Source organism: Homalodisca vitripennis, chromosome X (assembly GCF_021130785.1).
Source record: "Homalodisca vitripennis isolate AUS2020 chromosome X, UT_GWSS_2.1, whole genome shotgun sequence".
Classification (NCBI taxonomy): domain Eukaryota; kingdom Metazoa; phylum Arthropoda; class Insecta; order Hemiptera; family Cicadellidae; genus Homalodisca; species Homalodisca vitripennis.
The window spans coordinates 66,263,722-66,514,921 of NC_060215.1; the positions used below are offsets into that span (position 1 = coordinate 66,263,722).

Genomic DNA, 251,200 nt, shown 5'->3' on the forward strand with positions numbered 1-251,200 from the left:
GCCGATAATTATTTGCAGAGCATGGGTCGTCTTTTTTGAAGATTGGGCTCACCTTTGCAATTTTTAGGAGCGAGGGAAAACTCCTTCGAATGACTGATTTATTAATTGGACTAGTGGCTTGGTAATATGCTTGGAGCATTTTTTTATAAGCCACACCGACATCAAATTAATATCGTTTTTTTTTTTTTTTTTTTTTTTTTTTTTTTTTGGTGGGAGCTGTTGAATGATTTTCACGATCTCTTCCTCAACTACAAGAGCCAGTGCCAATGAGGAAACTGGTCCCTGTATACGCGTGGGGTTTGGTTGAGGAGGTGGTGGACAAGGATTTTGCTCACAAGCAACAGACGCGAAAAATCTGTTAAATTCGTTCGCAACCTCAGTCGCATTCTCCACAAGCCTATCCCCAATTTTAATTTTGATTGTTTTCTGTTTTTTGTTTTTATTGTTTATGATGCCCCAAACTGTTTTAGAAATATTTTTTGACGAGGTGATTGATTTTGAGACATCATAAATGCTTTCGCGGCTTGGATCACCTTTCTGTAAATTCTTTTGTAATTTTGGAAAAAAATTTAAAATCTTCATTTGAAGTGGTTTTCTGAATTTCGGAAAAAATTTTAATTTCTCTCTCGAAACCAAAATTCCTTTAGTGATCCATTTATTGTTAGTCCTTTTGGGACAACATTTAATTGATTTTTGAGGACAGCACACATTTAAGTGATAGTTAAAACATTCCGTGAAAACTTTAAAGTGCTGTTCTAGAGGTTGAGACCAATTCAAGAATTCCCACTTTTCTTTGGAAAGAGATGCATTGAGGAGAGCGATATTTTGTGGCCTAGCGTCTCTTATTGTTTTTGAGATTTTGGGCTCCCTTAAAATTTTTCTCCACTGATTATAGCCTCTTGGCCATAGTGGTCTGATATTGCTGTGTTAACCACCACAACTGCGACACTTGGTAAGTTGGTGATCACATTGTCAATTGCTGACTGTGATGTTGCTGTCACGTGAGTTGGTGTTATGACTGACAGCATGAGGCCAAAAGACCTCAACAAATCAGACAAACGTGTTGTGGATGGGTGACATCTGTCCAAGCAGTCGTATTGAATCGTGATTTTGAAATTTTGAGCGCTTCTGTTGTTGATTTATTTCGTTTGTCAATTTAGTCCGGCGCTGGTGTCCGGGGTCCCTAAAAACAGTATTACTTTTATGTACACCATAGAAAGTTTTTGTTGTTGGAAGGGTGGACGCTCCCGCAGGTCTTTGAGTTACAGCCTCCGCGTAGGTGTTGTGGCCTTGGGCGCTAGTTGGCGGTGGCGGTGGCGTCGGCGGCGACAGTGGCGGTCTCGGGGCTGATTCTGCCGGCGTTCTGTTGAAGGTTCTGGGCGGGCTGTTCAACCCCTTCACAATGAGGTCAGCCAGTATAGCCTTTCCTGCAGTGGTAAGGTGAAGGCCGTGAGCCGTGAAGTGATGACGACTCAGGTCACTAATGTCCAGGAAAGCAGCACCCTTGTAGCGCTCGCATAGTTCGCTTATGTAGTTGTTGGCGAGCGCTACCTTCTTGTGGACGGGACTGTCACGAGGCAGGTCATGTCTGGGTAGCAGCGGTGACACCAGTACCTTCGAGTTGCCGGAATATTGCTGGATGATTTCCTCCATGTGTTGGTATATGATGTCTTGTCTCCCGGCAGCCAAGTCATTCGTCCCGACAATTAGGACGAAGCAGTGGTCTTCTGGTGGTGGGGTAGTGGGTTTGATTTGGAGAAGCCCCGCGCCTGGCTTGCAGACTCCAACGATATTTGTAGCCGAGGTCCTCCTCCTCAAAATAGCTGATAGGTTACGAACGTGGCTGTCCCCAATCACAGTCACGTTGCGGAAGGGAACCGATGTCTTTGTGTGCGCGGTTTTTCTTTTGTTTTTATCGTACAGATATTTTTTTAGAGAATTTAGGGTTTTCATGCTGTTTTTTGTGCCTTTGTTTTTCTTTTTTGATGTTACTGTAGTAAACCCTGTGGTGTTCTGATCGTTCAGGGTCTCCAGAGCCTCGTATCTATTTTTCAGGGTTAACGAGTGAGAAGGTACTGGTAATGTATGTTTCTGCTTCAGCGATTCTACATCAATTTCAAGAGTTCTAATAGTTTCAATTAATTTTAAGATTTCTTCTTTGTATATATGGCAGTTTGCAATTCTGGCTTTGTGGAAGTTTATTTGGAAAATGCGTTTCTGTCTGAGTATTTTGGTGGGAATGCACTGAACTTTTTTGACTATTGGCTAAAGATGGGTATTTAGTGGTAAAAATTTCAGTCGTGTATTCGAGCAAACGTTGATCCGACTCTATTTAATGGTTTAGTACCGTTTGTAGTTTTGTGTTGAGCTCATCAATTGTTTCTTCAAGGCCACATTTTCATTAATTAAGTCGGAATGCTGTGCAGATGACTCAAACAAAGTTGATGCGGCGGCAGGTGTAGCGGTAGCTGAATGAGTAGGTGTAGCGGCGGTGACAGCAGGTGAAGCGGCGGCTGGCGTCGAGGCGGTGAGCGACGCATCAGCCAGGGCAGCGCAGCAGTGGGTGTAGAGGCCGCGGAGCCGGGTGGTGTGGCGCGCGAAGGCGGCGGCAGCGCAGCTGTGGGTGCAAAGGCTGCGGAGCTGGGTGGTGTGGCGAGTGAAGGTGGCGGCGTACTGGAAGTCAACATCGAATTGCTGTACTGACCTTTGTGTCTGTGTTCCTGTTTTTCGCTTATTATTTTACTTTTGTTGTCGGTTTTGACCCAACTACTGCAGTCATTGTTAATACATCGCCAAGATATTGTTCCGTCAGTCAATGTTCTAGTTTGTCTGAATTTAAAATTATTCACTGTTAAGTATTGTTTACAGGCACTGTTCAGCAATTTAAACGTCATTTTTAAAATACTGGTTAATAAATTACAATAGTCAATAAAATATTAAAATAATAAATAATCATATAGTTAAAAAATATTTACAATATATACAACACTCCCAATAATAAAATATATTGTCTAGCATTTGACAAAAATATTCTTAAATTAAAGCAGGTGGCCATGATTACGGTATAATAATTGATGAGGGTCTCTACGAACAGATGAGTGTCTGTTGCAGATATATTCACGATTATAAAGTAAAAGAACGATTTCTTAGGTTTGTTGAAGTGCACAAACTAAATGCACAGCACTTGGTTAACATAATACAGTTGCAGCTTAACATTGAAAACTGTGTTAGCCAATCATTTGATGGAGCCAGTGTCATGTCTGGTGAATTTAATGCCCTAAAAGTTTTGATTCGACAGCTAACCAAAAATCCATGCCCATACATCCATTGCAATGCTCACAGGCTGAACTTGGTTCTTGTAGATGTTGCCACAAATGTTCGTAGCGTCAATGAAACGATTGGGCTCCTTAGAGCTATTCATTCTTTTCAATCGTCTTGTGTTTTACGGCAGAAGATATTTTCTTTCAAGAAGAAGACAGCAACTGGTAATAAACACTTGTACCCCAGCAATGTAACAAAAGGTGGGTTTTCAAATGTGGGGGAATCCATTTAATAAAAAAACTGAATTCACCTCTGTTGTAAATGTTTTAAAAAGATGTGTAGCAAGAGACAAGTATTTCCTTCCTACCTATATAGTACAATACTTATTTTTACTTATATTTGTTCAGTGAAATGTTTTTCTTTTGATCCAAGTTGAACTACTACATTGAGAAATATGATGTAAAAATATTAATATGAATAATATAAAAGTAATGAACAAATCCTCATTTTTTAAAAATGTTTTAAATTATTGCAATTTTTCTAAAACATCAAAAACTCACTATTTTGAACTTTACAAAACTTTCCATTTCCCCAGACTACGGGCCATAAAGTTTTATATATATATTTAAATATACATGGGCCCACCCAGAATGAAATTCTTGGAGCCGCCCCTGTCCAAATGTACCCTAATAAGGGGCCATGACTTGCACCTATATGAGACTAGAGGCAGAGACAACTACCGATCTGAAAGACACAGAACGGTAGTTTACGAAAGAATACCAGCTTCCATTAAAAATGCACCAACGCCTAAGACATTAAAACCCGTCTTAAATGCTTTTTAATATTAATGGCATTATACAATGTCGGCGAGTTTTAAGCATGTATAATTGGGAAACCAAGAATTTTGAAAACTGACCCAGGCGTTAAAGATGGTGAAAATGGCGAGTGACTGGAGTGATGAGTGGAAAATTTGTGTGTGTCACTGTAGTATAAATCCAAAATTTTATACTGTATTAAACACCTGACTTTTGCCATATAATGTATACGGTAATAAAAAAGATTTGGTTTGATTTATTTTTTTCATCCCTGACACATCCAATGCCTCAATCGATACCATCGGACCTGGACATCATGGTCCGAAATGTTCTGTCATGTAATGTTACACACAAAATTTATTTAATACATAGTTTTTAAGTTCAATTCAGTGTGGTACAGCCATTTACTGCAGATGGATGATTCTCTTCATGTTTTTTTTTTTAGCCAACACCATACTGTGTTCAATAATGGGCTCTTGGATGTATGGGTACATATCTTCAAATTTTACATTTAGTCTGGTGTTAATGTGTTTTAAATTAAGTGTCTGCATACTTCTCAGTATATATAATTTGTGTCTTTAATGAAAATGAACTCTGTAATGCCTAGTAGCCCTAGTAGCTCTGGTCAGAGTTACTTTCGTGCTACAAATGAAGATTGTCATGAAAGTGATGGTTCTGTGAACTACATCCAGAAGGATACTGTATTAATAACACTCTTCAGACTCTAGTGGTTTATTCTCACTGTGGAAATGTGCCTAACATTTAATGATCAGCCTGAATTATTTCAACTACAGTTATGTGTACCGTACCTATTGAATTAGTCAGAACTGTTGGTGTCAATCCCGGGACGATGAATCTCCATCAGCTTTTTTCACATTTATAAAATATGTATTTCTTGAAAGAACTTGATTCCTATTTCACGGATAAATTTGTGGAAGGACATCATTATGCTACTATATCTGAGCTAAAGACACTTTTATAAAATTTACATCATACTGGTACTAAGAATCCAAGAACACTGGAAACAGATTTCTGTTGTACAAAGGCAAATATATATACTGCCATATGTGGTGTAAGGTATATGTAGAAAGTTATTTTTCACCTTTTTAAATATTATATGAAGCAGAAGCATTTGGCATATATAGCACACTATTGCAACAGCTACACCCTTGCTTCTTGCTAGGTGGACTGATATGTTGACCAACCTCCAGGACAACTTCTACATAATGATTATGTTGTTGATAATTCAGCATGTGTGACTTAGACCCCAATATAATTCTATGTTACTCAAGAAATATATCAACAACAATTTAAAGTATTTTGTTTGCAATATCATAACATATGCTTCGAATGAATATACTAACAAATTATTGTAGTAATAATTATACAATTATCCAAAGTGTCCTGTAACTCTCTGGACAAAGGTATTTTACATTATTGCTCAGGTCAAGAAAAACAGATTTAGCCATATGAACATGGGTCTCCGATGCTTAGTTTCCCATCTCTCTCTCTCTGAATGTGTTTTAATAAAAAAAAACTAATACATGACATTATACCAAATTTGGCTCAAATGTTTATGATAACAAAACTAGTTACTGAACAGAATATTATGATATTATCTTTAATATTTTCAAAATGGTCACTATTAAAACTTTTAAATTTTAAATATTTTTAAAACCAGCAAAATATTATTTCAAGAATTACAAGAATAATATTTCTTAGAGATCTTATGACACCAAAATTATTTAAATTGAAAATAAAATTACTGACTTAGAGCAGATTACTGTGATAAGGCATGGTCCACATTGAGGTTATCAGTGTATAGCCACAATACAATAATTGAAGCTGAAAAAAAACTGAAGCTTCAGAATATATTATGCCTTTTGTTACTTTTTGCGTTTTATGTTGCAAAAGAATATAAACGCATACATTAGAGGCTTAACTAAGGATAGTGTAATGTCAAATATTTGATGATCATTAAATTTATTTTAAGATCTGTTGTTTTTGGATTTATTTATTTACTAAATTTAAGTCATACAATAATCAGCTGTCTTTCCAATAAAATAGCTAATCTATGTTGTTTCCAATTATAAAACCTTTGTTGTCTCAACATTACTGTAACATTAGGCTAGTTTATTATTCTCAAAATGCATCATTTAATCTGCTGTGAACTGGTAACAGAACGAAAAAATTTTACTTGTTCTGTTAACAGTGGTATTAATTAGGAATCCTTATTGTAAGTAAAGCAGTTTGTTACTGTTCATTAAGAAGTTTGTTTTTGTTTTGTTTGTTATTGTTCTTAAAGACATTTATTGTTGTTAATACATTTTTTACAATAACCCTTATTAGTTTTGTATTTATTTATACAAAACAAAAAAGTTACTTGGCAACAAGTCTTAATGTACATCATCACTTTAAATAAAAGAACTCGGATCTGAATCAATAGGCAAAAGGTATTATAAAGCGGCTATTTATTTACTTTTGCATTGTTGGCTGTTCACTGAGAACTTCAATGTGGGTCATGTCTTGTCACAGTAAATCTGCTCTAAATAAGTTATTTATTATTCCAATAAAATAATTTTGATAACATTAGATTTGTTATAAAATTCTCCAAAAATGTTATTCTTACAACTCTTGTAAAAAATTACTGATTTTTACGATACTTAAAGTTAAATGGTTTTAATGGCCCTCAAAATATTTTCAATTTTGAAAATATTAAATATAATATCATAGTTTTTTTCTGTAATTGGCCTTGTTATCACAAATATTTGAGCCAAATTTCATACAATTTTATCTATTAGTTTTTAAGATAGTAATGTTTTTATAAAAAACACATACTAGTTCACATATGGGAAACTGAGCATCAGAGACACGTGTTCATATGGTGAAATATATTTGTCTTGACCTGAGCAATAACGTGGTATACCTCTGTCCAGAGAGTTAAGGGACACCCTATATAGAAGATAAAACTGTCATTGAATCCAAGCCATGGAGAAGATTGTGGAGAAGAGGACTCATGTACTGGAAGCATTTCCAGGACACTTTTGACAACAAAAACAACTTGTTTTTACTGTATTGATTCCCCTTGCTTGTTAAGTTTTCACACAGATCAATAATTTATGGATTAGAGTTTTATGTGGCTTAAAAATTGACCCAACACTCTCAATAAAATAATTTTATGCAACTGTATACATAGATTTAAAGTGTTACTGCTTCATCAGAAGTGATAAGTAAACAATCAACATATTAAATTACTGCTAAATTCTGTCTAGAGAAGCTATTATATTGTCTGTGGTAGTTAATACAGCAACCCTGGATATTTATGAAGGATATTCAAAACTATGCATTGTTACTTATTTAAAAATATTTTATTTATTATTCATTTATAGATTTTTATTTTTTACACTTGTTATCCATTTATAGTTTTCTGCATTATTACTTATTTATGAATAGTTTATTTATGGATAGTTTATTTGCACCTTTTTATATAGCTGTTTTTTTATTCTTATTTGACCATAGAACATCACATCATGCAGTGTATATTAGTCAAATAATTTTCTTACTTATTATTTATCTTTACCGTTATATTCATTATATTTTTATATTGTTATCATGTCTAGGAATATAAAGTCCAGTAGCATGTTTGGCTTATCCCTATAATGTTAAGTACTGTAGTAATTAGCTACCTTGTAATATGTTTATAATTGTAAATTGGTCTTTGACCGCTGAAAGGAAATATAATTAAAACAAATATGGAAGCAATTGATTAATTTAGTTGTCTTGTAGAATTGTAATGCATACATTAATATTTAAACATATTCTACCATAAATAGTGATATAAATTATCTCCTTAGCTATCTGCCCATTCAGATTGCTTCAACATTACCAAACGCCATTAAAAATACTATATTTAGTAAAGCATGAGATTATTTGGAATTGCATAACTTAAACTTACTAACAAGTTTGGAGTTTAGATAGCATTTACCATGAAAAACATAGATTTTAAGACGAATTACTGATCTGTGTGAAAGAATCGTAATTTCAAAATAAGATAAAAAATAAAATATGCAGTTAAATTATAGTTTTTATGCAGTGTTGAGGAGTATACAATCCACCACATTTAGATCAGAAGAAACACCCTACATGGCAGGTAGTTTTACCAACTAAGAAACTAACAATATATTTTAAAACCCAATTTAACCCAAATTTTTTAACCCAATGTTCTGGTAAACTTTGTAAGGAATAATTCAGAAACAAGTAAATTTAACATTTTTTATTGTCAACAGCACCTATGGCATGAGTATATTAATACAGAATCAGCACACTTTCGTGTTATCATTCATGAACAATTTTACTTCCAGAATATAACACATCGGCTAATTATTTTCAAAAATGTGTATTTACAGGATGGTAAAGAACTTATGTGATTTACTCAATACCAAATTTAACTCAGCAAGCATGTAATATAAACATGTAATATTTCATATATTGCTGTTTAAATTTCAAGTTAATTTATTTACCATGTATCTAATAAAACTAAATTGATTCTCTGAGGTAGTTAGAACATGTGTTGAGAATAAAATCTTTAATGGACAAGTAGTAAACTGAAAGTGTTTAGTGATAAAGAGCCATAAGCATCATAAGGCTACCAAACAAGCTTGACAAACTATTTCAAATTGTAAGTTTTTAAACAAAACCTAAAATCCCCCAAACATAACTCCCAAACATAAATAACACATAAATATAGAAATATACTGTAGAATGTTTGCAAATTTGATTTATTATATGTTTTTGATTAACTACTTAAGGAATAGATAATATGAGAATAATTAACAGTTGCACCATTGATTTAATAGATTCCAAATCCAACATGTACATTACCAGTACAAACTATATAATTGCACTTTTCTAGATCTCCCACAGCATTCAACACAAAATAAATTATTATATAAAGATAAATAGAAATATGCACAAATTAGACAACATGACAATGCAGATCTCTAATAACAGGTAACTCTAGATACTAACCCTTTGTGGTTAATCTGGAGTTTAAATGTTGTAGATGTGTCACAGCACAAATGGATCATACAAGTGTACAGCCACAATTTTCTAATTCAGACTTCGGCTTTACAAGATTGCAGACTTTGACTCCATATGAGAATTGAGAGGCAGAAATATTTGGTATAATAATAGTACTATCGTGCTAAATCTTTTGCTTCCAAGTTGTAAATCCTTTCAATGATTTTGATTAATTTTAATTAAAATATGATCTAAATTTCTCAAAGTTTACTCAATACTAAATGTTTAAACACGTTCATGACAATGTGTACCCCATTGGGTACACATGATCTTTCACAACTGCCGTCATGTACCCGATAAGGTACACACCGAGCTTTCGTAAATCATGTCGTGCACCCAAACAGGTACACGTTGCTATGCATTTCCTTATTGCATTATTGTTTGTCTGCCTTGGTGGTTTGTTAAATTTGATGCAGTTCTTAAATAAAAACCTCAGGCTATCATGTACCCATCGGATGCACAACTGCATAATTTTGTTGGTTTTGATTATTTTTAGTTACCTCCTGTGGAGGAACATTGAAAAACATGCTGAAATATTTATTTTAAAATTGGGAAACCTACACACTTTTCTCATTATACTTAGATGTTTAACATAAAAAATATTAAGGCTTTTTACCATTATTATTGAAAAATTCAATGGTATATATGAAAGTCAGGAAATTTGCCATCTTCGTGAACATGTTAATGCTATTGTATGAGGTATTGATTTCAAATGTTTTCCTACTGTTTCTGTTTTTTCCCACAAGGTAGTATGTGACAGTACACAGAGTGGGAAACACAATATAGCACTGAATAACTTATCTGCTCATATAGTGTTACACAAAAAAAAGGTTCAGATAAAAAATGAAGGTATCATTTTCCATACAGTCCAAAAACTGAAATGCACCAGCTATAGATGGAAAGGGGCTGTTTTGTTACTACAGCTCAAACCACTGGTTTAGACACATGCGCTGGTTACGCGTTGTTCGGCCAAGATCAAATGATGAGTCACATGCTGGTTACACGGTCTGCATTGACATTGTACTATTTACCTTAGTTCACCATATTCCACTAGATATCAATGGCATGTGCCTTACTAACTTTTTAAATGTAACAACTAGCCATGTGATTTAATTTTCATGGGTGTGGTTAACCTGATTTTTATCGTCTGTTTCATTTGTCATCAGCTGGCACCTCAGCTGTTCATTGTACTGTCTGACAAGATGTACAATGATGGATCATGATAACTTGTGTGATTCTGAAGTTAATAAGGTTTTGTAAAGTGATTGTGAATATAACTCAAGTGACAGTGATAGTGCTAGATATGTAAACAATACAAAGTTGTTCTGCACCTTGAAAATTGTTTTGATGTTTTTCATACTTCAGTAAATTATTAAAGAAAGAACAAATAACCATCTAAATACTGTAAATATTACTATGTATATACTATGAAAAGAGTTTGATTACTTTATAAAATCCAGTGCTGTGAACAATGAATCTTGCCATTTTAGAACAAAAAGGTCACTCCATTTTAATTGGAATAATACTGAAAAACATAGTGGTGTATATTTAGAGTTCTTTGTTCTAATTTAGAATTCTTAGATAGATAGTTAATTATTTTGCTTGTGTAAAGAATATTGTAAGCTATTTAAAAAAATGTACTACATACATACTTTAAAATGTGTAGTTTTTTATTTGGATAAAAATTGTATATGTACAAAAAGTTTCTAAATAAAACAGTTTGTTAATTTAAATTTTATATTACAATATAGAAAAACAATTATTTTAAATGATATTTCGAATTTCATAGTTCTACTAAAAAGCAAGAAATATTATTACTGTATAAACAAACACTTACATTTTCATTCAAATTAATTTCTGCCACCAGGCCTGCAGAGGGTTATAGAAGTACTTCCTCAGTGGGTTAACCCTTTGGGCTCGGTTAGGAATGTTAAGAAACTTCCACACAGGTTGGATGGCCAGCAACGCTAGCCGCTGCCGATTCTATATACGCTCAGGTTTTTTTTCGCAGTTGCATTCCTCACAGCTCGGATGGCCAGCTGTGCCAGCCGATAAGAAATTCCTCTACCACTCGAATGGTCAGCAGGGTTGGCCATGTGATTTTATCGTATATATCTTTTTTGCATTTAAGTGTTATACTTAATAAAAGTATTAAATGAATCAGCTGTTTATAGCGTATGTTCAAGCGCTCAGTTTCGTGCTATTTTGCATTTGTTTCAGTTGTGTAAATAACCTAAAACAACACAGTGCTTTCTTGTTACACAAGTGAGGCTGGTGTGTTGTATTTGCTTCCTTATTATAAATAGTGTATCATAATGTTAACAATAGTTAGCAAAAATGTGCGAACGAAGTGATTTAAGGTCAGATAACATTAGAGAATTATTATTTGTTGACAATGAGAACGATAGTACAGATGAACTCAGTGAAATTAGTTCAACACACGATAGTGATGTACAGTTTGAAATAAGTGATGAACTTGAATACAGTGAACTTAATTTGAACAATGATGCCAGTTTTGAAGAGCAAATAAATCTTGAAGGGAATAATTCTGAAAATGAGGATGTTGACGACTCAAACTTGGTGAATGAAGAGGAAACGGATGGGTGGGAAGAATGGAAAGAAGGTGATGTTCATTTTGATCAATTTAGGTGGGTACTTAACAGTGGTTATAAACCCCCACAGGTAAGAAACCTTCCTCTGCTATAGAATATTTTCAGTTATTCTTCACTGACAAGCTACTTACAGAAATAGTCAACAAAACAAATCAATATGCATGTGAAAAAATTCAAAAAAATACTCCTTTGAGAAAAAAATCAATGAGGAGGAACTGGAAAGATGTTAGCCTTTCAGAGATGAAATCATTTATAGGCTGCTTACTAAATATGGCAATGCAACACAAACCAGACATATAAGATTATTTTTCAGTTGAATGGCTAGACTACCAGCAGTTTTTTAAAGACATTTTTTCCAAAGAACGATTTTTGCAGATTTTCTGGAACCTGCATGTTTGCCCTCCTCCAGCAGGTCCCGTAGCAGGAACTTTATCCAGTTCTGGAAAAGTCAGAAATATAGTTTTGTACCTTGACAATAAATTTAGTGAATACTATGTACCTAAACATAAGGTGAGTGTTAACGAATCGACAGTTGGATTCAAAGGTAAAATACTTTTTAAGGTCTACAACAAAGAGAAACCAGTAAAATGGGGTATAAAAATCTTTGTGTTTTCTAAGTCCAACAGTGGCTATATTTGTTGTTTAGAGCCATACTTCGGCAAAGTAACTACTGAACGTATCGAGAGACAGGATTCATTTAGTAAACATATTAAAACAATCATTATGGAAGCATTGAGGGCCTTTATATTTTTACTGGCAGGTTCTACACCACTATGGAACTTGCTCAGGAGTTGTCTGCTATGAAAGTACATCTAATAGGAACTGCTCTTCGAAACAGAAATGGGTTACCTTTACAGGTTTGAAAGCAAAGGAAGACAATCAATAATGGTGTTAATAGAAAAACACTTGCTACCCTTAAACTAAAGAAAGGTGAAGTAAAAGCCTTTAGAAAAAATGACCGCTTTGCAGTGCTGCTATGGAAGGACAAGAACGAGGTAACCATGTTAAGTTCCCTTTATGATAATACCACACAGGTAGTTTGTTGTACTCAGAAAGGAGGCACTATTGAAGAAGTGATGAAACCAACAGTTGTATGCAAGTACAACGAATCTATGGGAGAAGTGGACCTAGCCGACCAATATACATCTTCCTATTGGTTCACCAGGGAGTTTCTAAAGTGGTGGCGGAAGGTTTTCTTTTGGTTGTTGGAAACAGAATAGTTAAGGCTTTCTTACTTTATAATATGAACGAAGGCCAAGGGAAGATGCGACAGCGCCGTTTTAGGAAAGATTCGATGGAACAGTAGTTGGTACAGTAAGAAATAATAATAAGAGAGGAAGGCCATCCCAGTCCCAAGATGCTGATCGACTAAGTGGAAAACTACACTTGCCGTATCCACTTGAAGAACGTAAAACAAAGGACTGTATAGTTTGCAGTGACAGATCGCAGGGAAGGGAGAGAAAGCGTTCAAAGTTTTATTGCAAAACATGTGAGAATCAGCCTGGTCTTCACATAGGGCTATGTTTTGAAAAATATCATTCTTGTAAAAAGTTACAACAATAAAGCAATGGACTAAAAAGAAAATACAATAAATCTGTACATAGTAGTCATAAGTATTTTTAGGATTAATTAATGTAAATAAATAATTAGGTAATAAATAATTACTCAATAACTTTCAATTACTTATGTACCTACCTGTATTAAGGTGCTTATCTTAATGTGTTGTAATTACAGGTATGTTACCAGGATTACATATTAGAAGTAAATGTTTTATACGTCAAACTTTGTTTATTTAACATAAATATTGTGTCCAATTGTAATTGCCTTCAAATGATTTCATGTTTTATTATAATGTTTTTGTTTTATATTTGTGTTTTACATGTTTGTCATGATCCTAATGTTAATGAATTTAGGGTATGATAAGTTATTTAATGTATGTAACTCATTTAGTACTTTACTGACTCAATTTATTTGTATTCCATTACAAATGAATTTTGTACATGTATTACCCAATTCCAACATTAAACATATTGTGTAACATTCAATTTGATATTGTTATAATGCGTATCTTAAATGATTAAACCCAAATAGTGACTGACCTTATTTTAGCGCTTTAAACTTTAAAGGTAATAATATCAGCTAACACACCAAACATAATTCCGACCTAGTGGGAAGGCAGTGGTAATATGGCCGCTGAGTACAGCAAGAACGCGTAGCAGCCATCTGTGTTGGCCATCCGAACTGGGATGAATGTATGTAAGTAAAATAATCCGCCATGACAAAGAGTGATGTTTGGCCAGCACTGCTGGCCATCCGAGTCCGAAAGGTTAAAATAGACTCAACATCATTTCTTTGAGAACTGACCAGACATCAGTAAACAAAATAATTCACAGGTAGTTAAATCAGATTATTAGGATGTGTGTCCAGGAGTGTGATGTTGTGCTTATTCAAGTTACAGTTTAAATCAAATGCTTTGATTCAAATATCATTGATGGCTACTTTTCCAGCGTTGGTTTATTTCTTAAATTGTTTTGCAAGTGTGTGCTTTAATAATGTCTTCATGAGATCTTTTAAACCATCTAAGCCACTAAAAAGCTTTCTGCACAATAAATAATGATGGCAACAAAAAATTGTACACATTAAAAACATTCTTGATACATAATAATACAAATTTTACATTTGAAGAAAAATGTTATTCTCTCTGGAGATTTGGCATTATTTTAAGGCAATGTTAAATCACAAACCACATTCATCTAATGTTAAAAATGGAATGAAAGAGCTGGGAAGATAACACTGGAGGTGGAGGGGGATAGTGGGGTTTGGTAAATTCACTCACAGCCCTATTTCTTTTTTTATGGCCACTGTGACAATGACAGTCTGCTTAATTTAAAGCTACAAATTGTAATGCAGTTGCTGAGCTTGACTTGAATAAAGTGTAGACACAGACAGTGATCCATTCGTACTGTAAACATGGTGTGCAATAAATCATGAGCTGAGCAAAAACACAGCTGAAAGTCCACATGCTGGGCTTTTCTAGCACAAAGGGTTACTAATATTAATCCTAAAGTTAATAATACATAATTGAGAGCTTGCCTTATTTGTATCAAATTAATTTTTTTTGTAATATGAAACAATTGGACTTTCAGAAAAATTATACAATGCGAGGAGTTTAGTTAATTATATTCTCAATTTGACTGCTGAACTAAATAATTTGAAATACTGAATATAAATGTATAAAATAAAAGCACCAGTTCCTGACGTTTGTGTCAAACATCAATAATTATGTCTAAATACAAATCATTTGCTTATGACAAATATTGTATTTATTATTAAATTATTATCAGTCGTTATTATGAAATAAAACATATATGTACACGCATGTATGCATGCGTACACACACATACGCACACAATGTAACAATCAGCAATACGAGTATATCTCATCTGCCACACTATAATGAAGTCTTAAAAGTAACCAAGTTTGAACAAATCTTACAACTCATTATAGTTTAAGTATTAGTTCTTATGTTTAGTTATATAACCAAATCAAAAGGGTTTAAATTGTTGTTGTATATAGATATTTCTCTATTTAAAGGAATATAAAAAGCTAAAATAAGTTCTGGTTAACAAGTAGGTAATCTTTTTGTAGGAACAGTTTGAATAAACTCTGATTTGGTATTATTTGTGTGGTACCATGAGTACAGCCTTGAAGTGAACACCGTGAAATATGCAGTATTGTAAATCCAAACATGAGGCCAACATGGGAGACGTACGGTACTATACATGTAGCCATGAGGCTAATTCCATGAAATGTATAGTACTATAAGTCGTAACATTAGGACAAATCTGAGATGAATGATACACCATAAATCTAGCCATGAGGCTAATATTGTAAGATCATAGGAATGGAAAATTATAACTTTTATACAGTTGTAAACATCAAATAAGATTCAAAGAACTTGTGGAGAAAAACCTTCTGAATCCTGGTCTTGAACTTATTATTCTGCCTAGCAACACAACTCTTGGCTACTGAATTCTCACATCGTTTCATAGTGTCATAAGCCCCAAAAGTCATGTATTTTGTGTTTTCCATATCATTTTCCTAAAACTAACCAAATTTAAAATATTCAACACAAGATTGTATTAATGTAACCACTATTGCTTACCTCTTTGGATGAGTGCATACTGGTACATTTTCTAGAATAGTGCTGTGATTTGGTTTATGTGATACATTAACCAATGTGGAATTAAGGTGTGTGATGTTTACACTAACATTGTTCATCCCATTAATACAAGCAATCATTTGGTTTCCTGAATCCTTTTTAAGGAATTTTTTCCCTAAATATTTGGAAAATTGCTTCCTGTTTCAGAGAGCCAAATAGGCATTTTTTAATATGTAGATTCTAATCAACTCAACTTTATTAAATGATCACTGATGCATTCACTGAAGTGTAATCGTGCCCAGAAGATACATCATCATAAATGTCTCAACTCTTTTAAGACAGAAATAGAGATTTTAATTTACAGCATGAAACCCCATACTTTTTAAATTGCATATGTTGCACATCACTTTTACAAATATATATAATTATTAACTGTCCCTATCCAAATCTTCTTCCTTACCACTGTGTATCCAGTAACTAAAATATTAGAAGCTACATTACTCACATATAATGACTTACCAGTTACATAAATGTGATGTCTAATGTGACCACAGTTAGCTTTGTGACAGCTTTCGATACAGTGGCAGAAGTCTGCAACATGTGATAAATAAGCTGGAATCCACGTTTTTCCTTCAATTTTTTCCTGGTCTTGAATTTCCTTACTAAGATCTGAATGTGTATTATGTGGCCTAGCCACTTTTATAGAAGCATAGCAAAGATCAGAGCCTGGAGTCATGCTTAACGAAATAATGTACAGTGATATTTTGTCTTCTCTCCAACTCTATGTTAAAGGAGACCACAGTATTTTTTATCAGTTAGCTTTCGTAGAAGGCCGATTAATATAAAAGTGTAAAATTTCACTCATCTTCTAATCTTTACAGAAGAATACATGAAGATAATATAATCCCCAAGAATCTGCTTACTGTTAATACTAGAACTGGCTAAAGACTCTTGGTGAGTCATTTGAACAAGGTTTTTTTTTAATATTGTATTTATTGGCATCTGAATACAGCTTTATATGGAATCTAGACGTCAATACACTTAGAAAGATATGTTGGATATTTTTTTATAAGATACTTGAAGTTTACTTAAATAAACAACTGTATAACAGATTAAAAACTTTGGTAAAAAACCACAACCAATAGTCGTGACAGTGCAAATGACAAACATTTCATGTAGTACGCCATTTCCTAGCACACTGAATATTTATTCTGAAGTTTGATATTGGTACTACAATGTTCTACGTCTCTTCAGCTACAGTCTAGTCATCTGTTTTCTCTCCTATGGAATTTATTCTACGCCATAGTTTAGTACAATTTTATTTTTTTTTAACTCGTGTCTTTCTGTTTTTCACTGTTTAAAGGAAACTTGTAACATATTCTGTTGAAGTTATTGTGTTATGTAAAACTAGTAGGAATTTTAACTAATATTATAATCTGATAGTTTTGTGATTGTTTTATATGTTTTATGTAATTGCAAGTTGTACAATATGTACGTTATAATTTGTAATTTTATGTAAAACGTAAGTTGATAACAAACATTTTAAACAAAGTATGTAAATATGTAAATTTTCACCCATATGAATGCAGCTAAAATTTTATTAAGTGTTCAATAAATTTGGAAATGTAAAGAATTGTATTTTTTCCTAAAATGTCAAACTTTTTACTTAGCAGTGGAAATTAAATAAAAATAAAAATGTATTCTGTAAAATTACCAGTAAACACCTTGCCAGTAAAGAGGTTTACCAATGCCAGTTCTAAGGTTAATTTTCTCTTATGCCATGATGAATGTGGGAGTAATAACAAACCTTAGTCCTGACCGTTATACACCATCACTGTATGACCACAGTACTCTCTGCCTGAATAAAGGCAAACACTGTTACTAAACAATCACTGTAAACTGTAATTTTTTGAGACCACTATTTACCAGTGCAAATAAAGAACGTTGAAATAAAATGTTTATCAAAATTCTATACACAATCCAATCACTGCTTGATTTTTCATTTATTTTCTCTCCAAAATGGTTAAGATTTCTCATTCATGGGTGTAGAAGATGTTAAAGGTATTTCTCGTTATGTACAACACATCATCTATTTATTTAGCATTTATATTTTAATTATTATATTTGGTACTTGGGGATTATACCGACCTCACCAGTATGAAGAACACAAAAATATAAATTTATAGAAACAAACATTATAGAAGGAAAAAACAACTCTTTAATTACAAAATTACAAACTTACAAGCATTTCCAGGTATTGTGATTGGTATTGTTGTCGCTGTTATCTTATCTTTCTCGAGAATCCCGTTTATGGCAGGCCGCGTGGCATCACATGATTATCTAAGTTTTTTTGCACGGTACATAATTGCCTTTCCATTACAATTCAATTTATATTTCTGATCAGCCCCTCTAGAATTTGATATTTTACTGATTGATACTATCTCGAGGGATGTTTTTCTTTCGTTGACATCAGCGCGGGCTTCGGCAGCACCTTCAGGCCGGAGGCACTCGCATTTTGGGTGGCGAAGTGTGATCAAGAATAAAAACAAGTTGTGAGTGTTTTTTTTTTCAATAAAGAATTTAGTTTTTGTTTGGTAATGTTTGTTTTTGTTGAATTTTTGTGTTTGGAGAAATGTAGGGGTAAAACACAGAAGTACAGCAAAGCGACCAGCTGAACGGGCGGCGAGACTCTTGCAATCACGTTATCTACTAGACCGCTCGACTTTGACCTCTGTCTGAGGATGGGGAGGGGTTTGCGATAAGACAATTCCTGTTTTATATTGACGAAATATTATTCTACGCTAATCTAGTAAGTAGTAGAAGCAAAATCAAATTACGATTCATGTCTGGGTGTGGTCGGTATAATCCCAAAGTACCTTATATTTTTGCTCTAAAAATCAAGCTGTGACTTGTGATCACAATTTAATTGTAATCTGAAATAGCAAAGGTTAACTACTATGGTCCATGGGAAATTACTAGTAGCACTAAATACAAATGAGATGTAATGTAGATTTCTGTTTTCTTATAAAAGGCAAATGATAATCAATAACCATTTTTGCTTATTGATTATTTCCTTCTATATATATATAATTATGTTTTTTTTGTATACGACAAAGGAATTAAAAACATTAAAATATGCTTAAATTAACTTTACTAAAATAATACATATATGTAAAATGAGCATATTTAACTGTTTAAGTAACATACACAGAATATTATAATTTACAAACAAGTAAAAAATAAGAGGAGAATACACTCTCTTATAACGCACATTTGGCCAGAATTAGTACATAACACAGAAATGTGTGGTAAGATAGAAAATATATTTCTAAGAATGTATTGTAAGTCTGGCTCAGATAATTTTAATTGCCTACTGAAAGCATTCATTAATTTTAATAATTTACAATTCAAAACTATTTTATGTACAGTTATTTTAATGAAATAAATGATTTTTGTCCAAATTATGAATTTATTCTGTATTTATCTACAGAAGTAATAAAAGATATGTTAAAACTTTCTAAATATATATTTCAGCTAACATGCACCAAGGCAAAATCACAGTCATTAAATTGCTTAATTTTCCTTCTAAACTATCTAGTTTATCATAGGCTGCCCAATGAAGGTAAGGAACTCAAAAGTGAGGCCCAGCAGTATGATGCCAAGGAGGTCTCCAATAGCTGTCAGATATGGGATGGTGCTGTTGTCAGGGTTGATTTTATGAGTCCAGAAGGAGTGAGTCAAAATATAGGCGATATACAGGAGAACTGCCACCTACACACATAGTAACAAAACACATTATATTGTCTGTACATAGCATTGTGATCATTATTTCAAATTCAGTCACAGTCTACAGCTACTAAAAAAATTCAGTTCTAATTCAATTGCTAGCACTGAAGATAGAAATTTACATATGGGAAATACATTTATGAATTGTTTAGTAAAAATTCTGTCTTCCTGTAAATCTGTTCATAAAATATTTGTTTTTACACTTTTTGCTTTGAGTTTAACATGACTGAATTACAGGATGTTTGAAATATTGTAAATATTGACACTTAAATTGTACCAATGTCTATGCTTGAGAAAAATAGTTTTTCATAAAGAGGAAACTCAGGAAACTTGGACTGATATACTCTGTTTGAATATTGTAAACAACTGTAAAACAAATGTTGAGTCATAATTCACCAAAAACCAATTTAACTGCTATTCGATATTATCCACTTATTAATTTTCAATTTGTATTCTGTTTTGTAATTTCAAGACCTATTAATGTTCTTAGCAATTCAAAACCTGAGTTTGAAATTCAAGTTAAGTTGGAGAAAAGGCAACCATCTGTCAAATCCACCACTATATTCGTTATTGTCTTCTTAATAACTGCACCTGTCAACAGAATCAACAATGTTGATAGCTGATGACTACATTTGCAGCAGAAACAACAGTACAAGCAAGTAAATGCTGATGCACACCAACATCCATTTTTACTGACAACTCAAACACTGAATTCAGAGCGAACACTACAATTTGTTTGACAAAGGTCTAATTAAATGGTTGGCAAATACTTTTTTCAAGACATGTTTAGTTTGACGAACATATTCATCGTCAATGTTTACCCAGTGTGGATGCAGCTTTACAATTTCATGAATTCTCAGAATTTTTAAATATTATAAAACAGCTAAGATTCTGGAAACTATCAAAAAGCTAACTCACTTTTAAAATCAAGCAGTTTGACTAGGACAAAAATGGTTACTAGGTTACCCTAAGAAAGCTAATAAATTAAATGTTTGAAATACCTGAACAGCTGCTGCTAGGAGATACGTGGCCAGAAATGTAAACGTCAGAGACTGGTCTTCAAACTGGATGTAATTTATGAGGTAGGAAAATATGATATGGCCAGGAACCATGAGGAACATTAGCACTCGAGCCGTTAGTGCATGAGCCCCTGTAAACACATGTCCTAGGTAAAATATGTAACCATATATATTACAATATTTATCAGAACACATTTACTTTCCATTTTTCCGCCAACCATTAACAATTCAAATGTTAAGGTATTAGTTTATTTAGAAAAATAGATGACCTATTTTGATTATGATTCACTGTTCATAAATAAGATTGAATAACAATAATACATAGAGCTTTTGTATTTCATTCAATTGTCATTTAAGAGTACCGTATCTGAGAAATTTAAATCCATTAAGAGAACAGGGTGGGAAAGTATAAAGATGGCCAAAATTTACACAACATTAAAAAGTCCTAATACCTTCATATTTATAATAATATGTACAAGGTCCACTCTTGCAGAATCAGTACATACACATATCAGTAAGGAATAAAATAAAACATCTGTTACAATGTAATTTTTTATATTGGCTTTACACCATTTAACATAAAAGCAATTTTAATGTCATAACACTTTTAATTATTTGATAGGTCTTAACCTTTCAACATTAATTATGTAGCTGGGTATGTGATTAATTTTTAAACCTATTCCTAAATGCAAAATATTTAATTAATATTTTCACGATTGTGTTTATGACAAATATTGGTTAAATTTTATATATTGTAATACTGGAATGTAGTTAGCCTAAATAATTTGATAACCGATTTAAACTCCATTAAAAAATATACAATTCTCAATTTCCACAGTTAGTAAACAGCAATATAATAATAAAATGTCATTCTTACTATCTGAGAAGAATGCCTGCCATGGTGTGATAGTGACAGGGAGGTGATCTGGCAGCGAACCTAGTTCAGCTTGTTGGTGCAATGCTGTAGAGAGCCTACTAGCTTGGATGGAAACCAGGTTACCTCCCACACCATTTATAACGGGTTGGAATACTGCTACTCCCTTATGAGCGTCCACCATCACATCCAGTATCATTCCTCCGAATCTGCAATCAATACAATCATATAATTTCACTACAGATTAATTTATAAACAAAACCTATATAATAATCATTATACAGAAGAAGGATAACGTTGATCTGTCAGATCATAGGACATATACAGAATTGCTTTGTAGCACTGAAAAATGTATTAAAGATAGTCAAGTAAATGTAAAAAATGGTATAATAAAAAAAAATCTACAAAATAATAATTTATGAAACTGCATTTTTATTCAATAAAAAAATCTTGAGAACAGAGAGCACTCAATATTCCTGTTATTATTTTTTAAACTATATAATAATACAATTATTTAAGTAAATTTGTGATTCTGCATTAGCTCTTGCCTTTAAAAAGCACTCAAACCTGTTCCCTCAGCACTCAAACTATCTAAAGTATACCTGAGACATAAAAAGGGATCAACCTCTACTCTTGAAAAAATACTGGCCGATCTCACTAATCTCAACCTTTTCCAAAAAGACTAAAAAAATTGCACTTCAGACTGCTAAATTTTCATAAACAAAATAATCCTATTATTCCCAACCAACATGGATTTCTAAAGGGAAGATCAACCAACACAGCAATTATCAGCCTGCTACAACACATATTCTAAGAAATTGACAATGAAAAGTACATTATTGGTCTCTTTCTAGATTACAGTAAAGTATTTTACTGTCTGGGCCACAACATAACTTCAAATAGCTAAAGCTACAAGAAATCAGAGAAGTAGCCAATGAATGACTGGTTTGTCTACTACCTTGAGGATCGACAACATGTAGTAGAGGTGTAACACACAATAGACGATTGTCTCTAAATAAATACATGCCAAACCCTCAACCACTGACACGAGGTGTCTCTCAGGGGCTGTTATTGGCCTAATCCTGTTCATACTTCTAATAAACAACTTCCCTAACTACATCCAAAATCAAAACACACCTGCTTCATGTATGCTGATGACTCCACACTAGTGATAAAACCTGATGTCCCAAAAATACTGGAAGAATCAAATTTAAAGTTTATAGGAGTCACTCTAAATCAAAATCTTACATGTAATGAGCAATAATGTATGTAAAAAGATGAGCACTGGAGTAAATGTGGTGAGACAAATAAAATGGAAAAATGGATCAGCAATCTAGAGGCTGCCAAGATTGCTTACTATGCTCTAGTTGATTCCCACGTGAGATATGGGATTGCAGGATGGAGTAGATCATTAGTTAGTAATCTTGAGAGTCCTCATTAATAAAAAAAGGGCATTCGAAGGCTAGGTGATCTTCATTAAGGAGAAAGTTATAAACAGGAATTCAAAACACCGGGCATTCTGACAGTTACTAGCCTCTACATCCTTTCATGTAGTCCTTCATATTCACAACCTCAACAACTTGAAACAACCCAGGATGCTTACTCTTACAATACAACCCAGGATGCTCACTCTTACAATACAACCCAGGATGCTCATTCTTACAATCAAACCCATCACAATCTCCCACATGGAGCAAGATAAACCCTCTCCCGACACTAAACAGCCCTGTTCAAGAAAACTATCCTACATCATGTGTAAACTAAAGAACCTGTTACCAAGTAATCTTCGAGGTCTGACATGAAAAATCCTCAAGAAAGAACTACAATTATTTTTGAACAATCCTGTATATACCTTGGATGAGTTCCTGAGACTTCTACAATGAATAATACTTTTAAGTTTTCGCATGAATCTATTTATTAATGACATTGGATTTGTAATGTATAAATAAAAACCACACCCTACTGAAATGTGTTTATATAAAATTGAATTTTTTTATTGTTTAGATGTTCCTTAGTTGTGAAATATTGCCCCAGATATATAAAAGACAGTGCTGCCGTGCTTTATTTCTTTTATAAACAGTGTCACAATATGACACAAGCTTTCTAAGTTGTAAATACAAGATATTACATTTAGCTCATTTCTGGCAACCACAGAGCAATGGAATGTCAGTCAAAATTAAAATTTAACTAAAAAATAAGTTTTGAGGAAGATTTGTTTATGTGATTGACACTATTGAATGGGTTATTAGTATTGAAAATTTCATACAAATTACTAGAATCTATTTTTTTTTTTATTATTGTTTTTAGACGTAAACTAAATTTTAGTTTTAGATCAAAACCAATATTTATTAACCCTTTAAGCGTCATGAAAAATTAGACCTGATCTTTGATAAAGTTATAATTTTTTTTAAATTTCCAATGTGTAAAGTTAAATTTATTTTCGTTTCTGTATGTCAAAATAGAGTTATTTAACGGTAAATAAAATTCGTTTAGCCTTTTTTGGATTACCTAGGATAATTTTTAACTTTTGAGAATATCGTAGAATAGCAGTGTAGTTGTCACTAATATTTTTATAATTTATTCAGTAAGTATGGGAATGAAACACAGTTTTATAGATAAACGTATACTATATTACAAACCAATAAAATTAGAAAAATACAAAAGTAGACAAAGAGTGTTTATTTAGTGGCGGGCTGTCACAACTGACATTCCACGCGTCTCCCGCAAGCCACTGTTATCGCGTGGACTTTGAACCTTCTTATCGCTCGGCAACGTGTAGGACAGCCTTGCAGGGCTTGAATTATGTTTCTTGCTTTGTGATAACATCCTTATGACCGTAGTAAAATATTAAAAAGTTTGGGGTTGACCAAGTAATTGCTCAGAATTACCAAATCTTCAAATTCCGAATCGTCTCGATAGGCCATTCACACGAATAATGGTAAAAAACACTAAATAAATACTGGAAAACTGCTGTATTTAATATGAATAATTTACTTTAAAAAGAATAAGACACAACAGAAAATTAGCGATAACCGAAATACATATGCGTGTACCGGACGCTTCTCACTAACAACTGGCTAGATGCCTTGACGGGAGCTCCCGTCAATGACTTTGTGAAAGGCGCGGGGCCACGCCCGCTAGACAGTGTTTGGCCAATTAGAAGCAACTGCCACTCCCATTGTAACAGAATTCGAGGCAGGGCAACCCGTCTGTATGTCGCATGACGACTAGAACCATCTAACAGCAAAATATTCAACTAACATAGCAGTAAGAAAATAAAGAATGCAAAAACGCGGATCCACGGCAATAACGTTTTGAGCTTGTAGTGGCCCTCCGCGGATCCGCGTCAATAACGCTGGAAAGGTTAAGTTTAGAAAATCTTGAAAATTATAAGAAAGATTTTCTTGAAATGTTCAAAACTAAAATATACTTTGTTTATCCTTATTTGTCTTATGTTGTCTTCGATTATGTCCAAATTTTTTACAATAAAGGCTACTGACTGCCTAAATGCACGACTTCAGAAACCCAGCATTTATTGCAGTAGACAACCAGTGATGGATGGGTTGCTATGTACATGTATATTGCTAACAAGAGGAAGTAGCTTGGGAAATCAAATATAATACTGTCCAATCTATGTTCAGTTGAATTGTCAGTCAGTAAGTGAAAAACAAAACAAAAATGTTTTTAATCCTTTTAGGAGAGCAAAAATGTTTTTAATTTTTTCAGATACATACTTTTGAAGTGATTACTTTTTTCTGAATGGTGTACTGAAGAAGACATAGATGAAAATATAGAAAATATACATATTTTATAAATACATCATAAGCATAGTATTAGAAATTATATACATATCGCTTTCAGCCTATTATTCGTAACACAATTGTCTACAATAGAATATCATTTAACAATAATAATTTAATTGGGTGCAAAAATGTAAAAAGTTTTAATTTGTCTTTTTTTGTTTTAATTTTTTAATGTTTACCGTTAGTTTACTATAAGAATAAAAAATAATTTAAATGTTGGAAATATTTTTCAGTTTCTTACTTTATTTTCTATAAGAGTACAAAATCTGATCGTCATTTTTTGAAAAATTATACACAAATATATAATACAACACCTGTCTGATGATACAAATGGAGTGACATGATGCGACAGCTTGTTACCAGATGAAAAAGATATACATGACAGCATAAAATATTTGTAGAAAGGTCACAGGACATATGTTAACATAGAAAATTATGTTTTTATGTTGTTTTGTGACTCATAAACACTATAACAAAAGCAAGCTACAGATAACCCGCTCTTCTTTTTCGGTAAGACTAGTGCGAACTACTTAAAGCCCGCACCATCATCTTGATCAACATACATCATAAAAGGTAAATATTAAAAAATACACTAAGTTAAGACATGTGTTAATTACATTTTCAGTCTTTATAGTATTCTGAAATATCTATTTCAGGAAGTAGTTATATTTAAAAACAAAGGTACTCACGTGCTAATAAGCATTGCACTGACCACTGGAGTCCAACCATTATAGAGGACGGCCTTGGTGTACTTATTATTTTTGGAGATCCAATACCAAAAAGGCATAACAGCTATATATATAACTATAACGACTACAGGAAGTAACGGCTTATCAACTGTAACAAAACATATTATGAGATTACAAAGTAACATTATATTTTATAATGAATTTTATATTTTTTATACCCAAACCTTGAATTTTCTCTATGACCAAAACATATAATTTATCATTCTCAGAAGGACAATAACAACATATTGTAAAAATTCAGTCTATCACAGTTGAAAAAATGTTATAATACATCATAGTTGATAAAGCTGAATGATGGATTTAAAGGTTATCAAAGGTCAACATAGGTCTCAAACCATCAATCAAATCTATTCTGATCTTGGACAAAATAAGCAATCCAGACAACTCAAAACATGCCAAGATTAATCAGGAATATTGCAGACAATTATTTAAAAAAGGAAAGATTGTAAATAATGATCTTTTTCTTGTGGGAGTTCCTTAGTTTCCACAATGTTTTAAAGGGCAACCACATCTTTATCTCCAATTTCATTTTAGAGAAATGATGAAACTGATTAAACCGCTAAGTGTCATGAGGAAAAATCTCTGTTCTGAAAATAAATCTCTCTGCAAGACACTATGTGTGGTAACAGATTGGAAACCAAAAAACGAGTCTGCACTCTGACTTAGCATTAACTTAGTAAAAGCAAACAAAATCCATTTTATGCCCCCTAGGTATTTGTGACAGGGTTCTCTTATTTTCTTTTTGCGACAGGGTTATTTTTGTGGGGTGCCTTTAGATTGCACCAGACTCCACGTTTAAGTGGCCCCACACTCAGAAGAGAGGAGAAATAGAGAATATTGTCCTTCTCGGGAACACAACAATGGACAGGCTTAACCTTCTAATTGCTGGTAATTTTCCCTAAAATTCTAGGCTGTTTATATGGTTACAGCAAGAAGTTTTTAAATTTGCAAAAATATAAATAGTTATTAAAATATAAAGTCTTATATATACTTTTTTAAAGAAAGAAATAAAAAATATTATTAACACTTATCATAATTTTGGTTACATGTAGTCTTGAAAAACTTTGAGAATATCAAATAAAATGTTTTTATACTCACTTTTTATATTTCAGTCCATGAACACATATGTCAAAGAATTAAAAATTTGTTATATACAAGAGATGCACAATTTAATGCAGTGAAGAATAAAATTATATACATCAGTCGGATAATTGCTTCAAAATAAAAATGAAAAAAGAACTACACTGTTTACACATGGGTTTTCTAATTGCATCTACATGACGTATGGTTTTTTAGGATTACCAACATAAAACAAATTTAGCAGGCTTTATGACATGAATGGGGGAGGTAACAATGGAAGTTGTTTTGTGTTTAAAAATAAATATTACAAATTTTTTAATCATATGTTGATTTGAGGTCTTTTGTGCAAATGATTAAAGAATACATGTAGTGAATGTGCATGTTGTATATATTGAAAACAAAATTTAAAAACAGACATAATATAAAATACCATTCACACTTTCAAACGATAAAAATTAATTTATCACGGTGCCACACATTTATTTAGATTGTATTTTTAATAAACTCCTGCTTGATCAACTTAAGTTCCAAATTAATTATTTTTATTGCAAGAAAGCAACTTAGGTAGATTTAAGATTCTTGATTTACACAAGATGGATTTAAAGGATTAAATTACTTTTATGTAATTATATAAAAGTAAAGCAGACTATAAAGATTGGTTTTATATACATTAATGATAAATTCATACACTCAAAATTTGCCACTGGGTAGTATGGAGAAATTGTAAAATCTAACAAGCACTAACCTGAAGTTCTGTGAAAGAGGTCAGCAATAATAGACAGTAGAGCCAGAGATGTTATGTCTCCTAGGCTACCAGCTATCGGTGTAGCAATATTGTCAGGATTTACATTTAGTTTCTTTGACAATACTATGACTGCAGCAGTTACCAGTCCTGAAAATTTCCACTTTGCTGTCACATACACACTATAGTACTTTAAACAAACTATATCTAATACATGTTTAATTCACATACAAATACAAATTATATATACATAAATACAAATTATCATATAAAATTATGACAGAGATCAGGAGTTGTAGACATTACTCGAATATAAACAGTTCACATGTTAAATATTGATTTATTGCTCATTAAAAAATTATCAGCCATTTTTACTGTTAAGAAAGTAAAATAATTGTAGCAGCAAGCTCTGACCACTGTCTACGAACCTTCGGCAGGTAAATAATATAAATGATCAACAAGGAAATAAAAAATTACTTTAAAAACTCCATTTAGATGTAAGAGGCATATATTATGTATTACAATTTTGCCAATTTTCAGACTCCCTGAAATCATCTTAATCATCTTTTAATTCGGTAAACTCTCAACCTACACTTAATAGTAAATAAAAAATAATACACTAAATAATAAATAACTTTTTAATTCGTCTATTACCATTTCCATGTTGCTTTAAACACTAAATTAGAGACTTTATCCTTATTCCATAACTATTTAAAACACGTTAAAGTGAAATAAAAAACAAAAACCTACAAAAAAATTTGGATATTTCATTTCTATTTCTGTAGAAATCGTATTTCTAAAAACAAGGTTACTTACTCTTACATCCATACATAATTTCCTTTAAAAGCTTTGGGGATTAAACACTTTTCTTCTACATTTTTTTATACAATGTTTTAAATTTTGTAATAATATTTTTGGTATAAAATAATGATTCTCATAACTGATAAAATTGCTGTAGACTAAACAATTAAAAGACAATTTTGTGATATACAAGATATTATAATTCAGTCATTTGAAAAAGATTCTAAATAGTTTATAAAACTGTTTTCAATAATCTTAACACATCAATCACAAATTTAAGATTCTCACTGTAATAATGATTATTGAATTAATTCAATTGTAGTTTGATGCTCACACTCTTGATACAATAAAAATTGTCACCGCTTAATATTTCTTGTGTAATTAAAACTTTTTCAATTATTACTATAAGATAGAAATATTAATTTTAAATATGAATAGTCCCTTTCCTCCCTATCTTCCTTGTTAGGTATTCCCAAAAATTTTAAATATTAATCTGTTCTTTGCTTACCAATTATTATTTCATTACATTTCAAAATTTACACTGAGAGTATCAAAATTGTATTAAGTGTTCAGAAGTTCTTGATTTTTTGGAGTTTTATTGGTCAATTTGTGTGGTTTAAAATATTAGCTTTCACTCCATAACTGATCAAATATAATGCAAGATTGAAGAAAAGAGGTTAAAACTTTGTGGATTTGAATTTTATATGTAATATATCTTTTCCCTTTTCCCTGGAAAACGATAACTAAGGCAAATAAACATAGACAAATCTAGATAAAAAATCTTATAAACAATTCAAATGACCAGATGAAGACTCAATATGAATAATATATCCCTACTGGGAAAATTTCCTAAATAACATTAGTTTTAACTTAAATTCTAGTAATGTGTATTATAAATTTTATTAACAGGTTTTAAAACAGTTTTATTTTTTCAAAATAGTATTAGTAAACACTTGATTACCTAGGATAAAACTGGCTATGGAAGCTGTGAGTGTGCTGCATGCACAGAGCAGCAGAGTGTGATGGAGATTGAAGTCTTGTCTCAGCCCAGCCACCATCAGCACAGCAACAACAGAGGACAGCAGTCCCACTACTGTTGCTTGACACTGCGTTCAAATATCCATCACCATTAGTTCTCTTATAAGGAAATGTTATGAACCATAATATTAATACAATTATTTTGTAACTTTCCAGTATCGTAGCTTGGTGATTTCAGTAATACAAGCAATTAGGTCACTTAGAAATTGAGGCGGTAGCTGCTAGAAGGGCCTATCTCGAGATGGGCCCTTTTTGCGGAGATCGCTTATATTTTTTCTCCATATGTTTAAGTATAACCTCCATCTCACTCATTAAAATATTCCTCTTTGTTGTCAAGATAAACCTATTTAAACTTCTATGTGTCGAGAGGCCCTTCTAGCATAGACAAATGGTGGCATCAGCTGGCTGTGTGTTTGTGTTTTCTGCTGTACAATATAACCTCACTTCTTGTTGTTTTGTATCGTGATTGTGTAGCTTACAAGTAGTATTTGAGTGTTTTATTTAGATTGGTGTTAGATACTGAAGAAATGAGTGGTGAACTTCTTTTGAAATCTAACTCAAAAGGTGTAAAGAGAAAAGTAGTTAGCACTGAACAGTGGGACCGTAATGTTCGGAAACAAAAGTGGCAGTCGGGCCTAGGTTATACGATGTAGGGTTTTATTACTGCTGGTAGTAGGGTTAATAAAAGTAATTAAACTCAGTTACACTGTGGAAATATAAAAAATAAATCTGTTTGTAAAATAAAAAAATATAATAAGTGAATAAATTATAAAAAATAAATTACTTTAATCCAAGAGTAAACATTTAAATGCAGTTTTCTCAAAACATGGTTTTTTGAGATAGGCCCTTCTAGCAGCTACCGCCTCAATTTGGCAAATCTCTATGCATTAGATTATAGTCACATAATAAACACTCTTTATTTAATGCTAGTATATTTGAGATTCATTTGGGACCAATTAACAAATTCGAGTCAGACAAAATATCCTTTTTTTTTCTTGTTTTGCGTATTATTATATATAATATCCTTAAAAGTTTTTAAGGCCATAATGTCTTCTTAATCACAATATCATTATTTAAAGATTTGGTAACAACATAAAAGTGATACCACTAGTTAAGCTACTGTGTTATTAAGTTTCTAGCTTTGGTAATATTTATTATGTACAGGTTTTAGTTGTGTGGGATGGATAGTTTATAAGGTTATCAATATAACCTAGATACTAGTAACTCATAGGGAGAAAACACTGGAATTCCCTTCCACTTAAAAAATTACAAATTGTCTTATAACATTGTTTATTATATTTTATTCAATTTGTGGTACAGCACAGCACATTTAATTTAATTTAGTGAAGCTCCTATTAGTTTCCTACCAAAACAATACTTCTATTTGTGACAACAGTTATAACAATAGAACTTTTCCAATGTCAAGATTCAAGAGTAAAATCATCCCTAAGGCCCAAACATACTACACTAAACAGATAAGTTAAAGTAGACAAATGGTACAGAATTAATCCTTAGATACATATTTATCACTTTCATGTACTGTGCAAACTTTTGACTTGCCACTAAGAAATCTTTATCGAAAGTATGCAGGATATATAAACTCAATTTTGTATGCCAGTATATAAAATGAATGGATCAAATACTCAAAACAAAAAACTAACAAAGAAGTCCCAAAAAGACCAATGAAAGTCAACTACATCTCAATGGAATGAAAGAACAGACATTGAAATTCCTATTTTCCTGATAAATCACCTATTTTCTGGAAACACCCTGTTTATCTAGGAAAGTAATTTGTTCCAAATAGTTTTATTCATCTCATCTATGCAACTATGATTCTTGTTCCATAAAATGGTGGCATATTTAAGATGGGTTTAATTAAAGGGCCCTAATATGTAAGACAAGATATTTTACTGTTGAGAAGCTAAACATCTATATTAATACATTGAAATTTCATTTTTCTAAAAAAAAATAAGTCAGTAGAAATAAACAGTTATGCAGTAAAAAGCATTGATCACACAAAACAATATTGTGTGGAACAACAAATAAAAGCAGGATCAGTTTTTCATCAGTTAATGTAAAACTGTTTTCCTGTGGTTTAGGCATTTGAAGTGAGTGAAGCTGACAGAGCTGGCAGTTCATAGTCTCAGAGATCATTTGTAAAATTTTGATGTCATTGATAAAGAGTCAAAAAGTGCACAATGTTATGTCATTGAGAAAAAAAAGAAATTGGATTTAATGTACTAAATAAGCCCTGTAGAAAACATAAGCAAAACATTAATTAGCCAAAGAAGAAAGTTTCTGGGAATCGATCTATAATATCAGTGTGAATGTATGAGATATCAATGTATAACTGAATGTACTGTAAAGCAAAATTCAAGCACTGCTAGAAACGATGATAAGTTAAACAAAGGTGTCATGACAGGTGTGCAAAGATAAGGAGCGTAAAAATACACATGAGTTCTGCTTTTTATCACAATTAGCTTTTTATAAGTAAGACCTCACTGTCCTAATGCCTTAAGTACTTGAACATGAGGACTTTTTTGGAACCATTATTTTTTGACAGTTCTACTGATCAGGTGTCATTGGCAAGTAGAGGGATTAATGAGTTGTGAGGGTGAGTTGGAGCCTCACTATAAAAATTTGAATAAATAATATTTAATTATTGATAGTAAAAAAAACTAACATGTCTGGATAACATACTAACAATTCAGAGTTAATGAGATTTTAATTGCTAAATTCAGTTTTATTGTTAAAAACTTGATTTAAAAGAATGTGTACTATTAATACATAACAAAGAATAACTTAGGCCAATAACATTTCTGAACTAATTACAGCAATTACAATTTTGTGAAATTTTTCTGATAAGGTTGCAGAAATGTACATATGAAGATTTATAAATGATGTACCTGAGATTTATCTCTAGCCTTGTGTACAATGCATAGAGCATGTGCACTTTTAACGAAGATCTTTAAAATATCTGGTGAAAATATTTAATTGGTGAGCCCATTAGTATACTGTGAGTAACAAAGTAGACAAAGTTACCTGGACAAGGATCAAGTTTGCTGTTATCATGCTCCATTGCTCCTTATTATCATCCATATTCCCTAGATTCGCCTCCGTTGACAATCTTGAAGCCAATGTCATCTCCAAATTGCCTTTTAGTCCTAAAAGTGCTGGTACTAATACTATTATTTCAGGTACTTCTTGAAAAACTTTCCATTTCTACAACAAATAAAGAACATCTTTTAAATTTTAAAACATATATGAATATGTATTTTAAATTATCCATTAAGGTAATGTAGAACTCTTTAGAAAAATAGAGAAATATGCTAATCACTTGATCTAGTCTATATAATCTGTTGACAGTTTCCAAAAATATAAAATCAGTCAGTTTTTGTTTTTTTTTAACTAAAATGATCAGGAAATATAAATTCATATCCCCAATATAAATATTGAAGCCATATTAAAATGATGACCAAACATTTCGCTAAAATAACAATCAGTCAGTTTCTTGCCTGGAGTATGTTTTCTATAAAAAGTGAATAGTTTTTTCCATGTAATACATGGAAGTATTTCATAGCCAAGAAATCAGTGGCGTAGCGAAGGGGAGGGTCCAGGGGGTCCGGACCCCCCCCGAAATTTTAAGATATATTAAAAAATAAAGCATGGAGCAGGAGAAAAAAGGACAGTTATCATTACTCTTGTCTACAAACATTAAATTGATTGATTTCACTGATTGAAGTGACCGTTGTTAAAAATATAATTGTCCTTTCGTTTAAATCATAAAGTATCAAACGATACTTTGGGCTCGGTCTTTTGGATAGTGTAGAGTAATCACGGTATTTCTATAGGGCGCGGCGCGGTCACGTGACGTCGCAAAGTAACCTGAACCGTAAACACGGCGAACAGTTTAAATTAGCGACCACTTCGTTCAAATTCGTCGTGGGGACGTAAAATGACTACATAGAATTAAGTTAAGACGTTGATTTTTAGGTGTCATTAAACTGTAAACGTGCATATAAATTATCGAAAAAAAAATCACTTTCGGTCGGAAAATACACTTGAAAAACTCTACTGATTAGAACTTCAACTAATTTGGACTTCAATGATTGATGTAAACGTGGGGTTTTCGATTGAGTTAGGCGACGATTTTTGTTATCATTAAAATGTACACCATACCTATATAATTATCGAGAAAAAAATCACTTCCGGTCGGTAAATACCGAAAAAAAAGCTCTCTACAGATTCAAGTTTTTGCAGATTTTGGATTTCATTGGTTGAGTGGTTGAGGTAAAAAGTGGTACTTAGGATTATGTTAGGACGGTGATTGTAGGTATGAATTCAACGCCGACTAATACATATATAATTATCGAGAAAAAAAAAAAACAATTAAATCACTTTAAAATTAGCGACTTTCTTCCTATGGAGTCCCACAGGGATCTATACTTGGACCAGTCTTGTTCCTTGTGTACATCAGCAGGCGGAAACTCATCGCTCCTGAGAGGGATAAATGGTCCAGTATGTTGACGATACAACGCTCTGCATTAAAGCTCCAACAAAACATGAAGTAGAAATCATATCCTTTTTAGAACTGAATTCATGTATTCAGTTTTTTCTAAATTAAATCTGAGGACCAACAACTCCAAATCAAATGCACTAAATTTCTGGTTTGCGGCAAAGAAGAGAGATTGAGGATCGCGCTGCTGTGATGGCTGGACGATGTCCTCATTAGAGGAAAACTGATTCCACCAAGTTCCTCGGAATGTACCTTAATCGAAGTCTGACTTGAGACCAATCACATTGAAAGTACCTGCTCAACGGTTTCTTCAGGCATTTATGCTCTACGGAACCTTTCATCATTTTTGCTGCCGGGATGTACTAAAAAATGGGCCTACTTCAGCCCTATACACCCCCATCTAATGTACGAGTTGAGGCTATGGGGCAGCTGTTCTAAATACAAATTTGAAGCGAGTATTTAGAAGTCAAAAGAAAGCTGTCCCATATCATTTCAAAATTTAAATTCCCGAAATTCATGCAGAGATGCCTTTAGGAGCTTGGATTGCTAACTTTGCCCTGTCTCTACATCCTCGATGTCGCCCTGTTCTGCCGATTTAAGTGCAAGTTCGTCCTGGGGCAGGGACGTATATCAATACGGGACAAGAGGCAGGGACAACCTTCGGTTACATCCGCACAGAAACGGCCGCATTTAAACGTTTGCCATCCGAGGTTGGTGTTAAAGCTGATCAACAAGCTCCCTGATGAAATCAAAAATTTGTATGAACCAACAAAATTTAAAGCTCGATTGAGACACTTTTTGGTGGTGTCGAGGGTGTTTTATTCAGTGGAAGAGTTTAAGATGAGCCGCTGGGATGAAATTTAAAGTAATTCGATCATCCTCTATTTGTGGTGGTAAAATTTAGAAGATTTTTAAAAACGTATGGCTGTAAGTATGTATCAGTCTTAGGAATGAGTGTGGACTGTGTATGAACGGGTATGAATGGGGGCAATTTAAAATAGATATACATATTTCTAAATAATTTAATTTGACGATTGTATGCAATTTTTATTATTTGTTGACACAATAAAAAGTATTATTATTACCTCCGGTCGGAATATACCGAGGAAAAGCTCTACTGATTCAGATTTTGACGATTTTGGGTTTCACTGGTTGAGTCGTTGAGATAAAAGTGGTACTTAGAATTATGTTAGATTGATTTTAGGTATCAATTGAACGCCGACTAATATCTATATAATTATCAAATAAAAAATTGAAAAAATCGCTTCCGGTCAGATAATACACCGGAAAAAACTCTACTGATAAGAAGTTCCGACTACTTTGGATTTCACTCACTGAGGTATTATTTCATTTTCCTTAGTATATTCCGATCGGAAGTGATTATTTTTGTTTTTTTCCTCGATAATTATATATTTATTAGTCGGCGTTGAATTAATCTCTAAATTCAATGTCCTAACATAATTATAAGTACTACTTTTTACCTCAACCACTCAACCAGTGAAATCCAAAATCTTCAAAACGAATCGGTAGAGAGCTTTTTTTTTGGTATTTACCGACCGGAAAGTGATTTTTTTCTCAATAAATTATATAGGTAGTCGAGTACAGTTTAATGATAACAAAAAATCGTTCGTCCTATCTCAATAAAAAAAAATACCACGTTTACCTCAATAACCGAAGTCCGAAGTAGTTGAAGTTCTTCAGGTGTATTTTATTTTCCGACCAAGATTATTCAGATAATTATATACTCGGTCTACAGTGTAATGATACAAAAAAAAATCGTCATTATAACTCATTCATAAATACACCCAATCAGTGAAATCCAAAGTGGGCCGAACTTCTAATCAGTAGAGTTTTCCGGAGCATTTCCAACCGTTAGTTTGATCTCTACCCGAGCAACGCTCGAAAATCGCCCTTCTTTTCTAAAGGGTTTTCGGCCGTCATCAGTGGCCCAATGTCCCCGAAGGAGTATTTCATTTTCTCCACAGAATATAGTTGAGTCAATTATACGCTTGAGTGAAGCTCTGTTTTGATCTTTTTATTCCTTATCCAGTGAATCCAACATCATTTTGGTGCCTTATACTCGGCCAGAATCGAACTTCGTAAAGTTTCTGTAGCTATACAAGAAAATTTGTGGTACTAGAGTTGCTGTGAGAGTTTAATTTGCCTATTACTTCTTTCCACTTTCTATAAGGGCGTAGTTACTAAAGCTCCATATTTTTTGGTATTTACCTTTTTACCAGTGATTTCATTGGCAAATAACACACAAAACGTCCCCGGAATCCCCGGTTTCGGGGGACCCCCCCCGAACGAAATTTCTGGCTACGCTACTGCAAGAAATATTTGATCAATTCTTGAGTGTACAGAATTCTCATATATACTGATTGAATTAGGCCAAAAACTTCTCATGCGTATTAGTAAGGTTTGCTTGAAATTTGTTTAGCGAATTTAACTTACCTGGCACTTATCCAGGTAGATTCCAGCACCCACCATTCCTACACCTGCGATGAAGAATGGTATAATGATCTGACATGAGATGGAAATGAAAGTTTCTTTAGCAACTGGCAGCGAGTGTGAGAGCCGACCAGCAGGCCCCATCCTCACCACCACATCCGGGAGTGGGGGCTCCAGTGATTCTCCTGTTGTCCCCATCTGTCCCCTAGCGCATGAAAAGTCACAAAACACAATGAACAAACAAGCCAACACACACTATCCTTACCACTAAATTTGGCATCTAGAGTTGTAACGTTTAATTTGTTGTCCTCATATGTAGCTCATACTCATACATGACGTGCTATAAACAATACCAAACAACCAACCAATCTGGATCCATCTTTACAAATACACTCAGCAGTGTTGAGTTCACAGAACTTTCCATTCTCTTAGTCTACATACAAATTACAAGTACAATAAAGAAGATTTCATCCTCATGATCAAATTCGGTAATAGAAAAACTTAACTATAAGCCTTTATGATAAACATAAGTTATCAACATAACAAGTTAAGTTGTTCCATTTTTAACTGATCAGAATAATGATGTAATTCTTTTGTATTAAAATGCTCCATATTTTCTTCAATATTTTACTTTATATGTACAATTATACTTTTTGTGGAAATAAATGCAATTTTTATTTTGATTTGAGGAATTCAAACATAAATGGCATACATTTTTATAACAATGAATGTTTGAAACATGGGATTTTTTCCTCGGGCTGAGACAATCAATTACTTTTTTTTTAATTCCATCAGTTAGATGAAAATTCAAGATGTATTCTTGTAATTTTCAAAATGACACCTTCCTCCCAGACTAAGTGAGGAGGACACAAGTTGTCTGTGTGACTCAAGTCAGTTTACCCAGCAAACGTATTTAGAGGGATAAAAACCAAACTATAATTACAATTTATACGTTTTGGAAACACTACTAGTAAATATATAATTTTATACATTTTATGAGTGTGCCTGTAGACAGGCTTTTAAATAGAACATTGTATGGTTTATTTAGTATCCAGCATTAAAAACTAAATATTTACAATTTTAACATTTGATTTGTTTTTTTGCTTATAAATTATACTTAGTCCTGTAAGAACCTTTTCGCTGCTTCCGGGGTGACAGGATATTCAGGATGGGTAAGGTTAGAGAGTAGGGGCCGCCTCCTATCAAGATCCATGAGGAAGAATTAGGGCACTAAATCTCAAAGTCATGACCTCCCGGAAGAAGGGGAGGCCAGCTCTGAACCAGCCTCTCCAGTCAAAGTAGGCAGGGGGTGGCACACCCTTGTTGAGGTTAACAAGAACCTCTGAGGTTAGGGAACAAACCCCACCAACTCCAACAGTCCTCTCCCGCAGTAGACTAGACCTATCAAATTGCCCATGAACCCCAGAATCTCAATATTTGCGGTTAGTGATGTGCCGCTACTGGACATCCATAAGGTTGCCCAGATTGAAGTGACACATCGGTTTTTGCTGTGCCCAGTGATGGGTTAACTGGAAGGTATAAACCAGCCAGAAGTGATTCCTGCTGGGTTTTCAATATTTGTTACATTACATTTGTTTTGCATATTAAATCTTCTGGTCAAAAGATGTGTTAAAGCAAGTGAGTTTACTTAAGAACTTTCCTGTACCCATTCCTTTGAGAAGGTGACTCATTGATCAAGTTCCATTCAATTACAGAAGTTGTACTTTAATGTGTAAATACTGACAAACTTTAACACTCTGGATGCTCAGAACTAATTTGAAACATATTTATACTTACCCTGTAAGAGATGGTCTTGGACGTTTCTTGAGGCCTGAAGTAGACTCGGCCAGAAGTGGCCTCTTAAGCTCAGGGTCCACGGGATCCGCGGAGTACGCCAGAACGGAGCGGGTCGCTCTGACTGCTCCCCGGCATCTGTCGGACAAAGGCCACCTTCATATTACCCTCGTTTAGTGTTGAAACTGTTGGAGTGTATACTACTCGGAAAGAAGGTTACTGAGGCCTGAATTTCATTCAACAACCGATTAGACAGCAACAATATACAAATTTATTAAACGTGATTTAAAGTTAAATTAGATTAAAGTTTTATCCCAAGTATTTAAAAATCATGTAATAGACCATGTCACCAAATTCTGTTTTTATTTGGTTACGCTTAACCGTGACATAGGCATTAAGAAACCTCTTGAAATCCCTACAAACGTTACTGACCTATAAAGAATTTTAAATTCAAATTTTAAGTTGATCAGCATAATTAAAAACCAAACAAAACAGTACCTACCTGGAATTAATGATTTTTATTTTGTATTTATATGCGTAAGGTTTATAATTAATACAATTCACTCTCATTTTCTTAACTGTCATTTTACATATAATATTACAGATATTAATGGGTTCATCTATTAGTTGCTGGAAATCAACTCATGTGCAATCATAATGTTTCCCATGTGCAAAGCTCAAGCTAGTAGCGTTACTTAAGAATATAACATAAACAATCAGAGAAACAAGTAACAAAAAGCATTTATGACGTCAAATAACAGAATGTGACGTCGGCTTCGATCGGGCCAGTTAATATTTCCGATCGTACTATTGGCCTATAGTCATGTTCGTGCCTAGCTCGTATTACCCGTATTAGAATTTAGTACGCAATTCCGTCGGAGGTTGTTCCCATCCCACTAGACCGGTAAACGGAGAGTCTTGAACAAATATTTGAAGTTGCGTTCAGTATTTATTGAAGTCATCGACATAATTTACAAGTATTAGTTTATGTTGGTAAACATGTAAAAATAATTACTCTAAAACTAATGGAAGAGAAGATTCACTTGTTGCCCACGTGATATTGACTTCACGATTAATCTTTATGTAATAAATTCCTTTCGAGTTATAATAGCTGCCAAATTTATTTTGGTTAGTTTCATAACCTCACTATCTCTTTTTTTGTCACCTCTCACCCTCACTGTCTCTTTCTCTCTCTCTCTCTCTCTCTCGCCCCGTCCCACATACACGATATTATAGTTGACTTATTTGGCGCATAACAATTGGCATATAAGGATAGTGAGGTGCAAATATTTTACTATGTGCATGTTTAATGTATTTACAAAGTTAATGTCTGGGTAGTAAGATAATTCATGTATGAGACGATTCTAACTTTCTATCTATTCAATCGATTTTCTGGCCAGCAATAAAATAATAAAATGTATAAACCAAACATATTGGAATTAACACATCATAAATTGTTAAATAAATGTGGTGACATAGTTTACGGTCTTCTGTAATAATTTACATTAATTTGTGACAAAACACATGTTTGTACAATTCCAACACCTTGTACGGGTAAATATGTTGGGATTTTAATGCGTTCTAGTAGTTTGATTTTTTGTGGGTTCAGACAGCGTACAATTAAAGAAAATAAAATTCCAGTATTTTCACGAACTTAAAAGAGAAGTTTAGTCAGTCTTCTTGTACTTGTCAGGAGTGATCAATTTGATTCTGCAATAATTTTTCGAATCATAAAGCTTACTGTTCCAACGAGAGACGCATGCGAATGAAATTACAGTAATTGCAAGTAAACATGTAATAGTCAAGTATTCAATTACGATTTCGAGTACATCGTGTTCATATTACTGTATTTGGTAATACATATATCCAGGTAGAAAAGGTTAAGACACAGGAATTGTGAGATATACGAAATATTACAAGTGAATGATTATACTATACACTATTTTGTAGAAACTCATAAGCGCAAAATAAATACTTTATTATAATTGATGTTTACAATACGTATGACTGGATCACGACGTAAACATTAAAGAGGGTTGTTATTTTGCATAATCATTAGTTAAATAACACCGAAGTTGGAACAAGGACAATTTGGGGAAGAAGAGGGAGGGTACACACGTGAGGTCTGGACTTAGTAAACATACCAATTAGTGCACAACAATATTCAGTGCGCAGACAGAAACAAGTGACCCCACTCGATCTCAACCTCATTTAACGTTCTAATAATAAAAGCGTAAAACTTCATAGACAACCTGAAGATTGTTTACAATACGTATGACTGGATCACGACGTAAACATTAAAGAGGGTTGTTATTTTGCATAATCATTAGTTAAATAACACCGAAGTTGGAACAAGGACAATTTGGGGAAGAAGAGGGAGGGTACACACGTGAGGTCTGGACTTAGTAAACATACCAATTAGTGCACAACAATATTCAGTGCGCAGACAGAAACAACAAGTGACCCCACTCGATCTCAACCTCATTTAACGTTCTAATAATAAAAGCGTAAAACTTCATAGACAACCTGAAGATTGTTTTAGGCAATTTATATTTTTATTCCTAAAATAGCGGGTGGAGGAGAAATTCGGACTGATATCATTTCATCCTCCCACCTTCGAACCATCCACCTAAAAACTCGATCAAACACTAAAAACAATATGTTCAATAATTCAAATAAAAGTTTTACTTTTGTATCAATTAATACCAGATATTATATGAATTAAAAGCTCTGACGACTGAACTGTATACGAAAAGCAATTATTATTCAAACCAACTTTGAAAGTCTCAACTGTAATCGGCACCCATTTTTTATAACAAGATGCAAGTTTTTTTGTAAACGGCGCGGCGCTTGACTTAGTTCGTATACACGGATTGTCATTTTTAAAGTTAGAGTAGAAGTTAGTAACCGCATAATCCAATTTCGGGGTTTATACTATTCCTCCAGAGACCTTTATCTACATGGGAATTAGACCTCGAGTATCGTGGTACGTTGTAACCGTGACTCTTGCAATGCGGTATGCGTATCGTGGTACGTTGTAACCGTGACTCTTGCAATACGGTGTGCGTATCATGGTATGTTGTAACCGTGGCTCTTGCAATGCGGTGTGCATATCGTGGTACGTTGTAACCGTGGCTCTTGCAATGCGGTGTGCGTATCGTAGTACGTTGTAATCGTGACTCTTGCAATGCGGTGTGTGTGCCTGTCACACTCTTCACGCGTTCCGCTAATACAAATATCTAGGATAGCCGAAGTTATTTACTTATCTTTAAATTTTAGATCAAGGATACCGACGAATTTAATTTTAAGAAATTTCTAAAGGGTAAATTATGTGTGTATACATATATATATATATATATATATATATATATATATATATATATATATATAGTTCTAATGTTCGGAAGGAGGATAGACGATTGTACTAAAAACACGGTACCCATAATTCCTTGAAATTACATATCCTTTATGAATTTTTTAGTTTAGATGTAAAAAGCACGTTAAGAATAGGAATAGTTGAGAATATGACAATGGACAATGTTATATTCAATATTCAGTTGTCTGCAACTCGACGTGAGTGCTTTTTTAGGCCACGCGAAATGAAAATCGTATTTTTATAATCGTAAATTGCGAAGTTACATTTTCTTCATGGGTTTGGAAACACGCAGTTGAAACGTCGCGACGAAGCGTATTATAATAAGTAATTTATGCATATTAAATTTAAAAATAACAATAAAATATGACATTTACTTTAAACCTATCCTTATAATATAAACCTAAATCTAACACGAGAAACAGTAATCATGCAAAGAACTCTTTGTAGAAATGGTTCGATACTTCTACACCGTTCTATTCTCTGTCCCCTTGCAATAGTATGGCATATGTTGTAAATGTTTCATGTTCTACAGTTCTTAGTCGTACCTGTGGCACAGTCTTAAGGCATCTCACAGCTGGACTTAGCATTTATAAATATGTGTAATTGTACATAAATAGCTATACAGGTACATTGACGTGTACACAAACCTGTTTTTAACATTTTTAGGGAAAAAATTTAAGTATACTTTTATTTTCAACAAATACGAAATAGTTCACATTGATTTTAGTATAAAATTTATAACGATTTCTTAGTTTTTCTACTTACTGATATGTTAAACAAAAAAGGAATACCTTCACAATTAAGCCTTAAAAACTAGAATACTTTCAGAATTTAAAAATAAAGTGTAAATGTGCTGGACAAAATTTTAAAGATAAACATGTGTCTGCTGTTTATGGTAGTACACAAAGTTGCTGTAGTTATGGTTTATGGAGAGTAAGGTGCATGGATTACATTTTTATTGGTTTGGTGGTATTAGTAAGTATTTGGTTAGTCTGCAAATATAACCACATTAGTATATGTAGTCCTTTTAAATATTTATGTCACTTAAAAACATTTTAGAAGTAAATGCAGGAATTTTTGGATCAACCTCTAAAAGTAAACATTTGTGTTAGGTGTATGGGTGAAGTAGCTCTTATATATTAGAAGATTTCAATTGGACAAAGGCAAAAAATACGTATTTTGAGTATTTTATACGTAACTGGAGTATTTCATATCTCTAGTTGATCCAACAATATTTTCAAATTTAAACACTTCAATATCTTACTTGCTCAGAGATAAGTGAAGAAAATGAATTTTAAGAATCTGGCGGAAATAAAACTGTTTACTTTTAATAAAACTCCTCTATTGATTGAATTTACTATCGCGTTTCCATATAACCAAAAAGGGTAATATTTGCACTGCATATCTAAAATTTCTCAATTAATTTTTTTCAGTTGAAGCACTGGAAACAAATTATTATTTAACTTAATACCACACACAAAGATACATGTTGGTTTAGCAAAAATTATTATTTATATACCAAAATAAATTAACTAATTAAAAATAAATTTGTGTATCTTTAATTTCATACCTGTATCAAATGAGCGTAAACAATACAAGGGCATACTTTATTTTACAAAACACAGTGTTTATGTTTGGAAACACAAACATGGCATATTCTTTAGAAATAAAAGCGCTTTGAATTGGTTTGTTATAATACCGGCTTATAATTCATATGGTATATAGCCTTCAGCTCGTATTATTAACTTAACACCTAGGGTTAGAGCAACAACCGAAATGTTATAAACGTTGAGTTAAGTAATCTACTAAAATATACGAATTACTTAATCTTAATCCTACCAACATTCTGTACACGTTTTAACACAAGTCAGTTCGGTCTATTGCAACATTCCAAACATAAAGTAACCGTAGAATTACTTACGCAAGTTCCACTGCCATGAGAATATTGTAAAAATATTCCATTTTGTATGACAACACGTTAAGTAAGACGATGCACTAAACCCCATCTGACGATGAATAACCTGACCGGTTCAACACTCACTGTAACTGAAGGGCGGGACAACTCTTGGACAGTATATATTGATGAAGTAAATCATATACTAGTGCAGTCTGTATGATGTGACATGTCTCCTGGACCCTAGGTACCCAGTGACTGACCGGGGCCGTCTCTCGGCACTCTCATCCCCTCGCAGCTGTTTCCTTAATGACTCAAACTACACAATAAATCCACAAACTCCAAAGTGCACTGCACTAGATCAATACAGACCAAAGGACAATGTAGACAAAGATAACAACGAGTGATATTTGCTGTTCTGTAGTTCGTGCACGGGCGTCTGCCGTATAACATGTTTAATTACGAGGAACAGTTGAAGATAAAATCCCAGCTATCGCTTAACAATAGACGGTCTGTGTCAACATGAAAGTTTACGAGATCGTCTGATAACTTGTTTTTGTGAATTCTTTTTATAAACAAATGAACAGTGTGTCAGACTCGGTACGAAATCGGTTTGACCTGATAATTTTTAAAATTCGGCTCGTGGAAATAAAACTGCATGTTTATACGTACAGAGGGTGTATCTTGAAAGATTGGCACAGCTTCAGAAAATGATTAGTAGACACAAATACAAGCCATGAGGTTCCTGGGAACATAAATAAGTTATTGTTTGCCTCCCTTTGTTTAACTACAGTTTGTGTTGTTCTTGAATAGTGCATAACTCTACAACGGTATTAGTTAAAGTGTTGCAATTCGCCATACATATGTAGGCCTATCGTAGTTTAACATGAATCACTGCAATTCTTTATAGATAAATATGCTCTTTAGTTTAAACATGGCGACAACTTAAAAATGTCATATCAAATGGCACGACACCCGATGTTAAATCAAGAGGTTGACATAAGAACTAGCTAAAACAAATGAGAATCTCATTAGTTAATGATCGGATGCCAAATTAAAGTTACATTTCAACGTTAAAAATATATGTATTCTGAACGTTCAACAAACCATGTACATGTTTATATTACATAATCTTGACCAAACATATCAATTCAATGTAGTAAGAAATAAAACAATTGTGGCTTATGGGGTTTCCTTAGCAGCCGGCTGTTCTCGCCGCCACTTTACCTTTAGCCCCATAAAAGCAATATTCAACATCAAACACTTTACGTCATCATTTTTTGTTATGGAAGATCTATCATTTTTAAGATATAATTATTACACATCCCAAACACTTTTAGTATTTTCAGTTTTTTTATTAGTTATTTAGAAACAAAATGCCAAAAAAGTAATTTCTCGTTTAAGTATTACAAAATATCATTTGGTAAGAAAACTAAAAAGCGTTTGAATGGGTATTAATTGTATCTTAAAATAAGACATACGTAACTATGAGACAAAAATAACGGCGTAAAAGTGTTTAACATTATTCTTATGGAGTAAAACTCAAGATCGTTTCAGTACAACCGACCCTATACAGTTGTTTAACTTCTAAAGTCATTTTGTCCTCTCTCGCCACAAAATAAATAGAGAAAATATTTCGTACAAAGAACCATTTGTGACAAAACCCCAAATCAATTTTGAAATTCAAATCTTTTGAGAAACTGTATGTACAAAATGAGATGACTAAATTCATCTTCTTCATTCAAATACCTTATGCTGTCGTAATTCATAGGAGAGGCTTCCAAATATGTTTGCTTCTATATCATTAATTTCGTTTCCCTAAGTATTGATTCTTTGTATGGTTTACAAGAATGTGCGCGCCTTCCCATATACACGGTACTTGAGTAATTGATGTGCTGCTTTGTTTCTGAACGTGGAATATGTGATTTATGGGATGATTTTATTGTATGTGAGTAGATAATTTTATAGTCATTTGTTTTAGTACATTTAGTATTACTGTTAGTGAGTGATTTCGTGGTCAACATTCGCGGCAGCATCATTTCTTTGTAATCATCCTTACTTGTGCAACCAAGATTTCTGGTCGCCCAGTTAGAGATAAGAGTGTTTTTTCGTACAAACAGTATTTTGGAACGTTTTGTTGTCACAAAAGAAGTGTTCAGGATAATGGACTATAGAACAATGTTTTAAAATGCTATACAAGGTTAAAGTCCGTCAACGATAATTGTGCCAGGCAAGATGTCAATATTTTACATTACAGTGTAATAATAAATCAGTATTATCGGATACTGTGCTAAGATTTATTGTTTTAGTGTACACCTCCCTTAGATTACCACCACAGGGTTGCGCTAAACTGAATAGAAATGTGCTACTTCCTGTCTTGTGCTGAACACTGTTTACAAATTTGGATCGTCCATTCTACAAGACCAACGAAATTTAGTTTATTTAATTAAAACCATTTATTTAAAAAAAATGACATGTTTTAACACGACTAAGCTGAGGCAACGTGTATGCTGAGGTCCATACGTTTTCTATTTCAGCTAACTAACTAATATGCAACTTATACTTAACTGCAGTGTGTCCTGATAGAAAATTTAAATTTCAACCATTGTAACGGAACACCATAGCACTCCATTCGCAAAGAAGATGAGACATAAAAGGCTGAAAAATCATTGCAGAAAACATCTCCACATTCATATACATCCAGAACGAACAGATTAAAAGGGGTGAAATATAAATAACGCCTTAATATAACTACTCCTTACGAATACAATCACTATCCAAGCTTCGGACTCTACGATCGCGTTCTTCCTTTACAAGACGGCCAACACAGATAAGGCAAACTATACCGACTCTCCACAGATTTATGGCAGCTGGGAGGGTATTTCACGTTCATGGCAAGCATTTGTCGAATACAGTAGTTCTACGAGTATGATGAGGAAGTTACGACGTACACGTATCACATATTTACCCAGAGAGAGTAGAGTAGTTGTCCAAAGATATTTTCTAGCTAAAATTAAATTTATCCTCCGATTTAGAGAAGTAGAACAGGATACAAAAACAATTCAAAACTATATGGACTATACAACATTTTAGGTTTATCTCAGGAGGATATCAAAGACAAGAATTTCAAGAATCCAGAATTATCTTTTGTATTGTACAAGTAAATTGTGGGCCGGACCAGTAAAGTATTTGAAGATATAAATGGAGTGTTAATTACTATTAACACACAACAATAAATAAATCACTTAACAATATTTTTATTGAATTACATGCATTACTTTAATAGGAGTTAAGATTTAATTTTTTTTTTAATTCAAATGTACTTTTTATAATTTATTTAACTACCCATACCTCAACCCTTCCTCCCAAGAAAATATTTTAACTAGGAAAACAAAACATGATGCTAGACGCTACTTCATACGAGCGAAGGGAGCTATCTCTGGTTTTAAGCCTGAGCCGATGTTAATCCACGAAGTGGGCAGAGGTGTCCTCTATTTATTTAGAGATAAAAAAACATCACATAACGTAGCTATAGTGGGAAAGGTTGACTCAATGGGAATATCAGCTCCCATGAACTCAACATGAACTTCGAATGATGTCGAAACAATGTAATGAGTTCATTTTGAAATTCTTCGTCGCCTTTTTTTTAGATCCCTTTAGACGAACATGACTCCAGATTTCAGGAGTCAAGTCTGTAACAGTGTTGGATTAAGAAGATGCTGCAAATAAGAAGAAGGTGAACTGGAGCTTAACGCAACATTCGCAAAATGTAAATCTCTATGATGTCTATATGTGCAATATGGTGTCCAAATCAAACGGTCTAAGAGTCAAAATCCACAATATACGAGTATAGTTTTACGAATTTGAAATTCAGTTCACATTGTTGGATCTTAGTGGATATTTTAACAAAGAACTCGTTTTTTCGCAACTATAATGTATATACACCCGTTTAAAACCAAAGACATTTGGCACAGATGTAATGAAGTTCAAAAAAGAGTTTCCGGCTTAGCAGTCTCACGTTTCAAGAAGCCACCAATCTGCAGGTGTACAGGGTATCTGAAGCCATGCGACAAATTTCTGGGGTGTACTCTTGATGTCAAAATAAGCATTTTGTAGCGCAGCTAGGGCACTCCAAAGTTTTTGAACTGATCCGGTTACCTTTGTTTTAATAGCAGCAAAGTCATTTGCACAAATGTTTGGAAAATTTCCTCTTATCAGCCCAGGTACAGAGTGAGAGTACCACACTGGGGAGTAAATGCTGTGTATACTAATGTGTCCATATGGCACTACTAGGCTGTTACGGGTTAGAATGTTTTCAGGATGTACTACACCAGGGTTTGGTTACAATCACCCAAGACGATTAAAGCGTATTTTGAGCCAAACTAATCTTTTAAAGAGATAATATTTTATACTTCTGAGAAGAGAAATGGTTACACGTTTGTTAAGATATAAATCGGTTCCAAATTAGTTTGTTTTGCGCTGTAGGAACGGGCAATTGTGCAACATTTAGTGCAATAGTTTTAACCGTTCAAAAGAAAGAAATGAAATGAAACTAAAACAAATTGCTACACAAATTGTACTTCCTAATCTGATTACGTGTTAATGAATTCAGATATAAACCCTTATACATTAGGTTATGTAGCTTTTCAGTTGCGAGAGAAATGCCCGCTTTTACAATCAAAAAAGCAATTAAATTGAAAAAGCAATTTAATTATTAAGCAACTAGGCCTATATCATATTAAAAGTTATTTTAAGAGTATTAAGTTTAGCCATGCCCTTTGTTGCTTTTATAGGCACTCAGGTCGTGACTTTTTTGTAGTTTCACCACATTAATGACTTCAGAAACGGAATTGAAGATATCTTTCTACTTCTGTTTTCGGTGCTAATACATGGCACAGAAACTAGGCAGAAGATTGTTTCTTAAAATATCCTCATGAATTAGACTCAAGTAGTCACGATTTCGTAAAGAATAAAGGAGCCATTCCACGCTTAGCTCGAGAAGGGGATATCATGAAACTGAGTCCTCTTTTACACCCTTAACCATATCAATATGTTGTTATATTATTGATATATTAATATTTAAGAAGAAGTTTCTAGAACAAAATACTCATTCTCGATCTTTATCGGAGCATGTGAAATCCTAATAGTTGCCAGAAAAAAAGAACTTGCATTGACAAGATATTTACAAGTGTGTTGCAAACCAATAACACACACTCTCTTCTTCTTGGTTAGGCTATTTATGATGCAGATGTGAAATGGTGTATTGCCGTATATATTAAATAAATAAATAAATACAAAGTCATTAAAACCAGGAATTCCTACCTAATTGTTATTTTATTAACGGAAACCCTTTTACTTAACGTAAATAAACAATAGAATTGTTCAATAAATATTAAATTAAACCAAACAGAAAATGTCTTCGTCCTTCTGAACCAAACTGACTTAATGCAACTACGCGATGTTAGCATGGAAAATTTAGACACAGGTATAGTTTAACTTGAATATACTTTTTTTAAATATTGTTTATTTTATTTTTTGTTTAATATTTAAATTTATGTTTCGATGAAGATTGTTCAAAGCAAACAAACGTAGCATAATGATATCCTACAAAGAGTGAATAAATCTGCATACGGTTCAGCGCAGATAGCCATTCCATCGTTTATTAATACTCGTATTCCAAGAAAGTGTCAAGTGCTAGAGATTATAATGGCAGCTAAATGATGGCAAATGATATACGTACCACGAACGCAAGAGATAAAAATCCCTAGCTTCAGAATAAACAAAACTACAGCTATCTGTTAGATAAGAGCAGTTGTTATTGTTATTGTCCAGTACATCCGTCTTGAAGCCCTCATATATAAAAGAATCGACTCCGGTTTTACCGAGCATTCCTGAAAAGTACAGTACCATATATGTTTAACGTTTTGATGAATACATCAAATACGGAGTTCAATAATGGATGAAATAGAAACAAAATGTAGAGTGCTAAATACAACTCTAGTATCGTCCATGTGGCTGCATAGTGCTATAGATTCTTTATCTTTGGAACAAATTTTTTATTGTTTAGAACGTTGAAACGTTTAAATTAAAATATGAGATGTCTTCTTCTTTAGTTCGATAATGTATCAAGGTTTTGAGAAAGCCAACATCTGTAACAACCAGAAATTTGTAAATTTCTAAAGGAAATGAAACGGAGTATCGAACTAAAATGAAATTAATACTAAATTTTGACCTGCAACTAGGTTCTGAAAAAGTTATTTGACCCAGAGACCATCAACTTAACATACTATGTCCCCAACACTTTTAATATATCTTAATATTTTGAAACAAACTAAAATAAGGTATAAAATTACAAATCTTTTCATCTTGAATTGGTTCCCACATGAAATAAATGCATAAGCATGACTCAGCGGCGTGTTCAGAAGAGAAATCCGAGATCGGGGTTCTTATCAAATTCACGATAAAAGTAATAAAATTGTATTATTTCAACAATAACTTTAATTCTACTTGTGTTTAATGAAACTGTACATTACATTCCCTTTGAATGTTAAAACAAATTGAAATTAAAACACAATTATTGATTTAATAGTGATAAATTAACATTGGCTTAATTCAATCTTAACAAATAGGGAACGAAAACCACTAAATAAAGTTGTGGTTCGGTTCAGCTCGGCGATATTATACCAAGTCATACACTAGTGGTATAGTAGGCTAATGCATTTATTTGTTAAACTATGAAGACTTTTACACGAATGTCGATGATATTCATATGAATAAAAGTATATCTGTTAATGTACCTAACATGAGTTCGGGAATGTGAAACGAACGTGAATCCCAATGAGTAAAACTTATCCCGTGATTGCTAGAACCCGACGCTGAAATACTCCCATAAGGGACCGGCAGAAGCATCACATTAGAGAAAAGTAAATATCACATAACTATAAACTCGCAATCTACTAGATGGACGTAACTCACTGCATGCGCTTCACTAAATAGATGACGAAGAGACATGTGGTAGAAGAGATAATTTAATCCAATCTATTCTAGAGCCAGCTGTACTTGCCATCTTGATTTTAGCCCCGAAAATGTAAAACCCAAAACACCGTAATCTTAAATCTCTTATTGGTCGCAGAATAGTGGAAGATATATAATTGAAAAATATCAATGTGCAAAAAAAAATCTTAGTTGTAAAAATTAAACACTTCAGAAGTAAAACGATTTGAACGTATACTTAAAATAATACATCTACCATAAATCATGCCGTCTACAATAAAAGCTTGAAAGTGTTTGAGGACTGACACTGCTCTATAGTACAACACTTAAGGTAGTTTTACTACAGCCGTTTCTCGAAGTGTAGGTCCACACTTTCCAATCACGTATAAAGTACTAAATATATAATAATAAGGAATATATTTATCTGTTTCCTCCCCCATGAAATAATGGGTTAGCCCTCCCCCTACCCGGCAACAATTTAAACCCTGGATACGGCACTGATATCCTCTTATTTCAGAACAAATTGAAATGTTATAAAACGCACTGGAATGACACAAAATAATTACAGGTTTACCTAATAAATCAGGAATTGCAGAAATCTATATATGAAAAACGTTATATTGCATCTAGTTTGCGACATATTTAACGTATGTTTAACCATGTTCAATTTGTTCTTTTACTGAGTGACTTGATGAAAGTGAAATAATAACAAGTAACCATATGTGTCAGAGCATGACTAGTTTTCTGTAAGCGACAGTTTATAGAACACCGATATGTCACCAGATGGCGTCACCACCAATAGCTTCACGGGATGCAGTGATGTAGTCTCAATATTGTATATACGCACTCGGCAGATAAAATTACATTAAGATTTCTAATTAAACAGTAAGTAAAATGATTGGCACCTCAGGTTTGGACGGCTCTTATAGGTAAATTTAGGTACATTAGTTCTTAAGAAACAACCGGGTTTTCTAATTTTAGCACGAGTCGACCAATCCAACAACTCTTAGGACATTAACTACATAGCAGCAACAATTATTGTCTTAGCGGATTTGTTGGATGCCACAGAGACCAAAAAAATAATAAGTGGACAAACTCAAGTTATAAAACTTTACATTGGAATTTAAAAAGTGGCGTGTTAAAATGTAAAGTTAAACCAGGGGATAACACTCATATTAATAATCGATATTATTGATGAACAATAATTACAACAAAAGCCAAAGTTATATTTGCACTAAGTGGTACTGCTACTTATACGTTCATAAATCACGTAAACATAAAGCAATACTAATTCATTCACACTGTTCTATTACATCACGCATCAGACACAGCGACGGTTGTTGATTTTTAATTTTTACGCTCCCGTTGGCCTGCACGGACCCAATAGTATACACGCGTTTGGCAGCATTTATGTTTTAACTTACCTTGCTTGAATCGTCTCGTTTTAGTTTTTTTAAAGATGACCATTTCCAAATGAGAACCCTAAATTCGTTATCCAGCTCACAGCCCTCGTAGTAGGAAGGTTGCAGTAAACGGCATATTCGTTTAACGTAATCTTGAATACGACTGCACGAAGGGCAGCGGCACAGATGAAATTAAGTTAATCATAGCCAATTCCCACGGTGAAAATCTGTAGTCCCGCGCTTAGTTCTCAGGTGACCTAATTAATGACTTCGCTTGTTATTCTCTCTCACCATCTCTGTCTCTCACCCTGTCCGGAGTGCCGCCATCTCCTCGGTTTGCCTACCCTACACGAAATCCCGGACTGTATGCAAGGGGGATAGTTGACAACAGCGTAACAAGTTTCTGGTCATGGCTTAAAGCTTTGTTTTAGTTCATAGTTTGGATGATCGTGCCCATAATTTTATTTAGTACAAACCAAAGAGAAACATGACGTATCAAATAAAGTTTCCTCAGGTATTACACGTAAAATATGGTCTGTAAATAATCCATTGTGTTTTAATTAATTTCACATGGGGTATGTGAATCATGAATATAAATTTTATCGCAATTGTTGAGTTTCATAAAAAAATGTTTTTATGAAATCAATTAAAGAACAAAAATTAACATTCTATTGCGTATTATCTAAGGAAGAAATGGAAGGAGGTTTTAGAGGCGGGCTTTGCTTATGACTCATATTGCCTCAGGACATTAAAAGATTCTTTCTCCACTTAACCCTTTCGATTCCGACGTGTGTATATACAGGCGCCAAAATATCTGCATAAAATTTAATCGTCCTATTATACTTAAGTCCACAAATTAATTATTATAACATATAAAACGTAATGAAACTTTCACTAACACTTACCAAAAGAATCGAAATAAAATAAAACAATCGGTGGTGCAATTTTCTATATTTCTATAAAAATCAGCTGTCAATGACAACCAACTGCACATTTGAATGAGTAATGTATTGCTGATTGCCTTTATTATCCATAGTTACTTATTTTTTTATTATTATTTACATATGTATAACCTTTTTTAATAACAGATTTTTTATTTACTGTAATAAAATGCCTATTTAGCTTGACTTATGCTAGTAATTCTGAGTAAACTTGCAATGTCTAAAAAGAACTTATATTTTATTTATTGAGTGAGATACTTAGTGAAACTTGTGAGGCTGCTCATATTTAACTGTACTTCATAACATGAACTGATAAGCGCTAAATATATTTTTGACTTATTTCTCATAAAAAAGTACAACAAGGTCTGAAAAAAGGTTTCTATGTACCATATTGTATTGTGCATAATTTATTGCACGAATATAAAACATTGCCTACAGTAATTATAATGTAGTAACTTATATTTCATCCTGAATTAATACAAACTAAAAGTTGAAACCTGGTTGAAAAATTATTGTTTTGAAACAATTTTTGCATACAAGTATTTTTGTATGCAGTAAGAAAGTTTAGTTTAATAATCATTATATTTTTACGCGTTTTTCAAAGAATGTTGATAATATAATAAATCATTAAATTATTATGTGTTAAAAATTTAAATGCCAATTATCATATTCCTAGTAATACGCAATTTATTATTCACCCCGTGGTGTTTTATACGTACGTTATCATATAGATCTTAGAATGCAGTGCAGACTGAAAATAGAGATAAATACTTGTGGAATCCGTAAAGCATTATGTAATAGATTCTTATGTAAAGCATTTATACAAATCAATTTGTCCAAAAATTGTGAATCATGCTCTTGCAGTTTCTACTGACGAAAATCATCTTAAACCCTTAAACGCAAAATCAAAATATCAAATGAGGATCATTATCAATGCCCATTTATTAGGGTTTTCTTCGAAATGTTAAAGAGAAAATCAGCACTGCGTGTTGTGGTTGTGTAACACGAAATGAAGGGACAGCTCTGAATGGGAAGGGATGGGGCTCTGGAGGGCCGATATCTGAACCTGTTTATCGCATTATAATACATGTACTAGACGTTAGCAGTCAGCTGAAAAAGTTATATACTAATATGAACTAAAAACTATTGTATATTGTAAGTACACATTTGATTTTATTAAATTATATAAGCAGAATATTTTAGTAGCATCTGGAAAACCTAACCTCAAAATATGGTAGGGCACGTCGATGCAGCTAAGGACAAGATATAAACTATTCCCTGATCATCTAACCTGAAAAATCTCAAAATTATATAATTTAGTTTAGCAAAATACTTTATAAGTACGATTATAGAAAGCTTTTACCATCCGAGAAGCAGGCGGTGGCACCCGCACGTGAGCCGCGATGCTGTAGCAGTATGCCGCGGTCCGAACAGCTGATGTGTCAGGGTAGGAAACGGGGGGAGGTGTCGGGTACTGCACAATCGATGTGGTTCCTAACTCGGCTGAATCGATAGACACGTGGCGCGACTGGTGAGGGGTGTGCGTACCACCACTTCCCACACTACCTCTACTCCTCCTTACCTACCTCTACACCGTCTAACCTTTTTGTGCCTTCTTTTCCTACTTCCAGGAGTGGGAGTGGGTGTAGTGGGAGTTAATGGGGTTTGCGCTGCAACTATTTCCGATAACTGTTTATTGTTTTCTTACGCACGTAGTACAGTTAACTCGCAAATTACTTCTGTGTGCTATTCTGCTGATGTTTGGACCTTATTATAATCAACCTTATATGAGCCTACAGTTTCAATAAGTGTTACCGTACTGTACACAAAAATAACAGACAACTCAATATTGAAAATAATACAGACTGTGCACAGATTTTGTCATTTTAATTATACGTTTGGTAAAATATAATATTAAAATAATTTTATCACACTGTTAAGCCTTTCAGTCAAATCGTCAATTGCCACTGGTTAACGCCTACGAACGTGGATTGTTACAAAGCGGAACTCGGGTGTAACAGAGGAATCACAAGTAAAGTTAAATCGTGTTTGATATGTTGTAAATAGACGAATCCACATTTAGCGAACGCGATAGTATCCAAAGGATTATCATCAGTCACTCTAAAAGTGTGTCAGAAGGTATTAGTTTTGCCGCCTAAATCTCTGTTAAGGTTCCGCTCTCAACTGGCCCATTTTCAGTACGTACCAATTGTTCCCAATATGGATAATCTTGACCAGTACATGTTTTTTGTTACAATACTACACATTCTACAACATTTTAGGAAGTCGTTCCCTTCACCTTGTTCAAAGTTGGGTAAAATTGCAACAGTTCGCTCTTCTAATTTTTTATGCAGCAATGACAACTCGGATAAAACCATTATCTCTTCGGTTGAACCCCCAACAATACAGGGACTAAACCTCCAAACAGACAATCTGGGTGGAAGTATAACACTCTGTTTCAAAATAGCTCCTCAAACATCTATATGAAACATCAGACATTTGTAATTTACCCTTTGTAGGGGCTCTTTCGTCATGGTTCTAGTTTTGTAAATAAATAAAAGATCCTTGTTAGTATTCGAGAAAGTTTTTTTAGTCTGGGAATGAAAGAGCTGCTGCCCTTGCCAACTTGGGCTCAGCACCTAACATGATCAGCATCTCAACCGTTCTGTGGTATTTCTAGGTGTGAATCCTATGGGGCTGTCTCGATATGAGTTCACGCTGTACACAGAAGATGGAGGTGGCATCCGGGTTTGAGCCCCGGTCCTACAGTGACCGTTCTGGGTGGCGTTTGACCTTCTCTCCTTAAGTGGGTCTGTTTTCTGGGTTTTACAGGACATGGTCACTTGAGAGAGCATTTTTCACAGAGTCGACTTTCTCCAGGAGGATCCGCTCTGTAGAATGTGTGACGAGCAGAAGGAAACTGTTGAACACCTGTTCTTTGACTGTCCTGCAATAGCAAGGGAGCGCTACGCCATCTTTGGTAGTCTGGACAAGGGTGGTGAATTTCCCCAGGAGGATCTGATCGGTTGTTTTCGGCGGTTTGTAGAACTGCTGAAACCGTAAACTAATTGACTTAATTTTATACTTCCGGGGTGCGCAAAAGGCCCTTTAGGCTTAAGTGCATGGCAATAGGCCACCCTTTAGAAGAAGAAGTCGAGTTACAAAAGATGCAGGACAAAGATTATGAGTTAAACGTTAGAATGGGACATCTTGGACATAACTAGTCGCAATATATCTTCGGAATTATCTGCGAGTTAACGAACAGTGTTTTACCAGTTTAGATAACATGGATAATATGTTTTACCAGTGTACATTTAAGGATAGAACTCCATTTTCGATAAACACAAACACATTTACTCAATCAAAATTGGTTTGACAAATGAGATTGCCTTAAATGTACAAGTAATTTTCTTTGTTATCTAGAAATAACATAAAATCCTACAAATTAATATAAAGTGGTTCATAACTCAAAAATACATTGTTTTCAAATAATAGTTAGTTATATGCAAATAAAAGAATACGCTGCTGAAAATTTCAAACTAACAAAAGACACAATTTTACAAACGTTGATACGTGTTTCACACTTAAGAATCCCACAGACATATGGTTATCACATTTTAGTTCAAAGGCTCACATGGGCAGTGTCGTGACCTAAACCTAACCTAAGTTTTCTGTTTCATACAAAACCCTGATTTACATCTAATGACTGAATATTGTTCTCCACAGCCATCTAAAATATGTCAAGAATTTAATTTTTTATGTTTTGATGCGATGTACGTGTGTTGGAAAACGTATATTTTTGTGAATTTTCAATTAAGATTGCTTTTCCCGAATCAGAGTGCAGTTATGACGAAATTCTACGTTTTGCTACAATAAGTGAGTCCCGAATGTCAGCGGCCCTGCACAAGACAGTTTGTTGTGCTTGGAGAACAGCTCTGGCCTCAGCAGTTTGGTTCGCCGGTAGCTCTACTAGTATCTGACGAGTATCCAGATTGTGTATTCCGAAGTTTGGTCCAGTAGGCCAGTATTTTAGGGGGCGAACCTCAGGTTATATAGTGCCGCTTGTAAAATAAGCCATTACCGCTAAAAATATAAAATGGCATATATGGTCTCTATTTAAATAGTAGAACTAACTGATCAATTTATTTAACATTTTGAGAAGTTGTTCACAAAACAATACGTATAGTTGAGCACTTCATGTTAGCGCATTTTCAGAGAGACCCCAATATTTCAAAATGAAATGCGATATTCAAATTAGAAAATGTACATGTATATGCAGAAAAAAATTGACAGTTAACATTATAATACGCCACAAATGTTGACACTGTGGTTTTGGTCGGTTCTCAATGTGAATTGATTATGAAGGTGTACTCGCGCACCATAGAGACATCACAGTGGCTTCAGATTTTAACAAGACCTCGGTAAATAGTGATAATGTTTTGGTGGGGATGACTAATTTGTTATTTTAAATTGTTTAGGGCGGCAATTCCTCTTTTTCACTCAACTTTCAGATTATTGGCAACAGGTTTGAAGTGTGTTGATTTAGTTACACTGTATTTTATTTCACACGTTAAAAAGATTGTGTTCGAAACATCACAATACGAGATAAATGTTTGCGTATTTGCACGATGATAGATAGTGGCGCTCGGTGCTGTGGGTGAGAACTCCACCGAGATCAAACTTTGAACTCTTGTCCATACCCCCTGCTTATATGTGTATGTGTATGTGCACCTTTAAATGTTGATTTGTTCAAACAAAACGTGTACACTTTTTCTAAAAATTGAACAAACATAACTGAACAATCTCTAAAACGCCGTTCAAAAGAGTGAATACTAAAAGTACTCACAGTAAATAAGACTTTTCCTGAAAATTACAGAGTTCAGAGTCGAATAGCACCTACCTTTCGGAAACGACCGTGAAAAGTGTCTCGAATGCCATGCTAGTTTGGCGTTTCATCGTTCTTTTGAGCTTCATGGTCGCGCTTTGCCCGAACACTCGTTTGTTACTACCCGCCTCATCGTCCCACTGACACCACACATTTCCCGATACCGAGGCACTGATGCTGTTCTCAGCTACTTCTGCCAGAAACCTCAGATAGCTATAGGGTTATCACCCAAGAGTCACCGATAACGCAGTCCGCTCTGAAGCGACTCCAATTGTTGTAATGAGGTTGTTATGCAGTAATCTAGTATTGATCAATTAGTCGCGGGAATTAATTGAAGAGTGAGTTGTAGTTGAAACAAATGAGAAATATCCGATTACACATCATATTAGTCCTAACTATCTTTACCCTAGCAGATAACCTGTTAGCAACGATAAACCGAGTGAAACATACGACACGATTAGATTCCTTTTATGGTTGGTACGTTATCTAATCACTTTTACTTCATTCCTGTACACGTAGATTATGATAAAACACGATTGCCAGTAGCCAGTGCAAGAGTTCGTCACACTGATGTCTCAACTCTGGTTGCAACTGTTGAATACCAACAGGGGTTTTTCTTATTTTACCCAAAATAATGTTTTAAGATAAACCGCAGCCACGTCAAAACAGTTAGGACGACTTCTGATTGACTGATAATCACATTAGATGATTCATAAATTACACGATCCGTATCTTTATAAAGGTCTTCAATTAAACTTCATAAAAGAATCTTCTCAAATGTAACCATAAATTAAATCTAAATCGAGATTTCAAACAAACTCCTACTATTTTAACATGCAGGTGTAATGTATTCCTACACGCCTTTTTATGTTTTAAAATTCAATTAAATATTATTTTTAGTCGAATTATTGTTGCGCGTCCGGGTTCACAAGGAGATATGTGTATCGCCAATCAAAACATGAAGCTTGTAAGAAAGAACTGCTAGTGTAACTTTACTAATAACATTATTAAGTACTGGAGTTTAGAACACTCCCAGTAACCACGACGAACGAAATTCTACGAGTATATGGATGTTATTGTTCTTTGACACAAGAACTGCTTTCGTTTTACTACTACTTATAAGCATTATGTCAGAACAATAAGTGAGTGACTTTTTCTTACTCACTTAAAACTGTAAACTAAACATTGTTTTAAAATGTAAGTGTACGCCGTAACTTAATGTATATGTACGACTAAGGCAGGTTTTAACAAAGAACGTTTCTCTAAATATTTGAATCTCAACGAGAAGGGGGTAGGGACTAGTTGAGAGGGGCGATTAGACAGGGTCGCTGACGGGACAGAGGAAGAAGGGAGCGCCGCGCCGCCGGCCGCGCTTTATCAAAGATGCGAACACGACGAGAAAGAAACATGTTTGCTGAGTAATCATGCAAATTTCGAATAACAGTCAATATACATATCAATAACTAATAACTTAATTTTATCATGGAGACTTGGATTTAGAGTACGTTCATTTAGAAAGCACAATGTCATGCGACTTGCCGAACTGCATTTCTTTCCGCTCAAAACAATAAACAAGAAACTAGACAACTATCATAATGAAGATAGAATGAATGAAGGGTACTTTGGTATAATCCGGAGGCCACTCTATCTACTACTTGTTAATACGTGATAAGGCTATGATAAATATTTTACTAATAGTACCAAAGTTAAAACTTAACTTTAAGTTTTAAGAGCGCTCACGTGATCTGAGTTTGAATTTAGGCACTATCTCGAGGATTTTTTATTATGCAAGAAGTAAAACATTTCGCCTCAGATTGCATTCGAGATCGTCCAAATTTTCCGACATAAGGGCACGTGATCTGAGGTCGGGAAAGTAACGATCGGAAATGTCCCCAGCCATCAATGCGGGTTTCTATTGCGCCATCCCGCAATTCTGGCAAATTCCTGAAGATAGTACCTAAATTCTAGGTCAGATCACTTAAGCGCTCGTAAAGGTCAACTTTAACTTTTAATACTTACAATAAGTACGTATGTATTTATCTGCTCATATAGCCTAGTAACAAATAGTAGATAGAGACGGTGTGTCCTCCGTATAACAAAAAAGTACCGAATGAAGTAAGGATGTATCTACATTACAACTGACTTGGACCAGAATGAACACTACGGAACCACTCTTGTGGAAAGTAGTTCATAAAGCCTTAAACGGAACAGGTATTTTTGCAACTTTTAGACAGCAGCGTTCAGTCACACTCGTCATCTAATGGTTGGGAATAGGTACTGTGGGGAGACCCGACCCGACACTCGAGACAGAGGATGACCACTAGTTCTTTTCTCACTGCTCTGGTATCTTTGGCAATCGAGAAGATTTTCAGCGTCTTAGTCGGACTCGAAATATTGAATATGCGATTAACGTTACCGCCATGTCTATAAAGCAATTTCAATTGGAACCGTTGCGAGTTGATGATAGTGGTTACATTTCAATAGAACCAGGCGAGTTTAAGTAGCTAACTTGGAAGAGTAGTAATATTTAGCATTTTTAGTATCATGATAGCAGAATATTCAGTAACAATAACTGCATATTAAAACCGCTCCAAGATATGATAAGATCTTCTGAGAATAATATAATTTCACACGCAACTTCGATATAAATTCACGTTTCATGCACTGGTGTGCGCACAGGTGGGGGGTGCCACAGGTGCACAGGTACCTGCTAATAAGTTTTTTTTTCTTTAAGTGAAAAGTTTTAATATTGATAATAACACCGTTGTGATGTGACTGCAATTCAGGACGAGGCATCATCATCGACCCCAAGCCTTGGACCAAAACTATCTCCCCACTCTGACGAACGTATTCGAGGAATTCCTTCAAATAGAATCGAGAGGTATGATAGGTGTTACATCGCGGCTCATATCAACCTAAAGTCAATGTGTAACACTGTCCCATGGCAGATTCAGTTTTTGTTTCATTGACATTTTTTTCTCTAAAAACACAGATCAAGCTTTTGTTACAACGGGATTTAAAAGTTGGAACAAGGCTAGTGAGTATTTCAAAGCACATCGGGCCTCAACGTGCCACACTCAAAGTTCAGAATCGTTTGGTAGTTTTCCTTCTAATGAAGAAAACTCCTCATCAATCGATGTGTTGCTTAATAAACAAAAAGAAAACGTCTTATCCAAAAAGCAGGCAGAAAAAATTACAACCATATTGTTATGGAAAAAAGCATTGGGAATGTGTATCATAGAACGGAAACAGTTAGTGCTTAGTAACCTATAGAAAACCTAATAGAAACCTACTTCAACACCAATAAATTCTAACCCTTAAGTGCCATGGTTGACCATGGTTATTTGTGACACCATTACTGTCACGGTGGTCTTTTAATAAATTTTTTATAAACGTTACTAATATACTTTGTTAAATATTAATGTGATTTAATCATAATGTAGGTTGTATGTAATTATTGCAGTATTTAAATAGGTTTTTAAAGACCTTTAGTCAGCAGTCCAAAATCAATATTGTGCTTACGCGTTTCGATTTTAAAACACCATTGTCAAGACAGTACTACAAACGGTAAATCATTAGGCACTGGGCGTCGTCATAAATTAACACCACAAACACGAACACGGAATTAAAATTTTGTTAAACATTACAACCACGTTTGGTAGGCTTACCGTGCGACTCGGCTGTGAACTGGTACAAGACTGCAGGTAAATTTTGGAAAATTTAAACTATGCCTTTGTTGTTTACAACTGTACACCAGATGTTTAATTTGTATTCATTTGTTTAATTTATCAAATTTATTGCTTATAATTAAGAGCAAAATATCAAAAGTATGCAGAATCACTGGAGAAAATTAATGAATTACTTACGCAGAATACGATTAGTCCTAACTCTGATTCAGTTTATTACACAGGAAGGAACACAGGAAGCACTTATTTTTATGTCCCTGTTCCTTGGTCACACTAGGCATTAAACTCTCCTTCTCTTCACAATTGCTCTGTTGGTGTTTCCTTCCTCCAATGAACTTGTGAAATCCTTTTTTTTACTACCATATATATTTTGAAATATGAGCAGAGGCGGATTACCTCATAGCTTTTGGTTTTACCATTGCAAATACAATTTCCTTCCTCATGTTTATCTGTAGTAGAATTAGTGTCGTGGTCAGAAGCACTGATATGGTCCTCTTCATCATGACTGATTCTGGCTCAGTAAGAAAGTTATTATCTTTATTCTATATCTTAAGAGATGTTACCTAATTCTGGCTTATTTTTTCTTTTCTGAATCCATTATCAAAACCGTAAACTCTAAATAAAATAGCAAATAAAACAACATCACTTTACAATGATAACTAATTGCATGGAGAAGTTCCAATAGCAACAAAACACATATACTGGTGCGGAGGTCTAATGACACCTCAGGGCATTTTGAAACCCTCTTTTCACTGCAGCAGAGCAACATGAAAACCACTTTAAACACATCGCACATGAGTTAACTGGTAACTACTGAGAATAGTAACATTGCAGCTAACCCCTTCCTGTTGTTGTCTCTAGATTTATCAAGGTGGGGGTCTGAAAACACCTCACGCCAGTGTGTACTTAAGGGTTAAAAACCAACAGAATAAAATATATAACGTAACAAATTACATAACAGTTTTATCACTGAAGTTAAAAATAATTAAGATGATAACTTGTATTAACCCATAGACTTTTAACCATTTAAAACCAAATCAATATTTACTTATTAACCTAGTCTTTTACACAAAAAATCATTGCACAGTACTTTGTGTAAAACAAAGCATAAATAAAGCACATTGTAAAATTGTTCATTAAATAAATACAATAACAAATTCAAACTCAAAATTCTAGTAGACCATATGTACATATAAATTGAGTATGTTTACATCTTACTACTGTGAGTGGGATTTTCAAAACATAAATTTCATTCAAAAATATGAATACCGGTACCTATAATTTTAATACGCGCAATGCAGAAACAAAGAATAAATAGTACATTAGTTTTTCCACTTCCCCTTTTAGGCCACTTTTTAGATTTTCCATGATTAATATTCGCTGAATTATAGGTACCTAACATAAAACAATCACAATCCAGACTGTTCTTACTTTTTGATGAGATGTTAATTTTGCAACAATCGGATGATATTTTGTGCCTTCCAGTTTGTAGATACCATTAAATTTGACAAACTGCAGTGTAAACAGATTGCATACCATACATGTGAAGGAGCTATATCAAATATTCTCACTGTTCTACATTGTGTGCCGAACCATATAGTGTACTTTAATATTGTATTTTTAAAATTTAACACATATGTTTTACAGAATAGATCTCAAATATAGCATAACATATTAAAAAAAAATTAGGCGAGTGAGGTATAGTTAGGTGTTCCATTAAAGATTTTTGCAAAATATTATTCAAACTGCAAAATAATATTTAAAAATAGTGCACACTAATTTTGTAGGTTAAACAAAGGACTATGAATAGTGCATCTTAAATTAATTAAATTTAATAAAACTACCTATGTTAAATTCATTGACACATGTTTCTGAATAAATTATGTATAATAAGCAATCCTAAATAAAATTCAATCAGTAGCAAACAAGTGAAGATGCCTTACAAAATACTGGTATAAACAGAGGGCCAGATACATATGGTTTGAACCAAAACATTTGACATAATTTTAATTTAGGCTAGTAAATTTCTCGTGGGACTTCTGTAAAAGATGTTTAAAGCGTGTGGACAACTAAACAATATAAATATTCATTAACAATAATAACATAGTATTATAGTTAAATGTATCAGAAAATTACAGACCTTAGAGTCTTGTAAACAAATACTTTAATACGGTGTAATTTAAAAGTTGAAAAATGTTTCCACAAAACCCAAATAAATTACACATTAGTACCTTCTAATTTGTAGATGCCATGACAGTGACTGAGTGACAAAATGTAAATAAATGATAATGAGAAATAAGATAACAAATGTGACTGTGCTAAAATGCATGTAACATCTGCTTCTTATAAATTTTAGTCAATTTATCATTATTCCTGGGAGTAATATATATTATTGCCAACATTACGTAATATGGGATACTCAGAAGCTCAAAAGAAAATCAGGCCAACAGCTAATTTTTATTTTTACCATTAATACAAATATTTACTTCATAAGTGACCTATAATTTAGTACTTATAGACATAGGTGTACCCAGAATCAGAACTAGGTGGACAGCAAACCATGGTCGCTGGTGTACCAGATTCATCTATATGACTAGGACTGGTGTCTATACAAACTTTTCGATATTAAAACCATTTCAGTATGAGAAACAACTGATTATTCACCATTGCCTATCTAATTTTGTTTTGTAGGATCACTTAATCATCATTTAATTACTTTTTTATTGCTTTTAGAAGGGGAGGCAGATGCCCCCTCACCAGGTACACCCATGTACAGATCATTGTTGTATTGTATTGTACTACAGTATCCCATATTCTCTAGAGGTTTGTGGTGAAATATAAATTAGCAAAGGCCTACACTATTAAATAATAAATCAGATACATCAGCTATAATCATAAAAAATATATCAAATATTTAATTCTGTACTTTTTAACTTGATTTGAGTTTTATTGCTGTTCTCAAACATGCTAGGGTGTACAATTAGACACAGCTGTAAGTTCGGCAAATATATTATTAGAAGAGCAGACAATAATAGTTTCCTGGACCCAACACTAGAAGCCACGCCATTCAGGGTCAAATAGGAGTGGGGGTATTTATCAATGGCACGTATATTGTTATCACAAGTGCGCGTTATACCATATTATACTGTTAACGTTTTGATACTTCAAACAATGAGATTGGTAACAGTACAGTTCACGAGTATATTGTATTTAAAGGCGTTCAGAATAAAGAATAACAAAATCGTAAAAATACGATTCACTGTCTAACTTCAAGCGTGTTTGTGTCTCATAATATTTTAAAAAGTGCATTATAAAATTATTCAAAACAAAAACACCGTTTAACTCAACAGCTGATCTAAACTGCAGAAGCGTTTAAACTAACCTAAAATGTCAAACAAAGGAAGATGAAAATTCCAAATCTTACTAAGCAATGTCTGAAAAGAAATATACATACTCAACATTTTCGTCTTCTTTCTTCTTATCGTCCATGGCTTTATCTTTTCTCCAGAAAAACCACTTCATTTTAAAGATATCGCGATACTGGTACTGACCTAACCTCAACTAGTACAGACCCAGCAAGTACTGCGTCGGGCTCAGACAACAAAGTGCAGTACATTCACACTCAAAAGTCGAGACGGTTGACGCGAGACCAAGAGTAACACTGCCAATAAAATTTCAATACGCGAGGCTGTGGTAACTGGCAACAGCCTGGCGCCTATTTAAACCATTCATAAATTATACATGGCTCAAATGCAAGCATGATTAATTGTGTTTGTTATCGTTACAGTGTATTAATTTGTTCCCTTTCGGGATCTTAACAAATTACTGTTATCTCTGTGTTCGCCCGACACTTACCAATAATAAAAATAATCATTTTTATCGCATTGTTACCATTAATTGGAACTGTCATATTTAACAGTTTGTAAATTATACACTTCTTCCTGAGTAAATTGACCAATGATTTGTGGGAGGGTGGAGGGGGGTTAAGGAAATTAAAATTTATTGTAATTTACTGAAAGTTTGAAGTTGAAGCGCATATTATACTTCAGACACTTTATTTCATAACTCATCATAGGAATAAAGTAATCGTCTAAGCCCCATAACAACGTAATGTATTTGTTCTAAGCGTATTGCCTTCTGGATTGATTTTTAACCATAAATAAAGAAGTTACATACCCTTACTATCGTAAATCTTACTTTCTGTACTTTATGATCTGTTACAATTGAACACGTTATCGAAGTTTACATTAGTATCACATTATACAAACACATTGTGTCTGATAAATATATTCTTGTATATAGCCGGGCGTACGCCTAAATTAAATTATTCGTTGTGTTGCGTCTCTTCGCATGCGTATGTGTATGAATACGTAATTTAACAGTATTTATAAATTTGAATATCTCCAGGAAATACGTTATAGTTTAAACAGAGGCATCAAGGAGGCTGAAGAGCCCCGTTCCTCCAATAACTCATTGCGGGAAAAATAAAATCTTCTGATAATTCTTATAAATATACACATTTGGGCATTCTCAGCCGTTTTAATTAAATAAGAACAATTATACTGGTTTAAGAAAAATAATGTAGCTCCATTTCTAATTGCAACCAACAAGAGTAAAACCGGGACGTAGTTTTGTTCGGATATCACGGTTCGTATCGTATATTTGCATGGTAGTCGTAATTCATATTGATAAATTTGATTGTTCAGTCAGGACCACTTTTTTATCAATGCCTGTTTTTTATAAACGTGGTATTTAGCGTATATTACAGAAATGTACAGGTAAGATTCTTCTTAACTAGCATTTCTTCAAATACATTGCCTGGTAATATATCTTAGATTTGTTCATTCTAGGAATACAGATATTCCATCCAATAAAAATGGTCACAATTTCCAAGGTAGTATTAATACGCAAAAAAAAAAAAAAAAAAAAACACACACACACACACACACAAGCATAATCAAATATGTACTTCAAATGTTCTACTATATATATATATATATATATATATATATATATATATATATATATATATATATATATATATATATATGAAGTACATATTTGCTTATGCTACAGTACATTAATTGCCTCATTAAAGATAGTTCCTCCATCAAATTAAACATAGTTTCCTTCCCAAATTCAGAATCTATAGATACTACTTTCAGAATAATAATACTAACATGTTTAATAGCTAAACAAAATTACTTATAATTTAATGCGAAATATTTTAATTTCATCGATAACAAACGTGTATTTATGGGATCAGCATGACAAGTATGTTGGTTAAAGTTTTCTCATACGACTATAAAGTTAAACACATAGTTTGGTGTGGAAATGAGTATAAATGCAATATATATATATAATACTAATTCCATATAATCCATATGTTATTTTGTATTATTATATAGTTTTTTACTCTGATGTTGGTATTTGCTTATACAATAGCAACAACAGACAAATATACGGCTTCACAAACCACTTCAGCACTTCCAACTCAAAAATAAAGGTTTAAAAAGTGAAATAGAACAGACACTAATTACATTAATTAGACCTAACAATAACCTTCCGTGGTAAAATAACACCAGTTCAGTACTGTAAGCAACCTAATCCTGCCTACTCAGAAACTAGTCTTCAAATCGTCATTGTTTCACTAAATGGCATACATGTATAATGCCACAGACAAAAAGGCTAATATACAAAGGAAAGAAGAGAAAGAACCAGACCGATCTGACTGTTTCTGATACATCTATTGCTGTGATATATAAAAGAGATATATACCACAAAGTCGGTAATATAGTGTATTTAAAACACGTAGTACAAAGATAAGAAGAACATCCTCAGACCTAACGATATCTACAGGAAAAAATATTTTACTTCGACTATTGTAGCATCTATATCTTACAATAATATTCGCAGTAATTGTCCGAGTTATGACGTGCGACAAATAAGAATATTGCCAAGATCCGTTGTACAGAGCATCTCCAAAAAGACCCAGTATAACAAGCAATAATATAATTGTGTCTAAGGTTTAATTCAGTAAGGACCTAGATGCCTGTACTGAAACATTTTGTAATTTACGAGGCAGAAAAACAAGATCCTTTTAATATCTGGATGACTAGATGGATAGCCAAGCCGATTCTTTTTGTGAAACCGATGAAAAACAAATCTCCATTGTAATCCTTTGTCTGTGGTGAAACTACATTTACAATAGACTCCAGTACCACACCTTCCAGGAAAGAGTCCAAAGATAACAAAGCGGCGCGCGGCGGTGACTCATCTATAAGTCCTGGCTGGCTAGCCGACCTTCGTCCGCTGGAATGGTGTACACGACTGCGCTCGATTTTATTTATAAATGTGAATTAATTGCTTTCTTATTTAATGTTCGTTCGTGTTCTGTTATATAATTTTAAGTTACCCAATTCGCCAAAATAATGGAAGATCTAATGATTCCGTCATGCCCAAACACACCGTTAACGTTTATTAATTCTAAGGTTTACGTTTGTCTTTAGAATTGTTCAGAATTTATTTTTACTATATACAAACTTTCTACTCCGAAATTATATGAACCGTTGTCACATAACCAGTTATAAATTAATTGATATTACAATTTGAACTCTCAATATTGTTATCGAATTACTAAAACTAAATTCTGCGGAAAGTACAGTTTATTTGTTATAACTCGTGACGCAAATGCACACCACATCTGACATCTGATATGACGGCTCTGATACAACCTTACAGTCGAGCAACGATTTTATTATTCCTAAGGTTTACGTTTATCTTGAGCACCATTCAGAATTTATTTTAACTAAATACAAACTTTCTATTCCGAAATTATATGAACCGTTGTCACATAACCAGTTATAAATGAATCGATACTACAATTTGAACTCTACAATTTGAAGAAATAGAGGGTAGCTGGTGCATCCTCACTTTCGGATTAACTCTGTAAAGAATTCTAAAGGACGGTTTGGATATAGTACAAAGTCAATCTTTAAAAAATATTGAATTTATCAGCTATTAAGGTTGGAAGTGGTTGAATCCACCAATTAAGGTAACATAAAAATGAAAGGCTTAAAATTTAACCTAATTCTTTGGCTGATTCTTGTGATGTCCCGCACGGATCCGGTAGATCTTAAATGCGGGAAATTGTCGTCTACTTATTAGTTGTAAACAGTGGCATGGATGCCTGGACAAATTTACTTGGTTCGATTAAGGTACTGTAAACGGATATACGTAGGAAATTCTTGGAGCATATTAAATCAAATCTTTCAGTTCCAAAATTACGTATGGTTAATCACTAATATTACATTTAAAAAATATTACTTTTCTAAAATCTTACGAAAGCTACTTTAAGAATAGTAAACAGCAGACTAATTTCTTGCCATTACATAGATTTAATTAATGTGTTAAGAAGTAATTATTATGTAATTTCAAATATGAATGCTTTATAACATCAGAGGTGAGTTAGATATCTCGCTTTAACTCAAAGTAACAAATGTTTAAAACGTTTTAGTCAAAATTAACACTTTACACGAGTTGTGAGTGCCCTTTAAGAATTTGATCAGGGTGTTGAGTTCATATTTTACGGGGGATTAACACATATTACGGCGGCATCGATAGTTTTTTCAATTGTATGGTCCATGATATTGGAAAACTGCTGAGTTCACGGTTGAATTTACATAACGGCGTTCGAAATGTATTATGAAGTAATCATGGTATTATGGTTAATTGTGTTATTTGTATCCGTGTGTTACATCTCACAGTATTCATAAAGGCGTGTTGTTAAATTATTGAAAGCAAATCATAACTTAACGTAACAGCTGATCCAATCGGCAGAAATGTTAGGACTAAAGTACTAGTAAGCTAAATAACATTTCTAAAAAATAAAGAAGAACATATTAAAAATACAATGTTTGTAAATTAAGTATACGTACTCAACATGATCATCTTCACTCTTCTTCTCGCCCGTGGCTTCGTCTCTTCTCCAGATACCCCACTTCATCACGAAGACGTCTACACACAGAATTGTCCTAACCTTAACACAAAATCGCCACGCACTGCGCACCGACACCGGGTAGCAACACGTCACTCTCAAAACTGTGCGTTGACTCGCTGAGACCAAGGGTTATAAGGCTGTAAGGCCACGCCTACTTTTGACGAGGGTGGGTGACGTCACCTGTAGAGGGGACGCTTCCTTGTCACCCCCTTAAAATAAAAGCAGCCCCGGGCTCTGACGTTAGGCCTCGGGGGGGGGGGGGTTAAAAAGGGGGGGGGGGTTATTCAGGACATGAACACATTAAAGGTGCTGAATTAGCACACCCAAGTATTAAAAAATATGTTTAATGCCGATGTTAAAAAAATAACAGAGTTTAAGACATTTGTCATCGTTAATATAAAAAAATAATTAACCACTGGAATCTGATCGAGGAACTTAAACACTCTAAATAACTTTGTATTCAATGTTGAAATCCCGGTATTACACGCAAATAATAAAAAAATATTACCTACCCAAAACATTAGATACATCCAGTATAATGTCTTATTGCGTTAAATATCCTATATATTTTCTAAAGACCATTCTAGGCAGATAAATACATTTGTATTGCAGTAAGAAATGTATGAACTGGATTACAAAGACCATTCCAATTAGCATTTTAGTTAACGTGTGTGTGTTTTATTTTAGATTAAATAATGTTAAATGATAGCGCTATTTTGAGTCACAGAGTTGCTGCCATGCAGATAAAAAAAATTGATAATGAAGATGTGCCGAAGTAATTTTATTTAAAAAATTTGTCTCCATAACAATTGTAGTGTGCTAAAACAGCCCATTATTGTATTTTAACTGTACACGGTGAACTTACTAGGATGGAAAAGGGACCATAAAATTATAAGATTAGTGATTTTAAGAAAAAACTTCCATCTCATCATTATGGCGTTATTTGAGTGATGTAATCTTATTTAGTGGGGTTTTGAGAAAATATTATTGGTAAATACGCTATTCTTGTCATTTAAAATTAGAAATAGCTTATGTGGTTGTGTACAGTTTTATGTTTGGGTTATAATTGATAAGTTGGTCCAGAATCAGTTTCGACTGACTAGTGGAAACAAATGTGGGGACAAGTTTTAAATGAATACATACGAGTGCTTAGTTTTTACCGTAAGCATATTCCATGCATAGCATTTTCTATAATGGGCATTACGATGACCACTTTGAGAGCGTTTCTTTAAATGTTGTCTCAGGCATTTATGTTTTGTCTACCTATAAAATTTGGAACTTCTGGTCACTAAATATGCTAAACTGCCTATTTTGGCCTAGTACATTCACATTTGTTCACGGTTTGAGATTATGTGGTGGCTTTTCTTAATATATAAAATTGAAAGAGTATTGATATCAGAGAAAGAAACTGTCGAAAACACATTTAAAATAATGTCCGTAGAGTCGTGCAAAATAGCTTCAGGGAGCGTGTATTGATAACCCTATTTGACCTCTATATTCTCCATGTCACCCTTTACTGTCGATTAAAGAGTGTGTTGGTTTAAAGCAGGTTTGTCCTCTAGTACGAGATTAGAGGTGGGACTGCTACATCGATCACCTAAAACGACCGTCAAACTTTCGAATACTTACCAATACAAGTGGGGGGCAAGCTAATCAATAAGCTTCATATAGAAATCAAACAAATCAATGACACCAAAAATTCAAGTATCGTCCAAGAGACTTCCTGGTATACAAAGGTATACAAGTTGGTGCAATAAGGGTTTGATTTGATTTTTGTAATTTTAAAGAAAACTTTAGTCATAGCTCTTTAAGACGCCGTTTTTAAAAATAGACAAATCTTTTTCATTATTCAACGAGGAGTGGTAGAGATCTAGAGGAGAGTTTCGAGATAGCTTATATCAGACACAAAAAAAACTGTTGAAGATAGTGATATGACAGTATTTACATGTAAAATGACTGCAGTGTGTGACACGTATTAAATTACATTTCATAACAAAATATTGTTTTCTTGAGTCATATATGAATAAAAACGTTATTCCCCAAAGCGATAACCCTTGTACACATTGTAAAAATATCCCGTGTTTATGTTTAGCCGTTTCTATCTAGGTCTGATTACAACATTTCCTACGTTTCCTACTTTAAATACCTCTGATTCATTGTTAAGCGATAACAGTTTTTAACTATTAATGAATTTAGGGAAGTTATTTTAAAAGGCTATGAATTTTTTTTAAATCCGACCACAAAAACGATTGCACTATCCCTTTCTGATATCCTACGCCAGAGTAAGTGGCTTCCAGTGTTTGATCAGATTGATTTCAATTCGTGTAAAAACAACTAGCATCCTTATTCTTTTTTTAAAAATCCTACTCATAATTCTGACTTACCTCTGATTCATTGTTAAGCGATAACAGTTTTTAATTATTAATGAATTTAGGGAAGTTATTTTAAAAGGCTATGAATTTTAAAAAAATCCGACCACGAAAACGATTGCACTATCCCTTTCTGATATCCTACGCCAGAGTAAGTGGCTTCCAGTGTTTGATCAGATTGATTTCAATTCGTGTAAAAACAACTAGCATCCTTATTCTTTTCTTAAAAATCCTACTCATAATTCTGAATTACCTCTGATTCATTGTTAAGCGATAACAGTTTGTAACTATTAATGAATGTAGGGAAGTTATTTTAAAAGGCTATGAATTTTTAAAAAATCCGACCACAGAAACGATTGCACTATCCCTTTCTGATATCCTACGCCAGAGTATGTGGCTTCCAGTGTTTGATCAGATTGATTTCAATTCGTGTAAAAACAACTAGCATCCTTCTGACTTTTGTAATACTAGTATTTTTAAATGCAATATATTTTATTAGAAACTCGTGCGTAGCAACTCCCTTAGCTTCACAGCACACCTAGCACACTTTGGCTGTCAGCAACAATTTGTTGTGCTCACAAGCTGACGTGATGTCATTACTCTGGGTAGCTCGTGCGTAGAAACTCCCTTAGCTTCACAGCACACCTAGCACACTTTGGCTGTCAGCAACAATTTGTTGTGCTCACAAGCTGACGTGATGTCATTACTCTGGGTAGCTCGTGCGTAGAAACTCCCTTAGCTTCACGGCACACCTATCACATTTTGAATGTCAGTAACAATTTGTTGTGCTTACAAGCTGATGTGACATCATTACTCTGTGTAGCTCGTGCGTAGAAACTCCCTTAGCTTCACGGCACACTAGCACATTTTGGATGTCAGCAACAATTTGTTATGCTCACAAGCTGACGTGATGTCATTACTCTGGGTAGCTCGTGCGTAGGAACTCCCTTAGCTTCACAGCACACCTAGCACACTTTGGCTGTCAGCAACAATTTGTTGTGCTCACAAGCTGACGTGATGTCATTACTCTGGGTAGCTCGTGCGTAGAAACTCCCTTAGCTTCACGGCACACCTAGCACATTTTGAATGTCAGTAACAATTTGTTGTGCTTACAAGCTGATGTGACATCATTACTCTGTGTAGCTCGTGCGTAGAAACTCCCTTAGCTTCACGGCACACTAGCACATTTTGGATGTCAGCAACAAATTGTTATGCTCACAAGCTGACGTGATGTCATTACTCTGGGTAGCTCGTGAGTAGGAACTCCCTCAGCTTCACGGCACACCTAGCACATTTTGGACGTCAGCAACAAATTTGTTGTGCTCACAAGCTGACGTGATGTCATTACTCTGGGTAGCTCGTGAGTAGGAGCTCCCTCAGCTTCACGGCACACCTAGCACACTTTGGCTGTCAGCAACAAATTGGTTGTGCTCACAAGCTGACGTGATGTCATTACTCTGGGTAGCTCGTGCGTAGGAACTCCCTTAGCTTCACGGCACACCTAGCACACTTTGGCTGTCAGCAGCAATTTGTTGTGCTTACAAGCTGATGTGACGTCATTACTCTGAGTAGAGTAGTCTACTGCAGCTAATGTATTAAACAACGTGTGGTGGTATTTACGATACCATCGTTAAATAATTAATGTAGCTGTTATGGACTGTTGAAATAAAATTGATTTTGCTGAATAAAGCAGAGAGATCTGCGCTGGGATTAGGGTCATTGAAGTTTCATACAGATAAAGTAAGCTTATATAAAATTAAGGACAGTGTAATTTTGTGTATTTATCGACCTCTTGGAGCTAATACTTTGGATATGCAGATTTTATAACTAGGAATTATACGAGTTGGGTTTCAAAGCAACATCTGGAAATAAGTACCCTGGGACTAACATAAATTGATAATTTTTGTAACCGAGGTTACCAAACATCAATATAGGAATATCTTTTTCATTAAAATAGGTTCTAACTAGGCCACTAGAATCACTAATACAACATCTAACTGTTATAAATTATATCACAACGGGCTTAATACATACGTATTTATAGCCACTACTATCTTCATAGTCCTGACCACGAAGTTCAGATAATAGCCACTTGTACCCAAGATCAGGAATATTAAACTTTCAGTAATTAACACAGAAACTACGTCCTTTATAGAGAAACAATCCCATGAACACAATTTTAACTTATAAAAACGAAAATATGAACACGTTCACAAATTCAGTGACACCACCAATAGTTTGTTACTATTTTTATTTATTGAAATAATGAATTCTATATTGATTATAAAGCTCAACAAATACTTGACTATAACCAACAAATACTTAAATGAATATTTCACTACACGAATGTTTTGCAAACAATGAAAGTGCTACATAAAATATAAATCAGTACCTTTTAAAATCGCCAATGGCGCAGTGTAGCGGGTACGGCGGTTATCGCAAGATAACCAGATCAAGCAACGTCGAGCGTGGCCGCTGCTTGGATAGTTGACCGCTGAGCGATCCTGTCCTTGCAAGCGGCCCGACTGCCCGGCCATTGGTGGTGGTTCGGAAGTCACCTTTAAGCCGTTGGTCCCCAGGTTAAGTGTTAGAGAGGGCTTCTTAGCCCTAACTTCACCTGGTAAAATAAGACATTCTTTACTTTACTTTTACTTTTTTTAAATGATTTCTAAACTCTAAAAATTTAGAAGTTGAAAATCTGGTAAGACAAAAATCTAAGAGCCTGTAGAACAGTAAATAACTTGGAAAATGAAACTTAATATTTAAATTTACCTTAAAAAGTCATTGAGGAAATTGAAAACCTGTATACAAACAATGGGAAATTAAACATAGGATAACATACAAGTGTTCTTAAAAATGTCTTCTCTAACCACTGCTGACAATTTGAATTCATCAGTTTCAACATCCCGATGGATATTTTATTTCTTAATTAACTTACAAGTAATAAATTATACTTTTGTGGGATAAATACAAATACTTAATTAAAGCTGTCAAACCAGTTAACAACTCTTTCTCGTATGAATTAAATTCTCACATATTGCAATACTGACCATAGGCCATGGAGTAAGCGACATACGTGTCTGTGTCCTAATGCTTTTTAAAATTCAAACACGTTTCCGACAAATAAAACGTGCAAAAATTAAAAACACATTATTAATCAAAAAAAGAAAAAACTAATGTGAATAACTTTAGGAAAATATTTATATCCCAAGCGTTCTCAAAGATATTTGAAAATTATTTTTGTAGATTGTTAAGGGTTTTTGAAAAGTATGATAGGTAAAGTACAGTTATTTTGGGCTTTGAAGACGGTATAGATGAACAATATTTGCTGTTCAGGAATTTACAAGGGCCAAGTTTTGACAATACAAAGGTCTCTCATCCCGTGATTCATGTCACTCTTCTAGGAAACTGGACTTTGAGTTAACGGGAAGCGTGGCCGGGAAGTACTGTATCTTATCTCCTACCTACACAATAGAAGCCAGGCCAGAGACGCTCGTATATTCTTAGCCTTCTAGGAACACCTAAAATTCTAATCTTTTGTTTATTTTGTAATGGAGTCATTGGATTTTATAAGGATCTATTCTTGGTTATCTACTCTTTCTTATTGTATTAATGATTTGCCTTATATTATGAGACAAACGGCTAGGGTCGTATATTATGAAGGTGACAGAACCTTTTTTAATATCACATAAATACTAATATTGACAAAAGTTTTAAATTCTATAAAAACTTATTTACTGGTTTTCTGAAAATAAGTTTAACTAAATATAGATTATCCCAAATATTATTAAAAATCAAACTATCAACTTTCAATGAAAGCACAACTCCCATGTGAATTTTACAGCTGCATGTTCTTGACCAGTTGCCTCAGACCGAAATAACTTAAGTAGTACAAATATAGTTAAATGTTTGTTAGTGTTCAACATTTTGTTGTGCTCTTAGACAGGTCAGCCCAATAATTGACGAAATAATTGTGCTATTAGTCTATTTAATATTTTATCTTATAAGGTCGGTTGGCGTTCCTAATAAGATTTCAAAATGTGCCTTAGGCTACAAAACAAGAGTCGCTTTACAAAGTTTGCACTTTGTAAAAACACTGCTTTTAAAATTAAAACAACTCTTTTTACAATCTTATAATGAAAACTTACTGCACTTTTTACTATCTTACAATATCCATGTTTTTTTTCATAGAAATGGATATATTCAAGGCTAGTCTCTGTAAATACAGTCGAAACACACTGTTTCTATATATTTGTATCAATTTCCAGACGAACTGGGTTAACGGAAACTTGACTTTCCGCAAGTGTTTGCGGAGTAATACTGTAGATGGTGGTTTGCCTGATGTGAAATCAAACCGTTTAATAATTGTTGATATAGGGTCAGAAGATGGAAACAACGCCTTTCCTTGGTGGGGGCCTCATTTACAAGGCTAACATCATATAATTCGTCGCCAAATAAATACATGATTGACTGGCTACAGAAGCGTGGTAAAAGCTAAGAAGAGCAAAGCACCACGAAGACGAAATTATTTGAAGCAATCCAACGATTGAGGCCTCCTGATAAAACCTACAAAATTGATATCATGTTAATAGGGCCATACAGTATTAAGGCTACCCCTATACATGTGTGATTTAAATGCAACTGAGTTTATCTAGTCAAAAGTTAAACACCATATTCGATCCAGGAATACATACTGCAACATGTTATCAGCTCTAGAGCAACTACTGAATGAAGCTTTGATTTCTGTCGAGCCTTCAGACTAGAAAAAGTATTATGAACATGTAATCCACACTGACAGTGAATACTGTGTGAAAAACGGAATTATGCAGGATGCCGTGGATGAAATGATTACTAAACTTAGAGAAGATAGGTAAAGTGATTCATCGAGTTTGTCTGATGTCGAAATTGGCTACAGCACTGATGATGATAAAGAAATGTTAAGTTGTGAAAAAGTAGCCAAAGAAGATAACAACTAAAGTCATGAAACTGCGTAATTCATATGCATTCCTTATATTAACATGGCACCATTTTAAAAGCGTATTTCATGTAAATAAATAATATATTTAGTGTAAAAAAATGTCCTTAAAATATTGATTTCATTTAATTTTGTTTCAACGTTAGTTTAAGTTATTTTTAAGTTTTTTTTTTAATTCGTGAAATTTGCAAGAATGTCAATGCCACATTAAATATAAAATAGTTATATCCCATTTAAATGTAAGAAAACGTTGTAGATTTTGTTATTATTACATTCAATGAGGCTCAGATAAATTTTTGTTGAATTAACACAAATTAATCAATGAATTCAACACATCTCTTTGCGATAACATTTGATTAAGAAACTTTAGCATAATAATCATGTACCGAGAATAACTCAGATAACAACTTTATTATATTTAGTACTATTTATATTTGTATAATACCATTTTAGTAGGTTTGACATTTCTCACACTATAGTTTCTTTTCTTATAATTTATTTAACTTAAAAAGCTGTAATATGACTTTACTGATTATGGTCAACTAATTTTAACCGACAAAAAATACCATTGGACGTAATGTTTGGTTTAGTTTTGAAATTTCATTTTCTATGTGATTGCTAAACAAATGTTATTTTATTTCAAACTTTTTTTAATACTAAAGAACATTGAACTATGTAATGTCTGAAAATCGCAAGTTTAATCAAAACTGTACCTAATCGTTAAAAACGAAGACTGAATTAGCAATTGACATCTGCAACATTAGTGCACACGATTTCAGTTACAGCCTGTAGAGAGGTGGTCCAGCGCCTTCAATTTTACGATATGCAATGAGACCAGGGGCTTCTTATGACAACAAATTATACTACTAGTAGGGCCTATAGTTCGTTGATCGTGACTCGCCTACAATAGTTAAGTACCTACTATAGTCGCCTACTATGGGTCGGTTGAAAAGAAACTCCCTATTTTTATTTGGTCATCAAGTTTTTATTTTTTACATTTAATAACAAAATTAAGTATTTAATGAAAGGTAAGAATGTTAGGAATGTTTCAGTCAAACAAGTTATTTAATAAATATTAAGTATGAAACCTCTCAAAATTCAATGTATGCGCCCGTATTTTCTACCAGTTTTTCCAAACGTCTTGGAATATCTGCTATGGACTTTTGCAGGAATTGTTGAGGTACATTTGTAAGCACTTGCTGAATCCTTCTTCCAATTCATAAAGGTTCCTATGTTTTTGTGCGGTAGACTTCATCCTTTGCTCAACCCCAGAGAAAAAATCACAAGGCGTGAAATCCGGATTACGAGCAGACGATTTATATGGTCATCGACGACATAACCAACGTCCTGGAAGCGGTTGTCAAGACATTCTCGAGTACTCAATGCGAAGTGTGTTGGAGCCCCATCTTGCATGAATATCATGTTCTCAATGTTATCAAAAGCTGACAAGATTTTCTGTTTTCAAGCATGTTTGGTTCCGCTCTCCATTCATTGTATCTCTCAAGAGAAAAGGTCCAATAATGTGACTTGATGTTATACCACACCAAACGGTGATCTTGGGACGGTTTCTCATTTTCTCAGCCGTAGCTTTAGGGTCAAACTCTGCCCAGTAATGTGAATTGTGGAGATTAACAAAACCCCCAACATGAAAAACCTCTTTGTCAGTCCAGACAATGTTATCAAACAGTTTGGAAAATCTTTATGCCACCCAAGCATAATTTCTCCGTATTCCTTCCGGGGATCACAGTCTTCAGAAAATATTTCTTGGCAATCATGTGGGTTCCAAGGACTAAAGCTGAAAGACTTCACGACTGCCATAACAGACCACTCTCACGAGATGCTGAGTTGACTTTCCGGGACTTCTCTTCAACGATTTGAATATTTCTTCTGATCTAAATGTTGATTGACAGCCGGGTTTTCTACTGTGTTTCACTGATGCAGTAGTCATTAATTTTTAATGCCAGTTTCTTTATATTTTTGGATCCAACACAATATGAGTGAGGTCCGTTGATATTGCGTCACCACATTTGCACTTCCACTACTGACTGCCAAACTTCGTAACGGCAAGCAATTTGCGCTCGCTGTTGAGGTGCCAACCGTCCTGCGGCAATTTTCTTTAATTTTATTTACTTCTCAATCTGTAAAGAAAACAAACAAAATTAGATTTAATGTATTTGGCTGAAACTGGAAAAACCTGTTGTTAAATAGAGAGATTATTTTCAACCACCCTGTAGAAGAAGATAACAAAAGTATATTCTATGGACAAATATTTACAACATAAATTGTATACAAATGCGTGCGATATTGCACAGGAACATCAATATACACCTCAAATTCTTTTCCATTCCAATATTTCATGTAAAACAATTTACATTTATTCATCCTGTATGGTATGTGGGATATAAGAACACTTACAGTATTAACTATTTCATAGAAAAATTGAAAAGTTATTATTCATTATTTATTACATCCTCATTAAAAACCCCTTGTCCCACAATTTTGAAACTTTCGTTATTCATATAAATATTAAATCCTGTTTTGAATTTTTTATTTACTCGGTTATGTTTATGGTATAAAACCCTTAATTTTAAGGTATTTACATTTAATGGTTCTCTATTTTCTTGAAGTATCCTGAGTTTAAAGTTTTAGGCGATTTTAAAGGTTTTTCTACATGGGTCTGTCGTTGTGTCATATTTTTAAACGTTTTGTCTGTATACAGTTATACATATGCATTGCTCAATCTCGGGTTGTCTAAACGATGTTATTGCTTTATTTTAAATAGTTTAGACTGTAAAAAAGATATGATTAAATTATTTATTTTTCATTTCATAACGTTTTTTAGATGCTAAGTTGAATGATTTTAACATGTTGGATTACTTTGGGATTTCGTAGGTCGTTTGGAAGGAAATGAACAGGTCGAGGGAGTTCAGGGGCATTATCATAACTGTTCTAAAAAAACAAGTAAATTACTGCTAGTATTTTGTCATGGAATTATTGTAATTTTGTTTTTGTCATCGCTTTATATGATATAATATTTTTAATTTTATAGTACACTATACTTATCATGTACCCAAACCATAATTATTTACCGCATTAAATTAACGTGTTGTAAGTTATAAAATATAGGTATAACGAATATATAACTGACGACATTAGTAAATATTCTGTTTGATTTCACGTCTCTTACTTTGCAAAATTTCGTACTACTTTCAGTTTTTAAGTGGATTTCTATTGTAAATCTTAAAAATATTCTATGATTATATAGTCTATTCTATGATTGAATTGACTATATGTATTATGTAGGCGAAATTATTACAATTTCGGTATTAATTTACGTGCTTAGTTTCTATCTTAACGTGGATATTGCTGGCCCGCCGCCTGTGGAATTTTAGAATTGCGATTTTTACAATAATTAGTGCCTAATTTTTACAAAAACATTAGAATTTATACCTTTCAGGGACGTATTCAGGTTCGCCATGGACGTGCTATCGATAAGTTAGTTTGGCTAGTGTGGATTTCAAGTTGAAAGTTACACAATAGTTAATACTCAAATGGTATCTATTATTACCAGAATATTATAATTTTTACCCTTTATTAACGAGATTTATACGTTATTCGATTCTGGAAAATTATCCAGGTCAAGGAAGGCACCGAAATCAGAAAAGATACGTAAGAAACATGTTTAACAATAATAAAGTTACTGTGCTTAGATTTTGTTAAGCTCATCACAGTCAGTAACTGTAACTATATGACAAGTGGAGTGATCTAACCTTAAAGCTAATTTTTTAAGATACAATGAGAATCAATCAACCCAAAAATTGTCAAATACAATATATTTAAATTTGTACGTTTATAACTTGTACGTTAAAGAAGTGTGAAATACTTTGTTATAATTTATGGTGAATAGCCCCAGGATATTTTTTTATGAGATAAAAATAAAAATTTACCTTTCACAACAATCTAAATGTGGTGAATATTTCAAAATACAATGGTGGAAGGCTTTTGAGCTTTTTCCGTTCGTTGCGAGAGTAATGGTATGACGGACTGTAAAATGGCCTGTTTATGTTTATGAAGTACTACTTGCCCGCAGCCACGCACGCAATCATTTCCTGCCAAATACCAGGGACATCATAGGCATACAAAACACCTCAGGAAAAATAATTGAGACTGAAAAATATTCCCATCTCCTGGTTCATTTTACATTTCCTTGTTGAAGTTTGGAGAGCTGTATTTTGTTCGCGGCTCCTTCCGATTTTGTTCCTTCGGCTATTGTAAATATGCCGTTCCACATGCTAAAGGAAACCTATTTCAAGTTCCCTATATGTGAAAATTCACAATTTTGATCAATAAACTATTATACAATAACTGTCTAGCATACAAGTACATACTAATACAATAAGTAATAATAATAAGTAAATACAAGTAGTTAGCACCTTCTCTGGTGGTATACACTGAATAAGTCTACTCTTACTGTGATTGTGAACTGTAAGACGTCTGCTGCTTTAAAATTAAAAATCTTTAAAATTATATAAATTTATAATAACTTAAGCGGTAAAACTTCAAAATTACTTTATAATAAGGTTGTAACAAATAAAGAATCTTTTAATCAATGTATTCGAAGATTGTATTTAATAGTTCTTAATAATTGAATAGTAGCTTAAAATATGCATATTCTTGGTTAAATAGCCATTAGAGATAGTGGGGTGAACAGTAGCTTTAAGAAAATGTGCAGTCCATTCATTAATAAACATAATACTTATTATTCCTTAATATATACTCTTGGAAGCAATTCCACCAACAATCACGATTGTACATAATCTGTAAGTTTGTTTCTCTGTTGTATAATTTACGTGGCTTCATAGTATTTAGCAGCTGTAGAAGAAAGTACATGTATATTTGCCATTAAACAGATAAAGTGGGAACAGATAAGGATATGGGAAGATACTTGGATGAATTCGACTATACCAAGAGTAGGAATAAAGTCATAAACTGGACAAAGAAAACGTGTTGCCTAGTGTTAGTATACCCAGCATAACAGTTTATCATGCATGGTCAAAATTTCATTTGTATTCGATAACTTAAGGAGGTTCTTCTTTATTTTTAATATATTATTTACTAAATAAAAATACCCTCCAATTAGGAGACCTATCTTACTTTCTTGAAAGTTAATTTTGTAATATTAAAGAAAAGTAATTTCATAATACTATACTAATAATATTATAAGAATAGGACCTCGATAGAAGAATTTTCAAGAAATAAATTAATTGCTATTTTAAAGTCATAGTTGTTTTGGTGGATAAAATTTGGAGGGGGGTGCCGAAAGGGTCAAAGACACCAAATGATAACTGTAGATCATATAAACTCACATAATCGAATGACTAATATCAGGAAACAATATTAAGGTATTGTACTCGACCTTTATTGCCACTTGAATTATGTAAAGGAGATTCTGCCCATTACACTAATGAATGTCAAGTGCATGTATTTATAGCGGTTTGCTACCTGCGTTGGCTTCATAGTCCAGAATAAGACTGACGTTTGTTGTCACAGAGCCACGTTTTTATTTTTAATCTGGGTCACTTGAGCGTTTAGGATTTTGGCATTTATGGATTGGCAAATACAAATACAAGTCACAGACGGCCGATCTATTCTGTACGATGCGGTCAACTGGAAGCTCGCCAAAGAGTCCCACCATTTCGTCTGATCAGCTGACAACCTTCATTTCACCTACTCTTACTTGCCGCCATGGAGTCAAACGTAAGTATGTTCATAATTTATTCTCTTCAGATTTAAAATAGTCTAATAGTTCTTTCGTTAAGAAACGTTTATTATTTCATAAATACTGATTTCATGTGTATTTTATACACGTATTAAATTTTGTTTGAGTATACTATTTAATATGTTGGAATTTGGAATGCCGATGCCGGCTAGTTTATATGACGGCAATGTACGTTTTTTACAAAATTCATTTTATAAAATCATACGACCATAACAGGAACCTTTATTTTTTCTTTATTATAATTTACAGAATAGTTTTTATTATTGGAAGTGTTTATTTTGAGGAATATACATCTTAAAAAGGCTTCACACGTCGTTGTATCTTGTGTTTACTTTATACATATTGTGTTTTACAATACAACTTTAAAAATGCAATGCCTTTGAGTAGAATTTGTATTATCAGTAACTGTGATCTAAGATCGGATGTGGGCCTATAAAGTCAGATTAAACATTAATATTTGGCTCTCTTTGGAAATCAGACAAATTACTGAACCAAAAGAACAACAATAATAAGCACATGTTTAAAAGTATTTGGTTGCAATCTTCCTTGTAAGCGCTCTCTGTTTTATTATTCCCACTAGATTGTTGTATCTACCAATGCATGTCGAACAATACTGTTTTACAGCAACAGAAGCGTCCATTTGGTTAGTTTATTCCACGAATCAATTTCTCTATAGCCCAGTAGCCTCTAGTATTTCTCTCTTATTTATTTACTCTATGAAAACAACTGTTCGCATTATTACAAAATATTGTTGGCTAATTTAACTGAACATACTAGTCATTCGTATTGTTGTTGCCTGTATTAAAATGAATTTTAAACTGTAGATAACAAAATATGTAAGTACAATATTATCTGAAGTCACGCACAATCTAATGTGTATTCAGTATGCAAGGCGCTTGTATACATGCAGACAAATATAGACTTAAGACATATCAAAGTGCTTCTCTTTATTTCGTCTAAAGCTTAATAGAGTCTGAAAGTAGTAGTTTAGTTAAACCAAAGACCAGTGCATAATTTAACACCTTGTTCTTCACCAAGGACTTTACGCTTATTTTACTAGCTTTAAGTACTATGAACATCAGATACTTCATGAAAATTGCAATTAGTGTAGCCTAAATAGACTGAAGCAAAACAAACATATAGAAGCTAAGGGGTGGAAATTAAATAATAGAAACACAAAGTTTCTTCACAACCGCCTTTGACGCAACAACGGATTTTATATATGACGTAATCATTACAAGAACAAACAAAACATAAAAAGACACAAAAATGAAAATAAGAGAGTTTGATTTAAGGAGGGATCTGAAATATTACGATTAACTTGCATACCATTTTGCTTTTTTCTTGGGACTGGAAGACGGAACAAAAATCTATGTATTTTAGAGAATGGAACAAAAGAGCACATTGTAACGTTTAATTAATATAACTTAAATTTTGCCTAATCGGATCTTGTGGCTTTTACGTGTTTCTTGTGCCCGTGTTATATTTGTTCATTACTGTTATCAAATTATTACGGTTAAAATCGTTCACTTAATTGTATCGTGTCATTACTTTGTATTGTGTCATTGCTTTGTATCGTATCTTACTATGTATAGTATCATTACTTTGTATAGTATCATTACTTTCCATTGTATCATTACTTTCTACAGTATCATTACTGTATATGGTATCAACACCACCGCCCATATAACTCGGTCGGTTCATAACTTAACACATTATTAAGTTCCAGTTTATTTTATACGAGTACATTGTATCGTATCAACACCATCGCTTGGTCGCTGACGTTACCGTCGTTAGTACGTGCCTCGGAGGTGCCTGCACGTTCAAGCGGACAATAAAAAATTCGTATTAATACATGAAGAAATTCTTAATATCTGATAGCACAAAAGGGAAGTTTAGGAACGTCATAGTGATAATGTATATGTGGATAGAGGTAATGAAGCTAGCGAATAGTATGAAACACTTTAGTCTATAATTTATCTAAAATTGAAGTATTTTTAGTACGAGTAGAAGCACTAAGGTGGGCAAAAGGAAATGGGACAACATCAAACATATCAGTAATAAACGAGAATTTCAGTGATCAATAAATCAGCTATCTTGTCGAGTTGGAATTTCTATCCAAATTTCAGAAGTCATAATTCCGAAGTGGTTTTCGTAAAACTCCCTTACTACAACGAGGGACCGCAGACTCCGAGAGCAATGGTGTTTAGACTTGAAATAATGATAAATAAAATGAGTTAAATTATTGTTTACAAAATATTTTACTATTGCTTCATAATACGAACCATATGAATAGTAGAATATTATATTTTCTGCATCTCCTCTAGTATTTGCAATACTACTTTTGAAATAGAGTATTAATATAGAAAATATACCCTTCAATACATTTTCTGGAAAATCGGGTCAGCTATGATATTTCTAAATAATAGTATTCAATTGCTCCATCCTGACGAGTGAACAATCAGGAAATAAATAATTAATTTGATTGAATGGGCCTTACCGTAAGGAATTTTATTCTGAACGCACTAAATGTAGCCGTTGCTGTAATCTACGTAAATGTATAATGATTAAATACATTAGAGGGGTATTTTAATTGTAAAATTATAAAACAGAAAATGAATAAAGACTCGATTGCAGCAGTTTAAATGAAATTCCTAACATCAAAAATAAGTTTATTCATTTTTCTGTTGACACTTGTATTAAAAGAGTCCATAATAAGTTATTGTGAAATAATTACTAGGGCCTAAATTTTATCGTATTTTTTGTGTTTAGTCATAAAAACAATAATATTAGATGCACTGTCTGTTCCATGACCTCCTATCCACACGCAGAAGAGTAGTCTTATGAATTCGAATTTTACGTCATTGTGACGTTATGAAATGGGTCACTTTACTGAACGCGCTGAATAAGCACCGCTTAAAAGCGGGGGGGGGGGGAGGTTTCAGTGCCATAACTATGTCCATATACTGAATAAGCACTCCCTGAACGTGACGTCAGAGTTCTGAAGGGTGCTAATTCCAAGAGGAGTTAAGGACGCTTTCTAATGTGTTGAAATTATTAGATATTTAAGCATACCGTTTACAACCGAAATTTACATCTGACTTGTAGCTTAGTTTGAATCGAAATAAAAATTTCTAAATAGTACATGCTTGTATAAACATTTAGTTTAATAAATGATATCAATATATTTTAATAGGTCGACAATGAGCCTACAATATCAGACCCTTGCGTCAGTATTCGCCAGAGTGGTAGAGCGCACCCTTATAGTCACAATAGACTATTAGAATAATATTGCTCTCAAGTAGTCAATTCACTCATCATGGATATGCACTTTCTGTACATGGCATTATTTTAAACGTTTACATATCCACTTGGGTATCCAGGTGGGTATTCCAAATTAGTGTAATATCATGTCAGATTGATTATTCGTACGATTACAAAATAAGCATACACAGAATGGTAAAGCGAGCATCATTGCAGTAGAACCCCTCATATCCGGCCACCACGGGACCGAGCCCCTGGCCGGATAACGATTCGGCCGGATAAACCAACCTACAGTACACAGCACTTGACGAAACAAAACAATTGTACTGTACTGTACTAACCGCACTGGAAATAATCAACGAACTGTTTACAGGTTAAACCTATTAGCTCAACTGAGGACAACACAGGAAAATGTAAACAAATAGATACACCAAAATAACGCAAGAGTCGTGGGAGACTAGTGCGTGAAACTGCGCGTCTGCAAGCCGTGGTAAATCAATTTCGATATTGGCTTCCGGGAAGTGGCCGGATAAACCGGGTGCGGTAAAACCGAGGCCGGATATGAGGGGTTCTACTGTGCCACTGTTAATTTTTAGAAATAGCATGAACGATAAATTTGGAGACAGGCAACTCCATCTCTACCCAATATCAAAACATTTGATCCTCAGAATCGTTAAAGTGAATATAACATGAATATCTAATAATAATTCCGAGATATTTAGATGATTAGTTCTTAAAATTTCAGATTTAAAGGATCTTTGAAATATGCAATAAATTGGGATGGAGATTTGTAATTTCAATCAAATTCCCGTTTCTTAAGATACATTTCTGAGATAGCATGAATGTCAGCGCAAAATGTTATGGTGTTTATTTAAAACTTTTGAAAGAGTTAATTAATTAGCTTAACTCTAAACACGAGAAGGACAGAACTTTGGCATTAGAGAATACAACCAATTTTAATTGACCAATCAATTTTAGGTAACGGTATTGTTTCACAGTGTCATGGTGTTTAGATTTGTCAGATATTTCTTGTGAAAATTTAAATATCAATGTGTTGGAGCTGAAGAGTTCGAAAACGGAAGTGTTTCTTAGTGAGACCCCTGAGGAAACATTAATGTCTATGTATTAAGGTATCTATTCGTATCTAAGGTACCTATTAAGGTATCTTAATGAAGTTTCATTGCATAACATATTGACGAGATTACTAATATTGTTGCATTTATCCCACATACAACTTGTGGTGACAATAAGTAAATACTTATTGTGTCATAGAAGTGTAAGATTACAATTTTCCGACTTTAAGCACTATATTTTGTTCAAAATAACGTTAACATAACATTTTTTACTAAACCTCACAATGGTTATTTTGACGGACTTCAATTATAAAGTTATTAGAAAAAACAATTATTATGACATTTGTAGTAGGTACGCTAAATATGTGTGACAATTGAGACTTTCGTGTCAATAGGGTGTAATGTACAGAAAGTGCATATCCATGATGCGTGATGTGATCCTTGAGAGCAATTTCATCCTAATAATTTATTGAGACTATAAGGGTGCGCTCTACCGCTCTGGCGAATGCTGACGCAAGGGTCTGAAATTGTAGGCTCATTTTGACCTATTAAAAATATATTGATTCCATTTAGTTAACCGGATATTCATTCATGCATGTACTATATAAAAATTAATTTCCATTCAAACTAGTTACAAGTCAGGTGTGAAGTTCAGGTGTAAACAGTATGCTACAATTTCTACTAATTTCGACAAATTAGAAAACTACCTTAAAACCTCTTGCAATAAACAAAGTTGGTATTAAGTGAGTCTAAACCTCAGATCATTAAGACAATTAAAAACCCTTTTTGAGTTAAAAGTGTGTGTATGCTAACCAAAATTGTAGAAAACTTTCTAAAAGTTAGTAGAGTAGACATTGATTCAGTGTAGTCGACTGATGCATCAAATTAAGTCCAATTGATATACTCGTATCTAATCGTTGATAAACATTAAGACCCAATATGTAGACAACACTGAGGTCCAAAAATTAATTAAACATCGTTTGGGCATTAAATAAACATGATAACTCCTAGAGCTGCCTATCAATGTTATGACAGGGAGGTATAATATTCAGAAACTACCGTGTGTAGTTGAGCAGTAAGGAGAAGTGAATGGGTGTAATGCGCCATCGTGTGGTATCCAGATTGATCAAAGACCGGTAACTGTGCTAGATCAGACTTGTTTAGGCTGTAAATCAAGAATTTTGAACCGTTGGAAGAATCAATATTTGTAAATAGTTAACTTCAAAAGCAATTATATAAAAAGGACATTGCCATGTTGTTCGACAGCCAAGCAGCAATCAGAGCACTGTTCCCCTGTCGTCAGCTGTGATATGGTTTGAAACTGTGGGCATACCCTCAATAATGGACGAAACATACACTTTCCCTCCTCTGAGGGTAGGGACACGCAGGTTGTCAATCTAGCCAGAAGGGTATTTTCAAACATCTATGGGTTTGAACCTGGGTGCGGACTGAATACTACATTCTATAGGAAAGAGAAGACAACCAAAGAAGATACCTCTGGAGACTGGAATCCAGGTCGAAAACAAACGAAGGAACTTCATAGGAGTTCCTACCGGAGGCAAGCTGAGAAGCCTTTATAGGAACAAGAAGAGTTTTGTTTAAGAGAGAAAGTCACTTAAAGAGAGCATACACAAGAAAAAGTGGCAAAATCCTAGGCCTGCATCAAGTTGAAGCAGAAACCATATATGTAACCAGTCTTCAACATATGTCCAGTTGCCCTTGAAGATGCAGGACTGGGAGAGCTATTACTAGATTTCGCTGTACTTCTTTCCTTTCGATTCAATACAATACATTTAGTAACCGATGTTATTTGTTATTGTTCCTCAGTATGCCCTGGCCCTAAAATAAGGCCAACATTTGTGACACACAAACATAAGAAAATTACGCTTACAATGTTTGGAAAAGGTTCAGTGAGTTAAAAGAGACATCACATAAAAATATTTTAGACTGAACTAATATAATGATATATATTTAAAAACCTTTACACTTTAAAATATCTCAGTTATATGCCTGGAATATTTGTATATATCCGCCATCGTAGGTACTAAAGTTACAAATTACGTATTTTTCGTTGTTTAAACGTCGACGAACAATCGAGCATAAATGTTATACGGGTAGGTACACAAAAGAGAAACCTTGCATGGGTTAAATTTGAATGAGAGCCATGACCAAACAAGTGACGCAGAAAGCCAGGGATTGATCTGTGAAGCTGGCAAGATATCACCAAGGTTGAACATTATTTAATCGTTACGGTGGATAAACATAAAACAAATATTTATTTGTTGAATTAAACATTTTATATTTACAATAACTGTAACAAAAATCATGGTAGTAATCTTTACGGAGCCTGGTTTCATTAAATATTAATTAAAAAAACTGCCCAGTAATTTTTTCGTTTTATCTTAGTTTGCACACAATTCGCCATTATTTAAAAGAAAATTACATTTCACAAATCTCTTCAATTAATTTTTATAACTTGACAAATATCTTTCGTACTTATGGACGTATCATATTTGAAAATGGCGATCGTTAAAAGACTTTTCGTGTTAAATTTCACGAAAATGTTATAACTGTAAACAAGAAAAACGTAACTGAGTATTTTCACTTAAAGTTACGTGAGGTTTCCAGTTCTACTTATTCCGCTACTGTTCTTTTACATCTTGTACTTTAGTGTATCGTGGTTAACTTTGGTGCAGCGTTAGTGTCCTGAATGTACAAGATATAAATGGACTGTCTATGCACGTTTTATCGCAACGAAACTGAGTATTTTCATTTAAAGTTACGTGGGGTTTCCAGGTCTACTTAGTCCGCTACTGTTCTTTTACATCTTGTACTTTAGTGTATCTTGGTTAACTTTGGTGCAGCGTTAGTGTTCTGAATGTACAAGATATAAATGGACTGTATATGCACGTTTTATCGCAACGTAACTGAGTATTTTTATTTAAAGTTACGTGGGGTTTCCAGTTCTACTTATTCCGCTACTGTTCTTTTACATCTTGTACTTTAGTGTATCGTGGTTAACTTTGGTGCAGCGTTAGTGTCCTGAATGTACAAGATATAAATGGACTGTCTATGCACGTTTTATCGCAACGAAACTGAGTATTTTCATTTAAAGTTACGTGGGGTTTCCAGGTCTACTTAGTCCGTTACTGTTCTTTTACATCTTGTACTTTAGTGTATCTTGGTTAACTTTGGTGCAGCGTTAGTGTTCTGAATGTACAAGATATAAATGGACTGTATATGCACGTTTTATCGCATCGCTGATAGCTGCGGCCAGGAATACCCACGTGTAAAGTAAATAGCGACCTGCAGCGGCTCAGCTACCTCAAAATATCAGACTACACTACTGACTACACTATGTGAGTTTTTTAAGCAACCGCATCTCACTTCTCAACAGCGTTTCGCCAGTTTTCTTGTGTGCGTCAATCATGCCTTTACATTATTTTTACTCTTGTGTATGTGACATTCCTTGTTATTTTACATTACGATGGGTGTTCAATCCAACATACCGAGTTCCAGGGTGATCTCGGTGGTATCAGCAATTTTTCCATCAACATCATTGCATGAAATTGTTATGAGGAGACGGTAGAAAAATAATTATTGTTAACAATTTTCCCTTAATTTTCTAAACAAGATCCTGAAGGCGCTAAGCGTTGTTCTCCGAATAGGCGATTTTGCATCCTTTTCTTTAGATTTTCACATTTTAAAAGCAGGTTATTCACTTCCCAGAAACTTACTTTGGTATATCTTGATGAACCACGCACAGTTAAAAATATATTGGCTATGGACCAAGTATCCGGAATAAACAGAGTTCCAACCATTCGTTCGATTTCTTTACAGCCATCTTCTGAACGGTAGTACCACCACAAACAAACGAACCTATGGTAAGCCTTTGTGGTACGCTGGCAACCCTGTATACGCCTCAGATCTGAATCTCATAAGCTGTAGGTATTTGTGAAACAAAACATGGTAGAAACTGGACTCACACAAACTGGTGTTCACACTTGTTCTCCTGGTAGACAAAGAAGATTTTGCAAAGCTTACAACTAGTTTACTAATTTGACGAATTGTTTGAATCATAATTGTTCTCAAAAAGGGGGTTGCAAAGAGGAATCACAAAAAATGTCGGTTGATAGATAAGATGTAACCCTAGTCGAGTGTGCGTCATTGGTTCTTCCAATCCACGGCCCAAAGCCGACGAACCGTGGAATTAATTAGCTCTTGTAGAATATGCCCTTGGAATAATCTTTGTTTGTATACGGTGGTTTGTCTACATTTAGAGATTTGACGTGAAATATCAATAAAATCTGCATGATCTTTTAATCTGGGAATTTTCCCGCTCTTCCAGTTACCTTCTTGATGGAGTAAATCAATGACTTCAGCTGATCAGATGACGTTTGCAACGACCGTCATAGGCAAGTATCATTCAAAATATTGCGTTCATAAAACGTAGAATAAAGGAAAAATGGGTTTAAAATAATGTTTCAAATAACCAAACTCAATATTAACCAACACAGTACGATCCATTGTACACGTTTCTTCATAATTTGGTTATCTGTATGTTAAAATCTGCTCTGCTACAGTTCACTCGTACATCCATTTACTTCGTCTATAAAGATTGCTGATAAATACTTTTATATTAATCATTTTCTCAACTTTACTCAATGAGAAGGTAAATAATCATTGAATTGTGGGTTATGTAGGGTAAGATTGACAACGGCCGCGAACACGAGATCCAAGGGTTCTGCCTTGATAACCATTCCTGTACCAAGATTCTCTGTACTGTGTGTTGAACATTTGTTACTGTTTTAAGATAAATATTAGGAACAATCTGAAAAGATGCCATTAAAAATCAAGCATTTTTACATGTAACAATTAATTGCTTCCTTCCCAAACTGTGCACAGAAGAAAAGTGGGCAGTATTTTAACAATGAAGTTTTATTATATTTCGTACCCTACATACTTATATTTGACAATATTTAAACAAGAAATTACAATTGTTTATAATGTTTTGTTTCCTATGTATAGAAATCGTTTCTATTGCATAATCACTGTGTATACTGAAGTTTATATAACATCACTGATAACTTAGAAAATGCAAATTGATTCCAATATATGATTTCAAATCATTATTAATTTAATTACATTTGTTTTTTAAGAAGCATTTTTATGTAATTCTTAGAATTTTTTAAGTATTGGATATTTTTTATACATATGAAACGCCCAACATGCTTCGTACAATCAATTTTTGCATTGGCGTGTAGGTTTTCTTTACTTATAATACAACTTTCCGTGTTGTTTTCATCATTACTATATGGCATGTAATTGTTTGATTAATCACACGTACTTAAGAGACACAATTTTTTCTCTCTTTCAAATAACTTATATGCATTCAAATAGCAAATGGATAGTGTCGCATTTGTACCACAGATTACACAGCCCCCACGGACAAACACGCACCCTTTTCTACCCTCCCTCCACCAACCCAAACGCACAGTTGGAAACCCAGTGATTTGGTATATTGTAAAGTTGTAACTCTTGTAATCACTTTACAAATAAATTAAAAATTAATTACTTGAAAACAATCTTTTTAGTAAGATACAATTGTTATACTTAATTTCCAGATTAGAAATGTCTCATAGTTATCTGATTATGACTGATGAATAATGAAGTTAATAAACACGGAGGAGATATTGTTATAAGGCGAGTTAATAGTCCTCTTGATGATTTTAATAACCTAAAATCCTTTAAAAATAAGTCGAAATGTGTAGTAATATTATGTTATTAGAAAAAATTAATTAATTTGAAACGTTACATCAACTTTGTACCCATGCTCGAAATGTTATGTCCACGCGACTGCTAGGCTACAGGTCGTCGCAGCTAAAATTGGTAAAGCAAAATCTTACATTCTCTTCTTAAGTTTTATACTAATACTAACCCGAACGTGGGTGAAAGAGGTTAGTTTATCACTACTTGTATATTAAGTAATTTTTAGTACAATTCTTTTGTTAGGTTACATTTCCAAATATTATTTTTACACTCTTTTGGCATTTTTACCTTCCGGAAATATTGCCATTTGAATAACTTACAGAAATGTTCAGTATAAAAATCTGTTCTGCTAACTATATAAATTTAAAAGCTTCACGCATATTAAGACTAGTTGGCTGTCTTGCACTAGACACGGCCGCCAGATTAGCTAATTCAGACAATGAGCTGTGTTACACTCAAAAGAGGCAGAACAATATTAATTCCAATTATGACTTTATTGGGGGATGACATTTTAATTCAAATTCTTAATTTGCATGACTTTAAAATTTTTACTTTTGAGCTCCTAATTAGCATATTTATCCACTGTGAAACTATCCGGAACAGCCCTTCAGCTCTTCCGCTTCCACAGCCACCACTTTTCTACTCTACGGTTCGTAAAACCCATTCAGGCAGTCAGAGTCGCAGATAGCTTTAGCGGGCCTCGAACGAAATAATTGGTGGGGTCTCTACAACTATATATACATATGACGTTCCTGAATTGCACAAACTTCGTAAAATTATTTTTTCATGCCAACAAAATAAACAAAATAGATTATTAACTTATTTATGGTCATACCTCATTTGGTTTTCCAAACAGCTGTCTCTTTTTATATTTAAAATATAGTTAATAAGTCCAAAATTGTTTGAGGTCTTGAATGGTCATTTTAATATAACTAAATTGCCTTCGAAACTGCTGTAATTTCAATAAATCTGAAAGTTCGTGTTAATAGAATAGTGTGTTAAAGTAAGTGCTTTGTGCAGTTTCAAATCGTACACACTTCAAGTAGTGTCTTGGCCTACAAAGTCATCTAGAGAAGTTTTTGTTGTTCGTCCAAGAAACTCTTTATTTAAACTATATTTTAACAGGTTTATTGTGGACTCATGTAATTAACGGATTAACAAACACCACGCTAGAAGAATTTTATTAAATGTGATAACACGATAAGAACAAAAAAAATAATAAGGTAACTGAATCTAACCATAATTAAAAACCTAGTTGAATATATATATATATATAATATTCAACTAGGTATATATATATATATATATATATATATATATATATCATATTCATGTATGAGTCGTGTGTGTGTGTGTGTGTATTTATTATACACATTAAGTTTAAATGTATATAATTATCCTCTTATTTTATCTCTACTATATATTACTATTATATGAAAGTACAGACAAAAGTGCAAAATCTTTACTGACATGAATAAAAAAAAACACGTGTTTATACATTTTGTAAACCCGCAAAAATAGCCATTCAAAAGTATTGTGTATCGTAATTCTAGTTATGAGAGGTTAGTGAGACATAAATTTACCTTATACAATGCAAGTATAGTTTACACAGGGTTAAACCTTAAAAACAAAACGGCAGTGCTTAAAAATTTATTACATTGTCACGCGCAGCTTGCAATCCTTTTCTTGCTGTAAAATCATGAATGGCTTCACCCATATTGACTGCTTTAGTCAGCCTCTACACTGAGAAACCAATATTTGAGAAACTTGATTACCGCAGCACAACTGTCGCTCTTTTAACAGTTAAAAACGATATTTCAGCGCTTTGACAGCAACAGGAATAAAAAATAGCAGTGCAATACACAGGTTTGTGATCAACAACAGCAATTAACTTTTTTCTTAAACGACTGTCTGTTTAGAAAAGGAGCTTAGAAATTGTTCCCAAGTTTATAGTACGCTATTTCCTAACCTAATATTTTAAATTAAATACTATAATATACTATTTGTCTTGCAGGTCATTTTGGCATTTTAAAACTGAGTCATAAGATTTTGTTCCGGTCAGTCATCACATGAACACCAAAAGTACTGAAAAAGCCTAAAGATTTTTTTAAACGATTTAAACCTTAAATTAAGGCCTTCAATTACCTCATGTAAATGTAGAAAACATTTCTTTTAAAACAAGTTTTTGCATCGACCTCTTGAGTGTTTTCGTCAGTAGTCTTTATCAGCCACCCTTTTTCGTTTTTCACATTTTTAGAATGTTCGGTTCAACCAAACAATTTTTTCGGCTACAATTGTGACTGAACTATACAGTTTTTCCTTATCGTTTATCACACAAGCTCTGAAGTTCACTAACCATATTTTAAAGGTCACGTCCTAGCTGGGAGATGAACAATCTGTCGGCGACGCAACCGATGTCAAAAATAGTGTCCACATTGCTCTCAACAGATGACGGCGATAACGGGCGTGACGGCTGTAACGGAAGGTGTTTCCATTCGTGTCGCTGCTGTATCGCGACCAAAGAGGAACATGTTTGTCTTCGGTTGCAAAAACCAGCATCATAGCGTTTTTGGTCAGCGACATCATCATGTCACTGCGTGTTTGTTGTCACTGGAGTAATTTTGTCGCTCAGCTAGAACAGGGCCCTAATTCTTTCTTACAGACCAAGGCAGTTATCGTACCACGAGCCTGAATTATATTGTTCTTCTCGGAGATTTACCAATGACTTTTAAGACTAGTGTAGCTTTACTTTATTGAGTAATCAATCATTCTTAAAATTTAACGTTGAAACGGGACTGACGATGTTCCATGTAGTATTGAATTAAGTAGTGTCTTTTAAGTGTCTATTAAGTAGTGTCTCTATCACAAGAACGTCCCTTTCACAGGTTCTGCCACTTTAAAAAGCAGCCAACTAACATTTCCTAATGATACACATCGTCTTACATTCAACATTTTTTCAAATACTAAATGAAAATACAGTGCCTCAAGAACAATTTTTATTTTGAGGGATCAAACACCTCCCTGTGAAGTAACGCCTACTGCCTCCATCTCCTTCTCGCAGGCCCTCAATTGTCCATATCTGTTAGGACCGTTCTGAGCAAGAATCCTACATTAACCTTATTGGGTTATATATATAAATTTAAAAACAAACACTCCAATAACACTTTTTTTCATTTATAAATAATTCAATAAGAAAATAGATTCTAGAATGTACTTATCGGGTATGTCTTGTGCCAATAAACCCTGACCAATTTGGTTGTAAAACCTTTTCGACATTTAAAGTAATGAAAACTACATGAACATGTATGAGATTAGGCAATGTTAGGTGTGGGGTGCAGGGATATTTAACATATTTAAAAAAAGAACTACTTAAAATCCACCTATTTACGTTTATATTCCTCTTACATTAAACAATTGAGTTATTTATTATATTCTTTTAAGTATAATAACAAAATATATTAAATAATGCATTTGCATCACACACGTTCTACAAAAATTTCAACACTGCATGTTACTTTGTGCTATAAACTTTGTTGGTAATGCATTTCCAATAAAAATAAGCAATGGTGCCAAGTCTTGTGGATGAACGGGCCAACAGAACTTTTTTTAGTTACAGTAAAATAAATTGGTTAAATTTTAATTAGGTTGTTTCATTATATTTATAATATGGGTTTTATTTTTTCAGTTGGGTATGATAAATTACTATAAAATTTGAAACTAACTTGATTATTTTGCTAATAATTACAAAAATGTCAAAAACAGTTATGTTTAGACTAACCTTGTCTGATAATTTGTATGTTTTATAAACAGCTGACTCCAATTCTGTGTCCAGTGAAATGTCAGTCAGGTTTACCAACTATCCGAATAGTGGAATAAAAATTGTCTTCACACAACCATAAAAAAAGGTTTTAGTTATTTATTTGACGAAATCCATGAGGAAAGTGTAACATATATGTATTTTTGAAATCAATACCAAAATCTACTTTATTTTTATTAAGTATTGTTGCATTAAAAAAATACTCAAACCCTACGCCTCCTACTTGCTGGTCTTAAAACATTTTCCATTATAACATTTCAAAACTAGAAGAAATTTCATGCTGATTTCATGTAAAAAGTTTCAATATAGGTACTAGTAAAAGAGCTGTGACAGTTTGAAAATGTTGAATGAAAACAGTTTTTTTTGAGAGCAGTGAGTAAATGAAGCAACCAATAATCAACTTGACCACATTAATTAGTTGGTCTTGTTATTATGTACAACTTTGTCCATTTAATCTTTGCTAAATCTCTTACAGTTTCCAAGATCTCTTCTGTGTTCATAAAATTTGAAACAGTCTGAAAATTTACCTAAAGCTTTCATAATATTTTCAGATAAACTTTTATATTTTCCAGGTTATATTTTGTGTAAGTTATTAATGAAATTTAAATTCCAGGAACGAAAGAACCAACATACCCAATCGAAGCTGGTTCACAAAACGAAAGCGGTTGACGAAAATGTAAAACTAATGGAGGCCATTCATGACTTAAGACTCGCTACCATTCGAGGGGATCTCCAAGCCGTTAAAGATGCTCTCGATAAAGGTATTTAAAGTGTCAAAGTTATTATTGATTTAACTTTAACCTATCCAAACTTAAGATAACTTATCACATCAATCTCTTTATATACATATACATACATTTACAGTGAGATAAATTCTTTATGTCACTGTTGATAACAAAGAAAATACAGTAAAAATAGAAAAGAATAAAATTTAAATAACTGTTATTAAATTTAATGAACTACAAATTTATGAAGACCATTTATTAATATAAGAGGATTAATTAGCTCTCAGAGTTTAAAAAAATGTTCTTTCAGAATCTAAGGCAGTGTAAGTTTAAGAATTAAATGTGTTTATTTAGATTTTAAAAGAAATGTTCACACACATTTTCATAGATATTGATACATGTCCAAAAGTCCTGTAGTAAGGGAACCTCTTATGGTACATATAACTCTTAGCCTGGACTTATCTTTAATTAATTTGTTTAGTCTTTTTTTACACAAGCTAAATACAAACTAATGCTAGTTAATTTATTACATAGCATTTGCAGCCGTTTAATTAGCTTACATTTTCTTAGAGTAAACCAAACAATATTTTCTAAAATCATTTTCTTGCTTTCTTCAAAATTATGTAAACACAAGTTGTCCCATGTTTCATATTAAGATTTTTAGCATTTTGTTCATTAACGTACTTGTAATTTGATTTCATTTAATCTGTAAATAAATATAATTAGGATTTATAAATATAGATATCTTTTAATGAGTTAAGCTATAAACATAATATTAATCTGTCACAATATATTTTTCTATGCTGTGTGTTGCTTTATGTTTATATTAGCAGGTATTTTTATTTGCATGTAGCAACAAGACTGTCCTTTTTTATCCATATGATTGAATAATCACAAAAACAACTTGAAAATAGGTGCAATTAAATTTTACTGCGTAAAATGTTTGTGTGGTTCTCGTCCTCTTATTAATGATATTTTGATTCTATGGGAAACATAATAACTGGTTACACCATGTGCAAACATTACACATTTGATAAATTAGCCTTATTGATATAATAAAATGTTATGTTATTAATAAAAGTCATATACAAGTCTCCAATGTAAGTCTTTATCACAACTGACTAAATTTGCTGCTCTTGACCTTGCGACTCCAAAATCAATATAGTCCTTCCTTGGACCAAGAGGAATATATATATCTCAAGTATCAAGGCTATAGAACCTTACTATCAAGTGATAATGACTAAAGTGTTACAACCTGGACAATCAATGGAAAATATATTCCCATACTAAAAAACATAGACACAGAAGTATTTCCAGATCTTATTTAATATCTTATAAACTATTTTATCTGACAGTTTTCAAGAAACACTTTTCATGTTTTCTGCTCATTGATGGTTTTCTCAATAGAAGATTGTTAGAATTCATTTGAACAAAATTTCAGTTGTGTCTTCAATACTCGCCAAACTAGGCATAATGGTAATAACCCCAATTTTATCTGTTTATGCAATCTTGGCTTGTTACCTTATTGTAACCATAATGGCAATAAACAAGGATCATTACAGATTGGCACATTATGTTAGCAATATTTGCTAACTTAAAATAAAGAAACACTTTCAGTGACACTGCATTTTATATTTATTGTGTATGTACTCTGCAGGTCTGACTGTGAACCAGCCGCTCAAAGGTGGATGGACGGCTCTGATGTATGCTTGCTCCTTGGGTCATCCTCTTATTGTTGAATTTCTCTTACAACAAGGTGCCAATCCTAACTTCCATAAAGGTAATGGAACAGTTGGTTTCATTTTGCTAACTGTTGTTACTGGAACTTGTAAGCAAAAGGCACTCAAACTCACCTTACAGCCTCAATAGATGTTGTTCTAGAAACTTAATAGAAGAGGGAATTTCGAAATATCTTATTTTGAACACTTAAAAATTCAAAAATGAAAAAATAGATATTTTTACTCATTAAATATCTGAAATAGCACCTTGAGGAATATGAGATCCCAGTGGATTTCTTGAAAGGCACCGGCCCTCTCTCTTTTGAAGCATTGTTGAAGAGATTAAAAAACAAAATGCAAATTAAAAGTTAATAGAATATTGTGTTTGAACTTAGTAGTAATTTATAGTTTCAAATAAATCAATTTCTAATCGTTACTTTTCAATTTATGAAGAATAGATGAGTATTAAATTCAAATACAAAATAATTCTTAGTACCAGTAACATAAATTTAAATAGATGTTATTAAAAGAAAATGTTAGCAACATCCAAGCCAAGACAATGTTAAAAATGTAGCTCATTGTTTTTGTAAGTTAAACTGGAATAAGATTTGTAATTATAACCATAAAAATTCATAATGACTATATAGTTTATTATAATATATTCCTAAATACAAAACAAAACAACATTTCTAAACATGGAGTCTTAAATTAGTTTACCCATTCAATAATTTTGCAACATTATTTTAATACTGTATTATTATGATAATCAAAAAGAAACCATAAATTACCACTTCCAAAATTATTTTACAATTTTATTTCTTAAATTTAACTTGTTGACTGCAGTAGTGCGATAATATGTACTGTACCATGAGACTTATCGAGATAATGCAGTTTTGCGCTGTAATGAATGTGTTTTACCTGTCTTACAGCAAGGCATTTATTGTATAGTAGTTTAATACCTTGACTGTGTCAAATGCCATAGTGCGTGCTGAAGTGCAATGAACGAGCTAAAGCAGTTTAATACAGTAACTTTTGTAACAAGAATTTTTAGTGTAACGTAAATTTTACTTATAATTATGAAGAATTGTTTACTAAACTGTTGAATTGTTATTGTTACATCATCATTGTGATGTTAACAATTAATAGTGTATTATGATTATAATTATGACAAATAAACATGATTTATTCAGACTAGGCAGAATTTATTACAGAAATGATCTTATAATGTTAGTATAAATAAAATGAAGATAAACGTAAGTAAAACCAAGTTTGTTAATTTTGATTTAAGAGGTTTTGACTTCCACAGACAGCTACAATATCATACTGTTAAATGTACCGATACTTCAACTAATTGTAACTGTCAAATAATTGAAAAAGTGAATAGTTATAAATATTTGGGAGTTACATTAGATGAAAATTTGACATGGGAAACACATATTGTAAACTTACATAAGTCAATTGCCTTTAATATAAGAAAATTCTACTTCTTAAGAAATATATGTGACCAGTCTTTGATGCGTTCACTTTATTTTGCATTAATTCATTCTCGAATTCAATATGGAATAATTTGTTGGGGCAAAGCTTTCAAATACTTAATGGACAAACTAAGAGTTACACAAAACCATTTTATACGAATCATTAAGGCAAAACGAAAATGGGAAAGTTCTTTTCCTATTTATTCTGAATTTAAAATATTACCGATCCAACATCTATATATATTTAAATTTCTGAGATTGTTCTATATTAGAAGTGGAAATCAAGGCACTAATACTCTTTTTTATAAAACTCGAAATTTACATAAAAAATTTTTTAGAATCCCAAAAGTTAACAAAATTATTTTTAGATAGGCTTATAGGTACAATGGCCCTAAGTATTTCAACCAGTTACCAAATAATTTAAAAATGTGTACTAATTTAAAAGGTTTCTGCAATCAATTGCAATCTTGGCTATTGCAAAACGCCGAAATTGATTTTTTGAATTCAGTCTTAAGTTAGATACAAATTGTATACCTCTTAATGTCATAAGCTATCATTGTTGTTTCTTAATTTGTTCTGTTTGTTCTTCTGTTTGTCACACACAGTGAAGGAAATATTAACTTGTATGAAACTGAATACATTTAAAAAGTAAGTAGTTGATCCTTGCAAGTAAATGCCATGTATATCTGCAAAATTATTTCAAAATTATTCACGTTTATTTAAGGCCTATCTCAATCTAAATGGTAAATATTTCATTTAATGTAAAAGTGTAAACAATGAATTGTTTAATTTAGCACAGTTGTTTGCAACAGATGTTGCAGATTTTTATTTTGATTTGTAATAAATTGTATTTATAGTAATGCAGGCATGCTCTAGCTTTATAATGTTTTGTAAAAAATACTGAACTCATGTTGGCCATATACTAGTAACAGGCCAACATTATTTCCATTTATTACATGTATTTTATATTTACCTTATTTATATGGAAATAAATCATTTATTCATGTATGTAGTTAATGTCAAAAATTTTCAAAACTTCAACTGATCTTGGGTTTTCAGAATTATTCACCCCCTTAATGGCAACATGCGCCTCGACACAAGAACACGAGGATAGACTCGTGCAGTGTGTAGACCTGCTACTGCGATACAAAGCCAATGTCAACATCACGGAGAGACATCACATATCTGCCCTCATGTTCGCTGCCAAGGAAGGCCATGCCAAGATTGTGGCTCAGTTACTGGGAGAAAACTGCAACTGTGAGATAGATGCACAGGACAGTCAAGGATGGACGGTATTGTTGTCTAGTTACTGAATTTACAGAATTGCCAGCCCTTCCCTCCATCATTACAGAAACCATCCACTTTTATCACAAGATTGTTAGTTTAATTGCTTAAAGAATGAAGAACTAACTATTTAGCATCTAAGATGCATTTTTTTGTAAACGTATTTATCAACACAACGTAAGTGTATGTTGAAGAAATTGATGACATTAACTTCAACTCTGTAAGATATAAACATTACATGTTGCACTATGTAATACTGGAAGTGAGAAAATTGATTATGAATTAAATAGTTGAGAAAGTAAAACAATGTTTAAACCCAGTTGGTATTTTAATAATTATAATAAGTGCACAGGAAAAATGTATAGTCTATTAAATCAAACATTAGCATTGGTGTTGTACTTTTACTCTATCACAATACCAATACTGAATTTACATAAAAAGGCTACATATTTGCTTAGTTTAAAAGCAACATACGACTGTGCTACTTTTTTTTTTTAATTGGGCCACTTACAGGAAGATTTTTATTGCGGCTCTATTTTAGCCACTGAAATACACTTTCATCTAGATCCTTGAATTTGATATATTGAGGCTCGATATATCAAGGTTCCACTGTAGTTCTTCTCTCTTAAACACAAACAAAAGCAATCTTTTCAATAAAAACGAAGAAAACAAGAAAATAGGGCTAAATAAATAATAATTATATTTTTTTTTTGTATAAAATATATAATTACTATAAGGAAATATTAGAATGTGCAGCGAATAATAAAAATTAAATTATTTATGCCTAAAATATAAATAATGTATATGAAGGAGCAGGAGATCTCCCCTATGGATGTTAAAGGAGTGAATTTACATTACCAGCTACATGAATGGAAATTAAGGATATAAAAAGGAAAGTATTGGGGAGTTGACATCAAGATGGAATAGAGTAGAAAAACACATTATTGCAACCAATATACTAGACATTCTGAAGAACCATATTGTGTAACCTATCACTAACAAGAATTACGCCAGTTTCAAGAATTTTAAAAATAATTTACATTAAAAGGATTGTATATATGTGCAACTAATATAACATCACCTTGAATTTATTTATTAAGAATGACGCATTCATGTACATTTTATGTATATCTTGAATAAAGATATTATTGATTGATTGATTGAAGAATCTCCATAGATTGTATTTGCACACATTTTTAGCAACAGAACCTTGAAGTTCGAGCTATGAATAAAATGGTTAAAAATATTGGTGTGTTATTACAGCAACAGAATATTCAGAGATACAGCTTCTCTTAATATTTATAGCAAAACAAATATCACTTTAAAAGTGTTCAATCAAATTTAAAATTTCATATCTAAACTCAACTGTTATGCCACAGCATTCAATGGGGGCACAGTGGGCAGACACCAGTCACATAAATTTGTCACTGACATAGGGTAGTTCAATAGAAGTTTAACAGTGGGCAGACACCAGTCACATAAATTTGTCACTGACATAGGGTAGTTCAATAGAAGTTTAACAGTGGGCAGACACCAGTCACATAAATTTGTCACTGACATAGGGTAGTTCAATAGAAGTTTAACAGTGGGCAGACACCAGTCACATAAATTTGTCACTGACATAGGGTAGTTCAATAGAAGTTCAACAGTGGGCAGACACCAGTCACATAAATTTGTCACTGACATAGGGTAGTTCAATAGAAGTTTAACGAACATGAGTTCTGACATATATTTCGGTGAATGGTTAAATAAGGAGCAGGTAATTACCAACTGGAGTGATGAGGATTATGCCATTATTCCGAGCCCACAATCAATAATACTGTAACATATCTGCTTAGGTCTGTGGTAAAACACACACACACACACACACACGCGCACCCGCACACACATGTACACACACGCACATCAATTTACAATCCATATTGAAGAATTAGAAACTTCTGCAGATAGCAAAGAATATAAATAAGAAAATAATTATCTTTGTTCATATGTAAAACTAATAATTACATTGACTGCAAAAATAATAATTACTTTGCAAACAATGTAAAGAATACTTACAAAATTGTAGAACTCTACGAAAAGTTTATATGTAAACTTTATAAAAACTTAATAAAATAATGCAGAACTACTATACACTGTATTTGAATTTGTGTCAATATTAGAATAACATTAAGCATATAGAGCAATTGCATTAGTTAGATGAAGAGAGCAATCATTCTGTAATGAGTGTGAGAGTGAGGATTATGAAACTTTCAGGCACTTTTCTGGGCTGTCAACAAGGGGCGAGCGAATGTGGTTGAGATCTTAGTGAGAAAGGGAGCGAAAGTGGACATACTGGATCGGCGGAGTCACACAGCTATTGACTTGGCTCAGAACAAACGGCTTGACCAAGTAAGTTTTATTTTATATATATATATATATATCCAGGCCCATACTCAGACCGGTTTTTTTGGAAACAAAGGCCCGGGCCCTCAGAGAGCACCCCGGACCAGCATTGCCTCACTTACAACGGGGGTGGGTGGCTGTACATGGCGGGCCCGGCCGAATATTTCTTCTGGGGGCACATCAACTGAGTACGGCCCGGCATATACTTTATTTTTTTATTATTTTATAAATTATTTAATCATTTTATTGCTGGTGTCGGACATATTTATTTTTTTATGGTCACTAACTACTGTTATGTCCAAATGACAGTATATTTGGGATTTTGGTCACTTTAGGAGCAAGGAACGGTAGGGAATGCCATTTAAAGCATTTCAGATTGATATTTTTGTTTTCTTGAGTTATCAATGGTAATGTATAGAATGTGGGATTTTCGAAAAATGTTATGTACTGGGAAAATCTTCATAGTGGTTTTGTGTACAATATATTATACTTTATAATTATAGCACACTTACTATTATATTATAATAATGATAATAAACTATGAGTTTTTGTTCGTATTTTATGTGCATTATGTCCAAAATTAAACCACAAATTTGTCTCAGAACATAAGTACTTTAAAAAAATTTTAACAAACAAGTATAATGAAAAATTTAAAAGATACAATACAGCATATCTTATAAAATAAACAGCAAATATTTTTTTCACCACAGAAATTTTGGCTAGTAAAATAAAAAAAAAGGCTGACAGTAAAAGAGTTATACTTTATACCTTCTATTTGGATGGTCTGATACCAAAGTGAACCAACTCCATATTTTTAATTTTTCAGTACGAACAATAATAGATTTTCAATGTTTGATGCTAAATAGCACTTTGAAATTGAAAAACATATTGTTGTTTTGTGATAATCTGAAAAGTTACACTAATTGTATCTTCATAATTACTGAAAAAAATTAATATAAAACTCAGCAAGGGATGAAAATATTTTTTCGAAATTTTTTTGTACTGACATGGTTCAGTCTGGTTCATGAAACTTACCATTGCACCCTGGGTGCTTCAGTGAACCAATATTTATATGTAAAATAAGTTACTTAAAATATTTTTCTTTCATCTTTAAAATTACTGAATTGTATCTAAAATGTTCTAAGGTGGATTTTACTTCTAAATTAGGGAGGAATAATAAGTTCATTACTGATTTTTCATTCTGATTTTATTATTTAAAAAGTGAGAAGACCAAACAAACACAGTATTACAAAATTAAAAACAGGTCAAATTTAATAAAACTTATAGATTATCAACCAATTCTTCATCGTTGATTTCACTGGTAGTTATTTCCTGTTTCTGGAACAAGTCTTCATAAAATCCATGGTGAATCGGTGGCACAAGTTCTAACATTGATTTTAAGTCAGCCTTTTTTTTTCAGAAGAAAGAGGTTTGCCGTTAGGATTCTTTGTGACTAAAGGAAGATGGTGAAGAGGAACTTGAGTCTTACTGGTTCAGACCTCTTGGTTTCAAGGGTTTTTGATTTCTTTTTTTTGGAGCCGTTTTACTGAGACTGATTGAGTGGTACTCAACATCACTATTGTGTGTGTACTTATAATACATGACATAAGGATGACTTTGTCTTACACATAAACTTCTGATCTTTAACCATTCAACTTTCTCTCCGTCACACTCTTTTCTGTTTGTAAGAGCTGCGCAAACTTGATCAGTAGTTATCAAATCTGTTTCCTTTATAGTAATGACTTCAAATGCTTGCTTTCTTTGACCTACATCCCTTTATTATTTCAGCAAGCTGTTGTGGGACATAAATGTATTCGTGTCTTCTCATGCTTTTTTCTATGTGACCAAAAATCCGTGTCGTTTGGCAAAAAAACTGTGGCCTGGTATGGGAAATTTTGCTCAATTTCTTTAATGTTGTTTTAAAGGGTTTTGCACTAGTCGCATGAGTAGGGATACCATTTTGAAATTCCTATTCTGGCCACCACATGAGTCGCACCACAACACAATCTTTTCTTTTGTAGGATGGTCAGAAATGTATTTCAAAAGGCAGGATCCAATTTCATCTGGTCCCCTTCCTCCTTGACATTCATTCCAAAGGTGCATTGTTCCTTTTGACGAGGCACAGTCATGAACGCCTAAATTATAAACGGACAATTGCCTCTTATAATATGCTATTCCTGTAGGAACCTTTGGCAATGAGAATGTCTTCTGTAAATCAAAAGTTAAAACGGTGCATTCGCCGTTTTAGCAAATTGCATGTCCCGCTTCATTTCAACTCTTGCTGCATTTACTTTTCTATGGTGAAGCTCAGTATTGGCCAACACTTGATTGAGTTTCAATTTTTTTTCTGCAGAGTCTAGTTCACTCTCAATCGCTTTCTTCTGGACATTATATTGAATCGCACACTTTACAGGTGTCCTTATGAGGTGTCTTAAAACCTAAATTGAAGTCTTTGTAAAAAGATTTTTTCATACATTGACTGAGACACAGTCTGATCTTTAACATTATCAGCTTCCATTTTTTGGGCATATAACCTATACATTAGACTTAAATTTTAATTCAGCCCCTAAATACTTTTTGTTTGGATTATCTTTGCGACTGTAATGGCTAGTGTAGGCAGGAAAAGATGATATATGATTTTTAACAGAGTTAATTCGTTCATCTGATAGTTTGTTATGAGGCGTATGTTTACCTCTTTTGTCTACAACCTCACCACGACTAACTTTCATCAGTGAGCGATGAATCTTCGCGCTATCTATTTTAAGTGTTTTTATAAAACATACTTTTACAAATCCTGACATCAATATTTTGACATGGCAAATAATAGTAACGAGGAGAATTCTCTCTTTGAATCATCAGAACCCTTTTTTTCAAAAGCATTTCGAACTTTAACAGACCTACCAATAATAGCAGTCTGTGTATCAAATGACCCCTGAATTCCAAAAGAGATCAAAAAAACTTTTTCCTTTCATCAATATTAACTTTTTCAGCGCATTTCATTCTACATTTACAGTCAAAACGGTTCAAATATTTTACTTGCAACAGGAATACCACTAGTACTCTCATAAGCTTTTTCCTGAGTTTCGATTTATCTTTCTAATATTTTTTTTTCCACTTAGCTGGATCTCCGTAGTTTCTCTTTCTTCTCTTCTTCTCGGGTGGGTTTTCTTCTGTTGCTACGAGTGTTTCCTGTCTCATTTCTGATCCATCTGCCCCAACATCTTTTCCATCCTTCTTCTTCTTCTTCTTCCTTTTTTGCTTAGAACCACATGGGACATCATCTGCAACATTAATGCCAATATAAAGCATGTACAAAGCCAACAATATAAAATAGTCCTATTTTATTAAAGTATGGTGGTAAAAGGATTACTGTAGTAATAATGTACCAATATATACACACACAAAAAACAAAATAAGGTTTGTTTTATTAAAAAATGAATTAATTAATCTATTATCATTGTCTATAAGCTTTATAAAAATCCAGGGGCAAACAAACAATCAGCATTTTTACAATCTCGTCTGCCAGAATGAACTAACATCATTTAAATATCTGAACACTGTATGCCAGAGTGAAACTAACTCCAAAATCCCAGTTATGACAACAGATAGTATATCGTGCATTGCAGATATCTGTTAACAACACTATTGAAAGGCTACAACATTAATATGTTACAAAAAACACAACCACAACAGCTGATATTATGGAGGGAATAGTTAGTTCACTTTGGCATAAGATGAAATGCTAATGTACACTAACCTATTGCATATAATTGAAATGACCTTAGATAATTAGTAAATGTGAAATATTACCTTCACTACTATCTTCAGCATGTTGAGGTGGGATGTACTCGTCGCCAGAATCTTCAAATAAGTCGGATAAAACTGGAGTTTAACTCACTATTTATTAAAGAAGAGGATGCACCATGAACCAACTCTAATGCGTCAGCCATGTTTTTCAGGAGTTAGTTCAGTCTGCCACACAAACAAAATCAAAATTCCCCGTATGGTAAAACAGGAAAAATAAAATTTCCCTCACAAACTCAGCTGTTTAATATGGTTCTCTCTGGCATGTGAATGTATTGTATTTTATAAAGTAAGAAATGACAATACCGGAAAAACATTGAAATTGGAGTTGGTTCAGTTTGGCATCAGACCATCCATTTATGTCAATGGTTAACGAAACAAAACATTATCTCCCTTCTTCGTAGAGCCAAGTCTAACTTCTTTAGCTACCAGTTTAGAGCTGCCTTACTGACAATAGAGGCATACCACCATCCCCCCTGCAAGAGCATATAAACAACAATAATTTACATTATTTGGTAGACAGAAGTAGCTTTCCAAGAATTCTATTTACCCATGACAACTGCTCTGGTTTCTTCCTGGTTTTGATACTGCACTGATTTTAGATCTTTTGAAAGCTGTTAGTTATTCACCACTTTAGAATATGGCATAAATGACAGTGAAATGCCAGTTACCTCCAAATATTAATACCACTATGTTATAGAAAATCAGGGAAGATATTCAAACCGGGATCCCTGGTTAGCAAAAATAGCCAAATCAAGCTCCTTTACTGTAAATGACCCATTGATTCTTTTCATCTCATTAAGATAAATTGATTTGCATAAACTCAGTAGATATTTCACAGAATTATGAGTGTATCCATAGTACATGATAGAAGTTAAAGATGGAGCCTTCTAGGCTGTTGCAAGTGAAGTTGTCATTTTATTTTTCTAGCTTCATAAAAGATATCAAATAGATCAAGTAGTTGTGCCAAAGTGTGAATTGCTATTAATTTCATTGTATACATCCTTTTATTGTTGGCTCCAGCCTGGTGGTGTACACTTCTACCTGAAGTCTAATTCATATCCTAGGAGAAGGAAGGATCAGCCTTGTGAAATGATCATAATTCCTTATTGTAAGAGTAAAGAACATGATTAATTTTTCATGCTTTGCTTTTGTTTCATGACTTTGAACATATATAATGTGAAGTACACCTTTTGTAAAAAAACTGATACATTGTCGATTTCTTGCTTTACGTATGTTGCTATACCATAACCCCTATGACTGATAACATCTGCAAATCTATAATCTGATGCACTAAATTTTACTGTGCTCTCTATATCCTCAATATATTGTAATGCAGGTGTATAAACTCTAACTTAAGAGGATTGTTCCGCTACAATAATTTTTAACTTTGCTTAAACCATCAGTGTTAAATTGTAAATATTTAACTCCAGACTACTATTTAATGTCACTGCTATGGCGGCTATTAGAAGGTAATTTTTAATTTTGTCAGTTGCTACCACAGCTGGGACATAGCAATTTGTGTTACAAATAATTTCCAACTACAAATACACAGTATTTTCTCACACTCATCTAGGAAATCTTCATATTTCCTGAAACAAAGCTTTTACAAAGTTGGGGTTACGAACTGAGGAGAACCTTTTGTGTGGTTTGTGTGGAGTACACACCATAGCCTGACTTCAAGCAATCAAGTGGTCAAACAGGACATCATTTTATTTATTTTTTTATTGATAGGTGGGTTGTATATAAGATCTATATTCAGTTTGTATCTAGGTTTAGAATGTTAAGAGTTTGCTCTACTAGCAGCCTCATTAATTTTAGCTGCATAATTACAATGTTAAACTTTAAACATTTGTAATCCCTTATTACTGTTTGTAGAATTATGGGAGATGTGTCATTTTATGTGTACAATCCAAACGCTTTTTTAATTTTTATTGGTTGTTGAAGAAAACATCTCAAACATTTTTGTACTTCATTGTTTAAACTTAAAATTTTATAAACCTTAGAAGAAAAACTAAAGACCATTTGGATGTGTTTTAATTATATCTTTAAAACAAGACGACTCCCATAAGTTTATGACAAAAAATAAAATAATATATTAGCGCCTAATCTCTTGCATTTATAATAATTCAAACACTAAATCTCAAAACTGACTCCTAACCAGTTTAGTGGTATATATGTCATATCTGAATGAGTGTTTCTATTCCCGAAAATATAATATTTATTTAATGTCTCAGAGCATATTCTTTTATGTTTTAAACAGATTGTTGAGATTTTGAAAAGAAAACAACCTATAATAGAATATTCACAATCAGAACAAGTGAATTATGATTCATCAGGTTTCAAACAGAAGTATGAGTTTGAGAAAAATGCAGATTCTATGTTGCAAGTGATACTGGAAGAATTGTCTGCAACTGCAGTAAATAACAACGGCAGGTCAGTATGAAACATTTATATCAGGAACATTATTTCACAAAAGTAAGTGTATACAACACAGGTACACAAAGGTGGACGGTATACTTAAAAACCAATATTGTTTAAGCTTACAAAACATTAATATGTTTCACCATAGCAGTGCAGTTGAATATTATTTATACAAATCAAGTAAAAAATATGTTCAAATGTTGTTTAGTTCAAAATTTAATTTGCTCATTCATTAACCCTTTATTCACCAGAGACTATTCAAAAGTTTTGTCAATTATCTTTAAGATTAAGGTGCTAAACCACAAGTCATCGCATTTAGCACCTGGCAATTATTGCAAGATACTAGTTTGATAAGTTTTTTTATATAAAACTGACTTTTGAATACTGATTATATTGGTCTCTGGTTGTCTTCACTCAAACTGCCATGACGAATTTATCGGCCCTTGGCAGTCAAATTATTGAATGTGGACTTAAGACAAACTGCAATGAGAATTTAATCAGCCCTTGGGAGTCAAATTATTGACTGTGGTCGTCAGACAAACTCCCATGACGAATTAATAAGTCCTTGGCAAAGATTTTTCTTCAGCCTTGTAAGGCTGATTAATGTTGTTTTTGTATAATGTTTTTTTTAACACTAATTACAATGATTTTTCTTATTTAATTCAGAATTGTGATAAAACAAAGCATGTCAATTAATACTTGGTAGTTTGTATAAAAATAATTTTAATTCTTGACCTCATTTAAAGTGGTATGTACAAAAATGAATAAAGATGTTATATAATGAACGAAATTAAATTTAATATTTGTTGGTTGCAAGTAATTTTAAAAGATATGAAAATGTGAAAATTAAAAGAATTATTTTAAGTAATCCTGTAAGATTGAAAGAATTTTCTTTCCAGATGATTACAAACTAAAAATGTATTTACTGCCCTTGAGATAAATTTTCTTTTCAATCCAATCAACGATTCCTGTTATATTGATTGTTATAGGTGTGGAAACCGTTATAAAACACTGTTTAATGGCATGGAATTTGAGAACAACCTGGAACTGCTGAAACCACATGAAGAAATGATCTTGAAAGTTGCTTCTTCACTTAATGGATGTTTCCAAAACTCATTATTAACAAACAAGTTCCCAAAAAACTCTAAGTATAAATATAAATCAGTAGAGACAAGCTGGAAGAATATTCCTTACAGGTAAGATCTAAACAACAAGAAATAACTCAAAATTAGGCTCCTATCTATTCATATATTTAGTTTACTGAAATCTCATTCACAATGGCATGACTGAACTAGTGTGCACATATATGTAATATATACAATGTGTTCACAAAAAGGTGTGAAAAAACTGATGTGGCTTCAAAAATTAATATATCTAAAACTATAGATGAGCCACTTTGAAAGCGACCTGTTAAGTGAACAGTGCAGGGGGGGGGGAGTTAGAGAGAGATGTGGAGAGGGAGAAGAAGCGCAGAATCACTTCTACCTCCACATTGAGGTTAAGTGGTAGAGAGGACTTTATAGTCCTAACTTCGCCTCTAATAAAGTCATTTTTCATTTCATTTCATTTCACATTCCTTACCAACCACTCCTCAGTCGCCACTTTACCACTCGTAGGGTATATGTTACAAAACAGCTGTTTTACAAACCCAGTAATAATAGCAACGGCTGTTAACAATAAACATTGGTTAAAATACTTCTTAATTATACTAACATATTAAATAGATGCAATAGACTATTCTTAACATAAATAATAATATTTGTTATTCCGTAACAATGAGAATAAAAAACATAGCGTGATACTCCAAAAACACCAACGCAGGAAATAAAGCACTCGGTTCCCACTTGTGTCTTGTAAAGGAAATAGATCGAGCAGTGAAAGAGGGGGTAGTGGTAGGCATGGTCGAGCTCCTGCTCCTCCCTCCCCCTATGCACAAGAAATCTTCGCACAGGTCGCTTTCAAAGAGGCTAGAACATTATTCAATGAAATCCGTCAACGCATTAGCTAGCATGACCACTTGCACAAGCCGAGAGCAACAAACTAGTTACAGTTGAGAGGTTTAAGTATCTTTGGAATTGTTATAAAAATTGCAAAATAGTTAGCATTTTGTACATTTTTTCTAAATGATGCAAAACAGCATACACCTTTAAACTGACATAATCTTTGTTGTCCCCAGTTAGTACAAGAATTTATCTAAAAATATCATTTTCGCTTATGTGTTGATGAATTTCGTTGGAAAAAGTACTGTTGGTGTTGTTATAAAAAATACAAAATGGAGGCTAGCAGCTAAACAACACATTTCTTGGCCTATGTTTACAGGTGTTTTTATGAAATTATGAGTACTATCAGCCACAGAAGTTTTTGACACCCTTTTGCAAACTCCCTGTATATATAATTTCAAGGAAAAAAGTCATGTAAACATAGGTTGAAAAACATCTTATTTAGCCTCCGCCATTTTGTATTTTGTATTAAAAGATTAATATTTCTAGAACTCGTAAAGTTACAGCTATCAAACTTTACACATATGTAGCAATAAATAAGAGACAAATTTAAAAAAATCATATTATAGGTATGCTTGCACGATCCGAAAGCAAAAATTATTTTATCAGTTTAAATGTATCAGCTGTTTTGCATCAGTTATTATAGCATGATCTTAACTATTTTTTTAATTTTTGCAACAATTTCAACAGTACTTTCTTAAGCAACAAACATGTCACAGTTAAGAAGAATTTAGCTATTTCTTGCTTCTGGTTTGTGCAAGGGTACCTATAATGTGGTACGTTGACGGATTTCATTAAGAAAAGTACTGTTGAATTTGTATAAAAATTGAAAAATAGTTAATATATTGTAATATTTTTATGACTGATTCAAAACAGCTGATACCTTCTACTGATAAAATCTTTGTTGATTCCGGTTTGTGCAAGCATACCTATAAAGTGATCATGCTCGCTTATGCGTTGACAGATTTTGTCGCATAATGTAGCGTTAGAATTGTTTTAAATGTTACTAAATAGTTGGTATCTTATACATTATTTATAACTATAGTGATTTTTTTTATTTGACTTTAAAAATTTTCAGCAGTCGCAATTTTGTTAATATTAAAGTAAATCAAACCATTGTTTTTTCCCCCCTAGTGTATTACTTAGTTTAAAAAGCTCAGTTAGTAGATATGAACGCCACAAACTGCATCTGAAAAGGTTGATTGAATTAGAAATGGTGGTATGTACAAAAAAACAAGTAACAACAAATAATTGTATGTAGGAAACATCCTTTATAACTACAACAGTAACTAAGAATAACAAGTAACTAAAGATAAAGCAACAGAAAGTACTAATTGTACAATTACTTACAATTACAACAAGTCTTCAAAGTGCTGCCCATGTGTTGTTTGACAGTTTGCTACCCTGTTGTAAAATCCTATCCTTTAACAACATTTTGTAATACACCGGGAGGTATTCGTTGAGCCTCTTCCATGATTCACTGTGTTAGCTGTCTATATTGTCAGGCTTTATAAACTTGTTGTTTTTAATATCCCCATAAATAATCTAGAAGGTTTAGATCAAGCGATTTAGGTGGCCACTCTATTTCCTCTCCTACACCCTATCCAACGGAGGTGGTGCACCATGTTGAAACCATAGCCTATTGAAATGTTGTCCATGAAAGCTCGTAATGCTGGTAAAATGGAACTGATCAACAGTAATTGATAAGAATCCCCATTCAACGTTCCATTAATTATGAAAGGCACAACAATATAGGAGTCAACAATCCCAGCCAAAACATTAACTTTCTTAGGTCTCTGTTTCTCTCCCTCATCCAATTAGGGTTTTCATTACTCAAAAGCGACAGTTCTGCCTATTTACTTGTCCAATAAGGGTAAAGATGATTTGTAAAAATACAACATTAGCTAAAAATGTGAGATGATTGGTCACACTTAGTCATCATTAATTCACAGAATTCAAGTCATCGGTCAAAATTGTCCTCTAATAGCTCCTGGACTAGTTTAACCTTATACAGGTGATTTTCTTTAAGTTTCTTAACACTTTCAGAACTGAATAAGGACTTACATCGTGATAAGAAGCAGCATTTCTTATGGATGACGTAGGCTCTTCGACAAATGTTTGCGACGGTAGATTTATTTAATATTAGTTGTGAAACAGATTTTCTGATGGTGGTAAAACAACATGCACGAGGTGATCCCAACAGAAATCATTACTATATTCCCCCAGAGGCAAGGATCAGTGTTTATTTTAGGACAATCCTCTAGTCACATGCCACCACTTCTAAAGATTTATCTCCATTAGTAGCAGATAAAGATCTACTGCGTCTTGGACAATCTTTAACACTGCCAGTCTCCTCAAAACGTTGTACTGTTTTAAATACAGTAGACTTCGATATCGGTGGTCTGTTGGGAAATGTATCGTTAAACAAATGATCAACTTCTTCATAAGGCCATGCCCGTTCACCATACCCCCTCATTATAAGCATAGGCGTAGCGCGTTCCATTCATTTAGCAGAGATACAAAAGTCTATTAATTACTTCTACTGAATGCCCTTAAAGGTGTATACAACCATACGATTAAGTTTTTATTTTTAACATTTCATCAACTGAGTTGAAGGGAAAATCTATTATTACTTCCTTCCTCAATATGTTTTATGCATAAACCTGGTGTTAGGGTTTTTCCATTGCAGTTGCATTATAAAAATCTGTACTGAGGTGTGCATTACTTTTTTACTTTTATGATTATTGATCGGTTAAAAGAAAGTTATTCTTATTATAGTGTTTGAAGGACCAATAAAAATGTATAGTGGTTGAGGTTTTAATAACTATTAAAGTTCTACACTTCGATAACTGAGCAAATGGAGCCTATACTTTGATTTACAAGATTGAGGTTCATTTTTAATATTTTAAAATTACTGTTGAGCTTCTAAGAATAATTGTTAGTTCAAATGGGGAAAAATAAAAATACGGAATAAGATCAAAGAACATACTATTAGACAAAAGCACACAGTTAAATCATGAATACAAAGAGTTAAAATGGTTTTCGTTTCTATTAAAATGTCCAAAATAATGTCCGAAATTAGTTGAAGCTTTTAACAATCTTGATTGAGGAGAAAGTTGTCTCTAATTACGAAGGACCATAAGGATAATGAAGCACTGTTACCTTGCACCGTCCATTGTCTGATACTTTGACACAAATGAAGTTGAGTTGATTGCAGTTCGACCTGGGTTGCTTCCAAGGAATGTTGCACTGTTGGAGTTCTTGTTGATGTATGAATATTCCACATTCACTAGACACTATCCTCGGTTCACTCACGAACGCTGATGTTCCACAGGGACAAAGTTACTTTTGGCTCGTTAAAAAGATAAAGTCCGGCAAGGGGTTGACGACAATTACACGATGAAGTGGCAAGGCTTCTAATTGCCATAGAACGGCTCAAAGGTTCACAACAACAAGGAAAAGGGGGCACGGCCCAAACTAAGTTAATGCTGGTTTTAACGTACGACCGAGCGTTACGGAGTCTGTTAAAGAACTGCCTGAGATGCCTCTGGGGGCTTTTCTCGTCCGCGTCCTGGAGAGGGACGCCTGTGATTGGTCGACACAAGTCACCTTATTCTACGTCAGAGTCAGACCACTATAATTTGGGATACATGTGTGTGTGTGTGTGTGTGTGTGTGTGTGTGTGTGTGTGTGTGTGTGTGTGTGTGTGTGTGTGTGTGTGTGTACAAAGATACAATGAAAAGATTCCTTTATGACTAACATGGTATCAAACAATGGTGGACAATGAGCAATTCTAAATAAAATACACAATTTTGGTTATCAGTAAGAAAATATATTAATATGTAAATTAAATTAATTAGTATAAATAAATATGAAAACCTAACATATAGTATGAAAATACACTGCATAAATTAATTTATTAAGAGTTTATTATTTAGTATCTAAAAACAATAATTATCCTGAGAAAACATTCTGTTTTCTTTTCAGTTAAAGTCAGAGCATTGTATTTTCCGCAAGTCACAATCTTAAGATATTAACGTGAATCCAAACAATAATATACTAAATAACTGTAAATAAATCACACAGAGCAACTTTTTAAAGTTTATTTTGTACATGATTAGTTACAATGTTTTACAAGGAAAAAGTAATAAATAATTATTATAAGCTGAACAATTTGTGTAGGGAACACAAAGTTAAAGTTTTATTTAATCGAGCATAAGCCTCCTTTTAATTATATATTTTCCATCTTTGTAGTAGAGAATGATATTTCGGTGCTTGCTTTTGTGATGTGCCAAGAAAGTGATATTTCTACAGTTTCCAAACATCCAGTGCATTTTTCTAAATGTAATTCTGAATAAAAAATCAGTTAACTTTTGGAAAGTTATTCTCAAATCATAAAATGATTCTTTGTTTAACAGTGAAAGAACTTGAGTTGTGTAGAGAAGCTTACAGACAAGTTATAGAATTTCTGGATGTTCATAGCACATCTGCTGTCAATGTTATTCCAATCTAATAGTAATTGGGCAATGTTATTGATATTGCTATAGTCGTTCTCAGAAAAATAAGATTGCAGGTTTGCAATTACTGTGTCGAGACCAGCAAAGTAAATGTCGATCTTGAATATTTGTTCAGGTGATTGTTGCAATGAAGCCTCTGAGCAGTCACAGAATCAAGTTTTTTCGGAATCTTCGTTTGCGAGGGAATGGGAGCTGCAGTCTTTCAGCAAACCTTTCATGCCATGTTTGTTGCTCTGCTCTTCTGCTTCATTCCACGCCCAACTAAATCCATCGTCATTTCTACCCAGCTTTAAACAGCCAATGACTGATTCAACTTTTGCAAAAACCTTAGAAATATCCAGAGATTCACTCTGTGGAGAGGACATCGGTCTGGCTCAAAACATTGCGCAATAGTTTTAGACTGAAAACAAATTCGAAGGTGCTGATTTGTTTCGCTAGACCATCTGCTTCTTCTACAATTTTACTATTTTTTGTGTCATTTGCAATAACCTTCAAAGATTCGTACACTTCCAGAAGTTGATCAAAAATAGCATTAATAGCCTTGTACCAAACAACAGTCTATCTAGTTCAAGACAATCTGACCAATCTTTTCAGTTTTGTTTCTCCGCTTTGCTTACACAATGATTCAAAAATAGAAAATCTGCTGGATGATGTATTAATTATATTGTATAGATTATTTACAGTGGATAAGCAATTCCAACGCTATCTTATTTCTTTACAAAATCTTATAACAGCCAGATCAAGTAAATGGGCATGGCAGTGAGTGTACAAAGCTTTAGGCTCTTCTTCTTGAAACCTAGCAGCTATACCTTTAAATTTTCCGCTCATATTACTAGCGCCGTCATATGCCTCGTTATGCATTTGGTTTATGACTATGCCCAACTGCTGCAGATACGTTTTAATAGTATGATGCAAATTTTCACCAGTAGTATCTGCAACACCCACAAAGCCCAAAATCCTTTCTTTTATTTCAATATTCTCGTCTACTTTAAACATATTCCGAATGCAAATGCTTAGTTATTCACGGGATGAAATGTCTGTAGTGTCATTACAAAGTATTGAGTAGGCTAAATCTCTGTCACTTCTGGCACAATTTCATGAAGCATTTAATATTTTATGTATTCTGTTATCTCATTTTGTACCTGGGCACTTTAGTATAAATAAACTGCTAATTTCATTAAAGTTTGCATTTCTCCATCCATGTGTTTTGATCTTATTTCAAGCAGTTCTAAAAATCTCTCCTATTGAATGAATTAAGACTTTCATCGTGTCCTCTGAAGCAAGATCCTGTCCAAGGAATAGGATTGTTTCAATTATAAATTTTAAATATTTCCTATTCGTCTGAACCTTTTTGCTATAAGCTGAGGATAGCACATCTGCTACATTAATTCCTGATTTTTTTTATTCATTTAGAAACTGATTTGCCTTAAGGTGCATTTCACTTTTTTTCATGTTTTCTGAATTTTTTAAGTACCTTCTTCCAACTGTTCATATCCAATTTGGTAAATGACTCCTCCCCATACCCAGTCTAACGGTGACAAAATAATCTGCATGAATAACAAAATGCAGCATCCGCAATAGGGCTATAGTCAACCCAGGAAAATTCCTTATTTGAATTGTATCGATTTAGATTGAACTTTGCTTAGCTTGAAGCAATCAACAAGCTGAAACATACCTTTAGAAATATCTGCAGATTGTTCACCCAAAGAAGGATCTTTACTCTACCCCTCAAATCGAACATCAGGATATTTGTGTGAACAAGATGCTGATTCATTGTCAACACTGTCACCAGGGTTACTTCCGATTAAATGAGTATCTTCTTTTACACTTGCACTTGACTTAACACACTTTTTGAAAAATGATAGCACAGAGGATTGTTTTGACATGGTAACGCACAATAGCAGTTAAAATTAACAACTTAAACTTCATCAAATCCGACAAATTTCGTCGCGTTAGCATATACTAAATATTAATGACATGGGCATGACAGGTGATACCGAACTGAACTGACTGTTGTTTCGAAAGTCAACTGGTTGGATAGTTATGCGGGTCGGCGATGGGGAAGGGTTAGTTTGCCTTGCAACACAGCTCTGTTGTCATGGTCACATTCACATTGGCAGTGGAGTGTACAGGATGACTAACCTTCGCCAAGTCAAAAAATAAAAAAGCGGGCGAGTCACTTCATTCTTGCACTTCAAATGACTTGTACTATGTGTAGATTAAGTTTATGTATTTAATTTATTTACGATAAAGATTTAGGTTTAGTACCAGAGGCTTATTTTATTTGAGTTTCTTAGCCACAAAACTACTGGTTTTATACTTTTTTACAATGTTGGGGGGGAGGGGGCACGTGCCCTTGTGCCCCTCCAGCCACTTCACTGAGAGACATTTCAACAGGTGTGCACAACAGGCATCTGAGAACGGCCCGAATAAAAGTCGGTTTGATCAACTGCAGGAATCGTCAGAGGTAGGAAGTGGCGAAATGCTTCTGGTGCTTCGGTTTCAGCTACCTCTACGTGGACTGCAGAGGACCCAACATAAGGCATCAATTTCTCTGTTTAAGTATGGGGAAGGTGGGTCACAGGTGGAGTGGTTGTTAGGTGAAAGCCTGGTGTTGTCTCTGCTTGGGGCTGAACGTATTACCCCAAAAACTGAAACACTTTGGCAAGAGGGACTGTTTTGTCTTTCGACGGGTTCTGGACAAGGCCAGTAAAGGGGTAAGAGGATTAAAATATTACTCCTAGGAAATCTCCACCGTATTAAAGTTGAGAACAATCTCCTCCATGAACATGATATCGACATTGTCATAATAATCAAGCAGTACAGTGACAGAGACGGGCCGTGCTGGTTCTGTGATTATACCCTTGGCACTGCTGAAATCTGGGTGTCGAACACTAGAGTCATGGTAACTGCAGGGGCTCCGTTTGGGTGAGTAGCGAGGAGGTCACTCTCACCAGCTGCTATTTCACACCCAATGAAAGTGTGACAGATTTCCAGGACAATCTGGGGGATGTACTTCACCCCCTATGTGGAAATTTGACTGTCGGCAGTGGTTTTAACGCAAAGGCAGTCGAATTGAGATTGCAAGTGATGGATACTAGGAGTTGCCGCATTCTGGAGATTGGCTGCATGGGTGGGTCTGCTTATAATGAATTGAGGGAACACTCCCACATTCCGACAGCCTTTACCATCCTGGATACAACTTTTGTGGAGTAAAAAACCTCTACCGAAGAATAACGGACTGAAGGATGATGGTGGAGTTTGTTGGGTCTGATCACCAGTACATCACCTTCAGTATAGTGCCAAGGAATCAGGAGTTCCATTCTGGATAACCACTATGACATCAAGGTTGAAACGTCACCAGGCTAAACGAAGACACCTGACTAAGATTATCGTCAGGGAAAGGGCGCTGTCCTGGAGGTGACAAGGGACACCGGCGACACTGTAAACTCTACGATGGAGCTTTTAGTGAGAGGCTGTGATGCCTCGATGCGTAAAAGAGAGAGGCCCCAAGACACGGTAGAGCTCCAGTGTACTGTCGGAACGAGAACATCGCACTGCAGAAGGTACTTCGGCCTGAGGTGGAAGGGACGAATAGTTTCTGAGGCCATTGCAAAAGACTTCCATTGCGAGGCGTGCTTTGAAGTGAGCAATCACCTGTCCACAGCTGCTGCTGAATATAAAACCTGCTTGAAGGCACCTCTGATCATCAATAAAAGATCCAACGCCCTTATAAGTAAAGTCAAGGGAGATACTGAACTATATCGACGTAAGGACCTCTCTGTATGCTTGACACGGCAGAGGAGCTCCTCGAGCAACTGTTAAAGCCGAAGCATGTTGAAGCAATCGAAGCGAGCTGTGGCCTTTCTGACGGTCAACACGGTTTTCAGGCAGGCTGCTCCACAATCAGTGGTACAGGTTTTTGTTGCCTGGGGCGGCTTAACGTGGGAACCACTGCGTGCCGGCTGGTCATGTTAGCTGGCATTCAACTCAGCCAGGTGGGCTGATAAGATTTACATAAATGCTTAACAGCTATCTCAGGGATAGGCAGTTGACCTATACGACTGCCGATGGGTCGCGGAGGCAGATCACGGCAGGAACTGCGCAGCTCCAGCCTGTGATATAGCCTGGGGAACAGATCGCCTACGATGGGATCCTCAGAATGAAAATGCCTGAAGGGAGCTTCCACGACATTGCCACAGTATCACTGAGAGGACCTTTATCGACGCTTAATGGTTGCTCGACTGAGTCATGCTGCAAGTGCTGGCCTGGATAGGTGAGCATGGTTTGACTCTTGCGACAGAGATTACCGAGATCATACTTCTCACCAGACAGAGGATTGACATCGCTATCCAGGTTCAGATGGACAGGAAGACTTTCGAGAAAAAGAGCGCTGTGAAGTATCTCGGCATGACGCTTTATACCACATGTTCTGGGACTAGATCTTTGGTGTGGAAAATAAAGTGGTGGTAGTTACCGCATTTTTGAGCTGAATGATGAAAAATATTGGCAAAGCAGTGGCTGCTCATGTCAGTCATGTGCTCTGTGCTGTTGTACAGGTCTTAGGTATGGACAGACGGACTACATCAAGAGTGCTACAGACAGATAGCAGCAGTACAGAGAAAAGGGGCACTCCGGATCACGAATGCTTACCGAACTGTCTCCAAACCAACTACCCCCATGGTGGCTGGGGCCATTCCAATTTACCTGCTCACTTTTAAAAGGAATCAAGTATACTCATACGTGAGGAACGGTGTGGTAACATGCAGAGGAAGAGTAAACCTTTACATAACTTATTTTATATTAGCTTAAATATAATTTAGATAAGTTATTTATATCTAAATGTGGAATATTATACAATAAATGTCTATTATTTAAAAAAAAATCAATAAATAATAATTTTAGGTTTAGGTCAAAGAGATATTTTTGCTGAGAAAGCTGGATGTATTTTCCTCGTAATTTCAACACTATCATGGTGAGAGAGAATTTGGCAAGGCTGGTGTATGTCTAAACCTTGCTGGCTAGACTAGAGCTGCTAAATTCTTGATTTAGTAGATTACAGTGGAAATGGGAAACAATTTCTAGGATTTCTTTTGTATTCTGAAAGGAATTGGAGGAAGTTTGTGCCAGTTATGTTGTGCCATTTACATTTTAAGGTTCTAATCTGATGTTCAGAGATCAGCTTTGTTAAATTGAATCATTAATAAAACTATTAAACAATACCATTTTGGTTCTTTATTATTTACAGTGCTATTGAGGCTAGAGAAGTGCTGGGCCACATGGTGAGGCATCTAGAGAGTCTCTATACAAGCATGTCATACATACGGCTGCACATGCAGGGAAACCCCCCAGCTGCTCTGCTGGAGGACAAACATGCAGTTATATCAGAGATTGTCACTCTCTCAGACAAAGCTCTGCAAAGTGTCAAACTTCTTTATGATGAAATTTACTTCTTCCACCAATATACTAAACAGGTAAATATTACAGGATATGAGGGCCCATTTTTTGTAGATGATTAAATTAAAAGTTTTAGGTATGTCAATTACACTTCTAGAGGTTATGCTCTTAAATATATTTTTATTTCTGCTTCTTTACAAAATGGTAATTGAGGGCAACTGAAAATTTTCAAATGACAACCCTAATTTTGTGACCCTCTCAAATAAAAGAAGACTAAAAACTAAAAATTACTTAATTGACAAACAAATGTTTTGTTTTCAAACAAAATGGTTAGTGATTAAGTTTTAGGAATTCACATTTTGTTTACAAAAAGAAACCAATGTGAAAAATATTACTATTGAAATTAATTACTTATGTATTATCTATACAAAATAATTATTATGATACTAAAGGTTATCATAAAATGTTAATACATTTTCTCTTTCCCAAAATAGACGATCTTCAAAACGACAATGTCGTGACTGACCTCTAGTAAGAATACAGTTTTTAATAAAAATGAAGATCACTTGTCTTTGATAACTAGGCAATAGACAAAGATCTTCAATGATATAATTTTAAAGAACAGCACATTGTGTCAATATATAGTCAAACAAATCAGCAATCCATTCAAAGTCGCTGATAAGTTAAACGGATATTTTCCTCGGTTGGAGATAACGAAGGACTGTATACACTACATAGTCAGCCACTGCCACCATCACTTTCGACCCTAGCATATTTAATGGCTCTGGCTCCAAATACAAAGGATGAAATTTCCAGAGTAGAGACTTCCAACTAAATAAAGACAAACTACTTGATTTATGTTTCAGTATCCCTCCTCAAGCAATGTACAAATAATTTGTTAATTCCACTTGAATAACTACCTAACCAATCTTTTTAGTTAGGAAAATTTTCAACCTCCCATAAAAAAGCAAAAAGAACTCGCATTTTCAAAAAGAACTCACATTTTAAAAAAGAACGACCCCCTCTCCACACAAAATTACCGTCCGATTTCAATTTTGCTGGCCTTTACAAAATCTTTGAGAAGGTTTTCCTAATTCAAATTGAGATTTTTAGATCTGCTATTAAACAACCAGTTTGGTTTCTGAAGTGGAAAATCAACAACAGACACATTCGTGCGTGTTTTCGATATGATAGTAAAAGCAATTGAAAGTCATCATATATGTTTTGAGGCAACTTTCTAAATATTGCCCAACTCATGTATTGAAGACACCATATTATGAATTATTTCCTCATACTCATCCTACAGACTGGTATTCAAGGGTAGTTGGAAAACACAACATTTTCAAGGTGTTTCATTCTTAAAAAAAAACCAAACAACTTCCAAACTTTAATTGAGAGAGTCCTACAGACTAACTGTTAGAAATTTAAAACTGTTGACACTACCATGCCTCTATATATTGGAAACATTTTTCAATTCCAAATGAAATAGAAGGCAAGGACAATTATCAAACTGGAAGGTACAGGATGGTAGTTCACAAGCATTTGCCTTCACAGGCTAGTGCTCGATTCACAAATTGTCAAGTTCTAATAAAAGTTCACAATTTCTAAATGCATTTGAAGCTTGCCTTAAAACAATTCTTATCACTAAAGCATTCTACAGCACAGAACAATTTTTGACACATGATTGAAAGATCCTGTGAATGGTTGAGACCGGCTTAGGTAATGGAGTGGAGATATTCAAATTAATGAGACTTTACGAATATTAAATTGTATGTATGAATGAAGTTTAGATGTAAAGCATGAATGGAAAATTTTAGATCAATTGGGAACAATTTTACATTGTCTACATGATATAATGTTGTATGTGACATAAATCATATTTATTTATATTGAAGTCATGAATGAATTTAATAATAGGGAGACAGAGGAGTTTTAGTCTATTATAATAATCAAATGACGTTTGGGAATGCAATGTGTATTGTTTGAATTCAATAAAAGATGATTGATTGCTTGATAGTAATTTTATAACATGATTAATTGTCAAGGAATTTATTCCTGAGAAGAGAATTTCTTGCAATCAAAAGCTTGGTTTCTCCTTCAGTCTTTAAAATGGTTCATTCTTGAGATAGCTTGGTAAGTGGTTCAAATAAGCAGCCTCCTAGTATGATGGCTTTCTTCCAAACAGACTGAGGTGGTGAGTGTTGTGTTAGTGTATGTCTATTTGCCTGGGCAGATCTGTGACTGCGTATTGAATCTTGAATGGAAAGTGATACTTCTATGAGGATATGAACTAATCAGGGCAGATTAGAATCTATCATACTACTGCAAGTCTGGTGCTATTTTTGATTTCCATGCCTAAAAGTGTTATGCTAGCATTATTTTCTTATAATATTTATACCATTTGTTAGTTACCTTTACCTAGTTCATTATTTATGTCCTCTACAATTTGTATCAGAGCAATAGCAGTTTCCTTTCAGGAATAACTGTTGTTTACTTTTGAATAAGTTATTTTTCAAGATGAAGAAGTAGTTTGTCAAGTACTACTTTTTATATTATTCTGGAACAGATCAGAATCAGGAAAATTGGCCTATAGATGAACGTACAAGGGCTATTCAAAAAGTATCAGACTTTCGTTAATTAAAGGTGCATTTATTGAACTAGAGCAACAAACTTCTAATCCTCTTCAATACTTTCACTACTGTCACCTTAGTGATGCACACACTTCTCCCAGTGCTTCTGCCACTGTTCAAAACATTTCTGGAAGGCATCTTTTAGAATGCTGTTAAGCTTAGCCATCGAATTCTGTTTAATGTTTTCTCTTTCTTGAAATTGAGTTCCTTTCAGGGACATTTTCAGCTTAGAAAATAGCCAGAGGTCGCAGGGAGCCATGATGGGGGAGTACGGAGCTTGGTGAACCAGAGGTGTGTTTTTAACGAGAAATCTCTAAATTAGATGTGCAGAGTGGGCAGGTGCATTGACGTGATGGAGCTCCAAGTTTTTGTTGCCTACAGATTTGGTTGTTTACGCCGCACAGAATTACTGTAAGACGACAGTCCTCTGTGACTAAATTTTGCATTTGTTTAATAACATTCTCATTCTGGCTTGTCGATGACCTGCCTGAATGTGATTCACTTTACATAAACGTTTGACCATTTTTTAATCGATTATACCACTCTTTTATTCAAGTACTGCTCATGGCAGACTCCTCAAAAGCCTGTTGAATCTTGCGAATTATTTCCACTTGCGAATTGCGAAGCTTTTGGGAAAATTTAATGCAGTAATGTTGCTCAAGTTTTTCTGTCATTTTATAACTTGATAAAAACCGCTGAGCAATAGAGAGGTCTATACTACAAGGCTGACTGCCAACGACTGAAGCTTTGTCCATGATATAAAAAGTGCATGCCTGCACATGACAGTTCCCTCCACATGTCCACTAAGCTTGGCCGCCAGTGCTTCGTTCGTTTAAGCGGGAGGAAAAAAGGTATGATACTTTTTGAACAGCCCTCAAATATTGGTAGACTTTTGCTCCTTTCAGAAGAACAGGGACATTTTTCTTTTAAGGTGATTTCTTTTTGGTGTCTGCCAAGGTGATGGTTACTTCTTCTTGAGATCTTTGAAAATTTTGGTATTTAGTCATTATTTATTTGCACATGACATATACAGGTACAAGGTATATGGTACAAGTGCATTGTCCAAGAAATACAATATCAACCTAACTCAAACACATTTTGTATATACAATTTGCACTGACCGCAAATATTACAATTAAAATAAATAAAGGAGTAATATGCCATCTTCACAAACTTATCCTTTACAGCGTTGAACATTTGTTTTTGTTCAAGACAAGTGACATGGGGAGGGTTTTGTTGAACAATTTTAAAGGCATATATAATGGGTTTTTTCTTATTTTATATTGTTGTGAATTACTAGTTTAAATTGGAATTCACGATTTACTGTTGGAAGTACTTGTTCTTCCTGTTGTGAAGAATCTAGGCTGATATTGTTACCCTGAGTGTTCTGTCCGTGACTGTGGTGAAAAATTTTGTGGAAACAGTTGCATTGTTTCATTAGCAATTTGTAGTTTACATTTGATACTTTTATTTGGTTTAGTGTTTGTTTGCGTGCCATAGTGCCTTAGGTTTATTGTCACCTTGTTCTAGATTAGCCACTATTTGACCTTGTTTCAGAAACATCAGTCTTAGACTCTTAGGTCATATTCTTTCTTCTTTAAAGTTGTCTCCACACTGTTCTCAGTCCCATCCTGTACACTGTTCTCTTTTTAGATCTTGGGTAAACGCATTTTCTAGTATTCTGTATCTAAGTACTATTTTTGTGTGTAACTTTTCAGAGCCAGTGCTAACTATTTTCCCGCCCTGTACAGAACAAATTTTGCCAACCTATAACATTTTATGAGATGAAGTTTAATAACTTTAGAATTTTAAAGGATACTTAAAAACGCTTGTAATAACAAGTGTGGGCAAAAAGTGTAATCAATCTACAAACATCAGCCTAGGCCCCCTGTAACTTATGAACTGCCGCATCCTATCAGTTTTAACAAACACATTTTATTTGTTTAAAGTCCATTACTTATGATGGATGATATGTTACAATATCAGAAACACAACACTTCTAGAACTGGTATCTGCCCTCGTCTTCAGACTTAAAATCTTATAACATTAAATTAAGCATGGAAAAATGGTAAACAACCCAAGACATGGTGATCACACAGGTCTGAAAATCATCATATTAAGGGGGATGAGGCCAAATTATAACATAATTAATATTTCATTAAGAAGACAATTTTCTTGGAAGAATGGAGCGGTCATAGTGATAGTTAAGCAGACAGGACAATAAGACTTGCACACTTAACACACCACTCTACTGTATTGTTTCACATGTCGCCAACACTACACTCTTGTCTCAATTATCTCCCCAAAACAACAATCAACTATTTTGTAAGCTTAAAAAATATTCCAAACTGTTTTAGAACAAAGTTTAAAATAAAGTAATTTTATTTTGCTTATTATTTTCTCTATTTAATTTTATTCCGGCCCTCCATATCTGTACACCTGCCACACACAATATGATACCACCCTGTGCACTAGCAAGGTCAATGTAACCTGGTCATGCCCCGGTTCTTTCCCTGAGGCTTTCTTTATGTCGTTCTTAGTGGGCATGTATTACTTTGTGTAACCTGTAGGATTCCATGGCACTTGTTATGGTGACAGATGGACATTACCTGTTAAAAGTACACTATCCCGGTTCTGGTACTATAAATTATATTTTAACAGATGTGTTAATTTTTTGAATATCCTTTTCTTTTCATTTTGCTTTTCATGGGCAGCTTTTCAATGGTTTTAGTATTTGACCTGATGTGATTACAGTTGTTTGGATGAGTTGAGAGTTGATAGTTGTACACATCCAGTCTAATATTTTGTTGTTTTATCAGTAATTCTTGTAGGTAGGTACTCTCTCTCTCTCGCTCTCTTTTTTTTATCGAATGAAGAGAGAAGTTCACTAAGTTTATTGTTTTTGTTGTTTGCAAGAACTGACAACCAGTAGTCAACATTTTGCAACAACTAAATGAGTATAAATCATTTACACTTCAGTCACAGACAACTTAACAAATACTTAAACACGTCTACTTACTACACCACTCAATAATCAAATCAGAAAAACAATTTTTCAAGATCATGTGAAAACTGTTCCAAAAATTTTATGAAATGTTCTGTATTCCAACTCAGATTACAAATTAATACTACGGAGGTGACATAACATACTACAACATGTAGATAGTGATGTCATCATTCATCATCAATTCAATATTCAACAAGCATTAAGCTTCCACATCACATAGTTATGTGTGTGAGCCCACAGACCCAGATCATACATCCGCAGCCAGACTTAAACTAAACTATCTTACTATGTGGACTTACCATTTACTACATCTCTGAATAATATGACAAAATATGCATAAATACATTTGTTTTACATGTGGAATAAGAGTGAAATACTCTTGAATAAAACATATAAGCTCTTAAGGACTTTAGCAATATGCAGGTTGTTATGATTTAAAAGAAAAATTTTAATAAATTGAGTAATTCTGATTGTAAAGAAATTTGGAAATGTGAATGATGAGGGGACAAACTAAAGGCCAACCTTGCAGATACAACTTTCAACGCAAATACTCCTCTAAGCTTCAGCATTAAAATTAAATGAATTTCACATTAAAGTAAAGCGGTTTGAATCTAGAGCAACCCGACTTGCTCTAGTAGCCCATTAAGACTTTATCAGTTGAAACTTTATGAGCTTAAAATATCAAATTGCAAAAGAGTCTCCAGGACATGATTTTTGAAAATTTGCACTTTAACACATTGGAGTCTGGCTCGCTATTTGCTGTTTTTATAACCCGGTCTGCATAAATTAATTGGTTTTCACATTTTGTTTTTAGAAAAATGTTAAATATTATGTATAAGATATTATATTTTCTTGAAAGTTCTATCTTTCCTCTTTAAAATGATATGTAAAACTGTATTCCTATAAAATGTAATTAATTTTTAAAAAATTTCAAAACTTACATTTTTTGAAGAAAAATAAAAAACTCCCGCATGTCTTGTGTTACTTGAAAACTAACTTTTGAATAAATAAAACAAGTAATTTCAATTTTTTTAAAGGCATTTACTATATACACATTTACAAATAATTATTTTAATTGCCAAAAAAATTTCAAATGCTAAAAAAATTATTGTTGTCGTAGACAGACTGACGACGCGCCAGGCCACGTCAGTGGATAAACAAAAGCCTCAAGCGGGTATGACGTAGTAGCGCCTAGCGGAATTGTTCTGAACTGACCATTAACGCTGGCTTTCTAATGCAGCAGACGGCACTCGAATATCACTCGAGCAACTCCGTATATCAATCGGTAAAGCTGTGCTCGAGTCACGCTCGAGCGCCGGCTGGGGGTTTAAACAATGGCGCTCGCGTCTGGCTCGAGCGTAGACTCGAATGTGTTAAAACAAAATGGAGGCTTGATAACAGAGCTTCAGCAGTTACTAAAAGGTGATCCAAACCTTTATGAGAGAAAATAAAAGTCTTACCGAACCTCCAGTTCTTCTTTGGTAGTTCGATTGGGAGAAATTTTCATACTCCTTACTAACACTTAATATAATAACATGACTGGGGTTAACAGCCAACTCCCAATACAAACAAAAAATAATAAAATATATAAATATACGAGGCTGAATTGCCAACCACAAGGTATTAGCTTCATGCACAATACTATATGATGCTATTAGAGCAATACAATATATGCGAGGCTCAGACTATAAGGATATAGTCTTTTTCACTTTTGCAACTACAATGTGACTTAGATGACAACTTGATTTATGATTTCAGTCGACCATCATAACTTTTACCTGCTCAGTAATTTTAGAATACTCAATTTTTAAAAGTACCTTAACTTAAATACTTAACAAATACCTGTACAGGCGTAAAATTTTCATTTAGTATTTGAACCAAAAGCAATTATTTCTGCTCCATCCTATTAGGAAGTAAGGAAAAAATTTAGAGGAATATACATTGATGAAACATTTTTTTATTTATTGACTTAATAAGATAGGTACATTCAAAAGTATATAAAATATAAATCTACAATATGTTTACTTAAACATTAATATAAATATTGTAGTTTTAAGAATTCATATTACAAGAACGTTAAAAATTAAAAATATTTGTTCATAAAAACTGAACTTTGGCTCATCTAAAAATATATATTCATCTAAGGCACTTATAACTGCTAAGTTAACAAATAAAATAACTATTTACAGTATAAAGGTAAAAAGAACGCATTTATGATAAAACTAATCTTAAAAAGCAATTACTGTAACGAGTTTTGGCAAAATGGCAGCATTGTTTTAGATATGTTTGCTTACTATACTAACTACTGAACACACAAAAACACATACATACACACACACACTTTCATTCTAGTATACAATCTGTTTTTACAAATCACCGCCACTATTTATAAGCCACAAAACATTGTCAACTAACTACAAATAATAACAGCACTTCTAAATTTATATGCAATTTTTAAAAAGGAACTCAATAAGTTGATGATAGTAAAAGTTTAAATTACACTTATATTTTCTTCATGGAAAACTTTAAAAAGCAGAAGCATTTAAACTTAATTAGAGATTTTATGGAATCATCATTATTTTTGTGTTTATCATGAAAAGTATCAGAATACATATTATGTAGACATATATTCACACATTTAATATGATCTTATTACAAGTGCTAGTTATTAATTCATAGATTAGATATACTATCATATAACTGTAGGATATACTAGAGAGTCTAATAAAACTAACTAGAATAATCTGGTAATAACAATCAAGTTACGAAATGCAGTATATTAACTAGGTTTAAATGTTGTTTATACAGCTGGAAGGCTGTGACCAAGTGATACCGGCTGACACTGTGAAGGAACAGAAGACAGACAGACACTATGTCAAGACTGTCTCTAGTTGTGTCATTGCTGCGGCCGTTGTCATACTACTCTTCAATAGCAAATTCCTCACTTTGTCTATCTTTAGTAAATAAAGCTGTTATAAACTATAAAATGCACATGTTCTGGCTTTTATCACAACATCTTATACATTTCTGCAGAATTGGCTATTGTGAGCCGGAACAGCTGAGAAAGATCTTCATTGAAAGTTTGGACTATAGAACTATTGATGAATCTTAAAAGAACGTCTTTTAGAAATGGGAGGAAATTATTCATATAGTTGTTATGAAGGATCCCAATACTAAAAGATTACAAGGAATTGGCTTCATTACTTATGCTCACTCCAGCGTGGTTGATGCCGCTATGGCTATAGACCTCATGTTATCAGTAGACAACAAGTGGAAACTAAACAGATAAATTGCCTCTTCCACTTATCTTATCTCCACCCCCACCATTTGACTTCTCTTTAACCTGGTAATAATATCCATAGACAGTGTTTTTTATGTCCACATTCTTTCCGTTAATTGTGTGGTTTTTTGCTCAATAACTTTGTACTATTTAAATTACCCTCCTTTATGATTTCCTTCAGGCCACCAACAAATACATGAACTTTTTCACAGAAACCTCAGCTTCAGGGCTTCCAATTTCTGTTCTAGGAATTGCTCAATTCAAATTCATTTAACATCTTTTTGGAAATTTAACCCAAAAAAGACCAAATTTAAGACCAAGTACTGACCAAATGTCTGAGTGTTGCTTAGTAGAATTGGAAGAGAGACAATCAAGGTTATAATTGGATATTATAGCAATACTATTAAACAAAACAAACCCGAATTTATTACAAGATTTAATAATTTGCTTGTAAAAATAAATTCAAAATACAAACATGTTGTTTTTAAGGAAGACATTAACATTGATACTCTGGACATTAATAACATAAATAGAATCATGACAGTTGTTGCTCATGTCTCAGCTGCCATACTTAAAACAACAAAGACAGATATATCCAGAGGTGAAAATCTCTACAATTATAACACCACACATTGGTCAAACTTTGCCTTTTCTGTACGCCGCACATGTCTGTAAGGCAAAACCCATACATGCGCTGCAAACTGTAAAATCTACTGCGACAGGACCTCAGAAGACTCACAGAAAAGGACCTCCATTGGAGGCTCAAGAAATGGTTGACGAATCATCCATCATACACTCTGCAGGAATACAAAACTTCTTACATTTTATAAATGTAAAATTCTGACCTTTGTAATGTTCTTACAGCAACTATCCCTAATTCTTGAAGATTTGTCTTGTATTGTTGATGCCATGACTGTACTTGATGTTAATTTCAATAAAGAGTAACAAACTGAAACTGTAACAGAAATAGTTAACAGTGCATATTGTAATCACCAACGGATTTTGTTCACTGGTTGACTTCCAAACTTACAGAATATTCAGAATCTGCTATACATAATATTTTCACTATTTTAGAAAAATTATAAATACTGTATTAAATGTTAACACTCAACTGTCCGATCACGATGACTGTAATGTCGAACAGTTTATCAAAACTGTGTAATCTGAAACATTGCTGGAGCTTTATTTATTACCATTTGAAGTCAAATATGATACTTTCTATAACATTTTTATGCATAGTTCCAATTCTTGTTTTCCCAAAATTCTGTCAAAACAATGAAACAATCTATTATGTTTTTATTATGAGCTGAAAAACAGCAAAATAATTAAATTTAGCAGTATAGTTCGAGAGTTTAACAATAAAGTTATATCAAAGGAAGTTAGAAAAATGAACTAACAGTTAAGAAAAGCCGCATCTTCTCTTGAAAATAATATTATCAAACAAAGATTACCAAACCAACTAATGTAAACAGAACCTCTTGGAAAATGAAGTAGAGACAAGCTAGGCAAAAATTCGAAACATAACTAAAAGTTGATGATGCAATGTGTTCAGAACCTTCACAAGTTTGCAAGATATTCAATGGCAATTTTTTCAAATGCCATATCAATAAGAATTTACACCAGTGCAAAAAAGGAACCTTGAAGCCAATTTATTTTTTGTACATATTCTCAAAATGCAAAAAGCCTTTAGAATCGTTTTCAATCTTCATAGTAGTAGAACATCAGTTAAAGAATAGCAAACAATTTTGTCAATCAAAGGAAAAGTTCAGGAACTAGAAATGGAAGGAGATTCAAAAGAAATTTTAATAATGTAGTAATAAGCCACCACATCTTATAACTTTTTAAAAAGAAACATAAGTACGTTGGATCAAAATTTGGAACACACTCCAATGGAAACTAAATCAGATTGAAATTTGGAACAAACTTCCAACGGAAATTAAATCAGAGGCCACGTGTAATAAATTAAAAATAGAATTTAAAAAGTTTCTTATTAACAAGGCCATATTCTCTAATGAATTGTAACAAAGTAATTATATAAGTGAGTTAGCCCATAATTTTGGGGCCAAAACGGTTTAATTGTATTAATATTTTAACTTTCTCTGTTTTTATGACATATATATCTTTTATTTGTGTATGTATTCTTGTATCTTATCTTATAGAGCTAAATTTAAAATCTTGACACTATTCATGTACATTTGTGTGTATACTGAACAAATAAAGTAATTTTCAATTGAGCAATTACAAGAACGGAAATTGGAAATCCAGAAGTGGGAGCTTCTGTGAAGAAGTTAATGTATTTGTTGGTGGGTAATGAACATAAAGGTGGGTAATTTAAATAGAAGAGTATGGAGAGTATGGAAATATCATCAATATTAGTGTTCCTCTTAACAAAGAAAGTGGTGTGTAAAGGAGTTTTGCATTTATAATAAGTAATATAATGATGAGCATAAGTAATAAAGCCAAATCCTTGTAACCTTTTAGTATTTGGATCCTTCATAACAACTATATGAATAGTTTCATCTGATACATGAGGTCTTTAGACACAGCACCATCAACCAAATTCAGAATAAAGCAACTTATTTACTCTATTTTTGCCTAGTTTCATCATGCCTTGGAATACAGTTTATACTCTAAAAAATATCCTTTTTGTTTATAAACGGAATCACAAATCATTATCTGATAATAATGTCTAGTTTAGACAATTTCTGTAGGTTACACTCTTTTTGTTAATGTCGATGAGATACACGCCCATCCGTTCATTTAATTTCTTGATGGCATCTGTTAGTGATGTCAGCTCATTTTTCTGCTCACGATACTGTGTTTCTGCATCTAGAACATTACACGAAACCTTATTTGCTGAAGCTACATAACTTGAAATATATAATGCATTACTAACTTCATTAAAAACTTAAAGACAAATATATGTAAAGCTTTTAATTTTATCTTCTTGTTTACTAAAATGAGTCACTCTTAGAACTCAAGATTAAACACTGGAGAATAAACCAAGCTTCTAAAACAATAAAATCTGTCTTATTTCAAACGGCAACATTCAATCTCTTTGCAGCTTTTGTAGCTATTTACTGACGTTAAATCTATTTCTAAAATAGATAATTGCATCATCTGAACAGTGTATATGTTAATGAAACTATATTAAGAATCTATTTGAAACTTATACATACCTTACTTTTGAAAAACATCAGTAAAAATAGACATTATTCTAAAAGTATTTTGCAATTCTTTTGTTAGTTGGAACCAGGTTTCACAACAACTTTCGATACTCTTAACATTGGGATGTTTTGATATTTACTGTTCTACAACTAAACCTTTTCCAATTACATACTGTACTGAGAGTCAACACTACACTAAATTTAATAGATTTTGTTAAAATCAAAACTATACTAATGTTGGTAATTTTGTTAACCACCTCACTACCAACCAGGCTCAATGTCTGCAATTTTTATAAAATTGTATCTTACTGTTACTGATAACACTAGACGTCTTTTTACTGAAATAAAATGATTTATTAGCCCAATAAAACATTACACTGTTATAAGGCTCACCTATACATAAAAACAGTAAATAACAATTAAAAAGTATGAACTAACACACTAGAAATATATACCTAAAACTAGGTGAAGTATTATATTTACATCTAAATTATTTTCTGTGAATTCACATAAAAATCATTAAAAGTATATTGTTCAGTTAGAAGCATATATTCTCTAATCGCAATTTTTAAAGCCTTTGATATAGGAATCTCCCTCCACGCTAAAGGTAGTTTATTGAAAAAATGCTGAGTATTATAAGAAAAAGATGTTTTAAAATGGGTTGTTCTGTTTATGGGCAAAGGTAGAGAATGAAGATTGGATTGTATGCTTTTGTAAGTTTGAATGAAAACTTTCAATATGTAAATAATTGTCACTGTCAAAATTTGAAAATAAAAAAAAAGATTTCTATATGATTGATTAACTGTTACATTTCCTAGAATTTGGATTGCCCTCTATTGAGTTTTGAAAACCTGTTGGTGAACAGTTGTTTTAAAATGGTGAACTACCTCAACAAACAATACCATACCTCATTACAGATTCAAAATAAACAGTTTTTGTTGTACTTAAATCTGTCAAATCTCAAAGCACGCTTACAAATATCATAACACACAGAATTTAGTTTCCAATTCAACTGGCTGATGTGATTTTCCCACCTCAGCTTATCAATCAATTTTTGGGGGAAGTTGATTTATTTTGATAAAAAGTTATTTCAAATTGTTCTCTACAGTTTTTAATAAGGTTAACACTTAGAGTGCTAATCCCGTAATTTTACGGAACGGCGAAACTTCCGAAGAATGCTAATCCCGTAGTTTTACGTGGTTGTCATTTCAATTGGTATTATATTACATTGTCCGTATTTAAACGGGTTTTGCCTACTCTACAATGTTATTTGGGTTTTTTAGTAACACAATTCACCGCTAGAAAGCGTCAGATGTATTGCATGAGCTTAATGACAAAGCAACTTCGGTCGCGTTGTTTACGTGCCGCTAACGTGACGTTCGTTGCAGCCGGCAGTCGATGTCGCAATCATGGCTTCTCGGAGCTTGAACGACGTTGCGATCAGTGATGTATTAGATAAAGATAATTTTATTGGAGTAGATAGTATTTTTGACGATTCTGACATTGATCCTGATTTAATGGAAGAAGATTAGACACATACTTCAGGTAAGAATAAGTAAGTCTATTTATCATATAAACATCAGTCTAAAAGTTTGGTTATGTTATTGTTTTCGTGAATCAAACTATAATTTGTATTATAATAAATTAACTTTATACAACTAATATTTTATTCTTATGAATAAAATAAAAATATATTCATATTTTACATAGTATATTATTATGTTACAGATGCTGAAAACAGTGCTGACAGCAAAAGTGATGCCGACGCATCAATATGACGGCATAGTTTTTTGTCAAAAAACTACAAAACATAAAAACATGATTTGTATTATTCAAAGGACAGTTTATATTTGTAAATGGGTCATTGTAAATAATTGTATGTATGCTTAGTTTAGTAAGTTAGATAAAAAAACTGTCTCAAAAAATATTTTTTTTTCCAAAAATATGTTTTTAAAAAACATTTTTTATGTGTAGTTTTTTAAAAAAACCACAAAAAATCTCACGTTAAAACAAAGACGAAAGTAAGCTGAATTAAGGTATGTAAGTATTTTTCTCATACCTTAAATACTTTTTTTTAAATAAATTTTTGAAAACCACCAAAAACGCCCAGCATTCTACAGAGTTACATGTCATTTAGGGCCAGCACTCAAAGTGTTAAAATTAAAAGTATTGGTGTTTTGGGAATACTTAAGAACATTTTGTTAGGTTTTAAGCCCATTAAAAATCAAATTAATGTTTCCATATAATTTCTGACATAGTTTGTCTTTTACCAGATTTAATCAGACTTGTGGTGTCACCAGCAAAGAGAATTAATTTGTTATGTAAACTGAGCTGCTTGGGTTAGTAATTTATACAAATTTAAAATAATAAGGGCGTAAACGGCCCTTAGGGCACCTGACTCTAAATAGTGAGATGGGATATATTTATGGACAGAGCCAGCACTGTTCTAAACAATCTCTACCTAGCCAAGAACCCTCAGAAAGCAACTATGGGCTATGAATGGGTTGATGGTGAAAAAATTTAAAAGTGGACCATTATTTTAATAAAGCAACATTACTAATACTAATTTTGACCTTTTCCCCGTGAAGTGTTAACCCAAACAGCACTGATTTGGGATGTATATTTATTAAAAGTAACAAATCTTTGTTCATGGGAGTAATATATTTTGATATATTTATTATATAAAGGAATCAGTAATTGAAAATCTATAATCTTGAAATTATTTCTAAATAATTCTGCAAATTAGCTAGGGTTGCAATCATCCGAAATTGATGAGACCAAGCCAAATTCAGATAATGCAGATCCGCCACTGAATACTTGCCTTAGGTTGGTACTGATCTAAAAGATGAGCATGGTTGACATTCACTATTTATAGCTTATAATGTTATCAGTTCCTAATGAAAGCTAGATAATGGCATACTAGTACATACAGCACTAAGTATAGTTCTTACAATATACTTCGGATAATCCGGAACTTTGAATAACTGTATTCCTGATAACTGATCTCTTGTGTTTTAGTTTATACTTTGGAAAGCTAAAAGCACAACAATTTGTATAAAACCAATAAATCTTTAACGTTTAATCAGTTAGTTGTTTTCTCTCCACTCCAGTATGCATAATACTAACCTTTGAGTTGTTTCAGTTTGTCAGTTGTGTTGAGCGAGAGCTGACTAGCCTTTTCGAGCAGTTTCTGAGCTCGCGTCTGAGCTAGTAGTGAATCATCGGAGTGTTCACGTAATGTATTTACTGCAAGGTTATACTCAGACTGCATCTCTCGAGCTCGATCTTTAGCTTGCTTCACTTCCTCTGTCATACTCTCCGCCTCTGCTTTTACTTCTTGCGCATCCTTTCCATTCTTTAAAAATCCTGTCTGTAGAGTTTTCACCTGTTCTTGAAGTTGGTTTACTTCTGTTACGGTTTCATTGGCTTTCTGCTGAGCCTCTCCAGTCTCACTTGTGATCTGTTGAAACACAGTAAGTTACAACAAATTGTACATATATTTTAAGATTTAGTTGACAGGACAGGTTAAATCAATAGTACGTGAACCTGCAGCAAAATTGCATTAATTTTTCAGGTTTGTTTAAATGTTTTTGTTTATAGCAGTGGGGTGAAACTGTGGGGACAGGTGATTCTCAACAGTAACTGTACTGCAACATTTCCTTGCCCTGTATGGTCCACATTATTCGTAACAGTTTTGATTTATTGTAATTTATGTACAATACCCAATGACAGTATCGTTACTTTTATAAAATGTGATACAAATAAAAAGTGGTAATATGGTAATAAAGGCAGTGGTAAGTTGCTTAATTTGTGTTCTTCACTATACAAAAACAACGGATCAATACTAAAGGCTCAGCGTACTACATCAACATATGTAAGCATGGCTTTAGTGTAGGTCTATCTATGTCCATGCATTACTAATCAGATGCGTTCTGGAGTTATACCTCATAATCAAGTTTTACTTTTATCAAATACTTACTGTTAAAAAACATATTTAAGAATATGAAAAGGTTTCTGGTTCTTTCCATTCTCAGTGGTGTGTACCGAGAGCTGTGATGTGATTTTAAATAAACACTTATAATCAGATCCAGGGGAGTTTCCAGAGATTACTAGGCAGCATTTTACTGAACAGATATTATTGATCGGTTTGTCATATCAATATGGATGGAATGGTGATAAAAGTAGTAGTGCATCATATTGATGAAATTCTTGTACTTTTCTCTAATATCAGTTTACCAATAACCAAATCAAGTATAATCATGACTAGGGATGGTTCAATTCCGATACTTGTTACTTAGCTTATGTAGGAATCAACAGTTCTTGATATCACAGCTCTTTTCACTTGACTCCAATATTTTCAAATCACTTTACAATCTAATAAGAATACAATTAACAGAAATGTTAAAGATCGGAAAGTAACAATATCACAACTAGTGCTGTGTCAAAGCTCTTGAATCCACAGAATCTTCATATAAGGCCATTTTCAAACGACAGGTGATCAGCAGTATGCAAATTATTATTAACTGCTAAAAAGTATTACTGTCGTAGTTTATGTATGAAAAGCCTACACAGACAAAATTATTACAGTATTTAAAAAAATAATATTTTGCTCAAAGTTTATATTTTTTACATTTATTTTCACATATTACCACTAATCTGCTATGTCTATTCATGGACAACCGGCAGTACGCAAATTACCAGTTGCTAAAATTTTATCATATTTTGTGTACAAAAACACATAGATAGAAAACCAATTTAACATATTTTCAAATTTTTATAAATAATATTTTGTTTGCAGTTCTTATTTCCTATGTTTATTTATGTTTGATAACTGCCACGTGTATGTTGCATCTTTGTATGGATGTCTCCTTCTCAGCGGTAAACAAACGTTCACTAAGTTTTGTTTATCTTGTATACTTGTATAAATATGTCCTCTATACAAATATATGTACGTTTGTCTTAAAATGTTTTACCATGGTAAGAGGTGTTTCGAAATTTTTGCTGGCCACTTTACTGGTCAGATTTCTTTTATTAGTAACAAAACAAAACCATTTAGTGTATTATATTCTTGAGTATAATTCATAATTAACCCCTTTACAGTTTTTTAAGTACCTACAATTGTGTTGTTTGTTGATGTGTTTTCTTATTTATAAGAGACAGGTTTGTAGAAATTAAATATATACTTTTTTTTATAAAAAAGTGTATTTTTATTCCCTCTTTAAAATTTTTTATATTGTCTACCAACTCATTTTCACTATCCGTGTTCATGTCATCATCACACAAAGGAAGCAAAATATCTATTTGTGCATAGGATATTTCCATAGTACGATAGACACTAGAAATAAAACCATAAAATACTCCAGGACGAGTGACACACAACACGTGGTAGCTGTCTTCACTGTGGAACTACAGCGAAGTCACTAAGGTGCAAATATTTATGGCAGAGGAACAAGAAAATTCTGACATCTAGCACTCCTTGTGTGATGCAAGGCCGTTATAAAAATACTTCTTCCACAATATTTCCTCAGACTACAGAATAAAGTAGGAACAATACAACAATGTGTAATATTATGTTAGTAGCATACTTTTACACAATCACTGTAAACGTAATAGTATGTCAAAAACTGTGAAGACGTTAAAAAAAGAGGAAAAAGCCAGGTTTCAAGATGAAAATTCAGATAGGATAGTAATTACCTTTACCAGGCTGGAAGGATATTTCTCTTCTTCATCAAAGAGACATTAAAAAGAATCCACTCTAAAAAGAAGAGGAATATCTTTCCAGTCTGGTAAAGTAATGCCTGTCCTCGTATCCTATCTAAATTCTTGTTTGTTTATTGGTGAGAAGCAGACATTCCTGAACATCCAACTGCCGTCAGTTGTTGTCCTTGAATGTTTGCAGCAGACTCGTGGCAATGCGTTGTCATAAATATATTAAATAGGAAATGTGACCAAAATATGAAATAAAAACTACTGTTATTATTTTATCTATGTACATATTTCTATACAGAATATTACATTACATGTTTTAGCAATAGGTAATTTTGTACTGCCAATCAGCTTTCATCCTCAAATAGACTTATTTGAAGATTCAGTTGATTTGAGATTCAGTTTTGACACATCACTATTAATGATATTGTGAAATCATGACTTTCCAGGCAAATTTGAAGCACTCATGTTGCTTTTTTTTACTATTTACTATTTTTTAATAAAATATTTCAGACACACAATGACTTACTTACACATTACAAAAATGAAAATACTTACTTGAGTCAAATCAATCTTTGCTTGTTCTATATTAGAATTTGCAGTATCTACAGCAGTTTTAATCTTTTCTTGAATTTCTTCTGCCTCCTCTAATGTATCCAAAAATGTTTGCGCTGTGGTCAGTATATTTTCAGCTTCCGCTCTGAAATTGAGATAATTGATAAATCCAATATGATGTATCCATTTCAGATGAACTAAATATAGCTGTACGTAACAGTGGAAATTTCTATACAACATTGAGTTTTTAATTGTAGTTAAGTTCTGAATCGCTTATACTCTACAGGAAAAGTTAATGTAACCGTACAAATTATAAATTTAAATCACTATTATTTAATGGCTACAATGTAAACAACTCAAAAGTATTTCAAACATTGTGATATTAAATAAGTGAACATTAGTAAAGATTGTTCAAGAAATGACAAGCAACTAAGCTCACTCAGCTTTAAGTAATTTTCAGCTAAAATAACAACAAAACAGGAGATTCACCAAACTATAAAAATTATTTAATATTTTTCTTTAATTTTGAAAGTGAACGTTCGTTTTTCTTTTAATGGCAAATGTTTCAAAGTCTCAATTTTATTTCCAGGAGCATTCCGATTGTTGACACAACTAGTATATTTTGCATTTTGTGTCTAACCATGGAAAAGTTTACTTGTGCACAATGAGTTTTAAACATCAAAACGTTTTATCAGAATGAGAGAGTTATGTGGTTACTGTCAGGCAACTTTACATTACTCTAGGGCGTACGCGTTATCGTCATTCTGGCCAAACTGAACAGAACATTGTATTGGTTCACCACAGTGTTGCTGTTAGCCCAGCGAAATCAATACGTTGCCATTTTCAACAATTGGGCTTAAGACACTCTTCTGTATGGAGAATTCTTCAGTACGATCTCAAATATCACCCTTATAAAATTTAGTTGTCACAACATTTGAAAGTAGCAGATTACCAGAAGAGATGACAGTTTGTTGACTGAAAGAAAACTCTTGAATGATTGAAGAAAGGGATATATATACACAATGAGAGACAGTCTAGTGCAACTTTTGGTCAGGCGGCGTCATCAGCTGTTATTTTCAAGGACAGGAATGGAGATCGATACCGTACGATGATTAGGGAATTTCTGTGGCCTCATTTGGGTGGATTAGACATTGACAAGTTGTGGCTAGTTTTGTTGTGCAGTGGTTTTTAGTCTTTACACAGCAAAAGTCCTGTTGAAGTCCTTTTTCATAATTGGTCAATGTGGTGTGTCCAAGTGAGGTCTTCGTGAATAACTAGTCCTCGGAGCTTCACTTCTTTTTCAACATGTATGTTTATTTGTTTTGTTTTTATCATATTTGCATCTAGGTAATTTTCTCTACAGTATTGGTAAGCTTTGTCTAAGCTTAGGTAGGTCCTAAACTCCAATCCTTCAATGGTCTTGTTACTTACAACAAGGGTGGTATCTTCAGCATACATAAAGCATGAACACATATTGTTCAGATAAAGAGAAAGGTCATTTATAAATAAAATGGAGAGAGCTAGTCCCAAAACTATGTATCCTATGGAACACCTCTGGTAATGTTTTTAGAGCCAGATTTTTTAGTATTCATCATACTGTTTTCTGAATATTTAAATTCCACCACTTGACTGTTGTCCCTTTAAGTAGTCAAGAGTGAAACCAATCGTTTGCTTTACCTCTGAGTCCTAGAACAGTATTCCCAAGACCCATTCTTGAAGCTGGTTAGTTATTTCTTCTATAAAGCTGGCTAATGCTGTTGCTGTAGATTTGTCTCTTACAAATCCAGGTTATTTCTGTCAGTAAGTTGTTTTGTACAAATTAGCGTAAAAGCCTAGAGAGCACAGTTTTTTATTATTTTCGAAAAAGTAAGAAACAAGAGTAATTGGTCTGTAGTTACTCTTTGTGCCTTTTTGTATTTTGGATAGACTTTGACTAGTTTTAATGCATTAGGAAATTAACCTTCTTTGAATAATTTGTTTATTACACTGATCAGTGGCAAATTAGTTCTTCAGAACAGTATTTTAGAATTTTTTGTGAGGTCTCATTTAGTCCAGTGGAGAATTTAGATTTAAATGTGTTTATTACAGTTAAAAATTCCTCTGGAGTGGTTGGGACTAGCTTGCTCAAATTACTATTACATACTGTTGTAATGTTACACTGATACATGGTTCTTAGTGTTAAACTGGCTGCAAGGGCTATATTAGGTGCTTCGACAACATGGTTATTCAGCTGTTTTGCTACATTTACTGGGTTAGTTATATCTTTACCATTTATTTTTAGTTTTATTTCAAAGTTAGATTTACTTTGTTTATATCTTTCCTTACTTATTACAGACCATATAACTTCAGAACTGTTCTGGACATTTTAGAATTACCTCATGTAAGGTTAAAAACTACGGACTGAGTCTGAGACTAAGACCTGATACTCACTTGGCTCTGTCTGCCTGATCCTTTGACTCCTGTGCAAGCTGTAGGTCCTCTGCTGTATCTGCGAGAATCGTGTTGATGTCAGTCAGAGAGGCAATAGTTGTATTTATGTTTTTAGCCAATTCTGTTATTTGCTCTGGCTGAAGCTGGATATTCTTCTGTTGTGCCTGCAATCAAATGACCACAATTTGTCACATATTACCCAGGTCAATATTTTATAATCAATGACCACCTCTCTCAATTACCTCAAATCAAGGTTGGAAATCTACCAACTTTTATTACATAAACACATGAAACACCAAGCAAATATTCATGGTTATGTTGTTATTGATAAAGTGCAATTTACAAATAAAACATTTAGTTTAACGAAAGTGTATTTTACAACTCTACTTTACCTTATCATGGAATGTATCGTTAATTCTTAGTTCAAATTTATATCTTGGAATAAAAAATATTGAAGGCAAAAGTGAATGGGCTGACAATAATAGACATATTTGTTAATTGTACACTTGCATTAGAGCATTATAGTAGATAGTACTTTCCACTTGTTTGGAAACTGCAAGTGATTGGATTGTAGTCTACAGTAATTAATTGAATTTATATTTCTCAGGATTTCAATAAATTTATTATTTTACAATAAATAATTGAATATTGAACATTTTTATCCTTGTTCATTTTTGTTCAAACCTGTTATAACAGCTAGAATTTAAACAACATAAATTATTTTAGATGTTAACATTTATGTTACTTTAATTTTAAAGATTTGCAATTTGAGTTTGGTTTAGTTATTTTTTGAAAACATTTATGAAGAAATTATTGATTTTTATTAGTTATTAAATTGGACATTTGAAATGTTTATTTGATTATTATATAACTTAAACTACAAACTAAAAACTCAATTAGGTTTTTGTTGCCAAATTGTTTGTCATTTAAAGTGGACTACTTACGTTAAATAGCTTGGTTACATAAGTGTTAAATTAAGGATTACAAATTTCTCAGTCTATAGAAACTTACACTGGCTGGATTCAGAGATGGATTTCCTATGTGTGGTGGATATCCCCTTATTTGCACATAAATAATTGTGTCACTTTGCTATTTACTAGAACATACTATAGTTGAATTAAAGACAGAAGGGTATTGGGACGAGCTCGACCGAAGACAGCCGAACTGCCTCACGAAGGCTCGCCCTACCACTCCACCAATCACAGCCGAGCACTTTCCTTTTCGACGGAGGCAGCGTTGTCACGTCTCCTCTGTTGTAGCTGTCATCAGGTAGGTATCAGCTGGGTGATGCGCAGTAGCAAACCGTGCTTCATTACGTCATTGGTTGTTGATTATGTATGTTGTTTCGTGTGGTGTTATTGCGCTTCTGTTTGTTCGTGGCCAAGTATTTAAACAGTCTTTTTCAAGACTAAACCTTATTTGAAAGACAAGTGTACGCACGTACTTTCTAGTTTTACATTTTTGTGACAGACATTATTTAATTACTGTCAATTCTGTACCATGTCTCAGTGCACTGAAACAGTGATAAAAACGCGGTAGGCCCCGCACTCGCGTGATAAGTGTGCCTTACACCAAGGTTGGAGAAAAAGGCGTTCCATTGCGAGGCCAATCCCGAGAGTTGGTTTGTCGAGTGAGAGACTATTTCCAGCGAGAGAAAATTAACAAAGGACCGATACTTCCAGTAGAAAAAGTTATCGAAAGAACTGCTGCGGCTTTGGAGATAGGAAAAAATACAGTTGTGAGAATTGGAAAGGAGAAAATATAAAGTGAACAGAGTAGCTTGAAACTGAACACTCCCGATAACAAATATTCGAGGTTTAAGCCTGTTACGGAGCTGGACGCCTTTCTAAAAGATGCCATCCACCGCCATGTCTACGGATTCTTCGTAAGAAGAGAGTATCCCACAGTAAGGAAGCTACAAGTAAGTCTTGCAGAAGCAGATCTTTTTCGTGGAAGCAAATCATCTGTTGTCATTATATTGAAGAGATTGGGTTTCAAACACAAGAAATTTGGCAGCCGTAAAATATTAATGGAAAGAGGAGACATAATTGCTTGGAGGTGCAGATTTCTTAGAGAAATAAAAGATTTAAATTTTGAGGAAATAGTTTGGCTTGATGAAACTTGGGTAAATTCTGGGCACTGTAAAAAAATTGGATGGACTGATGATTCTGTTGAAGGTACGTTTCCTGTTCCCGTTGGAAAAGGGGGGAGGATAATTTGTTTTGCATGCTGGTAGCTCTGCTGGATTTATTCCTAACTGTGCATTACTTTTTACATCAAAGAAAACCAACGCTGAAGAAAACCAAGGTTTTGATTTCTGATTCAATTACTTATAAAATAACAATTCTCAAAACAACGAACGCTATTAATTTATCGCTTCGATAAATGTGTCCACATGTTTCCGCTGCGAACCACCCCTACCTAGAAGCGGTTGATGTGAACGCTGTGGATGATCGAGTTAGACAGAACAACTTGGCAACACTAGCCGACCGGTGTCCCGAAGAGCCCCGAACCTCGGCCATCGCTGCCGGGTCTCAATACCCTTCTGTCTTTAATTCAACTATAGTTAATTGAATTTCAAGTTCTACCAATTCAAAACAATAGTAAAAAACTATTGAGTTTTTGGAAATTTTCTCACATGATTGAATAAAGTTTATCTACTTGATAAAAGCTGAATCCACAATTTAACCTTTAATTCAACAATTTGTGAGCCAAAGGTATGCTTTACTGATATGGAAATATATGAGTAATAGCTGCAGGATCTGCTTAGTTGTCTATAGACTTTGATAAATAAAAAGTTTTAATATGGATTTCAAATTTATTTGCTGTCTTAAGGTTAAAATTTGTATGTAGGTAGCTTAAGCAGAATGATTACTTAGTTATATGAAAAAGTTGTAGATATACGTACAGAAGAGAGTAATTTTAAAATTAAAAATGATTACCCAATATGTAAGCATGAATGATAGATTTGAATTTCAAGGAAAAGAAAGGGACAGGTTATTTTTAAAAAGATAGTGAGGCCACTGAATATAATGTATTTTGTAAATTGTCAGATATCAAGAAAAACTGTTTTATCATGTTTTGTCAACAAATTCTAAGAGCTGTTGAGCAAATGTAAAATTGAAATATATTAAAAATGGAACATTTGGTCAGACATTGATGTTGTATAACTAAATATAAGTAAACTATTTTAAAGAATTAAGATATAAGGCTTCAACCACAGTGTAAACAAAATAATTTAATAGACATTGAGGTGTTTACTCATGATAGATCAAATTATTATAACAAGTTGAAAATTAAAAAGAATGCCAAACCAAAGGTGGTGAGTTGAATGAAATAGCTTTTGTAATTAGCATTAAAAATTAAACATGAACCAAAATAAATGTTGGGAAAATTAATATTGTTGAAATCTAATATTGTCTTTCAGTCACAGGCTTTTTCTGTAAAAATGGATCAAGATTAACAGAAAAATGGTACAACATAAACAATTGAAATATAAGTCTACTTTAATCAAAAGCAAAGACTAAATGAAAGTTTGTCAAAGTATATTCTTTAACATAGGCAGGATAAATATAAACAGCAAACTACCTACTTTTTGTATAATTAAAAATATTGTAAAGATTATTTCATAAGTACATGAATAATGTTTCTTTAAGTTAATAAGTCCAATTACTATTTTTGTAACACTATGAATGTTTGTGAAAATGTATTACCTGTGACGCTAAGTTCTGTATTTCAAGAGCTGTGGCACCGTCCGTCGTCAGAAAACCTTGTAATCGCTTTATCAGGTCTGAACTCTGTTGTACTGAGGTCTCAGAGCGATTCTGGGCAACACTTGCTGCTAATAATGCTTCTGAGGCAACATCTTTAGCTGAAGATGTCTCCTGCTTAGCTTGAGATATCTAAGAATCAGACCAAAAAATTTACTGATTATGGACAACCCCTGATGTAGTCTATAACATTTCTTAAACTACCTATCTTAATATATTAAAACAACTATTTGAATTTTAAAACATTTTCAGATTGTTATCATCCATAAATGAATACAAAATTTTATTGTTAATATTTTTCATAGGGTTTTTAAAGCTATATTTATGATCAAAAATAAATTTTTATCAGAAGAGCACTTTTGTCATTAAAGTGTAAAATATCATGCCACATATTTAAATAATTTTTAGTTGCCAACAATAGTTTTGAATTGGCAACATTTATGTTCTTTGCTAAAGGAATCTTTTAATGCTGCACTGCAACTTTGACAAAACACATATTTAATATTTAGAACAAAAGAAATGACTCATTATTCTATGCTATGTGGGATGAGAATGGATATGATGAAATATACAAAAACTGTGCCTTAATAGTATATTCAAACACAATCTCTATTAGGTCGGCTTGTGTTGTTGTGATTTAATTACAAGTATTAAATGTTTTTGAGTTGCAATCAATGTAACAATATATTTCATATTTGTTATTCCATAATACAGTTACTGTGTTAAGCTATTAATCGTTCTACCATGGATGTAGCCAGACAAGTGATTCATTATCTCGGTCCAGAATACCTCTGGAAACGTCTCTGAAGATAAAGATACGCAATATGACTTTAATATTGTTACTTATGAGATGGATGAATAAGTCTTTAAGGTCCCTAATTATAAGGTGAACTGACTACAATAAATCACACACAATGTCCTATTTTATTTATACTTTATTTAGAAATATTACTACAAATAAAATTATGAGTTAATGTAGTGTGGGTTTTGTAAAAAATGAGTTTCAATACACACTGACGTAGAAGACCATCTTCACTGCATGTGGATATTAACATGGCAAAAAAAAAAAGATTCTGGCAACCCATTATAGGATTTTCAACAATGAACTTGCTAAAACTAAAACGTAAGTTCTCGTAAGAAACACATATACAAATACAATGACCTCCTCACTGTACTTGTGGGTCTTAATTATAATTAAAAGTTAAATGACTGATAGTAAACAGCAATATTCAAAAATGAAAATCTTAAGGTGACAAACCACTTGCAGAAAAAATATTTTATAAGCCTTTCTTACACGACAGTACTGGTTCAAGATGCAATTCCCTTAAAGTAGAAGAAGAATACAAATCAGACGTACAAAAAATATTAATATATATTAGTAAGTCTGAAAATGCTATATTATTAAATAAGCATCCACCAACAATAAAATTTCAAAATAGTGAACAAACATGTTTTATAAAACTAAATTTGTTACTACTGGGAGTTAAAACTTGACACTTGAGTAATGTAGATTGATACTTGAAAGATTTGAGTTTAAATCTATTATTTAGTAAAAATATTTGCACCCTTGGACTACTTTGATTTTATCCAAAAGATGCTATAATATTAAAAACTGTTCTTTCGCCCATTCGATCAATTAATTAATTAATATACAGGCACCAATGTAATAATTTCACCCATTAAAAAATTAACAAAAGTAAATCATAAGGAATCCCTCTCAAATAAATATGGAATCCCTCAAAGGAATAAAGAACAAAGTTCAGCTAGGAAATACAGAAACATGCTGTAAGGGAAAACTAAAAGATCAAAAGAATAGTTAATAGAATCACAAGACTCGATAGACAAGATAGAAGAGTCAGTAGATAGAAGTATACAAGACTCAACATCCAGGTTAGACAACAATGCAACACCAATAAGACAATCAATCGAAGAAAATGTTACTGAAAATTAGATTCTTTCCCACTCCCCTTACTCAAAGAGCTCCTTTTTATGTTTAATTACTCTACAAAATATTTCAAGATTTTATAAACTATACACAATGGTTTACTGATGAAACAAGGTTGGTTCAATCAAATAATTTTCTTCAGTTAACAAAATATTGTACAAACCAGAAACTTGTATATTATCCACACACAGTTTTAAATATTATTAAATTTGTTAACTTAATTACTTTCACATTAGTGATAGAAATAAAATAATATATGTAACTGAAGCAAACAAAATTAATTTCTTTAAAAATTAATTGATATGTAAAGAAATAGTAGATAATAGAATAACTGTTTCCATTAGATTTGGTATGAAGCTGTATCAACACTAGGTGTATGGTTTGAAAGCTAAACTGACTTATCTTATTTTAACCACAATTAAAAAATCTCATTGTATCTTATTGAGTTCCAATAACATTGCTCACTATAATTAGGGTAAAAACTTCCAGATAACAGATTGAAAAGAACACAATTGTATTAACAACACACGCAACAGAAACAATTCAGAATGGTTAGGGAGGCAGACTCTAGGCTGTCTAAATATTAACCTGAACCTAGCATGAGTTGAATATTACGAGGGTTATTCCAAAAGTAAGGTCCGACTCTCCGTAACTATTTGAATTTTGCGCCAAGAACAAAAATACGCATGCAAGCCAACTCCCGGCATGCCTTGAACGTCAAGCGTCGCCATTAGCGTTGTTATTGTTGCTATTTATAGCATCAGTTCACAATTTTTAAGACAACAGATCAGCCTGCTGATTGTGAAGTAAGGGCAGTGATACGGTTTTTGTCAGCAAGAAACATTTCAGTGGCGGAAATTCATCTGCAGATAACTGAAATTTATGGTCCTAACATAATGAGTGACAGTAAAGTGCGCAAGTGGGTGTGAACTTTTAATGAAGGACAGGAAAATGTACATGATGAACCATGCTCTAGCCAACCATCAGTAATTTCAGATGATTTGGTCAATGTGGTTGGTGAAAAAATTCGTGAAGATTGACAATTACTATTTCAGATTTATGTAGAAATGGATTTCCCGAATGTGAGTAGAACAAATTTGTACAGAATTGTGTCTGAACAATTGAATTTTCGAAAATTGAGCGCCCGTTGGGTTCCCAGGCTACTTATTGAGTCCCAACGAATTAAAAAAATGGCTTCTGCTTTTACTTTTTTGGAAAGACATCATACGGAAAGTGACAGTCTTTCAGACCACATTGCCACAGGGGATGAGACATATTTTTCTCACATAACGCCTGAGTCTAAACGTCAGTCAATGCAATGGCATCACATGTCATCGCCAGTCGAGGTCAAGGAAAAGCGGACAATCTCAACACACGAGATTATGGTGACCGTGTTTTGGGATAGACATGGAGTATTGTTAGTTGATTTTATGGAAAGAGGGACAACGGTCAATAAAGACGCCTACTGAGCTACTCTACTAAACTTCGATGTACAATCCAGAATAAGCGACGTGGTTTTTGTCATCTGGAGTGTTGTTGTTGTATGACAATGCCAGAAAACGCAAACTCTAATCAAGAAATTTGGATGGGAACAGATAGAACTCCCACTGTAAAGTCTGGACTTAGCGCCAAGTGATTCCACTTGTTCTGCTACCTAAAGAAATTTCTTGCCGGAAAGCGCTTCAACACAGTTGATGAAGTGAAAGAAGCAGTTAAAGACAGTTTATCTTTTTAGGCGGCCGATTTCTACAACTTAGGTATTCAAAAGCTTGTTGAACAATGTGACAAATGTTAAATAAGTATGAAAATTATATATAAAAATATAGTAAGATGTAAGGAATGTAAATAAAACAATTATTTTGGAAAAGATTTGAATATTTTTAGTTTTTTTCTTAACCAGACTTTACTTTTGAAATAACCATGGTATATTGATAAGGCATTCCCTGTCTTTCCCCTCATCCCGAGTTTTCTGCACACGATCCCCATGTACCCATTTTGTGAGCTTACCATATCATGTGACTGTCACTGATATCTTCCTCGAGATATTGAACCATAAGTTTAGATATTTTGTATTGAACAAGTAACAGTAGTGAGTTATTACTTTTATAGCTAAGTTTCGAATATGAAAATCATATATTTCAAAATTTTCATTTTACAAGTAAATAATTTGGAAACAAATGACTAATTTATAACATGGACATTTAACTATAAATTGCTTTGCTTTGTATAGTTGGTGTGAGTACTTCACCATAACCAATTTAAAATGTATATCTAAAAAGTGAGATTACTTTTTTCCTTGCTTATTGATTTTACATATTGAATTTTTGTACATATTTATAAATAAAAATTGTTATTAAAATTTGTTAGAAATGAAAAACCTGCCCCTCAATCTAATCTTAATTCAACATCGAGGTCGCAAACTTTAATATAGATAAGAACTCCTCATTAAAATAATGCAGTTATCAGTTAACATGATAACTGATGAGGGATAACTACATTTTCAACAACATTAATAAAATATAAATTGATTATTTAATATAGTTCAAAAGGATCAGAATAGAATTCAACATCTACTTTATTTTCATTGGTGGAATGTTGCAATGAAATGTGTTCTGTTTATTTCATAGTCAGTGCACCTCCATCTTGTTTTACAAACACTTTAGGAATTATTGATTTGTTTTATTTCTTTTGAAAGGTCATTTTAAAGTTGTATGAACTGAACGTGCCTCTGATAATGTTCAATAGGTTATATATAAGCTCAGGTAAAGTTCTTTATATAAATTTTATATATATGTACTCACACAATAAAACTATGTATACTTTCAACTGTTGTACTAAAAAAATATAGAATTTGATATTTTATACCTCACCAAAAGTTATTAATATAATTTAAAAATAAAGCTTGATAAGTTATAGCCTATGAAATCACACATTAGTTATGAAACTGATGAATAATTTATAAATTATACACTAATAAATGAAATTCAGTTGCACGTGGATTGTCTGGCAAGTAACTTCCATTTTTGCCTAGTGCTTAAAATTGGAGGGGTTGCAACTACATGAGGTCTTAACTGTTGTATGCCTGTTTTGGGCACATTTAGCATTGATAAAAAGGTTCATTATGAGATTTTATTACTAACACTAAGAAAAGATTGGCCATTTGTCAAGTTGCGAACTAATTAAAAATACCAATGAGAAAATATTAAAAATGTATGAGGCATTCTGAATTTTGTTTCATAATATTGCAGACAACTTTGTAAGAACGATAACTGAGATACTCGGTTAGCTTGAGGTTTTGCACACATGGCGCCACAGTATTTAGTGATCATAAGAACAAGAGAATGTGATCTACAGTTAAATTTTGTAACACTGAATAAACGACTAGTGCAGCACTATACATTTAATTTGAATATAGTAAAATTGAGTTATATTTATTTTTTGTTTCCAAATGGAAGTTACTCTTCAAACAGTTCTCATAGGTATAATGAAAATCAAATAAGGTACTAACACCTCTAAAAAGCTCCTCTGCTTTAGCTTCCTTTTCATAGATCTTATTTTCGGCATCAGTGGCGAAACTGAAAGCTTTGCTAGACTTGGTGTACGCTCCATCTTCACAGGAGATGCCACCGCAGAAGCCACAGCCTGCTCCACCACACAACTGGTCACATGGATCCCCCATCTTGTGGCATACCTGTCCAACAACACCAACACATCTCATATAACAATACTTTACACAAATTGGATAGAATTAATTATATAGATTTACATTACATGGTTTTTCAACTGGAAGGTTTTATGGTAAACAGTTCTTCATCAATTAATTATTTCTTAAATATGGATAAGGAAACTATAAAAAGAGCTTCAACCAAATGCCAAATGCTTCTCTTTTTATTAAATATTATTTATTAATTTTAAGTGACATTACTATAACGTTTGGTTAGATTCATCCACTTTGTGATAGAAGGATTCTAGAGGACTTATCTTGATTGAAAGTTTCTTAAACACAAAATCATGACTGCAAATAAGTACATAAACATATGGGAATACATGCAACTATGCTGTATACCTTATGGCTTTGTTTACATACACAAGGGTAAGTAACATTGTTTTTAAGTTACTTTTATAGAACATTTCCTCTATTTTTCAATATGACAAGTAATACTAAACTGATTGTTTATTTTTGGGATGAACTAATTCCAATTGTTGATTGCGGAATCTTGATTCTAAGTCTGATTCTTCTTATCCACAGACGACAAACATTGGACAGTGTTGAGGATATAAAAGTAACAGATTGCACTCAGCAGACCATTAGGTGTGACCATATTGATGCCTTGATCAGATCAGGTAAAGTTACAAGTAGTCCTCTCAGCTTGAAGAGCCACGACTAGTGATCAACTGGGTTCTGCACCACCACTCGGTGATCATAACCTTGTATTCACTTTGACTTGTATTTAAATGGCAGTATTTGACCTTTTGCTCTTTAAATTACTGGGATTGAAATGCAATTCTTGAACACTTACAGAGTATATTAGCTTTAAGCTTAAAACGTTTTTGATTGGTAATTTATTATTTTCTCTTAAACATGCAGGTAGTATATAATTTAAGTTAATAGTTTTACCTAAGTACTTTTACTTGCAAAATATTGTATTTGCTGCAAATAAAGAAATATGAATTTAGTTCCTTATTTGGCTGAGATATTGCAGCACTTTCCAGCCACAACTGGATAAGGATTGAATTTTATAACTGCGCAATATAGTGGACCACACTTAGTGGCCTGACAAGATACATTGAAGGAAGGGAAAACATCGAGGGTCATTAAGAGAGCTGAGGAACATAACGTGGTCATAAATCTCTGATATGAGATACGAGTACACCCATGCCCACCCATAGTGGTCCCATGAACTGGGAGGACAATTACTAAGGTTCAAATCCGAGTGCAAAGGGTTAGTGTTGCTTGGTGGCACCGCATTGAATATAGACATATCAGATTATCATAAATAGCGGTCCTATAAAAAAAAAATGAATATGAAGACCAGCCATGTAGTTATTGTTTCTATAATTGCAGTCATTCCAAACTGAATAACTTACACAGTTTGAGGTTTGTTTTTACGATGTAAAGATTGTGAATGAAACAGGATTTTTACGGACATTTGCCATCATTTAGTGACACAAAAAATTAGTAATGCTACATATTCTGTAGTTCAGTTTTAATAATTAGTGTTGTGTTTGTTTTTATTAAGTGCATGTTTTAGAGTTAGTGAAGTTAACACACAACATGGTGGTTGTGATTCCTGACTTATGCATGTCACAACAGTCTGGTATGATTTGTTTATTTTAACCTAGATTATAATTATGAGGTGTTAGGATAGTTTATTCACTTGAAGAAAAGATCAGATTGCAGATCTCGAAACATAGTGTTACTGATATTTTGTATCACTGAACTGGCAAATGTCCGGAAAAATCCTGTTTCCTTCACAATCTACACACAGAGTGAAATAGGGTGTACCCATGTTTTTTATTTATATTTATCATATTATTATTTTATAAAGAGTTAAAAACATTTTATTTTGTATATAAAGAATTTTGTTAAGTTACGTATTTGTTATGTAGAGAAACTATATCAAAATTGAAGTTCTCTTAATATACGAACAGCTCAGCCTACTGTATAGGTGTTGTAATGATATGATACAATTATTAACCTGATTGTTGAGCTCAGGAATGTTGCGTTCCAGCTGGGTGAGCTCTTGGTCCAGTTTGTCAACAGCTCAGCCTACTGTATAGGTGTTGTAATGATATGATACAATTATTAACCTGATTGTTGAGCTCAGGAATGTTGCGTTCCAGCTGGGTGAGCTCTTGGTCCAGTTTGTCAACAGCTCAGCCTACTGTATAGGTGTTGTAATGATATGATACAATTATTAACCTGATTGTTGAGCTCAGGAATGTTGCGTTCCAGCTGGGTGAGCTCTTGGTCCAGTTTGTCAACAGCTCGAGAGTTGTCCTGTTGACCTTGGGTGAATTGGGTGGAAGTGCGGCCCACAAGTGCCTCGGTTCGTTTGCACTGACGCTCAGCCTTGGCTATCTCATCTTGTGTCTCCGAGCCCTTGGCCTGAATCTGGTGAGAATGATCTGCAGCCTCCCGAGTCAGGTTCAAGGCACCTGTACATAACAGTAGTTTACTGTTTAATAATATTTGGGAAGTTCAGTATATGGTTTGTCATAAATCAAGTTTTCAACTTTTTCTAAACATGAAAAACTACATGTACATGTTAGTTTTGTTCAAATCCTTGATAACTGTTTAAACATTAAAACAATTAATATAGTGTTTTCCAAGCAGAATGAGTGTACTATACAAACTCCACCACTGACTGTACCAAACAAGATGTGCGATGTCTAACATGTCATTCTGAAAATCTAATTGCAAGTTTGATTTTTTACTATTCTAAATCAACTCTGTACCAGCAATAAACATTGTATCAAACCAAAGATAGTTAGCTGAAGTTAACCAAACAGAAACTTGAGTAATAAAAAACAACATAGTGCACAATAAGATGTATTTGGGAGTTATTGAAATATTTTTACTTTGTGAATTAAACATTGCATTTTTAATTATTATATAGACTTTATTTAGGAAGCCTGTTATATACAGCTATCTAAAATAAAAGAACATTTATTTTTTTAGTCACTGATACAGCTTAGGATAAGATAGTTATAATTGAACCTAATTCATATATTAAAATGAATATATAAATGTGCAAACCTTCAACATTACTCTCTTGAAGATGAGTGGCATTAGCTTTGAGTGCAGAGGCAGTTTCCTTGAGTACATTAACTTTAACACGCAAGTCTGCTAGAGCCAGGTTTGACAAATATATCCGCTGAGTTGCGTTCTCCAGTTCTTTTCCCACTCCATTTAGACTGTCGTGAGATTCCTTTAGGCCTACTCTGTAACACCACAAGAACCAACATCAACTCTGTTTATTCGGCGCAATAAATGTTGTATAAATAACTATTACTAGAGCAGCATAGGCATAGATATTCCGATGGTAGCTCATGCATCCGAATCCCCCATCTATGTTTCCTACACTGTTGTCAATTTTACTTGTATGAAAAATCACTGATCTATAACAATATGTTGCAATAAAAAAAAACTGCTAAACCAATTATTAATTTGTTAATATATCTCTTTACAGATGTTTTAAGGGCAATATGGCTCAATCGTTACACAAGTATCACAAGTAAACAACAGAATATGCAAATAAGTACACAACAGAATATACAAATACAGAGACTAGAGAATTAGTTACCTCAGCTTATCAATGTAAGTATCAATATGACCAAGATCTATGGTACTTTTGGTGGTATTCTGCAGAAGTTGTTTCACATCCTTCAGTTCTTTCTCCATTATGTCAAATTCTTGAGTATAGGCACCAGTAGCTCCGGTTCGCTTTATTTCACGAGCGGCTTGAATCACCTTATCCGTTTCCTCTGAAATCAAAATTCAGTCAAGGTTAATTCATTGATCCTTAATATTTGTGCACCTGATCTGTCCCCAATAGATACAATTAAATACCATAATACAAGGATTACTAAAAAAATCATCAACAGTTTATTCTGAATAAAGTTTCAATCTTTACAGCTTCAATCATTAGCTATTCAAAAGAATTAGTATAATAAATTATATAAATGATAAAAACTTTATGGCAGTTGGTTTTATGTAAATACAACAAAGATTTTTGTATATTATGGTCCCTGTTTTATGTTTGTATAAAATTTTAATCGTCAAGTAAAAATGTCATTTTAATGATTTTTTCAATTATTTATTTAATAATACATTTGCACTCTTTTTAAAACACAACTTTAAACAAACATTTTAAAATTAACCTTATAAGATCATGATCCCCTCTAGCCACACCTAACCATGTTATTTTATGAATAAAGTAATTTTATTTACAGTAATTTCAAATATCAGAGAAGTTTGTAATTTATTAATTCTGTGGTATACAATTGTTTGAACAACAATACAAAACAACATTCACAAGTTAAAGTTACATGTAAAATGTAATGAAATTGATCTATCAATGTGACCTCTGGCAGGTACATAATACTATTAAAAATAAATACAGTAAACACATTATTTTATTACATTTTGGTTATACAGAGTATAGTTTTTAACCCCTTTTCTTAAAAGTTATAGTGAGTGTGTAACAACAACACAACAACAGTCAGGAGATTACAACAGTCAGGATGATGTAGTTAAGTTGATTCATGTTAAGTAAAGGGTTAAAAGTTGACTTGGTGTCCTTGCATTATAACTGTGACACTGTTAATAGTTGTAAATATTATAAATACAAGATAAGTCAGGACTACAATGATATTTTCAACTTAGGATACCTTAAAATGAATATTTCTACTAAGATCTTAAATCCAAGTTCTGTGCCATTGTAACTCTTTATGTTATGATATGCGTTTGTAAAAAAAACTTTAGAATTGATAACTTAAATTACGGAACTAGCTACAGCAATGTATGATTTTGTCTCTAATTATAGAATGAAACACATATTTTTGTATATTTTGAACTGTAGACTGCAGATGAAACATTTGTGGGACCAAAATATTTTATTGTAACACGTGCTCTTTCAGATATCAAGAAGTTGGTTAGAGCTGAGTCAAAGACTGTTATACTGTTACTAAGCAACACGAAAGTTGATATTTCAAACTCTCTCCTATTTTTTTCTCATTCTCTTAAGTTTTATTGGGAAATCTATAAATTGCTGTAAATGAATGATCAAGAATGTTTCTATAGATAAATGGAGAGATGGAAATATCAGTTTTGTTAGATTTTTCATATACGTTGCAATAATCATTGATGCTCTTGTGATTAGTATTAATTTTTCAAGTATTCATGTTTTACCAGTAAAGGAAGTTGGGAATATTTAGAAATGACTGACTGTATGTTAAGTGCACCCCCGATCTAGGAATGATAGAGGGGGAAATCAGCTAACGAATTCTGAGTCGGTTATTTGAAAACATTTGCACAGGACCTCAAAAACACAAAATCCAGCACTCCATGCCAATCCAAGAGCAGAACATTGGAACAAAGGATGGTGATAAAGTTTTGTGTTAAACTTGGCAGGAACAACTCTTAAAATGATCAATACAGCTTTTAAAGAAAATGCTCATGTTGGAAAATATTGGATCTGCAAGTGTTCTGGTCTTTTTTGAAGGCTAGGAAGATGTCTGCAACTAAGCCCACACCAGATGGCCATCAATGAGCACTATGCACAACAATTTGATACTAGTGAATAAACCTTTGAACACAGACCGATGATTGACTGTTTACTATCACAACTAATAACATTTCAAAACCTATGAGATCATGAGTTCATGAGATCCTTACGGACAATTTGAACATGCAGGAGGAAGTGAAATTCAGGGGTTAATGCATCCAGCTGAATATTACAAAGGACTGAAAGTTGTATCATGACAATGCACAGCCCTAAATCGTTTTCCTCAAAACCAAATTTCTGGCCAAAGCTGGGCTGTTAATAATTCCCCAGCCTCCATACATGGTTCCCCCAACTTCTTTATGTTTCCATGGCAAAGCATTTAGAGATTATTTAGAATACCTAAGGACCTAGCACTGCAGTTTTAAGGGACATTCTGGAAAAGGTCTACTGTGGTGTATTCAATACCTGAAAAACTTGCTGGAGCTGATCTGTAAATGAAGGAAGGGCCTTTTTTGAGGAATTTGTATATATTTTAATGATAAGTTCAATAACTGTTCTTGTAATGTGACAAACTATTTATTTGTTATTCAGAATGCTGATTTTCACATATAATACTCGTATTTGCACGCCTTCAAGAAAAATGATTAACAAGAGTTCTAAAAATCTGTCACAGAGAAGAATTACCTGATAGATTGTTGAGGATGGCATCCCAGTTGTCAAAACATTCTCCACAAGGACTGCAATTTGGGGCAGATCCAAGGTAACCACGAGCACATACGTCACAGTTGTAGCCACCTATGCCCTGGAGGCAAATGCAGGAACCATTGTCACGGTTACACTGTAGTGTAGCTGATCCCTCTGGGTTACACTCACAAGCTGCATACAACAACACATATTCACACTTAAAACATATTTTTATCAATTGTTTGTTGCACAATAAAAAGTACTTTTATTCATACAACAAAATACTACCAGCTAGTTTTCTCTTTACTTCCATTCAAGGACAAACACACTGTATGTAACAATGGCAGATTTTTACCTTTATGATCTTGTTTTAAGGGTATATCTGCATGTTATACCCAAACACTATTCACAACATTGATGTTTCTTTTTATTTATGATGTTACCAACATAAATGCTATTTAAGTAATAAGAACTCATATTATCAGTGTTGGATTTAAATTGTTACAATAACAAAAAAGAAAACGTAATATAATTAGTTCAGTGATGAGGATTGATAACAGCTTAAAATCACCAAAGTTAAAGTGACTATCACACAGACCTGATGGTCTAGTTGTCCATTGTTAATATATGGAATTTCCCACAGTGCTTCGAATAACCAACATTTGACAGAATACATTTTTTTCATCACCAACATCACTTTGTTACCAACTCTATCTTAAACTAATGGCATGCTAGAGCAAACCACCAGTAATATAATGGTACTACAATCATGATGTGATGAGACAGTCTTGTCATGAAACATTGGCTATGTAGTTTTAATGTTGTCTGCTAGACAGCAGCACTAAACTCTTCATAGTGCTATTCCATCTTATATTTAATGTTTCTGATTGGTATTACTGTACAGAATATTTTTTTTGCAACTAAATGATTTTTGTTGTTATTTTGACAATCATGTGAGAAATTCACAGCTGTAGTCCAAGTTGTGTACAAATTGCGTAGCAGTGACACCTAAATATTGTTTATCCAGGTCATTGTAAATAGTGACAATAATAGAGTTTCTCAAAACACATTTTTCAAGGTAACATACTATACTTATATATTTTTCAAATGCCAATGTAGTATGTATTATATAATAGTATATCAATATATCCTTTTTTAACACATTTATAACACTTAAAAGTGTAGTTTGGTAACTAGATATGCTATATATCTCAAGCTATTGTTATTTGTCTGTAAAACCAGTAAAAAAATGAAAAAATAAGTATTCCTGGGTGCTCAGAGGTCACCCAAAAGTAGCATGTCAATGGGTTAATATTTCAGCAGGTAAAGATTATACTTTTTTATAAATATTATTTTATATCCTATCCTATTTTATGTCCTTGATTAAAATATATGCAATACAGGGGCTTTTGGAAATTTATAACTGCTAGTGAAAACATACTGAACAACACAACTTTATATTATTTGAGGTGCCAAGTTTTACAATGGATTCTATTTTATTGCATTATATGCGGATATTTAATGTCCTGAATTATACCTTACATTTGGAATAATTATATATTGTGCTTGTAAGGACATTTAAATGTGAATATACAAGAGTTAAGGCATAACAGCTAATACTAGTTTTAACACTGTAACTTCAACAACATCAACAAACAGTTATACAATTAAATATGCAAATACTTTTAGCAATTTATATAACTATTAAAAAAATTGGAGGTTGATGCCTGCTAACACAAGAATGGCCTTCATACTAGATAAAAAAATCTGGAATTTTGTGTGGCCTCATAAAAACTAACACAATGAGTGTGATACTCTTGGTTGCACAATTTTGGTTAAGGCTAACTGAGTACAACATAAGTCTATTCGAATTAAATTTTATGAACATAAGAGAAAATGAAAAATTGTTAATGATACATGATTCAGAACTTTCTAATGTGAGGATATGGGTCCTGGATTATGTTTTATATAAACACAATTATAGCCACAGGTTTGAATAATCAAGTCCATATGATGACTACTCAACATCTGATTGACTAAGAGTGGAACACACTAATTGCATATTCTCATACTTAATTATTTGTCGCAAGATTCTTTATTTTTATTAACTTACCACCTTTATTTTGTGATTACATGTATATTATTAGATATGATTTTCAATTCTCTAGCAGTCAGTTGTTAACCTTAATCTAGTAAGAAACTTACGTTTGCACTCAACATTAGGATCTCCCCAGTGGTTGGTCTGGCACTGATTGCACTGTCGCCCTCCGAAGCCTGACTTGCATTGACACTGCCCGTCATACTGCACAACAGTCAATCATTAATCATTATAACAAGACTAAGCAGTTCATTGATATTTTATCTTTTGTAAGCCTATGTATATTTTTGTACAATAGGAAAATAAGATAAGAAGGAATGTATTATTAAAATATGCAGTTAAGTTTGCCAGCCTGATAAATCTTTTTTATCTCAAAGATTATTCAAGTTTTGTTTCTTAAAATGTGAACCAGTGGCAGCCTAACTGTTAGATTATTTGGTAGTAGTTGTATTATTTTTAGAAACACGCTTTCAGAAAGTATTGTCTTTAGGATTAAATTTACCAGTTAACTTTCTAATATGATGAACCTTTTGATATTATTATTATTTTGACAGTTAGCATATGACAGCTACATTTTAGTGAACTTCAAAAATAGTATAATCATTAAAATAACAGGGTTTCTCCAGAAAAACTGACTCACCAGGGAATTTGTTATTATAAATACATCAATTAAACTAACAAAACTGAAATTTGGAAACTACTGGTATATCCTAGGGTACTACTCTGACAGAATTTATGTACAGTTTTCCATGTCCATTTCACAAATTATGTGAGCCAGCATGCAAATTCCAAATACAATAATTACTTTTACTTCATAAATGTTTTTAATTCATTTTAAAACTTATATTTCTGATAGCTCAGTGGTAAATGTGAATGACTGATAACTGAGGGGGATGGCAGCTCCATGCTAATACCACCAGGCCAAAACTGTTGTATTATTCCTTGTCTCCTTAAGGGATTAATAAGACGGACAAGGTAACATTTTAAAAATATAATTTAAAAAACTAATTTTGAGCAGGAAAACATACTTTTTATTGGTTTATTTTCATGTCAATAAAAAAGCAACAATTTGTTAAAAATAAACATTTCCAGAATAGCAAAGTCTTCAACCCTCAAAAGTGCTGACACCGTGCCATGTGATGTCAACGGGCTGCTTAGTAATGCTGACAACACACTGCACGAAGTTAGATTGACATTTATGGCAAACAACACAATATCCATGAGTGATATTTTGCAATGCATTTTACATAGTAATAAACTAGAAAAACAGCACTATTAATTTATTCTCATGCCGTCTTTAAGTTTTCCTAAATGCTTTTACTACATTGAAATACTGTACTGTAAATAGTTTGAACGTTTGCAGCAAAAACCAGAGGGTGATGATAAAGCAGATCTAAGTGATTTAATTTCAAGCTTAATCTTAATTATCAGATCTTAATGAATAATACTCCATAAAACTATTACAGTCTTCAAAACACCCAATAAGACACATCTTGAAATTTGAATGGATGCAAGTCATCAAATCCTTAACCCAGATTCACAAAATTCAAGATTTTTTCACAAAACTCTGAACTTTCTCTGATCACTTAAAAATACTGTATTTTAATTTTGGATTGATTTCTTCAAAATTTTAATTTTCTCTAATATGTCAATATTTATGAAAGTTAAAACAAAATGAATTAAAGAATAGTTCTGACATTGTGTTGCCCTCTTGAAGAACAAACACATTATGCCTCAGTTATAATTTGACTCAATACTTTGTGTCTTGACAGCCATTACTTTCAATGTCGAAGGTCTAGAGTCTACAGTGGGAGATGACTGTTGGTGGGGCTCTCTAATTGTTAACACTTAGAGTGCTAATCCCGTAATTTTACGGAACGGCGAAACTTCCGAAGAATGCTAATCCCGTAGTTTTACGTGGTTGTCATTTCAATTGGTATTATATTACATTGTCCGTATTTAAACGGGTTTTGCCTACTCTACAATGTTACTTGGGTTTTTAGTAACACAATTAACCGCTAGAAAGCGTCAGATGTATTGTATGAGTTTAAGGACAAAGCAACTTCGGTCGCGTTGTTTACGTGCCGCTGACGTGACGTTCGTTGCAGCCGGCAGTCGATGTCGCAATCATGGCTTCTCGCAGCTTGAACGACGTTGCGATCAGTGATGTATTAGATGAAGATAGTTTTATTGGTGTAGATAGTATTTTTGACGATTCTGACATTGATCCTGATTTAATGGATGAAGATTAGACACATACTTCAGGTAAGAATAAGTAAGTCTATTTATCATATAAACATCAGTCTAAAAGTTTGGTTATGTTATTGTTTTCGTGAATCAAACTATAATTTGTATTATAATAAATTAACTTTATTCAACTAATATTCTATTCTTATGAATAAAATGAAAATATATTCATATTTTACATAATATATTATTATGTTACAGATGCTGAAAACAGTGCTGACAGCGAAAGTGATGCCGACGCATCAATATGACGCCATAGTTTTTTGTCAAAAAACTACAAAACATAAAAACATGATTTGTATTATTCAAAGGACAGTTTATATTTGTAAATGGGTCATTGTAAATAATTGTATATATGCTTAGTTTAGTAAGTTAGATAAAAAAACTGACTCAAAAAATAATTTTTTTCCAAAAATATATGTTTTAAAAAAACATTTTTTATGTGTAGTTTTTTAAAAAACCACTAACAATCTCACGTTAAAAGAAAGACGAAAGTAAGCTGAATTAAGGCATGTAAGTATTTTTCTCATACCTTAAATACTTTTTTTTAAATACATTTTTGAAAACCGCCAAAAACGCCCAGCATTCTACAGAGTTACATGTCATTTAGGGCCAGCACTCAAAGTGTTAAGTGCTCTTGCTAGCCTAGATATAAGGGCATACCACCCCCTGCCTGTTTTAACTGGAGACGCTGGTACGGAGCTGGCTTCCCTTCTTCCAGGGAGACATGACTAAGATTAATGCCCAAAATACTTCCTCGAGGATCTTGACAGGAGGTAGACCCCAACCCCAAATCTTACCCCATCCAGAATATACTGTTACTCCGGAAACTCAAAGGTCCTTTTAGGACTAAGAAGGACATGATCAAATTTTGATTAAGCTGGAAACCCTGGGCATCAGAGGGAAATCAGGGGGCTGGATAGCAAGCTATCTTGAAGGGCGCAAACAGTTTGTAGAAATACAAAATACAGCCAATGGAAAAAAACCTTCAGATCCAGTGCTGGACCATCATCAAGAGGAATGCCACAGGGCTCAGTCCTGGGTCCCTTTCCCTTTCTCCTATTTACAAATGACTTCCCATCTTTCATAAATGATACCAATGCAGAGACAATAATGTATGCAGAAGACACCACACTCATATACCATACAAAAACTCCACAAGACCTTCAGTCAGAAATCATCTCATCAACAAATAAAACTCTTCAGTATTGTCTCCAAAATGGCCTGGCAATAAACCCACAGAAAACAATCTGCATCAACTTTAGTCGATGACAAGATGAGATCCCAGAAATTCCTGATCTCTGGGTTTAAAGTGAAACCAAACTACTGGGAATCACTATAGAATCAGATCCATCCTGGACCAACCACACTAATAACCTAAGTAAGACGATAGGGTCAGGCATTTTTGTGGTGAGAAGACTGATGTGGGTTGGAGGGCTAGATATTGCAAAAACAGCCTACTATGCACTTGTGGAATCTCACATCAGATACAGATTGTCAGTATGGGGCGGTACAACCAAGCAAAATTTTAAACCTGCAAAAGAAAGTCATCAGAATACTTGCACATCTCACACCAACAGAGAGTTGCAGAGAATCTTTCAAAACTTTGGGAATCCTAACAGTGGTCTGTCTATACATACACAATGTGATTATCTACACATACCAACAGGATTACAACCGAGGAGAAAATATTCACAGTTATAATACAAGACGAGCCAGACTACATCCTTCCAATTCACCACTCCACACTCCAGCAAGAAGCCATCATACATGGGACACAAATTATATAATGCACTACCTGAATCCATGAGGAACCTCAGCTCTACGAAACTCAAGAAACAACTGCATGACTGGCTGATGGAACGACCACTTTACATACTGGAAGAATTCTTCACTACAACGAAAAACATAAACAATGTAAAGCAAGGCCAACAGAAATACCTACTATGCAATTTTGACAGCATTACATTTCTTAACAAAATTGTAAATAAAGAATTTTTGACTTTGACTTTAAGTGCAATTTCTCAGCTTCTTGTTCTAAGAGGGAGGGAGGGAGAGAGAGATAATTGCAAGTAATTATGAATGTATTCTAGATTCATTAATATTGATACCTATGATGAAATCTATTTAAATTGTAACAATAAATATTAAAGAGAAAATTAATACACTTTCTTGTTAACATATTCAAATATATATATATAAATATTAAATATATAAAATAATTGTTATTGTGTGTTCTAAAAACATTTGAGCGCTCTTACGCTTCCCTCCATACTCTCCTGATTTCATTATTACTCATAATAATAAAGTCACTAGTTAAGAAAACAATACTATAAGGCACAAAAAGTATATTAAACTTGATTAAAACTGGATGATTATTTTGTTAAGCATTTTGTAAAGATTGAAAATTGTAATGATTACTACTTGCTACCATTAAAAATTAGAATGATGCTGTGCTAAATGAATGATATAATACAGTAAAGTTTGACAGCTTAATTACCTGATTGCATTGGTCAGAGTATGACCCGTTAGGATCACAGTCACATGCCTCACAACCCATGCCGCTGGCAATCTTCCAGTGGTTCTCTTTACAGGCATCACATTCGGCTCCAATTACATTGGGCAGGCATGGACACTGACCTGTGATCCCATCACATGGTCCTGCTGAATTGTTCGTCCCCAGAATACTGCAAACGCATTCTATAACATTAAAAAATTGAAATAACTTTATTTGTTGTAGATCACTGTTAACAATAACAAACTGTATATTATATAACATGGCATATTAAAGAGAAAAGTTTCATAATTTAAATCTTTCATAAAAAAGGATTATTTATAATGTGTAATTCACATTGCATGTTCTCCTTAACAATGCAAGTTAGAACATGTTATTGCATATAGTTGGTTTGTTCACTACCAAGTAATGTTATTTGAAAATTCTATACCATTATTCTGATTGCAGGAAGTATGTTTTACTCCCTAAAAATTTGTGGCCACATATTTCAACCGTTTTTTGGACATCCGCTAAATATTTATAAATGTTAAAAATACAGTGTGTAATTAAAGTTATGAGTACAAATACCTTGTTTCATTTTTAATTTTCACATACCAATTAAAACTCAACTATTAAGAGTTCACCCAGTTCAATACATTTGAATTTAATCTCCAGACAAATTTAATTTACATTACTTATATTGATGATACTTTGAAAATATAATACATTTTTTACTTTGAATTCTCTGTGTTCCTATTAATTTTAAGTAAGTTGTATGGTAAACTATTTCGAGATGAAGATGGATATAAGAGGACAAATGATAGTCATATTTTAGATAAAGCAAAATACTATAGCTACTAATAAAAAAATGAAAATCTCATTAGAATTCTGAACTTGACCTAGTGTAAAATAAATTAACCAATTTTGTGTAATTAAGTTATATTAGTTTCAATATAACATTTCTTTCACAATGGGTAAGTTAATAAATTATTACTAGATTTATGAACTGACGACCGAAAAAATATAGTAAACCAATCAATGGACTGATTAAATACTGATTAAATTCACAGCAAAATTTAAGGATTATTAAGGGCATGGCCAAAGGTGTAATAATGCTGAATACAATATTATAAAAATATAAAAATTATTGGAAATCACCAACAGTAATTAACAGCTAAATTCTACTCAGCAAAATAGTACAAATACAAAGAAGAGATGACCACCTAAAATAAAAAAGAAATAAAAATAAAACACTAAAATGAAAATGATAGAATCTTTGTTTTGGTCTGAAATAAGAAAAATCTACCCAAATATTGCTATTGAGATAAGGGATGTTCACTCAAATGAAGGAGACAAAACTTGCTCTGTCTACCATTAACAAGTACTTTTTCTACTAAAAATACTCCATTAAATATTTGCACTTCCTTAACTGCACGGTACTGTTTTAGAGAATAAGTTTCTGCTACTAATATTATTGCTGTGTCGATATCTAATAGCTTATTGCGAATGGTATTGGTTTTGAGAATCTACATGTCTTGACCGAAAATAAATTTAGAAAACTGTAACCGTTTGGGCTTGATCCAGACTGAATAAAGTGCAGGATTGTCTACTAATACCAGGTCAACAAATTTCCCCAGATTACCTGATACGTTTTATGTAACCTAGGTAACACAAGCTTTCTGGGTGTTCAAAAATGTCCAAGTACCCAAAGGGTATTTTGGTTACACTTAACCAGTATGAAACCAATCCAAAATTCATTTAAAACATCCAATCGACATCTACCCTTCCAAGCCTAACTAACCCATAGCATATTATTATTTACAGTATGGAAATGTCTTACCTACATTATTTAACTAACAACTATACAGAAGAATAAAAGAATACCTGTGCAAAGCTGGTTGATAGCGTCACCAAAATAATTTTCTTTACAGCGTTCACAATTAAACCCTTCAGTATTGAAGAGACACTGCAGACATTTGCCAGAGTGAGGGTCACAATTGCCAGGCCGTGATATGTCCATGTTGTTGCTACAGTTACACAAGTTACAACTGCCTCCAACCTGCTCAGGGTTTCCGTAGTAGTTATCGGCACACACATCACATCTTGACCCTGCAGTACACAATACACTAATTATCATAATATACATCAAATTATTCTCCATGTAGACTATATTTCAAACTTTTTTAGAAGGCTTGAATATCAAGAATAAAATTGGAAGGTAATTACATTTTTAAGGCTATACATAATAAGAAAACACATTTAAAGTAATGTTTCATGAATTTAAATACAAGTTATAGTATATACATGTGACACATGTGAAGACACTTTACAAGACACACAATTTTATAAATTTCCATCTAATTTGGTCAGGTAACTGGAACCATTATGACACAATAATCGTAACAAGTCTACATAAAATTAGAACTGAAATAAAAAAAAAACGTTTTCAGTTATTAGCCATTAATAAACATTAATAATTCTTTTAATGTTTGAGCATAGTTTAGCTTAAAAATAGTAAAATTCATATCAATATCAAAGAAGGGAAATCCTTTTTAAAATATACTGTGTTAGTCTTTTTTTAGTTTTAAAAACAAATTACTTACAATCATCAACATATTTTCTGCAAATTCATACAAAGTCTGACATTTTTGGTAAACTCATTCACATTACTTCTAACTTTATTTTAATCACAACTTTACTTTTTGATATCCCAGAGAATCACCATGAACTCTTCTAAAAATAAGCTCAGGCAATCAATTTCAACCACTTATACAGTATTTTTCACTTACAGCCTGTTACATAACCACAACACAAAAGAGTTGCAGAAAGTTTATTGGCACACAGTTTACCGGTATTAATTAAAACTACTGCCAATAATATATTGCAAATTTTAAACCGTGCTGAGGTTGAGAGATCAAGTCTGGTTCACACTATGACTGCTTGAACCATCGTGGGCCAATACGTTACACCACATCAGCTCTTAATTTTTACTTGTAGGAAATTTATGAGGGAATTACGAAGTGGTCAACCACTGTAATTGATATTTCATTGTATTAACTGTAGGATTTAAAAATAAAATACATACCAGCATAGCCTTCATCGCACTCGCAGACTACGTCTTGAGACTGAGGATCCAGTTCACAGTGGTCGGCATAGGAATGGCCTGACTCGAGAGTCCCGGGGCAAGGACATGGACGACATGGAATATCTCCCGCCAAGCTGGGATCACCGTAGTATCCCTCTATACACCTGTTAAAGAATTTTTAATAATATCTTGTTTAGCAAATTAATTTTATAATCAAGAAATATATATATATGTATATACACAAGGCATATTTTAAAATTAAGTACCATTTTTAAATTACGCCGCCGCAGCGCTGTAGTTGCCGTTTAGCGCATGCGCGTAGTGTAGCTAAATCAGTTGGGAAGCTACAGACGCCATTACAACGCCGTTTGATCGAGTCTTTGTTTGTTTATGTGATTTTAAAATGCCGCCGACTATAGAGAATCCAGCCGACTATCGAGAATCCCGCCGACTGTGAAGTGCATGCTGTGATTCGTTTTCTCTGTGCTAAAGGCTTAAAAGCAATTGACATTCATCATCAAATCAGTGGAGTTTATGGTGAAAACATTATGAGTGAAGGAATGGTGCGGAAATGGGTTAGGGTCTTCAAAGATGGCCGCACAAACGTTCATGATGAGGAACGAAGTGGGCGATCTTCAGTCATTACCGATGATCTCATTCAAAAAGTGGACTGCAAAGTGAAAGAGAACAGACGGTTCACAATTTCGTCCTTAGCTGAAAAATTTCCTGTTGTATCAAGAAGTGTTCTCTACGAAATTGTGTCCGAATGTTTAAATTATCGGAAACTGTGTTCACGGTGGGTACCGAAAATGTTGAATGATGAGCACAAAACCAAACAATTGGGCAGTGCATTGAGTTTTCTCGAGCATTACAGTAACGAGGGCGATGATTTTTTAACACATTGGAGTCTGGCTCGCTATTTGCTGTTGTTATAACCCGGTCTGCATAAATTAATTGGTTTTCACATTTTGTTTTTAGAAAAATGTTAAATATTATGTTTAAGATATTATATTTTCTTGAAAGTTCTATCTTTCCTCTTTAAAATGATATGTAAAACTGTATTCCTATAAAATGTAATTAATTTTAAAAAAAATTTCAAAACTTACATTTTTTGAAGAAAATCAAAAACTCCCGCATGTCTTGTGTTACTTGAAAACTAACTTTTGAATAAATAAAACAAGTAATTTCAATTTTTTTTAAAGGCATTTACTATATACATATTTACAAATAATTATTTTAATTACCAAAAAAATTTCAAATGCTAAAAAAATGATTGTTGTCGTAGACAGACTGACGACGCGCCAGGCCACGTCAGTGGATAAACAAAAGCCTCAAGCGGGTATGACGTAGTAGCGCCTAGCGGAATTGTTCTGAACTGACCATTAACGCTGGCTTTCTAATGCAGCAGACGGCACTCGAATATCACTCGAGCAACTCCGTATATCAATCGGCAAAGCTGTGCTCGAGTCACGCTCGAGCGCCGGCCGGGGGTTTAAACAATGGCGCTCGAGTCTGGCTCGAGCGTAGACTCGAATGTGTTAAGCCATATCGTTACAGGCGAAGAAACGTGGGTAGCCTACGTTACACCAGAATCAAAACAACAGTCAATGGAATGGCGGCATTCAACATCCCCTAGGAAAGTCAAATTCAAGCAAACAATTTCTGCCCAGAAAATCATGTACACTGTCTTTTGGGACAGACAGGGTGTGTTGTTGGTCAATTTTCTGCCTCGCGGTGAAACGATTAATGCAGCCGCGTACTGTGAAACTTTAAAAAAACTACGCCACGCAATTCAAAACAAAAGGTGTGTCATGCTGAGTGCTGGCGTCGTTTTGCTCCACGATATTGCTCGTCCACATTCAGCAAATCGAACGCAAGAGCTCATCACTTCATTTGGCTGGGAACAATTGGACCATCCTCCATACAGTCCCGATCTAGCGCCTAGCAACTACCATTTGTTTCTGCACTTGAAGACGCATTTGGCGGGGAAGCGTCATTCCAATGATGAAGAAGTAAAAACGTCTGTGCAACAGTGTTTGTCCAGTCTGGCGGCAAGCTACTTTGACGACGGCATACAAAAGCTGGTCCCAAGATACGACAAGTGCCTTAATAATAATGGAAATTATATAGAGAAGTAGAGGAAAAAAGTGAATAAATAAAGAGAAGCTAATTAATATTTATTGACAAAAAACATATAATAAAATGTACTTGGGCCTACCTGTCACAATTGTGGCCAACAGTAAAATCACGGCAGCTGTCACATGCTCCTGTGGCAGAGTTACAGGTGTCGGCATGGCCATTACACTGACATCGCTGGCACTTGGGATAGTTCCAGGAGCCGGGCTGGCACTGATCACAGGCCCGCCCATAAGTTTGCGCTTGGCACTTGCATTGTCCACTGCTTACATCACAAAAGTTGTCCAGAGCTCCAACCGAATTGCAGTCACACGCTAAAAATAAAAATTAATAAATATTCAGAAAATAAAAAAAAACTTATTATTTATGAATCTTTTGTATGTGTTTAAACATACTCATTACATCCAATACTTACTGCCTCATAGTTATTTTGATGTATTCAGTATGTTCTGTGAAGATCAAACTAAATGAAGAAATGACTGGTGTAATATCCAGTTTTAAATTGCTTGTTTTATATGTGACTTTGAGGGGCAATAAGCGAATTACTGGACATTAACTATACACAATGTATATTAAAGTCCCATTCATATATTTCATGCTGTATTTGAAAAGAAAAATGACCAAAAAATCAAAGATTTTTACGATGGACAGGCAGGCAAAACTGAACTGAAAAAAGGGAGGCGACTTTTGAAACAGAATGAGCCTCTCTGGAGCTTCATTACCAGTCAAAGCATTCTCCTATTCCTCTTTTGATTAACTTCATAGGACTTGTTAATATACATACACCAAACAGCCACACAGATTGTTCTTAATTTTTGTAGTATTTAGAGAAATCAAAAATCATTTACACTGATAATCATCACCAGTAACAACACCATTCTACTTAGGGAATAACTAATAGTTTTCTTACCTTTACAGCCTTCTGGTCCAAATCCGTAGGTTCCAGGAGCACACCGATCACACCTGCGCCCCACCACATTGGGCTTACATTGACATCGACCACCCATTGGGTCACATAGGCTGCTCAGAGAGCCCGTAGGGTCACAACTGCACGCTATAATATTAACAATTAATATACAGTTAAACTACAACATTAAGGATTAACAAAATTTAGATTACTATTTAGAAATCAGTTTTAAGACATGTAATAACGAGGACTCTGAGTTTTCATTACAATCTTTTTAAATTAAATCTAGTTTTTGTTACTCAGAAAATTTAGTTTTACCAAACTTAGACAACTCTGAGTATGCCTAGACTGTAGAATCCCCCTATACCATAGACAGGGTGATTGACAAGTAAATTGCACCCCTCAAAACTCATTGGTTATTTTAGATCTTTGATATGTTTGAGACGGTCTTCCCGGATATGAGAGGCAGTTTTCAAAAGTTTGATCCTTGGGAAGAGGGATTGGCAAACATTTTCAAGTCGCACTCAATTATTAAGGTTTAGGTAAGACAATTAAAAAATCTCACAAAAATGGTGGCCACAAACAAATGGTCTTAATTCATAATGTTAAGATAATATTCATATTTTTTATAATGCAAATACATAAAAGTAAAAGATGTATTAAAAAAAAAAAATAATAATAAAAACAAAACTAATGGTTTGTTTATATGTAATCTAGTTAAACTGTAATTAAATGTAAAACTAATGAATTTTTACAATACTTTTAATTTAATTGTAACACCTGAAGATAAGAGTGTAGTCTTGAAACTTGTTGTGTAAGACAAGTACTAAGTATTTTGGGGCTTATTACTGGCATTATACTATATTAAGTTAAGGAATAATAATAATAGTAATATGATAAAATTGTATTGTAAATGCCATTTTATAATATTGGTTAAACATTTTATAAACTAACCCTATCTTAATTTATCATAGGCACAGTAAATTCCACATATTAATGTGTGAACCTAACAATATATTTGTATTTTGGATGTTTTGGATATCAATAAAGGAGGAATAAAATTATGATAACATGCTAATTTTCTTTTTGGCGGCCAATTGTAAACTAATCAACAGAGTAAAATGCATTTGACAACATAAAGCGTCTTTATCGAGATTTGAATTGTTTGGGTTCACTAATTTATTGAGATCTCCAGGGAGCTTATTGGTTATCTTGAGCCCAACTTGAGATGGCAAATGTTCGATATAGTCTCCATGCTGTTCAGTTCTGAAATTGCCCACTTCTGATCTCGTATTGGTGGACATCACTGCCCTAAACGAGTTCACATTTGAATCGAAAGTAGAGGGTGAAATCAAAAATATAGAGGCTGGGTAAGGTCAACAGTCCAAGCTCCCTGAAGGCAATTTTTACAAGATTCTCTGGGTTTTAATTCCAAAATTATAATGACAGTTTTTTTTTTTTATTCCAAATACTTTATTGAATCTATGTTTAGAACACCTGACCCATAGTATCATACTGTAAGCTAAATGTGGATGTACTAGGCCAAAGTAGGCTGTTTTCAGTACATCTAACAGGCAGATTTTTGCTAGATTGTGTAAGACATAAATGACTCAGGCAATCTTTGAGCAAACACTGACGATGTGATCAGTCCAGGTCAGTCCCCGGTCCAGGGGCATCCCCAGAAACTTGGTGGATTCAGCTTCATCTAGGATAGCTTCTTCCACCATAACAATTGGTGGGTGTTCGTTTTCTTGTCGATGGTCAAAAAAATTGATTACTTCAGTTTGGATACAGTTTTCAGATTTATCTTTGAAAAGTACTTGATGCATGCATTTAATTCAGTAAAGACTTTGATCTTAAGACCCTGTTTTGTGTTTGATCTGATGCAGAGAATCGTATCGTCCGTTCCATTTTGAATTGATGTATTCAATCAACCTCTTGACGTAGATAGAAAAAGGATTGGCCTCAGAATTGAGCCCTGTGGAACAACATAGGACATTTTTATTTTGCCTGACAGGGTGTTCATGACCTGCAAACACTACTTTCTGCCACTAAGGTATAACGAAAACCATTTATGCGGCTGACCTCAGACACCACTTGTCCATGACTGATGCGACAGTGTCACATGAGATCCCTCATCTTGAGATCCCTCACAATGAGTTCCATGTACACAGTCAACGTCCTTTCAAAGGATGAGAATTATGCTGACCACTTGTTCTCCACGCTACAAGCCATCAACAACACAGTTAATGAGTATTGTGACAGCATTAACAGTCTATTTGTTTTTCCTGAATCCAAACTGTTCAGGATTAAGAATTTATAACCTGAACAAGAAAAGTTCTAATGAAAATGATTTAAAAAATTTTCCTCAGGACTGGAAGGATGTAAACAGGACATTGATTACTAGCAATGCAAGAATCATCCTTTTTGTAAATCGGAACCACTCCTGCTGTCTTCAAAGCGAAAGGGAAAACACCTTGGGCGAAGGAAAGATTGATCAATTTAGTAAATAGCATCAATACATGCTTGAAGCAGCACTTGATCAGCCACACTTACAATGACTGTTGATGTCACTGGACTTTTTCATCTTGAGATCCCTCACAATGAGTTCCACCTCCACCTCTCCCACAGGAGACAGAACCATGGAAGAGACCAGTCTCACTATTAAATTTTCGTTAGGGCTGTTACTTATTAAAGATGGGCTTGGTACAGCCACAGTTGAGAAAAAAATTATTGAATTCGCTTACCACTTGAAAGTCATTGTCTGTTAATTTACCATAAATTTTGAGTTTCAGATTTGATTTTTTTCAGTAGTTAGTGTTGTAACATTTTTCACTACCTCCCACACACTTTATAAAAAGTTCACTGAGCTCATTAAGTTTAGTTCGACATCTTGTGCTTTAGCAGCTTTTATTTCCTTGCAATAATTTCCTTTCAGAATAACATTTTAAGTCTATTTATTATTTTTTTCATATTTATTTTTATAACAGCAAGGTTACACTTTTCTTTATATTAAATAGCAGTATTACTCTGATATATCTTTATCAGAAATCTGAAAGTATTTTTTGTTCTTTGTAAATAATATAAAAAAACAGATTAGAGAAATCTTATATTTAAAGGATAACTGAATACAAAGCTGTATGAATATAGTAAAGTTGTACAAATCAAGTATGAAGAAATCTATACTAGCCTATGGATCACAATATTCAACTGCCATTGCCTGAATATTATTATAATACAAGAATATAAAAACCTAACTTTGAGCACAAATTTAAAACTAAAATTAAGACTATCTTCATTAGAGTTTTATAGACATCAAGTATAAGAGTAAAATTAAAGTTTAAAGAAATTAAATTATAACTTACAAAATGCTCCTCCATATACATAGTAGCCAATGCTATAATGGTATTTTTTGCATATGTCAGACACGGGGCCTTTGATTACAGTGAAAAATGCAGTGCCACACTGGTAGTGCATATATTCTTTCTTGCGATTGTCTGCGATAGGACTTCCCACAAAGAAGGGAATACTTTCCAAACTCGGGAGCAATACAATCTATAAAAAGATCACAATTGGTATTTACAATTTTGCTGGTTCCCAAAAACATAAATTTATGTACCTAAAATATTTAATACAGTATTTACTCAATTGCTTATTACAGATTATTAGTTAAAAATATATCACTGCAAAATAAAACCTTGTTGCTCACTTTACCATTTGTACATACATTAATAACCAGCCAATAACTATCCAAATATGTAATCAAAATTACAGATTAAGTTTTATTAAAATGTATAAAATAAGCAAATGTATATAAGTAATTGTTGGCTCAAAGCCAAACTGACACGACTAAAACACAACCAAGATGCTCAGGAATAGAATCAAGGTTGCCTTAAACAGCAAATTTGACAGCTCTTCTAGAATGCCACAAACCTACAGGACCAAGATGATATTAGAGTTAAAATTTGTGTTACTTTGGGGCTAAATCAGTGGAATGTAAAAATTGCTATACCAAGGGTGAAATAAGTGACATGCATATTGGTGGATTATGAGAATTTGTAAAAAAATATGGCCTCAGCTGAAGCAGAGGTGGTATCATCAGAACTGTATTTGCTAGATACCAATTCAAATTAATTTTATCTCCATTCAGAAAATAGGTTTAGTTTTTGCACTTGTATTTTAGCAAAAGTAATTTCTTTCTAACAGTTCTCTAAATTTTCTCACAATTTCTGTATATTTATTTGTAATACATTATATAGGATTAAATTATGTTACACATAATTATAAAATATTTATGTTGTATTAGTTTACCCCCCCCCCCCCTTCATTCAACTAGGCTATATCTCCTCTAGTAATATTGGTGAAAATAGACTTTCTTAATAATATATTATCATTTTGGGCAAGAAGTGCCTCGTTGTGCAGCTCATTGTTAAAAGAGCCAATGCAAATGCAGAAAACCTTGTGGTTTCATAAAAAATATTATAGAGTATTAATTTTATAACATATTTATAATTTTGATCATTTTACTTTTAACAATTTATTTCCAGTATGTGCAAGCAGAATGTGACCAGAAAACAGAAATAAATATAGAGTACTTGGCTGGAAACAGCTGATTGATTGATAAATCTTCCTTGCGGCCAGTGCTATAAAAAAAGTAACAAATATCATTTTACCAATTTAAGGTTGTAAGTAGTGAGTAACACACAAGCACAGAGAAATGCTTTGTAATCTGTAGTAAAGACCAATGTTAATTTCTTTCTATATAGTGAATACTCACAGAATCGACAAGAATTGATGCTGTTGGTGAGGAAGGTTGAGGAGGGTCCGGCTTAAACATAAGTTTGATCTTGTAGGTTTTGCCTGCTTCAAGACAAGTCGGTGGTATTGCTATATAACGAGCATCTGAAATACAAACACTTTCAAATTAAAAACACTAACTTATAACTGTTACAATACAGAATGGAATTAGAAGGAGGGGGTTTTTATCGTTCAAGCAATAGAAGTCTAGGCCATTTTTTAAGGTGTGTTGAAATGTGGCAAGTAGGAGTGAGTTTGGAAAATCGAGGACTGTGAGGAAGTTAGGAATTTGTGATTTTTATTCATGCCAATTAGATTTAGATTATTTATAGATAAAATAGAATAAGTCAATCATAGAATAACTTTTTAGAATTAAAATTGATTTGAGTTGCTCTGTAAAGCAATGTACTAAACTGAGAGACACTTTAAATAAAAAAGCATTATGAGGAAATTCTTAGCCGCTTAAGAGTTGCCATCAAGAGGAAATGCCCAGAAAAAGGGGAGTAAAAAAGAACTTTAAATTCTTTTAATTTGAATCAATTCTTAATTTAAGATTTTCAATGAGAAAAAACTGTTAGTTCATTTTAAAATTTTACTTTTAAAGTTTGAATTAAAGAAAATCTTATTTTAATTGGGTTAACCTTTGCCGCAAGAATATTTTAGAAAAAGTTTTTTCAAAAACTGCTGACTGGTTAGCTACGATACAGAACTTTTTAACCTTTTCAGAGCGACTTGCGTCTACAAACGCGGAACTGACGATACTTTAAATGGGGATAGCACCCATAAATGCAAAAAGCTTTACTTTTGTAATGGCAAAGAATTAGTTCTCAAAACATCCCTAAGAGAGCAGGTCAGTGTTCCTTTGGACTGTCGGGACTAGTACATTTACATTTATGGAAATTTTTACTAAAATTATTTATTTTTGTGTACTAATTATGCAGAAACTGCAGCTACAATTTACTCATTATAAATAACCTATATAAATGTAGTGTAACCTGTCATGTAGTGTTTCTTTATGCATTATCCTGCAATGCAGTTTATTCCCATTTTCCAATGTTTTCATTGTTTATACAAATTTCAAAAATATAATTATAATACTACATTTTTATATTTTATTTCTTGTACAGGTAATCCTAAGGAATCCAAAATAAACATTAGCAATGGGAATTTTTCAAATGTTTTTGAAAATATCTTAGCTTTTGGCAGTAGTTTTAATTAGTATTTTAATAGTAAAAAAGTCATAACAGACATTGAAATGTAGATGTATGGGTATGAAATCAAAACCATGTGGAATCATTAATCCACTTGGAAGCTGCCTCAAGGACCAAAACAAAAACAATGCTAAAAGAAAATACTATTTTGTTTCCTCAGCCTCTGTATTTGCTGGACATGGCCCCCTGCACTGAATAAAAATCAAAGCTAGAGAGAATCGTGAAAGGAAAATGTTTTTCCACCATTAAGATCAAAGTTAAAATAAGATATAAACGGAATTGATGAAGGAGTCAAAGGATGTGTACTTGCTTCAAAGATTGTAAAAAGGCACTGACACCAGTTACTACATCTAAAGAGGGATTACTTTGAAGGTGGAGAATTTATGATGATAATGATAAATAAATAAACAGAACACATTGTGAATTTTACTGTGGTTCAATTTTCCCACTTGGTTCTGATAATTATTAACTATCAATGTTTGAAGAATCATACCCAACATAAATGAGGTTAATTTTAACTAACTGCACTTCCAAAATATAAAATTATCACAGAGACTGTTTATACATTTCAAATATTTTAAGTTGCCACATAACACATCATTTTCAGGTTCAAGATTCATTTTACAATCAGAAATTTTAATATGAAAAGACAATTTATGCAATTTATTAATAAATTACTTCCTAATAAGAGTTTATTGTATATGCATTGCCATGACAATCTACAATTCTGTACTTTGTACACTGTCAAAACCTTGCCATCTCACATCGATACTTTCAGTAGTAGTGAATTAGAAACAAATTCACAGTCTAAATTACACTTTCAGAATTAAAATGGAAATATTAAATGTATGGAAAAGCCCAATCCCTAGTTAAAGATTTATAAAAGAAAAATTAATGATACAACATAATCCATCATAAGAAATTTTTTTCACAAGGGCTATTAATATTAATTTTAAGTATTATTTATTAAAAATATACATGTAAAAATAAAACTGGTAACATATCACCACCAGAGATGTTATTTGTTTAAGATTGTAACTTAGGGACATTTTACTGATGATTCAGATATTTGGAATTTCATAATTTTAAGGAATTATAACAAATGTATATTTCTGTCATATTTTCTGGCTATATTAGTATTCATAATATAACATATAATACAAAAAGTACTACGAATTCATACAAAATCAATTTATTTTTTTAATAAACATGCAACTTTTGGTAGGTTACAAACAAAGCACTTTCTAAAAATGTTATCATTACTAAAACTTACCAGATGATAATGAAACAGGCTTGTAGTCATCTTGAGGTCTAGCATTCGCGCACGGTCCATTAGGGTCAACAGGGGATGGCCGTTCTATTGTCACTTCCACCTGTCTCCAGTCTCCAGCAATCTGTTCAACAACATATATGTATTACACTGCTGTATTTTGAAATGGGATTCATAACATTCTGCAGTAGCCCTCATTTCTTTACCTTGACAGTATATAAGTGAGAACGCATTGTCTCATGCATGCATTACAGAACCAAAAAAAATTATAACACTGAGCTATCTTCTGGTCCCCAACTGCCACAGCCATTAATTCCTGCGTTTAACTGAACTGAGGATCGTTGATGTTTGGTCAAGTTTATAACAGGTAATGCTTTAAATGAAGATACCGTAATATTATTCTCTTGACAAGTACACAGCTCCTGAGTCTAACGTGAATTCTATCTTACATTATGTAATAAGAAAGTACTAATTGTAGCATAAAATAAAGGAGTAGATCTTTTGGAGTAGATCTCATTTCAGTAATAAAGTGCTAGTTAAAAAAGTATTTTTACCACCTCCAAAATTGTTTAAAGTTTTATTAAAGTATTTTAAATTTGATCTCAAAATGAAAGAGTACTTGAAGTTAGAAAGAGTGGGAAGAGTTACGAAAAGTAAAAAAAAATTGTAACTACATAGTTAAAACCTTTGATAGTAGATACTAGATAGTATAAAAACGTTATACTAATACACCATTTTTATTGGTATGAACAGGACCAATAAAAATATAACTACAGGTATAGTAAAATTTGTGTATCCTATAAATTAATAAAATAATTAGTGTAATGTTACTTGAGTATTCAATTTTTTTGTATGAAGTTTACTGAAGCTCCATAGGAATAGGGTAAATTATTGAAATTTAATGACATGTATAAATAATCATCTTTAAAGTTTATCTGATGATCAGTATAACTGATTGTTTTAATGTGCAAATCGTCAGAGAGCCCCAGACTAGTCAAGTTCGTAGTAACAACAAATGACTAACACAGTTCAGAACTGCTCAGAGCTTGGAAAAATACTCACTACTGTGACAACTGATCACATCAGGACTAGTGTAACAAATAATTTGTACCAGGTACTCATCTGTCTCGAGAATACAAGTTACCGCAAACCGAAAGTACCTGGTACAGGTTACTTTTATGTTCGTGGTACAAAGTACTCAGACTCGTTTAGCAGTAACAGCAACTGTAACATTTTAGGAGTACTCTGTAACACATGATTTTAAATCAGTACATTTTGCACTTGGTTACTGAAATTACTGGGTACATATAAAAGCCACAATAAACAGTGAGAACTAAACTCACTTTCGTAATTGCTACGTGATGGTGAAATATTTAGTGTTTTGAACTAAATTGAATTATATGTGCAATGTACTATGTATTTCATAAACTTAAATAGTTATAGGTTTGAATTCATATATTTGATTATAATTGATTTTAAAGTTCCAACATAAATGTTATTTTTAGTCGAAAACAGACTATTAGGCGATAGATTATTTTGAAATAAAATGCTCTTGGTAGGGGGGGGGGGGCAGATCCCATTCATCCCTCCCTGTCAGTGCGCCCCTGGTGTTTACATATACATATACATATACAACATAATAAGTACCTTGGGCTCATATCGTATAACAATGTCATACTCCATTGATGTCTTTATGTTGTCCACAATGAACTCAAGATCTGAGCCTGGTCGAGCCAACATGAAACCAGGACCTGTCCAAGTAGTTTCTTGGCCATCACGATACGGTTCTCTAATTTCCACTTGACAATTCTGTAAAAATATGTAATAAAAAACTATTTTTTAATGTACAAAACTTACATAAATTGTTAAACAGACAACTGTAACAAGACATTGTGTTTTCAACTAATATACAATTATACTGACAGTTCTAAATAACAAAATCACTAAATCTACAAATAAGGAATCCAGAACAGCTTTAATATTAAGTCCACTAAAAAAAGGTACAGTTAACTTCTTAATACGGGCTAACGTGTAGAAGCAAGTAATAAAACTGGACATTTAAATGTCAAAAGGTTATCAACACTTAACTTTTAGCACTCCAGCACAATTTAAAATTGCATCAAGCTTTATTTTATAGCAGAGATTATATAGTGTAATTTTAGAGTTAACTGAAATAACCAATTTTGGAGAACCAATATTTCATTCAGTTCATGAAATAACATCTAAAAATAAACAATCAGAATGGGTGCATAGGGGAAATGAATTATATACAAATGATTCCTGTAAGTTAGTGATGGGTGAATACAGAATTATTGAATCTTGAATTTGATTCTTAATCTTAATAAAATCTATTTCAGATTATCTAATTTTGAACCCTAGTAGCGTTTTTTTAACTTAAGTGTGATTTAAACAAAATCACCACCAATCCAATTTTTTACATTCTTAAACCTTTGGAGACTGTCTGATAATATAAAAAGTAATCCAAGAATTCCACTCTGTTATAAAGGGATTTGCAGAGGTTCATAAAAATAACTATATTTTAAGAACAAAATATATCCCAAACCTTATACTTTAATTTGGTAGATTATAAAATGGTAATTTGATGGATTATACATGCAAAATTTATTAAACATATTTTAAACTTTAAATGTTTGAAAAATTTAAAACTACATTTTGTCATGATAAAAAATATTAAAATATAAACATAATAATTTTATAGAAGAAATATTTATACTGTACAACTAAAAATTTATGAAGTGAACTACAATTAGCTGCTTAAATCCGAGCATAAACGCAACAGACTTGCGGCATTGCACCAACATAAATGTATAAAATAGAGACTGCAAGCAAAGTATTAGTTACAAAAGCATGATAGTTTGTTTATTAGGTGGTTTGTCTATTTATGGTTTTTCATAAACAAGGTACAACAAAAACATGTTATAGTGATCAGTAATTTGCATACTACTGATGAGTGGTCTTTCGTAAATAGATGCAACAGACTTATGGTGCTGCTCAAGCTTAAATATAACAAATCATATATTATTTACAAAAGTACAATAGCTATTTAATTACATTATGTTTTTACAGTTTTGATAATTTAAAGTACAGCAAAAACATGTTTTAGCAATCTATAACCTGTGCACTGTTGATCCGCCAATAATGGTTAATGACGCGGTGGATCTGTGCAGAATCAATTCTCAAATTTGAATCTTTGATCAAGATTCAGTGGATTCGAGATTTGGCTTCAACCCATCACTACTGTAAGTTGTACTTTGGGAATGGTGGCAGGAGTGGGGGAGATGATTAATAGCAGTGACTTGAGTCGGTTGGGGCTGTGTAGTGGCAGGTGTAGGCAGACACAGCGCAGTAGTGGATGGTGAGGTAGGGAAGGGTGAATCATCTCAAAGACACATTATCTGCCCATCTGTTTGCTACAGCGATGCATCACACACGCAGACACACACTCTTTTGACTGGAGGATTGGCACAGTGATCTGCTGTTGAATATACACTATATTGCTCGGTTATTTATATACACATTATCATTTATGGAACCGTTTCGGTTGCCCCGAGTTCGGTTAACCGGGGTTTTACTAAACTTAATAACTAACAGATACATAAATTATGCTTTGTTTTCAGTGATATTGTTCCTGTGAGATTACTGCACTTTTTGACTATTTGCACAATTTACAAACAAATTCCCTTGAAAGCCTATTTATGAAAAATTAATAATTCAAATAATTTTTAACACTAATGTTTAACACTGGTATATAATTCAAATGGTTGTTCATCGGCATATGTATTTTAACCCTTTGCGATCAGGAGTCCTCAAATGTGGCCAAAACTTATTTCTTGCTCAGTTTGGATTTAGTTTCAGGTAGTTATCCTTTCAGCTCTTCCGTTACCATCGATGTCACTTTTACTCAGATTTAAATCACAGTATATTTTATGACCTTCAGCTCCTAAAATAACTGAGATTGAAACTTTATTGATTGGTTATTTACTATTTGCTTTTAAATGAACCAAGTAATATGTTATTTAAGTTATAGGTTGATCTGTTTTTTAGAGTATTTTTATTTACAGAATAAAATCTGTCTACATTAGGTAGTATAAATAAAATATAAATTTGTTTCCATACTTTGAGCTTGTCTCCCACCAAATGGACTAGTATTTTAATAAGTAGATAGGATACACTATAGCAGCTGCAGTGACACTGACAGTCAAATAAAAAATCATTTTCAACAATGTTTATTATGGTATGTGCTGCAAATAGAGCAGTCAATAACAAATTAATTTTGTTATTTATTTGGCAGAGAGATTGGAGCATTCTCCAACCACAACTGGATAAGTATTGAATTTTATAACTGCATAACATAGTGGGCCAAATATAGTGGCCTGATGAGCTGAATGGTAAAACAGTGAGGAATACTAGGTATGGCCCGCTGAGCTGAGGGGCAGGACATGGTCATAATTCAATGACCTGACTGACCTGAAGCAGAGAGCAGCCATGGCCACCGTTGTGGCCAGGTGATGTGAAAGACCAATCATATGAATTTAATGCCGATCCCAAACAGTTAATAAGTATCAACAACGAAAGATACAAATTGATGGAAGATTTGTTGATCGGTGGTTCTAGGATTAAAGTATACATACTAAAACTTGTAATGTTGAGCATTCATTATATATGTTGTTTTAATCATTTTAACTCGGATTTGAACTTATGTAATTGTCCTCTGAGCTTCTGGGACCACTACGGGTGACCATAGCTGTTCACTGTGTTAGGTCAGAGGTTTATGACCACGTCCTGTCCCTCAGCTCGTCAGGCTACTATGTGTGTCACATTATATTGCACAGTTATACTATTCATTCCTTATCCAGGTGGTGCAATATCTTGACAAAATAAGGGACTAAATTAATATTTCTACATTTGTGCAGCACATCCATAGTAAACATAATTTAGAGTTTCCTTTTAATCCAGAGTCAGTGCCACTGTAGATAGTGTATCCTATCAATTTATTAAAATACTAGTGTGTTTGGTAAAGCCAAACCTCAAAATATGGAAACAAGTTTATGTTCTGCTCATATTAGAGACATACTTGCAACTAATTGTATTTTGATCATGCAAATAAAAATACTTTTAATTTAGGTACAAACATAACTTAAATTACATACTACTTGGTATGTTTACAAAAAAATAATAAATAACCAATCAAAACAAATTTTAATTTTTAAAGCTAATAAACTTTGTTTAAGTGTTTGATGATTACATTTTAATCCCAGTCATTTTAAGGGCCAGTCACTAACCATGGCTCACTGAGGTGAAAGGACCACTACCTGTAATTTTATATCACCTGAGCTGGGGGAGGGAGGGAGGGAGGGAGGGAGGGAGGGAGGGAGGGAGGGAGGGAGGGAGGGAGGGAGGGAGGGAGGGAGGGAGGGAGGGAGGGAGGGAGGGAGGGAGGGAGGGAGGGAGGGAGGGAGGGAGGGAGAGAGAGAGAGAGAGAGAGAGAGAGAGAGAGAGAGAGAGAGAGGAGAGAGAGAGAGAGAGAGAGAGAGAGAGAGAGAGAGAGAGAGAGAGAGAGAGAGAGAGAGAGAGAGAGAGGAGAGAGAGAGAGAGAGAGAGAGAAGAGAGAGAGAGAGAGAGAGAGAGAGAGAGAGAGAGAGAGAGAGAGAGAGAGAGAGAGAGAGAGAGAGAGAGAGAGAGAGAGAGAGAGAGAGAGAGAGAGAGAGAGAGAGAGAGAGAGAGAGAGAGAGAGAGAGAGAGAGAGAGAGAGAGAGGAGAGAGAGAGAGAGAGAGAGAGAGAGAGGAGAGAGAGAGAGAGAGAGAGAGAGAGAGAGAGAGAGAGAGAGAGAGAGAGAGAGAGAGAGAGAGAGAGAGAGAGAGAGAGAGAGAGAGAGAGAGAGATCAATATGGGCTACACTTAGTGGCCTGACAAGTGCAAAGGGTCAAGTGACTTTTTTAACATTTTTTTATTGTTTACTTTTATTAGGTAATAATGTGTTATACATTCTGAGTTTGCTGTAATTTGACAGGAATGTAAAACTGTGAATGAATATGAGACAAGTAACCTTTTGATTTATTCAATAGATCAGTATTGAAGACATAACCACGAATAATATATAAAGTTACAAGTTATTATAGTACTTACAGAGCTACAGTTGGCTGCCTCAGCTTCTAGTGTCAGATGGTCAATCTGGGCAACAAAGAAGCTTTGGTCTGGGGTGCTACAACTGCGTCCTGTCAAATGTGGCCGACACCTACAAGACATAACGGGTTATCATGACTATCATTTATTTACTGTCTACTTTTAAATATTTCACCATATCATTTATTTACTGTCTACTTTTAAATATTTCACCATATTTTAAATTAATAAGCACTTTAAAGTATGTATTTCTAATGTTTTAAGTAGTTTCTTTCTTTGAAGGTTATTTTTGACGATGGAAGGATTGTGAAGGAAACAGGATTTTTCCGGACATTTGCCATCGTTCAGTGAAAATGTAGTGTTACTGATCTCGAAACGTAGTGTTACTGATTTCTTCCTTAAGTACTTTGTTATAAGTTTTGATAATCAGCCAGATAATTGTGTGCAGCAAATTATTACGAGACTAAAGTTGTTGGTCTTCTAATGAATCAACTACTCCTCCCACAAAGTCCGTCTAATTTCAGATTCAATAACATTTTTAAATTTTGATAATGTAAGGTCAGTAGTTGAAAATTTAAAACACTGAAAAGATTTAAGTCATTACAGTAACAATGTTTCAAATTATATAACAAATAGAAAAGCAACTACAAATCTGTACTTTTACCTGCACTGGCCATTGATGACATCACAGTTGTTGTCAAAGGCTCCGCCCAAATCACATTCACATGGCTTGCAGCCGTCCTGTGAGTCCGAGAGGTCATAGTACTCCGGCAGACATTGGTTGCAGTCTCGTCCAACCACATAGCGTTTGCATGTACATTCACCAGTTACTTGGTTGCAGCCCTCATTGTTGATTGTCCCCAGAGTGTTACAGGTGCAAGCTACAAAGACAAACTCCGTACTTCATACATTTTTCACTAGACTTGTATATATATATATATATATATATATATATATATATATATATATATAAAATTCCTTAATTAATCTCATCAAAAGTTAAAAATAAATGAACAAATATTAATGCTACAACCTAGGTTCCTTCATTCAAAATTGATGATTAAATATTAAGAGACATTTTTTTAACAAAACATGACCTGTAAAAAAGTAATGAAACAAAAATAATATCACATAACGTACCATAAATACCATCCCGTGCTTCAATAAATACCTTAGATTATCGTGTACCCGTTGGGTGCAAGATTCCTTAGTTTTGTAGGTACCAATTAGAGTATACGGAAAAACATATATCAATTAATATTTTGTGCATAAATGTGAAGCTCACATACATTTCTTGTTATACTTAAACGTTTAACTTTAAAAAAATGATGACGGTTTTTTAGAAAAATTATTATTAAAAAATTCAATGGCAACTAAAAAAGTTTGGGAATAAGCCATTGTCGCGAACGTGTAGAAGCAAAACTCTAAGCAAAGTTTTAACACAGTTTTAAAACAAAAACACCACATTATAAATTATACAAATATTCTAATGAAACAAATATAATACAATAAATGAATATAGATATCCTAGAATAAAATAATTTTTAACAAATATTCATTATGTTTAAATATAGAGATGTTTTTTTTTATTACAGGGAACAAAGCATTATATTTTTGAGGCCCAAAAATGAAAAAGCTCTTTTCCCAATTTCTAGGCATGATTTAGGAAGGTGTAGATAAGTCAAACTATGCACACCTAATCACCTACGTTAACTTTTTTTCTAACAACTTAACACAGAAAAAACTGCTTTTTAGCATACTTTGAAAAGAGTCTTACAGATAATACGCTCACGATGAAGAAGATATGCTAAATACAGCACTCTTAGAAGAAAACCAATTCTTAAAAAATCAAATTGCCATTCTACTAATTAACTAGCAGCGAAGCAGTGATATAGGTGATGAAAAAAGATCAATATTCTAATCTGGAGAAAATAAAAAAACTACTAGAATAATTATATGAAACTCAAGTTTAGCAACAACACAACAAAGTAACACAAGAAAATCTGAGTATTGAAAACATTTTTAAAGAAAATGACCAAAAACAAGAGTTACTGATTCAAGACTACTTGATTAAAACAACACATTTAAAACAAACTATTTCTAGTCTCAACAATGATCTTTAAAAAAAAATGGAAAGACACTGATCAGTCTGAGGCTAAGTCCACTACAAATGCTGCCACTCAACCTACAATGTTTAACCCATCAACACCAACCTCCTCGACTCCTGTATTGGAAATGGCAGAAATCAGAACAGCAAATTATGAGCTCCATCAACAATTCCAAAAAAACAAACTGAAGATCCCTGTCCTAAGACAGTCCAAGCATAGGCAACTCAGACAGTCACCATAGAACCAGTAATGTCTGAGAACATTATCCCCTTGATGGAAGAGCTTACACAGATGAAAGTCAGGTAAGACTATAGAAAAGGCTGTCAAAATACTTCCAGTAAAGCTTCACAGCGAATGTTCCAAGCAGTCCAGTCAGGACAGGATGTAGCAATCAATAGAAAAATTCTGCAAGCAACTCGAGCTACTCGTTCAAGCTAAGCCACCACTAGCCCTCAGCACACCCACTCCTAAGAACACACACACCCTAAACACAGTATCATAACCAATACAAGAAATCCTAAAGTAACAGAAAAAACTATTTTAGTGTCTTTCTTCATATGCCAAAACCTAATGTCTTCCTTGAAAAGAAAACCATGATGTAATAACCTCTAGAACTCTTATTAATAAGACAGGAGGAAAACACAAGTAATGAAGATGCTTTTAAAGTGCAGAGAGGACCACATGCAACAGCAAGTTATATTTAAAAATCAGTAAATAAGTCAAAATTTATTTGGCAAGTTATAATGGGCAAGCACCTACAAATAGACAATTTTTACTCTACATTAATAGCCAAACTATTGAAAATAGAAGTATCTGACCATCTAAATTTTTTTTTTTTTTTTTTTTTTTTTTTTACCAACAATGCTGACCAGACTATTAGAAAAAATCCTAGCCATATCAAAACAGTGTTGACAATAACAGACACTAATCATGATATTTTACATCTACCTCTATTTACACATGACATACCAGCAAAACTTCTAAAATATTTCAGTGCTGAATTAGTACCATCCCTGACCCATGCCATAAATATATCCCTGACAATAGGAATTTTACTTTTAGCACTTAAGCAAGCTAAAGAAGGGAGGTGCACTAGAGGCTATTAACTACAGGCCTCTCTCCTTGCTGCCCACATTCTCTGAGAAAGAGGTTCTCAAGACTCATGATTCACTGTGAAACAAATCACCTATTAACGGATAAACAACATGGATTTCTTAAAGGCCGCTTTATAACATCAGCCATCACTGTTCTAGCCAAATAAAGTGTTGAAAACATGGAATCAGGAAATTTAGTCACAAGCATCATGTTCGACTTTAGTAAAGCGTTTGATTGCCTGGGCCACACTCTGATCCTTAGCAAGCTTGGAAGACTGGGTGTCAGGGGTACTGCTTTGAAGTGGTTCAGGAGTTATCTGAAAGATCGCAGTGAGGTGGTGGAGCTGGCAGAAGTAAACAGAGGGCTCTCACAGCCTGTAAGATGAAACCCTATTCCCATAAACCAAGGTGTGCCACAAGGTTTGGTACTGAGATCGTGTTTTTTATGCTAGTTACAATTGATATGCCACAATACCTGGGGAACTACTGCAAAGCATTTATGTATGCAAATAACACAATGCTGCTATTTGCTGAACATTCACCTGATTCATTAGCTGTACAGTCATATATAGCTCTGGAAATGGGTTACCAATACTGCCACAAAAATGATCTTGTGAATGCTTCCAAAACCAAGCAGCTGTATTTTATGAGGAGAGGAGTTTCGGTTCCAGCTATGCCTGATGTTGTTTTTTGAAGAATATTCTGCTAGGAGTTATTATACCAAATCTCCTGGACTCAGCATATAAATGCTTTAACAGCTATGCTCAACACATACATATATGTCTTAAAGTGCAACAGACGATCAGGTGATCTGGAAGCTGCACTGATCACCTACTACGCATTCTTTCAGCCCCACCTATGCTATGGGTTGTGTGCTTGGTTGGCATCGACAGCAACTAACATAAAACATGACAGTACTGCAAAAGAGATCAGTAAGAATTCTAGCTGGGATAAACCCTACAGACTCGTGTAAAGAAGCTTTTACAACATTAAAAATAATGATAGTTATCTCCCTCTATATAAAAGATGGTGTGCTGTATATTGAAACTCTCCAACAAGGTTCAAATATCCACAGCTACAATACCAGATATGTCTCACACTACACCCTGCCACATCATCATCTAACACTATATGAGAGGACATCAGCATAAGTAGATATGAATATGAGGGTTCTAGCGCACTTTTTGGTCAGTAAACAGAAAACCAACGGAAAATACTGTCTAAAGGATAATAAACGAATCTGTAAAAATCAAACAATAACCGAATCTATTGCTTCTACTTTCTTAAGCTGTCAAATCTTCAAAATCTTTTTTCTACAAAGTTAATTGTAAAAAAAAAACCCACAGTCTTTATCTTTAATAGTCTTCTTTCCCAGTAACAATCAAGTGGAATTCTCTTTTATTCAATTCTTTAATCTTTTTTTCATCCAAAACAGTCTCAAAAATCTGTTCGGCAAGTGTACTTTATAATCTTCTAACTCGGCAATTATAGTCCATTCCCAAATTTATCTTTCAGTTTCTCCAAATTCAAAAAAAAAAAATCTTATATTTCTTTTTTTCTTCTAATTCCATTAATTTTCTTATACTCTTTTGAATCTTAGTTCACCAACTTCATTCAGCTCCTTTAGTAGCTCCATTATTTAGTAGGAAGAAAATTTAGTAACAAAATTGAAAATCATACATATTTTAAATACAAAATCCCGGGGTTTTGACCCTAAAAACACGGTTTTTAGGGTCAAAATCGCGCATCTTAATGAGCAAACACACTAGAGTTTTTTGAAAAATCCTTAAAATCTACTGAATTATTGCGGATTTTAACCATAAAAGTTGATTTTTTCCTTAATAAAAAAGATATTTTTACTAAATAGTGAAAATTTGAGCATTCAAAATTTTCCTTCATAAATAGGCGGGTGAACAAAATGTCATGTCCATTCTGCAAAAAAGAAATTTTAAGAAGAAAACTTCGATCGACATTACAACTCAAAGATTCACTTAAAGAACAAAGACATTTACTACAAGGAATTGAATCATTTAAGACAATGGGCCAAAGAAAATCAAATTGACGATCGTCACGAAAGATGTTCAATATTGAACAATTACGAGAATTAAAGAGAAATTTCAAGTTGAAAAGAAAAATCTCAAATCTATTTAATGATGAAAAAATTAATTCAATCGCTGAAAAATTGGCTATCGAAACTAATGATAAAACAAAGTCTGAAATGATCGAAGAAATTGATAAACACAAATCTGAAAATATCATTGATGTAGAAGTTTTATCGTCTCTATACACGGTCTTTTCAAGCAATACATTTTAACGAATTTAAACGATAATTTCATGCCACTTTACAAATTATCTTTCTATTTTGCGGCCAGAGATTAAGAGTTTAATAGAAAAAATTTCAAAGAAACTGTGAATAAAACAGTAAAGGATATATCTCTTTGGAATGTGAATATGAACGAACTTTAGTGAACGGTGAAACGCAAATTTGCCCAATGTATTTTACTATAAAAGCAGACGAAATACTTGACGTAAACGACTTTATTTCTAAACAATTTAATAAATTATCACATCGAGAACAGGACAAATCATCCAAATAGGGGTTCAGGATGGACATTTAAAAGATGCAAACAACTAGTTTTGAGCCTTAATAAACACGAATTTATGAACGCAGGATCATATATCGATTTACCCCCAGAGATAAAGGTAAAGAAAGCTTGTTGTAAATATAAAAAAATAAAGATGATTTTTGCTTTATTTACTCAATCAGATGTGCTATTGAAAAACCCGAAAGAGACTGTGAACGCGCAAAAGCAATACAAAAAATTCGGTGAACGATGAAATATTTTCTGGGTTCGACTATCCTATGTCTTTAAAAGATATACACAATTATTGAAAAAACGAAGCAGTAAAGCAAAGTATAATTATCCGAAAATGTCTGTAAATGTCTATAGTTTTGATGAAAAACTCAATTATTGTTCCGTTGCAAATTTCAGAAAGTTTATGACGCCAAATTAGAAATCAATTTATTGTATGTAAAACAAGATGAAAAATCTCATTATGTTTTGATAACAGATTTAAACAAACTTGTATTTTCTCAGTTATCTAAGTGTAAAAATAAAAAAATTTCTTTGTAGAAGATGTTTTAAGCCATTTCTACAAATCTAGCGCTTTAGCTGATCATTTTAGAAATTTGTAAGCAACATGAAGTTTGTAAGCCAATTATGCCATTTCAGGTCAAACGACAACATTTACTAATTATCAAAAGAAGTTTAGCCATCCGTACGTTATTTATATGGATTTTGAGAGCATATTAGAAAAAATTCCGAATTGCAAGAACAATCCACAAAGATCGATTACAACCAAGATTCAGAAGCACATTCCTTATGGTATTTTACTCTATATTTAGTGTCAAATGTGACGAATCGCATGTATAAACCGATATGTTATCGAGCCGAAAATGAAGACGATTTGCCTATTGTTCCTGCAAAATTGTTTGAAGAGCTCAATAAAATATCAAAATACATAGCTTAAAAAGTATAATTCTAAGAACAAAAAACCTATGAAATTGACCGAAGAAGAAGAATTAGCGTACCAAAATTCCAGTCTTTGTCATATTTGTGAATGTGAGGGTTTTGATTAATCAAACAAGAAAAAAAGTACGAGATCTCATTGTCATTTAACCGGCAAATTTCGAGGTGTGCTCATTTATCTTGTAATCTGAATCTCAAATTTCCTCAAAATATTCCAGTTTTCTGTCACAATATGTCAAATTATGATACTCATTTGTACATAAAAGAATTGGCAAAACAGTATGGTAATGGTTGATTTGATCGCAAACACCGATGAGAAATATATAAATTATTCTGTAAATTCTGGCTATGGGTATGAGTTTGAGATGATAAACCAAGAAAGTTCATCAAGTTTTCATTCGTAGATACGTTCAGATTCATGGCCCTCGTCTATAGAAAAGTTAGCTAAAAACCTCAAAAAAGATGATTTCAAGCATACAAATCATTTTATACAAGATGGTCTGAACGCAATTCTAGATAGACAACCAAATGACGAAGACGAGATTTTTTAAATTCTATCTGGAAAAGGAATATTTCCCTATGAATTTATCGATAGTATTGAAAAACTTGATTACACAGAAGACCTGAAAATTCAAGATTTCTATTCACTTTTGACAGACGAGAGCATATCTGAGAAAGATTTATCAACACTATTTGAGCGTTTGGAACAAATTAAAAGAGAAAAATCTAGGAAATTACTCTGATTTGTTACAATATCCAAGATGTTTTATTGCTTGCTGATATATTTGAAAATTTCAGAAATATTTGCTTAAATTGTTACAAACTTGATCCAGCACATTATCTAACAGCTCCAAGCCTCGCATGGGACGCTATGTTAAAATTAACGAAGATAGAATTACAGTTAATTAGTGATTATAATATGTATTTTGATGATCGAAAAAAGGTATTCGCGGAGGCATTTCTCAATGTATTAAACGATTATGTTAAAGCAAATAACAAATATTTGAAAGATTTTGATAAGACAAAGCCCGAAAACTATCTGTTGTACGTCGATGCAAACAACCTTTATGGGTATGGCCTCATGCAAAAATTTACCATATAACGAAATCAAGTGGATGAACCCGAAGAAAACATATACAACAGCAGAATGGCAAGAAACAATTTTAGAACTCACTGGCGACGAAGATTATGGCTATATTCTCGAAGTTGATCTTGGATATCCAACGAATTTACACGAACATCACAAGGATTTACCTCTTGCTCCAGAACATTTTAAAAAACAAACTTTGCACAAACTCTACTGGATAAAACTGAATACGTTGTTCATTCGAGAAATTTGAAGTTCTATCTGGAACAAGGTATGATTTTGAAACATGTGAATAGAGTTATCGCATTCGATCAGAAGCCTCTTTTATGAAAGAGTACATTGATTTTTAATACTAATATGAGGACCAAAGCTACAAGTGACTTTGAGAAGGGACTTTTATAAGCTGATGAACAACTCAGTTTTTGGAGAAAAAAGTATGGAAAATGTGCGAAAATAGATGTGATATTAGACTAGGAAATGAAGAATTTTCAATGAAACAGGCCAAGAAAACGAACTTTCAAAAGCTTCACTATCTTTGACGACAACTGTATAGCGAGCCACATGTACAAAACAAAAGGTTAAATTTAACAAACCGATTTACATAGGATTTTCAGTTCTCGACCTCTCAAAAATTGCTAATGTACGAGTTTTATTACAACAAATTAAAGAAGTTTGATCCAGATTTGAATCTGTGTTACATGGATACAGACAGTTATTTCCTAGAATTGAAACGAGGATCCTTTTAAAATTATTAAAGAAAATATAGATGACTTTGATACAAGTGATTATCCAAAAGATCACGAATGTTTCACTACTAAATAATAAGAAGGTAATTAGGGAAATTCAAAGATGAGTTAAATAGCGAAGTTTTAGAAGAATTTTGTGGTTTAAGATCAAAGATGTACTCGTACAAATATCTAGACAAAAAAATCCAGTTAGGTGTAAAGGATTTAAGAGAAGCGGTTGTAAAATAAAACAATAAATATCGAAAACTTGAAGAGATGTTTGTTCGAAGATAAAGAAGAATTTAGGGAGATGACAGTAATCAAAAGCTACAAACATGAGTTGTACACCGTCACTATAAACAAGTTAGCACTGAACGCTAAAGATGATAAGAGAATTGTCCTAGAAAATAAGATCGATACAGTACCTTATGGCTATAAAAATGAAGCAAAATCTGATATATTAGATGAGTTAAATAAACTTGGAAACTTTGACATGTAAATGGAAGATGATTTGATTCACTGCCACAAATGCAAGAAAAAAACGAAAAATATAGATTCTAAAATCGTTCAAACTCAAAAAACGGGTTGTATAGAATTGCTGCAAAAATGTTCCAAATGTAAGACAAATAAGAGGTCAATTTATAAAGAATCCAAATGAAAAACAAGTAAAGAAAGAATTAAAGAATAAAGAAGAAATAGAGATTGAAGCTAGAGAAATTCATGCACCAGTACGAAATAAAGTTTAAAAAGAGAAAAATTATAACACTAGGAATTGACGATTTATATGGGCAGCAGATTTAGTTATAATGTCCTAATTATTCAGATCAAAAATGTTGGATTCAAGTATATGTTAAATGTTATTGATTACTTTCTCAAAATATGCTTGGTCAAGAGCTATCAAAAGAAAAAACGGCAAGGATGTTTCAAAAGCTTTCGAAGATATAGTAAAAGACGCGATAAAAATCAGGCATAAACCTCCAAATTTACTTCATACAGATAAGGGTTTAGAGTTCAAAAATAAAGAATTTAACGATGTTTTGAGGAAATACAACATTAAGATTTATCATACTGAAAAACGAAGAGAAATCAAGTATCGTAGAGAGATATAACAGAACTCAAAACGAAAGGATGAAAGTTATTTTTGAGATTAATAAAAACTTTAAATGGATCGATATTCTTCAAAAAATAGTCACAAATTACAATGATACGGTTCACAGCACAATCAAAATGAAGCCCAAAGACGTAGATAAGGATGCAGAAAAGGAGTTTTTAGAGACCGTTTTCAAAGTATGTTCCACCTGAAATTCACACGAAAACTAAATTTAAAGTCAAATGATCATGTAAGAATTGTTTAGTAAAAAACAAACATTTTCGAACAAATATAAGAACAATTGGGTCAAGAGAAATCTTTGTGATTTATCAAATTAATAACACAGATCCTGTAACTTATAGTATAAAAGATTTAAATAATGAAGAAATAACCGGAAAGTTTTATGAATATGAATTGAAGAAGTCAAAACTGTAATATAAATTTTCTGATATATAAATGGCGCATCAAAAGAAATGTACAAAGTGCAAAGAATTTAAAGATTTAAATGAATTTTATAAAGATAAAAATAGGAAAGATGGAATGCATTATAATTGCAAAGATTGTGAAAGGGAATATCATAAAGAATTATATGATAAAATAGAAAAATTAACTTTTGGAAGATAAAGAATGTCTTAAATGTAAAGAAACTAAAAAAATTTCAGAGTTTTAATAGTGATCACTATAGTAGAGATAAGAAAGACTCATATTGTAAAGATTGTGTAAAGAAGAATCTTCATAGATTATATTATGAAGATACTCATTGTGAATGTGGAAGAATTATAAAATGGTTAAATAACTATGAAAAACATTTACAAACCAAATATCATAAGTTAAGAGTTTTTTAATAAAATTTAGTAACATTTTCATTGTGTAATAATTTTTTCTATATAAATGGAGTCTCAAAAGAAATGTACAAAGTGTCAAGAAGAGAATAGAAAAGACTGTTATTGTGTAAGGAATTATACGTTAAAATGAACAAATTAACTTTAGAAGAGAAAAAAGTGTTACTTTTGTAAAGAAATTAAAAAATATTCTGAATTTTAATAACTGGCAGTATAGTAAAGATAGAAAAGATGCTTTTTGCAAAGATTGTGCTAAAAAAATTTTCAGCGTAAGTTATAAAAAACGAAATGCCTTGTGAATATGAAAAAAAAAATTCTACGATTGGTTACCTAGTTATGCTAAACATTTACAAACAAAATATAATAAATCGAGAGTTTTTAGTAAAATTTAGAAACATTTTCATCGTGTAATTTAGATTATTCTATAAATCAGTCGAGATTCTGCCATATTTGTAGTAAAATGATTTCCGTTGTATAAAATATTCAAAGATTCTTTCATTTGGTTGTAGAGATTGATAGAATTTGGTTCGTCATCAATGAACAAAATCTCTAATTCAGGATAATTTATTTTTAGATGTTTTAATCGGTTTGGTATTTCTCGTTTCTGAGCTCTGATAACGTAATAAGGCCATTCCCACATGTGATTCTTCTTAATTAACACAAAAACATGGTGTTTTTTCTTATCAAAATCTTTACAAACAAGGTCTGGTTTCATCAAGTCAATTTTTTACACTTTGTTTTGCGATTATTTCGTTTTTGATTTCATCTTTAATTTGCAAGTGTTTTACTTCATCCTCTAAATATTTAATCTTGTTTTCAAGTTTGTACTCACCAAGTTTTCTAATAGAGGGCAAAACTTCTTTTGTAACCCAAGTTTTGAAGATTTTTGCCTCTTTTTTATGTGATCTCAAAATTAAAGAATAAAGTCCTGATTCATTGATGAAAATAGTATTTTTTTGAAAGTTAGAAAGGTAGGGCAATCGAATGACCCACCTTATTTATTTCAGAATATGATAATTTATCATCATATCAACATGCTCTCTAACTGCTTGTTTCGTATTTTCATATTCTAGAATTTCTGCAACATCTTTAGCTTTAAACCAAAATTCGTTATTTTTATCCACAATCGTAAAAATATGTTTGTTTTCAAAATCTAAGTTGATTAATTGAGCAGGTCTACAACTGATTCCATTTAGATAGAAAAGAAATTTAACTAGTAATTTTTATTTCGAGAATAAAGGCCAGATTCATTGATAAAAACAGTGTCAGGATGAAGATTGTTAAGGGGCCACCATTCGAATTTAGCCCCCTTGTTTTTTAAGTAAAATATTGAATTTTGTCATCATCATCAACTCATTTTTTATTCCTTTTTCAATCTTAAATATATTGTTGTTTTACTCTCATTATTTAATAAATTTCCCTCAGAGTCTTGTATAGTTAGAACGAGTTTTTGAAATTCTTTTAATATTTTTTCTAATTGGAATATAATCGATTTCATTCGGTTTTTCACTGATTTTTGATCCATAAGCAAACATTTGGGAAAAATGTGTGTACAAAATTTCAGATTCTTGTGTAATGTTCGGTATGATTTTCATAAAAAACTAGGTTCAACGAGATTACAATGTACTTCAATTACATCAAAACGGTCTAAATTTTGGCGGTTTTATTTCCTAAAATATACCTGATTTGGCTCAATTAGTTTCTTGAACAAACCCTAATAAATCTACAATAATTGCTGGAAAACATTATTCTTACTGGTGATTTTATTTGAATTTTATTAGAGAGATAATTTTTTTGCATTTCAAACTTGGTTTTCGTTCAAAGTTTAAAGATTTATCTGATTGTTTGATGTTTTCAGATAATTTTTAAAGGGAATTTTTTATTTGATCGAAGGTATAATATCCTTTGTTTAAACCATAATATTTTGTTATGTTCTTCTCACTAAATCCTATACAATATAAGGAGAACTTTCACTAATATTTATTACAAAATTGTCAGAATAAAAACCGCTTAAACCGATAAAATAATTTGATTCTTCCTCTAAGTAATAATAATAATAATAATAATAATAATTTTATTTGTCATGAAAATGTATTACATCATTGACAAAGTCATAGTATATTGCTTTATTGTTAACCCAAGTCAATACAATAGTCAATAAAGTCTTACAAGTAAAATTAAATAAAATAAATAAAAAATCACAAAAATGACAGTACAAATTGTCAGTAAACAGTAACAAACACATTAAAAATCAATACTTTTGGTGTTGAAGAATTCATCTAGACTGTAAAACGGATTCTCCAACAACCAGGAATATAACTTATTCTTAAAGATATCAAAGGGATATGAGCAATATTTTTTCTCCAGAAAGTTATAAATTTTCAAAGATACTACAAACATGACTGGTGAGGGTTTTGCTTAATCGAAAAATGTCCAATTTCAGCATTGTTTCGAATTACGCGTGTTGTGGTCATGAATTTTATGTTTAAAATTTAACAAATTTGGATTTTTATGGATGTAAACCACCGTGTCATATATATACAAATTTAGAAACCGTCTGAAAACGAAAAATTTATGAAATGGGGTTTGCAATGCTCTCTGGTATCACACTTTTTTTAGAGCCATAATTGCCTTTTTTTGTAATACTAGTATTTCGGAAATTCTGGTGCAATTTACCATATAGGACTAATCCATATCTAAAAAACAGATTGGAAAAAAGGCAAAGTATGCGGCTTCTTATAGAATTTAGTGGTACAATATCATTCAGTCTACTCAGAAGATAAATGACTCGTGAGAGTCTTTTATTTAGATAATCAATATGTGTTGCCCATGTCAAATTTCTATCAAGGTTGATACCCAAGAATTTAACTGAGTCTGAATAGCTTTCGTCCAATGACCCAGCAATATGCCTAAGAGAGTAAACAACATTTTTGTTGTTTTGTCTTTATTTAGCAAAAAAACCCATTAGCATGAAACCAGTTTGATGCATTTTTTAATGTATCATTTGCCAACAGCTCCAGATCATGTACACTTTGACTGACATTAAAAAGTGTAGTATCATCTGCATATAATATGGTTTTCGAGTTAAGAGATAATGGTAAATCATTTATATAGATTTAAGTGTATAGGATGTTCCAAGTTTAAAAATAATTGAGAGCTTTCTGAAGTCAACTTGAACAGCTTCATTTTTCGCTATTTAAAATGGAGAAATTTTTAAAGCAAAAAGATCAGATAAAACTTCAAACGTTTTTGAAGAAAGTAAGAAAGGATCAACCAATCAGATTGTTAATTGTTGGTTCAAGTGGATGTGGAAAAAAAAAAAACAACTTTATTATTGAATTTTATCTACAATAGGTTGATTCCTTATTCCAATTTGTATGTTTTTAGTAAATCTTTAGAACAAGACGCCTATAAAAAAATTACAAGAAAGATTTGAAAATATTGAGAAAAACTTAAACAAAAAAATATCACATTTTTATATTGCTTCCGAGGACATAGTTCCATTAAGCGAATGTAAACCCAATTCGTTAATCGTTTTTGATGATTGTATTTTGGAAAAATCTAGGACGTTATTAAGGAATATTTCGTAATGTCTCGTCACAAAAACATATCTTGTATCTATCTTTCCCAATGCTTTTTCAAAGGTTGATAAACAAGTTATTTAGAAATAATTTGAATATGTTTGTGTGTTTTTAAGCAAGACGATCACTATTCGAGATAGATTTTACAACAATTATGTTGGTTCTGATATGAGTTTAAACCACTTTAATGAATTATGTGATAAAATTTGGAAAGAAAGACTACGGATTTTTAACTATTAATCTAACTTTGAAGCCTAAAAATGGTAAATATTTGAATAAATTTTCTAATATAAATGCTGTTCAGTGGTCTGACAAATCTACTTGATAAAATATTTGTTACAATTATTTTTACATTATCTTTACTTTTTTATTTACATTATGAAAATAACAGAAAAATAAAACGGTAAATCTGTTCACGTTCCACGTTTTACGTTCGTGTTTTCACGTTCATGTTTTACGTTTCGTGTTCACGGTTTTACGTTCCACGGTTTATGTTTTTACGTTTCGTGTTCACGTTTCAAAATTTTCCTAAATAAATGGCGAACGTAACTTCAGAAGAAGCGAGAAAAAACTTGATCAAATAGAAAAGAAATTAATCAAAGAATTTAAAGAACAGATTCGAATTGATGAAAAAGAACAAGAATTTATTCAAAAAAATCAATCAACCTGTAACTTCTGCAATAAAAAAATGTTGAGGGCAAAATTGAAAATGTTTTAAGCGATAATCAAAATTTAATGAATTTGGTTCCAGTTGTACGACAGTTTGCCGATATTTCGATACCAGAATCTGAGTTTGAATTGCCAAAATTACCATCTTTCAACACCATTTAGACCTCGAATCATTGAAGACTCTACCATAGTTGAACCAATAAGTCCTGGAACAACGGATATAATAATTGGTGTGAAATTGGTTAAAAAAAATTTTCTTCCATAGAGCAAAGGATGATAAATTTGGTTTGTATTGGGGACAGAAAAAAGAGAAGTTTTATGATTGGAAATTTACCCGTTAATTTTGAACATAATGATATCATTATTAATGAAAAAACATATGAAGGAACTCAGGGTTTATGGAGATTATTAACAGGCACTGATGTTCCAAAAGACGGTTTATAATTCTGAAGAAGATTTGAAAAAGTATACAGAAATTTTATGGAAATCTGATTCAATTTACAAAAATAATGATCCATCAACTAAGAAACCAAAGTCAAGTAAAGGTAAAAAATATCTCAATTTGATTAAACCAATTTGGGAAAAAACGAATCGAAGGATCAGGTGTAAGAAAATACAGTGATAATAAGATTGAGTACAGATTTTTCAACGATTTGACAAAACTCGATGGAATTATTTAATTATATTTATGCTCAAGAGAAGGCTGGAAATAACAATTTTTTGAATGAAAAGAAAGCAAATTAAAGATTTTATTTCGAACAAACTTGACGAAATGATTGAAAAACCTGATGGAATTAAATATTTAAAAATGAATTTTGCCGGCAATAAGTTCATCTATGATTGAGGGTAGTGGACTTTTGAATGATTTTATCAACAATTTACCTTTTGAATTACACGTACCAACTTATCAGTATCTGGGGCCTGGCACAAAACTCGAAAAAGAAAAAAGACCTAAAAAGAGGAGATCCTGGTATAAATAAATTAGATCAAGCTGCTATGGAACACGATATTTTTTTATGCAAAACATAGAGACAACAAATTCCAGACATATCGCAGATAAAGTTTTGCAAGATAAGGCAATGGATAGATTTTTATCAAAAGATGCTAGTTTTAGGTGAAAGATTTGTTGCGCTTCCAACAGCTGGAGCAATGTTTTTGAAGAGAAAACTAGGAATGGGAAATCGAAGAGAACTTGAAATTTTAACTATATAAATGGAGGTGAACGTAAACTTCAGCAAAAATCAGAAAGAAAAAAATAAAATTCCGCTTTTAAGAAGAAAAATACCCGTTAGTATTCAATTTAAAATAGATCAACTAAAAATGGCGAAGATAAGATATTTTTAACAAATAGACAATACAATAAACTCGGAAAAACATAAGAAAAACAATAAAGGAACCAGAATAGAATTTTCTTATAATCAGTTGAAAGAACTTAAAAATGGTGGACTTTTGAAAGATTTATTAGATTTTGGAAGAAAAAATATTCCAGTTGTTAAAAATGTTGTTCCTTATGTTCGTAAAGCTGCTCCAATCGTTAAAAAAGATGTGATTCCTATTGTTCGAAACATTTTAAATTGGTTAGATAAAGAGTTGGAAGATGTTACAGGATCTGGATTAGATAAGAAAACTTTGAATTACGTGAAATCAAACATTGAAAAAAAAATTTAAACCTTTAACATTCGGGGGAATTGGAAGAAATCTGCAAAAATATTAAAACATTTTAGAGGAATCTTCATGAGAGATACATTACCTGAAAAAGTTAAGAAATTTGAATGTGGAATTGTGAATTTAGACTCGATTATGGGAAGTTGGAACGCATTGGATTTGTTATTATAAAAATGATAAGAATGCATGTTTATTTTGATTCGTATGGAAGAATTGAGGACAAACCACCTATAGAATTGATTAAATATTTGAAAAAATCAAGCGTCTACTACAATGATTCTCAGATTCAAGACTATAAAAGATCCCCCAATTTGTGGTCATTTATGTGTTTTTGTGTTGAATGAACTGAGTGATGGTAAAGATTTTAAAGAAGTTGTTAACAAATTATTACTTAATAATATGGATTCACAAATATTTTTTGACGTATTTGGAACACAAATTATTCAAAATGTAGATAATAGTTTGAATTTTGATAGTTTGAGAAAATGAGTTTGATAACAAGTTAGAAAATGTATTACAAAACCCTCCAGATTCAGATATGTTTGCTGTCGAGATTGAAGATTTTAAAGCAGAATATGATAAAACAAACTTGCAAATTTCATGAGTTCAAATGAAGTTGCTGATAAAATAAAAACATTGGAAAAAAGAAGTTGATGATGGTGTAAAAAAATTATTTACCAATTTAATGTCTCATATCGAAAAAGCTGATAAAATTACTGAAGCGATCAAAAGTTGAAAAGAAATTATGTTAGTTTGGCTTAATAAAAAAAAAAGAATTGTCGGTGTTCGAACCTTGGTATTGATAAACATGATGTTGTTGTTAAAGAACAAATTTTAAAACCTCTAAAATTATCAGAAAACATCGATATTGTTGATTTACATGATCCGAAATGTTAAAAATGCCTTAGATTTTAAAGGAAAAAAGAAATTAGCAGTGTTAGTAAAGGAATTAATCCATTTGATGTTGTTGTAATGATTCAATTAGAAGATCCTATTAAAATGTTTAATGAACTCATAAAACAAAATTATGAGAATCATAAACAGCATGTTAAAGATTTTACAACAGAAGTCTATGAAAAACTTGATGAAAGAAGTAAAAGATCAGTAGACGATGTTGGTGAAATTAATGAAAAACTTACTAGATTTAAAGAGTCTTTTGATAAGTTTAGTTTAGATGCTACGAAAACTTTTGAGAATATTGGTCATAAAATTTGTTGAATACAATGATTCTTATGCTGTTAAAATTTCAAAAAATTAGAAGAAAAAAAAATTAATAAGTTCGAGGAAGATCTTACTGAAAATAGGTATTCTCGCATGGTTTTATGCATGATAAAAATTTCCTTATATAAATGGCGCTCATATACTGTGTGAGATGTAAAGAAGAAAAAACTGCAACAAATGATATAAAATTACTATGCAAACATCAATGGACTTAAAAGAGTTTCTGGAAAATGTGCTGAATGTAACGCTAAAAAGAGCCAATTTTATAAAAACTTGAAATTTTTTTCTTAATAAATAGAGATGGCGGGACATTACAGTGCTTTCGATCTTTTTATAATGCAACACGAAAGAGATTTGAAAAAAAGAACATTGGGATGATATTTCTCAAAAATATGAATTATCCGAAGATATGATGAGATTATACGGTAAACAAATTGAATTGGTATAACATTGCTAAATATCAAAATCTGTCCCCAGAGTTCATTCAAGAAAATATACATTATCAATTAAAAGATCATATGTCTGTTCTTTGTCTCTATCAACACTTGAGTATAAAGTTTTTGGATGAAAATAAAGATACAGTTGATTGGAACAATATTATAGATAGCGGTTACTATCCTGTGCAAATTTTATTGAAATATGTGACCGAGATCGCAAAATTTAAGGAAGAGAATCCCGAATATGACGAAGTAGATCATTAAAAAAATGACTAAAATTTATATCTTTTCTTATAAAAAACGTACATTAGATCGATGAAAAAATGATACATGATGTTTAAAATTTCTAAAATTTTCTCCTTATTTAAATGGCGGACTACAGAAAATATGCTAGTGATATTGAAAGGCGGAGTTTAAAAAATTCTATCCAATTAGTAAACAACATTTGAATGAAACAAAACCGAATAAAAGAACTGAGTTTAATATTGATTTTGGAGATAACTTTTTGCTCGTCTAAACTTCCAGTTTTATATTTCTGGAACTTTAACAAAACAAGATGGTCAAGCATATCTTGGAACTGATAATGTTAGATTTAATCGATAATTTTATACCGTTTTTTATTTTCTAAGATTGAAGTAAGAAAACACAATAAATTGATAGAAGAAGTCGAAAACTGTGGTCAGTTAAGCACTATTAAAGGAACTATTTCGTATTCAAAAAGTGATGTATTTTCAAACAGTTTTGGAATCAACTTTTAAATTTGGACAATTTGAAGCGGTCGGTGATTTAGCACATTTCGGCTTAGGATTCTTTGAAAATGTAAATTTTCCAATCTATAAAGGTGGATTTTACATTAGTTTCATAAGAGCTGAAGACGGATGATGTGATTCTGAAGACTGCAACTGGAAATGTTATGCCTGTTGATGGCAAAATTACAATTAACGAGTTTTTCATTAGAGTTCGATGATTTATTACAAAACCACGAGTAAATTCAGTTGATTGATGAAATTACAAAATCTCAAAACATTTATGTTTAATTTTCTAGATTGGCAATGTATTGAGCAAAAAGGTATTTCCGGAACAACTTATTCGTTCGATATCACAAATATTTTATAGAAATATCTTCAATCCTAAGTTTGTTATTATAGGTTTTCAAAACAGATAGACAGAATATCAATCAGAGAAAAATCCTTCAAAGTTTGATAGTTTGAATGTAAAAAAAAATATCAGAGTAAAATTGAACGGTTCTTTATTATCCAGCATGAATTACAAAATTTAAACATTTCAGGAGGTCTTTTCAGAATCATGTATCAGATGTATCAAGATTTTAAGAAAGTTTACTACAAAATATGGAAATGTATTATAATCCTAAAAAAATTTTTAGCGAATAGACCTATTTATGTCATTGATACAACAAAGAGTTTGACAAATATTTCTGGTTAAAAGAACGATATAATTATCAATATGGATTTTCAAAATGCTGTTACAAACGCGATTTGTTATGTGGTTGTGGTTTTCTGAGAAATTTTTAGCCTATGATGTGATTAAGAACGATATTAAGAGAAATTCAGTAGTTAATGATGTGTTCATATTGTTCTCTTTCATTCCTTCTAAAACTTTAAAAAATATACTCTTTCGCTGATGAAAAATCACGATTTCTTCCGGAATAATCTTTGTAATCATAGACAAAATATCCTAAATAGTTAAATAATAAAATAAAATCATTTCTTTTTATCTCGGTAGTTGAAATATAAACATAAACATTTGCGCCTGCTGAAAAAATTTATATCTCGGCAGAGTTAGTTCCATACCTTCCATTTATTCTTTTTGTAAAAAATGGAAGGAAGAGTTATAATGCCAACTGTTACAAGTGTTCTAATAGAGGAGAAATTGTTGATAAAAGATTAGTTTGTAGAGATTGTAATTTAATTTTGTATGAAAGACCTAAAACCTAAGAAATTTCGAAATAAACTAACACATATTGGAATAATCTGCTTACAAAAATTGCAATATGGAGGTAAAAAACAAACACAATTTGTTACAGAATTTAGAAAACAGAATAAAAAATTTTTACTTATCTCTTGGAACCGTTTGAAAAAATTATTTTCCTTTTCAAAGAATACATTAGGTTTGTAGGTTTAAATACACGCGTTTATTATGAGAAGATTTTACCTATAATCTTTCACTATTTGGACATTGAATTTGACTACGATTTTAAACCTGAAATCTTTGATGATTTTATAGTACATTTGGAGAAAGTAAATGAAGAACCTCGTGAAAAGAATGCGGTTTTACTCACATTCTCCCCGACTTCTCGAGTGATTGTTAGCAAATTTCATTTTTTTCCGTTTTTAAAGATTTTTTCATTAAGATTTCTGGATTTTTTCATTAAAAAACAGCTTATAAATGTAGAAGCAAACATTGAACAGTAAAAAACAGCTATAGATTCGGTTATTTTACATTCGTGATTTCCTGTTTGATTTCTCCAGATTTGTTTATGGTTCAATGGACAGTATTTTACATTGTGATTTTCTGTTTACTCCAAAAAGTGCGCTAGAACCCTCATATTCATATCTACTAGCATTATATAGGCAGAAAACTACACAATCTCCTACCAGATGACTCAGGACCCTAACAGGAGCAAGACCGAAGACTGCCCTAACTGCATGGCTGATCAACAAACCTTTTTTATACTTTGGAAAAATTTATGCAATGGAAAAAGTGACAAACCGCTTATTGTATATTTCTTTATTTATAAGTACTGATGTCATTGTATTTTTTAATGAAATGACAAATAAAGAATATGTCCATGTCTATTTCTAATATATTCAGGTTTTCAAAATAGAAGAATTTTATGGACTAGTTGTACTGCTTATATTTCAAAACACTCCATAATGGATAACACTCTAGATATATTAGAATAGAGAAAAAGGCCATGACCATCTCTTTATATCTACAGCTCAGTCTTTATCTGACGCACAGCTTCAGTTTATTCTGAAGGCTTATAAAGTAAAATAAGCTTTGAATCATAAGCACAAGCGAGCAAAGAGAATACAATACTTTCATTTATTTGTCAGGTCTGCTGTATATAAAAGAAAAAATACAGGTCCTAAGCAACTGCCTTGAAAACACTAACAGTTCTAGGAAGAGCTGAGGAGAACTGCCCACTAACTTTTGTTTATTGGGTTATTCCAAACAAGTAAGATGTAATCTATCTCACTGTATTATAGTCCAATAATAGTGTAATAACTGTCAAATTTAAAAATTATATAAGTTTGGCCAATAGCAAATCTAGACGTGCAACACTGCACATCAAACACAAAACAAGCTAGTATCGTAGAAAACAAGCTTGTAGTCGATGATACATGTGAAGAACAATATTAAACCTCAAAGGCACACTCTTGTTATTTTTGGTCATATAATTATTGGAGATGTCTCAATTTAAATATAATATTAATCAACACGCATCCTACTGCTTTATTAGATTTTTCAATATTTTCATCGAACTTATTTTTTGTACTTTATTGTTTACATACTCAAGAAGTATATACTTAAAAAAAAATAAACAGTTTGTGTGCGTACAAATCATATCTTAAAAATGAGACAATAACCATAGTTTAACTAAAAATAAGTGCATTAATAACATTATTCTCATGGGGTATAACTCAAGATTATTTACATCGTGTCAATACAGCCAGCTCTAGAAACTTCTTGAAAAGAGGTTTGCTTGGCCAACAAAACATGTGCTTATTATTTAAGTAATTTATAAATTGCATTCAAGTTAAAGATGAGCTTATATTTTATCAACTGTCATTGTATAAAGTAATGAAGGACAGATTGGCAGAGTAATTATATTCAGACACTTCAAAGTGAAAACATTTGTTAATGTAGTTAAAAAGCCAAAGTAGCATTTAATTCAGTTTAATTTTCATTAGATTTTAATTCTTAAAATATTTGATATTTACTTAATTATAACTAATTGCTATAAATATTCCACTTTGATATAATATCAGATTTAGAGTTTTACAGAATCTTTGCGATTGTATGTCTCCTTTGAAAGGCACTTCAATATGGCATCATTTTAGTCCTATACAATGTTCTTTCCTGATGTTCTATCATACACTGTAAAATATGACCATACTGCACTACTCTGCATGTGTTTTGTGATATATTTGATTAAGTAGGTAACAATATTAAGTTATAAACATTAGATTTTCACAACTCACGTTGGCAGCCATCTGGATTGTACTCATCAAAATTCCAGTAGCCATTTTTACAGGTATCACAGCGGCGGCCCTCCACATTGGCTTTGCAGTGACATCGCCCTGACACCAAATCACTGGCCTCATCGGTATATGAGTCACAGATGCCCTCGTCCAGAGAACCACCAGGGTCACAGTTGCATGCTGCAAAATTAACCATTCTCTTGGGTCCAATTCAATTTAAGCCTCATTAAGCACCATTAGTTCAGGATATGACCCAAATCTTAAAACAATAATCTGAACTTGTCACACATTAAAAATGTAATACGTGACTAGTATTAAGTTTGGAGAACCCAGTTAGAATAAATTCTATATATAAAATCTAGCAAGTCATATTGGTTTCATACAATACACACACTCCCCTAGCCTAAAGTTGTTATGACTATTCATTGACATAATAAGTCTTCCACAGGCCGTTTTTTTTTTTTAAGTGTTGGGTGTTATTATATGATCTGATATGGCCTTCTACGCATCAGCCTTTAATATAGCTCCTTACACTGATTCAATAAAATCAAGTAGTGAATTGGTGAAGAATTTGAGTATTGAGTTGATTTTTAGGTATTGGTTACACATATATCAATGTCTTATACACATGAGTTTGAAAGTGTTTCAACTACCATTTGAATTTATTAAATAATTTTATTTTTTTACAACAATCTAGTCTTAAAAAATCTGCAAAAAAACACAATACATTTATTTACATCATATATGTATTTGAGTTTCATTCAGGTTGCAGGACAAAAAACGGGTTTATAACTAATATGAATCCAGTTTTCGACTTGTATTGTATAAAATGTATTTTACACAATACAAAACGAATTTAAAAAACAATACTATAAGAATATAAGAGTTTATATATCCAATATAAATAAACGCACTTAAAGGAGATATTTTTAAATATATTTCATTAAAATTAGTTTTAGGGTTAATCTTACTTATTTAACAAAAGAATTCAAAATTATTTATTGTCACAGGGATAAAATAACACTCATATGTAAGGGTACTTGTACTTAAACAATATTACAATTAACACTTTGATTGAGGCAGACGCTTTTCCGTGCAGAGTACTAGGAGGAAATCACTCAGTTTAGAGCCGCAGTCAAGGTGTTAATGTGATAAATATGAGAACATTGTTAGAAAAATTAATGTTGATAACCCCCATTTTGAGAAAAAGGGACAAAATAAAAATAATCACAAACCTCAAAAACTCTAATTAACTTGATAAATCCCTCCAAAACCATTGGTTATATTTTTAAGAGAAGATTTACTTTATTAACAGTCTATGTTTACATGTACAGAAATAAAAGTTAACGGCAAACAACAAATGTACAAGTAGAATACTAATGTCCAGAGTAGTCCAAGATTTTAATGTAATTTACAGAAAATAGTAATATTAATAATTAGTAAAAAGTAACTATTTTTGATGGTTAAAGTATTACTTGCAGTGAATACGAACAAATTTTATTTAACTACAAGTAATTTATGTAATGATGGCTTCTGTACCAATTGTCGTGTCAACCGCTTTAATCATTTCTAAATTAATTTATTCTAAACACAATTTAAAGAGACAATTATTAAAAACCTACGCTGGCAAACGTTGGGATCAGAGAATTCCAGACTAGGTTCCCTGTAGAAAAACTGCTTGCATTGTTCACAGTTTCGTCCCATGGTGTTGTGTTGGCAACCATCACACACACCACCACTCACACGACCAGTCAGCTCAAACACTGCTGCGTCAAAGTGACAACTAGTTGCATGGTTGTTGCAGTTACATCCTGAAAACAATCAACCACAACTGTTAATAATCACTTCCAAAACAACCCCTAGACAATGTGAAGATCTTCTTTATAGCAGCTCCAACACTGCTGCATCAGTGTCAACTATTTGCATGGTTGTTGCAGTTATACTCTTTACACCTTCCACTATAACAGTTAATAATCACTTCCAAAACAACCCTTAGAGACTCGATATATTTTTGTATAGCATATGTATGGTTTTTAAAAACAGCTTCAGAATTTGTATGTGAAAATAATTCTTTATTAAGTTCACATGTTCATCTAAGAGTGTAGACATAAACTGCACATACAGGATAAGAGTAGAGAGTATAAGGTATGACACAATCATACGGTTCAAGAGATTTAATATAAGCCTGAGAAATCAAATATTTAAGTGGTTAATAAAAATTATTACTAATATACATTTTAGTTATTTAAAAAAACATGAAAACAAAAGAAAGCACTTACGTCTACAAGCATTGGTTTCTTTTCCTGCAGGTTTCCAAGGTAGGTCATTGTAGAAATCTTCACATTGTTCACAGTTTAATCCTTTAGTGTTGTGAGTGCATTCACACTGACCATGAACCATGTCTGCCTTGGACGCAACACCCTCTTGAGGGAGACAACGAGACGCATGTCCATAACAAGAACACGAACCTCGCACCACCATCTCGTAGATAGCATAGTAATACTTTTCCTGTTGCACATTTCACAAAAATTAGTATAATACCTCCAGAATACTCCTGATTCCAAGAGTCAATCTGTACCAGTGTCTGATTTCAAACGCTACACAAAGCAAAATGTGATATGGAGCTTAACTTAATATTTGCATTAAAATTATACAATTATACAACAGAATTTTTTTTAATAATGGGAATTGATTGGTGTAGTGTAGTTTATTTATATGCACCAACTAAAGTAGCATCACTTCATGGCATTTCTTTTGAACCACCAGACTACTGTATCATCCACTGAGTGAATAAAAGTCAGTGTTAAGTTTATTGACAGCAAAAAATATTTTGGCTACAGATCAGATTTGCAAGATCCACAATGTCTGCTTAGACTCTGATTTCTGATCACGGACAATTTTGAACTTCAATAGATGCATAATTCATGAAAACAGAATATTGATCATAACCGCTCTCTCAAACAATGTGGTCACAAAAGCCAAACAAATGATTTAACAATGGAACATCAAGGTAATCGTATGGACAGGAAAGTCAAAGTCAATACTTCTTTATTTACCCATATACAGATTGCACAATTGAATACTGTCAACATTGCATTGGCCTAAGCTAACTTTTGAATATAATTTTAAAATTATATACATTTTATATCACTAGTACATACTTCATTATTATCTTTCTGCTATTACTCCTCTGAAATAAAATCTTAATAACAGTGCAATAATCTATTTTTTTAGGTCTTTGGTCTTTTTCTGGTATTTGTTTTATTTGAGGTGGAAAAATTAATCTAGTAAATACAGTGTCACTTCTATAAGGCAATCTTTTGGTCTTTTTTGGAATTTATTCACATTATTATGGCATTTAATCACCTCTGAATCAAATTTTAAAGTGTATATATTATATATATACAGGGTTGTTATATTATGCATGGAAACACCCAAATATATCCTTTAATAATTTAAAATATAAATTTGAAAACTTCTTACAATCGTGATAGAGATTGGGGGGCATCTATTTTTGGAACCAATGTTTTGTTATGTCACACCAACGGGGGACGTCCTTGACACCTTGGAGCGGTATCGTGTGAATATTCTTAATGGGAAGCCTATACCTTGTGATACATAATTTTAAAAGGTAATAGCTTACTGAATTGAATGCACACAAAACCGCATCATCAAAGGAAGTATTATATCAGAAAAATAGAGCATTTTTAGTAATTGAAAATTTACTGATGTTCAACAATGTAATTTTAACATAGTTCTTGCCACAAAATGTGTTACACTAATTTTTTAGCATTTTTTTAATGTTTCAATAAAAATAAAAATAAACAATTTATTTTTTAAGCTGGTTACATTAGTACAAATTTACCAACTTTTTATTACAATGAATAAAACTTATGAGTCACTTTCTCTGATTACTTATGAATCTTGATACTTGGTGTTTTCCAGTCAGCAGGAAGGTTGTAAAGAGACAAAGGTTATGAGAACTAGCCTATGAGAAAACATTATGTGTTATTAATCATTGGTCTACAGTTTTCAGTTTGTTGGAGCATGGAGCTTTCACTAGACAGGGTCTAAGCTTGGGAATTATCAAGATGGACAAAGGTCATATCATTCCTGTCGAGTTAATCAGTGTCTCTGAAGCATTGCTGTCAACAAGTTAATTAATTACAGTAGTTCAGTTTTTATTTGGCATTTTATGGAATTGTCTGATAGAGAACGATTTACTCTGTTGCATGATGCGGGGTAGGATATGGGATCGTCAAAGAGCTTATTGGGAAGTTTGTAATTTGTTTAATGACACTTTCCCAGAATGGAATCCCCATAAGTGTTTCAACAATATACAAATAACTATTGAGCGTTTTGAAATGACAGGGTGTGTACGTAATCGGCCAAAGGCGGGTAGGATACAATCTTCAACAGATGAAGAACATGCACTAGATGTTTTGCAAACATTTATTGAAGACCCACTACATCGTCAGGAAAAGCTGCACAGCAACATGATATGCACCCTATGTTATGAGTAAGATTTTGAAAATTAATAAATACAACCATTTAAAGTTCATTTAGTCCAACAGGTAAGTGAGGATGATTCTGACAGAAGAGTTGAGTTTTGTGACTTGTGTGAGCACAAATGTCGATGACTAATAGAGATTTTCTGTACCAACATTACTATTTTTGGATTGAGGCAACTTTTTTTCCTAAATGGCAATGTTAACAGGCACAATTGACGTTACTGGGGATAGTGAAAACACAACATTGGATTACTGAGTCTCATTCACAGCAACCACAAAAATTGAAACGTTTGGTGTGGAATTTTATGGTAACAAAATTGTTGGAACCTTTTTTACATCAAATGGAAATTTAATATGCCGAACTTTACTACAATATGCTCAAAATGAAAATAATCCCAGTATTATAATTTGCATCAGGAGGAAATACTTGTGGATAATGTTTGGTTTCTGCTGGTGGTGGATCATCCCCGGTTATGGGAGGTCATGGTAAGAGTGTATGTGGTCTGGTTGGTTTTACGCAGAATGGGAGATTCGAGGAACGTTTTGTGGTGTATTGAGTTGGGACGAATTGTGAGCAGGTTGGGGGATCATTTGAGTGTGTGGGACGTTGGGGGGAATGGTTTTGAATTGGGGGGTGTGTTGTTTGAAGTGGGGGGAGGTGGTGGGTGTGGTGGTGGGGGGCGGGGGGGAGGTAGGTGGGGGGCGTTAGTGTGGGGGGAAGTGGTGGGGGGGTTGGGTGGCGGTGTCTCGAGTGTGGGTCTGTGGGTGGGGTAGTCGCGGGGTGGAGGTGGGGGGGGGTGGGGGGGTGGGAAGTTGCGTGGTGGGTGGTGCTTAGGTGTGCGGGGGGGCTGTTTGTTGGTTGTGTGCACTGAAACTGTGAGGAGTTGATTGGCTAGTGGTGGGAGGGCTTGGATGGGAATTTTTATTTTTTATTTTTTATCTGTGTTGTTTGTGTTGTTTGCTTTTGATTTAAATTTTTGTGTGGTTTTTTTTTGGTTTGGTTTAGTTTCTAAAAGGAGGAAAGAAAGAAGAGAAATATAAGAAAAAGAAAAGTGTTATAGATAGAGTTAGAGATAGAAATATCCTCCAAGAATCAATAGGCTAAAAATGAAGAGTGATAAGTTAAAAAACTCAAAAATAGAACAAGAAACAAATAAAGATAAAACAATCAAAAGGACTAAGTAGAAACAAATATTAACAATTAAAAAATAGAAAAAAAAAAAAAAAAAGATCGAAAAAAAGTCAAGACAGAGTGAAAAAAAAAAAAATATAGGAAACAAAACAAAAAGAAGAAAAAAAAGTAGGAGAAATAAATAAAACTCCCCCCCCCCCTCCCCCCCCCCCCCCCCCCTCCCGGATTCCCACCACCAAAGAAACAGGATTATAGAGGAGATTGCTGTTGATAAATGATGAAATGTTAGGCAACTCTGTCGGAATCATTTTTACACATGGATTGGCTCATTTCAAACCGTAGAAGGATACACAGTCTTCGAACAATCTGCTTTGACACCAAAGGCAGGTTTAAATCGTTTGTTGTAAGTCTTTTTCTAACAGCATACATTATTTGTTTTTTGTAATAAGAAATCAATAACATAAGTATTTCCATAATTGTACTGTATAATAAAAACTGGCAAATTTGTGGCTAATTGAACCACAGCTTTAAAATAACTATTTTTGATTTATTTAATTGAACATTTAAAAAAAGCTTAAAAAATCTAGTATACACACATTTTGTGGGCAAAGAAACTTGTTAATATTACATTGTCTTGAACAATCCAGTAAATTTGCAATTACTAAAAATGCTCTATTTTCTGATAGAAATTAATTCCACTTGAGATGACGGTTTGTGGCATTCAATTCGTAAGGCTATTACATTTTAAAATTATGTATCACAAAGGTATAGCGCTTCCAATTAAGTATATTCACGATAACCCTCGGGCAGGACGTCCCCGTTGGTGTGACATTACAAACCATTGTTCCAAAAAAGTAATGCCCCAATCTCTATCACGATTGTAAGAGGTTTCAAATTTATATTTAAATTATTAAAGGCATATATTTGGGTGTTTCCAGACTTTATTTAAACCCTGTCATTATATTTATATATATATATATATATATATATATATATATATATATTGGTTTATTGAACAATTTTCAATTTATGATAAGCTGGTATTTAATTTTTTTTCTTGTGTTATAAATATCATCAAACTCAGAGTCAATGTTTATAACTTAATTTTTTGTGGTCATAATGGAATCAAATGGAGTTTAAGTTAGCTAGTGCACAATACATCTGATAAGGAACAACAAACGTTAAAATTATAAGTTATGTACGTTGGATTTGTTAGATATGTATTGCAATTTGAATGCATGTTTACTCCTAATAATACAACGATAAATTACTCAAAGCAAGGGTGAACAATGTAACAATAATATGTAGGAATGCTCATTTAGGCCGTTACAATAAAAGGTGCCAGACAGTACAGAATGCTAGTGTTATGTATGGTTGGTCTTGCAGCTGAATCATGTGTACATTACATGACAACATTAGGGGCATAGAAATGGTATTACTTAAAGCTACGGAAGTCGTATTTTGCAACTTTTTCATTGTGGGTCTTGTAAAATGATACAATTGTTTACAACCAAAACACAGCTTAATCCAAACAACTAACACCATAACCAGGAGTTGCAGGAGTTGTTTTGTGGTGTATTTTAAAACAACTCTGCATGGAATTTAGTACAAATAAAGTATGGTAACTGATTTGAATTAAGACAACTAAATTCTGTGTTTTCAACAGAAAGTTATTGCATTTTGACAACTAGTAAATCTTAATGATTATTATTAATCTTATTAATTATTGAATATTTTATTATTTTACAAACATGGAAACTTGACATTTTATAATCAAACCTGCAGGTGTTACACAAGCAAATAAATCTTTCAAAGATTTAAAAACTTTATTAGGATATAGTTTCAAGATATTATCCACAGTTGCAAATTAAATGTATACTGCTTTTAATTAAAAAGTGATGCTTTTGATATATAAAAATTAAATTAATCAAAGATTTGGTATACAAATTGTTATTTGAGCACCAGTCAAGATAATAAATTATTTAATTGGATACAAAATATTTATAATCTCTATAAAGAACAAGTGTATTATAAAATATACAGAGAGTGAAGAAATTTATAGATAGAAAAATATACATATATATTTAGTTCATTTAATAGAAGTATTTCTTTGAAGTAAAGATTTATTTCATTCCAATTTTAAAATGTTGATATTTGAGTTTGTTTTCATTATTTGAAACACACATTACAAAATTCTTTATTTATTTAGTAAGTGTTACTTAATTGTTTGAAATATATCACAGTTATTATTAGTACAGTTAATTTTATTCCTAAATAAATTCAAATAGAATTGCCAATTGTTCGCTACACATAACTATGGAGCTATGGTAGGAAGGTTTGATTCAACATTGGCGCTGCCAATTGTTTGATGATAATTTAATATCCTGACAGCTCAAGTGTCGTGCTGTGAGCCTGAGACACAATAATGCCCTGACCAATCTATATGTATTGATCATATAGTAATGTGTAATTAGTTAAACAATACATTTACTGTAATAATAAGTAATATTAATAGATTAAGTAACATAGATAAGCAATTGAATGTTACATTACTTACCTGAATTTCTTGTCTATCATCCAGTAGGTCATCACCCAATGTGTGAAGTTTTGTAAAATTTATCCTCAAATTTGTCATTTTTAACAGATTTTGCACCTCTTGTGAATACAGATCATTGTACAAGTTTTGTAAATTTGGTGCTAACACTCGCATTATAATCTAAAAAATAAACCAACAAATATCAATAACTGAATATATACATCACACATACAAATTTTAAAGGCAACTCTTTCATATGCATACAATATATTGACTGTCATGAAATGGTTTTATATAACACTAGTTTTAAAAGTAAGGAAAATTTATATTAAAATATCAGTGTATACCAGAACCAAAACTTTTCAGATCCAAGAGGTTTTAGTCATATAATTTACAACGGAAACACTTTGTAATAACCAAACTTGTCTATAACAATAACTGTGAAAGGTAAATCAAAGATGAGTAGGACAATTACTGTGGAAGGACAGAATCATGTCCTGAATAAATCATGCTTGATGAATCATGTATTTAGTGAACATATATTAAAATAACTAATTTCAGTATTGAAAAGTTGCAGAAAACGTGCTAAATTTTTGTAGCCTATGGAGTAGTGCTACTACTTTGCAACTGAGTAACTATTATTAAAATAATTTTATTTTAAAATAGTGTCTTTTATGCTATTTTTGTTGAATCAATGGAAATGTTTAGTTAACAGGTATTACCTTAATAATGATAGTGTGACTCGAACAAATAGTGCAAAATAGCTCTTTACACAACTTCCTGATCACAGATAAGTTATTGTACCATACCTGTAAGTACGTCTTTGAATACTGCCTAAGACACTTCACTAAGAAGAAGGTCTTGCTATCCCCCCAATCCACATGGCAGTAGTTTTAATTTTAAATGTATTAACTGGATACACTAACTATAAATTAATATAACTAAATAAGATTGAACTGAAATTAACTTAGCTGGAAACATTAACATTTTACCAACTCAAAGTACATGATGTATTACAATCACATATATATATATATATATGTATATATATATATATATATGATTACTGATATACGTGGCAGATACAACAAATGGCCAAATACAAAATAATTGAATCGTAAAAAGTAAGGGATCTGTGGTATAGTGGTAGCACACTCACCTGGCAAGTGGGAGATCCGGGTTCGAGTCCCAGCAGAGCAAGTACTTTTTGTGATTCAATTTGTTTTAATTAAATTAATCTATTGCCATTTATACAAATTTAATTTATATATATAGTTTATAACTTAGTTAACATTTTTCTTGATCATAGTCCTAAAATTATAAACTCAGCCTAAATACATTTGGCTTTCAACCCCATATTTTTAAAATATGTACAGAAATACAAAATTTCAACAGCCTCAAAATAATAACTAAGCCCCAACAAGTACAATGAAAGGGTTGATTTTTACCTCTCCTTCTGTAGAAGGGGCCACTGAGGAATACCTTGTGTCACAAACCACATCTGTTAAAGTTCTTTGTGGTTCCTTGGAAACTCCAGGAAAAGAGGTATCACAGTCATGGGCAAAATATCTATAGACCTGAAAAAGAAAATATTTGCAGAAGTTCATTACTGTAGTAAAATAGATCATCTGAATTTATTAATGAATAAATGTAGGAAAAAACTTAACTACATTTATCACACTACATTTACACATTTACATTTAACTACATTTTACTTTTAACTACATTTTGTTATTTTATTATGTCTAGTGTTATAGTTCTTTTAGTAACTTCTCCACTTTTCTGAGTTAATTTATGAGAGCTAAAAGGAGCTCATAATCATAGATATGGTATAACTAGAGAAATAATATCATCCTTAGAAGTGACATTAGTTAGAACTCCAGCATGAAAGGTCACTGTGTAATTGGCATTGATGGATATACTGCAAATATGTGCATGATTGTACAAGTGGTTCATGAAAGAGTAAATATTTTCCTCACTTAAAAAATCGCATGGCTGCAAAGAAGAACCAATATCAATACTGATATTTTTAAGGTTTTATGTCAGCTTACTTCATAACATTGGTTGTAAATTGGAACATGAAGATATCCAACAATTCTGAAGAGACTCACTTCATTACTTATATATATATTTTACACATCATAAAAACAGTTAAATAGACTCATTAATAACACATTATTCAGTTTATAGTTAATTTATAAACAGAATGTTAAATAAATATATGTTGTATGATTATGTGCAAAGGAATTTTTATTAATTTGTTATTTGTCCCTTATAAAAAAGGAAAATATATGTATATGTTTTTTTTACAAATTGACATGTACACATATTTTTTAAGGAATAAAATGCTACAAAGTACACATTTTTAAATCAACATAAAAATTTGAACACTATGAAATTGATGCTATATACAATTGAAATCACAGTTTACAATTTAGACATCAATGTCGTTTTTAACTTTTGAAGATATTATAAATTTGTAAGTTAAATTTGAAAAATTGTTAATTACTTAATTTTTCTAATACTTATTATTAACAATATATTTAAAAAGATACATATGACAGTTAAGGTTCAAACAATTGATAAAAACAAACTCCATCACAAAGTCTAAAATACTGCTCCACTACAGAAAATTTACATGCCACCTCTAGGTTAAAAGTAAAGCTACACCGTCAGGCACAGGCAACTAAGTGATTGATTTTAAGGGAGTTAAAATTGGGCTATATATATATATATATATATATATATATATATATATATATATATATATATATATATATATATATATATACACAACTTTGTTCAAACAAGTGTTCAGTTGACCAATTATTTCCATAGAATAAAATGTAAGCTGTCCAAGTAAAGAAAGTACAAATTTCCAGGGTGACTAAATGTTCATCTGACCAAGTACTTAAATTCAATGGAAAAATACAGAGCATCAGATAACCAAGTAATGTCTCATTGTGAGAAGCAGAATGTACATTGTAAACTGACTTACGAAACTATTTTAACTATTTAGAATTGTTTAATCTATATCAAAGATACGTAAAGCCTTTGTTTCAAAACATCTAGAATTATCGGAAAGACATTCAATAAATTATTATTGTTTTGTACTTTAAAAAACCTATTTACTTTAGAATTAGCTGAACAACTATGCTTTAATAATGATTAAAACTATATTTGTATTTATTACATTACAAAACTATTGGTAAACATTTGTTTTTAACAGATAGTAATTTACCTTGACCACTGACCTGACCTAGTGAGTTTATGAGCAAGACAATCATAGCCTTCTATCTGCATTACTACGATTATTTTTTTTTTTCAATGCAAACAAATAATTGGGAAAATATTTGGTCTTCAGCAACACCCATAGCAAAATTAACGTTAATTAATTTACAAAAGAACATTGTAAGATACAAATAAACACTCTACCTGCCATGTTTTTCCAAAGTCGTATGAACGTTCAATTAACATCGCTGCTGGACGGAATGTTTTGAAAGTTATTATGAGATGTGTAAAATGAAATTCAGCCTCCAAGTCTAATTGAATGGTGACATTTTCTACTCCGTTCTCTGACTGCCACCATGTCGGTTTGTTTGTCCTGAAAGACAACCAAAATAACTTGTGAGATTGTAATAATGCATGGGCATAAAAACAACTTGTACAGGCTAATCCTTAAACATCATACTATTTCCAGACAAATCAAACTGTTTTTTTTTTAGCTACCTTTTACAACATTTTGGAGCTACCTTTTACAACCAAGTAGAGGCTACAGGGTGGGGGGGGGAGTCTGGAGAGGATAAATAACCTAGTAGGAAGATGAGGTGTCTTAGGAGTCCTTCTCAAAAAATGTGACCCTCACATACCTTCAGAAAATTTTTAGATAGGATGCTAACATACATTTTTGTTTATTATGACTTTCTGTTTGTTTCTCCTAAAGAGCATAACATTCCTGGTAATTTTATTTTACATATTTGATTATTCACTGTTATTTAAATGAAATTTAATTAAATTGTTATTATATTCATGTTCTTGAAATGAACTTTAATGAGTTAGTAATTTAACATTGCAAAAGTATAGTACAAAAACACACCATTTGGGCCTCAATTCTAATAGTATCCCAGAAAATGCCTATACATTCAAAGAACACATTCCTCTGGCTAATTATCTTTAATCCATTTAATGTATAAAAAATTAAAATTACAAGGATTACCATGGGTTCATCCTGTATACAATATTCTCAATTCTGTGGCTGAGAGCTGATTGCGTGCTTGCCTGAGAACTTGAATCGCACCAAAAACACTTCTTCCTCTCTTCTAAATGTGACACAATACAGTAGCGTTCCTAAAACATCATAAAAAAACTAAAAACTACAGGTTGACCCAGCAGTAGTTAGAATTACCAGTTAGACTTTGTCGCTGTATTAATGCTCAATTACTTTCCAATACAGACATGTATCAAATGACTGGACAATGCTGTTGAAGGCAATCAGACAGAAAGATTACTTAAAATGTCATAAATTAAAATAGTCATAGAATAACATTGTATAGTAATAACAATGTACTGTAAAATTATTTTATTTTTTTTTTTACTCCCTTAATTCTTTACAATTTTAATTTATGAGAAATACAGATAAAATCGACTCCTTAAAATAATAGCTAAAGTAACAATAAAAATAATTGTATTCATAAAATAGATATTTTAAACTCAGAATACACAATATAACAAAAATTTGCTCAGAAATTAAAACAATTCACGTCCAATGGAATCTCAAATTGGTAATGGAAATGTCATTGTTATAAATCTTTTTATGATAAAAACTTTAATTCGATCCCCTTTGAAACAAATTAGTAATATTCTACTTTCTTATGTAATTCATCCAAGGATTTCCAATGTATATAAGTTATACAAACTTTTAATTTTAGTTTCTCCTTAATACACCTATTCTTTTACCAGATTATATTACCTAAGTGGTGCTGTATATTTTACAACAGAAATGGAATGCCACCAGTTCAACCATTTCTATGAGACTATGTTCAGGTGTATTTGCTCACCTAATCTTAGAGTGATGGAGCAGCAAATTTTTGGTTTTAAATATTAATAATTTAATTAAAACAAATGAAAATGATAAAAAAGATATATGACTCATTCACATTTTACAATAACATGAAGGATGGACTTTAGTGATCCAATTTTATATTTCATATAGCAGGAAGAATATGGCATTGGACTGACTAAACGAGTACACCTAGTAAACCTACAGACTGCCATGCTCACTCCACTTTTGATTAACCAAATTCTTACAGTACAAACAACTGTCACCTCCCACATCTGATTGGCTACCCACCTTCAAACGTACTGCACTCCAGTTGAGTGCTGCTATTATAAGAATGACTGGTAATTTCCTGGTGAAATTTATTAAATAAGTAATAGAATTATTGAAGTGCTTGCAAGTTATAATTTACATTATGTCTATTTTTTATTGGAAAACTTTTAAAATATAAAATCAAGGGACTAAATTAAAGCACAAAAACCTAATTTATGCATCTTTCTTAAAGTAATAAAATTTCCAAGAACAGTGCAAAAGATGTTACAGACAATTACGAAACTTAATTCGTGATCTAAATGGGATAAAATATGTATTGAGAACAATGAGAATTCTACACAACAGGACAAAATAATCACACCTCTCTGAACAACAATGCTAGTTTGAAAATTATGTCCAAATTATGTACATTCCTTCCGATCTGAAAACATTTACAATCTAAATCTAAGAACTCAGACGAACCTTATAAAGCATAAATATTACGTATATAAAGTTATTAGTGTAGGTAGAGACTAATCAACTCTTGAGATGAAATATTGAAGTTTGTCAAGGTATTTTGAACAGAAGAATGTTACAACAAGACCAGTGAGGATGGTAAAGCATTGCAGATAATACACCAGATATCATCAATGATGTTTAATGTTATAATATTGTTACCCTGTGTCCTTTTAAACCACATGTTGACGACGCAGAGAGTCTATTCTCTCGACCAATCAGCAGGTTTCCTGTTGCTGGATAACACGAACTCCTCTCACAAGGTGAATGCCTCTGGTGACCTGTGAAGTATTACACAATATTATCATCTATTATGTGTTTTCTTTATAAAAAAATCAATCTGACATTCTACTTTTCGCCTTGTTAAGCTGAACAGTTTTAGGTCTATTAGATGAGCAAAATATTTTGAGCACTGTCTGGATCAATCTTTTAATTATCAGTCTGACATAGTCAGCACTGACCCAAGCTAGCTAGCAACATGATAAGAAAAAAACTTATCACTATTCAGATCATTTCAAGCTTCTTAAATCAAAATGGGTTTACTCAATAGCACTACACAAACTTTGTATAAGTAATGTATTCTTATTTCTACACCAGTAAACTTCAGAATCCAATAACCAACTGATATAACTGTTTATCAATTTGTACGTACCATAAAAACATTACATACATATCTTAAAACATGACCCTTTGGTATTAAAATAAGACTAATCTAAAACCAATACAAAAAGTAAACGTTCAACCAATTAAATCAACAATTCATTGACTTATGTTAAGAATAATCAAAACTTGTAGTGTATAGCTATATATTTAGCTAAAATAAACTAAAAATATGGTATTTTACATTGTGAACTACAACATTTAGAACTGTTTGTCAACGTAGATGAATAGTGCTATATTTTAAATTAAGAGCAATTTTGGACTATAAAGAAGTTTCTCCATGTACCCATGAAATTGCAAATTAGAAAATTATAAACATATATATATATATATAGAAAGAGAGAGAGAGAGAGAATAAACTAACAATAAATTTAGCACAGTAATAGAATATAAGATGTGTCAGTTATTCCAGTTGGATACTTTAACAAAAAATACATAGACTATTGATATATATTACAAATAAATAGACATAGAAATTTTATAAAAATTACAAAATGATAACATTTAACCATAATCTGCATGAATTACAAAACACCAAAATTACAACATTGTTATATCATACTGCAAATAAAGTAAATTTGTTCTAAAATAAATCATATGTGCAATATTCTAATTTTAGATTCTGAATTGAGAAAACAATAAAGAGTTAATTGAAAAGTCAATAAATATTGATAAATAACATATATTTGGAGGTTAATTATTTAGTAATTTGATTTTAAATGTATAAATGAATAAAACAAAGGTATAGTTAGGAGACATATTTAGTTATTAAATCAGAACTGAACAGAAATAGAGAATGCAATCATAATATGAAATTTCTGGAGAACTAGCTGATTGTGTGGGCAGAGGAAATGGAGATAAGAGTGATAAGAAAAAGGTCAACCACAAACTGCAGAATGCATATCAGGCTTTACTCACACCCTTTTATAAAATAGCTGTAAAGTGTCTATATTTGAAGGAAATGTAATTTGTATAGTTGTCACCAAGTAGACCCATTTGTTTGTTTAAAAGAAAATAGTTTCCAAAATGTATGAAAAACAGATACAAGATTTAGGGCAATGAATTTGTATGAAAGGAATAGAGTTGGGTCAAAAATGTACCCTTGAGGAATCCTAGATAATACTAGATACATACAAAAATACATAAAGATGTGGGTTCAAACTGGCAGATAAATAAAAATACAACAAACACTAGTCTGCAGACAATCAGACTACTACAGAATTTTGAATATTGGTTCTGGTAGACATCGAGTTCAGTATGTTAAGTTACTTCATGCCTATACTTGATATTGTCAACTAGATATTGGAGAAAATAAAGAATTAAACAGTAACAAATAAATCCTCTAAAATTATTTTTAAATAAAGGCTAGCAAAACATAAACAATAAAGGTCACTTGCAGTAAAGAATAGATAGGCCACTACCCGCAGATAGGACTAACTCACCTTTTGAAAAGCTTTGTTGTCTGTCCCATGGAGCTTGTGCATTAATACCTAAAACAACCACATTAACACGTTTAGTATGAGTAAAAACATTTTATTTACATGATTACATACTTTCATAACTATAAAGAGTAAATCACAATGTTTGGTTTAAACACTAACTGAATGACTAGGTACTGACTGTACTTTGATGGAAGCTGGGATCACCCTGACATTAGATAATAGCTTCAAAAGTTTGTACTGTTTGATACATTTGTTAACATACTAATTTAATTTGACCATCAACTGTTATTATTAAGATCTGAACTATCTTCAATCATATTAGTCTGCAGCCAAACTATAAAAATGCACCCTATCTTGCAGAGACTATTAGTAAGCTGATTGCATATGCAAACAAAACATCATTACTAATACATAGTACAACACAAAAACCGTTAAGATGAAATAGAATAACTGTTTACTGTGCTACGTTAAACCAGTTCTTTTTAATCAAATAAAAAAATCAAATCTATTCTATTGGTGATAATGTTTATGAAATATACTAACCCTGAAAAATCTAAATTCCAACTACACAAAAATAAAGAATTTGAATTTAAGTACTATTTTAACACTAGAAGTGGTGATAATTCTTTCCTGTAATGTCAGACTGTTTTAGAGTTTCACAGAAAGTTTTTTGTGTTCCTAAAAATCCAAACATACAATATGTTGTATACGGAATATGTTGAAAAAAAATAACATTAATTTATAAGTTTTGTGGATTTGGAGAGTCCGATTGTAGAGATTTCTTTATGCTGGTATTCATGCTCCTGAAGTAATAAAATAATTAAGTAATAAAATTTCCAGCTGTATTCACTGTTTACATTTTCAGTGGCAGCTACTAAGGTTAGACGTGTTTTATACACTCAACAATTTCCGCTTGTTAAAAAATATTTTAAAACGTTTGTATCATCTCTTATGTGAATAGTTTAATAAAGCGTAACAAAGTATGGGAAATGTTAAAAAAGGCCTATGGTGAGTCTGCTATGAGTCAAACAAGGGTTTATAAAAATTTCAAAAATGGTCGTTGAATGCTCTGGACACCCCAGCACATCAACTGATGAAAACATTTAAAAAGTGGAAGAAATGGTAATGAACGATCAACGTATTACCATCAGAGATGTCAGTTGCTGATTATGTTTGCATATCAATTGGCTCATGCCATAACATTTTTTCAAATGTTTTAGGTATGAAACGTGTCGTAGCAAAATTATTTCCAAAATGTTTGAATTTTGAACAAGGACAGTAGCGGATGGAAGTTGCTCAGGAGTCACTAAATGAAGTCAGTGACAATGCAGAATTACTGAAACGTGTTATAACAGGTGATGAAACATGGTTTTGCTGATATGACATCGAAACTTAGGTTCAATCATCCCAATTAAGGCATTCTGGATCGCCGAGACCGAAAAAGGCTTGATGATTGCAGTCAAATGTGAAGGTTATGCTCACTGTGTTCTTCGATTTTAATAGCATAGTGCATACGTGACAAAACAGGTGTGTACGGGTAGTTAACTGTAGTAATCATAGTTTTTGGAATATAATTGTAATATATGTTATATTTTCTTATCCTGAATGAAATAATGGCGAAGTGTAGCGGGTACAGTGGTTATTGTAAGATAACTGAATCAAGCAATGCTGAGCATAACTGCTTCTTGGATGGGTACCACTGAGTAATCTTGTCTTTGCAAGTCTGCCCTGATACTGGTTCAGAAGTTACAATTAAGCTGTTAGTCTCCAGTTTAAGTGTTAGAGAGGACTTCTTAGCCCTAACTTCACCTGGTAAAATAAGGCATTTGTACTCCTTACTTCCTTGCTTTGACTTATATTTATACTTAAAATAAAGTACCAATAAATTAAATTTCGTAATTCATTTTTGAAAATGATACAAATGTATGTTTTGTGATAATTTGTAAATTTTACAAAACATTTTCATATGGATGAAGTATAAATAATGTGTTTTATATAAATGATAAATCTGTGGTACCTAATTTTATTCATTTTAGAACAAAAATAAAGTATGTCTAAATACATAGAACCATACTAAGTTTAGAAAAGAAATGTGATCAAGATCCCGCTAGAAGATGAGAAGATGGAGAACACAGAAACCTGTGTTCACTTTTGTGTTTGCAATATACATAGGACTTCCTTCCTCACATCCCTACTGTAAAAAGGAAACTCCTATAGCTTTTATTAGCCATTTCTTCCCCCATGTACATTAATGGAGTATATTGTAAGAAGGTATTATGTGAGTGAATATTAATTCCAGAAGACTTTGTATTTATTTAACTTGAAATTTAACAGTGCAAACAACAAATTTTGACAAATAAAACATATGCTAATAAAAAATACATTGTTATTTCACAATAATTACTGTGTTTTCTCTTAGCATATGAGTAAAGAGACAGTGTATAGAGTGAGGAGGGTGCATTACCTACTTTGTGCAGTCAGGAAGCCAAAAACATGAATAGGTAAATATCAATGATTATTTCCTTAATTTACATTTACCTATAATCCATCAGTGATCCATTTAGGTAAGTCTTGCATATTCCAAATTAATTTGTTTAATTTTAATCTACATGGTAAATTTGACAATAAATTTAAAATGTCACAGTTTTTTAATTCTAATTCTAACTTTTATTAATTATTTTCAAACAAAATGAATCCTGAATCTACACTAAGTAATGTAATGTATGTTAATGTATTAATTCTTACATACAACTAAATTGCTAACATATGATACATTTCAAGTGGTTATAAACTTTGGGTTTTTGTATGGTTGTAGAAAGTTTTTCAAGAACATAGGTCAGTATTGAATTTGGGAAAATCCAGATTTGTTACCTTGTTCTTCTCCTGTTACCTTCTTCTAAAATAGAATTTGTGTTAGCCTTTCCTTCATTTTCTGATTGAAAGTTCTGCTTTGAGGGAGAGATTAAATTACTCAGTCTTTGTTAAAGGTTTGTCTGTCTCCTCCTGTGTCTGACGTGTGACTGAGTCTTATCAACAGGTAGAGGTTAAGTTGTTCAGTAGTTTTCAATGCCATTTGACTGTCTCCTCCTGTGTCTGATAGTCTTATCTAAAGGTAGAGGTCCAGCTTTTCAGTTTTTTACAAGAAGGTTTGACTGTCTCCTATGTCTGTCTCAGTTGCATGGCAGTTATTATTAAGAAGAGAGCTCTTATAGACATTTGTAAAAAAAAAAAACCCTTGTTATTTGTTTTTCTTAATTTGCAAGCAAAACATAAAAGTATATTACCTTGTTTAAGATATGATGTTGCTTGATTACTCTGACCTTCCTGATTTATAGTGACTTTGCTGTTGGTATTCAATCTTACTTCACCATTGGTTTTGCAAATGAGATCGATGGACATTTCAAAGTAAAGTTTGTGGTGATACAGTTTTCAGTATGGATTTCATTACATCATAGGCAGAATCCCAAATTTCATCCGGGTTGTTATCTGAAGTGGATTTTCAAAGGTGCTTATAACATGGCTCAGCCTTTTGTCATATTCTATAAAGTTTTTTAAATTGACTTCTAAAGTTTTAATCCTACTTTCATAGACAATTTTTATCCATTTGTCCTTCAAAATCTTGCAGTAGTTTTTTTTATCTTGAAGTTTGTTCTTTACATTATAAGTTTTTAAATTATGCTTCCTCTTGAATTGCCATAATAGTTGTATTTTTCGTTCCCTGATAGTTCTTAATTCAAGATCAATGTCTAGATAGCAATTGATGTCCTTCGTCTTAAGATTAAATATTTTTTGTTTGAAATGGTTATTTCATTAAAAAAACAAATTCCTGCTTCTGCAGCAATAACTAGATGTTTCTAAAGCCTGCCTCTCATTTGATAACTTGAATTTTTTTCTACCAATGTGTTTCTATCTCTCTCACCTTTTAAAAGAAGAAGGGAACAGTTTTGCAGTTGATCTGATAGTGCTTCATATCCAGAAAAAAACAGATTATAAATTTTAATTTTTAAGATCTCATTTTGGAGATATTTTTAAAAAGAAAAGATTTTTCTACAGGAAGATGTTTGATTTGTGCCATACAAATTTGGATGGTACCTGGAACGTCTTTAATTTATCAATTTTGTCAAAGCTTGACAAATACTATGTCTTTAGTTTTAAGCATTTTAAAACCAAGACAATATTTACACTTTACAGTACCCTGTAATTTTCTAGAAAGTGGACAGATGACGCAGCATTTGTCAGTCAGTGGAATGAACTGAGTAGCTGAGTCTGCAGCTATTCTGTATCATATATGTCCAGTGATCTTGGCTACAATATAGCTGTTCTCTTTCTGCAGTGGTATATAGTAGATATAATATTAAGATGTTTTACAGTTCTTAATTGCAGTTTATTTTGTAATTTTATATAGAACTTTTAGTTATAATCTAATGGTATGTTGGAGGTATGAATTTATAATATCACTCATATTTGCACTATTAATATTTTACTTTACATGAGAGTTTACTCACATTACATTGTTAACTGTTTGAAATCTTGGTATTTAGTTTCATTAAGAATGCAAATTAAAATTCTCTATTGCTCTCAAAAAGTTTCATCAAACACTATTTGTAAACACTGAGATGGAGGAGGTCCCATTATACCACTTATTTTACAATAACAATTGTAAAAAAAAGCATTAAAATTACCAGCACATGAGATTACATACTGTGTGACTAACATGGGAGTAGTATTGCTAGACTAAGGAAACGTTTGATTTTATTTTTAAAGTATCAATGTCAACAACTAATACTGGATTTGTTGGATATTTAACTTTTTGCAGGTGTTCAGTAAGTGGTCGCTAAGTGATCCTGTCTCTGCAAGTAATTCACTGGTCTGGCCGTTGATGGTAATTTAGACGTCACCTTTAAACATTGGCCCCTGGGTCGGTAAAATAACATTATGAATTATTTATTTATACAACCTGCTACCTTAAAATAAATATTTTTTACTTTTACCTATAAAATAAACAAATCTTACAAGAGAGATGAGGTGACATATAAAAGAATGACACTTGTCCACATGTTTGTAAAACAAAATATTGTTTGTAGATTGTACAGTAAAATGCCTATAGATAAAATAAATAATTCATTTAATTTTTATTTAAACCAAAATAAAATAAATGGATGTGTTGAAAAGTGAATGAGATATCTCTTTGTTACATTTACCTCTACAATCAATATGATACAGATTATTGATAAATAAATCATAAATATAAATATAAATATAAATTGCTGTTTGTTTTATTCAGTTATATGAATTGCATAACAAATTTTAAGTATTTTTACATTAAACTTGATGATTTCATAAAAGTTCAAGAAAACATGTGGTAATGTTCAGGAGTAGGACAGTAAGGATGGGGTCAAGCCAGAAGATAGGCATGTGTGTGCCGCTATTGTTAGACCATGTGAGCAACACACCAGATGTGCTACATGTGGCCAACACTTGGCGTCTGCACTCTGGACTCTCCATTCTTCCCATGCACATCTCTCTCTCAAAAAAAATTTATTGACTATTACAGCAATTATAATAAAAATTGCTATTTGTTACCTCAAAAGTATAAAATAATACATAAATACTTTGTAATAAAACCTTTAATACAAAATTATTATGAAGATTAAAATAATTAATGGCCTATTGGTTATCAGTGTTGTTGCAACTGTTTGTACTAGATACCAATAAACAATTAGCTCTCAGTTGAACTCACAAGATATCATATTTTCCTTTTTACACTTAATTTTTCTTAACACATTTCACTTTAACCTACAAATCATAGAGAGTGTGCAAGTTAAATCTCAATTTCATGACAATTCAAATAAAAGTTATCATGCTATCTGTTGATAACTATTGAAATTAGTTTCACCTGTAAAAATGAATCCATGGTTTAAAATATTGGACCTTTTGCTTTAAACTGTTTTGCACTTACATTTTAAATGCTTTGAAATTACACGAAATAACTCAGTCAGTAGTAATAACACTACATGGAAAAAATAATTTTGTAATGTTTTAAGTCAAAATATGTCTGGGATCTCTGCATTTTGTATATAGTATTGGTGGCATATACATCCGAACACTTATCTCAATATCTCCTACAAATTTGAAGGTAAAACTTTGTATGTATGTTTGTAAATAAACTAATAATAAACTCATTTGAAATAGGCTCATTTTTGTACATATGCTGATCAAATACAGAAGAATTATTTTTTAAGGATAAATAATAACATCAACATGTCTAATATAGTAATAAAATATTGATGCCTTCTTCTTATTACGAGGGCAAATCAAATATAAACGGTATCAATCAAATATAATTTTGCTGTTCACTGTACCAAACACGTTCGGGACGTGATGCGGCTGTGAGCGATTGTCGTTTTGCTTAATAGGAGTGGGGAGGAACTGCTTGCTTCACACTAGCGTTGTGTTCTGCCTTCAGTACAGCCATGACTGAGCGAGAGGTACATCCATCTGTTGCGCAACGCATCGTCATAAAATTTTTAACAAATGAAGGTGTTAAGCCTTTGGAAATTTTTACTCGTTTGCAGGCACAGTTTGGGGACACTACTCTGTCTCAAAATCGAGTGTATACGTGGGCCAGAGAATTTAGGGATGGCCAAGAATGTGTTGAAAACGAAAGTCACGGTCAACGCCCAAGGTCAAGTCTTACAGATGACAACATTAGTGCGGTTCGACAGCTTATTGAAGGTGATCGCCAGTTAACTGTTCAAGAAATCTCGTCGGAAATTGGTAGCAGCTACGGGAGTGTTCAGTCTGCAATCACAGACCACCTTGGCTTCAGAAAAATTAGTGCTCGCTGGGTTCCGAGGTTGTTGACCGGAAATCAAAAACAGGTCAGGTCGGAGATTGCTGGAAGACTTCTGCAACGATTTCAAGACGAAGGTGAAGATTTTTTGAGGCGCATCGTCACATGTGATGAGACGTGGGTCCACCATTACACTTCGGAATCGAAAATGGCAAGTAAGGAGTGGCGAAGGAAGGATCTAGGCTGCCCAGTGAAAGCCAAAACTCGTCTCTCAGCCGGAAAAGTTCTTGCAACAATTTTTGTTGACTCAAGGAGAGTTCTACTCATTGATTTTCTTCACAATCAAGGAACAGTGAATGCGGCTTACTACTGCCAGGTGCTACAGTCAGCAAAAACCAGTTACCGGAACAAAAGACGATGTGTGCCCATTAGAGATGTCATCCTTCTCCATGACAATGCAAGGCCTCACACCGCATTGTTGACAAGGGATAAATTGGAAGAAATGGGCTGGGAAACTCTCGAACACTCTCCTTACAGTCCAGACCTGTCCCCTTGTGACTATTTCTTGTTTGCGCCCCTGAAAGAATCACTTGGAGGAAAACGATTTGAAAACAATGAAGACGTCGAAAAGCATGTGCGCGATTGGTTAACAACTCGCCCTCAATCTTTTTATGAACAGGGAATATTCAAGCTTCCAAATCGGTGGCAGAAGTGTGTAGATAATGCAGGAGACTACATTGAAAAATGTTGAAGGTATAGTTTCTGTGTAATATTATTCAATAAATATAATTTTGAAAATTACCGTTTATATTTGATTTGCCTAGTATTATTGAAAATCTTATTATTTATTTTTTAAATTACCTGTAATTTTAGAAAATATTAAATATTTTAAAAAGAAAATACTTGTCTTCTGGTAATTTATGAGAACCTTTGCATTTCGGGGAATATGCCTTAGCAGTTTTTTATCTATCTAACAAACAAAAAAGTTTAGGCACTAAAAGAGTTAAGACAACTGTTTATATACAAAAATATAATTATATCAATTACAAGATTTGCCTCAGACAGATTGTAAAACTCTTTTTATCATATTATAAATCCTAAGCATTATAAGTATAGAATGTTATGTATTGTTGTTATGTATATGAATGATATTTTCCAGATTTGTTCAGCAATTATTAACATGCTAAGGCAGCATTCACTGTTTCTGAAAAATTAGAGAATTTTGCTACTTTAGATGAGTCTCACAGAATTTCTTTACCAATTTGACGTTGCCATTGTATGGTAATATTTAGGTTTATTTTCTTTTGTTACTTATGACCGCCCGCAGTGATTTAGACTAGTATTTGACATTATGAAAGTCAGTAGTGTGCTGTTTGGCTGTACTTTCTTCTATGCTACTATTTCAGCTTTATCTTCGGGTCGATCCATGATAGGTATAAAGGATTTTAAGATGGGGGTATTTATCATCCAATTACTTTCTTCTTTTTTTATGCTTGTTTCTTGTTACAAAAGCTGCCTTTCTATGTTTCTTTTATAAGCCTATCAAAGTTTTCATAGGATTGAAAGGATCTTCTGTTAGCCAAAATTATCCTAGTGTTGAGTTTCCAATCTAATTTTGAAAAGATATAATTATTATTTTAAATTTTATATATTATTGCAATTTAATATGTTAGAGCAATTTGAAATAAGTAGCTGTTGAGCTATGTGGTCTGAATATGCTAATAAAAACAAAGAGATTTGGTTGAATTGAGGTCAATTTTTGTACAGATGTAATGTAGCTTAATAGCTTTTGGTTTCTTTTGTGGTTATAGAGAATGGCAAGCTTAGTTTAACGAAATAAAAAAAGATTAAATCTCAGTCTTCATGTTGTCCTTCTCAATTATATTGTCCCCAAATTATTTGTGTCCCAGTTATGACTGTTGGTTTCTTTTTATGACGAACATTTTTCAGTTGATCTCTAAGAATCTCTCCGTCTGTGTAAGTTTATTCCTTGGAACCCTATATACTGCTAACACTTAAATGGTATGTTTTTATTTTATTTCAAACAGATAAGTTTTACATTCTAGTTCAGATTCCCCATTGCTTAACTTCAGGTTAGAGTTTTACGTGTTTATTTACTCCATGCTTAACAAACCCTGCAACTCCTCCTACATTGTTTTTCATGAAGCTTCCCACCAGCAAGTAACATCTTATCATATTTTATAAGCTATGTTCTGTGATTTTATTAGGGGGATCTGGTTGGTTGTCAGTTAGACAAAATTAGTTTGTCTTTTTGACAGGCAAATGTTGTTTTAGTGGGCAACAGTGATTTTGTACTGAGTTAAGCCTTCATTTGGAGGTTTTTTTTTAATTTGTTAGAAGTCAAATTGATGTTTAAAAAATAATATTTTTTATGGCAATTCAGAAAGAATGAGCTATTTTCACCTAAACAGGAACAGCTGTGACTGATTTTATTGAGACAGATGGAGATTCATTATTGGTCAGTATCAGATCATCTCTATTCCTGCTCCCAAAATGGCCATTAAGTTTCTTCACGTGTTGCATTAAAAAGTGACGTAATGTTTTAAGAAGAAACAAATGTCTGTCATTTCAAAATAAAATCTGATTATAACATAACCTCAAAAAATCTCCAGTACTTATTAGTTACAAATACCAAGACAACGTTTAGAAGTGTACAATGTTCGTTTTTTTTTTTGTAAGCGTATCAGCCACAGCGTAATATCACTGCTGTCATCACAACAAGCATGGCCGTTCGTTGGATACTACTCTCCCATCACAAAGTATAGATAACCTAGTTTGAACGTTAACCACAAACTAATTGAGTGAGCTGGAACATTCATGATCAGGAAAACGTGTAATCTTTAAGACCAAAGTTGTACACAATGTAGGTATAAGTGTACGCATTTAGAGTATTTAATTTTTTAATGTTTTAATTATATGGATAAAAGTTGTCAAATAACCATTTTAAGTTTAATTCTTAACCAGGTTTGCTTAAAAACTTGGCATTGGTCACATTATTGAGCATACAATCATTATTTTTTTATTTTAAAAGTCATTTATTTGTGTAAACACAATATAAAACAATAGTTTTTAATACCATTTTAACTGAACAGATTTTGTTAATTTGGCACCTGTCTTTGGAACATGCGACCCACCAGATTGTCAAGGGCTGTGTTGCGACGATTGTGCATGGTCCAAACATGTTCTTAACTGCAAGAGGAGACCGTTATAAATTAAATATTGTTGTAATATATTAGACAATTTCCCATCAGCTTTTTTCATATGGGCTTTTAGCTTCCAATGGCAGGTTTAATAATGAATAATTAATTTTCAAAATTGTAGTTTAGTTGTAAAGTGCAAAACCGGTACCTTTTTTCATTCTTACAGACACAACACTTGGTTATTTTTTGCAAATAATTTGCTTTATAAGTCTAAACGCAGAACTATACAAGCTAATTTTTAATGTAACTCCTGTAATTTTCGCTCTATTAATTACTTTGTGGTAAACGTTCAAACTCAGTTAACTATTCTTTTTTATCCAAAATTAGTCAAGCGTTTTCCAATCAGAAAGTTCGTCATCCAGCGGCACAGAATGGTGTCTACATAAAAATTAAATTAAATTATCATTGAAAACATGTTTTTAATGCTGTAAACTTGTCAAAATGTAATGTGCTTTTCACTGTTAGTTGTTCTTCTCACTTTTATTGCAATTTCGCGAAATTTTTTTCCCAACAACGTAGAAATTTCTCGGCTCGTTTCACAAAAAGGGACAAATGCAATCGCAGCTTAAACCCTGATACAGTATCATTTTATAATGACTTGGTGTGTAGACTTTAATTATTTAAACACTGATATTGAACCCAATTTAATTTTTAAAATTTATCATGTGACTAGATATATCATATGTAGACTTTAAATTTGGTATGATACTTTATTTCTGCAAGAATGAGATCTATGATGCATCTTTTTTGTGTTAACTTCTTTTTTGTTTGACTGTATGTCTGCATACCTTTTCGCTGTATATCTCGAGAATGAAATGAGCTATAGACTTTAAATTTTTCATGCAATCTCAGCGAAAGAAGATTAAATGATGAGTTAGACAGTGCGTGGTAGATTTTTAATCTACATTCTAACTTTAAGTAAATAGGTAAAAACTTACTGGTGAATGTAATGATAATTATGAGGGTTAGCAGGCAGAGTGATGATCTTGGCCCACCGACTGCCATCTCTACCCCTGACAGGACCTGTAACAGAAAATGTGTCACAGCACTAGTTTTCATGTTCTCCCGTTCTAAAACTCAACTAAAAATTCTTTTGAAATCTAAAAATTCAGGTAAGGGCTTGTTAGGGATTTATGAAAGACAAGGGTGCAAGAAATATCAGTTGAAACCTCCATAGGGTGAATATAGATAAGGGTGAACATCAGGCCCGCAGGCTCTTCTTTCCTGTATTGCTACATCATATATGGAATCTGACCTGTATCATGATTGACAAGTGGATAGTGCTTGTTCTTAAAACCATCAACTGACTTTGTAGGTATCATTCACCTTAAGGAGTAAACTATGTAACTATTCTATAAGTTTTATTGGTTTATCTAACTGAAGTAGATAAAATAATTTTTATACCCACCAAAGTATATAACAAATATCCCATTTAATCCAGTAAAATACTACTAAACATTAGCAATACAGCCAGCAGTTCTATTTTTTTAAACCAGAATTTAGTCCATAAAATAATTATTTAATAAAAATAATAGATTGTCTATTTATCAGGATAGTTTTGAATCCCTTTTGAACACTTTTGTTAGTATTATTTATGAACATGGCTGTTTAATCCCAATGTGTTGAGAAAAGATTGTGTAAAATCCCAGATTGTATAGTTTTGACTTCTAAGATCTAGCAGAACCAACATTTAAAGATGGATCTTCTCTTTAAAAACATTTTTATCAACCTAGCTACATGTATCAGTTAAAAAAACTTCTAAAAACAGATAACCAGTAAGACTACTATTGTTCATTATTATGAGCACGTTGATGTGTATGAGTGTGTGTGTGTGTGTGTGTGTGTGTGTGTGTGTGTGTGTGTGTGTGTGTGTGTGTGTACATATATATATATATATATATATATATATATATATTTCTTTATTGTGATGTTTTTAAATATATCTGGTAACTTGAACATTGCTTTCAAGTTAGAAGTTATGTTTAAACAAAAAATTTCTTTGCACAATGTTGTTAATAAATACACAATATAAATTATTTAATTATTATTCTATTAACTATTATTATACTATTCTTGTACAAACATAGTGCATAGATTAATAATGTACTTTAATTTTAAATACAATCAAATATTGCGTGGTTGCTATTTATATTGATACAATAATATAAAATTTGTTTTATTATCTGAACTATCATTAAATTTCATCTCCAGACATGTAGTACCTTTTCCATCCTGTATGACTCCATAGTCACATTTATTTGTGGACAAATGTTTGGATTGTTTATTTCACAGTTGTGCTCAGCCAAATTATAAACAATTTTGTGATAAAAGGCTAAAGATGGTGAATTTGGGTTTTAATTGGGTGTTTGTTTTTTATTTCAGCCATTTCCCTGATAACTTTCCTAAAGACAGAAAAAAATATAAATTGTTTATCACAGGCATTACAACTATAAGATATTACATATTTTTTAATCATTTATAACTTAACACACTGACTACAGCAAACACCTGGTGCACACACAAAGTGAGGGTACACTAGATCGCTCAGTACAGACTCGCAATGAAGGCGTTAATGAAAGATTTTTATTAAATGTAATTCAAGAAAATAATGTTTTAAAATAAAATATTACTTAAAAATTATACTTTAATAAATAAAAATATGTCACTCCCTTCTGTTATCTTTTATATGGACCACACAACTTACATAATCTAATTTCATCTTCATCCATTTTCTAAGGGCCCGATTAAAAGATATCCCAAGTACTACTCCAAATACCTACAATTCCTTGCAAAATGTCCAAAAATATATTTCTACTATTTTTTTTTTTTTTCAAGAAAAGTATCTTAAAAGAGCTGTGGCCAAAAAGTGTTTTGAAATTGACCAACTGAACACAGATTCCACCACCTCCATTCCATCCATCTCCTAAGAATTTTTTGAATTTTAGGGAACACATTTAAATTGTAGGAAAATATATCACCCTACAAACACATCATTTTTCACAATTTGAAAGTGTTCATTCCATATAAATCCATAAGAATATGATAAATTTTCAGAGTATTACTTGATTATTTATACAATAATTACGTTTATTAAAATATAAATTTAAACTAGTTGTTTTAATACTTATTCTTCCTTTAGTTTTAAATACCTTGTGCTATGCAATTTTAAATTTTTGTTCCATATGTACTTGTATACACATTGTGTTAACATTTAAAGTAGATTTTTTTAATACTTACTCTTTTATTTCATTATTTTGATTGTACAAATTTAAGACTGGTTTTTATTAAATTAAATTAAAAGGTTTTTATACCTTTAATTAATTAAAACCATTTTGTGATTTTTCCTACATATAAGGATGTCATCTGTTTTATTGATTGAATAAACCTATAAACTCTACTACAGTATCAAGCTATATATGAACCAATCACAGACCAGAATTTAAATTCTCTCTACAAAGAAATTTAACTTGTTTATAACTGCTTACAAAGTTTGTATAGCTTATATATTGTATATATTTGTATATTTCATAATGAAAAAATATTCTATTACACTATAAAAAAATTAACATTAATTTGAAAACTCATGTATCTCTTTTTATTTTGTATGAGAAGCTAATGAGGGCAGACAGAGCCGATTGGGTGGAAGTGAGATAAGGAAGGGGGTTATGACCTGACCTACTGACGTAGCCCCATTCATTAACATCAGACTGCTTCAAATTCCAAGAAATACGGAAACTGTTGTTGCATATCTTCCGATTTCTCAAATAAAGCCACTGACCTGAATATTAACTCCATTGGCCTGTCCACTTTCTAACAAATGTCTTATGTTGTCTAAATCAGAATCCAACATTTTCATAGTAGATTGAGTATACAATTTTAAAGAAATTATGTTTATTAAGACTGGTAAGATGAAGACAAGAAATATAACCCCAGAACAACAGTTTTGCTTCAGGATGACAATCAATATATACTTTATTCAAACAAACCCAATGCATGCTAGGACTAAATTTTCACTATGAAAAAATTTTTGTTTGGTTGAAAGGTTAAAAATTTGCATATATTTAAGAAAAATAAAAATAATGTTATTAAATAAGTATTATAAAACCTATTAATAATTTTTTAGTTGTAACTTTTATACAAAAGGATAATTTAATCACTAGTATTAATTTTTATTGAAAAGTTTCAAAATACACAATACTATACAGTTTTAAAACACTCTAAAGGTTTACAACTCCCACTAAAGAATGTAATGGAATTAAGAACATACCAGGTGTTTATAAATGAATATTGGGGTTTTAACACTTTGCAATTTGTTTACATATAACTTCAAATTATAATTCATACATCAAATCAAAGAGCAACTCAAACAGTTCTGCTTGTTGTGCGCATGCAGACGCAATATTTCCTCTGCCATCCGTTAGAAAGCGCTAGTAGCAAAAACGGCGACTCGTGAACAGAAGGCTTTGTGTTCTGCAGTTTGCAAAGACCGAATATGAAGTAACTGTGCAACGTGCGTTCTGTATAAAGTTTGGTTGTAACCCTCCAAGTGATAATAATATTCGTACAAGGTATCATCAGTTTGAAGATATTGACTGCCTTTGCAAAGGGAAAAGTACAGAACGACCAACGGTTACTGGAGAACGAGTGAGAGAGACTTTCAAGCATAGCCCACAGAAATCAGTATGGAAGACTATTCGTGAATTAGCAATTCCAGTGAACACTGGAAAGTTTTACAGAAACTATTTATATTTTACGGATGGTATTTCTTATCTTGATGCTCTAGAACTATAGCTATTTCCTCAATTGGAAGAAGATGAACCAAAGAACTTCATTTGGCAGCAAGATGATGCACCGCCTCACTGGCATAACTCAGTAACCGATTAGTTGAATGTCACTGTACCCGACCACTGGATTGACCATAAGGGGCCTAATGACAGCACTTGTTTCGCACGGCCTCCATTTTAAAGTATTGTGTATATGTGCCTCCGCTACCAGCTGATCTACCCGACTTAAGGAAAGGGATTGAAGCACCTGTTGCAACAATCACTCTACACACACACTGATCAAAGTTTGGGAAGAACTGGGCTATTGACCTAATGTGTGCCATGTGTGGAGCTCACATTGAATACTTGCAAGCTTGTAAGTATAACTACATGAGTTGCTGTTTAATTTTACGTATTAGTTATAATTTAAAGTTTTATATAATAAATACTACAAACGTTAAAACTCCAATATTAATTTATAAACACCTGGTATTATATTATACATTATGTGTTACATTTGCCATTATAATCAGATTGACGTAGTAACACCACTCACATTGTACACAACCCAATATTGGCACATCGTTAGCACAAAGATATACTGTCACAATTAATACCCAACAATTAAGGTCATGACTTACATCTGTCCACAGGTTTGAGTCTGAACTAGCACAATCATTAATTAATATGGTCAATAGACAATGGTCATTCATTTCATACAATGGAATTAAATGTTTTCTGTGCAATTTATAAAACTGAAGGACATTGACAAAGTCATAGAGAATTTGGCTAAGGGTACAGGAGTGGAATATAAGAAAATATAAATCCACCATGTGTATTGATTACAACTCAGGAGAAACAACAAATCTTTAATGTTACAGGTTTAATTATTCTGCAGGATATTTTATGACAAGTGATTGGCTGCTGATTGTTGTGGAAAATTAGATCAAGTATTTTTCATCTTTGCCGATACTACCATACTCTTTTGAAAGAGACCAGACTTTGCTTTAATGTGTATAATCGCTTGTACAGACTAATAATTGTACATGCTTATTACATAAAAACAACTTAATAATGATAATTCTGAGCAATTGTAGGGTCAATTTCAATTTCTTTTATTATGATGATTAGGTAATCCTTATACGTAAGAATCATGAAAATTAGCTTAAGTGTTGGAAAGCCATCCTTGCCAAGTGATAAGAAGATTCATTGTCCACGTGCCATGCCACTTCTTATCTTGTCCAACCTGAAGAGGGATTGAGGTGCTCATATTTGAGGTGAGTAATATGAGCTTAATTTTTTTAAACTATCTAAGAGAAGTTTTTATATTTCTGCTAGCAGTGCGGTGTGGTGCCATGGCACCTCTGAAACCCACACTGTTGGCCAAGGGAACTTGTGATCTGCACTTTTTCCATGATCAGATCGCATTGAATGATTCCACAAGAAAATACTAGAAATGCCCCTGGCCATTAGTTAGGGTTACGGTGGCACCTCCTAATCCACACTGCTGGTACATAAAGAAAAACGTCCTTTAAGGTAGCAACTAACTTCCAGCTCAGACTGTGTAAGCGCTACCATCTCAATGAGTATTATATCAATTAATTAAATAACATAAGAATAAATTTACAATGTTATCTAAAGTATGTATTAAACTATCATGCATGAGACTGATTTGACTGTTTCCCACATGCCAGTGATTCTTAATTTTCATGTTTATTACTTTCTACCTGGATTATCTGATTGTTATACTAAAATATTAAAGAGATTTAATTAGGCCCAGTAATTGCTAAGAATTTCTTCAAGTTTATTATTTTTCTCTTCACACATGACAATCAAATGCAGTAGGCTACAAACAATGTTTTATTAGAAAATAAAATTAAAACACTTTACATGGTATTATTGTTGCAAAACTTAAGTACATATATTTTATTCTTGATTAAGTTGTTAATAAATAGTTATCGGACATAAAGTAATTTATGTGAAACCTTCCATTTCAGTTGAAATATGCCTCGTCAATTTTTCTCGCTAACAAATTAAATGTGAAATTTGTACAAATATGATAATTTCCATCATGAATTTAAGGTAACAGTTTTCATTAGGCTCCCAGTTTAAAGTAAATGGATTCTAGTAAATGGGTAGATCCCATACCTGAATAAGTTGTGGTCTGTCTCATGCTATACTTTTTACTGTCAATTGTATAATCACACTTGGTACTTTATAGTATAAACCGAACATTTGAGACTTTTAGCTGATTAAAATAATTTTTCACAATGTATCACATAACTGAACCTAGCTGTTATAAGTACAAGATTTTTATTAGAGGTCAAGGTCCATCCACTTCCTGTGTTAAGTATTGAGCTATAATTTATAATTTCAGACAATTATATAAATGTATTCTGAAATGTGATTTATAAGATATACTCTTATAATCTTAAGATCGAGAAGACGCAGTCCACATTTATTTTTGAAAAACATAACCTATGTTTGCTAAAAAGTCAAAGCGTAATACTAAACTTGCGAAAGATTCAATTGGTTATTTAGTAATGAACCGGAGTAATCAATCCACGATAAAATTGCAACAATTTGTTAAATTGTTATGAACGTTACAGCTACCCTGTTCATTCACAGCTATTTATAGCAATTAAATCTTTCACAACTTGAGGTGAATAACCTCACTTTTATCAAGTGCTAAACATGTTATTTGTCAACATCTGATTACTTTTATACACAGAACAGGTGTTTGGTAAAGGTAATTTTGTAATGTTCATTTTACCAACCTGATTACGTCCTTGAGAATTCTTTTCACAACACACGCGTACTCAATCTCATTCGGAAACTACAATAAATTAATTAGCCAATAGCGAAAAATGTACTCCTACAACCTCTGAAAGCGACAAAATACTGAGGCTACTTCAATGATGTTCACACACAAGCCTCTTTGAATGAAATAGAAAGAGGAGTGCCGTTTGTTACTCGTGGGAGGTTGCCAGCTCATCTGTTATCTCTATCTCTTCCTTCCCTTCTTCCTCTCAAGGATAAATTACTGCATTAACAGCAGTGACTGTTGCTCTTTGTGAATTAAGGCACATTGGTTTTGCTGGGTATTCATGGTTATGGCTTACAACTAATATATATTATTTTTCCAATATATGAATAATGTGTATGCATTGCTATTACAACTAAACAAGCGCAAAAGTAATTTATTAATGAGCTTTCAATACTCTAGTTATAGATTTTATTTGCCAATAGATCGCAGAAATTTAATAATTTATTGCACTGTGGGGTTGAACGCGTTTCCCTGTTTGATTTACATAACAAATTCATAAAACAGGGTTATATTAGACACAAAAGAATTAGTATACTATAATTTTGAAATAGTTTATAGTAGTTTATTACTCAACTGTTACGTTATAACCAAAACGCATGAGGTTGAATTGAATTAAATAGAATGGGTAAAAATTTAATGTTTGTCTAAGAAGATTTTTTTGTTTTTTTAAAATGTAAGTACCTAATAAAACAACAATGCTTTACTGACGCTTATACAAAGTTAAAATAAAATTCCGAGTTTTAGGTTTATTAAAACATTTTACAGAATTAAACATTTAGACCGTTCATCGGCCGTCTTTGAAAAAGACAAGTTTTCAAGCACGTCAGAGCAATAGGGTATATAGCTTTATTAGTAAAATGCCTCCCCTGTCATTCTCACCGAGATTTATCATGCGAACTTCTCTCTTAGACACTTTTATTGGTGCTTTACACTGCACCCACATTGAAAAATAAACACAAACCTTTAAGGTGAAATGTAAGTTAATAGAAAGTTATACCCAAGAACCAGTGCGAATACTGCATGTGAGACCAGTAAATATTTAAGCCAATATGACATCCCTGTTTTAAACCATGGTGAATCTATCCCAAGCAAAATAAAGATAGAGTGTAAAGATTGGAATTTCTTCTAATGATCATAGCTAAGTTAAATTATATATGGTAACAGGTTAATCATTTCAGATGTTCATAAACGATATCCTTCTTGAAGCACGTGTCCCTATTCTGGAGCAGCAAACACGATACAAAAGATGTTGCAAAGTTTGGGATTTCTCCAAATTATTGTGATTGAAATTAGTGATTTTTGAGGAAATTATATCGTTAATTTATATTTAGAGGCTACGTAAAGATCATAGATGAAAAGCGTAACAAGGTAGGTTGCAGAGAGGAAATTTTTTTCCGATATCGTGACTTATTACAGTGATATTATGTTTTCTTTAAAGTAGGCCGATCCCCTTTTAACCCTTATTCCCCTCGTTCTCGTAGGAAACTAACCTATACGAGGATCTTATGGAATAGAATAAGGCAGAGAGTCGATCGATATAGTACAAGGTCAGTGGTAGTGATCCTGTCTACACAGATAGGATTTGAACCTGTGAATCTCTTCAGATCCAAAGTCCGACCTCTTGGACTGCTCAGACATCGGCACTCCTAAAGTTATGTCTCACTTTTGGAGATGTCGTAGTCTATCTTATAGTTACAGATGAAGCATCTGTTTGGAGACATGTTAGTGTTTCAATTTATTTCGCAGTGTAGGGTCCTCCTGGAGACGGTTATAGCGAGAAAGAGTAGATGTCCTGACATGAGGTTAGCGGTGTAAAGCTCTTAGCCTCTAGGACATCTGGGGCTCTGGCAAGTTTAATTCTTCGGCGGTCCCCAGCCCCTGGACAGTCCTTGCCTCTAGCAGTTCTGGCTAGGATATTTTTTCTTTCCTCATTTCTGTATCAGTTCCAAATTCCTCCTTAATCCACTTCAAGTTATTCCTTGCCATCAGTTCCCAAAGTTCCTCTCTTTCTTGCTCAAGCTCTGGACATTCCACCAGCACATGGCTAGCTGTTTCCAATTTTCCGTATTCACATCTCTATGAAATTAAATCTTTTCAGGCCCGCTTTGAAATGTCCATGTCCTGTCAGATACTGCATGAGGTAATGATCTAATTCCCATTTCTATTTTAACCTATTCTTCCGGTTCGACAAGTAACAGAATGTCTCTCTTTTTTCCCATTTTTTATAATTCTTGTGGTTTTTTCTCTTCTGGTAACCTTACTTTCTTCCCCATCCCTCGTTACCTCCTTGTCTTCCTAGATCTTCATCTTCTCCTCAATGAGCAGGTCAATTGGAATCACACCATTACAAACTCTGACCGCGCCATGAGACATGGTGTTATATCCTTTTGCTACTTTAAGTAAAACCTTTATTTGAGTGCCAATCAGTTTTCTTCTTGCTTCCTGTTTCCTAACTTCCTTTCTCCAAATCTCGCATCCGTAAAACATCATTGGTTTAACAAATACTCTATACAATGTCATCCGTTGCTTTCCACTCATGCTTCCATTTGCCTCTGCATGTCAAGTTAGTCTTCCACAAACTCCTTTCATCTTTATAGCCTTTTGTACATGCTTCTCAAATGACAACTTCGTTCGTACAGGTAACACCAGGTACTTCATGTTTTCTTGCATTGAATCACTTCACCTTCAAAATTTAAATTCGGAGGTCTCACGAGTCTTCTTTTCAACTTCGTTCATGCTTCCCTAACTGAACCCAAACGATCTGTCGTACAAAAGATCTTCCCCTGCTAAGCCTCACTTCAGTCTGCCTACCACTAGTGCATCTCTTATCTTTCTTAGTACCGGGAGCAATGTCACTCGTCTGTACGATTTCACCTCACTTGGATCTTTTCTTTGCTTTCAATGAAAACTGTTACCACTTATTTCTTCCAAAATTCAGGAAATCTTCGTTTTATCAACAGGTTAAGGAGATATTACTCTTCCCAACATCATCTTAGAGATTTCTATTTTCACTTCGTTGTACCTTGGAACCTTCTCATTCTTTATTTCTTTCAATGTTTTTTCAAGTTCTGCTTCTACAAATTGCTGTTCATCAATTCCTTCAGTCTCCATACCCACATATACTCCCTACATGCTCTTCAGTACCTTTCTCTTCATTATCATCTGGCATCAAGCCTTATGTCAATGTGCTTAATGTATTATCTACCATACTTGTGTAGGTTCCATTTCTATTTGTAGGCTCATGAATGCAGTTTCTTTCTTTGTTCTCTCCCATTAAAGTATTATGGTATTAACAGCTTTTCTTCATTGATCATTTTCTCCTTCTACACTCAACAGCCTCTGTCATGTATTTCTCAGTTCTTTCATTATTTCACATATATAATGTGTTCTATCCCTCACAAAGGTCCTTCCATCTTCTTCTGTTCTTGTCCTTATCCGTCTTTTTCTATTTCTTCTTAACCTTGCTTTCATGTCTCCCATTATGTCCACCATGGCACTTTATTTTTTTGCCCTTTAATAGATATTGGCACTATTCTCTCCATCACATTATTGATTAACCACTGTATTGCTTCAGTATGCTTATTCACTGCTAGGACATTTCTGTTAACTCTCTCTATCTCTTTGACTATAACCCTATCAGAATTCCTCCACAATTTACTTTCCTCAGATTCCACGAACCTTCCCTTATCTCATTAATATTGTACAACACATTATGCCTATGTTCTTCGAATTTTATCCATCGACGGTCACTGAGAGTCTCTTCTACTACTTCATAGTTTTTCATTCTTCTTTTCACATCTCTTAAACCTATTTTCACATCAATGTTTGATGCTCCAACCATTGTACACTGAAAATGTCTATCAGTTTATATGGTTCGCAACTTCCATGTCCCATTCAAACAGGATCTCTTGTACCTTTTCCTCTCGTCTATCAGTCTGTTATGGTCATATCACTCCACTATAATCTCAATCTCGCGTTGAGATCACCTCCGATGATCCTGATAATTTCACTCACCTTTCTCAGATGTCCTTTGATTCATTCGTCACTCACTACATTTAAAGACTTCCCTATTTTCTCTAATCTCATACTGACACCAGCTTCTCTAGACTCTAATAGCATTGTATTAAATATTTCTTTTAGTACCACAACAGCACCTCTTATTTCCTCCTCACGTCTCTTGTAGAAAACCATTTTTCATCATGCACACTGATGTTATCTTTCTTACACATGGCTCCTAGATCAGTACCACATCAAGATTGTCTTGCCTACATATCCTTAACATTTTCTTCATTACGACCTTTGCGTGGCCTACATTTATTTGTCCAACTCTACCATCATAGTCAATCTGTTCGCTGTATTTCTTTCCACATTTTCGAAAACTGATCATTCCCTCCACATTACAGGGTGCTTCGTATCTACTCTTCCCTCACGTTCGCTCTTCTTTATTATAAAAATCCTAAAACTTATGATCCTCTGTACAGTGGGAACAACTGGATTTTGCCACATTGCAATATCTTTGGAATTTGTAGCACTTAGGTACATCAACAAAATATTGTATCATACAGCTTTCTCATTCAATGAATTCCTTAACTTTTCTCCACAGCCAATTATCCGTCTGACTGAACACTCAACTACCAGATGGCATCTCTTTCCTACACTTGGTCCTCCCCTTCCTTATCCTTATGTCGTACCTGAAATTCCACCCTGAAATCATTCTCTAGGCTGTTGCTGCCTTCTTACAGCTTAACTATAACCCTTTATGACTGATTTCTTACTATTTGGCTTTCCTACTTTAATGCCTACTTTCTCCAGAGCCCTCCCTTACATTCTGTCTCGACAATCACTCAATTTTTTTTATCTGACTTAACCTTTTGATCTTTAGTCCTGACGGTTTCACCAATTTTGTTTTTGGCGATTTTAATGTCATCATGCTAGTGATTAAAAAAGACTATATTGCCATATTAGACATTCTTTCGGGTTACAATTTTAGACAAACTATTACAGGCATCAACCTGAGATCTAACAAGGTGGTTGTCAGATTATGTAGCGGATTGTTGTCTTTGTATATCGTTACATCCTGATCCCTCTCATTTTCCCCCTTTCAGCGTTTCCTTTTTAGGTTTTCCTGTCTTTGCCTGCAGTCTGACTTTGGTCCTCAATTGCTTTTTTCTTTCCTGCTCTGACTCATATTCTACAGCACTACTGTCACTGACTGGGAGTAATTACCACAACTTACAATTTTGTCAGATAAAGATCTCCCAGTGTTCCATTTCGTTTCCTTTTCTAAAACCACCTTTCTGCCACGTTTCTGGCCTCTTCTTCTATCCTCCTCACTTCACCCAGCCACTGCCTTTCCTCTTAAAATAAAATGCCTTTTCCAGCCACATTATTTTCCAGAAATCTCTCTTTTCTCTTCAATACAAACTTTCAAAGATTATATGTAACAAACAAATTAACTAACAATCCAAAATAATCAAATATCCAACAATCTCATACTCACCTTGAAAGTGTTCAAAGTTATTAGTGTATTAACAATCCAATATGCTCTTTTCATGTACACAGAAAATACTGAACAACCACATAATTTTTGTTTCAGGTTTTTAAGGTCCCTCAATGTTCATGTAAACATTCAGTCAGTAGCTCCGGTAGCTTCATCTGGTCTAGAACCGAAGGTCAGACCTACTCAGACACTTATAAACTCGCCTAGCACAGTCGAGCCCATTTCCTAATAGGTTGTGAGATCGAATCTTGATTCAACTATGTGGAATGGGAGTTTCTTCGAATGATCATGTCTTACGTAAGTTTCACTAGGGGCAATTTGTATGTTCATGTTTCGTTGAAGTGGAGATTCTCATTTGGGCCCTATTGATTCTATCCAAACATAATAAGATGTAGAGTGTAGTAATAAACATCGTAATTTGACAATTTTTGTAATACGAAGGTACATTTCATTGCTTATGTCAGGGTTCTTGCAAATGATCCCTGTTGGTGATTGCATTACACCTGTTGCAGAAATAGGTCCAAATAACCTGATGATACTACGACACAAAACTTCAAATGACACACACTTTCTTTCTGAGTTTATCTGTTGACTTTAAAACAAACAAAGTGAAATCAGATAGGAATAGATTAGAAAGAGCGTTGTAAACATTTTGGTTTATGGGAATTGTTCGGGCAAAATTTTTCCAAACCCTTTCAGAGGAAATCTTAAAATTCTTTTAAGAATTTATAGGTAAATAGTGTACAAAAAGTTCCAGTTTAATGTTAAACTCACTTAAACTACTGTCCATAATTACCTTCAAAGGATAATTTATGAAAATGTTTAAAACGCCAAGATGTACTAAAACATTTACACTTTCAAAGCAATATGCTTCATAGCATTTTCATAATTAAAATTGCACAAAGTTTTATTCTTGAACTATTTTGAGGTATCAGTAAATAAAACATGTTTTGTGGTTCCTAATAAATTTAAAACTGATAACTCGGAAGTAGTACGAGTATAATATTATTTTCATTAAAGATAGTGATGATTTGAAATATAACTATCCCCTCAATCCATTCTTGAAATATATTTATTAAAATAAATAACCAAAACGTTTTAATTAGATGCTCTCAACTAATATACATAACGTTCTAATTAGATGCCATAGTATTTTGTATAAAATATACTTAAAGAATATATTGATTTAAAATATATTTCCAGAAGGAAATATTGCAATTATACTTTAAAATAAACCACTACTTGTGGAAATAAATGAGTAATATGTAATAATTCAATATTCCCTCGCCCAACCCAAAAGTCAGTTTCCACTCAAATGTTTTCCCCAATTTTCATCATTGAAAATATTGTCGCCATACTCAGAAGTTTATATGTCAGTGTTAATAAATCTAACACATTGTTTTGGACTCATGTACAATGGCAATATAATTAGCCTACTGATAGAGAAAATTCCAAAAATATTTCTGATTTTCATGGTGTCCCGAGTTCCCGAGATACATATATATATATATATATCCGCAAAATATCACCAGAAAGTTTGTGAACACCCTGCATATATACATTATACAGTGTAAGTTAACACTCTGATTAGTTTTTGATAGATGTGTGACGACCTCCAGCATATAGTTGTAAGGCCACACTGGTAACATCTCATACGGTCTCAATCAACCATTTCAAAATATTAAATTATCAGTTACATATTTTATTTTTATTCAACATAACATTAAATGATTTAATTGTAATAATGAACAATAAATATAATGCATTCGGTCGTATTAGGTTAAACAATGCAGAAGGAGAAGATACGTAATTTAATTTAACATATGAATTCTAAGTCCAGGTCTGTCACCAGTAAGCCTGGAAACCTTCCGTATGTAGAGCAGCTGTGCAGTTAATTTGCAGTAAACAAGCAGGAATGTACTGATTCTGTTGATGAAGTGTAGCGTCTGCGACGCCACTCTGGGTGAAAGTCCGTTGTTCTCAGAGCAGTCCCAATCGTGCCGGGGGTTTGAACGTGTTAAGCTCGAGTGATATAGCTCTCTCCCGCTCTAAATTTCTATTAAGCTATAAAATCAATTTCCAATCGATTAACAAATAAAGTACGAGTATATTGTTTTATTCTGTCAACCAAGGGAGAGTTTTTATTATAAATACCTAATTAACCTGGACTAGAGTCCATCAACGCGTCTGAGATCGAATCCAAGAAATAAATAATTAAATGTGGTAAACGCCACAGATAAAGATGGATGGAACTCAGGACACCTTTCTAGGAAATAGAAGTGAACAAATTATACTCAACTTTTCAACTTCTGAAGGTCACAAAACCCCAATTTATTTAAATGCCTGAAATCTACTATCAGCCATCTGGCTGCCTACTGCCCAATGGGTTGAAAGGCAGCTAGCTGAATAGAATCATTCTGTTTATAACCTACTACTCAATAAGTTGTCACAATAGAAGATTTGTTTCTTCTTATAAGGCCCTTTGCCAAGCACTTAAACTTCAAGGGCCTATTTTACAAACTATACAGTGTGAGTTAAAAGTATGGATACACTGTTTAATTTGTGGTGGATAAAGATGGACAGATGGAACTCGGGACACCATGAAAATCAGAAATATTTTTGGAATTTTCTCTATCAGTAATTATATTGCCATTGCACATGAGTCCAAAACAATGTGTTAGATTTATTAACACTGACATATAAACTTCAGAGTATCCAACGTCATTTTAACATTGTTTACAAGATGTCTGCTAATCTTACAAATAGGAAATTTGGCTTAAATATCAGATATTAGAAAATTTAAATTCTTGAAGAAGTGCTTGAATTTTTTGGGATGACTGTTCTAGTTCTGTATTATACGTTTTTAGCATGAACTAAGAACTTGTGAACAAATATGTACTAAACCATGGTGATGGGAAAGAAAAGTTTATGGAAAAGGATCATTTTTTAATACTGTAATCTTGTTCTTGCCACTTAAAACATCACTAAGCTCGACTCAATACAGATTTGGTACACACTTGTAAAACTCATTTGGCACACATAATTTAGCAAAAACATAGCAGTGGTAAAGTGCCTCCTACTACCTTTTCAATAACTAAAGCTGATGCAATTTTTTCATTGCACCTGCTGATAAATTATGTTCAACTTCTGAAGGCCGGGTAGCCATAATGTATTTAAATGCCTGAAGTCTACTATCAGCCATCTGGCTGTCTGCTGGTTAATGGGTTGAAAAACAGCTAGCTGAATAGAATCCTACTGTTTATAACCTACTACTCAATAAGTTGTCACAATAGATTTGTTTCTTCTTATAAGGCCCTTTGCTAAGCACTTAAACTTCAAAGGCCTACTTTACAAACTTACAGTGTGAGATGAAAATATGGATACACTCTATTTGGTTTTTGATGGATAAAGGTGGAGGGATGGAACTCAGGACACCTTTCAAGGAAATAGAAGTGAACAAATAACAGGACGTATTTCACAGTCAGTGGGATTCTCAATTGATTGGGGGCAATAAAATATTCATTAACAGATGTAAAAATAATCAATTCTTGCCATAAAAGTCTATGGCTTGCTAACAGATAAAGGTACACAGTGCACAAGTACGGGACACCAACCTTAGCGCTGCAGCATGGGAATTTCAAATCAGTACTTACTTAAAGCTGATGATATTATGCTAGGGAAGTAATATTCTCAATAAGGAGTTGGAATATTTGTGATAGTTTTGTATGATTATATATCTTTGACTGTATACGCTCACATTTGCATGTGTATACACACATATATTCATTTTCTTAGTTGCTGTTTAAGCATTGTTACACTATAATTACAACTGGGCCAAATGTAAAAAATATGGTGGTCATAAAGGTACTCATAACACATTAAGAATAAACAACATAACGTCAAAATATTTATTTTTTGGTATAAGCAATATATTGTTTTGATACATAAACACTTACAACTAAATATTCATAATTTATTTAAAATACAAAACATATTTTAATAATTTATTCTGTAAAACTATAGTAAAGGACGGAACCCACAATGCACAAACTCGAGGGAATATACAATAGGGCTGTGCAATTATCACATTCACTTAAATGAAAAACTAAGATGGCGTACTTAAATAATAAACAAAATATTTCATAGTTTTATTCACATCAGTAGGTTAAAAAGTAATTATTTTGGTTTTAAGCTATGAATAATTATACATCACTTGGTTTACTGAATACAAAAATTAAATTTTAAGACGTATTATTTTTCCTTTAAATTATGAATTAAAGTAACTATTAAATAATTCCATTGTTATTTAGTTACTAACAAGTTGCAACCTGACTTTTAATTACAAATATAAAACGGGTAACAATTTAGATTAAGGAGGAAACGCCATA

At 32.9% G+C, this 251,200-nt stretch overlaps 3 protein-coding genes across 9 annotated transcripts; 1 reads left to right on the forward strand and 2 right to left on the reverse strand.

Annotated features, from left to right (window-relative positions):
• Window positions 1-19,063: 19,063 nt before the first annotated feature.
• On the reverse strand, window positions 19,064-65,382 carry LOC124369104 (solute carrier family 41 member 1). Of its 4 annotated transcripts, none has more exons than XM_046826847.1 (10): window positions 65,215-65,382; window positions 38,586-38,720; window positions 36,792-36,993; window positions 32,864-33,043; window positions 29,745-29,889; window positions 27,986-28,132; window positions 26,101-26,248; window positions 21,612-21,817; window positions 20,717-20,865; window positions 19,064-19,700 (listed from the first exon to the last, which is right to left on the reverse strand). In XM_046826847.1, the coding sequence occupies exons 1-10, from the start codon at window positions 65,280-65,282 to the stop codon at window positions 19,524-19,526; spliced, it is 1,557 nt and encodes a 518-aa protein (XP_046682803.1). In that variant the 5' UTR covers window positions 65,283-65,382; the 3' UTR covers window positions 19,064-19,523. The 4 variants fall into 4 exon arrangements, with proteins under 4 accessions (XP_046682803.1, XP_046682802.1, XP_046682805.1 ...); XM_046826846.1 differs by lacking the exon at window positions 65,215-65,382 and adding an exon at window positions 58,090-58,255; XM_046826849.1 differs by lacking the exon at window positions 65,215-65,382 and adding an exon at window positions 54,553-54,738.
• Window positions 65,383-82,707: 17,325 nt separating this feature from the next.
• On the forward strand, window positions 82,708-131,158 carry LOC124369106 (ankyrin repeat, SAM and basic leucine zipper domain-containing protein 1-like). Of its 2 annotated transcripts, XM_046826854.1 has the most exons (9): window positions 82,708-82,860; window positions 97,419-97,566; window positions 99,188-99,310; window positions 101,783-102,015; window positions 104,264-104,398; window positions 110,460-110,632; window positions 111,610-111,816; window positions 122,386-122,611; window positions 130,980-131,158. In XM_046826854.1, the coding sequence occupies exons 1-9, from the start codon at window positions 82,849-82,851 to the stop codon at window positions 131,136-131,138; spliced, it is 1,416 nt and encodes a 471-aa protein (XP_046682810.1). In that variant the 5' UTR covers window positions 82,708-82,848; the 3' UTR covers window positions 131,139-131,158. The 2 variants fall into 2 exon arrangements, with proteins under 2 accessions (XP_046682810.1, XP_046682811.1); XM_046826855.1 differs by lacking the exon at window positions 122,386-122,611.
• Window positions 131,159-131,854: 696 nt separating this feature from the next.
• LOC124369105 (laminin subunit beta-1) lies at window positions 131,855-241,491 on the reverse strand. 3 transcript variants are annotated; one of them, XM_046826851.1, is made up of 34 exons: window positions 240,634-241,175; window positions 235,945-236,124; window positions 234,661-234,745; window positions 223,709-223,756; window positions 221,769-221,887; window positions 219,999-220,129; window positions 219,218-219,386; window positions 217,231-217,359; window positions 215,804-215,962; window positions 209,883-210,111; window positions 209,226-209,414; window positions 207,604-207,783; window positions 185,993-186,209; window positions 185,332-185,440; window positions 180,831-180,992; window positions 179,187-179,307; window positions 176,683-176,807; window positions 175,271-175,460; window positions 171,909-172,052; window positions 171,081-171,312; window positions 168,863-169,026; window positions 167,662-167,886; window positions 165,784-165,983; window positions 161,144-161,240; window positions 158,939-159,130; window positions 156,332-156,512; window positions 155,785-155,969; window positions 154,948-155,183; window positions 152,533-152,715; window positions 147,023-147,211; window positions 143,310-143,473; window positions 140,883-141,024; window positions 137,745-138,078; window positions 131,855-134,280 (listed from the first exon to the last, which is right to left on the reverse strand). In XM_046826851.1, the coding sequence occupies exons 2-34, from the start codon at window positions 235,966-235,968 to the stop codon at window positions 134,141-134,143; spliced, it is 5,394 nt and encodes a 1,797-aa protein (XP_046682807.1). In that variant the 5' UTR covers window positions 235,969-236,124; window positions 240,634-241,175; the 3' UTR covers window positions 131,855-134,140. The 3 variants fall into 3 exon arrangements, with proteins under 3 accessions (XP_046682807.1, XP_046682808.1, XP_046682809.1); XM_046826852.1 differs by lacking the exons at window positions 235,945-236,124; window positions 240,634-241,175 and adding an exon at window positions 241,263-241,491; XM_046826853.1 differs by lacking the exon at window positions 235,945-236,124.
• Between the last annotated feature and the right edge of the window lie 9,709 nt (window positions 241,492-251,200).

Excerpts from the sequence above, each read along its gene's own strand:
- LOC124369104 (XM_046826846.1), bottom strand. The coding sequence starts at position 58,163 with ATGAAGCTCAAAAGAACGATGAAACGCCAAACTAGCATGGCATTCGAG. Across the intron at positions 28,133-29,744 it reads CATAGCCAGTTTTATCCTAG|GACTGGTAACTGCTGCAGTC; the intron begins GTAATCAAGTGT and ends GGAAATTTTCAG. Across the intron at positions 20,866-21,611 it reads GCAGGCATTCTTCTCAGATA|GGGCTCATGCACTAACGGCT; the intron begins GTAAGAATGACA and ends ATGTGTTTACAG.
- LOC124369106 (XM_046826854.1), top strand. Across the intron at positions 110,633-111,609 it reads GCAGTAAATAACAACGGCAG|GTGTGGAAACCGTTATAAAA; the intron begins GTCAGTATGAAA and ends TGATTGTTATAG. Across the intron at positions 111,817-122,385 it reads TGGAAGAATATTCCTTACAG|TGCTATTGAGGCTAGAGAAG; the intron begins GTAAGATCTAAA and ends TATTATTTACAG.
- LOC124369105 (XM_046826851.1), bottom strand. The coding sequence starts at position 235,968 with ATGGAGTCATACAGGATGGAAAAG. Across the intron at positions 223,757-234,660 it reads AATTATCATTACATTCACCA|GTATTAATGCACAAGCTCCA; the intron begins GTAAGTTTTTAC and ends TGGTTGTTTTAG. Across the intron at positions 176,808-179,186 it reads GCCTGTTTCATTATCATCTG|ATGCTCGTTATATAGCAATA; the intron begins GTAAGTTTTAGT and ends TTTGTATTTCAG.